The 243,793-nt window shown below is 36.8% G+C and overlaps 15 protein-coding genes across 35 annotated transcripts in view; 7 read left to right on the top strand and 8 right to left on the bottom strand.

Annotated features, from left to right (window-relative positions):
- The first annotated feature begins 3,158 nt into the window (after positions 1-3,158).
- On the top strand, positions 3,159-80,202 carry LOC6041244 (mitogen-activated protein kinase kinase kinase 13). Of its 4 annotated transcripts, none has more exons than XM_038258685.1 (8): positions 3,159-3,435; positions 4,012-4,286; positions 19,786-20,611; positions 48,977-49,477; positions 57,677-57,871; positions 69,950-70,609; positions 70,684-71,922; positions 77,981-80,202. In XM_038258685.1, the coding sequence occupies exons 3-8, from the start codon at positions 20,529-20,531 to the stop codon at positions 78,444-78,446; spliced, it is 3,144 nt and encodes a 1,047-aa protein (XP_038114613.1). In that variant the 5' UTR covers positions 3,159-3,435; positions 4,012-4,286; positions 19,786-20,528; the 3' UTR covers positions 78,447-80,202. The 4 variants fall into 4 exon arrangements, with proteins under 4 accessions (XP_038114613.1, XP_038114612.1, XP_038114614.1 ...); XM_038258684.1 differs by having other exon boundaries at positions 3,159-3,519; XM_038258686.1 differs by lacking the exons at positions 3,159-3,435; positions 4,012-4,286 and adding an exon at positions 19,609-19,718.
- Positions 24,592-27,450, top strand: LOC6041243. 2 transcript variants are annotated; one of them, XM_038258688.1, is made up of 4 exons: positions 24,592-25,571; positions 25,636-25,705; positions 25,814-26,506; positions 26,566-27,450. In XM_038258688.1, the coding sequence occupies exons 2-4, from the start codon at positions 25,674-25,676 to the stop codon at positions 27,263-27,265; spliced, it is 1,425 nt and encodes a 474-aa protein (XP_038114616.1). In that variant the 5' UTR covers positions 24,592-25,571; positions 25,636-25,673; the 3' UTR covers positions 27,266-27,450. The 2 variants fall into 2 exon arrangements, with proteins under 2 accessions (XP_038114616.1, XP_038114615.1); XM_038258687.1 differs by having other exon boundaries at positions 24,593-25,571; positions 25,651-25,738.
- A 5,660-nt stretch (positions 80,203-85,862) lies between the features above and the next one.
- On the bottom strand, positions 85,863-96,676 carry LOC6041246 (ADP-ribosylation factor GTPase-activating protein 1). 2 transcript variants are annotated; one of them, XM_038261977.1, is made up of 6 exons: positions 96,273-96,676; positions 87,509-88,204; positions 87,331-87,441; positions 87,180-87,239; positions 86,805-87,064; positions 85,863-86,738 (listed from the first exon to the last, which is right to left on the bottom strand). In XM_038261977.1, the coding sequence occupies exons 1-6, from the start codon at positions 96,330-96,332 to the stop codon at positions 86,417-86,419; spliced, it is 1,509 nt and encodes a 502-aa protein (XP_038117905.1). In that variant the 5' UTR covers positions 96,333-96,676; the 3' UTR covers positions 85,863-86,416. The 2 variants fall into 2 exon arrangements, with proteins under 2 accessions (XP_038117905.1, XP_038117906.1); XM_038261978.1 differs by lacking the exon at positions 87,180-87,239 and having other exon boundaries at positions 87,364-87,441.
- Positions 96,677-96,777: 101 nt separating this feature from the next.
- LOC6041247 (ubiquitin-conjugating enzyme E2 J2) lies at positions 96,778-98,822 on the top strand. Of its 2 annotated transcripts, none has more exons than XM_001850485.2 (4): positions 96,778-96,938; positions 97,066-97,191; positions 97,256-97,519; positions 97,582-98,822. In XM_001850485.2, exons 2-4 carry the CDS (start codon positions 97,122-97,124, stop codon positions 98,028-98,030), a joined length of 783 nt encoding a protein of 260 aa, XP_001850537.2. In that variant the 5' UTR covers positions 96,778-96,938; positions 97,066-97,121; the 3' UTR covers positions 98,031-98,822. The 2 variants fall into 2 exon arrangements, with proteins under 2 accessions (XP_001850537.2, XP_038117908.1); XM_038261980.1 differs by having other exon boundaries at positions 96,778-96,948.
- A 10,130-nt stretch (positions 98,823-108,952) lies between these two features.
- LOC6041248 (calcium homeostasis endoplasmic reticulum protein) lies at positions 108,953-117,702 on the bottom strand. Its single transcript, XM_001850486.2, has 9 exons — positions 117,281-117,702; positions 116,964-117,214; positions 116,743-116,905; positions 116,339-116,411; positions 115,897-115,971; positions 111,017-111,093; positions 110,749-110,950; positions 110,290-110,671; positions 108,953-110,229 (listed from the first exon to the last, which is right to left on the bottom strand). The coding sequence occupies exons 1-9, from the start codon at positions 117,471-117,473 to the stop codon at positions 109,075-109,077; spliced, it is 2,571 nt and encodes an 856-aa protein (XP_001850538.2). The 5' UTR covers positions 117,474-117,702; the 3' UTR covers positions 108,953-109,074.
- A 5,321-nt stretch (positions 117,703-123,023) lies between these two features.
- Positions 123,024-124,391, top strand: LOC6041249 (mitochondrial E3 ubiquitin protein ligase 1). Its single transcript, XM_001850487.2, has 3 exons — positions 123,024-123,236; positions 123,324-123,490; positions 123,551-124,391. The coding sequence occupies exons 1-3, from the start codon at positions 123,132-123,134 to the stop codon at positions 124,290-124,292; spliced, it is 1,014 nt and encodes a 337-aa protein (XP_001850539.2). The 5' UTR covers positions 123,024-123,131; the 3' UTR covers positions 124,293-124,391.
- Positions 124,330-126,383, bottom strand: LOC6041250 (FGGY carbohydrate kinase domain-containing protein). Its single transcript, XM_001850488.2, has 4 exons — positions 126,091-126,383; positions 125,001-126,017; positions 124,868-124,942; positions 124,330-124,811 (listed from the first exon to the last, which is right to left on the bottom strand). The coding sequence occupies exons 1-4, from the start codon at positions 126,274-126,276 to the stop codon at positions 124,446-124,448; spliced, it is 1,644 nt and encodes a 547-aa protein (XP_001850540.2). The 5' UTR covers positions 126,277-126,383; the 3' UTR covers positions 124,330-124,445.
- A 304-nt stretch (positions 126,384-126,687) lies between these two features.
- LOC6041251 lies at positions 126,688-128,677 on the top strand. The gene is made up of 3 exons (XM_001850489.2): positions 126,688-126,824; positions 128,013-128,253; positions 128,321-128,677. Exons 1-3 carry the CDS (start codon positions 126,805-126,807, stop codon positions 128,495-128,497), a joined length of 438 nt encoding a protein of 145 aa, XP_001850541.1. The 5' UTR covers positions 126,688-126,804; the 3' UTR covers positions 128,498-128,677.
- Positions 128,678-128,756: 79 nt separating this feature from the next.
- LOC6041252 lies at positions 128,757-152,821 on the bottom strand. The gene is made up of 4 exons (XM_038258646.1): positions 152,496-152,821; positions 129,760-130,333; positions 129,086-129,697; positions 128,757-129,025 (listed from the first exon to the last, which is right to left on the bottom strand). Exons 2-4 carry the CDS (start codon positions 130,144-130,146, stop codon positions 128,885-128,887), a joined length of 1,140 nt encoding a protein of 379 aa, XP_038114574.1. The 5' UTR covers positions 130,147-130,333; positions 152,496-152,821; the 3' UTR covers positions 128,757-128,884.
- Positions 134,490-135,774, top strand: LOC6041253. The gene is made up of 2 exons (XM_001850491.2): positions 134,490-135,300; positions 135,364-135,774. Exons 1-2 carry the CDS (start codon positions 134,490-134,492, stop codon positions 135,666-135,668), a joined length of 1,116 nt encoding a protein of 371 aa, XP_001850543.1. The 3' UTR covers positions 135,669-135,774.
- On the top strand, positions 145,798-159,461 carry LOC6041255 (protein zer-1 homolog). Its single transcript, XM_001850493.2, has 11 exons — positions 145,798-145,979; positions 156,822-157,199; positions 157,261-157,483; positions 157,540-157,758; positions 157,822-158,024; positions 158,086-158,257; positions 158,316-158,477; positions 158,542-158,703; positions 158,761-158,910; positions 158,967-159,212; positions 159,279-159,461. Exons 1-11 carry the CDS (start codon positions 145,798-145,800, stop codon positions 159,459-159,461), a joined length of 2,280 nt encoding a protein of 759 aa, XP_001850545.2.
- Positions 159,462-166,254: 6,793 nt separating this feature from the next.
- On the bottom strand, positions 166,255-192,963 carry LOC6041256 (leucine-rich repeat and death domain-containing protein 1). 2 transcript variants are annotated; one of them, XR_005278395.1, is made up of 5 exons: positions 191,730-192,963; positions 168,350-169,367; positions 168,092-168,290; positions 167,225-168,023; positions 166,255-167,194 (listed from the first exon to the last, which is right to left on the bottom strand). XR_005278395.1 is itself a non-coding variant. In XM_038262261.1 (4 exons), exons 1-4 carry the CDS (start codon positions 192,032-192,034, stop codon positions 167,353-167,355), a joined length of 2,193 nt encoding a protein of 730 aa, XP_038118189.1. In that variant the 5' UTR covers positions 192,035-192,963; the 3' UTR covers positions 166,255-167,352. The 2 variants fall into 2 exon arrangements, 1 of the variants encoding a protein (XP_038118189.1); XM_038262261.1 differs by having other exon boundaries at positions 166,255-168,023.
- A 22,597-nt stretch (positions 192,964-215,560) lies between these two features.
- On the bottom strand, positions 215,561-234,970 carry LOC6041258 (large proline-rich protein BAG6). The gene is made up of 12 exons (XM_038260448.1): positions 234,602-234,970; positions 234,324-234,395; positions 229,792-230,154; positions 228,839-229,717; positions 228,376-228,778; positions 228,067-228,291; positions 223,442-223,904; positions 223,232-223,368; positions 222,990-223,171; positions 222,470-222,925; positions 216,637-217,059; positions 215,561-216,562 (listed from the first exon to the last, which is right to left on the bottom strand). Exons 2-12 carry the CDS (start codon positions 234,384-234,386, stop codon positions 216,188-216,190), a joined length of 3,969 nt encoding a protein of 1,322 aa, XP_038116376.1. The 5' UTR covers positions 234,387-234,395; positions 234,602-234,970; the 3' UTR covers positions 215,561-216,187.
- Positions 234,971-235,822: 852 nt separating this feature from the next.
- Positions 235,823-236,683, bottom strand: LOC119770077. Its single transcript, XM_038264277.1, has 2 exons — positions 236,521-236,683; positions 235,823-236,456 (listed from the first exon to the last, which is right to left on the bottom strand). The coding sequence occupies exons 1-2, from the start codon at positions 236,632-236,634 to the stop codon at positions 235,845-235,847; spliced, it is 726 nt and encodes a 241-aa protein (XP_038120205.1). The 5' UTR covers positions 236,635-236,683; the 3' UTR covers positions 235,823-235,844.
- Positions 236,684-237,695: 1,012 nt separating this feature from the next.
- The window catches only part of LOC6041261 (protein alan shepard), a 340,069-nt gene continuing 333,971 nt past the window's right edge, over positions 237,696-243,793 (bottom strand). For all 14 annotated transcript variants that reach the window (XM_038261535.1, XM_038261536.1, XM_038261531.1 and 11 more), the window contains one exon: positions 237,696-243,793. This exon is cut by the window's right edge and continues 2,061 nt beyond it. The gene's annotated coding sequence lies outside the window, so the exon portion shown is untranslated.

The raw sequence follows: 243,793 nt of genomic DNA, 5'->3' as shown, positions 1-243,793 counted from the left end.
GGGAAGACGACAGGGTGGGGTGAAGATCGACAAACATCTTTCCCGGGCCGGAGTGGTGACTCATCGCTTGACGATCTGTGGAGTTCAACGGGACTAATTATACCACGCGTGATCTGATAGTCTACCTGTTCGTTAACTTGTTTTCTTTTAAACAGTTATTATTTGTTATGTTGTATGTTTATACATGGAACAGGATTTTTTAGTATTGATTTCATAGATCACCAGAATAATCAATGCTCAAATCTAATTTTGAAAAAGATAAGTTAAAACAAAAATTGAAAAGATGAATACTTTGCTTTGCTTTGAGTTCAATCGACATCAAATCTGGAGTTTTTTTTTAAGGGTAAGCCGTTTATCATTTTCGAAGAAAATTGATCATCATTATATAATATTCTGTATTAAATTCAATTTAACAAATTTCAGAACCAAAAGGAATCAGCATGTGCCGGTTGTTGCCTTCTACTTTTTGGGTGTTTTTTAATACCCCTGACTCAAGGCGGTTTCAAAAACACCCAAAAAGCAAAAACTGGAAATTTGGTTTATTGGACCTTTTCAAAAAAAAAAAAACTCCAGAAATATTTTTTGAGAATAAAAAAGCATTTTCTGAATTTTACCAAATAAGTCTTTTTAGAATTTGGTAATTTTTCTGTTTGCTGAAATATGAAATATTTCGGATAAGATTTCCCACAAAACAGTGAACTTTTCTAACATGATTTACCTAAACTATGCAAATTTTTTTTTGGATTAACGCACCATTCAAATTGACTTCGTTATCCATGACAGAAAAACATCTCATATCCAAAAATCTACCTGTTTCATTCATTTCTGTCACCCTTACAACACATTCTCACAACCAGCCAACAAGAGAGAGAGCGAAGAGTTGAAATTCATGTTTGATGTGGGTTTCGTTTTCATGTCGTTCCTATGCACATACCAACACAGTCGCAGCTCACACTTCTTGGAGAGGGGAAGGCATAGATGAATGGAGGAATGAAGACGGGAGGGGTTGGCTGTGGTGGTTCTTAAAATGTAACTTAATTGATTAAAGTTATGTTTTTTATGACATAAATAAAATAAAAACGCATTACAAATTAAAATTTAAACATAACCAGAAAAAAGAAAAATATCAAATATAGATGAAACCAGTAAAAAATGTGTTAGTAATTAAAATACTTCGGCATTTAAAAAAAATACATACCTGTTTTTTAAATAACATTTTAAATCATTTATTTTTATTTAAATTTCAATTTTATTTCAAGTTTTTGACCATTCCCCTTCAAAACATCTCCAAACATCAGGGGGCGAAAAAATATTGCAGAAAACAAAAATTCATTTAAATTGTATGACGTTTATTTTTAAATTTTTAATAAAATACGGTTGTTTAGTTTTCAAAATATCTGAGCATTGACGAAAATTTTATTTTTTGCAAAAAAAAAGAATTTACAACGGCCAAACTGATATTCGCAAAATTTTTGAAAGTAATTTCGTGCACATTGCGCTTGAAATTTGAAATCAAGTTTTTTTATGGCAGAAATAGGAAAAATAATTTTGAAAACCTCATGCGTAAAAAATAATTTTGCTATCGAATATCTTAAGTTATTTCATGTTGAAATTTGTATTGAGATATTTTCTTTTGAGTTATTTTAATGAAAAAAGTACTTCAAGTTTTTGCCCCTCCCCCCCAACCTTTCTTCAAAATTTTCCTAAAAAATAAGGCGGCAAAAAAATGCTAAAAATTTAAACATGTTTTCATTTTTAAAAACTTGTATTGTTGATTGTAAACTTTTTCAATCACATTGTGAACCGTTTATTTTTGTATTTTTCATCAAGTAGGGCTCCTTACACTTTTTGCAAATTTTCTGTTTATAATGATTGATTTTAGATTTTTTTTTTCTTTAAATTAGTTTTCCATTTTTTTGCCCCCTTTCCTCGGTTTTTACCAGAGCTGAGGGACAAAAACATAACTTAAAATTTATACTAGCCTTATCCGAAGTGCATTTTTTCCAAGGCCTTAGGACTTCATCTACAAATAAGTTTCAAACATTGTTTCATTGCATTTTTTTAACAATCGTAGAAATTCCCACACATTTAGATCAAAAGAGAACAATTTGAAGCCTTTTCTCCCTTACGTTAGAATGTTTTGAGAATTTGCCTTTTTTGGGCTTTTAAATGGTACGAAACGTTATTTTTTTAATTTTCTCAAATTGATTTTGCCTTCCTCACCTCAATGAGGGAAGGCTATAAAATCACTCGAAAAATAAACGGTCTAATGAATCAGGGGGCAAAAAAATTCAATAGATCTCAAAATTTTAATGGAAAAACAGGTCTTTTTTTTCTAAGCATTTTTCTACGTTTAAAATCTTATTTAGCATATTTGAAATCGATCAACAATATTTTTTTGTGAAATTCCGTTGTACAGTACAGTCATCCCACAAATTCGGAACACCCACAAATTCGGAACACTTTTATGATAATTTGTCAATAGCATGCCAAAAGTAGTCTACAAAAAAATCGCCTAAAACCTAAAGCTTGCAAGGCAGGTGTAAAATGCATTCAAAAACACTTTTTTTCATTCAAATGATAAAACCATGGCTTGTAATTTAAATTTTAACATTTTTTCATTTGTTTGCCTCCCCCTCGACTTTGGCAGAGTCGAGGGACATAAACTTCAAAAAATATTTGCAACGGCCTAAATAGTGATATTATCTTCTTTTTTCTAGATTTATTAACCTTTATTCAATTCTAGAGTTTTTTTTAAGGTTCTATAAACATACGAAAGACAATAACTTATAGGACCTTTAAAAAAAACGCTGTAATTATAGATAAAAAACACCTGAAAATATTATTGTTATGCAGAACCACCCCATTACGCTCCTCGACCCTCTTTTATGTTGCGATGTTCCGCAAGGTGGGTGTGTGAGTCTTGTGCGGCGTCCAAAACAAAAAACAAGAGGATACAAAAATTATGCCTCCCTCTCCGAATCACACACACGTTCAAACAGACAGTCCATTCAACGAGAGAGCAAGGGAGAGAACACCACTTCGGTTGAGCCCACACCAAAGTGTAAAGTGAAGAGAGAACACGGATAAAGAAGATTGTGGACGCTTTGGATACCGCCGGACCGTGTGGACTCCGGCACCATCCGCAGAGCGTTTGTTGGCTCAGTTCTCATTCAAATCGCTCGCGGAACGGACCGGGTTTGCAAGAATCGACCACGAACACACCGTCGCAACGCGTGCGCGCGCTCTCTTCACATCCCTTCAATTGAAAGGCAGAGAGAGGGGTGGCAAATTTTAAAGGGCTCGTCTATAACCCCTGCAATGTTTGCATAAAAAATACCCAAATAAAGTGACTTTCGGCACTTTACAGTGCGTTCAGTTTGGTCCTAGTGTGCGTTGCAAAGGGTCTCGCGACATAATTAGTGTTATTCACGTGTGAGTTGCGTTAGTGCGTAAAGTGCGGCCATCTTGGCGGCGGCGGCGGCGACGATCTTCTCAACCATGGCCTACTGAAGAGAGGTAGTGGCCACCACAACGGGGGGTTGCTGTAGTTGTTGTTGTTGTTGCTAATTTTGGTGGATGTTGCGTTGCATAGCTTTGGTTGCATGCACGAGTGTGTGTCTGTGTGTGAGTGGTGAGCGCAAATCATAATAAAAAGTGAAAAACGCAGCAATTTAACAATTTCGCAATCGTGCGAAGGTTGCTTGCTGCTGGGGGGTTTGAAACAAGAAGAAGAAGAGAAGAGAAAAAGGTTGAAAGTTGTACAATTTAGCAGCAAAACAAACGAGCCAAATTGTAATCCCCAAAAGAGCAAGCGGTGTGTGTTGGTATCGATTTTTCGGTCGTTTTCCAAAGGGAAAGTGCATGAGTTTGTGTGTCTGTGTATGTCGCAAGTGTTCTGGAAAAGCCTACTGTGAGAAGCTGATGTGAAACAAAACCTACTTGTAATGTTCACTGAAGCTGAATGACCGTAAGAAAATAATAATCTATCGATTTTTATGACCCCATCAGAAAATACACGACGGCAACATAAAGAGAATAAAAGAAAACACAAAAGTGTCCCGACTTGTGAATAGGTCATAACGATAAAAGTGAATTAACGTGAAGTGAGAGAGCGAAAAAGGAATATTAAACGACCGCGTATCGGATGGATTAAGTGAGGTGGAGAACAACAGAAACAATAAACTCAACGGCACTGGTGCAAATACCGCACGGAAGAATCTTGCAAAAGGGCCGAAAGCAGCAACAAAAACAACGAACGTTGTGCCACTTGGATCGCGTGTAAGGTAAGAGTTTATTTCTGTTTCCTTTTTTAATTTTAATGTTGTTTTTTGCATGCAAAAAATCTATGTTTACAAATGTTTAAAAATAAATAAATACAACCTTATAGAAACTTATTCGCCGAGTCAAAGTCCACGGGCAGTGGTGGACCAAGACTAAGGAGGGTGGCTTGGGTACGCACACCTGGGTGGTTGTAGAACTGCTGGTGTGGTTGCAGCCCACGTGCAAAGACTGCGGGCACTTGGGCTAGTACCAAGTTCGTGCATCATTGCGCTATTTTTAAGCGGCTCTTTTTAGGGCTAAAAAAGTTCTATTTTCAGGTTGCGCAATGCATTGACTGGAAATCAATAAATATTTGAATAAGGCTGATACAAATTTTATTTTAAGTTTTGTCCCCCCTTCAAAGTTGGCTCAAAATCAGGGGCAAAAATATTTTTTTTAAAACTCTAATACTTCAATGAAAATTTAAGTGCAATCAGTTGAAATTAATTTTGAATGCATTCCCCTGCGCTTAGAATCATTTTTAGCATGTTTTGGTTGATTTAAAAATCATTTGAATTTTTGAAAATTTTCGATGTTTATTATCGCAAAAAGTTTTTTTTTCGCAAAATTTTTGGATTTCGTCAAATTTTACATTTTTTGAAAACTAATGATTGCAAAACAACTGAACTAGTGTAAAATGCATTTTAAAACAACTTTTCCGTGCAAATGTTGTAAGTATGGCTTGTTATTTCAATATTTTTATTTTTTTATTTTTTTGCCACCCCCCCCCCCCCCCTCGAACCAGGCCCGAGCCGAGGGACAAAAACTTTGAAAAATATTTGCATCGGCCTAAATTTGAAAAAAATCAAGCAGTTAACAATTACTACAGTTAAACAGTTAAGGATTCTTGGATTTCTATTCGAAATCAGTTGCAACAGTAGGTACTTTCCGATTCAAACTATATTTTGCAGATAGTCATAAACAACACCGGCCAACGAATTTTCTGAACACCCTTAAGAAAAAAAGGAATTAAAATTTGTGAAAAATACACTCCAGTTTTTTAAACGCCCTATCAACGGTCATAAACTTAAAAAAATATTTGCATCGGCTTTATATGGTTTTAAGGACAAATAAACCCTAAATTTTGTGGATAGTGATTTAAAACTGGAAACTTTCTATGAAAAAACATAATGTCCGTTACAACGAAATGTTTTCCAAAAAAACTTCAAGATTTTTATGGAAATATAAATGCATTAAATTGAAAACAATCCCAAACAAATGTTATGAAAATATAACATTTTGAACTATCACTAAATTATGGTGTAGTGTTCTCTAAAAAGTTTCTTTCGGCCGATTGGAAAAAAAATATCAGACTTCAGAAAACAAATCATGAGTTCAAAATTGATGATTCAGAGTTACTTTTATTCGCTTGGTTCTTTGTTTTTCGATTCTTCACTTTTTTCTTTTTGAAATAACCCTTTGCTGCCCAAAATATATTTTTTCGTAAACTTTTATGTTTGTTGTGTTTAGAAGGTTATTTTGGCCAACTTTTGTTCTACAATAATCGGGCCGAAAAATCAAGGGGGCAAATTTTTGTTTTCATATAAACTTCAAAATGTTAATGGAAATGTGCATACAATAAACTGAAGACAGTTTAAAATGCATAATTCAGCGTTGATAATCATTTTTTTTAAATACTTTTTTTGTGATATTTCTATGTGCTTTATACTGTATAGTATAACAAATAGTTTTTTTTTCACGAAAAATATGTATATTTTTTTAAAGCATTATTTTTATATTTGCCCTCCTTCGTCATCGACCAGACTTGAGGGAGATTAACTTTTAAAAATATTGGAAACGGCCTGAACTCAAACCAATAGCTTTGAAGTAACAAAAAAAATGTCAGAACATATCCCAGAACAAAACAATAATTGTTTGCTTATTTTGGGATTAAAAGTAGGAAGTACTAGTTAACAACACAGCCAAGGTTGACCCCAGAAAAATCCTTTTTTTTTCAATACATTGTTTTACGTATTTTTCTATCCACTTTTTTGAATTTTTGCGGATTTTTACCTTTTTTACAAAAGAGATGTAAAAATGTAGTAATGTAGTTGTGTGAGTTACTTAGGAACTACTTGCTCTAAAAACGTTATTTTGGTCTCATTTTTAAATCCACAGCAATTCCATTTGAAAAAAGCCTAAACCGAAAAAAAAGAAAAAATGAGTTGTAAAATTAATTAAAATATGGTTGAGCAATTGCATATTATGTGAGATAAATGAGAAAGAGATTTTTTTTTATATTTGATTACAAATGAAGTTTTTTCGTCACTTGGTTTCAAATACAATACATCGATGCCTCTGTGCTCTGATGTACTAACTGACTTTTGGGCCAAAATGAGTTAATGATGACATCTTTTATCTAATTAAATTCCCTGCAAAACGCTTCTAAGAGATCTGAAAAATTCGTTTCCTACGCGAAGATATCGCCCTGCAACCATTTGTACTAACTGACATTTTCGAACGCATCATGGATGTGCTCTCTTATTTTTCATCATGACTTGACCTTTTGAAAACACGCAAATCCATAAAAATACGATTACACTATAATATTATGGTAAATTGCCAGGTGTCCTTACTAGTTTGAGCAATATTATGGAGCACTATTTTGAAGGCAATTAGCACAAGTGTGCACATTTGGATACGTGAAGAAGTTGTAAGTTAGACGAAGTGTGTCAAACAGTTATTTAGCGGCAGAGTTTTTTTTTTAAATTGGATGACCCCTAAGTATGACATTGGTAGGTGGATGTTATTGTTACGTAGTTTTTGGATTGGACGACCCCTGCAGTTGTTCTAAGTGTGCACAACGACTTAACAATGTTTTAAATTGGATATTTGGGTTAGGCTAAGTGTGAGAATTATTAGTGGATTTTATTGTTACGTAGTTTTAATGGATGACTCCTGCAGTTGTGCTAAGTGTGCACAACGGCTTAACAAATGCTTTAATTGCGGTGTATTACGGTGTAACGAATGTCACGGTGTAAAAAATGCTACGATGCAACGAATGTTGTGGTATAACAATTTTAAGGTGTAACCATACTACGGTGTAACCATACTGCGGTGTAACGAATGTTACGGTGTAACGAATGTTACGGTGTAGCGAATGTTACGGTGTAGCGAATGTTACGGTGTAACGAATGTTACGGTGTAACGAATGTTACGGTGTAACGAATGTTACGGTGTAACGAATGATACGGTGTAACGAATGTTACGGTGTAACGATTTATACGGTGTAATGAATGTTACGGTGTAACGAATGATGCGGTGTGATGAATGTTACGGTGTAACGAATGTTACGGTGTAACGAATGTTACGGTGTAACGAATGTTACGGTGTAACGAATGTTACGGTGTAATGAATGTTACGGTGTAACGAATGATACGGTGTAATGAATGTTACGGTGTAACGAATGATACGGTATAACGAATGTTACGGTGTAACGAATGTTACGGTGTAACGAATTATACGGTGTAATGAATGTTACGGTGTAACGAATGATGCGGTGTGACGAATGTTACGGTGTAACCACACTACGGTGTAACGATTGTTACGGTGTAACGATTGTTACGGTGTAACGAATGATACGGTGTAACGAATTTTACAGTGTAACGAATGTTACGGTGTAATGAATGTTACGGTGTAACGAATGATGCGGTGTGACGAATGTTACGGTGTAACGAATGTTACGGTGTAACCACACTACGGTGTAACGAATGTTATGGTGTAACGAATGATACGGTGTAACGAATTTTACGGTGTAACGAATGTTACGGTGTAACGAATGTTACGGTGTAACGAATGTTACGGTGTAACGAATGTTACGGTGTAACGAATGTTACGGTGTAACGAATGATGCGTTGTAAAGAATATTACGGTGTATCCATACTACGGTGTAACGAATGTTGCGGTGTAACGAATGTTGCGGTGTAACGAATGGTTCATGGTTCACTGAACCAGGATTGAACCACAAAGGAGGTTTAAGCCGAAGCAATAGGTGAACCTAGCCTAACCGGTTCATTTGGGAACTCTTGTTGTGCACATTTAGCACAACTGCAGGGGTCGTTCAATCCAAAAAACTACGTAACAAAATCAGCCACTAACCAATATCACAGTTAGCCTAACTCAAAAATCCAATTTAAATCAATTTTAAGTAGTTGTGCACACTTAGCACAACTACAGGGGTCGTCCAATCAAAAAAACTACGTAACAACAACATCCACTATCCAACGGCACACTCAACCTAACCCAAATATCCAACTCAAACACCCTTCAAGAAGTTGTGCAAACTTAGCACAACTGCAGGGACCGTCCAAACCAAAAAAACACGTAACAACATCATTCACGTAGTTGTGCACACCTAGCACAACTGTAGCGGTCGTCCATGTTCAAAGACTAAGTATTGATTTTTGTTGGAGCACTTTTGTTCTATCCGATACAAACTAAGAATTCATTGCAAGAGACACACTTGTTCTAACTGCAATCTACCATAACAGTTCTATGGTTTGTGTCCTGGATATCTTGCATTTCTTAAAAGGTCGTATGACATGATGGAAATAAAATAAACTAGCTCAAAGTTTTTACAAAATCATTTTCTTCTGTTTGTAAGCGTAGAACTATTCGGTTTTCGTCATAGTTGGTCTTATTGAAGCTATTTCATGGATTATCATACTTATATTTATGAATCCTCACACTTCACTAAGTTTTTCTTCATAAAAATCAAGTTTTAACGGTAGTTGCTCTCATAAATTGCAATTTTCACAATACATTAATTGATAAACAAGTCTATTAAAAAAGTATTGTTGAGAAAAATGTTCCCAAGCTAGCAACAATTCAAAGTTACTGCGCAAAAACATTGAAACAACAAATAACTACTATTTTTACAATAAAATGACTCTACGCACTTTTGTACCAAGTGCCACGTTGGAAGTATACACGACTCTGCCATCGAAGAAGCATTTTAGCTCAACTGCAAAATTCGCCCTGTGCACGTTTGTGCTAACTCATACAAATCACTGTTCAAGACACACTTGTGCTAATTGCAAGCATGATTTTTTTTCGTAATTTCTCTGCCAATTTTTTTTTTGCATTTCAAAAGTTTTCATATTTTACCATGTTTTTAAATTATGTCAGGAGCATACTTTAAAATTATTAGGACAATTGTTTGTCGCATAGTTTCCCAGAAACAGTAATTCAAAGTTAAAAAATCGATTTTCTCGTAACCACCAAAATGTCAGTTAGTATAAGAGAGCACACAAGCATCGACATACTGAAATAGCATTTTGTATGGTAACATAATTTTCTGAAATTTATTAATAAATGTAAAAAATACTACAAATGAAATTGGTCTAGCTTTTGTTTGAATGCAAAAATTCTTTTAGAGATATTTGAGCAAAATCAATTTATAAAATTTCAGTAAAATTTAAAAAGCTGCATAATTTCAAAAAATTGAAGCAAAATATTTTATCGTAAATAAATATATTTTTATTTGTATCTTGAACTTTTTAGCTTACTTTTTCAGACACTTTGTTGTACATAATTATACCTAAACAGATCATTTTTATGATTATTTTAAGCAGATTTTAGAGTGCCGTGAAATTGCCGTGAAATCCATGGTTTCAAAAACTAACACGCCGCGTAATTTCGATTTTTTGCCGTGAAAAATCACTCGCCTTAGTGATAAGTTTGGCCATTTGAGAAAAATAGTAAGAAGTTTCAAAAATCTAGCTTAACATTTGAAAAAGTCGTATAAAACTTAAAATGCCGTTTGACCGTGTCTGGACCAAAGAGCCTATCGGATTCCTCGGAAATTTTCACATAATATATAAAAAAATGGCGATGTCGAACCGTACGTTTCCGAGATATGATTTTTTGGAATTAAAAACTGAAAAACAGGAAAATGCCGAAATCGGTAAAAAAACAACTAAGGCTAATCGAGGATTTGGAGATCGCATCTGGATTTTACATACATGTAAATCGACAAAAAAGTCAGAGGTTGTTGTGAGCACTCATTTGGTTGTATCATTGCCGAGATAAAGCTATTTGAGGTTAGCAGTTTCAAAAAACGGGTGCCACGATATCTTAACACTGCCTTGACCAAATTGGCTCAAAATTTCGGTGAAAACTCGTTAAACCGGTCCTGTGTGCATGACGAAGGTCGATTTTCAAAAAACTAGTTTTTAAAAAAGATAAAAATATTTTTGTGTTTTATATGAAAACTGCGATAGCTTTAAAATTTCAGCGATGACCTATACATGTCTGGGTACCAAAAGTTGCGTCTTTTAATTACGAAAATTTTGGTACCCAAACATCTATAGGTCATTGCTGAAATTTTAAAATTATCGCAGATTAAGTGAAAAAAGTTGATTTTTTGCAAATTTCGTCATTCTCCGGTTTTTGCGCGCGGCGCGTCAAAAAACACGGATTTTATTTTCAAAAAATCATATCTCGGAATCCTGTTAATGAACTCCTCCCATTTTTTAGTATGTTATGTAAAAATATCCGGGGAATCCGATAAAAATATTTTCAGACATAGGCTCTTTGGTCCAGACACCGTCAAAACGGCATTTTAAAGTTTCATACGCCCTTTTCATATGTTAGGCTAGATTTTTGAAACTTCTTACTATTTTTCTTTGAAAGGCCAACTTGTCACCTTTCATTTGCGTATAAGACAATTGAAATCGGTTAAAATGGCGAGGAGTTATGATTTTTCGAAAAAAGTGGTTTTTGCGAAAATCGACGAAAATGGCCATTTTCAGACCACCCTAACATGGCGTAGGTCACCCAAATGGCCATACAAAAAAATACTGGTCTAATTATTTCGGCCAGGAAACCCCCAGACAAATTTTGAGCCCGATCCGAGGACTTTTGTTTTTTTCCATGCTGTTTTCGTGAGGAATTGCTGTATAAGTATCAAAAATCAAAATCAAATTATTCGTTCTACAGCATTGCCTTGGCGTTCTCGATTGCGAGATTCCTACTCGAAACTAGGCATCCGAAGGCTTAATTGTTGAGGCAATTGCAAACCACTTTTTATACCTTAGCTTCCATCCACCCCGGGATTCGAACTGACGACCTTTGGATTGTTAGTCCAACTGCCTATCAGCGACTCCACCAGGACAGGACCCAGGGAGACGACTCCTACACCTGGACTGAGCTAACGACCTAACCTTTTTTTTTAGGTTAGTCCGGGGCCAACATTTACTTCCCGTCCGACGGAAGGCGTGATCAGACAAATCTCGTCTCAAAATATGCCACCGGGACCTTCTGGGATCGAACCCAGGCCGACTGGGTGAGAGGCAATCACGCTAACCTGTACACCACGGTCCCGGTGAATAAGTATATAACTCCTTAATTATGTAAATCATAGATTTACAATATAGACGCTACACTCTTTTTTGCTCACCTAAAACTTACGTTTGAAAACATTAATTATGAAACTTTATTTGTTCTTTTCAAATATATTTAACTGCAGTACATTTTATTTTCGAATGATAGTTACAAGTCAAGACCACTGTACTGTCCCGTTTGCATTTTCATCACTTTTAAGTTAATAATACAGTCTAATTCTAAAACATGCAAACTATGAGAGAAAAATAAGTTTTGCATCAACCATTTCGTACGTCAGTTGGTCGTTCGTCACACAGAAACACCGTTACCTTTACTAGAGCAAAACAAACAAACAGAGTAAAATTGCACGCAAAACTACCCCAAAATAGAAGGAAACCCAAAAACAAGCATGCGTTGACGTCGTCGGCGTTGACGGTCAAATTAATGGTAATATTTTAATTTTTAATTATCTTTCACACACGCACGCTTGATAAGCCACAATGTGCCCTGTCGGCCGAGGGTAATGCTTGTTTTTATTATGGCAGTGTGTGTGTGGTGAGGGTAGTTTTTGTTTTGTTTTTGGATACACAGTAAAAAATAGTGATGATATTAAATTCAATTCGTGAGTAAAATTGTGCAAGTAGTTTAAAAAAAATATTTTTTTACGAATAGAATTTTTATCTGTTATTTTTAGTATTCATTACGCGGGGGAGTGTGACAAAGAATCGCTCACATGTGCCCTGTGTGTGTGTGTGTGTGGTTGTGTGCGCGCGGCAAAATGAAAGTAAAATAGACAGGTAATTTATAAAAGGTGTACCACCTTGTTGTTGTGCACGCGCTTTGTTCGGAGGCATAAGTTAATTCACCTCCCTGTAGTAGAAAACCGACGGGTGTTTGTTGAAGCTTATCCTGACGACGATATGGTTTTTAGTTTAGCCATGTTTGGGAGGGGAGTTTATTAAGTGGATTTTGTTTCTAAGGGGAGGAAAATAATGGTAATGTTGTTTCTGGATCGCGGTTGGTTTCATTAATTAATTAAAATTAGTGAGAGATAGCTTTCGTCAATATATTTGATAAGATGCTAACGTATTTGTGTCTATTTTTATAAGAAGACTAAAGGTCAACGACTTAAAAGAACCTGATTGATTTTTTCATATTGGAAAAGAAAAATATCATTTTCAGCTAAAACTTCTTATAGGTATTGTTCTTAAAATTGCGATGCAGTCCAAAAATTCAAAAGCTGCCATATTAAGAGCATCTCTGAACAGAAACGTCAAGGGGTCATTTTCTTCATTGCCATTAAATATGTGGTTTCAATAAATTTCTAATTCATATTTTGAATTTAGTAGAAAATAATGTATTTTTTACAAAAAAAAAAGATTATTTTTGCACATTTCGTGCAACATTTTCCAAACTACCCCTGTCATCATGTCGGCTCCAAACCCGGCGGCGGAGACTTGCTGGCAGACTTCCAGCCCTCGACGACGACGACTTTGGTGGCAAATTTTCGCCATTGCGAAACCAGAAGGGGTGACGGAGACGACGACTTCGACGACGCCAAAGACGCGCTGGAGTCGTTAAGCTCCTCTGTGAGCTTGGTGCTAGCGAATGTCGATGGAGATGTTTTTCCGAGAATTTTTCTTTCACAGAGGCAGCTGCTACTCCAGTGGAGTTACGGAAGGGTGAAAATTATTTGCAAAGGCAAAAGGGAGGATGCATGTTATGCATGCAGGATGGAAGCCAGAATTTTAATGATTCGGAACCTTGGTTGTTCTCGGCATTGCTGCATTTTTTTTACTTGTTTTTTTTTTGTTTTAGTCCTTCCTTTGGAAAAAATAATTTCTTTTTGTATCTCATGAACATGATATTTTAAAATAAAATCAAATTCAATTATTAAATGAATATCAAACAATATAACAACCTTAAAAACATTAGACAGTCCAGACTCGATTATCCGAAGTTTCGATTTTCTGAAGTTTTATTATCCGAAGGATTGTATGGGACTTCGGATAATCTAATCATAAGCCAAAAAATAGTTTTTTTTATTTTCTCGATTTCAAAAAAAAATTTAAAAGTCTTACTTTTCGAAACAAGTGCTGAAAAGTTCAACTTTTCAGCACCCATTTCTTCAGTGCTGAAAAGTAGAACTTTTCAGCATTTATTTAGCAAAGTGTTGCTATTCGATTCTGTTATTTTTGGTACAGAAAAGTAGGCTATTTCGTCGTTCAAGAATGACAGGAAAAGTAAGTAGTTTCACGACGGAATTGCAAAAAAAAGTTTTTTTGTTGTGGTTCGATTATCCGAAGTGAAATTTTTCCAAAGGCTTCGGATAATCGAGTCTGGACTGTATATAAAAAGTTCCTGCAAAACATTTAATTATTTTAATGATTTTCTAGTCAAACCTCTTCTAGCGAACGTTACCACTAGGCGGGATTTGATTTTAAAATTAGCTGAAAAAGGAAAAAATATTATTTTTATAAAAATTAAATGCTTGACGATTTTACTTGTTTTTATTACATCCAATGTAAAAAATAAAAAAAAATGTAAGGGGTCAAGTTTTTAGTTAGCTTTCTCAATATTTAAAGAAAAAAATAATATGAGGTAGTTTATGTTATGCCCCAGATTAAACGCATTTTTTTACAACTCAAATGCTAATGATAACAACATGATTGAAACTTACTTTAAAAAAAATTAAACATGACAAAAATGCAAAATAAAAAAAAGCCTAACTATTGAAAAGTTCTGTTTTTTATAGTCAAAAGTTGTTGAAAATTAATCCATTTTTTAAATAAATTTCAATTGCAATAAGGCCGTTGCAAATATTTTTCAAAGTTTATGTCGCCCCCCCCTTCAAAGTTGGCCTGAAAAATCAGGGGGCAAAAATGATATTTTTTCGAAAAACTTCAAAATTTTAATGAAAGTTGAAGTTTAACCAGCTGAAAACCAGTTAAAATGCATTTTCCCGCGTTAATAATCATTTAGCATGTTTGAACTCATTTGAAAACATTTTGAATTTTCATGAAATACCAATGTACAGTTCCACAAAAAAAAATTTTTGGGGGAAAAGAAATCCGTCAATACCTCGATATTTTCAAAACTTATGATTGGAAAGCAACTGTACGCCTGTAAAAAGCATTTTAAAAAACTTTTTTCATCCAAGTGTTGAAACCTAGGCTTGTAATTTCAATTTTTATATTTTTTTATTTTTTTGCCCCCCCCCCTCCCTTGACTTTGGTCAGAGCCGAGGGACATAAACTTTGAAAAATACCGGCCTAACTTAATCACTTGTGATCAGTAGACACAAAATGCCAATTTTTTAGCTTTGGGTATGACAGACCTTTTGTTTTTGGCCAACTTAGAATTTTGTTTAAATATGTTTTTTGGAAAGTATCAAAAATGCCCACATTAAAATCAGAAAATCACTTTTTGGTGTAAAATTGAATTCTTAATCCAAAATTTCCTTTCTGGATTTTTTTTTTAAAAAGATCCAATAAACCAAATTTCCGGTTTTTGCTTTCTGGGTGTTTTTGTAACCGTCTTGAGTCACGGGGTATTGAAAAACACCCAAAAAGCAAAAACTGAAAATTTGGTTTATTGGACCTTTTTTAAAAAAAACTCCAGCTTTGTATAATTTTGATAAAATGCACAGTTTTTGCGTTATATCAAGTTTTTGCGTTATATCAATTTGTAGGTGAAATTATTCAACAAAATTCTCTTTTTTTAAATTGAAAAAAAGTGTCCACTTTTGTTCAACATAGAAAAAAAAAACAATTTATTTGAAAAGCTGAGAAAATTCTCTACAATTTGCTTTTTGAACCATTGTTTGGTTCCTTTGGTTGTCGATGATATCTTGGACACCGTTGATCAGATTTTCAGTTAAAAAGTGAAACTTGTGTGAAAGTTTCTCAACATCAAAAATACTTAAGGAATTTTGAAATCAAGACTTACATTTCCATTGAAATATATATTTTTTAGACTGGACAAGGATGGAAACTATTTTTGAAAAATAAACAAAGACAATTTTGTTGTACAATTTAACCTAAAAATGGCTATGACATAAAAAACGGTGCACTTTATAACAATTTTACAAAAGTACTTTTCGATTAAGAATTAAATTGTACATCTAAAATTGTTTATTTTTGTGTTTTTTTTTACCACAAGTCGAGGGGGGCAAAAAAATAAAAAAAAATATAATAATTAAAATTACAAGCCTAGGTTTCAACATTTGGATGAAAAAAGTGTTTTGAAATTTATTTTACACGCATCAAGTTGCTTTCCAATCATTAGTTTTCAAAATATCGATGTATTTTTTTTCGCAAAAAAAAACTTTTGGTGGGATTTATATTTCATTAAAATTTAAAATGTTTTCAAGAGAGTTCAAACATGATTATAAACGCAGAAAAATGCCTTTTAACTGGTTTTCAGTTGATAAAACCTCAATTTTTATTAAAATTTTGAAGTTTTTCGAAGAAAAAATTTTGCCCCCTGATATTCAGACCGACTTTGAAGGGGTGACGACATAAACTTTGAAAAATAATTGCAACGGCTTAACTTGGCCTAAATCAAAACGTTCGTCATACGTTTATTGTTCAAAAGATGGCACTTTTGTCTGCTAAAGAGCAATTCCAGCTCAAATCAGGATTTTTTCTGGCACTTTTGTACCCGACCCTCTCCGATTTCAATGAAACTTTGTAAACATGTTATCCTAGGCCTATATAAGCCATTTTTGTGTATATGGAGCCAATATTACTCGAAAATAACATTTGAGAAGGGTGTAAGGTATTTAAATATTTTTGTATTTTGTAATTTAAAAATTACTGTATTTCGAAGCCGTTGTGTCGTATCAAAAAGTGGTCCAAGACAAACTTATAGGAAATTGGACGGGCTTTCTGAAAAAATACACTGAAACAAAAATACACGCCACTTCAATAAGATTTTTCAGTTTTTTAAGTTTTTAAGTTTAAAAATTAAATTTGATGGTGATGTCACGATTTTTTTTCGCTCAAAATTTTTGAGGAAATAGCCTAAAATTTTACAAAAAGGCTCACGAAAAATGTAGGATGGTATGTCTCTCTTAAAAAATACAAAAATCATTTACTACAACTGTTTTTTTGAAAAGTGGTCTAAACGTAAATTTTTTTCAGAATCGATAGTGGGAATCGATTCACCAGACAATTTTACATAAAAGTCTCGATATTGACCACTGTCCTAAGTCCAATCCTTGGAAAGATACAGCGGTTTTAAAAATAAAAATGTTGAAAAAATAGGTTTTTTGGTGTTTTTTGGCGTTTTTTATATGACAGACTTGGTTTTTCTGTCTCGTAAATATTTTTACCGGAAAGCTCGTCCCATTTTCCATAAGTTAGCCTTGAAATTTGAGCTGGAATTGCTCTTTATCAAAATTTTACAAAAGCACTTTTCGATTTAGAATTCCATTTTACGTGTAAACATGATTTTTTTTTAATGTGCATTTTTAATATTTTCCGAAATTACTAAAACAAATGAAAAATAAAAAAAAATGAAGGGGGTAAAGTTATTGGGTAATTCTCTACCAACTCACACGAAAAGTTGCCCCGACCCCTCTTCGATTTGCGTGAAACTTTGTCCTGGTAACTTTTGCTGATCACCCGAGATCCGTTTTGATATCTCGTGACGGAGCGGTACGACCCCTCCATTTTGAACATGCGAAAAAGAGGTGTTTTTCAATAATTTGCAGCCTGAAACGATGAGATAGAAATTTGGCATCAAAGGGACTTTTATGTAAAATTAGACGCCCGATTTGATGACGTACTCAGAATTCCGAAAAAACGTATTTTCATCGAAAAACAAAGTTTTAAAATTCTCCCATTTTCCGTTACTCGACTGTAAAATTTTGGAACATGTCATTTTATGGGAAATTTAATGTACTTTTCGAATCTACATTGTTCAGAACATTTTTCATTTTTTAAAATTTGTTTTTTCTAACTTTGCAGGGTTATTTTTAACAACAATGTTCTACAAAGTAGAGCAGACAATTACAAAAATTTTGATATATAGACATTAGGGTTTGCTTATAAACATCACAAGTTATCGCGATTTTACGAAAAAAGTTTTGAAAAAGTTACTTTTGCGTTTCTCTTTGTTTCGTCGTCCGTGTCTGTCGCGGGTGACCATGAACGGCCATGATCGATGACGACCAACTTTTTTAAAACTTTTTTTCGTAAAATCGTGATAACTTGTGATGTTTATAAGCAAACCCCTTATGTATATATATCAAAATTTTTGTAATTGTCTGCTCTACAACTTTGTAGAACATTGTTACACTCTAAAAATAACCCTGCAAAGTTAGAAAACACGAAATTTTAAAATGAAAATTTTGTTCTAAATGAAAAATGACCCTTCTGGGACAATGTAGATTCGAAAAGTACATTAAATTTCCCATAAAATGACATGTTCCAAAATTTTTACAGTCGAGTAACGGAAAATGGGAGAATTTTAAAACTTTTTAGTGTTTTTTCGATGAAAATACGTTTTTCGGAATTTGATTACGCCATCAAATCGGGCGTCTAATTTTACATAAAAGTCCCTTTGACACCAAATTTCTATCTCATCACCGTTTCAGGCTGCAAATTAATGAAAAACACCTCTTTTCGCATGTGCAAAATGGAAGGGGTCACCGCCCCTCCGTCACGAGATATCAAAAAACGGACCTCGGATTCGTGATCAGGGACAAAAGTTACCCCTTAGGACAAAGTTTCACGCAAATCGAAGAGGGGTCGGGGCAACTGCTGTGTGAGTTGGCGGAGAATTACCCTATTCTAAATCTCCTTTTTGTAATAAAAAGTTATTTAAAAAAATGTATTTTTTCTACACTGTATTTTTTTATAGTTCTTGTCAAAACTTGCAACTTTGTCAAAAACACCAAACCGATCACAAAATACTTCTTGAGGTACGGATTTTCTAATGTTTTTATAGCACTTTTCTATGGACAGCCTTCAAATTTGAATGGAGACTTGTATGAAGAAACTAACAATGCAACATGGCTTAGTTGAACATAAATAAACGATGGACAAATAAAAAAGTACGAAAATCAAAACAGGATTATTTTTGCGAAATTCTAGAGAACTTCTCACATGCAAAATCCACCATGCATCAAACCGGTTCTGAAGGTGAACGAAATTTAAAAAAAAACAAAATGGAATTTCCGAGTGTCGAGTATTTTCTCATTTAAATTCTAATTCGATACAAATTCTATAACATATAAACACACAATCAACGAGATATTTATCATTTTTTTTTTGTTTTTTTTTTTTTTTTGCAAAAACATTAACTCTTAAAAGCTTTTCCCTCATTAAACACTCAAAACTACCCTTCAAACGGTCACGTTCCAAGTTCACGTGTGCGCACCACCACCCCCCTCGCGTTTAAAAATAACCAAATTATCAGCGTACAAAAATCTTGACTTTCCTTTCAAGGATTTCACCTTCGAAAAATGGTTCCCGCTATAGCCAACAATCACCGTGTCACAGGCTGTGGTGGCCGGCGTCCTTCCCACTGGCCATCACACTCGAGGGTGCAAATTTCATCACTCCTGCCACCAGCACCCCATCCTGAAACGTTTCACGGAGTGCGCATGTGCCACACCGCTGCTGGCCTCCAGAACCCCCCCGTCCATACGTGTGCCAAACCGTTCCACGACGGGCAGAGAGTCCCTTTTGTTACTGTTTGAGGGGTGAAAAGGGTTGGAATTTTAAAAGTAGCATTTCAATTTAAGTTAATTTTGAAGACAGAGATTTAAGGATTTCAAAAATGATTCGAAATATCAAACAAAAATGTCGAAGAAAGGTTAAATTTCTGCTAGGTGAATTACTTCAACTTTTTGCTCGCTTGTTACGCTTTTACGACGCTGTACATAATTGAGCAGGACCTGCCGATCTCCGAACGAGGGGGGGAAAACTCTGCGAGAATTTGCTGGGAAAACCCCAAACAGCAGTAGCAGCAGCATTTCAGTCGTCCAGAAAGGGACATCCTGACCAGAGTGATCAGGTCACAGGAGCTCTTCCCATTTCGGTTCATTGATGGATTCGTAGATAGTTCGTTGCTGCATTTTGGTAAAGAAAAGGAGATTAATGGCAAACTTTTGTTTCTTCTATTTTGCAGATTTTCATCGGTTGAAGTGACGCCAGTCCACGTGTGTTTTTTTTTGTCTAAGAAGAAAGAGTTCGAAAATCGATTCCATCGTTGCAAAGTGGCCATCGCAGAGAAGAGGCAACGGAAATTGCAAAAGGAAATCTTCGTTTTTCACGCCGCTCAAATTGCAGTGTTGCCAGGGCACGTGCTTTTTTTTATGATCTGCCAATGGCAGAAAGGTTCAGCCTGCAAGTGATTTAAAGGAAAATATAAAGCAAAAATGAAAATAAATAAAAATCAATCGATTTGAATGTTTTCAAAAAATAAAAGAGTCTGTGATGAGCGCACTTGGGTGCACTTCGCAATTCGCCGAAGAAGAAATCTAAACTAACCGACTCGTTCGATTGAAAGTGAAAATGGGAGCAATTGACGGCCCCTGCAGAAGAGGCAGCTTCATCAACGTCAACGGTGGCACCTTCAAGAGCAACAATCTCCAGCAGCAGCAGCAGCGTGGCCAACGGCGAATGGCCAAGGTCAAGCCCGCGACGACCACCGCGAAGGTGGCGCCCCCGGTCGATACCCAGTGAATTAATGTGTTTATGTCTAGAAATTACCACCACCGGTGAAGAGAAGTGAAGAAAACGCAAATCAAGATCTGAAATCTAAGGTTTAGAAATAACAAACAACGAAAAAAAAAGTGTGCTAATTTTGGTGGCTCGGAGGGTTTGGATTACGGATACGGCGGCCAGAAGTAGCAGGAATAGCAGAGAAAGATGGCGCGCGAATACCTTGGCAACGTGGTGAGCACGTCCATGCCGGATCTGGCGCAGGACGAGCCGGACAATCTGAGGAAGAGGTGAGTTTTTGAGCTTTTTTTGTTGTAAATCTGTTGTGAACATTTTTTTTAAATTTACAAAATCATCACCATATATTTCATAAAACTCCGTTCAGATATATGAAAACAACATACAGTAATTAAGAATGCATAAATGTTGCAGGTTAGCGATGGTTTTTCGATTTGTCGACACATTTTATCTACACCCACAACGCAAACCTCTGTTGCCCACTCATTACACTGAGTGACAACTTTTCTGCCATCACAGGAACTCTCATTCACAGTAACAAAAAAACAACATGATACTTTTGAAAATGGACCTGTCCCCATTATTAAAAAAAAATACCTAAAAAAATATTTTAATTTACATTTTTTTCCAATCTTATTACAATTAATTTAATTTGAAATTTTATACAATTTTATACTTACTTTTACTTACATTTTAATTTTTCAATTGTGTCTTTTTTCTTTCTTGCTATACATTAATAATAAGTAAATGCAAAGAATGTCATTGCGTTTGGTCTGATGCATCGGTAAAGAGAAAGCCTCTCGTCTAAAGCTTGAATCCAGTTATAAGCTTGATTGAAGCAAAAGAGTGTTATTTTAGAATGGAACTAATTTTCTTCTTTTTTATGTTATTTTTTTTTGGTTTTTATAAAACAAGCAGAATCACGCAAAATAAAAAAAAATAAAATTACACTTTTTTTCTGACATCTTTCCACATTGGCAGATGACACATCAATCGATTGGATTTATTCTGGATTTGTGAACATTAAAAAAAATTGATATAAAAAATCCTCATTCATAAATTTTAAATTCGAATTTGCATTTTACAAACATTTAAATTTCTGAATACCTAAATTTTTTTTAAACATTATCGTTTTTGTGTTAAAGCCACTTTTAGTTTGATTTTCAGGAAAAATTATCAATTTTAAATAAATTGGGACATGATCACTCACGGTTTTTGAAAACAATCTTTTTCAAAGATTTTAGTTTTCTATAAGTTTGTCTTAAATTTTTAAGATTGGTTTTTAGTACCTGAGTGTATCTCGAGTCTGAAAATAAGGTCAGTGAAAATTTCGTTTCATGATTTTGTCTTTCCTTCCCCCTAAAAATATCCTTAGCAATTTAAAAACAAATCAAATATTTACAACAGAAATTTGCTATCATGTGTTTAGTTCTCTAGATAAGTATTTACAGATTATTTCGCGATTTTTTAATTTGTAAAAAAGGTACACGGAAAAAATACTCTTTTTATTTAACTTTGTATCATTAAAATTTAAATTCCAAAATACCTATTTTATATTTTTCCAGTTTATTAATATGTTCTATTGGACTCGAAAAGATATCTTTTGAACCATTGTGCCAGATTGTGAACAATGCGGTTCCGGAAATATGAATTTTGGAAAAAATAGTTTTTTGTAATGTCGAAAAAACGAACAACAAATTTAAAAGAAATTTTAACAATAATTAACGAACAATTAGTTAACGAGATATCGTCACTTGAAATAATTGGCTGTTCTTTCAAGAAGTATTTTTAAAATGCATTAAAACGAAAAAAAAAATCGGAAATACCCAAAAAAGGCTATAACTTGAAAATGGTACATTTTATCAGCAACAAAAAAAGTCTTTTTGCAATTCCATCGTGAAACTACTTACTTTTCCTGTCATTTTTGAACGACGAAATAGCCTACTTTTCTGTACCAAAAATAACAGAATCGAATAGCAACACTTTTAAAAATAAATGCTGAAAAGTTCTACTTTCCAGCACTTGTCTCGAAAAGTAACACTTTTCAACATTTTTTTGATTTAAACGATTTATTGCCAAAATACATGAAAATTTGACATAAAATTTCACTCAGTGTGTGTTTTTTTTTTGAATTGCAAAAAATGTTGTATGGAACTCGTTGCAAAACTTGATTTTTTCAGCACTCTTCGTATTTATCCAATTCGGTGAACCTCGTTGGATAAATGTACGACTCGTGCTGAAAAAATCCTCTTTTTGCAACTTGTTGCATAAACTACTATTTTGCAATTCCGCTGTGAAACTGCCAACTTTTCGACGAACGAAACGGCCTACTTTTCCCTACCAAAATTAACAGAATGGAAAATTAATACCTGAAATGGGTGCTGAAAAGTTGAACTTTTCATCACTTGTACCGAAAAGTAACAGTTTTCAGTATTGTTTTGTTCTGAACGGTGAATTTACTAAATACAGGAATGATTGACATAAAATTTAATTCAAGAATTGTTTTCGGAATTGTAAAAATGTTGTAAGCAACTTGATTTTTTCAGCATTCGTCGTATTAAAATCTTCTTTTTGCAACTGTTTGTATAAACTACTGTTTCGATTGCAAAATCAATTTGATTTGAAAAATTTTTTTTTGTCCGTTTTTTTCAACATTTTCTAAAAACATTTTTTCTTCAAAATTATATCTACGGAACCAGAATGTGCACTATGACTTAAAATATGTTTTTAGTCGCTTTAAAACGTCGCTTATTTTGGGAATTCAATCTTAAGGGTGCACAGCAACCAAGTTGTTGTCTTCTTCTTCAAAAATTGTCAAACTTACGGACCCAATCCTGGAACAACCTGATTGTAAAAAAGTCAAACTTTGTTGTAGATAACTTTGAAGACAGTACTTTATGGGATGAATAAAAAAACATATCGTTAGTTCCAGAAGTTTTGAAGATACTAAAATATCTGTAATAAAAGTCTTGGAGCAAAAGCTCTGGTTGATGTGTCCCGTTAAGGACGGTACGGACTCGACTCTGACCAAAGTCGAGGGGGGGGGGACAAAAAAATTAAAAAAGTTTAAACAATTATTTAACGAGCCGTGCTATAAACATTTTAATGAAAAATGTATTTTATAATGCATAATACACCTGTCCTGTTGTTTTGCAATCATAGGTTTCCAAAATATTTAAGTATTGACAAAAATTTAATATGTTGCGAAAAAAAGTCCTTTGAAAAAAAAATTGTTCCCTGACATTTCGGACCAATTTTTTTTTTGGGCGGGGGTCACATAAACTTTGAAAAATATTTGCAACGGCCTAAGTGATGAAAAGTTAAATTGAAAATATCGGATTTTTTATGTACCTTTTTCTTTCAGTAGGTTGTGAATAGGACTCTTATTCATAACCTACAACGTTGCCGAAGACACCAAATCGATCAGAAAATTCCTTCGCAACATACAGAATTGTATCAATTACATACCCATTTTTTTCAAAATTCTCGAAATTTTTTAAATCTGGAGTTTTTTTTTCAAAAAATGGTCCAATAAACCATTTTTTTTTAGTGTTTTTGATTACCTCTGACTAAATTCGGTTCTAAAAACACTCAAAAAGCAAAAAATGAAGAAAAAACGATTTTGGGAATTTAACCAAGTGATTAAAATTTTTGAAAAATGCGAAAAAATGTTTAGAATATTATTTTTGTCAATAGTCCTAATAGCTACAAAATTGCCAAAGACACTTAAACGATCCGAAATATCTTTCATATATATAGATTTTTATATATTTACATACCTTTTTTATGGTCTGTTTTCAACATTGAAAGAAGACATGTATGGACCAACCAATAATGTGCAACATGACTTCTTTGGTCATAGGGAAACCCCCCTAAAATTTTAGGCCAAATCAAATTATGGCTTAATCTTGTTATTATGACTTAATCTTGATGTTGTGTCTCACATGTAATTATAGCTTTTTCTTTTTGTTTACATATATTTCTGAACTTATCCAAAGGTTGCTTAAAACTGTTCAGCTATAATTCGTATTTCATGTCGCTTACATGGTACTGCCAAGCTTGCCTGAAGATTTTGCCTAATCCGAATATTTTTTTCTTAAACTCAGTTTAAAAACTTTTATGTTTTCTGAAATAGTTTCCGCTAAATCATACAATTTGATAAAATAATCGCAAAACTGTCTCATATGTTGATAAAATTTAATGTGAACAAAGATGAACTGGTCCATCAGTTTTAAACAAACATAATGTAATTATTTTTGAAGACAGCTTAATTTAGAGATAAAATATGAATCACATGAGACAAATATGCGCTTCTGGGGGCAGCATTGGTATTTTACAATAGAAATATTTCGACACACCCATTTTTAGTACCACACCATCACCAAAACAACTAAAAGATCGCCGCTGCGGTAACTACGCAGTAAAATTGAGCTCAAAAAACTCCCTCCCTAGCTGCCTTGCCCTTTGCCCTTCCGCCAGGGCTGCACCTCTATTCCTGTAGGGCCGATGCACGTGTGCAGCACCTTGATAGGTATCCTGGGCGGCTGGCAATAATAACACAGCGCAAAAATAACAGTGCTCTTCTAGGCGCATGAATATTGAAAAATTACGGCGGTAAGCCATAGTAACGTGTGCACTGGCAGAAATAACAAACTCTCTCTCTTTCTTGGTCAAATTGGAAATTTTCACGTCTGTTACGACGCGTTTTTACGTGCTTCCGGTGTCTTTTTTAGAGTTTAAAGTGGTTTTTACGTCAGTTAAAGTAATATTTGCTGTTTTTAATATGCTCGAATTGGGAGCGAGTCATCTATTAAATTGTGAAGCTTAAAAACTCTAAATAAATTCAAAGGATAGATGCATCAAACTGTTTTCAATTATGCAAACTAAATTCATTGACGTTTTACGAAGTGAATTACTATTGACTTATCATCATGCTGAATAAATCCAGAGTCATAAAAGAGCATAAACTGCACACAAATTCTGCAATTATAAAGTGATTTTTTGGAAGAAGATTGTCTCATGTACTCAAAACAATTATGGCGCCATCTTGAAAGTTCAAATCAGGTCAACTAAACCCGAGCCCCGAATCTAATCCGGAAATCGTCGGATTTCCAGCATACATTTTCAAACCGCTCAAAACCATCTATCATCCAACACTGCACTCGCGCGCGTGTCATCAAATCGCCAGCACAAACTCTCCTCTCCAGCTAAGTGTGATCATTTTTGGTTTGGGTAAGAAATCCAGAAAAAAACACCTTTTAAAAAATCATGTGTTTCAGCAAAACACCTCAAACAGTCTTCCTCGCCGCAGATTCCGTTCGCTAGCTGACGACGATGGACCGGCAGCAGTCGGAGCAACGTTCGAGGTTTGTCGCTTACACCAAGAGTTCCATTGCAAAGTATGATGAGGGGAAATCAATTTGATGAAAATGTGTGAGTGGGTGGTAATTCCACGTTCCAACTGTTTGTTCTAGATCTCGGCCACCGATACTGAAGCATCCGGAAACGCTGAAGGCTTCTAACGGCTCCAAGATGTCGTCGGAGTACTCGGAGTACCGATCGTCCTATCTGCCGTATAAGTTGACCGATAGTTTGGGTGGCACCCGGAAGGTATCGATGCTGAACGTCCCCAAGGAGAGACGGAACGGGTTGGAAGACTGCACGGATGCGATGAAGAGCAACAAGAAACGGTGTGAGAAGAACAACCTCCGACTGGTTGGTGAAACGATGCTGAAGCCGGAATACCGGGAAGAGTTTGTGGAGTTTCCGATAGAAAAGTCACAATCGACGCCACAGTTGAATAATATAAACTTTAGTAAGAATTTCTACGGAATGCCATCCGAGTACAAAGAGTGCTACAAGAGTTACGACAATTTCACCAAGAGTGCACCGATTAAAAAAATCGACAATTTGAGCATCAGCGGACTGCTGGATCTGACTCCGGAGTACAAAGATCGCTACCAGAATCCGATAACGAGCAGGTTCGATCGGCCGTCGTATTTGAAGCGTAAAGATAATCTTTTTCTGGACGGGGAGTTCACCAACCGGGTTCCGGAATATTGCAGCAGCTACGGGAATCCGAACTTGGCCAGGAAGCCGGCAAAGGCGAAGCCAAAGGACACCATTCTGCATCTGGACGGAGTCATGAGCTACGAACCGGTCTACAGGTATGTCGTCGTTGAAAGCCTTCAAATCAGCATCTTTTTTCATTTCCTCAAATTTACAGATGCTCCTACATTGACCATCCCCGAAGTCGACCAGTAATTGCGAAACCAGAGTCCAACATCCAGCTGGGACAATCCGACGAGTTCCAGGTTGTTGGCGACGAAGAGTTGGCAAAATTTCGAGCACTGCCAGAGTACCGGAAAGCCAAAAAGGAACTCCTCATCAAACCTCGACCTCCACCGGCCAACAAGAGCAGCGTCCTTGCCCAAAAGATCATCAACGACAAAAACAAAATCGGCCTCCGCCAGGACGGTCACACCGTGTCCACGAAGGTAACGGGACCGGCCGCCGAGGATGATCCCCCACGTGCCATTCAACAGCCGAAGAAGCCTCAAAGTTTCAAGTACATGCTGGAAAACGGCAACGAAAACGTAGAAAAGAAGCAACCCGCCGTCGACGCAAATGCCCCCAAATTCCAACCAGAAAGCAACAACAAACCAGTTCAACTCCACCAAAAGCCCATCTTTCACGACTCGAGGAGCCTGCTGCAACGCAACGGAACCAACGTGGTCGAGGCAAACACAAAGTACGTCAAGGAAGCCGCCGCTACTGGACAGGATAATAGGCAAACCCACCACCGTAACAACATCGTCAAGCAGCCGCCGCCGGTGAAACCGTTTGTGGTGTTGAACGCACCTGCGAAAACACGAAACAAACACTGGCTCGGGCCCACAACCATATATGATTCGTATATTTACTAGAACTTAGTGCAAAAAACTAAATATTTATACAGATATAACCCTGCCGCGGCGGTGTATATGTTTATATATGTGTCTATACCAGTACTCTAGTGTTAGCAAAATAAATAAAAAACGTGAAAAAATACCCAAAAAGGTTCCTTTTTTGGCCTTCCCGGCGAAAGGAGAAGGTCATGAGGTGAAACGAAGATGTTGTGGTCTTGTTTTTTTTCCGCTCACTTCCTTCTACTTGATTCTTCCTTTCATGATGCAGTTTTATCTCCTATTGAAACTCAATGAGAAGTAAAATTATAAGTCACCAAAATTGTACAAAGACGCAATTAGAATGCCCACCCGGCCTGTAACATAACTGAGTAAAACGCATTTACGGTGCACGCGTAAAAAAGTTACTTCAGAAAATCAAATTTTCGAATGGTTGAATCACAATTCTCTCGTTATCATTGGGTTTAGGAGCTCGAGTATGACCCCAAAAATGCTTGTAATATGATATCCAAGATGGTCCAATTTTGAGAATATTCCTTTGGCAATGTAACAGACATTCGACTACTTGAATTCAACTATTTTGGTGTCGCTTGATTCGATTTTGATGTCAAAAATGAAATGTGTTTTTTTAGAGTCGTTTATCCCAATTTTTTGAGTCATTTTGCCACTAATGTGACTATTTTCAAGTATTATTGCGCAACTTTTTCAGCAGAGTGCCTTCAAAGCATGGCCAATGCTGCTGGTTGCAGAGGTACAGTTTCTTGAAGTTTAAATTTTGTGAAAAATTTATTTTTCTCACTGTAACCTAGCAAGTCTTTATTTTTCAACTCGCGATGTCTTGGAAGCGATTGGTTCTATTTTCAATGCTTAAAAAATAAAATTTAAAAAATTTACTTATTATTTACAAATTATTACGAAATTTTACAATCAAGCCAAACATTTTAAAATGATCATTATATAGAAGTTTATGCAACATGTTGCAAAAACAAGATTATTTCAGAACGAGTCGTATATTTATCCAGCGAGGTTTAACGAGTTGGATAATTACGGCAAGTGCTGAAAAAATAGAGTTTTGCAAAGAGTTGCTTACAACATTTGTTGTCATTCTGAAAAAATGCTTTTTGAAGGGAATTTTATTTCAAACTTCCATGTGTTGAATAAATTCACCGTTCAAATAAAAAAAATATATTGAAAATGCTACTTTTCGATACTAATGGATACTGGTATTGAAAAGTATTAATTTTCTAGCCTGGTATTTTTGGTTTAGAAAAGTAGGCCATTTCGTCGTTCGAGAATGACAGGAAAGTGAGTAGTTTCACGACGAAATTGCAAAAAGTATTTTAGCGCTTTAAAACTATTTTTATTGAAAAGTGCTGTAAATGTAAAAAAAAAATTAACATTGAAAATCGATAGATAGTATCCGAGATATCGCAAAGTTTGATGAACAGAGTCAAAAAAAAAATCTTATAAATTAATGGTTTTTAAAATATTTTTGCATGGGGGGCTTTTCCCTTTTGATTTTTTTTTATATTGTATATTTTTCAAAGTTTATGTCGCCCCCCCTCCTTCTCTTCAAAATTGGTCAGGCCAATCAGGGGAGAAAAAAAAAACATTTTTCCACAAAACTTAAAAATTTCCATGAAAAGAGAAGTCTAATCAACTGAAAAAAATCTTAAATGCATTTTTCTGCATTGATAATCATATTTAGCATTTTTGGGCTTGTTTAAAAATGTTTTGCATTTTTATGAAATTCCAATGTACAGGCATCGCAGAAAAAAATATTTTTCGCAAAAAAAATATAATTTTCGTCAATACTTAGATATTTTGGAAACTAATGATGGCAAAACAACTGGACAGGTGTATCCAGCTTTTTAAGCGAAGATGGCGTTCGAATGTTGAACGTCCGAAATGTCAAAATCGCGCATTAGCACCAACATTAGAAAAAATGCTTCTGTCATGCCATGGCACACTTTTTTCGTAATGTTGGTACCACTGCGTGATTTTGACATTTCGGGCGTTCACCATTCGAACGCCATTTTCGCTTAAAAAGCTGGATAATGCATTTTAAAACACTTTTTTCATTGAAATGTTGAAATCATGGCTCGTAATTTCAATTTTTATACTTTTTTTTGTTGCCACCCCCCAACCCTCCCCCCCCCCCCTCCCCCCTCAACTTTGGTCAGAGTCGAGGGACATAAACTTCAAAAAATATTTGCAACGGCCTAACTTGAAAACAATAATCATTATCAAAAACTAAAAAATATATGTCATTCTCGATAGAAAATTTGGTTTTGCATCTTAAAATGATGTTTGAAATTTGTTTAGCTTTTTTTATATAAAAGTCAAAACACTAGCACCAGATTTTGCACCAAAAGAAGTTCCCCAAAACATAAAACATTTTTAAAAAAGGACTTTGGGAATTACATTTTCAGTAATAAAAATGCTTTCTTTTTCTTTCAAGTCTTAACCTACAACTTTGCTAAAGACACCAAATCGATCAGGAAATCCCTAATTGTATGAAGCCTTGTATGGAAAAAACTCATGATGCAAAAGCACTTCTTTTGACATAAAGAATGCTTGGACAAAGTTTCATTCGAATAAAAAAATACAGGGAAAGTCGATTTTCAAAAACGTAGAGAACGACTCAATTGCAACAAGAAAAATTAATGGAACTCATGAAAAACCTCGATTATTTTAGCTCTTGTCGTATTTAACTAACTCGGTACACCTCGTTGGGACACATCTCTGAATCGCACAGCACATCTCTTCGAAATCGGCCGATTTCGACCATTTTTATTTTTTGTATTTTTTTTTTATTTGGCTTAAAACTTTGTGGGGGCCTTCCTTACCACCAAAGAAGCCATTTTAGCCACCCATACAAATCTCCATACAGTTTTGACAACTGTTTATACAAAAATGGTACGTAAATATTCGAAAATCTGTAACTTTTTAAGGAATTTTTTGATTGATTGGTGTCTTTGGCAAAGTTGTAGCTATTGATGAGCACTATTTAGAAAAAAAAATAGGTACGGGGGAAAATAAATTCGGTGATTTTTTTTATTATTTTATTTTTTCACAAAAAAACTATTTCGCAAAATCCGTATTTTTTGGCTTTTGATTTTTTTTTGTATGTTTTAGGGGACAAAACCCCGCATCTTTTAAGCCATTCAGAAGGGTGGACCAAAATTTTGCCGATGAGCTATGATTTTTTTTAAATTGTGATTTCTGTAAAAAATTGAAATCTTGTACTTAAAACTTTTTGATCTCAATTTTTATGTAAATCGAATGTGCAATCGAAAGTTGGTTAGTTTTTTGATTAAGTGCACCGTGAAGTACGTAAAAGTTTCAGGAACCAGTTTTTTAGTTTATTTTTCAAATCTGTTTCTTAACATGTAACTGTTGTAGTACATTCTTGAAAAAAAAATTACGAAATTGATACACGTTGGCAACGCAATGACCATGGGACGTTTGGCACCTTCAAATTTGCTTACCTTCGCACCAATAATAAATAACAATAAATATCTCATTTTTAAACTAGGCTTCTGCGTTCGGTTTTGCCCCTGTTGTTGCGGTTGCCCGATGAGGCAAACAAAAAAAATATTTCAATTTGTTCATGTGTGCATAACAACGCGTTGAGAAAAAAGGAAGGCCCAAAAAGTATAGTAAAATAATAATAATAACCTCAACTCAGCAACCACCACTACCGAAAAAAAGTATAATCAACCGTTCGAGTTGTGTTGTGCTGAAGTTGCTCATTTCGCTCGAAAAAAAAAATTCAATAACCATAAAAATTAAAGGTGATTTTCGCTTCTGTTGTCATGTTTGCGATTGTATGCGTTTCAACTTTTGTTTTTCTTGTTTTCCTCTCTTGTGCTTCATATTCATATTCGCTTGAAAATTTCCGTTTCCAGTGTGGTTGTTTCATATTTTTTCCGATTTTCTCTTTTTGCTCACACCTCGGCAAAAGGCCCGCTTCGGATGAGGTTTACTAAACCATGTGTGAGTTAAGGTGCCGAGGCTACGGGCTTAAGCCCGTGAAACCACCACACGCACATTATGTTGTTGTTCCAGTCTGTCTGTAGAGAGCGGCGCCGCAGATTGAGATAAGCTTACGACTTGCGGATGAGAGGATGGAAACAACAAAATAATAATGTACTTTGTTCGACGGTAGGGTGTATTAAATTGTATTTTCATGGCATGATTTTGTTTTAAATTAATCTGAAGATTTGTTTTATTTGCAATCTAATTAAATTTTAAAATTAATGCTTTTTACCCAAAATAATAAAAAAGAAACGTATCTCAATGAACTTTTATGATTCACATTCACATAATAATTTTAAAAATTATGACCGTTTTAAGCTACCCAATTTAATAACAAAAATATTGAATATTTATGTTCTGCGACTAAAAATTACCGAAATTTTTCTGTGGGGACTCATAAATTAGACAAAGCCTACAAAAAATAGAAGGTCACGTGGATTGGAGCTTTTCTGAAAAATAATTTATTTTTATTCTTTGATGAATCACAATAAGAGTGATCATAAATTTTATTACTTTTTTAAAACTTGTTCAACTTTCTTTTAATAATTGGCTTAACAAATCAGAACCAACACCAAATTCAATCCTAGAAAAAAAAACCGTATGTAAACACGTTTACTTTTCACGTTGAACTTTCAATAATGACAAAGATACCAAAATATTGAAAAGAGGTCACAAAAATATATTTTAAGCAATGAAAATCAAATGAAATGAAATCGTTAAATGAAAAATAGGGGCTTAATTCGGAGACCCTGAGAAAAACACCTTTTTCATAAATATTATAATCAGTCAAGTCAACCAAGTCTAAAAGAGAAACTTTTTGGAAATTTGCTGAGCTTTTTGAACATATGTTTTGGGCAGATACTTTTTCTTCATGAATTATTTTTAAATTGAAAATAATTGAACTTTTTTTTAGGCTTGAACCTTTAACTTCAAATCGTTGCATTTTGTTAAATGTAAAGACATTTTTAATTGCAAATTCTGTTTGTTCAAAATTCAAAACTATAATTTTTATTAGAGTACCTAATTTTTAACCATCCTGAACTATAATGCAAAAGATGTTTCATTATTTCCTTAAACAATTTGAAAACCTTCGAAATTGAAATAATACGTATTTTAGGAATTTAGCATGAGCATGAGCATGGTTGACTGCCAATGAGCTGCTACTCCGTTATTGACAGATCAGCTGAAGTTAAACAATGAATCAAAAATGATCAGTGGGAGCCCGTGAGATCCGTTCACTGTTTAACCTCTGAAGATCCCTACTTTATTAGTCAATACCGGTGCCCTCCCAAGAAGCCTGCAGTTCAACGAAAGGGAGGAATGTTAGTCCGATAGTTAAAGTTGCAGACTCATCAAGCATACAGCTTTTCGCTATATACTTTTTTTTTGGGTTAGTAGGATAAGGTATTGGCTTTTCGATGCCTCCCGAGCTACGACGCTATGGGGAGGATTTTCATAACAGACCCGTCGGCGAGCATTCCGAGCAACGATGCTATGGGAAGGTCTTTCTGGTTAACACACAAAATCACTCACACACAGTTATTTTGCTCCACTATTAACTCAACGATCCAAATTGTCAGTGCGTCTTTCGATCATGAAATAGAAATGGCTTTTTCATCGCAAAATAATAAAAACTTATTCGAAAAATTAAAACACAATCCACCCGACACCGTGCCTTCCGATCAACGATGATATAGGAAGGGCTTTGAAAATCACAAAAAAAATCATTTTTCACTCCAAATATTTTTTTGATCACGCGCTCCCTTTGCCAATTATGCACTCTTGAAATAATACGTATTTTAGGAATTCAACTTAAAGTGAGTTAGAGTGAATTTAAAATTTGAGTTTGTTCCGTTACTTCATAACTTACACCTTTGCCAAAAACAATTGATCAGAAAATCCCTTCCCAGGATGCAGATTTTTGTATGCCCATTTTGTATGATTCGTCAGCATAAATTTATGGAGGCTTGTATGGAAATCCTAATGATGCAAAATTGTCTCTTGCATGGAAAAAGTTTTGATCAAATAAAAAAATACTACATAATTTATGAATTTGATTAGATTAGATTAGACATAATTTATGAATTTTATTTAAAAAGCAAAAAAAAAACAAATTTTAAACCAGATTTTTATATTTTTAGTAAAACGTAAGTAAAATTTCCCATGACCCATGAAGAGTGTTGGGGACTTTTCTTTTTGATTTAAAATGCATGAACAAGCGTTATAATATGTACAGTCATCCCTCATATTCGGAACAGTTCAAAGATCGGTCAATTAATTAATTGATAATTGAAAATAATGATTTGCTTTCACCTTCATTTGAAAGCTTTTGTTGTGATCTTTCGATTGATGTATTGACCGTCTGTAAAATTTTACGTTTTATATCAAATTTTCAAAGAAAAACATTGATCCTTGAAATCCACAAATTCGGAACACTTTTTTCTTACACCCAAAATTGGTTCCTTCAAAGTTGATTGAGGGCTCAGCGCCAAAATCGAGAGAATAATTCTACCAACTCACACCACCATAAATAAATGAGTTCATTCGTTAAATGATCCAATAAATCTCCAACAAGTGTCATACATCGACATCTGACCACTCCTTAGTCACCAAGCTGTGGTGGCCGAGGCAGTTAAGTCATTGGGTTTAGTATGTCAAAGGTCTACGGTTCGATTCCCGTAGGTGATACTTTTGTTTTTTTTTTTTTTGTTTTGACGGATGAACTTTTTTTGCTCGAGAGAATAATTCTTTCGCCCATCTCGAGCTGTGTTCTCTGTGTCCGTAAATGCACCCAAAGTTTAAGACCGAGGGGATAGTCCTCCCGAAAAGAAATGTGAGGAAAGTACTATTTTGCGTGAGTAAAGACCTCTCGCGTGTTCATTCGTTCATTGAAACAGTTCATCCTATTAGTGGCTTATATGGACAAATTACCGCCACTTAGCCACCGAACCATGGTGGCCCATACGGCAAAGGCACGGTTCAATAAGCCGAAGGCCTTGGGTTCGAGTCTCCGGTACCAATACTTTTTTTTTTTGATAGTTGAAATTTTTTTGGAAAATGAACCCATGAGTAAAGTACTCTCGTTAATTTCGGGATTTATCCTCCCCGTCCGCACACAGTACCATTTTACTACCGAACCGTGCTTTTTATCCTCTCGTATGCAGATGCCCAGTTTTGGGTGTGGTACCACTATTCTTTCGTCTCGAGGCAATTATTCTTTCGGACAAGCGCTGCCCAGTTTTGGGAGTACGGATGTAAACAAGCTTTGGTTCGCTCTAGGAGCATTTTTTAGAAAATATTGACTTCACACACTGAAACCAATGAAACTCAAGCTTAGTAATGTTTTATGAATGGTCTGATAACTTTTTTGTGTGAAAATATCAGTTAATTTCAGGTGTTCCGCAATTGTGGGAGGTACAACTAGAACTGGACATCGGCATACGAGAGGATAAAGTGCACGATTCGGTAGTAAATTGTTACTGTGTGTGGACTGAGAGGATAAATCCCGAAATTACCGAGAGTACTTCACTCATGGGTTCATCTTCAAAAAAACTTCATCCATCAAAAAAAAAGTAGCGGTATCGAGACTCGAACCCAAGACCTTCGGCATATTGAACCTTGCCTTTGCCATATCGGCCACCATGGTTTGGTGACTAAATGGCGGTCATTTGTCCATAGGGGGATGGCGTCGCTATTTTTAGACCACGTTTTCCACTTTTTCTCATCGAAACCGACTACTTTATCGACTTCATTTTGCTGGGCGAGATAGGACGCCGTCTATTTTTAGACGATGACTCAGGACCTTTCCACTCTTGCGCTTAAAAAAACCAGGTGGCAGCACGATGTAACGCCACGTCCCTATATAAGTTACTCAATAGGATGAACTGTTTCAATGAACGAAGAGAACTATACTCTCGCAAAATAGCACTTTCCTCACGTTTCTTTTCGTGAGGACTATCCCCTCGTTCAGTGTTTTTTGTTCAAAAAGTACTACTTTTACTTGTGAAATAGCAAGAAAATGTTCAAATAAAGGTCCTTGAAATAGAAGGGGCGACAAAACAGCGTGCATTTGGCATGCTATTGACAAATTATCACAAAAGTGTTCCGAATTTGTGGGTGTTCCGAATATGTGGGATGACTGTATTCTTAAAATATTATTTTTTGTGGAACATTCTGAAGGGATTTGGGAACGAAACTTGAAACAAATTAGCAATGGCCAATTCAACATGAAAATTATTTTGATCAAAAGGTATATTTTGAATCAAGCGCCCAATTCCAACCACCCCAACTACCACGACCGGCTCCACAAACACCACCACCCAAATCCCAGATCATTCTCGCCTGCAGCAAAGACCGTACACCAATACCTACCTCTCACAGACCACAGAGAAGACACTATACCCAGAGAGAGCACTCGGCACCTCGCTCAGTCGGAAGGTGTCGTTCGTGCGGAAAACTCCGTCAAAACCTGCGTCGCGGTGCGTTCGTTTGATCTGCGTCCGCTCAAACTTGAACAAAACGGGATATCAACTCAACGAGCGTCGCGTGTGTGTGTGTTGGTGGCCTTCACGAATACTGCGCGAAACCGACAGCGAAGAAGACAACGCAACACTTCAACAATGAACCGCGAATCCGGGTGATAGCCCTCTGGTGGCCAAGTTGCTAAACCATCTGCACTACCTGTGCATGCGCGAGCGCTATCGCAGTGTGAGTGAAAGGGAAACGACTACGTAGGTTCGATGGTAGTAGGCCAGGATTGACCAGCCAAAAAGTTCGTCGCTTGCTGTGCTGAAAAAAAAGGGTTAATCTGGAATAAAGTGAACGAAATTGTTAAGTGCCCAAATGACGACTGCAAATTTGACGGAAAATAGATCGCCGTGAAAGTTTCGAGAACGTTCAATAATCCATTCCAATCCATTTGAGAACGACGTGAAGAAGTGGCGTGTTGACCTCGAAATCCTACTCGCGAGCAGTGGTTTGTCTGTGTAGTCTGTGTGCAAGGCATGATGTATGGCCGTTGTTCTCCATTCCGTGCAGAGTGTGTAATACGCAGCAATCTGTGGTCTGTGTAGAGGCAAATTAAAAGAAAAAGAAGAAAAATTGCAAAGGAGAAGTGACCACGAAACCACAAAAATAAATATCGATGTGCCAAAATTGGATCCAATACCAGCAATTCGTTCCGGCAAAAACGAAAAAAATCAAATAAATAAAAGTTACCAACTATTCAAGGAAACAAAGAAAAAAATAAAGAAAACCCAACCAACAGTGAACAAGTCAAGAAAGGATGGTCTTTTTCATGACAAAATCGGTGCTGCCGACGGCACTAGCCGACGACAAGCGCGACGAACCGCCGGATACGACGGCGACGACGGTGATGTCGATGTCACCGACACTCGACCAGGAGAACATCATCACCAGGAAGGGGTAATGGAACTTTGCGTTTTGATTAGCACACGGGGAGCGTGGGGGTGGAGGAAGGCAAGGGGGTTGTAATCAGGTGGCTGGGGACTTGCGCACGCAGATACTTGAGTCCTTTGTGCTAACTTGTTGGATTATCATCAGGTGGTATTGCGAGCTGATAAGGACTTTGGGGCGATTCGATGAATTTGCGGGACTGTGATGTCGGACAATCTCATTTTTTTTTATTGCTAGCTCGTTTTCATATCTTTTGAATGATTTTTGCTTTCACATGGAAAAAAGGCAACTTTTGGATTATTTGGAAATTCGGTGGTTAAAGATTAGGTTGTTCTAGAAAATCTAACATTTCATGAATTTTACTTTTATTTTTTCGCTGCAGAGTTGTTGGGCATGCAAAGCAACTTTAGAACACAAAAAATACCTTGTAATCTACGTCCTCTACGACTGATTCTATAAAAAAATCATCATAGTAAATTCTCTAAAATCAGTTAAGTTAAATTTTATGTTATAGAGAAACTGATGTTCCGGACATTTTTAAATCTTTGAAAACAAATTTGAACTAATTGGTCAAAAGTTAAAGCCATTTAAAGGTAAAAACGATGCAATTAAAAAAAACTTTAAAAAAATCTCTGAAAAGCGTCGTTTTTTTTTTTGCTCCAGGTTGAATACGAAAGAAGAGTAATTCTCTACGAAATAGTTTTTTTTTTAATTTCAATTAGGCCGTTGCAAAAAATAAAAAAAAAACTTAAAATTGAAATTACAGACCACTGCACAGTGGGCGAAATGGAACCCAAAATCGGACTTAATTGAACGCGGCTGATTCCCTGGTATGAATAATAGTGTTTCTTATGTAAAAAAATTCTGGGAATCGATTGGTGATGGTTTCATCCACCGCACGAAACGGCAAAGGGTCCATTTTGCCCCAATTCCCCATTTTTTCACTTTTTTTTCTTGAAAATCGGTCTGTATTTAGAGCGGAGGCTTTATGCGGCCTTCCAAAATGCACTTAACTTATGTGAAAACGTCCCAGGAATCCAGTAAAAATAAACACTTGCACCGCAAAATCATCTAGGTCCATTTAACCCCAATTCCGCTATAAAAGCATTTTTGGCCGTTTTCAAATGTTAGGTCAGATTTTAAAAATCTGAAAATATTTTTATCGTAAAGATCAGACAATTTTACATAAGAATGACGATTTGCACTTGATAGTTTGACACATTTATGTTGATAAAAATAAAATGTATATGAAAGGCAGTTTATTCTGCGTTTGGGAAAATTGGCCCAAAAGTGATTCTTCAATCTTTTATTTAGTTTAATTTCTATATCAACATAAATGTATCAAACTTTCAAGTGCAAATCGTCATTCTTATGTAAAATTGTCTGATCTTTACGATAAAAATATTTTCAGATTTTTAAAATCTGACCTAACATTTGAAAACGGCCAAAAATGCTTTTATAGCGGAATTGGGGTTAAATGGACCCTAGATCATTTTTGCGGTGCAAGTGGTTATTTTTACTGGATTTCTGGGACGTTTTCACATAAGTTAAGTGCATTTGGGAAGGCCGCATAAAGCCTCCGCTCTAAATACAGACCGATTTTCAAGAAAAAATGTTAAAAAATGAGGAATTGGGGCAAAATGGACCCTTTGCCGTTTCGTGCGGTGGATGAAACCATCACCAATCGATTCCCCGGATTTTTTTACATAAGAAACACTATTATTCATACCAGGGAACCAGCCGCGTTCAATTAAGTCCGATTTTGGGTTCCATTTCGCCCACTGTGCACTGTGTTAACATTTGAATGAAAAAAGTGTTTTAAAATGCATCATACAACTGTCCAGTTGTTTTGCAATAATTGATTTCCAAAATTTCTAAATACCGACGAAAATTTTTTTTTGTGAGGATTTTTTTTGCTGTGCTGTACATTGTAATTTTATAAAAGTTCAAAAAATATTTAATCGAGTCCAATTATGTTAAATATGATTATCAATGCAGAAAAAGGCATTTAAGATTGTTCTCAGTTGATTAGACTTCTATTACTATTAAAATTTTGATATTTTTTTGAAAATAATATTTTTTGCCCCCCTGATTTTTCGGACCAATTTTGAAGGGGGCGACATAAGCTTTGAAAAATATTTGCAACGGCCTTATTGTATTTTTTAATCCGACTGAAACTTTTTTGGTGCCTTCGGCATGCCCAAAGAAGCCAAACATTTAATATTACGTCGCATTAAAATGTCAGTCTTGATTAAAAAAAAATGTTTTCGGAAAGATCGGAAAATTTCACGAATGTTTCATATTTTAACATTGAAAATCGGACCATTAGTTCCTGAGATATCGACATTAGAAAATGATGGGTTGTTGGGTGAGGCTTAGAAAACATCAATTTTCCTGTTTTTAAACCTTTGCATGGCAATATCTCAGCAACTAAAGGTTGTATCAACAATGTTCAAAAAGCAAAATATAGATAATTTTCTCAGCTTTTCAAACATTTTTTTTCAAAAATGGGTAAAAATGTGCACTAATTTAAAAAAAATGAATAACTGCGACTATATTCAAAAAAGTTACCTAAAATGGCTATAACATAAAAACGGTGCTCTTTATCAAAATTTCTCTAAAGATTGCAAATTTGATTTTTCATAGAAGTAAAAATATTTTTGCGACCAATATTTCGATTTTTTGAAAAAATCAGTATTGATTCAAAAATTCATAGCACGGGTAAATATTTTTTGCACATTTTGGAAATTTCTGAAAAGTTAGCATTTGATGTCCCATAACTTTGAAAGACTTTTGTGGAATTGAGAAATCGATTCAACGCAAAATTTGGTGATTATATTACGACTTATGGCCTATCTACAATCACTTAGCTTAGAATAGTTAAGTAAAGTAAAACTTAGAAAATGTACACAACTTACGGCCGTCATCCACAATCAACTTAGAAAATTTGCTGGGCTGATATACGTTGCTATGCAGTTGTTTGTTTACCTTTGATATGGAAACGTCAACTTACCGTAGATTTTGAAATTTTCCAAACCATACGTCAAGTTTCTAATTTTATTCCTTTTCATTGTAGAAGATCAGATTCATTTCCATTGATTCAAACTCCTAAGCTAAGTGAAATTTTCTAAGTTAAGTGATTGTAGATAGGCCATTAGTGAATTTTCACGCTCTAAATTTCACGAGAATCATGATCCCAAAACATCCAATTTCACGGAACGTAAAAAATGTTTAAATGTTCTAAAAAATTTTAGATGTACAGACACTATTTGCTACATTTGATTTCTGAATAATCTTAAATAAATCTTACGCATTTTGATCGTGTAAACAATACATTTTTTTATTTGTTCTGCTTTGTAAAGTTACGGAAGTTTGTACAATTGTTGACAAAAAAAAATCTTTTCAAGCAGCTGCAAATATTTTTCAAAGTGTTTTGCCACAATTAAAATGTTCAAATTAAAATGAATTTCTGCTAGGTGAACATGCCGAGAATCTTTTTTTTTTAAATACGTCAATCTGTTCCAATGTAACACGTGGAGTAGGGGAAATATGCCCATTTTAAGCCTAATAAGCGGTCGTGTTTGAATGATGCTGATGCATTTCTGTTTATTTTCACATTTACTAAAAGTTATGCTATTCCTTTTACGAAACATGTAAAAAAATATTTCCCAAGTGTATTCCAATCAGACGAGAATGCATTGGGTCACGCCCAAGTTTCTATTTTCAGCTTAGTTCTTTTTTTCTTCCACACAGAAAAAAAAAATCATGGTAATATTACATCTGGGAAGGAGTACATCTTTTATGTCAGAAAAAAGGTGTAATTTTACCTCTGGAAATGTGTAATTTTACCACTTTTCTGGTGTAATCAGAAAAGAGGTAATATTCAACCTTCCAAAATTACATTATTTTTTGCTGTGCAGCGCTCTTTTGGGTCTGCTTAGTGCTGCCAAAATTGATGTAATTTTAAGCGAACACTCACGAAAAGTAGCATTTATAGAGAAAATTTCCTGGCACTCCAACAGGCGTTGCACCAGCATGTTGGTGGTGTTGGTGGCCACCCTTTGTTCTTTCGGTTTTCTTCAGCCTTCGATTGGAATGGGTATTCAAAATTCAAACGTCAGAAGACTTAACGCGTTTGGTTTTTTGATGGCGCTTGCTAATTGTTTACATGTTTCGGGATTATTTTTTAAGTGAGTGGCTAACTAAAGTGCAAAAGAACATGTTGCCGGTAGTTGGAAGCAATTTAATATCTTAAGCGCTTTGAAATCGTTAGCGCAAGTGAAAAGATATTCATGGCGAGTTTCGTTTAGCAGTTAACCTCTGATCTTGCGTGTGGATGTGTGTGCCACCAAAATGATGAGAAATGGTCTCGCAAAATAGAAATTATGATCAAATGTGTAAAAATATGATCTTTTTGACCAGTAAATGGCATAAATTTGCGTGCTTACTTGAGGCGGTGCTGTTACTGGTAAGTTTAAAGCCTAAATAGTATTTTTGGAGCTTTAATCGAGCATCAAACTCTCTATATGACGAAGATAGGTGTTTGATTAGAAAGGGTATATTTCCCCTAGATCTCTGTATTTTGTTCGGGAGCTTTTCAGTCGATGCGACTACGTGATTATTCCTCGTGATTTCTCGCGCGTAACTTCCCCCATTCAACGTCGCATTTGTTGGCATTGAAGGCTCCTCTCCAATCGTATACGAGATAGTCTCAGTTGAAAGGAAATCGATTGTTGTTGCCGTTCGAGTACAGTTGTCTGCACTTTTTTTTTTCTCTGTTGTACAGGTGCTTGTTGAACTGTAGCGATACACATGTGTGATGGCGACTTAAATGACGGAAATTTCATGGTTTCTCACGGTGAATGGAACACATGGAATGGGAAGTTTCTGGACTTGATTTGCATTGGAATTATTGATAATGCTATTTTGCGAAGTTAATTTCCAGCCAACCAAATTAATAAAAAAAATGTTTTCACTCTCCTTGTTGAGTCTTTTTTTGTAGAAATTTTCATCAAGTTTATTTTTAATTAATTCAGCTCATGCCGCCGTCCGCGGCACACCTTAATTATCAGCATTTATTCATTTCACATGAGAAAAACCAACATCAAGTTGTCGGGCGTTTTCTTTCCGCTGTAAACAATAGAGAGAAAAGACACTTTCAGACCTGACCGGAGTCTGTCCACTAGATTTCCCAACTGATTTTCACACTCGATATGAACCGAAACTTTCACGGTGAATTTTGATGCGGCTTGGCGGTGGGAAAAGCTAGCCTTGTGATCTATGGAGCAAAAACGCAAGTTTTGACCTTTTGACGAGGAGTTGACAAAACATCTACTTGTAGTGAAATATAAAAAATTACAAGCAAACAATCTGATTTTATTCTTAGCTGTTTTTTTTTTTTGCAAATGTAACAGTAGGTCAGCGTTATAGCTGTCCAGCTCAATATTCTTATCTTATCAGCACTTTTTGCAGCATTTGGAAATTGAAGCATGTTGGCCAATCGATGATTATTTGAGAAACCTTTTTTTGCACTTTTCTAATTATTCAATCATCTGCTGAAAATTGCCTTTAGCTTATGTTCAGCCGAATTTATTTATGTTTCCAATTGTTCTGTAATTGATTCCAGCAATAAACATTAGTTCACGTTAAACCGAAGTTCATTGCCACCCAGGACAGGGAAAAGAAATCTTATCAGTGGCACAAGTTGTTTACACAAGTGATCGACTTCGTGTGCGTGATTGCAAGGCTGTTTGTAGAACCGAACCAAACTATCAAACAGCGCAAAAAATCATCAAAACAAGTTCAAAGAAGGCGGTTAGCACAGGTTGATACTGGCGATGGAGAAAATAAAGACGATTGATTCATAATAAAAATAATTTAAAAATGAAAACATGCAGAAAAAACAACAACCGTAAACCGGGGTGACATTGATACTAAAATTAAGCCGACACATGACATGATTTGGAAAAAACAGGCAAATTTCCATTATAACAGGTTCCGGGAGTTCTCCTAGGAGTTTCCGAAAGTACAGTAGTTGTTCGGTAACTTAAAAAAGCAGACAAACGTCAAAAAATCAAAACAAACTGAAATCACCGAGGGGTTACTGGATGCAAAAATCACGTTCAATAAATAAAAAAAAACTTTTTTCAAACTTTTATGTAATTTTAATTCACAATTAAAGAAATATGAAAAGAATGCATTGTAAATAAATTTGGTTAACTTTTATTTTTTATTTAATCAGAAAAATATTATGCATCGGTGGTCCCCTCGTTATTTTTCGTTCAGCCCAGTTAGCGAGCAGCATTCGGTGACTGGGCTACGTTCTCAGCCCAGTTACCGAACAAGTACTGTATCTAGAATTGAAAATGTTTTAATTAACGTATCCGCAAAGAATCTTCATGAAGTTTGAGCCGTCGCAAGAATCATTCCGATTCGAATCGAGAATCGCCCATTTGAAGGAATCTGTCCCGGGGTCTTTTTACGGAAATGGCCAAATCTCTGCGGATTTTTTTTTAGAGATTTGTATGCTCCAGGGAAAAACATGGATTAGGCGAAATCTTTGGGTAATCGAAACTTCTTCAGTAGGGCGTCCTTAAAAAATGAAAAGTTGTCAAAATATTGGTTGCTTGAATGAAAAAAAATTTTCAAATTTCGAGTATTTTTTCAGAAATGCACGTTTTAAACATACTAACCTCATTCAAATTTGATCGTCTGGGGCTTCATTTGATAGTTTTACGTTCCATGAACAAATTCCTGTACAGACATAGTCCATAAAAGCTTGTGTTTGGGCATGGCAGGCCGTTTTAAACCAATCTGCAAAATTAGCCAAAAATGTTGCAACCGAAACTGGTGCATGCAGCTTGTAGGAAAATAATGTACACGGAAAACCGAGATATTTGCATTTTAGTGACGAATTTCAAAATTCTTAGTATGTTAGCGTTTTTAGTATAAAACATTCTCGACTATGATTACAACCGGGAAGGCATATAACGTCATAATTCGAATTCCAGGACGCTTTGAAACCCGGACACCTCATCTTGTTTTATCAATTATTTAGATATATGTTCGCATTATGAATGTCAAAACTGTGTTATTTGCTGAATTTTAACATCAATTTTCATTTTAAATTTGTTTGAACGCTGAAGTTATTGCCAACCCAATTTAATTAAATAAAATTATAAGTTTAACAAAAATGTGAAACATTTCACTGAAATATTTCATAGGCGTCCGATGCACCGGGAAGGCAAATCAGAAATTTATTGCTTAGATTTTCTTACATTCTAGCAAATTTTTATGGGTAATTCTCCGCCAACTCACACAGCAGTTGCCCCGACCCCTCTTCGATTTGCGTGAAACTTTGTCCTAAGGGGTAACTTTTGTCCCTGATCACGAATCCGAGGTCCGTTTTTTGATATCTCTTGACGGAGGGGCGGTACGACCCCTTCCATTTTTGAACATGCGAAAAAAGAGGTGTTTTTCAATAATTTGCAGCCTGAAACGGTGATGAGATAGAAATTTGGTGTCAAAGGGACTTTTATGTAAATAAGACGCCCGATTTGATGGCGTACTCAGAATTCCGAAAAACGTATTTTCATCGAAAAAACACTAAAAAGTTTTAAAAATTCTCCCATTTTCCGTTACTCGACTGTAAAAATTTTGGAACATGTCATTTTATGGGAAATTTAATGTACTTTTCGAATCTACATTGTCCCAGAAGGGTCATTTTTCATTTAGAACAAAATTTTCATTTTAAGATTTCGTGTTTTTCTAAATTTGCAGGGTTATTTTTAGAGTGTAACAATGTTCTACAAAGTTGTAGAGCAGACAATTACAAAAATTTTGATATATAGACATAAGGGGTTTGCTCATAAACATCACGAGTTATCGCGATTTTACGAAAAAAAAGTTTTGAAAAAGTTGGTCGTCATCGATCATGGCCGTTCATGGTCACCCGCGACAGACACGGACGACGCAACAAAGAGAAACGCAAAAAGTAACTTTTTCAAAACTTTTTTTTTGTAAAATCGCGATAACTCGTGATGTTTATGAGCAAACCCCTTATGTCTATATATCAAAATTTTTGTAATTGTCTGCTCTACAACTTTGTACAACATTGTTACACTCTAAAAAATAACCCTGCAAAGTTAGAAAAAACACGAAATTTTAAAATGAAAAATTTTGTTCTAAATGAAAAAATGACCCTTCTGGGACAATGTAGATTCGAAAAGTACATTAAATTTCCCATAAAATGACATGTTCCAAAATTTTTTACAGTCAAGTAACGGAAAATGGGAGAATTTTTAAAACTTTTTTAGTGTTTTTTTCGATGAAAATTACGTTTTTTCGGAATTTTGAGTACGCCATCAAATCGGGCGTCTAATTTTACATAAAAGTCCTTTTGACACCAAATTTCTATCTCATCACCGTTTTAGGCTGCAAATTATTGAAAAACACCTCTTTTTTCGCATGTTCAAAAATGGAAGGGGTCGTACCGCCCCTCCGTCACGAGATATCAAAAAACGGACCTCGGATTCGTAATCAGGGACAAAAGTTACCCCTTAGGACAAAGTTTTACGCAAATCAAAGAGGGGTCGGGGCAACTTTTCCCGATTTCGTGTGAGTTGGTAGAGAATTACCCTTATATAATATATCGATTGTTTTGATGTTAACAGCTTATTTTAGACCTGAAGAATGTCATTCACTATCATCTCAGTCCAAATTTGTGTGATTCATAAACAAAATTTAGTGTTCGGAATTCTAAGCAAAAGTGTCCGGATTTTGAATGAGCTTTGATCAGTGTCCGGGATACGAAGCACAACACGTCGTTTTAGTTTTGAAATTTTGATGAAAAATTGTTAGAAAAGACTTATTTTGCATCCTTTCTCTTAAATTTGACTATGTGTACTACATCCTGATTATATTTCTACATTTCTAACTTATTACATGATTTTTTGTCAGCTATAACAAAAATGACATGCTGCTAAGAGTCCGGATTTCGAATCATGACGTTATTTTGGATATTTTTATTTTGTTCGCTCAAAAACGATAAACGACGTCACATTGTGAGAAAATCTCACATTTTTTCATGAAATGTCATTAACATAAACATCAGTTTCGGTTGCAAATTTTTTTGGCTCATTTTGCACAGTGCACAGTGGTCCAGATAGCAAAATTAAGTGGAAAATGGATTTTCCGAAAAATGGTGAAGTTTTGGAGCTTTGGTGTCTTCAGAACAGTTGTTGCAAATGGGGAAAGACAACTTTTGGTTTGGTTGAAAATTAGGGTGGTTCATGATTAGGGTGATTTTGAAAATCTAACTTTTCAGGAATATTTTTGGGATTTTTTTTGTCTTCTAGAAAGTTGGTGGGCTTGCCATTCACAGCAACTTTGTCGAAGACACCAAAATTTTATCTCGCAATCTACGCCTTCTACGACCAAATTTATAGAAAGCATCTGAGCAAACCTTCAAAAATCAGTTTTTTGAACGTGGCAGTTCAGGGTTAAATTTTAGAGAAAAGTTATGTTCGGGGCACTTTTAGAGCTCTACAAATCCAACATTTTAATTTTTTGACAAGTCAATTTGGACTAAAGAGTCAAAAGTTACAGCCTTTTTAAGGTAAAAAAAAGATGCAAATTGAAATCTTAAATATCTCGAAAAGGCGCAGGCGAAATTTTAAACGCCAAGTTGCATTTGAAAGAGGAGATTTAGCACTACAAACGCTGAAAAAATCGCAGGGGTGTTTTTCTTTAAACTCGATATATCTTCATTTGAAAAAGTCTAATTTTCAAGGGAAAACCATATGGAACCACCCAAACGAAATTCGAAAATTGTCCAAATATATGTTTTTCCATGTCATTTTTTCCGCTGTATCTGAATCTGCCCTCACTAACAAATCGTTAGAATCACCCTAATCATGAACCACCCTAATTTTCAACCAAACCAAAAGTTGCCCCTTCCCATTTGCAACAACTGTTCTCAAGACACCAAAGCTCCAAAACTTCACCATTTTTCGGAAAATCAATTTTCCACTTAATTTTGCGATCTGGACCACTGTGCAGTGGTTTTTAAAAATAAAAATTACAAAAAAAAAAACAAAATTTTCTACCTAAACGCCCTGCCATGCCAAACACTAGCTTTTATGGACTATGTCTGTACATGAATTTGTTCATGGAACGTGAAACTATCAAATGAAGCCCGAGACGATCAATTTTTAGTAGCTTTAGTATGTTTCATACGTGAATTTCTAAGCACCAATGTTTTGACGTCCTATTCTGGAGCATTTATTTCAGTGCTGAAATGCTAAACTTTTCAGCACTTGTATCGAACAGTTTAACTTTTCCGTTCTTATATGGAAAAGTAATACTTTTCGGCACTTTTTTGGTGTTGAGCCGAGCAAAGACACAAAAAAGCGGAAGGCAAAAGGAAAAAATCATCGTTTAGCAACTTGTTGCATAAACAGAGAAATGAAAAATCAGATAACGTTAAAACAGTTTGCTTTTTGAAGAATCATGATTTCTTCATATTATGATGAATGAATTTCTCTATCGACTTACGATGCCGTGATGCAAATAATATGTATTACCGAAAAAAAGCAAATAAAATGATGAATTTAAAACTTTTCTTCAATAAAAATCTGTCAAGAAATACGATCGAGACCCTCAGGCCCAGTTCAGCACTACACCAACGCGCGCGAAAAAGCAGTTAAATGAGTTGTTTTAAAACAAACTGCTGAAACGAGAAGATATAACGAGACACGGAGAGAAAAAAAAAGTCCTACAACATTCGTAGAGCCCTAGTTTCTCCCAGTTTAATTTGCAAATCAAATTTTATGCGATAGCCGTCACTTTCAGATGTTATCCGTGTAGGTTGTGGGATTGTGGGCTAGCGGTTTGATGAAGTGGGTGAAAGGGGATTGAATCGTTCGTGCTAAAATGGCCCGTGAGAAAAAAAATAAGCCCCTAATAATGGCAATACTTATGGTAGTGTTAGTGTTAGTCCAGTTCGTTCCACATCATTATCCGCCCCGTATCGGCAGATTGCTATCAAGTGGAAGAGAGCTGTTGAAAAGTAAAAATATCTGTCGGCACCAATACCTTCGCAGGGCAATATCTGGCGTGGTTTGACGTAGGACAAAACTTTGTTTGCCAACGCAACGGGAAACAACAGCCGCGCCGGTGTGGCCGATAAGCGATAAGACTATATGATATCAGCGGTTTTTTCTGGATTTATTTTTGGCGCACAGGTAGCAAATACATGCTAGCGTCCAGTGATGTGAAAATTTTCCACAATTATTAGTATTAATATAGAAATATATCTAATTGAAATGCTTTTGAAATTTCTCATCTTTATAAAGTCTCTTCCCGATCAGACAGAAATAACTTGGGAATAACATTTTTTGATATTTGAAAATACTAAGCCAATAACATTTTATGTTATTTATAACATGATTTGTTATTCGTCGCTATGATTTTTTTGTTATTGAATTGTTATTGTAATACAGACTAATAAAAATTTTATTATTCTTCGAACAAATATTTGTTATTATTTATTGTTATTTTACAACTAATCCTATCATCCTAATAACAGTTGGAGTTATTCTTCCATAACAGAAAATATTGTTTTGGCCTTCAACCAAAATTAGACCAATAACAAATTTTGTTATGATAACATAAACTGTTATTAAACTCTTAGGCAAAAATGGATTTTTCAAGAGGATTCCATTACACTTTTTGTTATTTTAACAGTATATTATATCCGTAGTAACAGTTCAATAGGGTGAATCTGCGTTTGTAAACAAGCAGTCTATCCCCCTCTTACTTGACGTGAGGGATAGACTGGTTGTTTACAAATGCAGATTCGCCCTATTAAAATGTTACTACGGATATTCAACTGGCATATTTTTTTTATTACCGTCTGCCCGGGTTGTCACATTTGATGAACTTACTTAATATTGACGATTATACTGTAAATTTTGCAGTAATAAAGATAGTAATATGTATATGCCTGTGATTTCCCAGCAATAATTGACGATTGTACACATGATAACTTATCATTAGATATCAGGTGTACGATAATGAAGATTACACAAACATATAAAGTGCTGAACCTTAAGTATCGTAATTTTAAAATGTATTATAACTATGATTAGAATATTTTTGTTTATTTTTGACAAATGTGTTAATTTTAACATCATGAATGTTCACAAAAAACTCTAAAAAGCTTTATTTTATTTCTAAATGAATTCACTAACAATTCGTTTCCCCTCTCCCTTCCAGCATGATGTCGATCCAGGAGGAGCTGGGCCAGATGGGCATCACCAACGATCAGCCACCGCCGGCGTACTCACAGGCCATCCAAACGTCCGGCGGTGGCGTCGGCTGCGGTGAAGCCATCAACAGCACCGACAGCAGCGTTGACAACAACGTGTGCCAAAGCGGCTGGCCAAACCTGCCTGGTGGAGGGCTCACGGGTGGCCTGCCGGGGATGGCCAGCAAGCAGGTTGGCTGGATGGATGGGCTGTTCGGGTGTATGAGGCCGGTTCTGTCGTTGATCGGCAAGAGCCACATCATGGAGATGAAGAGCAAACAGACTGAGGACTGGGAAATCCCGTTCGAAACCATCACCGACCTGGTGTGGATCGGGGGTGGAGCGCAGGGGGCCGTCTTCCGGGGTATGCTCCGGGGCGAGCTGGTCGCGGTGAAGAAGGTGCGCGACGTCAAGGAAACCGACATCAAGCACCTGCGGAAGCTGGACCACGACAACATCGTGAAGTTCAAGTGAGTTTTCCTGTTATAAATTTTCGAATTATACAATCCTCCTCCTTTTTTCAAAAATCAAAGTAGTTATGTCACAGACATAACCGGAATGGCGTAGACTACGTAAAGTTTTGAGATGTGGACATAGAGTTTTCCATATTTTAATTTTGAAGAATTAGCTAGATACTTGAAATACATTAACGGAATAAGATCGTAAATGGGAGATGGGCCCCCCGACAAAACAGAACTTACACACTCCAGTCAACTCAATCGGACCGCAACTGCCATGTAACCATACTTTGAATGTGTTGGTAAATCTTTGACTAGAATGGGAAACGAAAAACGATTTTTTCGCGAACCGAATGAAAGTTTGGTAGCATAATGTGTTGGAGAGAGAGGGGTTCAGAAAGCTGTGCAATCCGGCACCCCCGAAGACCAACACTAGTTCCTGAAAGGCATTTCACCGACTCATCACGGGTGGGACGAGAGACGGGGAGTAAGGCAACTCCGAAGAGTTGGGAAGTCTTCACCCCCTTCCTGATTGTTTCACAACCACGGCTTGACCCACGGGCCACGAGAGGCAACTGTTTGGTGAGACGGCAGCAGGCGCGTGCCTCATCCTGTTGCTGCCTCGTCCCGGGTGGAACGAGGGATGAGGGCAACTCTTTCAACAGTTTGGAATTGGACACGACGCAATTCTTTCAGAAGCGCTCGTCGCGAATGCGACGCAGGGTTGTTACGGAAAAGTCGAAAAAAAATCCGCGCCAGATCCGCGCCGACCCCAAAACCCAATCCGCGCGAAATACGCGCCATATAAAAAAAAATTGCGACAAACATAAAAGAGAGTAACATAATGAATGAAATTTCAAACGGAAATAGAAAATAACAGAAAGCATTTGGATCAGTACCGTTGATCAGTTGTGGATTCATATCCCACCTGGACCAAGTGGAACCTTTTTTGCCATTTCTGAAACAATATTAGCATTTTTTGTAACGCTTTAAATATCGTTGCTTTTAAAACAAATTCAGGAAAAAAAATTAAATTCAAAAATTTAAACCCATAAAATAAATTACCAGATTATAAAATATAGGGATTTTGAACTTGATAATTCTCGCCAAAATTTTACTCTGGAATAAGTATTTAATAATTTAATGATTTAATAATTTAATAATTTAATAATTTAATAATTTAATAATTTAATAATTTAATAATTTAATAATTTAATAATTTAATAATTTAATAATTTAATAATTTAATAATTTAATAATTTAATAATTTAATAATTTAATAATTTAATAATTTAATAATTTAATAATTTAATAATTTAATAATTTAATAATTTAATAATTTAATAATTTAATAATTTAATAATTTAATAATTTAATAATTTAATAATTTAATAATTTAATAATTTAATAATTTAATAATTTAATAATTTAATAATTTCATAATTTCATAATATAATAATTTAATAATTTAATAATTTAATAATTTCATAATTTCATAATTTAATAATTTAATAATTTAATAATTTAATAATTTCATAATTTAATAATTTAATAATTTAAAAATTTATTAATTTAATAATTTAATAATTTAATAATTTAAAAATTAAAAATTAAGTAATTTAATAATTTAAAAATTTAATAATTTAATAATTCAATAATTCAATAATTCAATAATTCAATAATTCAATATCCGTCTTTGTTGTCCCCCCGATTGTGTGTGTATTTCGATCCGGGCGGTTTCGGGATGTTTGACAGTTGCGTTGGAGAATTTGAACGGTGTGCGTCGCGGTCCTCACGCAGGATTTTCGGTGCCGTTTCCGTTTTTGTTGTCTCCCCGATTGTGTGTGTATTTCGATCCGGGCGGTTTCGCGTTTTCGCATTTTAGTTGGTTTTATCTTTCCACAGCCGGCTGTCTAAGATTAAATCATTTATGCTAAACTCAACACCAAATAACCGGGAATAGTCTCATCCGCATACTCCGACGGTTTGCCTTGAGAATGCATAATACATCACACCATTAAACAAAATTTATTGATAATTGAGTCGCATCATCATCCTCTATGTTGAATCCTGGCCATTACCCTTACCCACTAACAAAATCCCAAGTAGAAGTAGTTTTCCGGCACACGCGGGGGTGTGGATATCGTATAGAACCCACCCTTGGTAGCAGCCTGTGCTAACTAACATTCCCGTCCCATTCCCTCGAGATCTACAAACTGACATGGCGGGCGCCGTTTGTGGCCAACGACTGTTTCCTATTCGCACCGGCTCTAGTTTTGATGATCGTGATGTTTTATCTTTTCAGCGCATTCATGCATGCTGTTGATAAGGGAAACATCATTTGATCGTTGAAGCGTGTGACCGGTTGTGCTGATGGGATATTATGGTCCTGTTCAGCAACGGAGAAGGACAACCATGGGTGGTCTCTCATGCTCATGCTCATGCTCAATTCAATAATTCAATAATTCAATAATTCAATAATTCAATAATTCAATAATTCAATAATTCAATAATTTAAAAATTTAATAATTTGATTACTTAAGAACTTTCTCATAAAAATAAAAAATAAATAAAAAAACAATTGTAATATGTTTGTAATTTTTCAACTAAATGATTCGTACTTTTTTACGTTTTTTGAGTCTGTAAGTTTTGGCAATTTCAAATTATGAATTCTATTTTTTTATTATTTGATTATGTAAATTCTGAAATTCCAAATTGCTGAATTCCAGATTTCCTATTTTTTTAATTTTAACATTACATTTCGCTTTTAGATTTTAGCAGGTTGTTTTTTCAATAAACCAAAAATTTAAAAATTTTAATTTTTATATTGAAAAAACTTAGAAAATCTAAAAAGTTTCATAGCTTAAATTTTTTAAATTCTGTAATTTTTCGAATTTTGTTATTTTGATTTTAATAAAATTGTTATTAATATGAATTTTTAAGCAGATGTTTTAAAAATAATGAGTTGTAATGTTATGTTAAATTTATATAACAAATCTCAATATATTTAATAAAAATCGTTCCTTGAAGATTATTTCAAAGTTTCGTATTAAGAAAAAAGAGATTGGTGTTTTTGCACTCAACGAAAAAGATTGAATTTATTTAATTCCTAATAATATTTTCCTTTGTAATTTGAAAGAAATTCTATCGTTCTCAATTATGTTGTTTATCAAAATTGCTATCCGCGCGAAATCCGCGCCTAAGCAAAATTAGCCAGCAAATCCGCGCCAGATCCGCGCCATCCGCGCCATCCGCGCCATCCGCGCGATCCGCGCCGTCCGTAACAACCCTGGACGAGCTAGTTGTTGTTTCACAACCACGGCTTGACCCACGAGAGGCTCTTCAGCGGAAGGCAGCAGGCGTGCGCCTCATCTCGTTGATGCCTCGTCCCGGGTGGGACGAGGGACGGGGAGTGAGGCAACTCCGAACCACGGCAACCACGAAAGATCCAAACGGTCCGGCCATCGAGAGGCAACTGGCTGACGGTGACGACGAGAAGGCGATGCGCGCTTCTTTTCCAGTTCTGGTCCCTCTCTCTTGCTGCTGCTGTTCTGGTCTCTCTCCTGCTGCTGCTGCTGCTGCTGCCGGTCCGACGTCTGAGACGTGAATGATAGAATGGGCTCTGGCGCGCGTTCTTATATAGCCTTTCGGCCCGCTACTTCCCCTCCTTCTTCGCGACCTACACTCGGTCGCGTTGCTCGGATGATTTTCCCCTCAAAATAGGTACTTGGGAATGTCATGTCCGTGAGTGGGAAGCGCTCATTTTGCTTGCAAAATCTGTGCATTTTTAAAACATTTTAAAACATTCAATTGTTTCAATAGTTAAACTATTTTCCCAAAAATGAAAGTTTTATTGCAAATTGCTGAATAATTTTCGAATCGATTGGAACATAAATCGTGTCGATTCGATTAGAGGGAAGGAAGATATAAGCGTTTGACGGATGACGCAGTAATCCAGGGCCTTCGGCCCGGGTTTTTTGAAATGGCACCCCAGTACCTTCGACAAAGACGTAAGTCTACGTCAAAAATGCGATTTTACTCAAGTATGAATAAATTTAAGTTGAATCCAGATCAAACTTCCATTACAGTATTTAGCGACGCGAGTTTGAATAGTTTATGTAGATTGTTACAATATGCTAAATAAAAGTAAAAAATAATGTTCGAGAATGAATCGAAGAATGTTTGAACTTTCATAATTGTTGCATTCTAGCCGGACCGCGAATAAATACATGTTTTGCCACAGATTAAAATATATTTATTACGGACAAACAAACTAAATTGTACAAAATATACAAAGCCGCCTGTGCGACGGCACGATATAATTACGTCGCTAGACAATAGACGAATGAAGCAGAGTCTAAGGCAGCTACATGATGGCAGATCCAGCTGCGATCAGTGAGCCCAGATCTGCTGTTGTTTTCATGGTCCCAACAATAATGATGATCTAAATTATCTACTAAAACATCAGGTTGAGGTGTTTTAAATGATTTTTTTATTCAATTTAAGAAGATACAGCTCAGCAGTTCATAATTAAAAAATGGAAACTAAATAAAACGTTTGTGAAATTGTGCCCTTTTCCATTAATAATGTTTTTAAAAGATCCAACAAATATTTCATGGAATATATTTTGTTTTTCTCCATACAATGGGAATCACAGCTTATCAGTAATGTTTGATCCATAAATAGATATTTTTTAACTGATCTGGTAAGTTAAACGTCAATATTGACATCATTCATTTTTATTGTTGTTTAAATAAATTTATCCATAATAAAACTTATAAGCAAAATAAGATTTGACACTTTTGTGGTTTGTATATCGATTATTCAACAAAATTAAAAAGAGGTTTGAATCACCTCAAACATGCTAATATTGATTCTAGAACAGGGGACTGCATTTAAAATTGATTTCAGTTCAGATTACCATTCAAGTTCCATAAAAAATTAAGGTTTTTGGAAAAACAAATTTTTTAAGTCCCTAGATTTTTCGAGTTCGAGGGGGGGGAGGCCCTCAACGTGCCCCGAATATCACTTTTCTCTAAAACTTAACCCTGAATTGCCACGTTAAAAAAACTAATTTTTAAAGGTTTCCTCAGATACTTTCTATACATTTGGTCGTAGAAGCCTTAAATTGGGATACAACATGTTGGTGGAAGCCCAGCAACTTTCCAGAAGTCAAAAATAAAAAATTCGGAATAGTTAGATTTTAAAAGTCACCCTAATCGTGAACCAGCCTAATTTTCAACCAAACCAAAAGTTGTCCCTTTCTATTTGCAACAATTCTTCTGAAAAGCTCCAAAACTTCTCAATTTTACGGAAAATCCATTTTCTACTTAATTTTGCCATCTGGACCACTTTGCAATGTTTAAAAAAAATGTCATTTTTTAAAGGGGTAAACTTAGGCTGTGTTTTTTACTAACATTTGCTATATTTTAAGTAAAAAAAAGCAAGCAGTATTTTTTTCAGTGTCCCAGACTCGCATTTTTTACAATTTAAATTATAATAGTGCCATTCTAGAGCAGAAAATGGTGAAAACAAGCAAAAATTTGAAAAATTTGCTGAAAAACATGAAAAAAATAGAAAGGCAGAATATTGATATTGATAGGAGGTGGTAGAATAGACCAAATACTACTAAAAACTAAAATAAACTAAGCAAGATAATTGCAAATTAAGGTACTAAAAATAAAACAAAAGATCACAAAACAAGGGAAGTAATGTGTTTCGTAAAACAAAAGTTGCTCAAAATGACCTCCTGAACAAGGTGAAAACAAAAATAAATCAAAAAAAAAATGAGCGGTAGAGGGTTAAAAACGCTCTTAATTTTAAAAAAATATCTGTTTTGGATGTATGGGTGATTCTCCGCCAACTCACACAGCAGTTGCCCTGACCCCTCTTCAATTTGCGTGAAACTTTTGTACCTGATCACGAATCCGAGGTCCGTTTTTTGATATCTCGTGACGGAGGGGCGGTACGACCCCTTCCATTTTTGAACATGCGAAAAAAGAGGTGTTTTTCAATATTTGCAGCCTGAAACGGTGATGAGATAGACATTTGGTGTCAAAGGGACTTTTATGTAAAATTCTACGCCCGATTTGATGGCGTACTCAGAATTCCGAAAAAACGTATTTTTCATCGAAAAAAAACGATGAAAAAGTTTTAAAAATTCTCCCACTTTCCGTTACTTTTTGGAACATGTCATTTTATGGGAAATTTGATGTACTTTTCAAATCTACATTGACCCAGATGGGTCATTTTTTTATTTAGAACAAAATTTTTCATTTTAAAATTTCGTGTTTTTTCTAACTTTGCAGGGTTATTTTTTAGAATGTAACAATGTTCTACAAAGTTGTAGAGCAGACAATTACAAAAAAAAAGTGATACCTAGACATGAGGGGTTTGCTTATAAACATCACGAGTTATCGCGATTTTACAAAAAAAAAGTTTATTGAAAACACCTCTTTTTTCAAAAATGAAAGGGGCCGTACCGTCACGAGATTTCAAAAAATGGACCTCGGACCATAACAGATTGCAAATGGATCCTCATATGAACTGAGTACGAGAATGTTGTTTTTGATGGCAAAAAAATACCGTAAAATCGTTTTTTTTTTATTTGGATATGGCCGTTGCAAATATTTTTCAAAGTTTATGTCGCTTGTTCAAAATAAATGCAAAATTAAAAAAAAAAGTTCAAGAAAACTGATGAATTATTGCTCATAATTTCTTTCTTTCAAATTATATAAAATAACAAGCATTTCACACTGAAATACTAATGGACAAAACAACATCAAATGCTTCGCCAAAATAAAAAAAAAAACCTTAAAATTACATTGATTGATTCCTGTATTCCGTAAAGCTGTTTTTTCACCTGCAATGTGATAAACAATCGATTTAATAGCCTTCACAATTCATTGACTCTTTCTCTTGTGTTAGGCAGTTTTTTGTATTATTTTTTTACTTTTCGGGAGCATTTGCTTCACATCCGTAAACATCGAACCACAGGGTCAATTATGCCCTTGAAACACATCGCATTCCACATCGGTTTACCGGAGCGTTGAAAAGGTAACGCCCACGACACGCACACGATACAACTTAAAGGAATCAGATGTGTGTGGTATTGATTGGTTTTATTTTGATTTCTTTTGAAAATCAACTGTTTTTTGTGCAATTTATGAATTCATGCGTGTTCTAGCGTGTTGCTCGTACTGACTCAGAGCAAGGGTGAGATGTAGGTGTAAGGGCAGTGCGTGTTCATCGGGAACCTGGTGCATAAGATCGGTCAAGGCCCGTTCTTACACTGAAAATTGCGACTTTTTTGTGCAACTTTTTTGTGCAATTTATGAATCCCTGAAAAAAATCTTTACGAAATAAAAACTTTGAAACATTTTTTCAAACAATCAATCAGTAAACGATAACCGAACACGGAAATCCATCTCTAGCCATCCGTGTAACAATATCCGATTAAAAAGAGAGAAAAAAAAGCTACAAACAAAAAACCTTGACTGACTTTTGCCACTCGGCGCCGTGCCACCACTCAAGCAGTATCCACTTTAGAAAAGCGTGTTAATTATGAGGACACGACAGACTGTGATGGGGGGGGAGGGGTAAATAAAACGTGCCCTGGAAATAGCTCCGTGCCACATCCGGACTGGACACTCGTTGGTCGGCGTCACGTTATCATTTCTTGGGAATCACACGGCTGACGCCGGGTTGCAAAGTGGATTGCGTTGAGGCCATTGTTATCTTTTTATTTATTTTTTGAACTTTTTTGTTCTTACTTATTTAGGCTTAGAACAATGATATATGTGTTATGTAACCAGCTCAGTTTCAATAGTAAAAAAAAAACAAATCTTTTCTCTCATCGACCTATAAAACAAACAAAACAAAATTCCAACCCATTCCAATAAAGTCGCCAAATTTCTTACATAACTTATTTATAAGCTTGACGACCCGATATAACTCTGGCGATAAATCTAACAAAACGTTCTTTCCTTTGCTTTTTTCATTCCATGTTGCTGCCGCTGCTGCTACCTTAAACCCCCGACATCGTCTGGCGCCCCTCTCTCTCTCTCTCCCTGGGAACACCTGGATGGATGGCTCCACACGCCAACGCCATCGTCGTCGTCGTCGTTCTTGGCGCCCTACCCCCCCTGCTTCTGGACTGTCTCGACCTGGCGCCCCTTTTCTTCTTCTCCATCAATCAACCAAACAAAACAGGGGTGTATGCACCCAGGCGCCCGTGTTTTGCATGATCATGGAGTATTGTGCGTTCGGGCCGCTGCACACGATCCTGGCCCAGGGCGGCGACGTCATTTCGCCCCAGCGGCTCGTGTCCTGGTCGCAGCAGATCGCCCACGGCATGCAGTACCTGCACTCGCACAAGATTATCCACCGGGATCTGAAGAGCCCCAAGTAAGTGTTTGAAGGGGGAAATATGAATGAAACATTAATTACATTACATTACAACATACATTAACTAACATACACTCAAAATAAATGTTTTAACTGAGCAAAAAAAATCTAAGGCAATTTCAAAAGATATTCGTTATACAACAATCTATCAAAAATTTCTAAATATAAGAATTAAAAAAAAACGATTTTGGCCGCCATCTTAGATAACACACAGTCAGATCACTTTGGATTACTTTTGGAGTCATTTGAGGTCAGAGGCCTGGGTTATTCTTTGTCAACTCAACCTTTTTATTTTTAACATTCTAAAAAACGAGTTTTCCAATAATTTGCAGCCTGAAATGGAGATGGGATAGACATTTGGTTACAAAGGGACTTCTATGTTAATTAGACGCCCGATTAGATGGCGTACTCAAAAATCCATAAAATAACGTATTTTCCATTGAAAAAAAAACCAAATAGTTTGAAACCTCTGCTAATTTGTGTAAATAAAAAAAAAAATATTGAAATAACAAGCCATAGTTTCAACATTTGCATGGAAAAAATGTTTTAAAATACATTTTACACCAGTTTAGTTGTTTTGCAATTATAAGTTTTCAAAAAATGTTAGATTTGACGAACACAAAAAAAAACATTTTGCGATAATAAATATCGAAAATTTAAAAATTCTAGATATTTTATAATTCATCCCAAACATGCTTAAAAATGATTTTAAATTGATTTCAGCTGAATGCAAATCAATTTCCATTGAAATTTTGAAGTTTTTTGAAAAATATATTTTTTGCCCCCTGATTTTTCCGGCCATCTTTGAAGGGGGTGGGGGTGGAGAACTTTAAATTAAAAAAAATACCAGCCTAACCCAGAAGAGCTATTTTTTAATTTGAAATATATTTTAAAATTTCATTGTTTTGCAACTTAGTAGACTAACTGTAGGGGAGTGTGGGGTAATTTGGACACCCTAAGAAAATTGCTCTGTTACGGGCTGTATGGATATTTTAAAGGAATGTGGATGACACCAGAGGATAATAGAGACTATATTTGATGGAAAAATGTCATTCATTTCGATAAATTTTGATGAAAAACCCATTTTTATTGCAAAAGTTAAAAGGTGTCCAAATTACCCCCACATTTCTGTGTGGGGGTAATATGAACACCCCTATGGGGTAATTTGGACATGCCTTGTGGGGTAATTTGGACATGCCTTGTGGGGTAATATGGACATACCTTGTGGGGTAATATGAACACCTTTTGTGGGGTAATTTGGACAACTGTTTAAGAATAAGTTTAACATTTGATTTTTTAAGCATGTTTTTTATCCTTCAACCTGGTTTTGTAATTGCTTTATATTTTGAAGTGTTGCTCACAATATTTCATCAAAGGTTTAAATAATGATTTTGTGATAGAACTATAATTCAATAGGAAGATAACAAATAGTTCAGTGTAGTATACATAATTTAATCATTAATTCTGAAATGATTTAAACATTGATTCTGGATCAGGCACAATATACTTGTTTTTAGTGATTAAGGTATCGTTTATGTTTATATAAATCAATCTTTATATAGAATTTATTAGCCTGAAAATATCATATTTTTTTTTAATTTTACATTCTGTAGCCCTTCAAATTTAAATATTATTGTAAACCAGCATAGAAATTAGAAATGTCAAAGAAATTAATTAAAAGCAATCAACATTAGAGTCTTGTTGAACGCCAAATGTACAGTAATCAGATTTTCATCAATTCGAAAATTGGAATAAATTTATCTAAATTAAAAAAATAGGGGTTTTGTGAAAGTTCACATTCATTTTTGATTGTTTTGACATATTAAATCACTCTAAATGTATCTAAATCCCTTTAAAAACTCACCCAACCATGAAAGTTACTTTTTTGTTGCCTGACAGATAGACTTTCAGGTATGTCCAAATTACCCCACAAGCCATGTCCAAATTACCCCCATAGCATATTCTATCATAAATTGCGATTTTTGATGATAAAAATGGATAAAATGCACAATTTTTATACGTACATATCTCAGGCATCGTCCAAGCATCCCCCTTAACCAAAAAATGTCCACTTTTTTGCCATAGAACTCCTGCAAAACCTTATTTCCTAACCTTCAAATTTTAGAATTTAAGGCAGTGCCAACCGGCCTTTGGAAACTTTTACATATTATATCAAAACTACTTAACCTATTCCAACTTTTTTGGTTTGTCCATACTCCTAGGCCATTACTAGTACTAGCCTTATCACTTAAATTGCCGTTTTCACTTTATATCCGAAGAAAACGTGATTTTTAAAGGGGTGTCCAAATTACCCCCACTGTCCATATTACCCCAAAAAAAGCAGAAATAAAGATTTTGAAATTAAAAAAAATCAATTACTGGGCTCAATTTTATTATGGGGGTTCCTTGACCGAAATAATTAGACCTGAATTTTTGTGTGGGCATTAGGTTGACCTACGCCGTGTTATGGTTTTCGCCAAAAAAAAACACATTTTCCAATAAAAAAACATAACTCCGCGCTTAGCTGTCTTGGACGCAAATGAAAGGTCATCAGATAGGCTTTCAAGGACAAATAACTAGAAGTTTCAAAATTCTATCCTAACAATTGAAAAGGTCGTATGAAAACATAAAATGGACTCTCGAGCCAACGTTTGATTTTTTTATCAAATTCTTTGGATAATTCAAATTTTAGCTTGTTCTTGTTAAAAAAAAAAACTTTATTTAAACCTAAATAAAACAATTAAAATTAAAATTTAGCGATTCAAAGATTTCAAAATTTAAAAAACTTGATTATAAAACAAAATTTCAAATACTTGAAAATATAAAAAAAAACAGCTCAAATCAAATACAGACCGCTTTAATTTTAGATTTTTAATAATTTAGATTTTTTTCAATTTTTATTTTTCAAAAATTGAAAAACTTAGAAAAATGAATTGATAAATGAATTAAAACAAATATGGTAGAATATGAATTTTTTTGATTATTTCCATCTTTGAATATTAGAGTTTTTTTTTAAATTACTAATTTTGGAATTGGTATTTATCCAAGGCTCTGATCGGGACCATCCATAAACCACGTGGATACCTGGGGGGACGGGGGGGTTATGGCGAATGACCACGCTCCATATAAAAAAGTCTAATTTTCCACAAAAGGAAATGTTGAAGGGGGGGGGGGGGGCATAGTTTAAAATATTTTTTCAATTTTTGGGGATTTTAGATTTTTTTTTTGCTTAAAAACTAAAAGATTTTTCTTAAATTTTTTCCTTCTGGTTTATTTCATTGCCGGTCTTTTTAAGATTTAGCTTTTTGATTTTCGGCCTTCTGAGACACTCTAAATTTTGAAGATTGTTTTATTGCTCACAACATTATTTGATCATTTGTAATCTTCAGACGTATTCAAATGTGCAAATCCATATTATTTGATTTTTCTTTTAACAATTTTGCAAACAAGCGCCACGTGAAGAAACGTCAAACGCCATTTTATGTTTGTTTCCTTTCAGCTCAGCTTTCAGCGACCCGCTTCAAATCAGCGAAAAACTTAATTTAGTAGAGCTAAACTATTACAAAAACCATTATACATTATTACACTTATGCTACTACCAAAATTTTGCAAAATATGAATGAATTTATGGAATTTATTTTTCCTTAGAGATTTATGTCTTTTTAAGCCCGCAATTCACAATTTGGAAAAACGTTCAACAGTACCCTATTTGGTTAAGCATGAGCATGAGAGATCACCCATGGTTGCCCCTCCGTTGCTGAACAGAACTGTAATATCCTTTCAGCACTACTGATCATAGGCTGCGACGATCTAATGGTGTTTCCCTGATCAACAGCATGCATGAATGCGCTGAAAAGATAAAACACCATGAATGCTAAAGCTAAATCAGTTGCGAATAGGTAACAGTCATTGGCCACCAACGGCGCCCGCCATGTCAGTTTGTAGATCTCGATTTTAAGGGACGGGAATGTTAGTTAGCGCAGGTTGCTACGAGGGCAGCTGATTTACTCTGTGCTTACACCCCACGAGCGCCAGGAACCTGAAAACTTGTTAGTAGGATAGGGTGCTTGGTCAGGATTCATCATAGAAGATGATGATGCGACCCAAAATCATAGTGTTTGTTGAAAGGAATTATATATTATTCTCAAGGCAAGCAATCGGATGCTGCGGGTGAGAAATTTCCCGTTGTAATGTAAATTACTTGTTTTAGCACTGTTTTAGCGAGTATTCGGAGCAAATCATTAGCGAATCACACATTTTAGGAAAAACTCTTTATTGCGCGATTTCAAACAAATTTATTAGCCGATTTAATTCTTCGAGCTTCTGATAGCGATTGGCTTCACTTACCAACTAATTCAATCTTCCCATCCTCTTCCTCACCTTCTCCCATATCCACTCCAGGGTTGTTAGCGCTCATTACAACTCCCCCCCTCAGCAAACGCTCTACGTAAAAAAGTTTGCGGCTACCCTCCGGTGATGTTGGGAGTAACGAATGGCTTCAACAGGTTAATATGGAACATACCTCGTTGCTTGTTGTGGTTTGGGTATGCCAGGATGAACACGTCCGTCTGTACTACCTCCTTAATGACGTACGGTCCCTCGTAAACGTTGATGAACTTCTTCACAATGGCATCCGCTTCTGACGAGACCGGATTCGACCTCAGCAGCACCTCGTCTCCTACTTTGAAGAACGTCGTTTGTGGTTTTGCGTTCCGGTTCCGCTTCTTTGCCTTGTTTCGCAGCATCACGTACACTTTGTCGATATCCACGGGGCTGCTACCAGTGCCAGGGTACTCGAACAACTCCTGCAGCGCGTCCCTGGGCCGTTCTCCAAATTGTAGCTCGTGTGGCGTTCGCTCCGTCGACTCGTGGTACGCACAGTTGATCCAGTCGGCAAAACGATTCAGCTGCTGAGCCCAGGATCGGTGATTTAGCTGGCAATATGCTCGGCACAATCTGGACAGCTCTCGCATGCTTCGTTCCACTGGGTTGGCTTGTGGATGTCGCACCGAGGTAAAGATTAACTTGATATCGTTGTCCTTGAGCGTTTTTCTCCAAAACTTCGCCGTGAATTGAGTTCCTTGATCGCACAGTACTGCTGACGGTTTTCCGAGGTGTTGGATGCGCCGTTCCAACTTGCGCCACAGTACGGTAGCCGTTGGCTTCTTCACACTGTCAAACGTTACGTATTTGGAGAAGACATCGATCATCACGAACACGTAACGGACTCCAGCAGGTCCAGCTGGCAGAGGTCCGAACAAGTCGACGGAGATCAGCTCATTCGGTCCTTTTGTCAGGATGCTTCTAGTGGAACCACACAGCGGCCTCAAGCAAGGTTTGGAGTACTGACAAGTGAGGCATGCGCGAACGTGCTCTTTCGCCGACTTCCTCATCCCCTTCCAGAACACCGAACTACGCAGGGCCTGGTACGTTTTTTGCAAACCAAAATGACCCGAGTCATCATGGAAGTACTTCAGGGTGGTTTCGATCAAGCTTCGGGGGATGATGATCCGCCATTGTTCATCACGTTCTTCCTTCACGAACAGTACTCCCTTGGCCTTCATGTACCGCCTTTTGCCCCGTCGCAGCTCAACGTCACCAGCAGATTCCCACATCGCCCTCCAATCACTGTCACTGGCAAGTTGAGCTGGGAGCTTTGACATCAGCTTCCTAAACTCCTTCACTTCAGCAGCCATCCGCGCGATCAATAGCTTTCTGCCGTCACCAGCGCTTCGTAGCCCGATAGCTCCCACTGGGTAACGTGAAAGGGCGTCCGCGGCTTCGTTTTCCGCACCGCGACAATGCACAATATCGAAATCGAATTGCTGCAGGAACAATATCCACCGCGTCAGCCGGCCGTTCAGCAACTGGCACCTTTTTAGAAAAATGAGGGCCTTGTGGTCGGTGAAGACTACAAAGCTGCCTCCGAGAAGGTATTGTCTCCACTTGTTTAGTGCCCATACCACCGCAAGTGCTTCTAGCTCAGTCGCAGAGTAGTTACTCTCAGCCGTTTGCAGTAACCGGCTCGCGTACGAGATCACCATTCGGTTGCCTCTCTCGTCCACTTGGAAGAGGATCGCACCCAGACCACTGTACGAGCTGTCGGTTTGCACACAAAACTGTTTCCCAGTTATCGGGTACCGCAGGGTAGTGAAAGTGAGAAACAGCTGCTTGGTAGCTTCGAACGCATCCTGTTCATTCCTCTCCCACTTCCAACCGACCGTAGATTTCAGCAAAGCGTAAAGTGGTTTTGCGGTGGCAGCATAGTTGGGAGTGAACCTGGACACGTAACTCACCAAGCCCAAAAGCTTTTCAGTGCTTTCTCGTTGGTGGGACAGGGAAAGTCTTCGATGGCCTTGAGCTTTTCTGGGTCTACCGAAACGCCAGCAGGACCTACCACATGACCCAAGAATTTGACGCTATGTTTGGCGAACTCACTTTTCGAAGGGCTGACTGTGAGTCCCGCTTCGCGCAGTTTCGTGAAAAGAACTCTTAAGTGACCCAGGTGTTCGTCAAATGTTGTTGAGTGAACCAGCAGGTCGTCCAAATACTTTTCCGTGAACTGGAGGACTTCCGGCCCCAAATGGAAGTCCATGGCTCGTGAGAAGCTAGCCACGGCTGTGTTCAAGCCGAACGGTAGAACATTAAACACGTAGCTTCTCTGGTCAAATAGGAACCCGGTGAACTTGCGATGTTCTTTTTTTAACGGGGATTTGCCAGTAGGAGCTGGTCAAGTCAATCAGCGAGAAGTATCGTGTTCCCTCGAGTTTTTTGCAGCAGCCGTTGAACCTCCGGAGGCTTCTCGTTGTCCCGCTCTAGCACCTTGTTCAATCTCCGGGCATCTAAACATACCCGTGCTTCTCCGGATTTCTTTAGCGTGACTACGAGTGGGTTGATGTATGACGTTGGCGCCCGGGAGATTATGCCCCACTCTTCCATCTTCTGGATTTGGCATCGTACCTTGTCCATGTATTTGTAGGGTATAGGGTACTGTTTCTGGTTAAAGCCAGAATCGTCGGTCACTCGGATTTCGTGTTCGTATTGGTGAGCTAGCCCCGGCTTGTCAGAGAATATGTCTTCGAACTCTCGCAGCAGGTCTTCCAGTTGTGTTTGTTCGGCATCAGTCAAAATCGAACTGCCGAAGAGTGGGGAAGTCCCTCCCGATGTCTCGACCGTTGCGGCCCTGTTGACGTCAGCTTCGATTCGGTTCAGGGAAAAATGTTCATGTTGACCGTCTTGGACATTGAAGGGGAGCTTTACTTCTTTGTTGTTCAACACCAAACATACCTCTTTTGTGTTGAACAAGAGGGAAGCTTGGAGGTGGTGAAGGGTGTCCATGCCAAATATCATGGGACTGCACAAATCTTCAACGACGATTAGTGGTACATCGACGGCTTCCCCGCTGATGTAAAGAGGTAGGAAAATCTGATTGGAGATGGTCTTTTTCTTCCCTCCAAAAGCCCCTTGTATGGTCGTCTTTTGCACTGGCAGCTCACACATCTCAACTCCAATCGCCTTAACTTCTCGGTAGAGGTTACCATCGATGCAGCTGAGTTCACTGCCGCTATCCAGCAAAACCAGCATCGGTCGCTCGCCAATCAACACCTCGATGACTGGCGATTTTTCCACTTTCACGCATGAGTTGTCGACGTTGTCCTCCGCCAGCAGCTCTTCAGGTCCAACAAAAATATTAGCGATGGGATGAGTCTCCGGTTCTGCGTCGTCGTCCGCTTCAGCGGTGGTAGCTCGTACAGCCCGATTGTTGCTACCAGCGTCTCTCCAATTGCGACTGTTGCCACCTGTTCCGCTACCACTAGCCACCGCCGCGTTGTTGGCACCTTCTGGTGTCCGTTTCCAGTTAGTCCTTTGCGTGTTGTTGTTGTGGTGATCTTCGATCTGCAACATCGAGTAAGCCGACTTGATGTCCGGGCAGGAGCTGAGTCGAGAGCAGACATTTCGGGGAAAATGGTGGCTTAAGTTCAAGACAAGCTCTACTTCCGAAGGTGCGCCTACCAGGTACCGGGCCTTCGCTACTAAACCCAGGAAGTACTCGGCCATTCTCGAAGTGGACTTGCTCGAGTACGTTCCGTACATCATTTCATCCCGAACCAGACGCTGCGCGCGCTGTCCCCAGTACTGTTGCAGGAAATGTACACAGAACTGGTTGTAGTCTGTTAGGAGGTAGCCGAATCCTCTTGCCCACGTTTTGGCCTCCCCTTCTAGGCAGGAAGTAACAAGTTGAAGCCGACACGCTGGGTCTAATCGACAAGCAAAAGTGTACCGGTCGATGTCTAGAAGGAACTCCATAGGGTGACTAACTTCTAGATCACCAGTAAAATACGGTTTTGGCGGTTCACATGTCTTGAAGCCTCTGGTCACTTCGTAATTTCCGTCGTAACCCTCTGGTATGTTAGGGTTGTTCGGTGCCGACTCTCCTCCTAAAGGTGTAGAATTTGCCTGCCACTGATTAGGGTACTGGAAGAGATTCGGGTCGACCCTTGATTGAAACCATCTGGGAGGATGGGTCCTTGGTAGGTTCCGGGCGGGTACGGGACTGCTCCCTGCATCATGGACAGTAGCTGAGACTGTTGTGCTGCTTGTGTACGTTCCATTGCTAGTACATGGTTAACGAGCGTTCCGATCGTGGTGGTCATTCGGTTAAGCTGCGAGCGCACTGCCGAGTTGTTTGTTTCGCTCTCCTCTCTGTTACCGTTCCCAGTCTCTTCTTCGTTCCCGTTCTCTCCACCATTCTGGTTGGTGTGATCACCATTTCCCAGCAAGGGGTCCATCGGCCAAGGTGTATTATTTCCAGCAGTAGTTCCTTGACCTCCGCCGGGATTAGTAGTCGATGCTCCGGTAGCCGCCGTATTCTGTGAGTTGTTGGCGGTCGTAGTGTCGAATCTAACGTGACCCGGCATTCTCGGCGGTATGTTGGGAACATACGGGCTGATATACCCAAAGCCCGCTGGCACGGGGTAAGCGGCAGGTGCAGGGAAGTTCCAGGGATTAGGAATTGGAACCCGTGGTACCAACCGACCCACCGAAAGCGCTGGATTCGTCGAGTACGGTTGACCAAACGGTGGCTGACCATTGAATGGTGTACCGTACGGTGGTGCAAGGTTTGGCCGTGGCGGTTGCCCGTACTGCTGGCCCGAATTTTGGCCATACTGTTGACCGTTTGAAGTGCAGAACGTGAACCGGTGCTGTTCCATCATTGTTGAGTTCAGTATGCGGCGGTAGTACAGGTCTACGTTCTCGAGATCCCACTCGGACAGCTCGGCCAACTCGTGGTTACGGCTCCTTGAGGCTTTCGCAAGCCTTTAAACAACTTCAATCGTGCCGGCCGGTGTTAGGTTCGTTTCCAATGTCAATTCTAAATTCGTGCGGCTGACTCGCAGGGCAATTAATGTCGATCCGACTCGAGGTAGCTGTAAATTGAACAGAGAGCAGCACCGAAACTTGGGATTTTATCGCGTTGGAGTGCTACTCACCTATTTTAGGCTTTCGCAAAGCCTTGTATCTATATTTCAGCTGCCTCGCCAACCATGTGCTTTCCTCGACTGCAATGGCGACCCGCCTTTGTTTTCTACGGACAATGTCTGAATTGCACCAATGCAGATATTTCGCGATTTTTGCACTATTATTTTTTTTTTATTTATATATTTTGTATTTGAACTGTTTAAGTTCAATAGTTTTCCAATTAAAAGCAACAAATTAGCGTTTGGGATCGGCCAAGATCCCGGTTGAGCCCCCACGTTGTAATGTAAATTACTTGTTTTAGCACTGTTTTAGCGAGTATTCGGAGCAAATCATTAGCGAATCACACATTTTAGGAAAAACTCTTTATTGCGCGATTTCAAACAAATTTATTAGCCGATTTAATTCTTCGAGCTTCTGATAGCGATTGGCTTCACTTACCAACTAATTCAATCTTCCCATCCTCTTCCTCACCTTCTCCCATATCCACTCCAGGGTTGTTAGCGCTCATTACACCGTTTATCGGTTATTAAATTTTAAATGAAATGGTTTAGTCTTAGACAGCCGGCTGTGGAACGATAGAACCAAAATCATTTGTAATTAAAGAATGAAGGATTAAACAGTAACTTTTAACTTGAGATGATTTTACGAGTTTTAAATGATTGATGTTTAGTTAGGTTCTGATTAACGGTGCGAACGACGAGTCTCGATGTGTATCGAGCTGAAATGGTATGATAAGGCTTTGTTGTTGTTGCACACCGACGACGAACGCGAAAAATCTTACGACTCTACAGAAAGAAATCGCAAATCTGACTCTCAAAAGTACCCTATTTGGTTAAAATACAAAAAAAGTTATTAAATGTTCCTAATTAAAATAGTAATAGTCCAAAAGTTTATTCAATAAAATTTTTAATTTAAAGCATTTTTTTTGTTCCCTTTGTTTTTTTTTTGGGAATTTTTTAAGAGGATTTACCCAAACTTACAATAAAATTTGCAATGGCACCTTTGGAATTGGGAGAATTCATAACTACAAAATAGCAAAGTTTCGCGAAAAAGATTTTCCAGTATTATTTTTTTTAATAAATTATAAATTGTTGATGATTCTTTTGTCCTTGATTTGTTTATTCGAAGTTCCTAAGAAATCTTCGGATAATCGATTCTTGGCTGTAATACGTTGTTCTTTATAATGTTTATTATAATCAGATTTACCATTCCTTTCGGCTTGGTTTGCTCAAATTTAACCAGTCGACTTACGTCGCCATCAAAAATCACATTCACTTCCTTGAAAAAGAAGATCAATCGCGGCAAAAAAATACGTTGTCAGCTTGGGAAAACCCCACTCATTGATCCTTGTATATAAAAAAGCCGATTCTAGCCGAAAGTCTACACACATAAACTGAATATCATGCGTTCACCTTCGCACAGCTTTTCAGTATATAGAATGTCTTGACTATGATTTGAAAATGGGGTGTTTAAAGTTTTAATTAATAATAAGGATTTGTTAACAATCATCATGTTGTTTTGTTTTAAAGATTTTCTAAAATTTCACTGATAAAAAGTGTTCAATTATTCGCTCTGGTGGCTCTCGCCAAACAAAAAATACCGGCTTCGTCGTCGTCGTCGTCGACACTTCCCAGCCTTTGCTGGCATGCGCACACATCAGCCGAATTCCGCGTCATAGCTAGCAGATAACAATGACGTCATTGTTGATGGCAAATCGCCCGTTTGCTGTGGAAAACTTGGGCCATTACGTGAGTTATATGTATCCACCTCGGATGGAAATAGGTTTCCCTTTTGCAAGGAGAGGGAGGGGAGGGGGAGGTTATGCTTGCCACATTAAAATGACGCAATTCGTTGTTAGTATCTAAATAAACCAAATCTTTATATGAATGATAATCTAGGCTGTGCAATTTGGGAGTTATGTTTTGCTATATATTTGAAATTATAATTATAATACACTGTAATTTGAAAACAAATCAATAGAAATCCTTTCATTTTATTAGAAATTTCTATTTCCTTAATTTTCAGACGATATTATTGCACTAAAACTCCGATGGTTTGACATGGTTGTCAAACAAACTTTTCAGTTTGACACCCTCTTTACACGAATCTCACACATACTACCCAACGTTTGCTTTGATAGTGTCTGTGAGCGCCGTGTAAACAATGACAGTTTGTTTGACTTTGTCAAACCAACGGGGTACAAACTAAAAAGTGTCAAGCGAAAAAGTGACCAACCACTGGGCTGCCCAGAATTGAAAATTCGACTCTTATGCCAAATCAAGTATTCCGAGAAAAACGCGTTTTAGTGTTTGTCCCAAAATCTCCGTCAAGGCAAATTCCCATAAGAGTGGCATATTAGCCATTTGGTTGCCGAATCGGCAGACATGTCTAAACACTATTTAAGTAAAATTCAAGTTCCAGAAGATGCGTTGGAACATCCTCTACCGCCTGGTGCTAATATCTCGTTTTTGCCAAAAGTGGATATTAGCCGTTTTTTCAATAGTGGGCAGTGGGTGTTGAGTGTATTTTAATTTCAGCTACTCAGAAGATTTAAATGCTCCGATACTAACCGTTGTTTCGATCTTCGTCCCATTCCAGCATCCTAATCGACGACAAGGAGGTGATCAAGATCAGCGACTTTGGGACGTCGCGCGAGTGGAACGAGATCAGTACAAAGATGAGCTTCGCCGGAACGGTGGCCTGGATGGCCCCGGAGGTGATCCGGAACGAGCCATGCAACGAGAAGGTCGACATCTGGTCCTTCGGGGTGGTCCTGTGGGAACTGTTGACCGGTGAAGTGCCATACAAAAATGTGGACTCGAGTCAGATCATGTACGGCGTCGGTAATAACTCGCTTTACCTGCCGATCCCGGCGAGCTGTCCGGAGGGTTTCAAGCTGCTGATTAAGCAGTGCTGGAGTCCAAAACCGCGCAACAGGCCGTCGTTTAAGATCATCCTGACGCACCTGGAGATCGCAGGCCAGGAGCTGCTGCAGGCGTGGGCGGAAGAGCAGGGCTATTACGAGACGCAAAAGTCGTGGCGGGAGGAGATCCGGGGCCACATGCAAAAGCTGACGAGCAACGGGATGAACATCCAAAAGTACGAACAGGAGCTGATTCGGAAGCGCGAAGACGAGTGGAAGTACGCGCAGGACATCCGGATGATCTACGAGCGGAAGCTGGAGAAAACCAACACGATCTACCTGCACCTGAGCCAGGTCATCATGCAGATCAACAAGAAGGAGCGGGAGCTTATCGAGTGAGTGTTTGGGAATGGTTGGGAGATATTAGCGGGAATAATTTTAATGTTGGGTTTCTCGTATTTATTTTCAGACGTGAAAAGCAACTTCCAGGCTACAAACCCCGCAAGTGCGGCAACATGCTCAAGCGCAGCGCAGACAAGGCCAACCGGAAACGCGCCCAGCTCTACTTGCCAGCGACGCTCAACGGAGCTCACCAACCGGTGGTGATCAACCCGGCAACGGTTCCGGCCGATGAATCGATCACACCTAGTCCAACCAGCCCGCAGAAGAAGGCCCTGTACGCGCAACTGGACGGCACGACCAACAACCCGGAATCGGTAGTGCTGGCGACCGCGACACCGTCCACGGGTCGAACCAAAAAGTTTACCCGCCATCGACGCGTCGGCTCGGGAACGTTCAACTCGCCCAAGTCCAGCCCGAGCCGGGACCGGCGGATGGTGCAGAGTGAGCCGGAAACGCGCCACGTCAAACTGGTCGACACGGAGACGCAAACGGACGCCATGGACGTAAGCGAAACGGACGCCAGCCCTAGCCCGAACTTGTCCGCCAAGCGCATGTCGACGAGTTTGCGGGAGGAGCAAGACGACGAGGAGGAGGAGGAGGAGGAGGTTGACGAAGGGCGAGACCAGATGCCGGAACTGGTGCAGGGTTACCGCTGCGGAAAGCCCCAGTCCGAAGACGACGGAGAAGTGCCTGAAGATGAGGAGAACGGAAACTCCATCTCGACCGGGATGACCAACAGCCGGAGCAGCGAAATGCTGACCAGTGGCCACCAGCAGCATCCGGTGGAGGAGGAAGACGAAGACGAAGACGAAGAAGTGGGAAAAGATCGCGAGGGCTGCTGTTCGAGCCCGGACATGCTGATGGACGCAATGAATAGCAACGAACGGCTGGACCGGGACTGCAGCGACGACGACAAAATCGACACCCTGGACCGGAAGGTGAGCTTCATCTCGGAGAAGCTCCAGCAGCAAAGCATTCTCAACGACAACAGCATCCTGATCGACAACAACGTGACGGTGTACACGGCCGGGGGCAAAAAAGGCAGTCTGGGCAAGACGGCAGGGAAACGGATGCTCGACGGGGGTAGCACCATTCTGATGAAGCATCCGGCTGCCGGTGGGTACCTGAACGCGGGTGGAAGCGCCGTGGGGGCGTACGTGTACCGGGGGGAGGTCGTCGAGAGCGGCAGTCCGTTTCATCTGACGAGGGCGGCCCTGCAGGATCAGGAAGGGTGCAACGACAGCTGGACCGACGAGGAGGGCGAAGAACCGATCGAGCTGTACAATTACGTGCTGAGGAGAAAATGGTAAGTTGGGGTGGGGTGAATCATACGGTTGCGCGCGTGGGTGGTGCGCGACAAGAGATTGCTTTTTGGTCGATTGGTCTTTTGATAAGAAAGTGACCACCTCATGGTCTTTGGAGATTTTTGCGCGCCACTTTGATAAAGCGAGGGGGGTGGGGGGGAATAGCAAACGATGCGAAATAAAACTGTGCGGATGACTAAGCTAGCGAGGAATTTTTCACCGTTATGATACCTGAGACGCGATGTGATAAGTGAAGAAGCAAATTTATTGTTGTTTTGTGTGCGATCAGGCCACCTGTCGTACGATGTTGTTGAACAGTAAAATTATCGCCGAAATGTAATTAGAGCTAATGTATTTATAGAAATTCTCTCAGACTTTAAAACCATCAACCTTTATTTTTATATAAAAGTGCGTACAATGTCATAAAAGATTTTTTTTGCATTACAAATCGAACCAATTATTTTTCTAGATAAATCTGAGATTGTTCCGAGATAACTGAAATTGCACCTTAAATTGCCTTTATACCAAAAAACTTTACCAAAAATGTGTAGAAACATTTTCCATTGCAAATTTTATTTTGTATCCTAAAGATTTTAGAAATATCTCATCTTTTTTTTTTTTTTGAAAAAAAAACGCTATTTAAAAAAAAGTGTATCTCTTACTTTTTGTACCATTTTAAAGAAAAAGGTTTACCTAGTCCTCTGAAACATATAAAAAAATCTTGAAAATTATAAAATATGTTCATAAATTGGCCGCCAAGTATTTTAACAAAATGGAGATTGCTTAATGCTTAAATTTGGTTAATGTTTTCAAACTGAAAATTGATCCATAAGTTAAGGGGTTACATACATGTAAATCAGCAAAAATGTAAGAGGTTGGTATTAAAATTTACATTTTCAACTATAAACAAAATAAATTTGAAGAAATTTGGCAATGATATACTGCCGTTCTACGCATAATTGTCCCATGTCATTTTTGGACGATTTTGACTTTTTATCATTTTTAAACTTAGTTTTACGTATACTTTCAGAAAAACACATAAAATCTAGTACTTTGTTAGGAAACTCACCAAAATCAACACCAAGTCTGTTTGTCCCATCGTTGAACTTCTACGCATAATTGTCCCACTAAGTATTTTCTATCACGAAATCATGAATTTTACGAAGTATTTCATTTTGTTTACCTGTTTACCTTCGAGAGGATTACAAATAAGGGCGATAAAATGTTAACCGGGGTGATTAGGGACATATAGGGCGAATAGAGACCTACGGGACAATTATGCGTAGAAACACAGAAATCGATCGATAAATTTCAATCGCGTTTTTCTCAGATGCACTTTTTTGAACATGGGACAATTATGCGTAGAACGGCAGTATAGCTATTTTAAGTTAGAAATTTCGAAAAACGGGTGCCACGATTTCTCAACACTGCTTCGACCAAATTGGCTCAAAATTTGGGTGAAGACTCGTTAAACTGATTCCGTGTGCATGACGAAGGCCGATTTTCAAAAACTTTATTAAAAAAAAAAAAGATAATAATATTTTTTTGTTTTTCATATTCGGCAAATTTGGTAAATACCATCTCGATTTATGTATTTGGAGAAAAACACCCTCAACGTTTGACAGTTCGTTCTTGGCATGACAAAATTTCAAACTTAAATTGTCTTTTACTCAGTTTAATTATGAAATATCTTCATGAAACTTTCAGGAGTGATTGAAAATCATCTTTTTATTGAGTTTAATGAATTTTCTGTAATATGAAATTTTGTGATTTTCTACATGTATGTAAGTTTTTTTAAGTCTCACCCAAAAAGCCCTCCATTTTTTAAATGACAATATCTCATTGAGGAATATTGGCATTTAAAAATGGCGGTCTATTTGTGTGAGACTTAAAACCTTCAATTTTGCTGTTGAGATCCAATCTGTAATGTTTCTTAAACAAATTTACAGGAAATTTTCTAAAAAAAATAGAGATAGATAGAGGCAATATTTAAAAAAAAATTAAAACTGACTTTCTTTTTTTTAATTCTACTTTAAGTGTAATCACTGTCATCAACTTAATGTGTCATCACCATTATCTTAAATTTGAAATTCAGCATAAACAGATAATCGAGTCTGGAACATATCGCAAAAATTGAGAAATTACTCAACGTTTGTGTAAAGTTCTTTTCGATAGAAAATGTAATTTTACCGTAAAAGTTTAAATCCCAATATTTTTCAAAAATATAAAAAAGATTTGGAAAACAGGATTTCGGAAAAATAAAAAAAAAACCGCAAAGTTTTTGTTCCTAGTACTATTTTTTCTGAACAGTCCTAATCATTTTACATTTAATTTTCTAATAATTACGTACCATTTTTTGGTGCACAGCTGCCAAAATTGAATGGAATTTTATATAGGTAAACCAATAAAGGAGGTATTTGACTATGACAAACAAGTTCTTGCACGTTTTGACAGTTTATCTACTTTTCTTTACTTTTTTTGTGAGTTTGGCAAACTATCAAGCACGAAAAAGTGCTTGTTTGTATGTCCTAGTCTAATACCTCCTTAACATAAAATGGCTTTTTTTGGTCATAGGGGAGGCCCCTACAAAGTTTGAGCCAAATAAAAAAAAATTGAAATCATTTTCTGGATTCGGGGACATTTGCTCATGTGCAGATATTTTGCTGGTCGTTGTTATCATAAGTGAAGTATTTTCGGGGACCTCCTGCAAATCAGTACTGTATTGAAACTGTTATTATATTTAATCTGGGTGTCAAACGCATTATTTAATCCACCGTAGGGTAGTTAATGTCTTCCTCACAATAAAATAGTTTTGTTTTTGGTAAATCTTATAGTATCATTTAAAAGGCCTTTTATTTATATATCAAACGATGCACAGTGGGCGAAATGGAACCCAAAATCTGACTTAATTGAACGCGGCTGGTTCCCTGGTATGAAAAATAGTGTTTCTAATGTAAAAAAGTCCGGGGAATCGATTGGTGATGGTTTCTTTCACCGCACAAAACGGCAAAGGGTCCATTTTGCCCCAATTCCATTTTTTTACACTTTTTCCTTGAAAATCGGTCTGTTTTAAGACCGGAAGCTTTATGCGGCCATCCAAAATGCATTTGACTTATGTGAAAATGTCTCAGGAATCCAGTAAAAATAACCACTTTTGCCACAAAAATCATCTAGGGTTCATTAAACCCCCAAATCCGCTATAAAAGCATCATAAATGTGTCAAACTATCAAGTGCAAATCGTCATTCTTATGTAAAATTGTCTGAAATTTACGATAAAAAGATTTTCAAATTTCCAAACTCTGACCTAACATTTGAAAACGGCCAAAAATGCTTTTATAGCGGAATTGGGGTTAAATCGACCCTAGATGATTTTTGCGGTGCAAGTGGCTATTTTTACTGAATTCCTGGGACATTTTCACATAAGTTAAATGCATTTTGGATGGCCGCATAAAGCTTCCGGTCTAAATACAGACCGATTTTCAACAAAAAATGGACCTTTGCCGTTTCGTGCGGTGCACCGCGGTGGATGAAACCATCACCAATTGATTCCCCGGACTTTTTTACATAAGAAACACTGTTTTCATACCAGGGAACCAGCCGCGTTCAATTAAGTCCGATTTTGGGTCGCATTCTCGACCCGGATATTGCTTTTATCGAAATATCTGTGATCAAATCTCCAGAAAGTGTATGAACAACACTTATGTGCTCATAACATTTGATAGGGTTATCAGATCTTCGATGTTTTAGGCTCAAGGTCTTTCAATTATCTAACTAACAACTAGGGACCTGCATAGGGAAATGAAATGTTCTGGGAGAAATTTCAAACACCCAAAGTCATTCAAATTTAAGGTTGAAAAACTTGTAGTTTTTCTTTCGTGCTGGCACTTTTTTTATACCAAACAAGCACAAACATAACAAAAACTACCAGATTATTATCAACAAAATTAGCATTAATTTATTTTAGTAAAGCAAAATTGAATTACTCCATCACTAAGTGAATTCCCGCCACAATGTAATGAATTAAAAGGCACGTGCCTTATATTACATGAATAAATAAACAAATAATAATAATAATAATAACAACAGTTTTACAATACTTGTAATTGTTATAAGTGTCGTTTTTTTGCCAAAACTATTTTAAATTGATTCCAACCTTGTTCTTGCATGATCTTGTTGCTCGATTGGAACCCCGATTTGACAGTTGGATTGAAACCCTGAGAGTGATATTTCGCCTCTCCATATAGGCTCTCTACTAACAACGGGTCGCATGATGGACCCGGACACCATTTTCATCAAAATATCTTAGATCCGGCCTCCAAAAAGTGTGTCACTAACACTTAAGTGTTAATAACTTTTGATAGGTTTATCAGATCTTCAATATTTTGAGCTCATTGGAAAGGTCTTTTGAATACCTTTCTAAAAATGTATAACATTACGGTTTTTTAAACAGAAACCACCCTTTTTACGATCTTTCGGACTTTCCTCAAAATAGTTTTTTAGCATAACTTTTGTAGTACTTGACTAAACTTCATAATTTTCAATAGGGACTTATGGTACTCCAAGACGAATCAAATCTGATTAAAACGATTAAAATCGGTTCGGCCAGTGCTGAGATAACTGACTGAGGTTTTTTTCGGTGCACACACCCACATCAAAACACACACACAGACATTTGTTCAGTTTTTGATTCTGAGTCGGTATGTATACGTGAAGGTGGGTCTAGGAACTCGTTTCAAGGAGTACATTTTTCGATGTTTTTGGTGTTAAATATATTAACCCTCACAAAATAGCAAAATGTTGTAAAACAATATTGAAAGTTTTATTCGTTTGACACTCATATTGCATTTACAGTCGACTCTCTGGCTGTCGATCTTCTCGATATCAATAATTCTCCATCTATCGATGAATTCTTTAGTCCCTTCAATCTGCATACTTCAATTATCTTCATTCCTCGATATTTTCCCTTGCTTGAAGGATCTCTTCCTCGACGGTCCCTTGGATTCTGTTAGCTTTAAAAATCTCTTCCGGTTGTCAATAATTTCACTTTCTCATGGCTTGCATAGACATTTTTCTTGGCGAAACGAAGCTTTGAAAGGTGTTTGACACTAGTTTGTTTTTGTTTGATGGACGTTGCCATGATTCTCTCCCATAGCTGGGTATCCAGAAAAAAATATTTTCAATCGAGTCTTCATTTTGCATCGTTCTGTAAACTGATGATTCTCTTCCTCTACGGTCCCTTAGATATTGACAACCAGAGAGTCGACTGTTTATACAAAATCGTATTTTTAAAAATCGCAGTTTTCTACACCAAAAACTCTATTTTTATATAAATTCATTCAACGTTTTGCATCCGAAGCGTAATATTTTAAATCTAAGCACCATCGTTGAGAATATAAAAAATTATTTTAAAAAATTGTAAAAAATTTAGTCTCAGAAATCAAAAACTTCAATATTGTTAATTCAAAATTATATTACAGTCCAGACTCGATTATCCGAAGACCTCGGAAAAATTACCCTTTGGATAATTGAATCACGAAAACAAATTTTTTTTTCGTTGCCTAATTTTTTATTTTCGACCTTAAGTATGACCTCTAAACTACTTTAAAGTGATTTAAAACTTTTAAATCCAAGATGGCGGCCAATATGGCGGTGTTGAAATATTGAAAAAATGCATTTTATTATTTAATAGGCAATCAACTATTCAAATTTGACTAAAATGGGGTTGCAGAACTCGCATTTGATGTTTAAAACAAGAAAAAGAAACAACATTTTTTTGTTCGTGAATCAATTATCCGAAGTCCCATACAAACCTTCGGATAATCGAGCTTCGGATAATAGAGGCTTCGGATAATCGAGTCTGGACTGTATATATAATGCTGATGCTTAATTCAAGTTTTTTTTTACCTGCATGGAATTTGGTGATTTGGCATGAGGCCATGAGGGGCTCCGTGAAATCACAAAGCCTAACCTATCAACCATGCTGTACCAGACTGTATCTGTGACTGTGTCAGATAGACATTTTTATCATCTTTTTCCGTTTCCCTCTCTCTCTTCCCCAGCATCGGCCGCCTCCCGATCAAACGTGGCCGCCGCACCAGCAGCACCCGCCTCTCTTCCGCGTCCAGTTCCAGCTCGGCTGCACCAGCCGGCGCCGCCTCCAACCCTGTTGCCGTTCCGTCCTCGCCGAACTCCGTCTACCACCAGAAGCACCCCTCGGAGGTGACCATCTCGGACGACGAGGAAAACACGTCCGAGTACAGCCACGACCCGTCGAGCCAGCGGTCCACCCTGGAGAGCAACCCGGAACTGCCGGCCGTCATCAAGCGGCATCACCGGATTAAGCAGCAGGTTATGCAGAAGAGCACGACTTCGGCAAAGGACACGGACGATGACGACGATGATGATGACGATGATGATGATGATGATGATGAGGACGACGTTGAGATCGATTCCAGTGATTCCAGCTCGGACGAGGACAACGAGCGCGTGGGCGTGAGGGATGAGGAGAATGGAAACAAATACTAGGTAGGATATTAGTGAAGAACTGAAAGAGAGAGTGTGATTCGAGCAAATGGGAGAGATCTTTACCTAGAGCTAAGTTCTGCGTAAACTGCGTTGAGATTAGTTTATTATTATTATTTTTTTGTTCTGTCTGTACTCGTGAAGCAATACTATGTTTAGGGATGTGTGCACGTTTTTTTCTTCTCTTTGTTCTCTTCAGTTTAGTCTACTTTTTTTTCTTTCTTTTGTTTGTTGCAATTTAGCACTTAGGTTGTACATTCCCCGGTTTTCGTTCCAAAGGAGCGAATTCCACTCGGTCCATTCCGTTTCAGCATTGTGAGAAAGACTTTAATATCTGATAAGCGATATTATGAGATAAAATTAACTTTAGAGTTTGTATATTATTAAAAAATATACGATACATACAGAAAAAAAGAAATAAGTATGATATGCTATGTGTAAGGTTAAAAATGAGCAGGAATTATCTTTAAACGTAATGCATTGAAATTAAATCCGTATGGCAAAAAGAGCAGAAAGTTAGAAAGGGATGGTACCCTCGTTAGAATTTCGTTTTGTACCCCTCTTTCCAGGATAAGTCTAAAATATTAGTTTTTACGACTCTGAGTTTATGAAAGTGATAATTGCAAACAAAATCGTGATTTTTCGTGTGAGTAGAATGTGTACAAGTGAAACTCGATGTGGAATATAGTGAAATAAATTAACAAACCTACATTTAGAGTGTAACAAACTTCGTCCAATAACTTTATATTTAAATTATTTGCTCAGTTGCCCACTTCCCCACACCCCCCTCCCCCTTCTCACAATCCTTCATTTAAGTGTTCAACCAACGATTAAAACCTCTGTTTTGCTCCAGGAAAGAAAAAAAATACAAACTTTCATCCAAGATGCCATCGCCTTACGAAAGACAAAATTAAACCACGCAGGAGACGTAGAAAAAAAAAAGAAAGATAAAAAACAGTACCTGCTTAGATGTGTCGATTAAACTCATTCCCCCGATTAATGTTAGCGCAAACAAACACACACAAAAAAATCCAAGTAGTCGGCGATTGCGCTTCGCAAAGTGGTGTAAAACAGATTAGGCTGATTGTAGTAGCTTTTATATGTCGAAAAAAAGGAAGCGCGAAAAGGACACGCGAAGCGAGACTATTTTTGGAAGCGTATTTTTTTCTTAGCTCGGTTGCAATCTTTTAAATTGCGGGAAATTACACACAAAACAACACACACACACACACGTCAAACGCTTCTTAGACGAAACTTGTCGCAAGGATATCTAAACTTAACGTTGTAGAAAGAGAGAGAGACAAACACCAAAACGGTACTTAACAAACAAACAAAAAAGAAGTTACAGAATATATTCCACGAAACTACTATTTGGCGTTGACAAAAATTTCAAACTATTTAGAAAGCACTAAGTAAAGGCAAAAACAAATGACTATTTAAATCCTCGATATGCTACACAATCATTACCGGTATAAAAACAATAGTTTGTTGAAACAACTCTGCTCTAAAACAATTGGCCGTTTAAAAACACTTAATCAAAAATTGTGCTGCGTGAGTGAACATTAAACCATGAGGACATGAAACAATTCTAAGCTAGCTGAGAAGAGGAGGAATCAGGAGAAATGTAAATCAGTTGGTAAAAATCCTATACCTACGTGTATACTGTAAGAATTCGGCGGTTGGCAACCTTTTTCTCGGGAAGGAGCCGAACGACGCACAGTGGCTGGAAAATGAATAAACATCGTGAAATTAAAATTTATCAATTTTTTTTTTGGTATTTAAAACTATCCGAATTTCAATCAACATAGCACGGCATGGCTGGAGAAAAATTATACGTAGCAAGTTGTGTTTTGCCTGCCTGAATCATAATCTGATTCTATCGGTGAAAATCAGTACGGATGTTTAACTGACCTGGCCTTATAGGTGAATCGATCTTTAAAAATACTTGTTTTGACAGATTTGTAGGCAAATCGTTTACCTCAAACCTTTTTAGGGTTTGTAAATACGTTTTGATTGTCAAAAGATGTTCCAATTTTAACACAACCATATTTAGGATGATTTTTGATTGACATACATGGAGGTTCAAGGTCAAACAAAGTTCGCATAAAAATTGTTGTTTTTAGAGTAGAATATTTTTTGACAATCAAACAGATTTCGTTACAAATCGGTAAAAAAATATTTTTAAAGATGGATCCACCTAAAAGGCCATTTTTTTGCCATAGTCTACAGGCTAGTTAAAAATCCAAAAAATTAAAAAAAAATGCAGTTCCGTCGTGAAACTACTTACTTTTCCTGTCATTCTTGAACGACGAAATAGCCTACTTTTCTGTACCAAAAATAACAGAATCGAAGAGCAACACTTTTCAAAATAAATGCTGAAAAGTTCTACTTTTCAGCACTCAAATGGGTGCTGAAAAGTTGAACTCTTCAGCACTTGTTTCGAAAAGTAACACTTTTCAACATTTTTTTGATTTAAACGATTTATTGACAAAATACATGAAAATTTGACATAAAATTTCACTCAGTGTGTTTTTTGGAATTGCAAAAAATGTTGTATGTAACTCGTTGCAAAACTTGATTTTTTCAGCACTCTTCGTATTTTTCCAACTCGGTGAACCTCGTTGGATAAATGTACGACTCGTGCTGAAAAAATCCTCTTTTTGCAACTTGTTGAATAAACTGCTATATTGGTACCCAAAAATGTATAGTTTTAGGGACCATCCATAAACCACGTGGACACTTTAGGGGGTCGGGTCTAATTATTTCGGACAACTTTCCTTCTTTTCCCTGCTGTTTTCGTGAATAATCGCTGAAAAATCAATAACTATAAAATTTTAAAAAGAAAATTAAAAATTCAGAAAATCAGACATTATGTAATTTCAATTTAAAAACAAGAAATCATTTTTTTTTAATTCTCAAATTAAAAACATTACGTTTAAAATTTCTATATTCAAAATATTCAAAAAAAAAACGGAATTCAAAAACTAAATACTCAAAAATTTAAAATTTATTAATTCACTAAGGTGGCTTGAGACATCACACCTGGAGCCCGGTGATTTTTTTCGCTTCGTGGATCAGTTGGATACCAACAGTCGTCGTTTCTTTCGAATGTCGTCCCTGAAGTAAAAATCGGAGACATATCTGGAGTTTTTTTTTTTGAAAAGGTTCAATAAACCAAATTTCCAGTTTTTGCTTTTTGGGTGTTTTTAAAACCGCATTGAGTCAGGGCTATTAAAAAACACAAAAAAAGAAAAAAAAACTGAAAATTTGGTTTATTGGACCTTTTCAACAAAAAAAAACTCCAGATATGTGTGTCGATACCAAAAACAATAATCAAGTTGAAAATAAAACAAAAACTAAAAATACAAAATTTGGAATGTCAAAAATATCCGAAAATTCAATACTGCTGCACTGCCCATGTTCACATAAATGTCCCATATGCAAAAACAGCAAGCTGAGAAAAACGCATTTGAAGTTTGTCCCATACATAAGGCTACGTGTTAAGTTTTCGCGAAAAAACTGGATTTCCTTCTGATTTCTAGAACAAAGTACTGGATGTTATAGGCTTTTCTGAAAGAGCGCACGATTTTGAATCAAACTGCATCATTAACTCCAAAGTGATGAAAATGCATATGGGACATTTATGCGATCAGGGGCAGTGCAATTAGATTTAACAATAAAAAATTTTATCATTGAATAATTTAAGCATTTAAGAATGTATAAATTGAATGATTTAAGTATTTAAGAATTGAAGGATTATATATTTTATAATTTAATTCCAGAATTTGCAAACTTAGGAGTTTTCAGATTTTTTTTAAATTAATTTTTTTTGAATTTTTTTGTGTTTTAAAATTTTTCAAATTTCCTGATTTTGTGAAATTTTGATTAAATAAGTTTTGAAATTATAACTTCTTTGATCCATTTTATTGTAGCATTGTTAACCCTCTACTGCCCAATTTTTTTTTTTCGAAAATATTTATTTTTCCCGTGTTCAGGAGGTCATTTTGAGCAACTTTTGTTCTACGAAAAACTTTACTTCTCTTGTTTTATGTTTTTCTTGTTTCATTTTTAGTATTTTAATTTGCATTTATCTTGTTTAGTTTATGTTTGTTTTTGGTAGTATTTGGCCTACTCTACCACCTAATATAATTACATTTCGCCTATCTAATTTTTTCATGTTTTTACAGTCACTTTTTCAATTTTTTTAATGTTTTTCACATTTTCTGCTATAGAATCGCACCATCATCATTTAATTTGCAAAAAAATGCGTAAAGGGATAGTCTAGGACACTACAAAAATTACTGCATACTTCTTTTTACTGAAAATATAGGAAATGTTAGTAAAAAACACAGCCAAAGTTGACCCCTAAAAAAATGACATTTTTAAAAATATTGGCAAAGTCACATAAATCAAGTTAAACTTCCAACTCTGAAATTTTCTAAAATTTTAAGAGTTTTTCTTTCCAATGCTTTTTAAAAGTCAAAAATCGGTTGGAAAATTGATTTTTGGCGATTTTTTAAATCGAAGCCCGTCTAAAGGCGGGGTTAGGTTGTAGAGGGATAATTATTAGAATTTAGATGTTTGAAATTTGAACTTTGAAATTTTTGAAACTCAGAATTTTAATCTTAAAAAAAATTAGTTTTTTTAAAGAACAAGCTAAACCCGACAAACTTTGTCTTGTCTTTTTTTTCGTTTCTGGACGTATTCTGAAATAAAATTTAAGGTCCCCAGAATTACGGGCATTTTCAATTTTTCAAAAATAGTTTTTCTGGGCCGAATGGTTTTTCTCCAAAGTTAGCATAGAGAATTAGGGCGGTTCGTCGCTCTTGCATACAATCCAAAAATTCCATGCAATATGTACGAGAACCGAACCGCACTAATTCTCCATACACATTTTGGAGGTCCTGAAACATTTTTTTTGTAAAATTAAACCCCATAGTTCATGCTTCCCCTCGAGTTGAGTATGCGCCGAAATTTTGTTGGTCGGTGTTATTATAATTATTACATTTTATTTTGCTTTAATTTTTTTCAATATATGATTTTTAAACATTGGAAATGTGATTTGTTGATTTTGACGTAGACTTACGTCTTTGTCGAAGGTACTGGGGTGTCATTTCAAAAAACCCGGGCCGAAGGCCCTGGAATATTGCGTCATCCGTCAATCGCTTATATCTTCCTTCCCTCAAATCGAATCGGCACGATTTTGGTTCCATTCGATTCGAAAATTATTCAGCAATTTGCTATAAAACTTTCATTGTTGGCAAAATAGTTTTACTATTGAAACAATTGAATGTTTTAAAATGTTTTCAAAAGCAGAGATTTTGCAAGCAAAATGAGCGCTTCCCACTCACGGACGGGAATGTCAAGTACCTATTTTGAGGGGAAAATCATCCGAGCAACGCGACCGAGTGTCGGTCGCGAAAAAGGAGGGGAAGTAGCAGACCGGAATCATATATAAGAACGCGCGCTCAGCCCATTCTATCATTCACGTCTCAGACGTCGGACCGGCAGCAGCAGCAGGAAAGCTCAGCCCAGAGCAACAGCAGCAGGAGAGAGACCAGAGCAACAGCAGCAGGAGAGAGAGGGACCAGAACTGCAAAAGAAGTGCGCATCGCCTTCTCGTCGTCACCGTCAGCCAGTTGCCTCTCGATGGCCGGACCGTTTGGATCGTCCCACCCGGGACGAGGCAGCAACAAGATGGGGCGCGCGCTTGCTCCTTCTCGCCGAAAAGTTGCCTCTCGTGGGTCAAGCCGTGGTTGTGAAACTTCCAAATTCTAGTTGTAAAACTTTCCAAATCTTCGGAGTTCCTCACTTCCCATCCCTCGTCCCACCCGGGAGCGCAATGAATAATTACAGTTTAAATTTCAGGAACAAATTTTGGTTTTCGGGGGAGACAGTCTGCACAGCTTTCTGAGGCTGCTCTCGCCCCCAACTCCTAAAAACCCGGGCCGAAGGCCCTGGAATACTGCGTCATCCGTCAAACGCTTATATCTTCCTTCCCTCTAATTGAATTGACACGATTTACTTCGGGGGTGACGGATTGCACAGCTTTCTGAGGCTGCCCTCCCCCTCATTCTGCTACCAAACATTCACTCGGTTCGCGAACAAATCGTTTTTCGTTCTTCTCTTTCCTTCCTCCATTCGATGTTGTCTAGTCAAAGATTTATCAACACATTCAAAGTATGTTTACATGGTGGCTGCGGTTTTGTTCGCATTAGATTTGCCATCTCTTTCTAGTAAAAGTCAATTCGAATCGTATATAAATTCTGTTTCAACAACCGGTACGTACACGGTCCGACTGAATTTACCGATCGCATTCACGATCTTATTCCGTTAATGTATTTCAAGTGTCTAGCTAATTCATCAAAATTAAGAAATGATTCACATATCAAAACTTTACGTAGTCTACGCCATTCCGGTTATGTCTGTGACATAACTACTTTGACTTTTTTATAATTTATTTTGTATACATATTTGTATTCTTTTAATTCAAAATCAAAAAAAAATTTGTTCTTAATTTTCTAAATCTCTGATTTAATTTTATTATAAATCTCATTTTGTATTTTTTCTTAATTTCTGTTTTTTTTTTTAATTTTTGAATGTTTCTAGTAGTTTTTTTTTGATTTTCGCTTTTGTTAACTTTTTTTGGAGCAAAAAACTTAATCCGTCTTCAAGATTCTGCGTTTTGAGATTTGGCATTATAAGGCAATTCAAAATTTCCAATACTATTATATCGAATACACAATTATTCATATTTTTTTTATTTTTCAGTCGCATTCAAATAAGGCCGCTGCATTTTTTTTTTTTTTCAAAGACATTCTTTTGCATTTTTAATTCCCAAGTAGAAGTAGTTTCTCCGGCACACCCTTGGTAGCAACATGTGCTAACTAACATTACCGCCCCATTCCCCCGAGATCTACAAACTGACATGGCGGGCGCCGTTGGTGGCTAACGACTGTTACCTTAGCGCACCTGCTCTAGTTTTGATGATCTTGTTGTTTTAACTTTTCAGCGCATTCATGCATGCTGTAAGACATCATTAGATCGTTGTAGCGTTTTTAATTATATTTAGCATGTTCATAGCTCGTATAGAATATCATGATTTTTTTGAGAGAAAACGCCACTTTCAGCTGCCGCTATAACCACGGCAAATAGTGTCCAGAGCATTTGTGTGGAAATACAATGTCCCATCCCAGAGGGTGTCCTGGAGCACCAAAACTATTTAGCATGGTGGCTTCCAACAGCACATTGCTCTTACAAACAGGAACGTCAGCGGGGGATTTTTTCAGTCGGACCTCAGAGTTTTTGTACAGAATCTGTCGTCAGATCGACGATCGAAATATTGCAATCGAGTGCAATAATTTGGGGTTTGCCGATCCAACGACACGTTTCTCTTGTAAAAATTAAACACCCTCATCATAATTTGCACATACAATATAGACTTTATTTCAGTGTGTATCTCAGTAACATTTCCGCGGACTTCCCTTGCGCCTAATTGATTCGTTATTATTCTGTACTGCCTGCACTTGTCCTTCGTGATTATTGTGATAACTGCATGCTCTTTAGTTTATTTTACTCTCTGCATTCTGCTACTAGTTTTTTTTCTTTTCTTTTTTTGTGTGTATATAATATAGATTCTGTTTCACAATTGGTTCTCTCTCAACTCATCTGTTTTGCTATTGAATTGTTGCTAAATACTTACACTCTGTACGTGATTTTTTTTTCTTTCATCTGCTTAAAATACGGCGTGGAAAGAAGTTTAGAGGAAAATGCGACAGAACAAGGATTACATGCGTTGGTTAAACAAAAATAATTGGATAAAAATATCATTCTGGATGCGAACGTCACAAGGAAAAAAATTATATAGTTATACAAGGACTTTTTTTTTAAATACGGCTTCCTTTTCCTCTAAATAGAATCGGCTAAAACAAAACATTATTACTCCATGCACTTTAAGCGACCGCCCACAACTTTTAGTTGTTCAGCATGTTCCACAGATCGTCCTCGGCGTTGTTGCTCTTCTTCGCCGCCGCCGTACTCGCGGCTGCCGGTTTGGCCTTGATGTCCAGCGAGGAAAAGTCACTGTCCAGGCTAGTAGCAGCGGCCGACTGTTTCATCTTCAGACTGCTCCGCGCACTCGATCTGTTGCTACCGGAACCGGAAGTGTTGTGATTTCGTTGCTCTGAGGACGCCGTGGCACTCTGGTACCCGCCAAACTCGCCCTGGCTTGCCGTTGCCGTCGTCGCGTGAGACTCAAAGCCGGTCCACTCTTCGTCGTCGTTGTCCGGATTTTGACTGTTGGAAGGGGGAGGTTTTGAAGTCGTTAGCTTTTGAAAGGGTACGACAAGCGGGTTAACGTACTATGACTTCGTGGCGTTGGAGCTGCTGCCGCCGTTGTCGTTGTTCCACGAGTTCCAATCGCCGGCTCCACCGCCATTGCCGGAGCCATTTCCACCACCGTATCCGGAGAGTTTACCGTTGGACGAGGAACGCTGGTAGCCGCCGCCGCTTCCACCACCACCGTTCGATGGGAAGTCGTTGTATTGATCGCTGCCACTGGGCGTTCCATAGCCGGTGGATCCACCGATATTGCCCCACCCCTTGCGACCAACTTCACCGACCTGGAATGATGAAGTTTTATGTCTGATTAATCTGGTTTCAAATCTGAGTTTATTCGAACAAATATTCTAGAAAAATTAAATAAAATCTGCCACAATTAAAATAATATCTACTGACCTTGCTAGCAAGGCTGGACACGCCAGAGCCAACCCCTTCCAGAAGGGTTCCCTCTTTGACCTACTCATAACAACATCCGACAAATTAAATAAAAATAACAAAAGAAAATTAAACAAGCAGAACCTAAGCCAAACTAAGTGCAACAATCTACCTTATCCGTGACGGTACTAGAAACCTCAACTACCTTTTGCGAGGCAAGACTGCCGTACTTGAGGGCGTTCTCCTTGGCCACGTTGGCCACCTTGGAAAAGACGTTCCATCCCTGCAAAAAAAAAAAAACAACAATACCTTTAAAACTGTTTGCAATTCGCTGACCACCTCAAGCTTACCGTCGCAATCGACGACTGCACCGTATCGAACAGCTCGTGGCTCTGGCTGCGCGGCGGCGGATCCATCGTGTACCCGAACCCGCTGTACTTGCCACCCTGGTTCGGCGGTAGATTCTCCGGCCGCGTGGCGTTCTCCTCCTGCCGCCGGCTGAAGAACTCCTCCTTTTGCGACTTGAACTCGGCCGTGTTGAACTGCTGGTAGCTCGTGTCCTGGTAGCCACCACCGTTCTGGTACCCACCCCCGGACGACCCGGAATACCCGCTGGACTGCACGGAACCGCTGCTGCGCGAGTGAGACAATCCCCCGCTACTAGCTCCACTGCTGGAATGTGACGAGCCGGAATATCCGGCATCCTTAATGCGACCCTGCGCCGATGCCTGATCCCACGGTTTGCCCTGGGCCAGACAGGCGATCTTGTCCCGGTACAAAGCAGCCGCCCGGGTGTTATACTTGCGCGTGATGGGCAGCGTGTCGTCCCAGTCGTCCTGGGAGTCGAAAAATTCGCGCGCCTTCCTGTTTCCACCCGCTTTCATCTTCTCCAGCTCGACGTCCTTCCACTTGTCCATCGAAACGGACCGCACAAAGGACAGATGCACGCCGAGGCCGCGATGCTTGCCCGAACACTCCAGACAGATCCAGATGCCGTACGTCACCGAGACCCACTGGGGGTTGTGCGTGCCGCACTCGAAGCATTTCTGGGGAATTGGTGAAAATTGGAAACGAAAATTATTAAAGAATTGAAAAGATCTATCAGAAGAATATTAAATCTCCGACAAAAAAAAATATTTTTTTTTTTGAAAGATATTGAAATAAATTTTAAAATTAATAAATTAATAATTTGCCTAAACATAGAAATCTGTAAACCAAAAATTACAAAATTACCTGATTCTAAACCTCTAAAAATTTTAAAATTCTGGAATAAAAATAAATAAAGAAAAAAATTCTCATATGCTTGAATTTTTTATTCTAAGATCGTTTTTTCTTTTTGTAAATTTTAAGTCTTAAATTCTGAAAGTTTTAAAATTTGAAATCCTAAAATTGGGTACTAAAGCCCTATGTCAATTTTTATGTACAACGATAGAAAACATGATTAAAAACAATTTCTGATCAATTGGGTCCTAAAATGAAGCTTGGATTTCTGATATTATTGTTTACAGCGATAAAGCTTATTTTTGTGAGTACAATGACCCTTTGTACGACCACATAGAGTTTAAAATGGATTTTTGAATCAATTTTGAAAAATTAACCTCGCGGTCCTTCTTGACAGAAAAGCTCCTACTTGACAGCTCGTTCCAAGGGGACCATAGTTGATCCATCGAAAAAATGTTGTCTTGTCAAAAAAAAAAAAATTCGCGTTAGAATGAAAAAAAGTGATCAGAAATGGTTTTTAATCGTGTTTTTTACCGTTGTACATAAAAATTTACATAGGGCTTTAGTACCCAATTTTTTTCATTTTAATGCAAATTTTTTTTTTTTGACAAGACAACATTTTTTCGATGGATCAACTATGGTCCCCTTGGAACGAGCTGTCAAGTAGGAACTTTTCTGTCAAGAAGGACCGCGAGGTTAATTTTTCAAAAATGATTTAAAAATCCATTTTAAACTCTTTGTGGTCGTACAAAGGGTCATTGTACTCAGAAAAATAAGCTTTATCGCTGTAAACAATAATAGGTCTATTCCCGTACTTGCAGAATTGCAGAATTTCTGCAGCTTCTGCAGAATTCTGCAGCCAGCATAAGTCACTTTTTTGCAGCACGTTCCCGTACTTTTCAGCTCGCTCTCTCCATCTCTCTCTTTTGCAAAAGTTCTGCAAAGAGAGAAGCCGCAAAACTTTTGCCAGGGTAGCGCGTTCCAGTACTTTTTCTGCAATATTGTACACAGTTGAGTGGATTTACTCAAATTGGGTATTGAAGTTTTTTTTTTAATTATTTCAAAACAATTAAAAAAATGGATTGATGAAAATTGTTATTGAAAGAAGTTTACCCACGAGTTTACCTCTAGAACGGTGACTTATTTTTTATGCAAATCAACATTTTTTCTAAAAAATCAAGCATGTACCATTTATTAAACTAGAAATTAATAATGCTTAAGTAGACATTTTATATTAGAAACAACTCAAAACTTTACATTAGGTAAACAATTTAAGAAATGAGAATGGCAGGTACGTTTAAAAAACATAATTAAAAAAAAAGAAAAAGGTTTAATCTAGAAGGTATATTTATATAGACCATAAATACATGTTTTAATAGCAAAATGTTTGAAAGATAACATAAATAAATTATGATTGGATTTCACATCGAAGAACAACGGTGACGCAGCGAAATTGACAAATAAAAAAAATGAATCACAAACTCTACAATTTTGAAACTCATAAATTTATAAATCTGAAAATTAAGAAATTCGTGATTAAAAATATAAAAAGTACTATTTTCAAATTGAGGAACTTTTAAAAATTAAATCAGATGTTAGAGAAATTTAAAAATGCAAATATTTATTTCAGAAAATAAACAATAAATCAGAAATTCAAAGCTTGAAAATTCAAATACAGTAGTTGTTCGGTAACTGGGCTGAGAACGTAGCCCAGTCACCGAATGTTGCTCGTTAACTGGGCTGAACAAAAAATAACGAGGGGACCACCGATGCACAGTGGGCGAAATGGAACCCAAAATCGGACTTAATTGAACGCGGCTGGTTCCCTGGTATGAATAATAGTGTTTCTTATGTAAAAAAATCCGAGGAATCGATTGGTGATGGTTTCATCCACCGCACGAAACGGCAAAGGGTCCATTTTGCCCCAATTCCCCATTTTTTTACATTTTTCTTGAAAATCGGTCTGTATTTAGAGCGGAGGCTTTATGCGGCCTTCCAAAATGCACTTAACTTATTTGAAAATGTCCCAGGAATCCAGTAAAAATAACCACATGCACCGCAAAAATCATCTAGGGTCCATTTAACCCCAATTCCGCTATAAAAGCATTTTTGGCCGTTTTCAAATGTTAGGTCAGATTTCAAAAATCTGAAAATATTTTTATCGTAAAGATCAGACAATTTTACATAATAATGACGATTTGCACTTGAAAGTTTGACACATTTATGTTGATATAGAAATTAAACTAAATAAAAAGAAACCAAAATAAACTGCCAAACGCAGAATAAACTGCCTTTCACATACATTTTATTTTTATCAACATAAATGTGTCAAACTATCAAGTGCAAATCGTTATTCTTATGTAAAATTGTCTGATCTTTACGATAAAAATATTTTCAGATTTTTAAAATCTGACCTAACATTTGAAAACGGCCAAAAATGCTTTTATAGTGGAATTGGGGTTAAATGGACCCTAGATGATTTTTGCGGTGCATGTGGTTATTTTTACTGGATTCCTGGGACATTTTCAAATAAGTTAAGTGCATTTTGGAAGGCCGCATAAAGCCTCCGCTCTAAATACAGACCGATTTTCAAGAAAAAATGTAAAAAAATGGGGAATTGGGGCAAAATGGACCCTTTGCCGTTTCGTGCGGTGGATGAAACCATCACCAATCGATTCCTCGGATTTTTTTACATAAGAAACACTATTATTCATACCAGGGAACCAGCCGCGTTCAATTAAGTCCGATTTTGGGTTCCATTTCGCCCACTGTGCGATGCATAATATTTTCCAGATGAAATATAAAAATAAAAGTTATTCAAATTTATTTACAATGCTTACTTTTCATATTTCTTTAATTGTAACTTGAAATTAAACAAAAGTATGAAAAAAGTATTATTATTTATTGAATATGATTTTTGCATCCATTAACCCCTCGGTCATTTTGGTTTGTTTTGGTTTTTTGACGTTTGTCTGCTTTTTAACTGGGCTATCGAGCGCCCAGTTAAAAAGCAGCCCAGTTACCGAACAACTACTGTAATTGAAAATTAAACATTGAAAATTTCAAAAAAAATCTTGATTTTCAAAATTCGAAATAAAACATAAAGGTTTCTAACTTAAATGTTCCTAAACTTAAAAATTCAAATATTTTTAAATTCTAAATAAGTGAATCAAAAGTTTGAATATTTCAAAGTTCAGAACACCAAAAATTCAAAAGTTACAGTTTAATTTAATTAAAAAAAAAATAAAAAAATAAAAAATTAAAATTTTGTACATAAAAAATTAAAACTCAAATATTAAAAATAGAAACAGTTCGTACTCTATTTTCCGAAGAACTCGTCAAAATGTTCAATCTCTAAATCCTCTAAACCTGATTTTCTAACGACTCCAAAAAATGTACTCTTTGTGATTCAAGATGGCGCATTTAAGAATTTCCGAATTTTAGAATTTAATCTTCCTTAAAATTTAAGAATTCGACGAAATTACATCACATTTTTTGGTTCAAATAAGAATACAAATTGGTAGCACCGTTAAAGGTACAATTTATTATTTGGCAATTAAATTTACCTATTATTTAAACACACATATTTAGTCTATTCAAAAAGTTATCATCAAGTTATCGTTCTCAATAAAACCAGACATAAAAAAAATAACTACCCAAAAAATCCATCAATTTAAAATATACAAACGTCTCTTCAAAAGACTAATTCAATTTAGTAATAATAAAACAAAAAAAAATAATAATAAAATGCTTGATTTAACCCAAATTGCAAACTTTATGTAAGCGTGTACTCAACATCCATCACATCAACTTGCAGTCACTTTTCAACAAGAAAGAGAAGAAAGAGCTAGCAGAAAAGTACGGGAACGGTTTTGCTGCAACTTCTGTCTCTCTCATTGCAGAAGTTCTGCCTGAGAAAAAAGTGACTTATGTTGCAGAAAAGTACGGGAACGCTCTGCTGCCGATTTCGTGCAGAATTGCAGAATTCTGCAGTACGGGAATAGACCTAATATCAGCAATCTAAGCTTCATTTTAGGACCCAATTCTATAATTCTATAATTCTAAAATTGTAAAATTGTAAAATACTAACATTCTAAAATTCTAAAATTCTAAAATTCTAAAATTCTAAAATTCTAAAATTCTAAAATTCTAAAATTCTAAAATTCAAATAAAAGGATGAAAATTTAAACTACGAGCTTTGAATGATTATTAATGCAGAAAAATGCAATTCAAACAAAACAATGTAAAAGGACCGAAGCCGAAGTGTAAACAAAGAGTCTATTTTGCTCACGTCAGTTGATGTTTACATTAGGAACGAGCAGGATAGACTCTTTGTTTACACTTCGGCTTCGGCCCTATTACAATGTTTGGCTAGATTTTAGATTGTTTTCAGTTGACTTCTATTTTCATGGAAATTTTTAAGTTTTTTTGGAAAAATATTTTTTGCTCCCTGATTTTTCAGACCAATTTTGAAGGGGTGGGCGACATAAACTTTGAAAAATATATGCAACGTCCTTACAAAAAAAAAAAAAAATAACATATATTCCAATAATCACAACAGTTCAAAAATAAAAAATTAAATTAAAAAAAATAAATTCCAGAAATTAAAAAAAAATCAAAACACCCAGAAATAAAAAAAGTCAGAAAATTTCTAAACTTACTAAAATCACAAAAATTCCAAAAAATCTAAAAATTAGAAAAATTCCAATACCAAAAATACCGAAAATTCAAAAAAATCTAAATTTTCAAAGTTCCAAAAAATTCAAAAAAATCTAAAGATTTCGAAAAACCCAAAAATTTAAAAATAGAAAATTTCAAAACTTATAAAAATTAAAAAAAATAAATATTAAAAATTCTAAAAACTTTAAAAAAATCGAAAATAAATTCAAAGAACTACCTATTTTACTGAAAATGTCAGTTTAAAAAATATCTATTATCTATTTTGAGTTCTTTTTTCAATCTACGTAGTTTTGTGAAAATTATGAGTTTTTTCAAACAAATCATTTCCATGGAAATATATGAAAAACTCCCGATCATTTGATACCCATATTAGAAAAACTGTAATTTTTTGTATTTTTTCAAAAATGCGTAGTTCTGTGAAAATTTTGAGTATTTCAAAAAAAATATCTTGATGCTTACAGTTTTGTGATTTTTTTAGTATTTTCAAAAAATGATTTTGTTACTTTCGAAATGTATGAAAATACCAATCATTTAATACCTATATTGTAAAAAAAAACTTATATTTTGAATATTTTTTTAAAAAATAAGTAGTTTTGCGTTTTTTTAAATTTTCCAAAAAGTGTGTATTTACTTCCGAAATATATGAAAAATTCCGTTCATTTAATAACCATATTACAAAAAACTAAAAGTTGAATATTTATTCGCAAATATGTAGTTTTGTGAAAAATATGAGTATTTTCAAACAAAAATATTTCCATGGAAATGTATGAAAAATTCCCGATCATTTGATACCCATATTGTGAAAACCTAAAATTTCGAGTATTTTTTCGAAAATTCGTAGTTCTGTGAAAATTTTGAGTATTTCAAAAAAATATTTTGATACTTTCGAAAAGTGTGGAAAATACCAATCATTTAATACCCATATTGTAAAAAAAACTTATATTTTGAGTACTTTTTCAAAAAAACGTAGTTTTGCGATTTTTTTTAGTATTTTCAAAAAATTGTGATATTAGCATCTAATTCCAGCGTGCCTCTAATGTTGCCATATCAGCACTTTGACATTCGATTACAGCTCATTAAAAGCGTTTTCAACTGAGATCGAGTGATAAATAGCTCAATAAGAAGGGGGCAAATTTTTAAGTTGTTTGGAAAATATATTTTTTTGCTCCCTGTTTTTTCAGACCAATTTTGAAGGGGTGGGCGACATAAACTTTGAAAAATATATGCAACGGCCTTACAAAAATTTAAAAAAAAAAATAAAATAACATATATTTCAATAATCACAACAGTTCAAAAATAAAAAATTAAATTAAAAAAAATAAATTCCAGAAATTAAAAAAAATCAAAACACCCAGAAATAAAAAAAAAAGTCAGAAAATTTCTAAACTTACTAAAATCACAAAAATTCCAAAAAATCTAAAAATTAGAAAAATTCCAATACCGAAAATACCGAAAATTCAAAAAAATCTAAATTTTCAAAGTTCCAAAAAATTTAAAAAAATCTAAAGATTTCGAAAAACCCAAAAATTTAAAAATAGAAAATTTCAAAACTTACAAAAATTAAAAAAAAATAAATATTAAAAATTCTAAAAACTTTAAAAAAATCGAAAATAAAAAAAAACATTTTTTTAAAGTTCCAAAAATTTTAAAAGCTCATTTTTTTTAATTCAAAATAAAATATGAAAATTATTTCAAAAAATCATGGATTCCCTAAATTTAGAAAGGTCTGAAATTTTAACTTTTTTTAATTCTTAAATTCTTGTACTATTAAATGCCTCAATTCATAAATTCTTGATATCATACATTCTTAAATTGTGCCATTACAGAATTAAAGAAAATCTTTAAAACATAGATTTTAAACTTTAAAAAAATATTTGTTTGTGCATGTATACAACATGCATAATTTCACATTATTTTTTTATCATAAATTTGTTAAGGCCGATGCAAATATTTAAAAAAGTTTTTGTCCCTCGGCCCTGGCCAAGGTCAAGGGGGGGGGGGGCAAAAAAATAAAAAAATATAGAAATTTAAATAACAATCCATAGTCTTCACATTTCAATGAAAAAAGATTTTTAATGAACCCAAACATGCTAAAAATGATTTTAAACGCAGGAGAATGTATTTTAATTTGATTTCAGCTGGTTGCACTTGAATTTTCATTGAAATTTTGAAGTTTATTGTAAAAATATTTTTTTTGCTCCCTGATTTTTCGGGCCAATTTTGAAGGGGGGGGGGGGGTGACAAAAACTTTTAAAAATATTTGTACCAGCCTAACTACTTTATTTAAGTTTTTCAACTTTCATTAAATTTTGGGTTTTTTTATGTACAGTCCAGATTTGATTATCGGAATCCTCGACTATCCGAGGATTATCACATCATGAGCAAAAAAAATCTTATTTTTTTATTTTTAAATTTATATTTATAAATGTTATACATCAAATTCCAATTCTGCGACCCCACACACACAAATGTTTTTTTTTTTATGCCATTCGATTATCTGAAATAAATTTTTTCGAAGACCTTCGGATAATCGAGTCTGGACGGTAAATATTTGTATTTTAAAATTTCATTTTGTTTTAATTTGCCGGAAATACAGGTCCTCAAAGTCAAAGGTCAGTTTCGGAAAAGTGGCATCCTAAGGTTTTATTTCAGACCAAGATAACCGTTTTTTTTTTAAATAAAACTTTGATCATTTTTCATTGTTTGGGGTAGAAAAGGATCCTAATACCAAATGCGAGATTTTTTCAATAACAGGAGAAGGTAAAAGTATTTAATATCACTTTGTGTCTCTTCGCAAACTATGGCATGTTCCCTTATTAAAAAAAATCGTGATATTAAAAATAAGTACATACTGAATTTTATAAACTTTTCTTGTTTTTTTTTTTATTATTATTGTGTTTCATGTTTTTTTTTAAAGACCGACTTTTGAACCATCAAAAAACATCTAGATTTAGTCTTTTGAGACACTTTTGAAACATACTCTACCTTGTGAGCAGAATACAGGAATTCGAAGTATTTTCGGTCTTGAAATTAAAAATGCAACTTATTTTAATGAAAACCGTCTGGTAACCGTATTTCACTTAGAATAACCCATTGAATTTTATTGTGGAATAAACCACCTAATCTGATCAAACACAAATGCCCATCCAACCCCACCCTCCCCCTTATCACTTTCCAGCGACAAACGATTCATTGCACGTCTTCAGAACTCACCGTGTTATCGTTGTTGGGCTTCAAATCGCTCAGCACCCGCCGTGTCCGTGGACTCGCCATCCTCCCGGAATAACCCGCTGAACCGTCGGAACTATCTCGCAAGCAGCAATATTCAGCGAAACCCTTCTTCACACCCCAGCACCGAAATCCTTTCGCTGCAGTTAGAAAGTCACGATCTCAGAACGGGGACTGCTCGTTTTGCTCAATTTCACCGAACTGTGGCCAAATTTTCGCACATTTTCACACCTGGAAGCTGCGCTGGGCGGTTGGGAACGTGTTGGGCCGGGGAATCGGAACCGGAATGGGTTAATTTTAAGGAAAAACGGGCTGCACAAATTCCAGCAGATTGCGACGACGACCGAGCACAGAGGGAGCAGAAAAGTTTTTCCTCAAACAAGAAAGGGAAGAAGACTGCTGTCAAAATACGTGTCATGCGCCTCCCTGCGACTGAAGATCATCGTGATGTTCGGGTCGGTGTACACTGCGCACGCACAGCTGTCAACAATCGCTGGAACGAATGTTTTGATGTCACTCTTGAGAGTGGTTTGACGAATTTCCTAATTACTTTCACTAAAAAATAGAAATTCTCCTAAATTTGTTCATTTAACAGTTTTATCGCTCGATCCAAGTGCTTTTATTTGGTTTAAAGAGTGTTCTGGTTGTGCCGTAAGTAGAGGTTGGGGAATCAGCAGTTGCCTCGAAGGAGAGAAAGAAAAAAAAACATCACAAGACTCTTGCAGCCATCAGAGTGGAAAAAATAGTAATTACGTGTACTTTTTTGTTTACACGACAGCGACTCTTTGTGTCACACTAGGGGAACTTCCGCTAGCGGAAGGAAGGGAATCCGTAATGACCAACCAGAAACCGACGGCCACTTCCCGCTTAAAGCAGGATTATATGCGCCTCAAGCGAGATCCAGGTAAATGTCTTGCTTGAAACAGCAACAAAAACCTTACTTAATTACCTTCACCTTGATTTTGCAGTGCCCTACATAACGGCGGAACCGCTGCCGTCGAACATACTTGAGTGGCACTACGTTATACATGGACCGGAAGATTCGCCGTATCACGGTGGATACTACCACGGAACGTTGCTATTTACCAAGGAGTTTCCCTTTAAGCCTCCGTCGATCTACATGATTACACCAAATGGGCGATTTAAAACGAACAAGCGTCTGTGTCTCAGCATATCGGACTTCCATCCCGACACATGGAACCCGGCCTGGTCGGTGGCCACTATTTTGACAGGTGAGTCATTACCCGTTGCTCGTCTGTAAGTAAATCATACGATTATTCTAATGCCGTTTCAGGCCTGTTGAGCTTCATGCTGGAAACCACTCCGACGCTGGGTTCGTGCGAATCGACGACCTACGAGAAGCGCCGATACGCCCGGCAATCGCTCGACTTCAACATGAAGAACGAAGTGTTCCAGGAGCTGTTTTCGGAGGTTTGCGAGGAAATCAAGGAACGGCTAGCCAAGATCGAGGAGCATCGGAAGGCGAACGCCGCCGCGACCAACAACAACACCACTGCCACGGCGGGTGCCACCGCAAATGGAGCCGCCGCCGCCGCCGGAGCTTCCCCGGACGGACTGCTGGACGTGGACGGCGCGGACGGGCCCAACCCGGTGACCGGTGCCGGCGCCGACGAAAGCAACAACATTTGGCATTCCCTGTACACTAACCTGATCGTGCTTATTGGGTTCGTGATCTTCGCTTTGATAGTGCATTATGTGATTAAAAGCATGAACATAGAATGATTGTAAGCCGCGTCGCGAAGCGCTTGGTTTTCGTACATTATACTATTGACTACTTCTACTTTGTGTTTGGGCGTTCGCGTACGGGGCCTTTTTGGCTCGTACCGTTGCGGGCAAAACGATGGTTATAACATTATTCTTATGTGTTTTATAATTGAGTAACCGTGAGTGTAACTTTTCTCGAGAGAATCATTTTATTGTGTTATACGCCTATATTAAAAAAAAGAAACCCTTTCCCAATTGTTACTCGATATTTTATTTAAAAAAAACGCTCTAGATGTTCAAACCTCTCCAACGGGATTTGCGCCGCTAGTTTCGTAGAATTCGTTCAAAGTGTAGATAAAACCAACAAGCAAAACACAGCATTATTTCGCCAATATGCATGGTTTAAAAAAAAATACTAAACACACGTTATATCACGAACTAAACACAAACGAAATGCAAAGCACACACACCAACACTCACCAGCTGCAAACTCTTGCTACGCAATAGGGTGTCTCGCGCGCGCGGTATCAAATCTCTTTCAGTACACGCCGGTGCTTGGCTGAAGCGATGCGGCTATGAACCAAAAAAAACGAAGCAAAACAAAACAAAACAAATAGCATTGGGCGAAAATGTAAGCGCGGAATCAGAGGAGATGAATCAGTAGGAGTAAAAGTATAAAATTGGTGATTTAAAGATACATATATAAAATATTACCTTACTAGAAATCGGCCGGAAGGATACCGCAGTATTTATTGTAAAAAAAAAGAACTTTCAATAAAACATTAATAAATAAAGGGAATCTATCGGGCAGGTTGACGTTTTTTTACATTTGTTGGGAAAGACCTCATTAGCTTACAGTTTGTGTTCCCGGAAAGAACTCCGCACAATACTGCCAGAATCACTCTTCAAAACTGCGTGTTTTCGAAAAAAAAAAAAAAAATATCAAAAAATACAGTTCATAAAATATGGGTATCAAATGATCGGGACTTTTTCATGTATTTCGAAAGTAAATATAACAAATTTTTTTTAAATTCTCAAAATTTTCACAAAACTACGCTGCCGCTCTAATCGAGTCCGTCCCATATGTAAAAACAGCAAGCCGAGAAAAAATCAAGTCAAATTTGTCCCGCCCATAAGGTTACGTGTAAGAATTTCACGAAAAAGTTTATTTTCTACGGTTTTCTGGAACAAAGTACTAAATTTTATTGGGTTTTCTGATAGTTCACATGATTTCGAACCAAACTGCATCACTACCTCAAAATTGACGAAATTACATGTGGGACGGACTTGCTTTGAGCGGCAGTACGTATTTTCGAAAAAAATGAAATTTCAGTTTCTTACAATATGGATATTATCAGGATTTTTCATACATTTCGAAAATAACAACACACAATAAAAATTACTTTCAAAAAAATTTAAGTTTTTACGTATTTTGTTAAAAATGTCAGTTTTTTACAATATGAATTATGGGAATCATAAAAATTTCGAAAATAATATGTATTATCTATTTTGAGTATATTTTCAATCTACGTAGTTTTGTGAAAACTATGAGTATTTTCAAACAAACATATTTCCATGGAAATGTATGAAAAATTCCCGATCATTTGATACCCATATTGTGCAAACCTGAAATTTTGAGTATTTTTTTCGAAAATTCGTAGTTCTGTGAAAATTTTGGATGTTTCAAAAAATATCTTGATACTTTCGAAAAGTGTGAAAAATACCGATCATTTAATACCCATATTGTAAAAAACAAACTTATATTTTGAGTACTTTTTCAAATAAACGTAGTTTTGCGATTTTTTTTTTGTATTTTCAAAAAATTGTGATATTAGCATCTAATTCCAGCGTGCCTCTAATGTTGCCATATCAGCACTTTGACATTCGATTACTGCTCATTAAAAGCCTTTTCAACTGAGATCGAGTGATAAATAGCTCAATAAGAAGGGAGCAAGCAAGTTTCTATCAAAAGTTGTGCAACATCAGTTGTTTAAATAGTGAAAATCAGCAAATTGGATGGAGTTAGGAGCGAGTCCTTAACCAGCCAAAGATACGAGAATTTCCCCTACTTTCGAAATATAAGAAGTAAAACGTTCATTTTTTTCGAAAACCTGAAATTTGCAGTATTTTTTCAAAAAATGCGTAGTTCTGTGAACATTTTGAGTATTTCAAAAAATGATGTTGTTACTTTCGAAATGTATGAAAAATACCGATCATTTAATACCCATTGTTGCGACGGAGCGCGTCCGAAGCAGCCCCTTGTTCTGCGTCAGTGTCAGTGTTTTGTGATTGTTTGACTGGTGCCCGTGCTGTCGCTTAGAAATAAAGAAAATAAGATCAAAACAATTTGAGTAAGCGGGAGCACGGGCGCAGCTGAAGAATTCAGTAACAACATTTCAAAAGGGCGAAACCTACGATCCTGCCGTTTCGAGAAAATCAACATTCAAAATTTTGCAACTCCGATCAATTCCTATTTTCACAAAAAAACATGAAAACCATCATTTTTTTTCAAAACGTAATAGAAAATAGCAATAATTTCATCACAGAGAGCAATTTGAAATTAATTAAGGTGTTTTTGCTATTAAAAATTGAGAAAAACAAATTACGCCTTTTTGAAGAGCGTGCCTCCATTTTCGCCCCACCGTATTCGCCACCCACTCAACCAAAACAACGGTTTAGCCCGTCAGGTTACGCCACAAAGCAAAAGTAAACAACAGATTCGCCCTTTTGTTTTTGTTCATTTTTCGGGTTTTTAAAGAAAAAGTGGTGAAACAACTATTTTATCATTGTGAAACGTTACAGTCAGTGATAATACAGTGATATTTGCAACCTCAGTGATAAAAAATTGGTCTAGAAAGCCTTCATAAGGAGTCCGATTCAGGCCAAGACTCGTTGAGCTAGGATACACCGTAAGTAGCAAGTTGGTTTGACGATGTGGTCTATATTGAAGTGACGTTCCTTGGGGTGTCCCCGCCGGAAGTGGGAGACACCATCCGGCCATCTCAATCTTTGCATAGCTTCGATGGTTACGGAGGCGATGATTTTGTACGGCATTCCACCTTAACCTCCCTACACTAACTTTTTGTCCTGCAAATGCTCAACCTAGAATCCCCGGATGTCCCAAGAACCGGTAAATTATGGACCTTCACATCTAGTTTGTGAATCCAGACCAGATCCGATACTACAATAATTGAAATTAAAAAGTTATGTATTTAGGATCATACAAATCTGTGTGTTTTTGTGGAATTGTGGTCAGAGACATCAAAAACATACATTTTGATCCATTTTGAGGATTGTCAGGTTAAAATTCACTAAATTATAACGAAAAATTAGTGTTTCTAAATATACGTCGGAACTTGCAGAAAACACTACATTCGCCCTCGTGATTGGATGAAAACACAAGGGCGGAAACTCAATTTGGTTTGTTTTGATTGATGTTGTTGATTAGCCCTTTTGTTTTTTGCTTGTAAAACTACGTATTTTCGGAATTTTGTGATGATGGAGGGTGTTTTAGAATCAGTTTTGTTCGCTTTATATGATTCTGACAAAAACTCAGTTTGTTTACATCTGAGGGTTTCGCCCTATTGAAAAGTTGTTACAGAATTCAGCTGTGAAAAAACACCAAAGATGTAAGTTTAGTAATTTTTGTGAACTATTAGTGTTACTTATTAATAAACAAACTTTAGTTTTGTAGCGAGTGGAAAAGAATGAAGTTTTCTTTTAATCACTCCGCTGACAGAACCGGTGCCCGGTTCAGGACATCCTCCGCGACTCAACACCCATATTGTAAAAAAAAACTTATATTTGGAGTATTTTTTCGAAAATACCAAAAATGTGTTTTCACTTCCGAAATATATGAAAAAATCCCGTCCATTTAATACTAAAAAGCTATTAATTATGCAAAAGCTAAAAGTTTAATATTTATTAGAAAATACGTAGTTTTGTGAAAATTTTGAGATTTTAGAAAAATAGTGGTATTACTTTTGAAATGTATGAAAAAAAATCCGATCATTTGATACCCATATTGTAAAAACCTGAAATTTTGAGTAATTTTTCAAAATGCGTAGATCTGTGAAAATTTAGAGTATTTCAAAAAATTTTGTTGTTACTTCCAAAATGCTTTTTCAAAAAAATGTTTTATTACTTTTGGAATGTATGAAAACATCCCATTCATTTGATACCCATATTGTAAAAAACTGAAATTACTTTTGTTTCGAAAATACGTAGTTTTGTGAAAATTTGGAGTATCTTAAAAAAATGTGTTATTACTTTTGAAATGTATGAAAAAATACGATCATTTGATACCCATATTGTTAAAAAAAATAACGCCGACTCAAAATCTAATCCGTATGATTTGATTTTTTTTTTTATTTTGATAAAATATATTAGGACCATCCATAAACCACGTGGACACTTTTTTGGAAGTCTCCAACCCCTCGTCTTTCCGTCCCTCGTGAGTCGTGGACAATTGAGTCCTAAAATTAATCTTAACTTTGTGATACAGTCGACTCTCTGGTTGTCAATATCCAAGGGACCGTCAAGGAAGAGAATCATCAGTTTACAGAACGATTCAAAATGAAGACTCGATTGAAATTTGTTTTTTCTTGCTGACCAGCTATAGAGTTATCTACGTGCGCATGTATTGCGTGTACGTACACGAAAAAGATTGAGGTTAAATTTTGTACCGACCAGCAAATCAAATGGTTTGCTAGTGTGCGTGAGAGCGGGCTTAGATAACTCTATGGGAGAGAATCATGACCATCATGACAACGTCCAGCAAACAAAAACAAAGAAATGTCAAACACCCTTCCAAGCTTCGTTTCTCAAAGAAAAATGTCTATGCAAGCCATGAGAAAGTGAACTGATTGACAACCGGAATAGATGTTTAAGGCAAATAGAATCCAAGGGACCGTCGAGGAAGAGATCCTTCAAGCAAGAGAAAATATCGAGGAATAAAGACAATCAAAGTATGCAGTTTGAAGGGACTGAAGAAATCATCGGTACATGAGCCATATTGATATCGAGAAGATCGACAGCCAGAGAGTCGACTGTATTATTGTTCACAACGATAAACCTTATTTTGTTGAGAACAATGACAATAAATTTTTGAAAGCAAATATTTTTCAAAGTTTATGTCGCCTCCCTCCCCACTCCACCCTCAAAATCAGGCCGAAAATTCAGGGAAAAAAAATGGTTTTGCAAAACATAAAACAAAATAGAACTTTAATCAATTGAACACCAATTGAAATGCATTTTCTTGCGTTTATAATCATATTTAGCATTATTAAACTTCTGCAAAAATATATAGAATTATTATGATATAATTATATACATAGAATTTTTATGAAATACCACAAAAAAAAAAATTTGCGAAAAAAAATCCCTTTAAAACATAGATATTTTGAAAACCAAGATTGCAAAACAACTGGACTGGTGTATAATGCATTTCAAAACACTTTTTTCATGCAAAAATTATAACCTTGGCTTGCAGTTTAATTTTTTATTTTTTTTAAACTTTGGCCAGATGCCCACACTTTAATATTAAAGTATTTTCAATCGGAAAGAACATCACCGATTTATTTTAATGATATATACATTTTATTACATTCTAAATAGTTGACGAATCTTTTCGCACTCTTCGGCAAAGTTGTTCCATGGAACACGATCTATGAGCTCATGTGGTTTTCAGGGTGACCACTCAAATCCCATTTTCAAATTCCCGACTTTTTTCCAGACTTTTTCAGAAAGCTCTAATAATGGAATTTCTTATTTAAAGAATGATTTCAAACAAAAAACTATCTAAATCTTTTCATCATCTAAAATTCATCATTATGTTAAATCAAAGAACGATTAAAACCTCGATTAAAACATAATTGCTATTATTATTCTTCCAAAGGATTTAGAAAATTGTTAAGGAATTCATAAAAAAATGTTTTTGCCAAGTTCCCATTTCAATTTTGTATTTTTTTATATTGAATTTTTTAATCAATATTATTTTATCTAGTGGTCAGATTTAAATTTTATGAAAATTCAGTTTGATATGATTTTTTGTCTTCCTACTTATTTTAAGCAGAATGTTAAAAGATACATTTTTTAAAACAATTTTGCAATAACTCAAAATCTTTTGTATTTTTTTTTGCAATTTCAATATTTTCTTCATGTTTTCAAAACGAAAAAAGTGTTTCAATTTTGGATTTTATTCGATACTTAAGTTTTCCGAAAACTGAAAATCATGCTTTATCTATACTGCCGTTCTACGCATTATTGTCCCATGTCATTTTTTGACGATTTTGACTTTTTTACATTTTTAAGTTTAGTTTGACGTATACTTTAAGAAAAAAACATAAAATCTGGTACTTTGTTCGGAATCTCATTGAAAACAACACCAAGCCTGTTTGTCCCATCGTTAAACTTCTACGCATAATTGTCCCACCAAGTATTTTCTTACACGGAATCATTAGTTTGCTAAGCATTATGCCCGAGGGGTGAGACACATCTAATCAATTATGTTTTTCTTAGTTAATTAGCGATGATATTAGTCAATAAGTTAATTGATTAGCGCTGATTTGACAGAAACAATCCCACCCTGCTTTGAAAGAGCTTGGGATTGGGAAAATGTCATAATGACAGCTGTTAAATCTGTTGCTTCGATGAAATTTTGAAATAGGGTTAGAAAAACGGTTCCACCTACGGATTTTTCCGGAAAGAAGTTCCTTGTTGAAGAGGATGCCGAATCGTCAATGTGTGCAGTGCAGTGAAGCGATCGAAAGAGTTTTCCGGCGGTTGGACTACCGTTTGGAAACGCCCCTGAAGAAGCGTCCCGCCGAACACAACAACTTTAACCTGTCTCCGAAAGCGTCCCCCAATCAGCTGCTGCATCACAAAATTCTGCAGCGGGCTGGTGGAGCAGAATTGAACAAGTAGTTTGGCAAGCTAAATCGCAAGCGACAGGAGTCCTCCTCAGAACAAGCGTGTACTTTACTAGGACATCCGGCTGTGGTCAGACGGGGAATCGTGGCGAAAACGATGCCAAAGAGAATGAATCCGAAAAGCTCGGTCCTTCTACGAAATTAAGTATGTCGTCTGCTAGGATCGAATGATCTTAAAAGGGACTAATTCTGATGTTCTTTCCACAGAATGAACGCTGACTGAACGAGCACAAGTCGCCCGTCAAGCTATGCAACATTCCAACCACTCATGCGGACCGGCTTGGCAACCCCACAGCAGCGCAATCTGTCCCATTCGCTAGGCCATTCCTGTACAACTCGGTCACCCGCGGTGATGGTGGACGTGTCTCCCGGTCGCGCTCGCGCCATTATTCGCGCCGGATCTCGCAGTGCTGCTGGAAACATAAGAACCGCCGGCCTAGAAGGTTGCGGTAGGCCGTCCGGTTCTGCAGCGACAGCTTTAATGCGCAACCGGCCGTGCTCGGCTAGCTCAATGGTCGATTGAAAGGTAGCCGTACCCCGCATCCCATATACGTTGACGGATTACGCGGGGGTCGCGTTGGCAAAGGGGACGGTGAGGAAATGGTGCAAGACCGGGACACACCCTGCAGAGATGATAAGCCACGAAGCCCAAGCGAAGTAAAAGTGCGAAAGTTTTCCCGAAAAAAAACTGTTCTTGAGGTGATAGGGCATTGCATACCTGTGCTGATCGAGGAAAATATCTAGAGAAAGACCTTCCTCTAAGAATGTTTAAGCTGTATTTGAATGTATTGTTTGAAATTTTAATAAAATGTAAATTTTGCTGTGTTTTTCTCTAGCCAGCACGATGATGGGGTTCCCGAGGGTTAGTTACTTTCTTGTCGTTGATTTGAGACAAACACCGCCCGGGAATTCCGCCGGCTAGGCAAGTCTCTGTGGTCAACTACTTAACGTTTCCCGGTGTATACTTTAGAAGAAGTCGTTCCGAATCGGCATCAAAACCGGTTACTGGATTCCGTAACGATTATGGTACCGCACATTTTGGATGATGATGAATTAAATATAAAGTTAAACACTCTAGGAACTTGTCTTCCGCAAGGAAACCAGATCTGTTACCAACACCCACATGGGCTCAACGGAAGGACCGACGAGCTGGCCAAAATGCTGCACCGTCTGCTTTTAACCACGCAAAATGCTTCCAAAGCGGACCAGCTGGAAGTAATCATCGCTCCCACTCTTCACGACATGCTGCATCATCAACTAGATTAGGACATCGCGATCGCATACGGCTATAAACACAACCCAAAGGCCCTCCCATATTCGAATCCGTCCGTTTCCGGAAGTTGTCCTTGCGGGGCGTCCTGGCGCGTCCGCTGCTTCCTATTTGCAGCGTGATTTGTACGTATAAGCTCTGGATAGCACTGATGGTGGCAATCTTTTCTGTTTTCCGAGTTTTCCACCGATTTAGTTGTTGATTCCAATTTAAGAGAGAAAATAAAGTTCAAAATATATTTTGGTTGGCTGCCATTTGAAAAACGGTCCCGTTTGTTTTGAATTTGTGACGTCTGTTCGACAGGCCAAGATAAAATCATATGGTGGGATTTCACTAATTGATTAGCGAAATCTTAATCAACTAACTGATAATTTGTAATCAATTAGCCGATTATTATAGTTGATTAGGGCATGTGTCCTGCCCCTCGATTATGCCTTGTTTACCTGTTGTATAGCAAGAGGATCACAAATAAGGGTGATAAACTGCTAACTGGGGCGATTAGGGGCGCATAGGGCGAATAGGAACCCACGGGACAATTATGCGTAGAAACACAATACTGCCGTTCTACGCATAATTGTCACATGTTCAAAAAAGTGCAACTGAGAAAAACGCGATTGAAATTTTTCGACCGATTTCTGTGTTTCTACGCATAATTGTCCCGTGGGTTCCTATTCGCCCTATGCGCCCCTAATCGCCCCAGTTAGCAGTTTATCACCCTTATTTGTGATCCTCTTGCTATACAACAGGTAAACAAGGCATAATGCTTAGCAAACTAATGATTCCGTGTAAGAAAATACTTGGTGGGACAATTATGCGTAGAAGTTCAACGATGGGACAAACCGAGGGACAAACAGACTTGGTGTTGTTTTTGATGAGTTTCCGAACAAAGTACCAGATTTTATGTGTTTTTCTTAAAGTACACATCAGATTAAACTTAAAAATGGCATAAAGTCAAAATCGTCAAAAACTGACATGGGACAATTATGCGTAGAACGGCAGTATAGTACTCGCTTCGCTTCGCTTCGCTTCGCTAGGAGACGGTGATTTTAGCGGATTGCAGACTGGATTTTCGCCATGTGATGTGATGATTGTCTAAGCCCAAGTTGCCTAGGAATCGATAATTGGGAATAGAACCAATTCCACCTGAACCAGATTCTCACCACCATGGCAGCCGTCCATTGCCGGCCGCTCCCATCTCCACCGCGCACCAGGGACAAGGAAAGGAATTGGAAGACGGGAAGTGTTGATGCTCCACTTTTTAAGAGTATTAAGGAAAATCTCCACGGTATCCTCAAGTAAGTTTCGCTTGGAGTTGGACGGTTTTTGGGAAGGTGAATGGTCTGAGGAGCCACCCTAGGCGAGTGGTAACGACCTTTGGCATTGTTGTTCGAATTCTTCGTGTGTTCTCATTTCTAATGGGAATGCTTTCAATTCTTCTCATCTCTTATTGGATGAATTCTATCAGTCGCCCAGGCTATTCATAGCGAGGTATTTTTAGATTCAATTTCAACTGCGCTTGCAAATCTTGCATGCAATCTTGTTTGAGTTCTGATGTTCAACTTGCATTCAATGCGATTCTAAGTCCGATTCTTGGATTCAACTATACCAGTCTGATTCCTCCTCAAGCTACCAATGCTCCACGGTTAAGTGGAAAGCATTTTGCTTACCAATCCTAAGGACAGGGGATCGAACCCCGCCGTGAGCTTGAAGTTTTTTCATTAATTCCAAATTCAATGAGTCCAGAACTTTCTCGTTGGGAGCAGATGGGTATCGAACCCAGAACCATTCGCTTATAAAGCGAACATCGTAACCATTCAGCCACGACCGCTCCTGCGTAGAACGGCAGTATAGTACTCACAAAAAAAGTTCAAGGGCAATATTTGGTGAAAAAAATACATATTTCAAATTACTTAATGAATTACTATTTACCAAAAAAAAAAACAATGCCAAACTCAAGTTGAAATCTGTTTTCAAATATTCAATCTATGTGATAAAATGAAATAGAATCATAACTCTAAGCTGGCCATTAGGTTCTATTTTTATATTATTTTTTCATAAACTTTGCCTCTTGTTTGATAAACAAAAATTAATAGAGATCATTTGATTCATAAAAAATATTATGAAAATCTATGTCAAAGACATCCAATATTCATTAGGATTTTGAATGTCTTAAACAGGTTTTCCATACTCAAATATATTGAAATAGTAAAAAGAACCTTAAATTTAAAGTAAGTTACTGAAGCACAATTTAGTGAATTCAATTTGAAACTTGTACAAAATATTACAAAATAGAGTTAAAAAATAATTTTCAAACAAGTATGCTTAGAATTCCCGACTTTTTGACAAAAAATCATAAATTCCCGACTTTTTCCTGATTTTGGCGAATTCCCGACTTTTTCCCGACTTTCCCGATTTCCCGACTTGAGTGGCAACCCTAGGTTTTTGAAAAAAAGGGTTAAGGGGCTCATAGCTGGCAAAAATCAAAACGCACCGATTTTACAGATAAATCCCATTTAAAATTCAAAGTCATAGTGCCAGGTTCCGTTCGAAACCAATCATGCTCATATTTGAGATTCGGGCTCAATACACCTAGGGGATTATGCCCCGAAATTCCCACCAAGATTCACCAATTTTGTTACATCCTATCCTACATACAACACAAATTTATCGATCAAATGCAACAATGATTTTAAAATAATCTTCCAGGACATTGTGACATTCCAAATAACTCCAACCAATCATTTTCAATTCATTTACATCATTTATTAAGGATTTTCCACCTCTAGTCACTATTTATCGCCAATGCTTAAAATCCACGAATCCAGCGTTCGTGTGTACCAATTCTGCAAAAAGAAAATCCCTTTTATCTGTCCGTTTGCGTTTTCATGCGTGTGATAAATGCCGCTCCCTTGTTTTTTCGGAAGCTCTCGTACGGATCCGAGTTCCTCGCCCCGTACGATCCCAACCCTTCCCGATCGTGGCCGCCCCAAACCTCTCCACCAACGGGACCCGCAGACATCCCCATGCCGCCGCCACCACCACCACCACCACCCATCTTCATCATAGGCAGCTGCTGTTGATGCTGCTGCTGCTGCTGTTGCGGAACTTTGTCTTCCATCAGCAGTGGATTTCCGCTCGATTTGCTTCCAAAGCCACCCCCGCCGAAGCTGGGCGGAGTTAGCGAGCGTCGATCTCGTCGGATTGGGGATCGCGGGCTTCGGTTGCGACCTCGTCGTGGGGATCGTGAACGACTTCTGGACCGGCGCCGCATCATCGGTGGAGAGCGTGCCCGGGGCGAGGGTTCTCTCGACTTGGACCGACTCCGCGAGCGATAGACACGCTTTTTCGGCTTCTTGGTGGCCTTCAGCCAGTCCGGATCGATGGGAGTTGGGGAGCGGGAGCGTTCGCGCGTGCCACTCTCCAATTCCTCTTCCTTTTGCTTGCGCGACGCGTTCTTCACCTTGAAGTACTCGTACAGGGCAAGCTTTTCCCAACCTTCGCCATCGCGCGGCCGCTCGTGGCTTGGAGGTGCGTAGAACGCTTCCACGGCGGACAGTAGTCGTTCGTTGGGGGGAGCGGGGGGTGGAAGACGAATCTCTTCCGGCTCCAGTGGATGGTAGTTGAAGTCCTCGAGTCTGATGAGCGGGACCATGAGACCAGCGGGCAGTTCAAAGTACGGAATCGAGGGCTGCACCGGCTGCGGACTTGGCGAGCGTGGTTTTTCCTCGGCGAAGTCCGGCTGCTGATCGTCGTCCGGGTGGAGGTGCCGAAGATGGCCATCTTCGTCGTCCTCACCCCCTTCGTCCTCGTTGTGATGGCGGCGTTCGTCGTCATCCATCGGCGGATCGTCAAACTCGTTGCGCCGATCTACGATGTCATCGTCGTAGGCTGGAAATTGAGACTGCTGCTGCTGTTGATGCATGTAGGGCGGCGGTCTCGACATGTCCGGAATTGGGAAGTTGGGCGGCGGATGCGAGTAGTCACCGTTGTTGTTGCCATCGCCGGAGTCGTTAGAGTGCTGAACAAATGAAAAGCTACGTTAACGACAATTCTTGCCAGACCAAAAATACAAACTTACCGAATAGCTACCGCTCCGATTATCGCTTCCCCCTCCTCCGTTGTCCCGATCTCTACCCTGCTGCTGTTGCAGGTTCTGAATAGCACCGGATATCATGTTGTAGTTGATGTTCTGATCAAGCAGCGATGGAATCGACCCGTCGCGATCGCTTCCACCTCGGCCACCACCCAGCAGTGGGTTGCCATTGTTTGAGTTAGCACCACCAACACCAGCCCCGGACAGCTCCGGAAGTAACGGCACTGGAGTTTGTTGCTGTTGTTGCTGCTGCTGGGCAGCGATCGCCGCCTTGATCGCTTGCTGCTCAATTTGTTGCTTCTGCTTTTCGAGGAGGGCCAACTGCTGGGTCGCGTGCTGAACAAACGCCTGGTGCTGCTGTTGATAGCTGCAACAAAAAAAAAAAAAAAAACCCCCAAAATCAGTTTCAGCAACAACTCAATCAAAAAAAAAAAAGAAACTCACTTGTCGAAGGTGCTCTTGGTGGCCTGGGTGATCTGGGCCACGATGGCGGCGTACTGCGTCAGCAAGCTGTTCTGGTACTCCTGCAGCGAGGACGGCGGCGATTTGAGCTTCGAGATGACGCACGCGTCGAAGAAGTTGCCCTTGGATTCCCACAGCGAGAGCAGCTTGGTCAGCTTGGCGCGCTGCTCGTCGGTGGCCGTCGCTGGTGGGTGAGGAAGAATCGGTTAGCGGAGCGGGGAGATGGGGGAAAAAGGTAGGTTCGACATACTTATTTGGGCGTTGCAGAACATTGGAATGACGGCCCCCTCCAAGCACTTCTTGAGCTCGTCGTTACGCTTCCGGATGCTGGAAGATGCGTTACTAATTGTACTTTGAATAGATTGTGCAACGTGAAGCTCTGGTTACAGTGTTTATGTCGTTAGGTAGTATGTACTTAATTAAATAATTTACGGTTTGTAACATTTTTAGTACATTAATTCATTATTTGAAATTATTATGTGAAACAAAGTTGAGCATGTTGATACGCAAGTTCTGCAACATGTAATTTTAAAACGTCATTGCTCGCTCAAATGTACCACCAGTTAATGTAAAGCAGTGTTTCTCAACCTTTTGCGATCCATTCCCCCCTTGACTGATTTGCAAGAAATTCAATCCCCCCCCTCCCCTATTTTAAATTTACTGGTATCAATGCACAAACTTTTTTTTTTAGGTTTGCAAAAAGATTACAGTTTTCATAACAAAAAAAACTATAGAAGGTATTTGAAAACGTTTTATTTTAATTTAAAAAAATGAAAAGCCACTATTCTGCGCTTCTTTTCGTTTAAATTAGGCCGATGCAAATATTTAAAAAAGTTTTTGTCCCTCGGCCCTGGCCGAGGTCAAGGGGTGGGGGGGGGGGGGCAAAAAAAATAAAAAAAATTAAATAACAAGCCATAGTCTACACATTTAAATGAAAAATGTGTTTTAAAATGCATTTTACACTTGTTCAGTTGTTTTGCAATCATTAGTTTTCAAAAAATCTAAGATCTGACAAAAACAAAAATTTTATCGAAAAAAAAGATTTTGCATCGAAAATTTTCAAAAAATCTTAAGATTTTTTAATAAACCCAAACATGCTAAAAATGATTTAAAACGCAGAAGAATGTATTTTAATTTGATTTCAGCTGGTTGCACTTGACTTTTCATTGAAATTTTAAAGTTTATTGTAAAAATATTTTTTTTGCCCCCTGATTTTTCGGGCCAATTTTGAAGGGGGGGGGTGACAAAAACTTTTAAAAATATTTGTACCAGCTTTACAATTAAAAAAAAAAAACAATTATAAAATATGTACAAATATTTAATAAAATTAATAATTATCTGAACTATTTTTTGGGAAAAAACAAATGTTGTTATTACTAATCAAAGAAACTGGAAGTTGCAATGAATGATTTTTATTTCGATCTAAATGGCGCAATTTTTGCACAAATCCATTCAAAATTAATATGTACAGCATTTTTTTTTATTTTAAAAAGGTAGACAATTTGCTAGCGAAATGAGCGCTTCCCTAACACCGACGGCAAAGTCAAGTACCTAGAATACATAAAACTGGCCACCGAAATCCGCTTCTCTAACTCGGATGTAAGCTACGAGTACGAAGTCTGGAATTTGCAAATATCAGCCAAAAAATCGAGAGAAAGTCGAGAATTTACATCTTTTTTTTTTTTTTGTTAAAAGTCGGGAATCCAACCATACCTGCTTGTAAAATCAATGCTAACTCATGAATAATTTTGTTTAGGAATCCTTGAACTATTGAGCAATTCTCTACCAAAACCAGAAGTGGATTTTATTGTATTTTTTTTACTTGACTCAAACTTTATGGGGTGGATGCATTTGAGCAGACTTCTACAAAATCGGTCTTTTTTCTTAAATTTTAATTTTTGTATTTTTTAATCCAACTGAAACTTTTTTGGTGCCTTCGGTATGTCCAAAAAAGCCATTTTATATCATTAGTTTGTCCATTTAATTTTCCATACAAATTTGGCAGCTGGCCATACAAAAATGATGCATGAAAATTCAAAAATCTGTATCTTTTGAAGGAATTTTTTGATCGATTTGGTTTCTTCGGCAAAGTTGTAGGTATGAATATTGACTACACTGGAAAAAAACTTATACACGGTAAAAAAAAATTGGTGATTTTTTATTTAACTTTTTGTCACTAAAACTTGATTTGCAAAAAAAAAACACTATTTTATTTTTTTTTTATTTTTTGATATGTTTTAGAGGACATCAAATGCCAACTTTTCAGAAATTTCCAGGTTGTGCAAAAAATCTTTGAGCGAGTTATGAATTTTTGAATCAATACTGATTTAAAAAAAAATCGAAAAATTGGTCCCAAAAATTTTTCAACTTCATTTTTCGATGTAAAATCAAATTTTCAATAAAAAAGTACTTCAGTGAAATTTTGATAAAGTGCACCGTTTTCAAGTTAAATCCATTTTTAGGTGACTGTTTTGAAAATAGTCGCAGTTTTTCATTTTTTAAAATTAGTGCACATGTTTGCCCAATTTTGAAAAAAAAATTTTTTTGAAAAGCTGAGAAAATTCTCTATATTTTGCACTTTTGAACTTTGTTGTTACGACCCTTAGTTGCTGAGATATTGCCAAGCAAAGGTTTAAAAACAGGAAAATTGATGTTTTCTAAGTCCCACCCAAACAACACACCATTTTCTAATATCGATATCTCAGCAACTAATGGTCCGATTTTCAATAATAAAATATAAAACATTCGTGAAATTTTCCGATCTTTTCGAAAAAAATATTTTCAAAATTTTCAAACCAAGACTAACATTTTAAAAGGGCGTAATATTGAATGTTTGGCCCTTCTGAAATGCTAGTTTTGTTTTTAAAAAAATGAAAATAATTTTTTCGAAAAGATCGGAAAATTTCACGAATGTTTCATGTGTTAACATTGAAAATCGGACCATTAGTTGCTGAGATATCGACATTAGAAAATGGTGTGTTGTTTGGGTGAGACTTAGAAAACATCAATTTTCCTGTTTTTAAACCTTTGCTTGGCAATATCTCAGCAACTAAGGGTCGTAACAACAAAGTTCAAAAGTGCAAAATATAGAGAATTTTCTCAGCTTTTCAAAAATATCTTTTTCAAAAATGGGCAAACATGTGCACTAATTTAAAAAAAATGAAAAACTGCGACTATTTTCAAAAAAGTCACCAAAAATGGATTTAACTTGAAAACGATGCACTTTATCAAAATTTCACTGGAGTACTTTTTGATTGCAAATTTGATTTTACATCGAAAATTGAAGTTGAAAAATTTTTGCAACCAGTTTTTCGATTTTTTGAAAAAATCAGTATTGATTCAAAAATTCATAACTCGCTCAAAGATTTTTTGCACAACCTGGAAATTTCTGAAAAGTTTGCAGTTTATGTCCTCTAAAACATAAACTAAATCAAACTTTCGGTGGCTATAAGAACTTTTTTAAAAATCTATAAAATACTTTTCGATTGCAAATTCAAATTTCCATGACAAATTAGGCAAAAAATGTAATGTATGAAATCTCGCTTTTTCAAAAAAAAAAAACTCTCGAAAATCAAACAAATACAAATTTTGGGAAATTGAGTTTTTGTGAAAAAAAAGTTAATAAAAAAATCGGCAAATATTTTTTTCCGTGTACCTATTTTTTCTAAACAGTCCTCACATCAATAACTACAACTTTGTCGAAGACGCCAAATTGATCAGAAAATTCCTTCAAGAGTTATAGATTTTCGAATATTTACGTCCACTTTTTGCATAGACAGCTGCCAAAATTGTATGGAGACTTGTGTGGGTGAACCAATGACCCAAAATGGCTTCTTTGGCCTAAATACAAAAAAAAAACTGTCCAAATCGACCGATTTCCTAAATAATTACTCTGTTTAATCTGTTTGAGAATGAAAGAATTATTTAGGACAATTAAAATTCAAAGAAGTTATGCCGTAGACATAAGTGAAATGGCGTTTTATAACGTAGTTGTTAACGGTTTAGCTAACATCGAGAAGAACTTAATATAATACATATTATGTGTTTGGTAAAAAAAGGATTCTAGTGCTCGGAGCGTATATCTGTGTTTGAGAAGTGCTGCATGATTATAATGGTAGGTAAGTATTTGACCCAAGTTTTTTTTTAATAATATTTTTTGTGAATCAAAAGATTTTGATTTATTTTTGACTAAGTTAATCAAAACAAAATTTAAAAAACCAGCTGATAAATTGCATATGCACCCTTTTCAAATGATGCCCCAGAAATGTTATACCTAATCTAATTTTTAAAGTATGTTAAATGAGAAAAAATGAAAACTTTTAACTTTTTAAACTCATGCATTTTTTGTGTAAAAATCATAAAATAGATTTAAAAAAAATACTTCATTCATTACAAATATGCTTCTCTCATATAAAATAAAAAATTCTTTGAAAAAAAAATTGAAAACGTTAAAATTACTAAATAAACATTGTTTTTTTTAAAGATTGATTTATGGTTCAGATCTCTTTGCTTTAATACAAATTATTTTTTTATGATTATGTTATTAGGTTTCTTTTTTATTAACACTTACATATAATTTGTTCAATAGGCTTTTAAGCTTTTTTTTATTTGCAATTTGTTCGTTTTGTAAGAAATGCCTATTTGGAGGCTTAAAAAAATAGGAATTCAAAAATGAAATTTGACTGACCACCCCGCCATACTAGCGTTTAGTAAATCCAGAATTGAATATCTAATGCCTCTCGATGAAGAATCTAACATTAACTACGTTGTTCACGGCATAGCTACTTGGAGCATGTGTAATTTTAATGTTGTTCATCAATTTTATTTTTTTAATAAAAAAGGTACTTAAAAAATACATAAAAACTTATTGCACAAGAAATCAAAAACTATGCATAAGTGTTCATACAATATTTTATTTATTTTTTATTACAGAATCATTTATTCATTCAACTTTATCAAACAAAGTAAAGCAAATATTTGTCGAAATGTATGAAGCTGAAGCGAATCTAGATCTAGATTAATTTTCTTAAAAACACAACTAAGAAATACATTAAGTTATTTTTGTTTTGTTTATGGACCGCAAATCTTAAGCCTAAACAAAGATAGTATTATAAAAAAAAGTGCACTTACCAGTGGTGGATTACATCATTTACTAAATATATGAGATGTAACTTTTGCGCAAACAAAACTCCAGCAATTAACGCCCTATAAGTAGATAAGATCGAAAAACAAAAATTCGGATTTCGCTCGGTTTGACGTGCGCCGCGCGCTCCTCCTGGGCAGGTCACATCAAACGTTTCGGTAAGTGTGTGTGTGCGTGTTCGTCGTGTGTGTGTTGTATTGTCCTCTGTCTTAGAGATTCTAAATGATTACGGTCTTGGGTCACCGGAAACCTGTGTGACACTAAACGCTGGTCACTGTTCGAAAGATTCTTTGGAACAAGACGAACATTTAGGTTAAACGGGTAGCCGGATGATGGATAGTGTGTTTGTGTTTGTAGGTTTGTGTCGTCAAATAGCTATGGTTGTAGGTACTTAGAGGAGGAAAAATACGTAAGAACGCTTCTAATTACTTTCTCAAAAGATACTGCGAAATAATTTGACATTTTCCCGAATCGGTACAATGCTGTAAAATCCAGCCTTTTCCTAAAATTGTAATTAACAAAAAAATATATGTAGATTGAGATTTGTTTGGCGTTAGTGGTATTATGATAAATATATAGATAGTAATTTAATATATAGAGTTGTAGTATACGATATGAGACTAGTGGCAAGATCGAAAGTGAATCATAGGGAAGATACTAAACATGAAAAGGTGTCGAAATGCCTCATTCTAAGGGGAAACCGTAACAGAAGATGACCAAGTTTGGAAACATGACGGCATTTTTTTTGGAAAGTTCGACACGGCGTTCGAAAGATGGAGATTTGGGCAGATTGGTTCTGAACTGGACTGGGCGGCGGAAGCACCGTTACATACCGTTCGATATGCTGTCCTTGGTGCACGAATCGATGATCGGTTGCAGGATGGCGTCGAAATCGCTGAGCGAAATTTTGTGCTCGTCCGATTGCTTCACGAGGGCATCGTTCTGGGCCCGTGTTACGGCTTCGTCAATCTGGACCTGCTGCTGCTGGAGCAGAACCTGCGGAAAGGGTTGTTGGTTAGAAGAGACTCCGACCTGTAATTCCCGAACAAAGTACCCCATGCTGCGCCTGAAGATTAATGTCCGACTGGCGGATCTGTTCCCGCAGGGCGTTCTGCTGCGTCGTGATGGCCTCGATCTGGGCCGCTATTTGGGCATTGATGGCCGGTTGCGGTGGTGGCTGCTGCGGTGCCACTTGAGGACCCGGTGGAGGGTTCGACCATATTTGAGGCATCTGATTGCTGTTTTGTGACTGTTGGTTCTGTTGCTGATTAAAAGGATTCATTCCACCGCCTTGTTGCTTCATTACTGCAATAGAATAGCTCCGTATTACTAAAGTAACCTTCCAACTTCATTTGTTGTGGCCAAACTTACGAGCTTGCTGCTTGGTGGCCACTTTGTACTGGTAGTAATTGTAGTATTCTCCGCCGTACAGAAAAGCAAACTTAGCGTTCCCCTTCTGTTTCGTTTTGGTCATCGACTCGAACTCGGGTCCGTTCCGGGCAACGAATTCCGCGAGCTTGTCGATGATGTTCCGAAGCTCTATATCATTTGGGGGCACATCCATCTTTAGGGAATGAAACTAAAGGAGAAACTAAAACACTACAAACGAAGCCGCGTTGGGGACCAATGGTGGCGATTGTCGAGTGGGCGATCGTGTTCCGATGAAATTTACACTATTTGCTTCACAGAACCCACGGCAAAACTGACCGCTAAAGCCGGAACAAAAACGACGTCGGTCTTTGCGATGATGCGAGAGACGCCATTAAAAAATCGTGTGTGAAAATTTTGACAGTTCGTCCCGTCGCGGTTTCTCGACCTGCCAAACCATCCCTGTGGCTGAAGTTTTTTTTTGAGAGCTAATTCTGGTTTTGTTCAGTTCGGTGTACACTTTGCTTTGCAGATTATGGTGGTTCATGGTTTGAGACTCGGTTTGAGATAAAAACCATTTCTGATCACTTTTTTTTTATTTTAATGCAAAAAATAAAATTGACAATTAAGACAACATTTTACGATAGATCATCTATGGTCTCCTTGGAAAGAGCTGTCAAGTATGATTTTTTCTGTCAAGCAGGGCAGAGAATTTAAGAATTTAAGAATTTAAGAATTTAAGAATTTAAGAATTTAAGAATTTAAGAATTTAAGAATTTAAGAATTTAAGAATTTAAGAATTTAAAAATTTAAGAATTTAAGTAAGAATTTAAGAATTTAAGAATTTAAGAATTTAGGAATTAAAGAATTTAAGAGTTTAAGAATTTAAGAATTTAAAAATTTGAGAACTTAAGAATTTAAGAATTTAAAAAATCTAGCAAAACATTGTAATATGTACAAAACACTGTCTATCATGCTCGTTCCAAATGTAAACATGAACTGACGTGAACAGGACAGACTCTTTGTTTACACTTTGGATTCGGTCCTTTTACATTAGGTCTATTCCCGTACTGCAGAATTCTGCAATTCTGCACAAAAACGGCAGCAGAGCGTTCCCGTACTTTTCTGCAACAAAAGTAACTTTTCTCTCAGGCAGAACTTCTGCAATGAGAGAGGTAGAAGTTGCAGCAAAATCGTTCCCGTACTTTTCTGCAAACTCTCTCTTCTCTTTCTGGTTGAAAAGTTACTGCAATTTGGTGTGATGGATGTTGAGTACACGCTTACGTAAAATTTGCAAGTTGGGTGAAATCAAGCATTTTATTATTAGTTGTAAAAATAAATGATTTTGGGGTTGTTTTTTTTATGTCTGGTTTTATTGAGAACGATTTTTTTATGTTAACGATTTCAGGCTTAGTTCAAACAGCACGGCTAGTACCCCAACAAAAATTTGTACTACAAAAACAAATTGTTTTTAAAAACTTTTAAAACACACATTTCTTTTGAGTTTAATAATTTCAAATAAATATTTGTTTAGGAATAATTTTTGATCTTCAATTGTTTTTAAATATACCTCGGAATATACTAAATATGTGTGTTAAATAACAGGTAAATTTAATTGGCTAATAATAAATTATACCTTTAACGGTGATACCAACTTGTATTCTTATATGAACCAAAAAACAAATGTTATTTTGTCGAAATTAAAATTCTTATATTCTTAAATTCTTAAATTCTTAAATTCTTAAATTCTTAAATTCTTAAATTCTTAAATTCTTAAATTCTTAAATTCTTAAATTCTTAAATTCTTAAATTCTTAAATTCTTAAATTCTTAAATTCTTAAATTCTTAAATTTTAAATTCTTAAATTTTAAATTTTAAATTCTTAAATTTAAATTTAAATTTAAATTCTTAAATTCTTAAATTTAAATTCTTAAATTCTTAAATTTAAATTCTTAAATTCTTAAATTTAAATTCTTAAATTCTTAAATTTTAAATTCTTAAATTTAAATTCTTAAATTCTTAAATTCTTAAATTCTTAAATTCTTAAATTTAAATTTAAATTCTTAAATTTTAAATTCTTAAATTCTTAAATTTAAATTCTTAAATTTTAAATTTAAATTCTTAAATTCTTAAATTTTAAATTCTTAAATTCTTAAATTCTTAAATTTAAATTCTAAATTTAAATTCTTAAATTCTTAAATTCTTAAATTCTTAAATTTAAATTTTAAATTCTTAAATTCTTAAATTTTAAATTCTTAAATTCTTAAATTTAAATTTAAATTTAAATTTAAATTCTTAAATTCTTAAATTCTTAAATTTAAATTTTAAATTCTTAAATTTAAATTTAAATTTAAATTCTTAAATTTAAATTCTTAAATTCTTAAATTCTTAAATTTAAATTCTTAAATTCTTAAATTTAAATTCTTAAATTCTTAAATTCTTAAATTCTTAAATTTAAATTCTTAAATTTTAAATTCTTAAATTCTTAAATTCTTAAATTCTTAAATTCTTAAATTTAAATTCTTAAATTCTTAATTTAAATTCTTAAATTCTTAAATTCAATTTTAAATTCTTAAATTCTTAAATTTAAATTCTTAAATTCTTAAATTTTAAATCTTAAATTCTTAAATTTAAATTCTTAAATTTAAATTCTTAAATTCTTAAATTTAAATTTTAAATTTTAAATTCTAAATTCTTAAATTTAAATTTAAATTCTTAAATTCTTAAATTCTTAAATTTAAATTCTTAAATTTAAATTTAAATTCTTAAATTCTTAAATTCTTAAATTCTTAAATTTAAATTCTTAAATCTTAAATTCTTAAATTCTTAAATTTAAATTTTAAATTCTTAAATTTTAAATTCTTAAATTTAAATTCTTAAATTTAAATTTAAATTTTAAATTCTTAAATTTAAATTCTTAATTCTTAAATTCTTAAATTCTTAAATTCTTAAATTTAAATTCTTAAATTCTTAAATTTTAAATTTTAAATTTAAATTCTTAAATTCTTAAATTTAAATTCTTAAATTTAAATTTAAATTCTTAAATTCTTAAATTCTTAAATTCTTAAATCTTAAATTCTTAAATTCTTAAATTCTTAAATTTAAATTCTTAAATTCTTAAATTCTTAAATTTAAATTCTTAAATTTAAATTTAAATTCTTAAATTCTTAAATTCTTAAATTTAAATTCTTAAATTCTTAAATTCTTAAATTTTTAAATTTAAATTTAAATCTTAAATTCTTAAATTCTTAAATTCTTAAATTTAAATTCTTAAATTCTTAAATTTAAATTTTAAATCTTAAATTCTTAAATTTAAATTCTTAAATTCTTAAATTCTTAAATTCTTAAATCTTAAATTTAAATTTAAATTTTAAATTCTTAAATTTTAAATTCTTAAATTCTTAAATTTAAATTCTTAAATTCTTAAATTCTTAAATTCTTAAATTCTTAAATTCTTAAATTCTTAAATTCTTAAATTCTTAAATTCTTAAATTCTTAAATTCTTAAATTCTTAAATTCTTAGATTCTTAAATTCTTAAATTCTTGAACTTTTAATTTCTACGCAACCTTGAATCATAATAAATACAAATTTTTCGAAGTCATATTTTAGGTTAGAAACTCAAATTTAGAGGATTTAGAGATTGTAAATTTTGGACTGTTCCTATTTTTTTATATTTGAGTTTTAATGATTTTGATTTACAGAACTTTTTAATTTTACTTGTATTTGAAATTTAAATTTCTTTAAGTTTCTATCTTATTATTTTCAACTGTAGCTTTTGAATTTGTTGTGTTTTGATCTCATAAATATTAAAAAAAAAACTTTTGTTGTTTTATTTTGAATTTTTCCAACCTTTTTTTTATTTTGAATTTTTTAAATTAAGATTTTTTGAACTTTAATCATTTTGAAATATTTAGTTTTTAATTCTCGATTAAATTTTCAAAAGGCTCTATCTGCATAGGAAACCCATGACTCAAAGGTTGTTTTGAAAATTTACTCTAGAATTTATTTGATTTTTCAAGCTCTGAACTTGTGATTTATTGTTTTTTTTTTGATATAATTATTTGCATTTTTAAATTTCTCAAATATCTGATTTAATGTTTTTTAATGTTTCTTGATGTGGAAATATTAGTTTTTTTTTAAATATTTTTAATTATGGATTTCTTAATTTCCAGATTGCTTAATTCATGTGTATTAAAATTTTTGAGTTTGTGACCATTTTTTTTATTTGTCAATTTAACTGCGTCACCGTTGTTCTTTAATGTGACATCCAGTCATAATTTATTTATGTTATCCTGAATAATCGTTCAAACATTCTATTAAACCGCCAGTTGCATCAATGCAATCAGAAGTGGACACTCATCACACCCATGGATCCAAGCAGCTGAGAAAGTAGCAGCCGGGTGTAACATCACGTTCTGCTGGATTCCAGGGCATGCAGGCATACCCGGAAACGAAGGAGCAGACAATATTGCCAACCAAGCTAGATCAAAGCCACCACCTCACTCGTTCAAAATTCCTGCTCAAGATGCTGTACGGACTGTGAAAACGAGATTTGGAAAGCATGGCAAAATCAGTGGAACCAAACACAACAACAACTTAGACAGATAAAACGAACCGTTTGTAGAAACGTGGACAGAAGCTGTGCATCGGACCAGCGTCTTCTGACGAGACTACGGATAGGTCACACCCGCTTGACTCACTCGTATCTCCTCGAGAAAATTGCGCCACCAGTTTGTCGCTATTGTGGCGTTTCCTTTACAGTCCAACATATTCTGCAAGACTGCAGAGGTTTCGAGGAAAGCCGAAAAAACAACAGCATTAGTGGAACACTTCCAACCATTCTTGCAAACGAGAAAAGAAAGGAGATATCGATGATAAATTTCCTGAAAGAAACCAGTTTATACAACAAAATTTGAACCATTTTTCTAAGACATGAATGCCACAAAAGTGGTAAAATGTCTATAATAAAAAAAATTCTATTAAACATGTATTTTTGGTCCCGTCTATATTAAACCTTTGTTAGTCTTTTTTTCAAATCATGTTTTTTAAACGTACCTGCCACTCTCATTTGTAAAATGGTTTACCTAATGTAAATTTTTAAAGTTGTTTCTAATATATGATTTCTACCTAAGCATAATTAGTTTCTAGTTACTTAATAAATAATACATCCTTGATTTTTCAAATAAAATATTGTGCTGCATTCCCATTGCATTGCAATTTCCCCGTTTTAAAGGTAAACTTCTTTCAATTACTTTTTTTGTCAACCTTTTTTTAATATTTTGAAATAATAAAAAAATAATACCCAATTTGAGTAAATCCACTCAACTGTGTACAATGTTGCAGAAAAAGTACTGGAACGCGCTACCCAGGCAAAATTTTTGCCGCTTCTCTACTTGCAGAACTTCTGCAAAAGAGAGAGATGAAGAGATCGAGCTGAAAAGTACGGGAACGTGCTGCAAAAAAGTGACTTATGCTGGCTGCAGAATTCTGCAGAAGCTGCAGAAATTCTGCAATTCTGCAAGTACGGGAATAGACCTATTGTTTTGCTTGAAATATAGAAATTAAAGAATTTAAAATTTTAGAATTTAAAAAGTGTCAAATTAACAGGCGTTTAGTGTGGTTAAACCACGGTCACACTTGTTGTAAAAATTCCATCTTTTTCGAAAGCCGACGCCACTGGAAAATTGTACTAAAAATTCTTATCCGTCAAACGGGTCGTCAGCGAGATCGGTTGTTGTTTTTGTTGCTGTTATTAAATTTTTCGGTCGAGTAAAATTTTGTTAGAAAGGATTGATTTCTAAGAAATAATCGCAATTATTACACAAAAGATCGCCCGTTAACCGATTTCCTGCAATGGATTTTGTCCAGGAAGCGGTCTTTCTCGGCGTTGACGTGCTGGTCCTTGGGTTGTGCTTCCGCGAGTATTACCAGCTTAAAAAGATCAGCAAAGCTTTGAAGGTAAACTTTTTTTTTGATTCGCGGGATTATGTCATAAAGCCACGGTGGAGTGGAATTGATTGAGAGATTGGTTGTTTTACTTTGCAGGATGCCCCCCAATTAGCGATCGACGATACGCTGACCGACCGGTTGCGCAAAAGTGGCAACAAAATCAACTATGGGGTGATTCGGGGAACGGTCACCCCCATTGGGACTCCTATGCACGCCGTGATGTCTCCGTCGGTGACGGGCGTTTTGCAGATTATGAAGCTGAAGTGAGTTGATGGTTTGCTGATCTTTTTTTTTGAAATTTATTAAAAAAATTGTTATTACAGCGAACACCGCGTAGCACGCGGATTTGCCGGATTCTGGGCCGAACAACGCAAATTGATTCACATCTCGTGCAATGAAGTTCCCTTCAAGCTAGCAAGTGGAAAGTTAGGCGTAGAGGTAGTCGATGGCCTATCGGCTGAGATTCTCGACATGGACACCGTATACGACAATTACGAGCCAAGCAGTTTGTCTCTTTTCGACCACATCTTTGGATTCTTCTCCGGAGTTCGCCAGAAGGGCATGCAAACCACGGAGGAAGTTCTGCGGGACGGAAGCTTTATTACGGCCGTGGGAGAACTGGAGTTGGACGGGGACAGTGTCAGGCTACAGCCGTCGACGGTTGCGCCAATGTTTCTGACAACTGCGACGAAGAATACTCTCGTAAAGAAATTTGAAGAAGCGAAAAACTCCATGCTGTTCAAGGTGATCGTTTGCGGAACCATTTCGGCCGTCTTGGTGGGACTGATCGCAAAAAAGATCTACCGTCGCAAGAAGATGGAGTGGGAAGAACAAAAGCTGCGGGATAAGCTGGATAAGTCAAGACTGCAACGAAGGGTTCAGGCTAGGCAGCAGGTTTTCAGCGACGAGCAGCGCTGCGTCGTGTGCGTGGACAATCCGAAGGAGGTCATCTGTCTGCCCTGTGGCCACGTTTGTCTGTGCGAAAATTGCGCCCAAAAGATCAAACTGAACTGCCCGGTTTGTCGATCCAAGATCGAAACTAAAGCTGCTGCATTTATCACGTGAAGGGCTTTATTCTGGTAAGTATATTTAAAGAAGGAAATGGATTCAAAACTTTATTTATAAAGAATGTTTATAAATGTTCACGTTACGCTTAAAAATGCACTCAATTGGAAGATTGTTTTGTGAGAAATCCCTGCTTGCGTTTCACCCCCATTCTCATTCAATCATGATTTGCTGGTAGGCCCGTTGATCGCCGACCATTCGCAAAAACACGCGGTATTTCCTCTCGTGGTAGTCCCGGTTCTCATCGCTCAAGTCGGGCTTGACTATCTCGGCTGGTCCGGCCATTTCGGCGGCGGCAGTTTTCAGATCGGTGTAGATTCCGGCGGCACACGCGCCCATCATTGCGGAGCCCAGCAGAACGGCTTCGGCTTCGTGCGGAAGCAAAACCGGCGTCGAGCAGATATCGGCGTGCGTTTGGACAAGCAGTGGGTTTTTGCTGAGGCCACCGCACAGCAAGATGGAGCGGATTGGTTCGCGGCCCGAGCGTGCCAGCACATCCAGGATGTGGCGCGTTCCGTACTGAAATGAATCAAGTTCAACTGCTGAAAGAGCTGACAATGGCAAAACAAACTTACTGCGAGAGCCTGCATCAACGCTAAATAGATCAGGGCTAAATTTTCAACGGTTTTGTTCATTGTGAGTCCACAAATCTAAAAAAAGCCATGAATAGTTGATCATTTCCAAGAAATTGCATGACACCAAACCTACCATTCCCTTCAGATTGGGATCGGCCAGCGGTGACCGGTTGCCGTGGAAATCCGGCCAAACGTGCAACGTAGTTGTCAGCCGATGCACCGACTGCAAACCCTTGCGATCGGTCAGCTCTCGCAAGACGTCGTTCAAGACTGCGTAAATCTTCCCATTGGAGCCGTGCTCTTGCAACAGCTCAGCGTAGCAGGGATGCGTCTGCAGGATGAAATCCATCAACACCCCGGTGGCACTTTGGCCCGCCTCGTTGAGGTAGAGATTCGGAATGATTGCGTTTTTGTACGGCCCCCAAATGCCGGGCGCCATCACCGGTCCTTCGGTGAGACTCATGTGGCACGAGGATGTACCGCAGATGATGGCCAACTTCGAGGTTAGCGTGTCGGCTAGTTGGCTGTCCGGATTGCGGCAACCTAGCAAGGCTAACGCGCCCGCATGAGCGTCTATCATCGAGGTGGCCACGGCAGTTCCCGGAAGTAATCCCATCAACGCAGCCGCTTCCTGTGAGAGTCCATTGGCGATTTGATCCCCTGGGCTGTTTAGCTTTTCACCGATCAGATGGAATCCATTTTCAGCTAGTTCAGACAATCCAATTTTGTCCAGGAACTCAACCGACCAGGAACTCTTCATGGCGTCGTAATTCCACTTGCAGACAGCCGAGCATATCGAGCGAGACGAACTCCCGGTTGCCTTGTAGGTCAAAAAGTCTGGCAGATCAAAGAACGCACCCGCATTGGACCAGGTTAGTTGACGGTTCTTTTTCAACCACATCAACTTCGGCATCTCCATTTCCAACGAAACTGATCCACCGACGTAGTTCAACAGTTCGTGCTTGGTAGCATTGATTAAATCCGCCTCAGCTTGAGCGCGATGATCCATCCAAAGAATGATGTTCTGTTCAGCCCTTCCGGTAGAACTCACGGACAACGGTTGACCACCCTTATCCAGCGCAACCAACGAACAGGTGGCATCGAACCCAATACCTTTGATTTGCTCCTTCGGAACAACGGCGGCCACGGTCTACGAGCACAAAAAAAAGACACAAAACTAATCTCCCCATCATCCGCACAGCGCGCTGAAGGTCATTACTTACACGAACACACTCGCAGACGGCGCTCCAAATGTTGTCGGAAGACTGCTCGTAGAGGTCGGGCAGCGGGTTCCAGGTTTGCGTTGCCTTAACGCAGCTTTTCAGCAGCTGGCCCGTACTGGTGACCAGGGCAGCCCGAGCGCTGCCCGTGCCGACATCGACGCCGATTACGCACTTTAGCTGGGACATTTCGCGTCAATCGGGAAACGGCTGTATGATACGTTGGGACACACTTCTTTATTGGACCTGGATTGCTCGCGTACTACCGCGGTGAGAGCACTAAGCTGAGATGTTGATTGCCTTGTTTATGGTTTATTGTGTGGAAAGGGAAGATAACAATAATCACTACAGGGTGAACAATCAGCTAACTCTTAGTTTTAAATACTCATATTTTAATTATTCGTAATTAGCATATACCTGATATCTGTTACACATATCAAACGTGGATATCACCACGTGCGACCATATTTAGCCATACGCATTAAGTCAATTCTCGCGTAGAACGAAAAGGGTTCTACGCGCCAAATTCTTCGCTCAGTTCTTGTTCTAAAATGTAGGCATCGCGCGAGAATCATTTTTAGTACAGCAGCTGGGCGATCCCTCGGTTCATGTTTACAAGTGAGGGCATGCTCGTTTGTTTACAAATACGATAACGATGTTTCAAAAAGTTTAAAATTAATTTGGTTTGATAAGCGACTTCTATAATAAAATTTAAAGATGGTTCGAGTTAAGAACAGGTGAATGTAATTTTTAACAAAATGATTGTGATATGAAATGTTCACCGTGTGATCTCCAAGATTTGAGAGGAGGAGAAACTATCGGAAGAGTGGATGGATGGTGTCGTGAGCCCCATCTTCAAAAAAGGGCGATAATCTGGAATGCGGCAACTACCGCGGCATCACGCTTATCAACGCGGCCTACAAAATCCTCTTCCAGATCCTCTGCCGTCAGCTGTCACCCCATGCAAAGAGGTTCGTGGGGAGCACGCGCTACCACGGACCAGAAATTAATATTTTGTCTCCGACAAATGCTCGAGAAATGTCGTGAGTACAACGTGCCCACACATCACATCTTCATCGATTTCAAGGCGGCCTATGATACAGTCGACCGCGAGCAGCTACGGCAGATTCTTCACGAGAACAGATTTCCGGATAAACTGACTCGGCTGATCAAGGCTACCTTGGATGGTGTGATGTGTCACGTGCGTTTTTCGGGGGAACTAGCGGAACCCTTTGGATCACGCCGAGGGCTGCGGCAAGGTGATGGCTGTTGCGCTGTTCATCACTGCCCTTGGGGGCTTTATTCAAAAAGCGGACATTGACACAAGTGGCACGATCATGAACAGGTCCTACTAGCTGCTTGCTTTTGCCGATGACATCGAAATTGTTGCAAGAAACCTGGAGAAGGTGAAAGATGTTTGGACCCGACTGAAGGTACAAGCAAGATGCATAGTATGAATACGACGAAGACGAAGTACATGAGAGGAAGGGGTTCGAAGGACGTCGGCCCACCAAGTCTGTGGATGGTGATGAGTTGGAGGAGGTGAGCGTGTTGGTGTACGTGGGATCGCTGGTAACCGCCGACAACGACACCAATAATGAGATCCGGACTGGTATTTTGCTGGGAATCGTGCGTACTTCGGATTACGGAAGACCCTCACATCGTTCAGGTGGGACGGCCATGTCGCCCGAATGGACGGAAGCCAGCCTGTAAGACTGCGCAGCAACAATTAAAAAAAATAAAATTTACGTGTTAAGTCTTATTTAATCTTTAAATCTGGAGCGCCAGGTTCTGTTGCAACTAATCAAGCTCATGTTTGGGAGTTGAGCTCAGAACATTTAAGGCATCATGCCCTGACAATTGACCAGCTTTGTTATACATTCTAATGGATATGAATTTATTTGTTTACCCCTTCACCCCCCTAGATACATCCTGGTGCAGTTCATGTGCAACAACCGGTCGGAGACGGAGACGTTCACGCTCACGTCGCGCCAGGTGGGCACCTTTCTGCAGCAGAGAATCGAAAAGTACTACGGCGAGTTTGGCATCGCGAGCATGCTCCGGCTGCACGTGATCTACTTCAACGAGAAGACCCGCCTGTGCATCATCCAGACGCGCCACGGCCCGCACCGGTTCGTCACCAGCATTCTGCCCCTGCTGACCGTGGTGAGTAGGAAGCTTTGTTGCTTTTTTTTGTTGTTGATTTGTTATTAAATTTGAACGACCTTTTAAGGCCGATACGGAGTCCGTACGATATCGAACGCTGTACGTGGGGGCAACGCTTCAACAGTGCCAGAAGTTTGTTGCTCGGTACCAACAGAACTATGTGAACAAAATGATCGGAAGCTATCGGGGCGAAGCTCAGCGGGAGCGATTCATTGAGGATGTCACCCGGATGAAACAAATTTAGGCTTATTTGGATTTAACATCTGTTTTTATTTTGTTCAATCAATTAACAAACCAGTTAGAGAGCATTTATCGGAGAAGTGTTTTGTGATCAGGATCACGCAAATAAATAAGACTAATATTATCTCTAGGTTTCTTGGAATCTTATGTCTAATGGCAACGGTTACGAGAATTGAAAGTTAAACGAAGTGTCCTTTTTGATTTATGAAGATATCACAATGTCCTTTGTAGTCCGTTTGCGTACGTCCAATTTTGTACAGTCTACTCACGTCAAGTCTCGTTTGTTGGTTTGTCAAGTCAAGCGTTTTGTCCAAGTCTTGCGAATAATTCTCGTTAAAACTCCAGTTACCAGTTTTTCAGTCAACTTTTGAGGTAAATTACCGCATCCATTTTAGAAGCAGTCATCATCGCACTCCTTGCTGATAAACTTCAGCCGAGCCGAGGCTCCACCAGCACCGCTGGTATTGTTCAGGTAGTCGGCAATGTTGGACGACAGCGAGTACAGCAGTTCGTCCTTGCCGCCGGGAGAAACCTGGAAGGTTACAGTTTGGCGTTACAATGTGCAACATCGAATTACGAATTAGTAACTTACATGAGTGCTCAGCCGGCATTCCTCAGAGTGCTGGACCAGCACAAAGTTGCACTCTTTGTAGGCCTGGTCGGTGTCCCACAGGTACAGCTCGCTCTCGCCACGGTAGCGCAGGATCACGTTCTTGCCGCCGTCCGTGCCGAGCAGAACCGAGTGTTTGTGCTTGCTGCCCAGTTCGACGATCGCGCTGGATCCGCGACCCGTGCGCAGATATTCCGACTTGATCGAGTACACCTTCTGTCCGCAGAGGTACGAAAAGATGACCGTGTTTTGGTTCTTGGGACGACGGACGAGCAGCAGGTAAAGCACGTCCGATTCGCCACACCCGGCGGCGATGGCCCGTGGAAGAACCACCCGATAGCTCTTGCTGTTGTGGATGTCCAGCACGATGATGGCTCCTTCGGCGTCGGCAATGTACACGTAGGGATTGCCGTTCTGAGAATAGTCCGTTACGAGGTACTGGAGACGGGAGGACGGCTTAACGATATCACTCAGATCGACGGACTTTACTGTGCTGTCACTGTCCAGCGAGAATGCTACCACCTTGGGTGGACACCGACGGATCGGTTGCTGCAGGTTGTTCGTGATGCCGGTGTCCAACGTCCAGATGTTGTTCTGTAGAAACAATTGTCAGTATATTTAAAAAATCTCCTTATCGAAATTAAACGTGTCCTCACCTTAACATCGATGTACGCGTCGACCACCGACTGGAACGAGTTGCAGTTTCCTTCCTCCTGGTACGGCCAGCACGGGTACGGCTTGATGTGGGTGTAACAGTTGGGCTTCTTCAGGTCAATCACGCCGAACGTGATCGGGATTCCGGTCCTCAACCGTGGCAGCACCACCAGCGCTCGGTCATGCTTTTTGTCGATCTGGAACCGCAACGGGATGATGCTGCTCGGCTTGAAGCGCTCCGTCGTGATGAAGATGTTCTTGGTCGATTCGCACGGAAAGTCGATCGAGTTGCCGTTGATCCGGTAGATCTTGTCCCCGTACTCGCAGGGCTTGACCTCGGCGAGGGTCACCGCCAACAAACCGAACGCTAGCGTCACTCGTAACCACATGGCGAATTTCTAAACTACGACTGGTGTACCGGAACAGGCGCACCAACCGTTTTATAAAGCCAAGCTTGGTGGAACGCGTTGTTTAGAAACTGTTCAACTTGGAGACATGCCGCTTGAAACTAAACAAAACCATGTCCAGCTATCGTCAGACATAGGATTGCTGGACGATTCAGGTAGACAACAGCAACTAGATTTGCGATGGAAATGACCTGCACGTAAGGATTGGTCGGGTCAAAAGTTTTGACAAAACTGCAAAAATGCACTGAAATGCATCCGCGTTCCTACATGACTGCATTGTTAAACAATTCACAACCGGTACCTAGCGAATTGAAAAAAAAAATGAGGAATTGCAGTTCATTGTACAACAGTTATACTATATTTTTTATTGAATGCATTGCACCTGCTTTTACAGTTTTAATTCTTAAAACAGTCCTTCTGTTAAAGTTACACGAGACAGATCTTTTCTCAAAACAACAACGTGAAAAAATCGCTTCAGAATTTCGCCGGTAGGTGGCGCTGCTCTATCCAAAAAATTGTCCAAGTGTGAGATTACCTAAAACTCATCAGGAATAACTCGGATCTTCTTGAACTCTTCGGCAAAGAATATCACTCTTAGGCATATTCCTTAAACCTTTGTGTGATTATGGGTACCACAACTATCGATAAAGCTTGATTTTCCATGATTTTCAGTTTTCGGAAAAAAAAATCAAAGGTTTTTCGTTCTGAAGGAAAAAAAGAAAGGTAAAACTTCTACGCTTTGAAAATATTGAAAAAGCTATGGTCAGTTTATTAATGAATTTACGAAAATGTTGGTGTTCTGAAGTTTTACGCCTTTTGTGATCTAAAACTTCAAAATTTGTAAAAGTTTAAAAAATCCTTCACTTGATAAGACATTCATTAATAAACATTATACAATGTATTCTAAATAGCATGTAAAAGACTTTACAAGTTTAATAAAATAAAATGAAATAAAATTTGTATTCGCTTGATTTAATAAAAAAAATGTTTGAGTTATTAAAAAAAGTTTCAAGGACTTTTGTCTAGAAACATTCGTATAAAATAAGTTGAAGAAGAAAATTGGATTTTTCATTGAAAAAAAGTTTAAACATTTAAATACTGACACTTCAATAAATTGATATTGATTCAAAAAATTTAATACCCAAATTTACAAAATTTTAAAGGATACTTGCTAAAAATATCTTTTAAACGAATCCATCCATATGTTTAAATTCTTTGAAAGAATAATAACTGTAGGGGAGAGTGGGGAGACTTGATCCCCGGGGACACTTGATCCCAAGCCTGTATCTCGTCATCATGTGGGTAAAACAATTAGTTTTGTTCTAGAAAGTTGTGCGAAATTGACTAAACCTCATTGTAGAAAACAAAGAAAAAAAATCAAAAAATGTTTAGATTGAGTTACACACATTTTTCTAAAAAGTGCTGCAAAAAACTTCCAAGAGATCTTTTTTCTTTGTTTTGATGTGTATAGAAAACACTCAAAAATTATTCGAAAAAATATTTTTTATACATGAATTGTTTGATAAACTTACAAACTACGAAACCCTTATGCAAAACGAAACTATTGGCACTACGCCCCCCGGGGCATGGCCTTCCTCTAACGTGGGATTTCTGCTCCAGCACCTCTGACGAGACAGGAGAAACCGGGACCGACGTTTTACTTCACCATCCGATAGAAGCTCAGTGGATAAGGCGGGAATCGAACCCGCGTCTCATAGCATCATCGGGATCGACAGCCGAAGCCGCTACCCCTGCGTTAATTTATCGTCATACTATTTTTAAAATCAATTGATTAAAAAAGTGCGTTTAGGGAGACTTGATCCCTGCATTTTTACAGTCACTGGAATCAGCCTCAAGATTAAATAATTTGGCTGGGTTTTCATACATAGTTTCCTTTAGTATAGTTGTACATAACTTACTGCAGTTTGAACCATTTGTCAAAAGTTTTGTAAACAAAAATTACCAGCTTTTGTAAACATGCTCAATTTTGGTCTAAAAAAGAAAATTTTAAGTTTTTCAATATTGTGCATGCTAAACTTGCTATATTTTGAACACAAACGTACAGGTTTAATGTGAAATTGCTGTAACTTATAGAAAATTAAAATTTGGGATGAATAAAAAACATTTTGCTTAAGATTTCTTCAAAATGTTGAAAGGGGGATCAACTTACCCCCAACATTTTGAAAATGCCGGTTTAATTTTTTTTTAACGCTTGGCATGATTCGAAGAGTTTATCTGATGAAATACCCTTATCAGCCAAACATAGTTGAATGTTTAAGCTTTCAATTCATGCAAAAAGTTCATAGTTTTGTGAGAAATTGACAGAGTTATGTGCGATACAAAAAAGGGGATCAAGTCTCCCCACTCTCCCGTAATCAAGTGTAAAGTAAAGATATGTGAAGATTTGATAATAAATATAATCAATCAATAAGCTTTCGGTTATTTTTCAAAGAATGATATTTATGCTTTTACGCTGAATTAAAATGATGGTTCCATTTTTGAGGTGAAGTTTTTAGGAATATATTATTGAAATTCAAGTTTTTTTTACTTAAAATGCAAATGATTTTTTTTAAATTTTGTCCAATGGTTTATATTGACTTTGTATAAAGAGTTTTTGATTTGAAATCTTTCTTCTCGATAAAATATATATATTTTTTGAGGTTTTGGAAAAGTCGAAAATTTGAATAGGGGATTTGAGTGGTCACCCTGTATTATTGATTTGTTATTGCAATATCAAATCTTGTTATTTTCTTATAATCCTCAGTACATTGTTCTGTTATTGACCTCGGTTATTTTAACAACTAATTCGTCAATATGAATAACATAGTTTGGTATTGATGTTAATTACCGCCTGATCGGGCATACATTTTTGCGATTTATTATTATTTATTATTTAAGTAATCGGAATCGGAAAAATGTCACCTAAGTTTTTCTTAAATTTACCATTTTCTTGTCACCCTAATATTCAGATTATTCGTGTCCCAGAAAAAAAACCTATTAGAATAATTAATTTTAAGGGACTTTTAAAACCGCAATACTCTCAATATGTGCCCCTACATTTTATTATTTTAGAGACTTTTTACAGACATGTCTAAGCTTTTGAGTTAATAACTTATTTAAGATTGTTTTGTATTCAAAACTTTTTAAGCGAACATCCTACTTTGATATCCTAAATAAACATGCAAACACAATTGGACAAAACGTATTGTAGGTAAATGTAATTTGTTGCTTTATTGGATTCGATAACTTGTAGTTATGCGTTATCCTTTGCATGTTATCTAATCTTATCTAACACTAACGCAGCCACGATAACACGATGAAAGCATGCTGTAAAGTCTTGTGATTAGATTACGCCCCAAGCACTTTTCTTGCCATTGTTAATAATTGCAGTACATCCGAGAAGACCCGAAAATTTGAAACAAAAACTAAATCGGCCAGCCCTACTGCGTTGTGGTTAACGCAGAGAGGATTCTGCGAACGAATCACATTTCACAGAATCTACAGGGGAGAAAGGATGCGTGGACATACCGTACCAAATGCGTTATCCTTTGCATGTTATGCACATTAATTCTAAGTGAAAATGCAATGTAGTAAAATGCACTGTTCGGTGCACTAGGATATTAAATTTTGTTAGTAAACAATAATGCACCAGAGACCAAACAAAGTTTTATTGTTAACAAACATTGCATCGATTAGTTTTAATCGAAAGCTTGTATAAAGGCAAAAAAATATAACGCAATATTTTGAAAACCAAGATGAACAACAAAAACATCGTGCCCTCTTGCACAATATTTGGCACATTCTTGCGGTTCGCCTGAAATTATATGGTTGTGTTACGTACTCCGAAACCGAAAATAAACCCTTCTTGGGCTGCCTGTGTGATTCAGACCCCCAAGTCGCGGCGCGCGCACGAGCACGTCATTCCGAGCTAGCCCGGGCCCGGCTCGTATTTAGCAAACATTACGCATGAACGTGTTCCGAAACGGCTCAAATTACTGCGTGGCCACAGAGGCTACACGGGAGCGATGTTTTGCAAACATCCAGACTCGGATGTCGGAATGTACCATCAGTTTTTTTTTTTGCGCCGGGCACCCGCGGGTTCTGTGGCAATGAGACTGGTCTAAATAGTAAACAATTGGGGTTAGCTGGATGAGCAACTTATAAAAGCTTAAGATAGTCGATGACTAGCACAGTTCAGTGCTTTGCCTTCCCGGGGATACAGATTTATGTAGCAACTGGACTCCTGGGGCTAGAAAGTGAGTATCAATTGGTTTGATCTTGTGTGGTCAGGGAGCTTTTGTAATATCTCCCGTGTACTTGTAGAGATGCGTGGCTACATTTTGGTGCTGATGGTGGGGATCGCCGTAACAGGCGTAACAGCGTACTCAAACAACTCAAACGCCATCTACACCTGGGAGGGGGGCCGAATCGAATGGCCATGTCCGACAACGAAGCGCCTCGTCATCGCGGCCGGCAAATACACCCCTCGGGATCTGATCGCTATCCGGTGTCAGCGCGTTGAAGGAAAGACCTTGTGCGCCTTCCCGCGCTACAAGAACAGCATCCCGATCACGTTGAGCCAGGTGTACGCCACCAAGAAGGGCTGCGATGTCAAGTTTGAGCCGTTCCCGTGCTGGACCGAACAGGAAGAGGGCAACTGCAACGCACTGCAGTCGGTCATCGATATCTACAGCGTTGGAGAGTTCGTGTGGGTACTGGACAGTGGAATTGTTCAGGCTCTTCGATCACCCATCCAACGGTGCCCCCCGAAGATCGTTGTGTACGAGGGAAAATCTGGAAAGAAGCTCAAAACCATCAACCTGAACCGCTTTGTTACGGAAAAGTCGCGTCTGCAATATCTGCAGGTTGAGTGTCTCAAGGGAGGTCGGTGCTATGTGTACGTCAGCGATGCCGGAAACAACGCCATCATTGTGTACGACGTATACGGAGGTCGTGGATATCGAGTCGTTCTTCCTAAAGCCGTGCATCACGGGTGTCGATTCCGGGACGTGCTGTACATCTTCCTGTCGTACCAAAAAGAGGGAACCAAACTGTACTTTAGCTACCTTGGAGGACGTCGCTTGTTTGCCATCCGAACGGAGCATCTGCGCAAGGGACACGGTGGAAACATCATTGGTAAGTCCAAAACATCAAAAACAGCACCTTTCACATCACCTCAATCCCACACTTGTCTTACAGATATCGGCGAGAAGCCAAACACGCCCATCTTTATCGGAACTGACGCCGGATCCGGAGTATTCTTCCGTGAAGAAGGTGACAGCGACGTGTACTACTGGAACACCAACCAGTGCTACAAGAAGAGCAACTTTAAGCTGGTGTACAAGAGCAGCGGAGGGCTGTACGCGACGCACGTGTTCCCCGACTTCAAGATCAACCGGCTGCTGGTGCTGGAAAACGACTTCCCGAGCTACGTGAAGGACTACGCCGGCTGCGGAACGCTGCACCAGATCTCGATCCTGGACGGAACGTACACCTGCGAGTAGGTGCAGAAACTGAACGATCGTCGGGGATGGGAGCGAAGACAACACGGGACTCTGTACTGAAATATGGTAGCTTCGAGCGAAAGCTGTACAGACATGTGATATAGACTAAGGCGTTAGATTGTTTAAGATTTTCGTTTACTTAGTTGCTAGAAATACATTGGAACCACACAACTTTCTATTCGTTTTCGTTTTTAACAAATGGTATGCTTCGATAATCACGTTCTCGTTCTCTGAACATGATTTCTTCCTTTCTCGATGCTCCAAGAGTTTTTTTTGAAAAGGTCCTATGAACATATGAAACACCATAGTTTATGGGACCTTTAAAAAAACTGTAGATATGTTTTGTACATTTCTGTTTTTTTTTTAAAAGGTTCAAAAACCCAAATTTTCTGTTTTTGCTTTTTGTATTTTTTTTAATGCCCCAGACATAAGGCGGTTTCGAAAACACCCAAAATTTTGTATTGGACCATTTAAAAAAAAACTCCAGATTTATCACAAAGATATTTCAAATAAAAATCGGGTTCGTTCATTCAGTATCGTTGAAGTCTCCAGCGCAAATCTAAACACAAACAACTAGAGGTGGGCAAAACCACTCTTTTTTAGGAGCCGCTCATTTTCGTTCGCTCTTTAAAAAGAGCCGCTCTTTTGAACGGCTTTTTCGCTTTTGAATGAATAGGTTTTTTTTTCAAAAATCGCGTGATTTTATAAGTCATTTCACATTGGACTTTTATAAATTTGGCCGTACCAAATATTTTTGAAGTTTATGTCCCTCAACTCTGGCCAAAGTCGCAAAAAAATAATAGCAAGACATTTTAATGAAAAAAGAGTTTTAAAATGCATTACACACATCCTCAGTTGTATTGCAATCATTAGAGTTAAAAAGATCGAAGTATTAATGAACTTTTTTTTTAAACCGAAAAATAAACTTGTGCATTAGGTAATGTTCAACGGAATTTCACCAAAAATCAAGATATTTTTGATCGATCCCAAAATGCTTTTTAATTTGTTTTCAGTGGATAAGACTTCTATTTTCATTGAAATTTGAAAGTTTTTTGAAAAATGGAATATTGTTTTGTTCCCTGATTTTTCGGACGGATTTTGAAGGGGAGGGGTGCTTTGAAAATTATTTGTGACGGCCATACTGCTGTTCCACGCATAATTGTCCCATGTCATTTTTGGACGATTTTGACTTTTTGACATTTTTAAGTTTAGTTTGTCGTATACTTTTAGAAAAACACATAAAATCTAGTACTTTGTTCGGACACTCATAAAAAACAACACCAAGTCTGTTTGTCCCATCGTTACACTTCTACGCATAATTGTCCCACCAAGTATTTTCTCTCAAAGAATCATTAGTTCAACGAAGCATTATGCCTTGATTACCTATTGTATAGCAAGAGGATCATAAATAAGAGTGATAAAATACTAACTGGGGTGATTAGGGACACATAAGACGGATAGGAACCCACGGGACAATTATGCGTAGAAACACAGAAATCGGTCGAAAAATTTCAATAGCGTTTTTCTCAGATGCACTTTTTTGAACATGGGACAATTATGCGTAGAACGGCAGCATAGTTGATAAAAAAAAATTAAAACGAGAATATGCCCTTGAAAACCATAGGTCTTGGTAGCCTCAATGTCATGATTTCTACTCAAAACTAATTATTCGAGTAATTGAATGGCATCCAAACTTAAACCTAGAATGCTGGAAAAATTGCTATTAATTTTAAAATTTCGTGTATTTCTGCAAGAATAGAACTTATGCTGATATTTTATTTATTCTGTGAACTCTTCTCTATATTCTGATTAAATAGATTAAGTCAATAAACGCTAAATTTTAATCGGACAAATGATTCATTTTATTTTCCAAAATCTCTCAAATATTCAGTAGATTTTTTGGTAATATTTGACAAATTATGCAATTTGGAATGCTCTTATTTGTATACCGGTATTACTTTAATGAACAATCACTTGTATACTGAAAAGTTTATTTCATTTTGTTTAGAAAATCCTTTACTTTCGGAATTTATTTTTATAAGCATTGAAATTTTCGAAATAGCATTTTCAATTCTCAAAAACAAATTTAATACTACATTTTTTTTGAAATTCAATAAATTATATTTATAACAAAAATCATGCTATATTGAAACGGTTCTTACAAAAGACCGGAGTTCAAAAAAGAACCGCGGTTCTATTTTATGTGCCGAGCTCCTGTGGTCTAATGGTTACAGGTTTCGCTTTACGAGCGGAAGATCGTGGTTTCAAACCCACATGGCTCGGCACATCCTTTCCCCTGTACTCTTCACATGTATAAGGACCAACTGTTCTCTGTATAATTGCCCTACAGAGCTCCACGGCCCGATCGCAAAAAGTGCTTTGAAGGGACGAGTATTCCAGAAACCAGAACTTAAGGGCTAGCTGGGTATAAGTAAACGTGAAATGTGCACTTCGGTTCTAGCGATACATTTGGACAGTACAGAGGGGAAAAGGCAGAGCCAAAGAGGATTGAAAAAAAAAAAAAAACATTCAAACCTCTTCGGCGGTGAAGTTACGGCAGTGGATCGCTCGACACACTCGCTCAACAATAGCGTGTGTGCGTGTCCCATCTGCCTAATAACAGAAGAAGCCTTTGTGATTCTATAAATAGAATTGCAAGTCCGCAATAGATCTAATTCCTGGTCGCAGTGGACAGTGGCATCAAACAAAAAAAAAAAAAAAAAAAAAAATTATGTGCCACGGTTGGTTCGCTCTTTTCAGTGAACCGGCTCTTTGAGTGATTCGCTTTTTTTTTTGCCCACCGTAGAGAGCCCAAATCTAGAGAGCAGTTCTCTACGAAATCGATCTTTTTTTTGAATTTTAATTTTTGTATTTTTTAATCTGGCTGAAACTCTTTTGGTGCCTTCGGTATGCCCAAAAAAAGCCATTTTGCATCATTAGTTTGTCCATATAATTTTCCATACAAATTTGGCAGCTGTCCATACATAAATGATGTATGAAAATTCAAAAATCTGTATCTTTTGAAGGAATTTTTTGATCGATTTGGTGTCTTCGGCAAAGTTGTAGGTATGAATAAGGACTACACTGAAAAAAAAAAAATGATAAACGGTAAAAAAAAATTGGTGAATTTTAATTTAAGTTTTTGTCACTAAAACTTGATTTGCAAAAAACACAATTTTTATTTTTTTATTTTTTGATATGTTCTAGGGGATATAAAATGTCAACTTATCAGAAATTTCCAGGTTGTGCAAAAAATATTTGACCGAGTTATGAATTTTCGAATCAACACTATTTCAAAAAATCGAAATATAGGTCGCAAAAATTTTTCTTTTACAAGCATTTAAAAAAAAAACATTTCCAAAGTCTATTCTAGCCAGACGAGAGTGCACTGGAGCCTACGCATTTTCTATTATCGGCTGAGATCTTTTTTTTTTTTTCTTTCAGCGCACTTATGTGGCTGCCAAGTGCTGCCAGTTTATATCATTTGCGCACAACTTTTAGGTTCAGACTCATAAGAAGTAGTATTTCCAGAGAAAGTTTCCTGACATTACTGGCATTCTTTTGCACGTTGTGCTAGTGGTATTGGTTGCCGGCTTTTCTTCTTTATTTTCGGAAATTCCAGTATGCTGGCTGCGTTAGATTATATTAGATTAGAATCGATTTTGTTGTGATTTGTGCTGTCAACATTGCTTGGTGAAATATTTCATCCATCATTCATCAACCGTTTATGATGGGAAAGTGACTAGTACTTGAAATGTTGCCGAAACATTCCCCCTACATCGCGCGACGTCGATACCCTGGTGGTCAAAAGTCTGGCTGGCAGTTCAACGCCACCCCCGTAAAAAATTTGACAGTTCTCGACCTGACGAAACACCCTACGAAATCGGGTATTCAAAAACAACCAACTAGTTGCCGATTTAGTCGGGATGCGTCAGGAGTAAGATATTTAGTTGCCCTACGAATAGACCGACTAAATTGGGTTGAGTCAGATTTTCTTTTTTTCACAGACTAAATCGGTAAAAAATCGGTTGTTTTTATAGCCGATTCCGTCGGCCGATTTCGACAACCGATTTTTCACCAGACGCTTATGTAAAGATTACACAGAAGTCTGTTGCCCGGTCGGCCGATTCGTTGGCCAACGAATCGGCCGAAACCACCCGACTAGACCCGACTAAGTTATGCGAATTGTCGGATTTTTTTTTACGGGGACCCTTCTATCTGCCGTCGCGACGTCTAAACAACATCTACCCAAGATTGGCGAACCGACTCAAAACAAAGAAAACAAAACGCAATAACAACGTCGTATGTGAATTCCGTATTTCGTTGTAGTGATGACAACGGCCTGCATAAGCTTGTGCAGTGGTGTTCGTGCCAGCCGTGTATATCTGTCAAAATAATAATTCTTGAGCCTTTTTTTTCGCTGCTGCCAGATAGATTGCCAGCCAGTTCGTTCGTCAACTTTCGGTCGCGGTAGAGGTGAAAATCGGCTGATCTGATCTCGTCGCGTAACTCGCTAATTTGTGCAAATCGTGTTGTTCCGTGTTCTTTGCGTATACCATAGCGTAAGGTCAGTCGTCGGGGATCGCCCGATGGTCGCCACTTTCAGCTGGTGAAACCCAATAGACTGGGGGGATCGAATCTTGAATCTTTCTCAGTTTCTCTTTTGCGTATTTGCTGCCCTGAAAAGTGATGATGACGACGATTGGGCAGAGGTGAATGCAAAACGTTCAATAATTCTTCACCAGTGTGGCGATGGCGAACGATGATGACCAAGAAGTGGCCTCTGTCTCTGCGTGGAGTGAGCCAGCAGGATTTTGGAGGTCAGCCACTTAGAGAGCTGTACTAGGGGCTGTGTGGTAATGGGATTCGAACGGGGTACTTCTCGGCGAGTTTCGAGAACAGCATTGGGGAAGTTTATTATGCATTGTGCAGGGTGATGCAGAATGGTGGACACCGATTGTAATCTATAAGATCTGGGGGCTTCAGGAAAAGGCAGTAGAAAAGAAAATCATATGTGTTTGGCTTTCCCTTTGATACGATTAAACGTATGTTAAGGAATCAGCTGGAGCACTGCTCCGTACAACATAGAGTATCGACAGAACAAAAAGGGATAGTGTTAGGTGGGACGAGTTCACTAGAATGTTCGGTTTGGTAATGGAGAGCGGTGTGCAAATGGTGGATTTATTTACATAAATCTAATGTTATTAACTACTGTCCGGTAGTAAATTTCTATTAAAGAAAGTGTATTTAAATTATTCAAATTATTCACACGTTAAAATTGTTTAAGAAAACAAATTTGAAACAGCATTCAATTAAAATAATTATAATAAATAGGGATAATATAAGACGTAAAACACTAAAATGGATATATCTCTGGAAAGCAATTCTCTACCGAAACCGGAAATGGATTTTATTTGTATTTTTTGATTTGGCTCAAACTTTGACTAAATATGACTAAATAAACTATTTTGTGTGATTGGTTCATCCATACAAGTCTCCATACAATTTTGGGTGCTGTCCATACAAAAATGGTATGCAAATATTCAAACAGCTGTAACTTTTGAGTGAATTTTCTGATCAATTCGGTGTCTTGGGCAAAGTTGTAGGTATTGTTGAGGATTTTCGAGATTTTTTTATATGTTTTAGGAGACAAACATCCACAACTTTTGAGCCATAGAGAAACATGGTCAAAAAATCAGCCGCCGAGTTATGATTTTTTGAAAAAATAGTGATTTTTGGAAAAAATCGAAGTATCATGCAAAAACAAGTTTGACATTATTTTTAATGCAAAATTGAATTTGCAATCGAAAAGTACTCTACAGATTTTTTGATAAAGGGCTCCGTTTTCAAGATATAGCCACCGAAAGTTTGATTTTAGCGAAATATTTGCAGTTTTTCTATTTTTAAAAATAGTGACCATGAGTGACCATTTCTAAAAATATTTTTTTAAAAGTTCAGAAAATTTGCTATAATATTGTCTAAGAGACATTGAAGATTGGACCTTGGGTTGCTGAGATAGAGCCGCTTTAAGAAAAAGAAACACAAAAATTGAGTTTTCATTTTTTGAGTAAAAATGTGAACCTGATGAATATTAATCAAAAACTGATGAAAATTCATAATTTTCTGAGGTAAAATTAATCTTTTTTTTTTTTGACACGAAATCAGTCACCATTTCCTGATGAATATTACCATATTTTTTCTGTGTACAGTCATCCCTCATATTCGGAACAGTTTACAGATCGGCCAATGTTCAACAAATCATGGAAAATCGATAATTGGGTCCTAAAATGAAGCTTAGATTGCTGATATTATTGTTTACAGCGATAAAGCTTACTTTTCTGAGTACAATGACCCTTTGTACGACCACAAAGAGTTGAAAATGGATTTTTAAATCAATTTTGAAAAATTATTGATTGACATTGATCCTTGAAATCCACAAATTCGGAACACTTTTTTCTTACGATGTAAATTTTTTTTTTTCTAAGAGTACTTATTTTTTACAAATTAATGACTTCACACTCTGAAACCAATAAAACTCATGTTTAGTAATGTTTTATGAATGATAACTTTTTTTTGTGAAAATATCAGTTAAATTCAGGTGTTCCACAATTGTGGGAGGCACAATTTACTAGTGAATTAGCAAAAGAATGTCCAAATAAAGGTCCCAAAAATAGTAGGGTCGACAGAAAAGTTGCATTTTGCATCTTATTGACTAATTACCACAAAAGTGTTCCGAATTTGTGGGTGTTCCGAATATGTGAGATGACTGTAGTAAAAAAATACTTCCATATTTGCTATAATATTGTCTAAGAGACATTGAAGATTGGACCTTGGGTTGCTGAGATAGAGCCGCTTTAAGAAAAAGAAACACAAAAATTGAGTTTTCATTTTTTGAGTAAAAATGTGAACCTGATGAATATTAATCAAAAACTGATGAAAATTCATAATTTTCTGAGGTAAAATTAATCTTTTTTTTTTTTGACACGAAATCAGTCACCATTTCCTGATGAATATTACCATATTTTTTTCTGTGTACAGTCATCCCTCATATTCGGAACAGTTTACAGATCGGCCAATGTTCAACAAATCATGGAAAATCGATAATTGGGTCCTAAAATGAAGCTTAGATTGCTGATATTATTGTTTACAGCGATAAAGCTTACTTTTCTGAGTACAATGACCCTTTGTACGACCACAAAGAGTTGAAAATGGATTTTTAAATCAATTTTGAAAAATTATTGATTGACATTGATCCTTGAAATCCACAAATTCGGAACACTTTTTTCTTACGATGTAAATTTTTTTTTTTCTAAGAGTACTTATTTTTTACAAATTAATGACTTCACACTCTGAAACCAATAAAACTCATGTTTAGTAATGTTTTATGAATGATAACTTTTTTTTGTGAAAATATCAGTTAAATTCAGGTGTTCCACAATTGTGGGAGGCACAATTTACTAGTGAATTAGCAAAAGAATGTCCAAATAAAGGTCCCAAAAATAGTAGGGTCGACAGAAAAGTTGCATTTTGCATCTTATTGACTAATTACCACAAAAGTGTTCCGAATTTGTGGGTGTTCCGAATATGTGAGATGACTGTAGTAAAAAAATACTTCCATACCCAAGTAACATTTTTTTCCCAGGAGTTCTTCAAGAGCTCTTCAAGATAGCTACAGCATAGCAGTTTGGACCGCGGTAGGATAAAATTCTCTTCAAGTACTCTTCCAAACTCCTGAAGAAGTTTTGAAGAGAATTTTATCCTACCGCGGTCCAAACTGCTATGCTGTAGCTATCTTGAAGAGCTCTTGTAGAACTCCTGGAAAAAAATGTTACTTGGGATAACATAGTTTAGAATTGTGAATTGTCTCCGATCTCACGGCCACATATAAAATTATAAAAAAATATAGGTTTCACAACCTGATCTTAATTGTTGTGAGGCAGTTTTTTTAAAGCGGATAAATACATCGTTCAATCTTTTCACAAAAATGTTTTAGTAATGAAAAAAAAAAAAAAAAATCATTAGCAATTCCATGTCACATAGGGAATCGATTGTACCCGACCCTCTCATATTTCTAAGAAACTTTGTTGACATCCTACGCTTATACACGTAGAATTTTTTTTTGTAGAATCAGCCTGTACGACACAAAACGTTTTTTTGATTCAAATATGCCTTATTTTTCTGCGTGTATATTTTTTTGTGTATATGGGGCCAGTAAGTGTTTAAAATATTGTTGTATTTCGTTATTTAATATTGCTGTTAGTATCTCGAATATCATAAAGTGGTCAAAGATGAACTTGTAGGAAATTTGAGGTGCTTTCTGAAAATATGTACCACTGAAAGAAAAATCACGCCACTTTTATAAGATCGTTCAAATTTTTGTGGAAATATCCAAAGATGTTCCAAGTCCAATCCTGGTGAAGTTACAGCAGTTTTTTTTTTAAACTAAACATGTTGAAAAAACAGGGGTTTTGAATATGTATTGGCAATTTCTATCCGTGAGACTTGATTTTTCAGTTTCAAAATATTTTTACCGAAAAGATCGCCCACTTTCCCATAAGACGCTATTGCACTCCAGACTAGATTATCCGAATCCGTTTATTTCGTACTTTGTTTGATTAAATTGATTTTAAATCGCATTAATCTTATACCAGCCAAATTTGTTGGGAAATAAAAATAAAAATCTATGTAACATTTATCTTTCAGGAGCAAATTTACTCAAAAATGTATTAAGGCCGATGCAAATATTTAAAAAAGTTTTTGTCCCTCGGCCCTGGCCGAGGTCAAGGGGGCAAAAAAATATAAAAATTTAAATAACAAGCCATAGTCTTCACATTTAAATGAAAAAAGTGTTTTAAAATACATTTTACACTAGTTCAGTTGTTTTGCAATCTCTAGTTTTCAAAAAATCTAAGATCTGACAAAAAAAAATTGTATCGAAAAAAAAGATTTTGCATCGAAAATTTTCAAAAAAATTTAAGATTTTTTAATAAACCCAAACATGCTAAAAATGATTTTAAACGCAGAAGAATGTATTTTAATTTGATTTCAGCTGGTTGCACTTGAATTTTCATTGAAATTTTGAAGTTTATTGTAAAAATATTTTTTTTGCCCCCTGATTTTTCGGGCCAATTTTGAAGGGGGTGACAAAAACTTTTAAAAATATTTGTACCAGCCTAACCAGATTGAAAAAAATTCAATATTCATCGATCGTTCATGGAACCGCCAATGTTGTTGCACACGCCGTCGGACCAGGTCGAACGTAGAGTTCATCGCAGCCCGTCTTTTTTTATAGTACAGAGGGGAATGGAGGCAGGGACAGCGGACAGTGGTATATTAGTGAAATGGGACAAGCGACGAAGCCGCGAAATAATCTGGCGGTGGCGTATTTTTAGATCTTTCGAGCATTTCCGAAGCTGAGAGATCAGCAGTAAACGCTGAACAAACAACATGAATGATGATCAACAAAATACCAAGCAAGAGACGGGAGATTGAGGTGTAGTACACCGCGCCTCCGCCCAAAGTTCTGAAGATCGTAGTTTGAGGGTTCAGTGCTATTGCAGGTTTTGGTAAACTTGCATACAGTTCGTGTTCAGCTCCCAGAGCTCAGCAGCATCGACCATGCGTAACAACTGTGGGCTATTGTTTTGTATTTGTACGCTACGACGTCATCATCACTTTGGGAAGGGGCCAGCACAGAAGCATGTGATGCACACATACTGTATCGTATACGTAGCAGTTTAGCTCCCCCCTTAGAATGTGTCTGTGCCATCGCTGTGCTGTTCGGTCGATGGACGAACAAGTTCAGTATGTTTACATTCGTTTTGAGGAGCTGAGCGAAGAGTGAAGACTGTGAAGAATATTTCTCGAAAATTTTCATTCATTTTTTAGTAGTTTTGTAGCAGTGCTGTTTCAAATCTAATCGTTTCAAAAAGTTAAACTACAAAGTGACTCATTGTACGTCGGAGGAGTAGCCATACAGACTGCCAGTTCTGATTACAACAGCGTGTAGACCCACGTACACCTACATCGGGTGTTCTGTAGCAGCAGGTCAAAGAAGAAAAAAAAACATCTGTGCTGGTGCACCTTTAGTCGATAGATAGAAGAACGACTGTGAAGGTGGTGAGTCACGATGCTGGGACGTGTTCGGCTTAAAGACAGCGGCATTATGGACGAGGAGTTGCCCACCCTGCTGGAGACGACGTTTCGCTATCTGGCCAAGAACCTGCACGTTGTCTGCAATGACCCGGACCCGGTCACCCAACAGCTGGAGCTGAAGCCGGACGTCGTCATCCCGAACGAAATTTGTGATAGGTGAGTGCTGTTTTGTTGTCTTTTGTGTTACGCTTCTTTATTTTTGAGTCATTCCACACAGCCATTTGCGGAAAACAATTATGTAAAAGTGGGGTTCGCTATCTATCGTTATTTGTTAGCCCTAGTGCAAGAAATTTCCAACTTTGCTGATAACAGCAGTGCTCGTAATCAGCTGTTTTGTTCTGTCAATGTTCAATACTTAGTCCATTTTGAGCAACGTACAATTCACTATAAATTTGGAGAGTACTTGGACCACTAGCGTAACCAGGTCCTCAAGGAAGGTGGGGCAAAAATATTAGAGTTTTGAAAATTTCGTCGTTTATGGACACCCCCTGCCCAATTTTAGAACAAATTTCCGAGGATGGTGGGGCAACTGCCCCATGTTGCCCCACCCTGGGCACGCTAGTGACTTGGACGCTGTTTTTGCTACACCCATTATGGATCATTAGACTAATTCGATTTGGTAGAGGTAGCTGTCGACTTTTCGTTTGTTTTGCTCTCCTTCGAGGAGGGTCGTTCGGCCTTCGGTCTTGTACCTGACCACGGAGGAGATTGTCTCAACGATCAATGTCAATGACTTTAATAAAGTGTGCGAAAAAAGTTTGAAAGATAATAATTTGTTTTTCTTTGTTATATTTTTGGTGCTGTATTAGTTAAATCGATTCGATGGGGCTGGTGCTGAGCCAGTCACTGGGTCGATCATGCTCGTAACTGCACTCACGCTTATCGATCGAATCGCGAATGTTTTACCAGCAATGCCAATATGGATATTATATGGTGCATCCATAATCATTCGGGACACGACTTCTTCGCAGTGTTCGCATATATGCAAACTAGTAAGCCCTACGCAAATCGACCTTGTTCCAAAATATTTGGACAGGGCTTCTCAACCAACTAGATACAGTCCAGACTTCGTTATCCTCAGAACTATTTCACTTCGGATAACCAAATTTTCCGATAAACGAATCATGAAAAAATGCAAACTTTTTAATCATACCACACACTTTGAATTTTGGGATTACCCTCGAAAAAAAAAAAAAATTGTCGGTATAAATTTATTTATTGGTCGTATAATACAGCCCAGAGAGGCCAGCCCCAGACGAATTTTTTTTCTTTGTCTTATTTTAGTTGTTGTTGGGTCCCTGAACTACTCTAACGTGATTAAGAATTTTTAAATCCAAGATGACGGTGATAAAATAGTAAAATTGTTCATTTAGTAATAATTTTTTAGACGATCAACCATCAATTTTGAGTAAGCTGGTTTCGCAAAATTCTAATTTGATATCAAAAATAATAAAATATATTATGTTATGTTTTTTTTGTTCATGATTCGATTATCTGAAGTCCCATCTAAACCTTCGGATAATCGAACTTCGGATAATCGCACTTCAGGTTATCGAAATTCGGATAATCTAAACTTCGAGTCTGGACTGTAATGTATGTATGAAGCATTTTATGATACTTTTTTAATTTTAAAATTAGGCTTGACTTCAGCTTTCTTTATTGCATATTGAATTGTTCATCTAAAAATTGTATTTTCAATTGTGTATGACAATATGTTTGTTATTTTCGTTTTTTTTCTCAAAAGCCCTTATCCTAACCTAAAACTTTGGTCAAGAATTCCTGCTAAGGATACAGATTTTAGATATTCACATGTCCGCTTTGTATGACTCGCGTAAGGAAAAACTAATAATACAAAATAGCTTCCTTTGATATTAGAAATGCATGGACAAACCTTCATCCAAATCAAAAATACAAAATTAAAAATCTCAAAATGATTGCTGGTATTTTAGAGAACTGCTCAAACCATTTTGATTTTAAGCACAGTTTTAATTAATGGGTAATTCTCTACCAACTCACACGAAATCGGGAAAAGTTGCCCCGACCCCTCTTCGATTTGCGTGAAACTTTGTCCTAAGGGGTAACTTTTGTCCCTGATCACGAATCCGAGGTCCGTTTGTTGATATCTCGTGACGGAGGGGCGGTACGACCCCTTCCATTTTTGAACATGCGAAAAAAGAGGGGTTTTTCAATAATTTGCAGCCTGAAACGGTGATAAGATGGAAATTTGGTGTCAAAGGGACTTTTATGTAAAATTAGACGCCCGATTTGATGGCGTACTCAGAATTCCGAATAAACGTATTTTTCATCGAAAAAAACACTAAAAAAGTTTTAAAAATTCTCCCATTTTCCGTTACTCGACTGTAAAAAATTTTGGAACATGTCATTTTATGGGAAATTTAATGTACTTTTCGAATCTACATTGTCCCAGAAGGGTCAATTTTTCATTTAGAACAAAATTTTTCATTTTAAAATTTCGTGTTTTTTCTAACTTTGCAGGGTTATTTTTTAGAGTGTAACAATGTTCTACAAAGTTGTAGAGCAGACAATTACAAAAATTTTGATATATAGACATAAGGGGTTTGCTTATAAACATCACGAGTTATAGCGATTTTACGAAAAAAAGTTTTGAAAAAGTTACTTTTTGCGTTTCTCTTTGTTTCGTCGTCCGTGTCTGTCGCAGGTGACCATGAATGGCCATGATCGATCACGACCAACTTTTTCAAAACTTTTTCGTAAAATCGCGATAACTCGTGATGTTTATAAGCAAACCCCTTATGTCTATATACCAAAATTTTTGTAATTGTCTGCTCTACAACTTTGTAGAACATTGTTACACTCTAAAAAATAACCCTGCAAAGTTTGAAAAAACACGAAATTTTAAAATGAAAAATTTTGTTCTAAATGAAAAATGACCCTTCTGGGACAATGTAGATTCGAAAAGTACATTAAATTTCCCATAAAATGATATGTTCCAAAATTTTTACAGTCGAGTAACGGAAAATGGGAGAATTTTTAAAACTTTTTAGTGTTTTTTCGATGAAAATACGTTTATTCGAATTCTGAGTACGCCATCAAATCGGGCGTCTAATTTTACACAAAGTCCCTTTGACACCAAATTTCTATCTCATCACCGTTTCAGGCTGCAAATTATTGAAAAACATCTCTTTTTTCACATGTTCAAAAATGGAAGGGGTCGTACCGCCCCTCCGTCACGAGATATCAAAAAACGGACCTCGGATTCGTGATCAGGGACAAAAGTTACCCCTTAGGACAAAGTTTCACGCAAATCGAAGAGGGGTCGGGGCAACTGCTGTGTGAGTTGGCGGAGAATTACCCTAATAAGATAAACCTTTGAGTATTAACTTGTTGAAATCAAAAATATGAAAGCGAGTAGTTCTCTAGATCAGTGTTTCTCAACCTTATGCGTTCCATCCCCCCTTGGCTTCCCCTTCCCAACCAACCTCAATGTTGAAGTTATTGGTTTCATTTCACAAATATAATCACAAATTTTAGATGTTTACATAAAGATTTGTGAAGATAAGCTCATTTTCAACAATTTTTTTTAATTTTTTTAATGAATTAAAAATTACAGAAATTTTTATTTTCAATATTTTGTCTATAATTGCTTACATATAATTGAATAAATCTCACAATAAATATCTTATAACAATTTTATTAACTTTGTTTCTGTTTATTTTTGCTAAACTACTCTGGTTTAATATGCAATTCAGTGTTCTGCTTAGGCTGGTACAAATATTTTTAAAAGTTTTTGTCACCCCCCCTTCAAAATTGGCCCGAAAAATCAGGGGGCAAAAAAAATATTTTTACAATAAATTTCAAAATTTCATTGAAAATTCAAGTGCAACCAGCTGAAATCAAATTAAAATACATTCTTCTGCGTTTAAAATCATTTTTAGCATGTTTGGGTTTATTAAAAAATCTTAAGATTTTTTGAAAATTTTCGATGCAAAATCTTTTTTTTCGATACAATTTTTGTTTTTGTCAGATCTTAGATTTTTTGAAAACTAATGATTGCAAAACAACTGAACTAGTGTAAAATGCATTTTAAAACACTTTTTCATTTAAATGTGAAGACTATGGCTTGTTATTTAAATTTTTATATTTTTTATTTTTTGTTTGGGGGCCTTGACCTCAGCCAGGGCCGAGGGACAAAAACTTTTTTAAATATTTGCATCGGCCTTATAATCATAAAGAAAAAATGATACATGAATAAAAATGGAATGTTTCTAATAATTAGGGCTAGTGATTTTTCACGGCAAAAAAAATCGAAATTACGCGGCGTGTTAGTTTTCGACTCCATGGAGTTCTCGGAAATTTCACGGCACTCTAAAATCTGCTTAAAATAAACATAAAAATGTTCTGTTTAGGTATAATTATGTACAACAAAGTGTCTGAAAAAGTAAGCAGATGTTCAAGATACAAATCAAAATATATTTATTCACGAAAAAATATTTTGCTTCAATTTTTTGAAATTATGCAGCTTTTTGAATTTTACTGAAATTTTAGAAATTGATTTTGCTCAAATATCTCTAAAACGAAGCAAATCTTTAAAATAAAATAAGCAAAATAAGTATTATACAAATTTTGTTTATTTTCATAAATTTCAGCAAAAGCGAATTTTTGCATTCATTTATTAATAATTTCCAGAAAATTATGTTACCATACAAAATGCTATTTCAGTATGTACCTATTGTATTTGAAACCCATTGACGAAAAAACTTCATTTGTAATCAAAATATAAAAAAATCATTTTCTCATTTATCTCACGTAATATGCAACTTGCTCCACCATATTTTAATTAATTTTACAAGGATTAAAATTTTTTTTTAACTCTTTTCTTTTACTGTAGTTTTGAGTATTCTTTTTACATTCTTTTTGAATTTTGCGAATCCAAGAAATGTTGTTAGAAATTTGCAATGAATCTACATTGAAGAATATTGAAATGAACAAAAAAAAATTACAAATCTGTTCTCAATTTGACTTGCATTTTTTAATATTTGGGAACTTGTTAAGTGAACTATTATATAAAAAAAAAATCAATTTTTCTAATAATAATTTAAAATTTTACTGCATTTCACGGTATGTACTAAATTTCCCGACCAGGGGCATATTTCACGGATTTTATGTGGCTTCCGCGAAATCGCGAAAAATCACTAGTCCTACTAATAAGACATAAACTCCCAAAAAATATTACTTGAAAATTACGTTTTTTTTCTTACCTTGAAGGTGCAAAAAAAAACAAATTCCTGAGAAACATTGAAAAAAAAAAAACATTTTGTATTGTTTCAGTAAATGTCAAACTTCGAATAAATTTAAACTTTTAAAAATGAAATTTTAGGAAAAACCTAATGTCGTTCTTACAAATCGAATAAACTAAAAGTTGCAAAACAATGATGATTTACGTTTGTTTTATAAAAATCGTTTAAAGCCATTGAATTTCTATTGAATCCCCATTCCCTCCCTAGAATGGCCAAATTCCCCTCTAGGGAGGAATTTCTCACCGGTTGAGAAACACTGCTCTAGATAGTCGCACATTATTTCGTAATTTTTAAATTTGCATTGTTTTTTTTTTTATTTTTATGATATTTTTTCCACACATTCCTTAAGTAAATATAAAAAAAAGTTTTATTAGTTTTTCGGACTTGTATGACTAGCCCGCAAAATTGTATAGATATAAAATACACATGTATATATGTACAATTTTGCGTGCTAGTCATACAAAAATGGCTTTTTTTATTGGTAGATTATAATAGATAGATAGAATAGAACGTAGCTCAGTTACCGAATGCTGTTTGCTAACTGGGCTGATCGAAAAATGTCGAGGAGACCACCAATTTATTAAAAAAAAATCAAAAATCAAATTATTCGCTCTACAGAATTGCCTTAGCGTTCTCGATTACGAGATTCCTACTCGAAACTAGGTTTCCGAAGACTTGATTGTTGAGGCAGTTGCAAACCTCTTTTTACACCTTAACTTCCATCCACCCCGGGATTCGAACCGACGACCTTTGGATTGTTAGTCCAACTGCCTACCAGTGACCAGTGATTGAGCTAACGGCCTAACCCTAGGCTAGACCGGGGCCAACATTTAATTCCCCATCCGACGGAAGGCGTGGTCAGACAAATCTCGTCTCTAAAAATGCCACCGGAACCGTCTGGGATCGAACAAAAGCCGACTGGGTGAGAGGCAACCACGCTTACCCCTACACCACGGTTCACGAATATAACCAATTTATTATATTTCCTTAATAAAATATAAAAAGTAAATGTTTCTTAAATGTGTGTTCAGGGGCGTTTTTTCAAGTCTCCTTTAATTGTTACTTGAAATATCGCCAAATTAAAAGAAAAAATTGTTTTTATCACACTTGAATTTTGCATCGATTGACCCCCGATCCGGACATCGTTTTTTTTTGTCCAAAATGAGGCTTTAAAAAAAGTGTTTACTGTTTAAATTATCAATGGTGAAATTATTTCACCATTGATAATTTAAACAGTAAACAGTTTTCAATTGTTGAAAAGAGATAAATGTTTGTTTGTCTGTGCAAGTAATACGGCACCTACTGGTATCACATTTTCTGTTTAATCAAGTGCGCTCACTTGCAGCGGTAGTACGGTGGCGCGAACCAAAAACATATATTAGCAGACACTTACAGACTATCGTCGTCGTCGTACCATTGACAGTGACACCAATGTTAACAAGTTTTTTTTCTTCCCTTGTTTCGCGGTTTCTGCTAAACTACAACAACCAACAACGCGAATTCTACGAAACTCGTGCAAAAATGTCTCATTCTCTGAGAAACGAAATAAAGTTGGCACCTTTTTTCGTTGTTCTTGCTTTCAAACAGTAAATAAAAACTAAGCAATTCAAAGTAGGAAGTGGCGGCTACCCAGACAGACAGCTCGGGTTCTAGAATTGTAAACCAAATGGAACGAGCTTGAGTGGCGAACGTACCGCCAAGGCACGTTCACTGAAACTCTCCAAGTAGTGTTAAATACTGAGTTGTAGGTCAAGTTGATCCGAGCAAAAAACCGGCGAGGTTACTCGATCGCATGGAAGTGTGTGCGAGCTGCTGTTGCTGCTGTGAATACTGATGGTTGGAAACAGCAGTTCGAGTGCTCGATCTTTTTTACAATGCATTAATTGGTTTGGAAGGCAGTCGTCGATCGTCGATTGTAAAAAAGTATCGATTTAACTACACTATAAACACTGACTTCTTTTGTTGAGCTTAGCTAGTCCTCGTTTTATTTAAATAATTGAAAACAACACATGAAACAAGCAAAATTTCCAGAATTTTGAATTTTGAATGTTAGTTTTTGAGGAATTGATTAATTAATTTTTTAACATCGAAAGGCAAAAAAGGAAAATTTGGCAGTGTTATAGTTCAGAGAAATCGCTATAATTTCCAGTGCATTGATTAAACTCAAATCCTTTTAGATCACTATCGCTATTTGCCGTTAAAGTTTACATTTACTTCATGAGCTACAATTTGTTCCGATTGTACAAAAACAATAAGCTCTGGCTTCCATTCTCTGAATATCAGTCAGATTAGTTCAGAACCACAAGCTGGGCTGTATTTACGCAAACAAACAGCTCAGCTTGCCTATCTGGGGCTCACAATGTTCGATGATGCACGGATCTGTGACGTTCTTCTAGTTCTCGTGGATGGTCGGTCGATGTTATATAAATGTTGCATCTGTTTGACGAAAATCTCGTTCGTTCCGACTGAACTTTTTCATGCGTCTTCTGTGCCGATAAGCTTCCAGCTGTTTTGCTACTGGTTGTCCCGGGTCGTCTAAGGTTTCGCGAGCGATAGCTGATACTTTTTAGAAGAACGAAGAACATTCGCGATGCTCAACGGATTTCGCTATTATAATATACCTACGTTGACTTGCCGTTGTCTATAAAACCACAACGTGGGATGACTCGTGCTCGTGGAAGATGCTGAGGAGTTATGACACAACAAAACGTTGTATGGAAGCAAATTGTTTTGAGGAGTTTAAGATGCCGGTTTTTGTTTTGATTGAAAGGTTTAATAGCAAGTATTTAGCATCAGATATGCTTTTCCCACGCTCCTGAAGTATAATGAACATTGTCCTAAAGGGTTCTATAATCAGTGCACTGTGGTCCAGATGAAAAATAAAAAAATAAGAGGAAAAAGGATTTTCCGAAATATTGTGCCGTTTCGGAGCTTAGGTGACTTTGGAAGAGTTCTAGAAAATTGTTGGTATTGTCCTTGATCGAATACTCCGAAATTTGATCTCGCAAATTTTCTACACCTTTTAAATTTATTTTAACCTGAGCATCAGAGCAAACCCTCATAAACCGCTATTTTGAATCTAGCAGTTCTGGGTAGAGTACAGTTTAAAATAATTATTTAATCCAATAATAGAAATCCAAAATATGTATGCGAGTAAATCTAAAAATTTTCGCACATTATTTCGTGAGTTTTAAAACTGTTTTTTTTATTTGTATGGAAATATGTCCATCTATTCTCTATATAAAAAGACGAAATTTTGTATCATTCGTTTTTTTTCCATACAAATGTCCATACTATTTTACGAGCTGGTCGTACAAAATATTTAGGCATATATATGAAAATCTCAAAATCTATATCTTGAGATGGGATTTTCTGAACGATTTGGTGCCTTTGGCATAGTTGTATATTATAATTAGGAATATTCAGAAAAAAGCTACACTAAAAAAACCATTTTTTTTCAATAATAGTTGAATTCCCAAAATTCATATTTTGAATTTATGATTTTTTTAATAAGTTTTATGAGACTCAACAGGACATCTTTTGAACCAGAATGCATGATTTGCCTTAATAATTAAAAATCTTTACCATTTTTTGTTGAAACTTTAATGAAGGAAAGCCACTCCTGGAAAAAATATTTTTGAAATACTAAGAAAATTTCCTACTCTGAAAATTGAAAAATTAGTTTCTGAGATAAAGCCTCATAAAAAATCGAATCGATGAAAACGAGTTTTTATAAGTGTCATCTAATTAGCCTGTAATTTTCAACTGAAGATGTCTTGGAAATCATTAGTTTGATTTTCAATATTAAACCTCGCTTACTTTTTCAAAAGGTTATATCTACATAGGAATCCCATGGCGCATTGGTTGCTTTGAAAGAGTAATCTAGAAACAGCGAAGTTTTTGTGAAATTTACTAATCTTTTCAATAATAACAATTTTAAAACTTGGTCTTTAGTATGAAATGTAGCGAATTATTTAAAGACCTTTTTAAAAGATATGCTTGTCCAATTCGCTGCGAAATCGGCCGATTTCGACCATTTTGTTTTTTTATTTGTATTTTTTTTATTTGGCCCAAACTTTGCGGGGGCCTTCCGTATTACCAAAGAAAAATTTTGCCGACAATTTATGACTTTTTTTGAAAAATTACATTACATTTTTTTGATTAAGTGCACCGTTTCAAAATATAGCCATTCAAAGTAAAATTTTGTCCGAAAAATTCCAATTTTTGATTTTTTTAAATATTGTCCATGATTGTCTATTCCTCAAAATATTTTTTTCAAAAAGTTCACAACATTTCCTACAATTTCGTATAAGGAACATTAAAGATTGGACCACTGGTTGCTGAGATATAGCGGATAAAAGAAAAAGAAACAAGTCGCACCCAAACATACATATCAAAAAGGCGTAATATTGAATGTTTGGCAAAAAATACGGATTTTGAGAAATTGGATTTTTGTGATAAAACGAATAGAAGAGATTTTCAAATATTTACCTACCATTTTTGTATGAATACACAACAAAAAATCCGATGGTAAAATCGCATGCAAAAGCATGCACATCACCTTCGTCAAAATAAACACTTAATGTTAAACACTGCATGTACAATTTTTGCAAACACAAAAAAAAAGTTGCAACGGACGGTATTCAAACCAAGCACCAACAGTAAGGACTGGCGCCTTAGCGCACTCGGCCATCAGACCGATGTAAAGTTGTTAGTATAAACGCATATAAGAGCTTGACATTTTGGTTAAGTAGGTTTCCCATACTGATGGGCTACATATTTCAGGGTGTAAAATTACATAAAATTGCATAAAATAAATCACCCAAAATGGCTTCTTTGGTGCTAGGGGAGTTTGAGCCATGTAAAAAAAATATGTCGCATCCTCCAGCGACAAAAACGACACATTTTATTTATTTTTTCGTTGTTTTATTGGTCCAATCATCAATCGCAGCTGGACTAACAATTAAAAATGTTTATAACCACTAAAACTTAACTCAATAATTTGTATGAATCCAAAAAGGGTCGAAATTTCGTTATTTCTCACGCCGTTGCAACGTCACGGAGTGATCGATGTGGCAAATGAAAACTTCGACTTTAAGTTAGTTTATGATAAGAGACATATTTCGAAAAAAGCGAAGTTTTGTGACGTTGCAATGCCGCAATGTGTCTTAAGTAAAATCCATTTCCGGGTTTGGTGGAGAATTGCTCAAATTGAATTGTGGACAGTATTTGACACAACGGAGAGTGGATGGTGCCCTCGGGGATGTCCCGATGTACACGGAAAAAGTCAATTCCCGAAATCGTGAATTGTGTTCATGAATTCGAGAACAACGAAGTAATATATTCATGTTTATAGTGCAAATGCATCATGCTCATGAATAAATTCCTTCGTAGTTCTTAAATTCATGAACAAAATTCACGATTTAGGGAATTGTTTTTTTCTGTGTGGTATAACATTGGCTAATATGCCCAATATGTGTATCAAACTTCATAGTTTTTGACACTGAACTTGAAAAATTACATTCCGACTAAATTGGGGGTCAACATATTTGAACTTTGATGAATGCATTGTTAGAATTGTGCTTGTTTATTTCCTGCTATTGCCCTATGACTTTGTGTCATACTTCATTTAATTCGTAAATAAAATATTTTTTCATTACAAATTTTGTAATATCAATTTAACATAAGTGATTCTAATCCTTTTTTCAACATTCTCCAGATTTTTACGCTACCAGCAGGACTGCGGCCAGGACATCAATGACCGGTTCATCCAGATTTTCCGGGACACGGAAAAGTCCCCGTTGCGCAACATCCGGCTGCGCAACAGCACCATCACGAACGAGGGCATGCGCATCCTGCTGCGACACAAGCTGAACTCGCTGTCGATGTGGTACTGCAACAAAATCACGACCGCCTCGTGGAACATTCTGATCGAGAACTGTCGGCAGCTGCGTTCCCTGGAGCTGGGCCGGTTCGTGGACATGCTGAAGCACAGCGAGCCGAACGAGAAAACGCCGATCGACTTTCAGCTGGTGCTGCCCCAGTTGCGCCATCTGATCCTGAACGGTGTGGTACTGCAGCCGTCGATTCAGTTTGGGTGAGGATCCGTTCAAAGCTGGGGTGAGACTAAATAATAACATTGCTTTCGTTCGTTACAGTCACTTATCGGAGCTGACGTACCTCGATTTGACGGCGTGCATCTTTGCAGAGTTCAGTTTGAAGGCGCTTATCGATTTGCCTAATCTGAAAGCGCTGATTTTGTTCAACGTGTGGCCACTGGATCACGAGTTTCCTACGTTGTGCAAACTAAAGTCCTTGCAAACGTTGGACCTGTCGGTGTCGAGAGCGAACGTCGATGGGAATTATTTGACGCCCAATAAGGTATGAGGGCTTTTTAGGTTCTAAGAACCAATTGAACAACCCATAATTCGTTGCAGTTGCTGTCGAACCTGGTGGAGAGTTTACCCAACCTGCGACATCTGGACATTTCCGGCACCAATTTGGCCGGCGACGGGGTGGCGATGAAAACCAACAACACCTCCAGCAGTTCGGACATCCCGGGGTTGGCGAGCCGCGCCGAAAATCCGCTGGAATTTTTGGGCCTGTACTACACCGCACATTCTGCATGCAAATGGCACGACATTCCGGCCATAAGGGTAACTGCAAGCTTGCACAAACTTTTGGGAGGCGTTTTAGTACATGCTTTACACGGGTTGTAGATTGCGGGCGAAGCGACGGAGGAGCAAATCTTGGTGGCGGCCTCGGTGTACCAGGATCGCCACGAGCTGCTGACGAAGGTTCTCAATGATCTCTACCACCTGCTGCGGTTCGAGACCTGCAAGCAGATTCACAAAGCGCTGGACGTCGTACTTTCCGCCATGGATAAGCACATTCGTGTCAAGAATATACAGATTAGTGGCAGGTTGGTTCTGGTTTCTTTCTTGTGTGAGGAGGGGGATTTATGGGGGCGCTTTTTTTCGCAGTGCCACGTTGTTTTACATTGTTAAAGGACGTAACAAGATTCAGTTTGGAGTGCCGCTGAAAAACCATATCATTCACACCCTGCTGAATGGTATGTCGACACACCTTACCGATGACACAATGATGCGGAACGGCTGTTTGACGTTGTGTCAGTTTAACATCCCGCAGGATGTGGTGAGTAGACTTGTTGAATCAACTCTGAGAAGCCTTATTCTAATCAAGATGATTTCAGCTTTTTGAGTACGAAAGATTGGTTCGCATTCTGCTGCACGGAGTTTCGTACCGCGAACAGGAAGGATTCGTCCAGCGAATAGCCATCTACCTGCTGAACTCGCTGGCCTGCCAGGTGGACGGTAGCCAGAAGATGTTCCTGGGGGATTTGGGTGCTATTTCGGTGAGGTTTATGGTGAACCCGCTGTTTAAAAGCTTCTTGCTAAGAAGAGATTTTCTTCTTGCAGACCATGCTCAACCTGATCAGCGATCGACTGTCGCGCAAAATTTTCGACGATGTGATGGAGGTCGCCTGGTCAACCATGTGGAACGTGACGGACGAAACGGCGAAAAATTGCGAACGTTTTCTGGACGGTCGTGGCATGGAGTATTTCCTGGGATGTTTAAAAGTGAGTTCTTTTTGCGTAACGCATTGGCCAAAGTAAAATATATTATTTGTTTGGCAGCTTTTCCCGGATAAGGACGACCTGCTGCGCAACATGATGGGCTTGCTAGGAAACGTTGCAGAAGTGAAGGAACTGCGACCGCGCCTGATGACACCGGAGTTCATAACAGAGTTCGCCAACTTGCTGGATTCGTCTAGCGATGGTATTGAGGTAGGTTGAAAAGTTGATATTATATGACAAAATAATCACAACCATTATTCCCACAGGTGAGCTACAACGCGGCAGGTGTGCTTGCGCACATTGCCTCGGAAGGCGAAACGGCGTGGGCCATTTCGAAGCCAACCCGGGACCGGGTGTTGATTCGCATGGTTGAGGCCATCGAGCGTTGGGACCTTTCGGCCGAGCGCAACATCAACTATCGCAGCTTTGAACCCATTCTTGGCTTGATACGATGCTACCACACGCCTGCCTGCCAGCACTGGGCCGTTTGGGCTCTGGCAAATTTGACCAAAGTATTTTTTTTCTGTGTTCCGAAGATAAAGTTATTCGATTAATTTTATTGTTTTTTCTCCTCTCAGGTTTACCCAACCAAGTACTGCTTGTTGGTGGAAAAGGAACGTGGCATTGAGCTGCTGCAGGAGCTGATCGAACACCCACAGCCGTACTCTCGTTTGAAGGACCTAGCGAATATGGTGTTGATGCACTGTCGCAACTTTAACGATTCGCTAGACCAGTGCAAGAAGATGGAGCTGGATGGGTAAGGATTGTTGCGTTGGCCGCAAACTGGCGGATCGCGGACAACTTTGGGTAAGCACGCACTACACTAGAACAACAGGTGATGCTGACATTCAGAGTGCAAAGTACGAGATACCATATTAAGTACCGTCAACTGGGGCGAATCGGGAACATTTGTTTCTGAAGGACTAGTTAGTTTTAGATTTCAAATTGACATAACCTTATTCAGTTCGGAATTTGTTCTAACCGAAATCAATTTATGAAAGTGAGCCTGAAATTTCTAAAACAGCTGTCCCAACTCGTCCCAAGTTGTTTGTATAACATGAGGCAAACAATAAACTATTTAATAAATTAAATTATTCATAAAACATAGAGCAACGTTCTAGTGATACCTTGCTGTCTCTGTTAATAACATGAATACCACTTACTGAGCAAATAGCTCTGTACCGTCACATGGGACGAATCGGAACTACAGCAGTTTTGAAAGCACATGTGTCCCGATTCACCCCAGTTGACGGCAAATGTAACTAGACTGTTCGGTACATCAAACTCCGAACCCGAGAGGTACATTTTGGTGGTTTAGAAATGTATGGTTGTTAGACAAACAGAGATTTTGATGCTTACAAAATTACGCGCCCGTTACGGCCAAACATGTAAATTGAAATTGGCGGCTATCGAGAGTAAAACGAATGCACGAACTATCTGTACATTATTTTTCGAAACCTTTTTGCTTCTTTCATCACTTACGGAGCATTGTTTCTCGGCGAATAGACTTTTATTTTCGATTACTTGCCAAGAAATTCAAGCTACACTACTGAACTGTTTGATAACAATTTCGTTAAACATCTGTGTCTTGAAATTGACGAGATCTATAAAGAAGTATTTTTCTAAGGTTTGCGTTTCCATCAATTCGTTTGCTGTCGATATTTAGGTAAGAATTTAAGCTTTATGCATAGAGTTATTATTTTTCCCCAGAAATATGTTTATTTAATTGGCTAACCATTCTTTAAGTGCAAATAAAGATCTGAAAAGTGAACAAGTTACTGTTTACTGTGAGTGATATATCACCTTTCATTAAAATTATCAATCGTTTACCAGAGTGCAGTGTTGGAATTTTCGGGCTCTCGGGAGAAATATTTCTCTCTCTCTCTAGAGATCTCGCCGCGAGTCCCGAGCTGCCGAGACTAGCTCGCCGATTGCCCGCGCTCTCCTCCGCACGAGAACGGGCCAGCTCGCGAGCCAGAATAGCCCGCGAGCGAGAAGTAAAATGCTGATATAATATAATATCAATATCAGTGATATTGCTGAACTCAAATCAGGCATACACAAATGTTTTTTTCCAACTAAAGGCCCAGTACGCAGCTCTAAACGATAGGGGTCAGGAAACAGCAAAAAATTCCGATGGTAAAATCGCATGCCGAAGCATGTACTATCGTATGATAAAACGTGTACACAAAAAGCATGTACGGATGAAAAAAATAACATCAAGCCGGCGAGAGAATTGGCCGCAGGAACCATGTTCCGGAACCCCAGTGAAAGATTGACCGGGACAGTCAAGTAATTTTGGCATGTTGCATTTCAAATGTCATGATTTCAACAGAGTAACCTGTACGACTAGTGTCTAATTAGGAAAACAATCAATTCTAACCTACTGTTACCGGTTCCAGGTGCCCCGGGGAGACAATTGACCTGTTTAGTCCAGTAAAAGTGTATAAATAACACTAAAGTGCTTTGATTAAAAAAAATCATGAAGTTTGACATGCACCTTGCCTTTTTTACTGGACCGAAAAAGCCTATTGAAATCCCGGCCATATTTCGGTTCCCCTTGGTCCACCCATTATGTGTTGATCCAAACAAATTCAAATCGGCGAGATAGCCTAACAAGACTAGATAAAACTATTTTTTTCAGTATTTTTTTTTTAATTTTCACAGATTAAGGTTTTAGGGGTGTGCTAAACCATTGTTTTTCTTCCGTACATGCTTTTTGTGTACACGTTTTATCATACAATATCACATGGTTTTGCTCCCAAAGGTTTTTTTCATGATTTTGTATGCGATTTTACTCAGTTTTTTTTTTACTGTGAACAGAGGTGAAGGAGCGATTTTGTGAGGCTTTTCTTTACCATCTCTGGCTTGCTTTCGCTGCCGCTGCATTAAATTTGAATTTTTCCTTGATCGGTTCCTTACCAAGCAGGGCTGCGGAGTCGGGTCATATTTCAAGCGACTCCGACTCCGGCTTTCTGGGATTAGCCGACTCCGACTCCGACTCCGGCTCCGGCTTTCAGATCCAACCGACTCCGACTCTGACTCCAACTTCGGCCCACCAACTCTAGCCGACTCCGACTCCGACTCCAACTCCACATATTTTTAAATATTTAAAAGTTAGTTTACTATTATTTCCAAAACATTGATAAATAGGATTATTTAAAAAATCTTTAAGTGGCAAAAACCGGAAAAAAGTTTCTATATATACAAGTTTTAGACGTTATTGAAACAGAAATAAAAAACGCAAAAAGCTAAAATATATGTACAATATAAAATTGTTATTTTTTTTAATGATCATTAAAAGAAAGCTGGCCTTAATGATTGATTTAACATAACACCTTGTATTTTGCCTTCCTCACTGAGGTAAGGCTATAATCCTGCTCGAAAAAAGAACTTTTGAAAAACAGCTCGTAGACCTATATTCATGTATACCTATCGACTCAGAATCGAAAACTGAACAAATGTCTGTGTGTGTGTGTGTATGTGTGTGCGTATTCCCCTTGGTGCTCAAAATTCTTGCCAAGTTTTCTCGGCACTGGCTGATCCGATTTGAGTCAAATAAGATGCATTCGATCCGGTTTGGTGCCCCGTACTGCACTATTGAATTGTTTGAAGATCTGATAAGTAGTTCAAAAGTTATGTATAAAAAAGTGTCAGAATTGCGAATCGGATCTCACATAAATGCATGTAAACTATGTCCAGACCCATCACCCGACCCATCGTTGGTTAGGTTATCAAAAGACCTTTCCAACGAGTCCAAAACATTGAAGTTCTGGCAACCCTGTCTCAAGTTATGACCACTTAAGTGATATTTATGTACTTTTTTGATGCCGGATCTCACTTAAATGTATGTAAACTATGTCCCGACCCATCATCCAGCCCATCGTTGCGTAGGTTTTCAAAAGACCTTTTCAATGAGTCCAATACATTGAAGATCTGGCAACCCTGTCTCAAGTTATGACCACTTAAGTAATATTTATGTACTTTTTTGCAGCCGGATCTCACTTAAATGTATGTAAACTGTGTCCGGATCCATCATTCAACCCATCGTTGGATAGGTAATCGAAAGACCTTTCCAATGTGTCCACAACATTGAAGATCTGGCAACCCTGTCTCGAGTTATGACCACTTAAGTGATATTCATGTACTTTTTTGATGCCGGATCTCACTTAAATGTATGTAAACTATGTCCGGATCCATTATCCAACCCATCGTTGGATAGGTTATCAAAAGACCTTTCTAATGAGTCCAATACATGGAAGATCTGGCAACTCTGTCTCAAGTTATGACCACTTAAGTGATATTTATGTACTTTTTTGATGCCGGATCTCACTTAAATGTATGTAAACTATGTCCGGATCCATCATCCAACCCATCGTTGGGTAGGTAATCAAAACACCTTTCCAATGAGTCCAAAACATTGAAGATCTGGCAACCCTGTCTCGAGTTATGACCACTTAAGTGATATTTATGTACTTTTTTGAAGCCGGATCTCACTTAAATGTATGTAAACTATGACCGGATCCATTATCCAACCCATCGTTAGATAGGTCATCAACAGACCTTTCCAATGAGTTCAATACACTCACTCTTCACAAACTGTTGTCAAACGAACGGGGTCACTTTTTAGTTTGACACCCCTTTTACACGGAGTTCACATATACTTTCAAACGTTTGTTTTGATAGTGTGCGTAAGCGCAGTGTAAAAAGTGACATTTCGTCACTTTTTGGTTTGACTTTGACCAACCAACGGGGTACAAACTAAAAAAGTGTCAAACGAAAAAGTGACCAACCACCGGGGGTTGAGTGTACATTGAAGATCTGGCAACGCTCAGTCTCAAGTTATGACCGCTTAAGTGACATTTGTGTATTTCTTTATTGAGAAACAAGCCTTACCTGACAAACTTCGTTCTGCCTTTTTTCGTTTGTTGACGTTTTTTTACTTTTTTGCTTATTCAGCCTCCTGTGATCAAAACTTGATTTTAACCTTTCCCATACAATCTGCAAATTTTCCGGAATCGGTTCCAGAGTGGCCAAAGTTGTAACTTTTGGCGTAAGAACCTTCCTTGGACTCACGAACTTACCATACGAACCCAACGCAACAAAGAGCACCTCGATCGGACGTTCCGTGTTGAATTGATTCGCGTTCGAACAAAACCGTCGAAATTTTGTATATATATATATATATATATATATATATATATATATATACAAAATTTCGAAGATAGATAGAATTTGTGTCCAAACCCATCATATCACCAAATGTTGATAAAAAGTGAGGAAGGCAACAACCACATAGGTGGATTAAGTTAGTTTTTTAAATAACAATTTTAAACGAAACTATTTTTTAAAGCTCCATTGAAATTTTTAAGACGTACGTGGACATCACGTCAAGGCTGAAGAAGTTTATTATTACAAATCAATGCATCTAAAAAAATCTTCGTGGTAAGAACACTTAAGAGGTCCTTTTCAAATATTCGTTACCTTGAAAATATTTTACCTCGGAATTTGGGACTTAATTGTTTTTGCCTTCCTCACGTTACTGAGGAAAGGCTATAAAATCACTCGAAAAATGAACTTCTCAATTAGACCTCCTAGACCCACCTTCATGTATACCTATTGACTCAGAATCAAATTCTGAGCAAATGTCTGTGTGTGTGGTGGGATGTTGATCAAAAAATTGTCACTCGATTATCTCGACATTGGCTGAACCGATTTTGTCCTTTTTGGCGTCATTCGATCCGTCTTGGGGTCCCATAAGTCGCTATTAAAAATTATGCAGTTTAGTTAAGTACTTCAAAAGTTATGCTAAAAAACCATTTTAACAAAAGTCCGGAAGATTGTAAAAAGGGTGGTTTTTGTAAGAAAACCTGTCATGCTATACATTTTCAGAAAGGTATTTAAAAAACCTTTCCAACGCGTCCAAGAGATTGAAGATCTGACAAATTTATCAAAAGATATAAGCACTTAAGTGCTTTTTATACGCTTTTTGGAGGCCGGATCTCAGATATGTTGATGAAAACGTTGTCCGGATCTCTCATGCGACCTATCGTTGGATAGGTATTCGAAAGAGCTTTCCAACGCGTCTAAAACATTGAAGATCTGACAACCTTATCAAAAGTTATAAGCACATAAGTGTTATTTACGCACTTTTTCGAGGCCGGATCTCAGATATTTTGATGAAAATGATGTCCGGATCTCTCATGCGACCTATCGTTGGATAGGTATTCAAAAGACCTTTCCAACGCGTCCAAAACATTGAAGATCTGACAACCCTATCAAAAGCTATAAGCACTTCAGAGTTATTTATGCACTTTTTGCATTTTGGATAGCACCCTTTAAATGTGAGGAAGGCGCCAACCACCTAAGGGTGGATTAAGTATCGTTTTTTATATATATTTAAAAGGAGGCGCGCGATACTTCTTTCATCTTCACCTAAAACGATGCTTTATGAATGCTCGTGCGCCTCCATGGAAATATATGAAAAAACTTAGAATTGGATAAGAAACAAAAATCCACAGGATAAATATTTTCTAGGTCACGGATATTTTTTTATCTTGAAATCCTGTCCTATCCTGAAATCCTGAGATTTGTTCAACGATAATTTGCAACAATATCAAAATAGTTTGCCTAAGGATCAACATTCTAAGACACTTTTAATTTTTTGTACAAAGATATAAACAAAATGCGCATGTTGAGTTCCAAGTAATAGATTGTTATAATCGTTGAATATTTGTTGGAAGAGTTATCCTGTCAGTGACTTTTTTGTTTTCGATTTCCATAAATAGTGATCATTATTTATATTTTTTGATGTACCTCGTAGCTTTTTTCCTGAACATTGATTTACTTAAAACCACCAAGACACTATCGGGGTATAAGATGACTGTGTGTGTACTTTTTACAGAATGAACTAGATTAAATTTGGTCAAATTTGAGTTTAAAGGGTCCATAAATATTGGCAAAAGGATGCAGTCGAAAATCAATTGAACATTTTTGACTACAAAACCAATATTGTTTTTAATAATTTATTTTTATTTTTTGAGTTATGATGACACTACATGTTTGGGTAAGAGCTGATTAACAGGTTATCATTTAATGATCTCTAAAAAAAATAAAAATGGAAACGCAGCGCATGCAACTTGAAAAAAAAATAAAAATATAAGAAGTTTTGTAAATTAATCTGTTTTATAGCAAATACTAAAAATTAAAAAAATTAAAACAATTTTGTTGAATTTAAGATAACTCCGACTCCGACTCCAACTCCGGGTAATCAGAAATTTTTGCCTCCGACTCCGACTTCGACTCCAGCTAATAAAATTTAGTCGACTCCGGCTCCGACTCCGACTCCAGCTGTTCGAGTTTTTACGACTCCGACTCCAGGCTTCCCAAAAAGACCCGACTCCACCGACTCCGACTCCACAGCCCTGTTACCAAGTGCGTACACTGCTTTACTGTTCTGGAGAGTGAATAAGTATTGAAATTTCATAAAATGATTTTCTTTTTCGATAGAGAGCAGGTTTAAGCAGAGTCGTGGGACACCAAAACAAAAACGCATTTTTTTGTGTGTGGTTTGTGTATTAGTTTATTTGCGAATAGTATTTTCAATTACATTGTACAATATTCGTGCATTTATTATTTAGAGTTTGCTGACCATCGACCGCAAGCATGCATAGCAAAGGTAGTGCTTATCGAACAAATTTGAAGTACTTTTTACATTGTAACACTCCGACATACGCCGTGATTTAGGCTCAGCTTTATAATGACTATTAATTTTGTTGTTGTTGCAGTTTTTTTTTGTCATTCTAACACACTGTTTCACTGCTGTTTCGGTTGTTTCCTCTGTATCGTGTGCTGTAAAATACTTTATGTGCTACGTGGGTGTGAATTTCATTTTTCTGTTGTAAAAGTTTGTTTTAGAGTACATTGAAAGTGCTTCTGGTCATTATCAATCTACAAAAATATCCATTATGTGACTGTTATGAATAAATACAAAGTTAAGGAAATAACGTGGAAGAATGTTGGATTACTTTTGGGTGAAGGTGTGATAGAGGACAAGTTTGACAAGTGGTACTTAACAGTTAAGATGGCACATATATGCATGATAAGTCTAGTCTATTAAATTCTTCTGTTAACAAGAATGTTTCCTAATATTATTATATATAAAAAACAGTGTTTTGTGCATTTGTTTTGTATGTACGCTAATCACGTGTGTCCATGGTCAAATCTTGGACCATAATTGTTCGAAATTTCGAGACGCAGGTCTGTCTAACATTGATTCTCGAACCACTTATATTTTAGAGAGATAACAAGTAAAACAACTAGCTTCAAACAGATGAAGAGAGTTTGGTTGATTTTCAGTGGTGGGGTTATCAGACAGATGCATGTATCACTATAACGGTGTCCTTTTCTTAGTATCAATAGTTTGTGTCTACTGGGTGGTGTTAGAATCGGGGACTGACCGGACAGTCGTTTTATTTTAAACAATGCTCTTCACCTCTTCCGGTGTGGAAGATTGTGCTTTAACCTACTCTCAGAATAGTCTAAAGCGTGGAATTTTCCTTCTTAACGTGTTTGCATTCTGCAATCAAACTCGAAAAAAGTGTATCTTATCACATAGGGGAGACTCTTGTGTGATCCGCCCTATCTGTCTGTTCAATGTTCTACTTCGTCATTGTCGTCCACGCTTTGATCTTGTTGCGTTTCCGGTGGTTCTTCGGGTTCGGTAGCAAGTCCCTGGGCTTTGTCCAGTGGCATGGGGAGTACTTCCGGTGGTATCGCCGAGTACGTGTCGTGGATAATGTTCTTGAACTCGAGGATCGTTTTCATGGTTGTGGTGGTCGGTGTGATGATCTTTGCGATGTCATTCTCCTCCGGGGGTGGTGCCAAGGTTTCAGACTCGGCCGCCGGTTCCGGTTGGGCGTCGTACTTGAGCTCATCGTACGGCTGTTGCTGTGGAATATGAGCAATTTGCGGTGGTGAAGCAACGGGTGGTTGCTGCAAATCCTGGATGCCTTGGACGGAGGGAATTGGTTGAAGCATTCCTGCAGCGGCATCGGCAAATGCCGGTGGTTGAACCATCATCGGGGCCGGTACTAAGATCTGTACGATCGAGGGTTGCTGAATCATTACCGGTGCTGGGACCATCGGAATTTGCGGTTGCAGCAGCGGCTTCAACAGCGGAATCGGCGGCTGCATAAAGATGGGTGAATCGATGGGAATCTGCTGGGGCACGATGCAGTGCGCAATTCCGATCAGTCGTGTGTGGAAAGACTCCATTTGGGAGACCAGTTCCGGCAGGGATTCGTCACATAGAACGGGATTCTCTGTGGGGTAAAAGGAAAACAAGGTCAAATAGTGTTCGATTTTTTTTTTCACTTAAGTATCAACATACCTTGGAGGAAAATCTCCAACTTGTTCGGAACTCCATGGTTGCTGCACCGGGTTTGCGAAACAAGATCAACCGAAAGCACTCGAATCATGTTGTTGGAAAGATCGGCCGTGCACAGCACCGGTAGACCGTGGAAGTCCTTGTCCATCGTGGTGAGCAGGTTGTAGGACGCGTTCACCGACTGAAGCGATGGCAGGAATGTCTGGAAAGGTGATTTGTTTAAACGGATGCTTAACAAGAGATATTGAAATTAAAAATTACCTTGGACAACTCCTCTAGCGTGTTCAGCTTGTTGAACGATAGATCCAAATGTTCCAGGTTCTCCATCCCGATAAGATCGTCAGGCGTGATCGTTTCGAGCATGTTGTGGGCAACGTTTAAGATTTTCAAGTTGTTCAGTCCCATCAGCGTTCCGTCTAGTGATTTGAGCAAGTTATGCTGCAGTCGCAACTCGTAGATGATCGAACCGGAATCCACGAGGTTCTCCATTCGACCGGTTAGCTTTTCGATCTTATTGTGCGACAGGTCCAGAATTCGTAGCTTCCGCAGACCGGTCACTTCTTGCAACGAAAATTCGTTCAGCAGATTGTAGCTAAAGTTGGCAATGATTAGTCCCTTCATGTTTTGCAGAGAACCGTTCAGGTTGGTCAGTTTGTTCTCGGCCAGTTGCAGGTCCTCCAACCGCTCAGCTTCGATGAATTCGTCCCTGCGCAGATGGTTAATCTCGTTGTCAAACGCGACCAGTTTGGTGAGCTGAGACGATCGTGCCAACAGTCCATCGAAAGACTTCAACCGGTTGCCGTGGAGAAACAGCGAGTCCAAATTTTTCAGATACTTGATCTCCATGGGCAGATGATCGATCTGGTTATTTTGGGCGAAGATGGTCATCAAGTTTGGGGAGGCCAGCGGAAGTTCGTCGTCCAGCGAGGTCAGATGGTTGTCGTTGGCAAACAGTAACTTCAACTCGTCTAGGTGTCGCAGAGTTCCGTTCAGCGTGGTCAGATTGTTGTGGCCGTAGTGCAGCGAGATTAACGTTCGAGGCATCGTATCGGCATCGATCCGCTGCAGTAGATTCGATGCCACAATCAAGTGCCGCAGGTTTTGCAATGACTTGAACGTGTTCCCGTTGATAAACCGTAGATTCCCTTTAGCAAAATCCAGCGTCCCAACGTTCGGCATGTGCTGGAACATGTCCGCCGGAATCTCCTCTAGCCGGTTCTCCGACGCACTAAAGTACTCTAACCTTGGTAAATTCTGGAACGTGTCCACCGGTAGTTGACTGAAACGGAGAGAACAAAGAACAACACTTTAGTTTCTACAGATAATTCAATTAGTTGCAGGCGACAAACGATCAATCGAGATCAGGCCGGTAAAGTCAAGAGGTGACCCGCGGGGGTCAATTGGAAAACATTTATTCCGAATAACGAATGAGCAGCAGCAGTAGCAGCGCTGACTTCGAGCTGGGCCAGACATTGACTTTCCGTTGAAGAGTTGATGGGGTGGGAACAAAATACACGATAGTGGTGGGTGCTGCTGCTTCTGCTGGCTCGTTGGATGCCGCGCCATGATTGGGTCGGTTCGTGATTGAGCGGATCGGTGCTTTCGCTCGCGGTCAACGTACAAATGGGCTGTCCACGTGATGGAAAAATGTGACTTGGTGTTGACTGTTTAGCAAGAAGTTTGGTTTGTAACGAATATCATAATGGTTGTACACGAATTTTGTAACAAATGTATTCAAGGCAGTTGATTTTTCTCCCAAATTTTTAAGGAGAGGAAAGACCAATCGAAACTCCCAATAAGAAACGCTTGCAATTTTTGGGGCAGTCAGTCTATTGTATACCTTCTTATGCATTGAAAATTTGCCGAAAGTAAGTCGAAGCTTTCGGGTCAGGATTGAGTCAGGACTGTACTCAAATCAGCACGTTTCCAGCGGAATTCGTGTAATTAATAATTATGTTGACCAATGTTCAAAAGCTGACGTCAGTCGACATATGATCAATCTATTTCTTCTCTCTTGCCATAACCAAATCAAGCGATCGTTTATGAAGCGCCACGCGACTTTAAATCAGTCCACTTTGTACTAAATGGTGGCGCTTAGCTTGTTTCCCCCCTCCCATCATTATAAAATATGTGGTTTGCCTGCTTGGTGCATGATTTCGTTGTTTTTCATTTTTTTTTTCTTTGACTGACTCGACCCCCTCCGACAACATCGTTTATCTTCATCATCATTAGCATCGGACCGAACCCGAACGCATCCAAGTGCTACTGGTCTTGGATTCTGCGACTGTGTCTGCTGGCCTGGCCAGCAAAAATCAGAGATGTGCGGCTAAGTATATGACTTATTCTGCTTTCCATCTTGATGGCTGACCCATTAATCTTCGTACCAATAAAATAATAATAAATTCCTTTCAGCGTTCTCCCCGGTTCCACGGGTTCCCCACTCCCAACCCCACAGACTGCGAAATTTGTCCATTTCACTCCGCCGCGCGGCCATTTCTCCGCGCATGACTTGGACTTAATTTAATTACATAGTTTTACAAATTAATTATCCCGCGTGTGCCGTTGCGAGTGCAATCTCGGACTCTTTAGATTGCTCTCAAAGAGTTTCGTTCTTTTTTTTTTTTTTTCTTTTTTGCTGTACGATGAGGTTTGGTTGGGTGGATTCCCGCGGTGGCGCCCCGATTCTCGGAACATTTTCTTTAATTCAATTTGAATTCTTGTGCTGCCGTTTTTTTTGCTGCTGGCTGGAATTGCTTTTCCGCCGTTTTACCAATCTGGAATGCGATTAAAAGAAGACGTCTTCTGCAGCAACAGTGGAGCATAAGTGTTCTGGGTGATTGACGGGAAGGAATTCTGATGCATTTTTCTAGAGTTTAACTTTTTGTTGACACAGATTTCATGAAAGGTGCCAACTGCTACTTTGCGCTCTTCGATTATCCAAAAGTCTTCAATTCAAAAGAACCTTTTTTTTTTAACTCATGATTAAATCCGAACGCTTTGGAAAATTGTGTTTTCAATCAAATTATTCTCTCCACAGCATTGCCTTGGCGTTCTCGATTGCGAGATTCCTACTCGAAACTAGGACTCCGAAGGCTTGATTGTCGAGGCAGTTGCAAACCCCTTTTTACACCTTAGCTTCCATCCACCCTGGGATACGAACTGACGACCTTTGGATTGTTAGTCCAACTGCTTACCAGCGACTCCACCAAGGCAGAACCCAGGGAGTCCCTTACACCTGGACTAAGCTATCGACCTAACCCTTTAGGTTAGACCGGGGCCAACATTTACTTCCCCATCCGACGGAAGGCGTGGTCAGAAAAATCTCGTCTCGAAAAATGCCACCGGGACCGTCTGGGATCGAACCCAAGCCGACTGGGTGAGAGGCAACCACGCTTACCCCTAAACCACGGTCCCGGATAAATGTGTTTTACATTGTCTTAATTTTGTCTGTTGAGGCAAATATGTCCCCTGAACTACTCTGAAGTAAAGTAAATGTTTGAATCCAAGATGGCGGTGATAAAATCAATCATTCAATTTAGAATAAAATGGCTCGCATAATTCGATTTTGATGTGAAAAATAAAAATTGATTTGGTTATCCGAAGTCCAGTACAAACCTTCGGATAAGTTTGGTACAATGTTTATCAGAGGCGCCGACTAGTCCAAAATGTTGGGGGCACGGTTGTTTTCCGAAATCGTTAGGTGAGAGTGGCGATTTGATGTTTAAGTTTATTGTATATCACGAATTTTACCAATTTGAATATTACGATGTGATACAAGTTTTTTTCATCCGGAATCCATTTTTTTTGAAAAAAGATAATTTATTAAAACGTGATTGAGATTATATGTTTGGAAGGCGAATTCCTTCTAATTGGCATATTCTCACTTATTTTCCAGAAGTAACAGTCAATAATAAAAATGATCAGGTATTTAAAATTCAACAACACAAATATTCTAAAAATAAAAACAAAAGTAAAAAGTAAAAATTTAGAACTTTAGAAATTGGAAAATACACATTAAAAAAACAACATTTTTTCAAATCTGCAATTGAGAAAATAAATAACAGAAAAAAAAATTCCAAAATTTAAAAAACTGTAGGGTTAAAAAAAACTAATGGCTTAAAAAAAATTAGAAATCAAAAGTAGAAATTCAGAAATTTAAAAAAATCAGAAATTTGGAAATTACAAAAAAAAATCAATGTTTAAAAAAATCGAAAAATTAACTTCAATTTATTTGTTAAAAATTTAATAATTTGAGAATTTAAGAATTTAAGAATTTAAGGATTTAAGATTTTAAGATTTTAAGATTTTAAGATTTTAAGATTTTAAGATTTTAAGATTTTAAGAATTTAAGAATTTAAGAATTTAAGAATTTAGGAAATTAAGAATTTAAGAATTTAAGAATTTTAGAATTTAAGAATTTAAGAATTTAAGAATTTAAGAATTTAAGAATTTAAGAATTTAAGAATTTAAGAATTTAAGAATTTAAGAATTTAAGAATTTAAAAATTTAAGAATTTAAGAATTTAAGAATTTAAGAATTTAAGAATTTAAGAATTTAAGAATTTAAGAATTTAAGAATTTAAGAATTTAAGAATTTAAGAATTTAAGAATTTAAGAATTTAAGAATTTAAGAATTTAAGAATTTAAGAATTTAAGAATTTAAGAATTTAAGAATTTAAGAATTTAAGAATTTAAGAATTTAAGAATTTAAGAATTTAAAAATTTAAAAATTTAAGAATTTAAGAATTTAAGAATTTAAGAATTTAAGAATTTAAGAGTTTAAGAATTTAAGAATTTAACAATTCAAGAATAACCAAAAAGATACACAAACGGTTTTTAATAAAATCAAAAAAAGCATTATGACAATTTGATATGACCAAAAATTTGCAATTTTTTTAAATGAAATCAAGAAAAAAATTACCTAAAATTACTCAAAAAAAATATCAAATTTATCAGCATTTTTTTAAATGTAAAGCTGTCATAAAATGACCATTTTGAAAAGTGTTTCAGTTCATTTTCGCTAAATCCTGATCTACAATGACAAATCGTAGAATGTTGCGTCTGCAACCTTGATGATTGTTTTGGCAAGAGTTTGCGTAAGTTTGCTCTTGTATACTAAACTTTCTGGTTTTCCTACCTAGTTAGCATAAGAGAGCGCAGTAGTATAGATGAAACGTTGTCGATTTAGAAAACAACAAATGTTTTTGAACTATTTTACAGATTCGCTTACAAGAATTCTTTCCAATCCCAATTCAGTTTTAAATATTATTTTCAATTATTTCTGTGATTTTTTTTTGTAATATTAAAAATAAGAATATTTTTCTTCCAAAGTTTCTGGGGGGGGGCACAATGTATGGGCTGCCCCCCCTGCCCAATTTTAAGGGGGGCAAAAAGTACCGTGCCCCCCCAGAGTCGGCGCCCCTGATGTTTATTAAAAGTTTTTGTCACATAATTTTTTACATCAAGTCTTGCTGTTTCCAACAGTTTTTCAATGAAATGTTGAAATTTTGGCTTGTAATTTTAATTACCAGTCCACATATTTTACAAATTACCAGTCCAGTCAGCATATTTTACAAATTATACAGCAATTCCATTTAAAATGAGCCTAAACCGAAAAAAGCTCACAATTTTTCTGGGGGTTTCTTGGCTAAAATAATTAGACCCGCATTTTTTTGTTTGACCATAAGGGTAACCTACACCGTACTAGGGTGGTCACGAAAATGGTCATTTTCGTCATATTTAGCAAAAACCACTTTTTTCAAAAAATCATTACTCCGCTCCATTTCAACCGATTTTCCGTCAACCGTTTTGGTACCAAAAGTTGCATCTTTCGATTACGACAATTTTACCACAGAGAACAGATGTACATCTTGGTTCTAACTTGTGTGTAAACCGTGTAAACTAAAAAAATGCGTTGCATACAATCTTGCATCAAAGAAATTAGAGTGTGCAGGATACGCTTGGCGGCGCCACCGTCGCGGCTGAGAATACTTGACTTAACAATTAAAAAGGCTCAATAACTTCGAAAGAAAATAAATGTTAATCTCGTTTAAATATAAAATTCACTTCTGTATAATTCCAGTTGACTAAAAATAATGCAAAAATGCATTAACATCAATTAAAACATAAGAGAAAATTCATTCAAAAAATATTTTTCAAGCGACAACTTAAAATAGTCCCTTTACACATGTTATGTCCGATTTCGTTTTGTTTACCTTCTTTGGCGCGTAAAATTACAGCCCTCTGATGAAGGACAGTCAGACATTGGTCTGATGTCGTTCGTACGGAATGCTTTATGCAGTGATTAGATGGTCCAACGTTCTGCTACTGTAGGCCATCATGATTTTGGAAGTGGCGCTATCTAGGCGGATGGTGCACACCCTAGCTCTTTTCAACATATTTTGGTTTGAATTTGAATTTGATTTTACCCAAACACGTATTGGTCATCGCTTAAATTTGGAAGTTATTGCAGTTTTAGGGAAAAAGCAGATTTTGTTGCCGATTTCGGCATTTTCTTGTTTTTTGCGCGTGGCGCGTTGAAAAACTCAGTTTATTTTTTTTAAATCATATCCCGGAAACGTACGGTTCGACATCGCCAATTTTTTGATAATTATCGTGAAATTTTCCGAGGAATCCGATAAAAATAATTTCAGACATTGGCTCTTTGGTCCAGACACGGTCAAAACGCCATTTTAAGTTTTCATACGACTTTTTCAAAGGTTGAGCTAGATTTTTGACACTTCTTGCTATTTTCATCAAATAGCCAAACTAATCACCTTTCTTTTGCGTCTAAGACAGCTAAAATTGGATGAAATGACGCGGAGATATGATTTTTTGAAAAAAAAGTGGTTTTTGAGAAAAAAAATACGAAAGTTGCCATTTTTCGAACCACCCTAGCACGATGTAGGTCACCTTAATGGCCAAACAAAAAAAATACGGGTCTAATTATTTTGGCCAAGGAATCCCCACAAAAAGCTTTTTTCGGTTTAGGCTCTTTTAAAATGGAATTGCTGTATATTTATGTCACTACCGCCAACTAGGGAAAATCGGGACTACAGTCTGAATAGGTACAGTCATCCCTCATATTCGGAACAGCTTACAGATCGGCCAATGTTAAAAAAATCATAGCAAATCGATAATTGAACATAATGATTAGCCTTTACCTTCATGTGAAAGCTTTTCTTGGGATCTTTCGATTGATATATGGACCGACTGTAATTTTTAAGTTTTATATAAAATTTTCAAAGAAAAAAAACCTTGAATTCTACAAATTCGGAACACTTTTTTCTTATGGATGTAAAAAACATGTGATTTACTCTAGGAGTACATATTTTTTTATAATATAATGACTTCACACACTGAAACCAACGAAACTCAAGCTTAGTTATGTTTTTTGAATGGTCTGATATCTTTTTTTGTGAAAACATCAGTTAAATTCAGGTGTTCCACAATTGTGGGAGGCACAATAACATTCCACAATTATGGAACAGGCAATTTGGAGGCAGTGTTTTGCTGCTCTGAACAAAATAGACTTGAAATTCAGTGTTTGTTTCAAAAGTACTACTTTAACTAAGGAATAGCACGAGAATGTCCAAATAAATGTCCTAAAAATATTAGGATCGCCAGAAAAAATGCATTTTGCATGTTATTGACAAATTATCACAAAAGTGTTCCGAATTTGTGGGTGTTTCGAATATGTGGGATGACTGTACAATAGAACCTAGAACAATGCAATTGGAAATCAGAGTACTGATTTTGTTGTTCTGTTCCTGTTTTAATCGAAATCAATCAAAAAAATCAATTTAATAGAAAATATGTTGAATTGTAATGTTGTAAAAATTCTTATCGATTACTAAGTTTATTCACATTTCAACAACCAAATTTGAATTTCTAGACCAACATTATTTTATTTTTTCATTTTCTGGAATACCCGGGTTTTGGAAAAATCCCGGGAATTCCAGGATGGACGCACTAGAAATTATTATATGATTTTTCTGATTTTTGTTTAATCGTTCCTAAACGGTGTAATTTCTTATCAATACAATAGAAATATGTTTTCTTGTCATTTTTATAATTGTTTTTTTTTTTTTTAATTATGTCACGATTTTTATAATATGTAAAAAATGTGGACATAATGTTAGTTTAATATTTAGATTCTTGCTACAAACAGGCTTCATGCAAAACCGGTACAACTGCAGAAGCAGGTTTCATTCATAAAATTGTAAACAAAGTTATGATTACGGTTATTGCAACTGATGGGATTTTTTTTCTCTTTCTCTCTCTCAATGGCTGGTACCAACTTGACACTGAACAAGTAAGAAATAACAGTCGTAATGGGTTATTGCGCTAAAACGGCCGTACCTCCCTGACTGATACGAGTCCAGAGCTGACCAGAGAGCAGCAGAGAGGAGCAGAATCCCAGAGCAAACATGAATGACTGATAACGGGCTGATAATCGTCGTCGGCGGCGGCTTCGTCACTGGGCTCCAATGTTTACACCCGAACGGCGTCTCGTCTCGATCGTGACGACAATTCACCGCCCCGGAGAGAATCTCCGGCGAACTCCTCTTCGCTGGTGTGAATCAGTACAAATGTGCAATATGTTGTTATTGCTTTTCACGTGATTAATGAGTGCAACCTCCTCATTGACAGCCGCGGTGCAGTTGCTTGGCGGGAGGAGGGTTGGCCTCCAAACTGGTCGATATTTATAGCAAATGGGACACATTTTATTAGATTTAGGAGAAAGTAGTTTGAGAGACGTGTCTTGCCTCTGGATTGATTAAAATTGATTGGAAAAGAAACCGTCTGATGGAGGTGCATGGTATTTGAACATGTTTGGTATGGCTTGGAAACAAATTTACTCGAAATTCCAATGTCTAGATGACGTGAAACCATTTCCCATCACAATTACATCCAATTGAATCCAACTGTTGGTGACTGGTAGCTATGACAATTACGTTGACGTTGATTTCTTCTGCGCTTTGGATGCACTCGAGAAGCGGCTCTACAAACGAAATTAGCCTGTCCCCGTCCTCAAAAGCGACTGGTACAACAACTACATCAGCTAAACGTGTTAAATCATCAGGAAGGATCAAATTGAAATCCACCCACACCCGGCAACAAATTAGCCACACATACAAATTGTGGCTCGTGCCCTAAACCCATTTATTTCGCTGCACTGATATACTACTACCCGTAGGGCAAACGCTGAAATTTTTGAAAAAAATTGTAAAGAGAAAATGTTGGAATATTATTAAAATTAAATCAAATTAAGTTAAATAAATTAAGTGCTAAAGGAATTTATCCCAAATCAGAACCCTTTACCCTACCGCAACAAGCACTAAACCGCAGCAGAAAGCATTAGAAGAAGAATGCATGGTGCGCGAGCCCTTTTGCGTGACAAAGATGCTGCGAGAAAGTGCACGCGATAAAACATGGAATGGCAATAATCAGAAATTGTAATTACGGCGTCATATCAACAGAGACTATCCAGCTGGAAGAGGGCAGAGAGAGAGAGAGAGAAAGGCAAAGAAATGCGCAGCATCCGGAGTGGAAAAGTTCAACTGGGAAGTGTTGGGGTTTTAAAACGTGCATCCAAGAGAGAAGTACGTTTAGTGGAGACGCATGGTCGCCATGCGGACTGTCGAAGGTTGAACGCGTCTGATGGGAAACGAAACGAAGCAGCGTTAGGATTTTCCGTAATTCGTTCAAATTATTATTCTGGAAAACCCCCTTTCCATTGAAAATTTACATTCGTGTGATTCATGCGCAATGTGTTACGTGGAAAGAAGAGGCTCACTTTCAACTTCGGTTGATCCCAATACGTGTTGTAATGGTCGGTACACGGTGTTGTTTATTATTTTCATAATCTACGCTCGCTCACACAAACGTGTACGTACCATCCTTTATCGCCGGATTTTCAGCTGAATAAACATTCCTTTTACGGTTTGTTTATTTCCGACGGTTTTTTTACCGCCCATCGATCGTCAGGAGCGAACGGAAAAAAAAAAAATAAATCAACCGTTATGGCAGGAGTGGGAGCCTTGTTGTGGGACATAATCATTCCTCATATTTGAATGTTTTAAAACATACTTTTTTACAAAACAAAGCTATTTTTTTTATACATTTTCACATAGAATAAAATTCCTCAATTTTTATGTATTTTCTCAACCTCCGGCCCGCGACTGTGCCAATTTTTAGCCAAATCGGTTAAGGGTTAAGGATCGCTTTTTATCGTTGAAGTTTGTATGCGAAAACTAATAAAAAAAATTGGGGAAAAGCCTGGGGTAAAGCAAATATTTCGAAATTCTGCCAAAAGGTGGCGTTAAATGTATCGGATCATTGTCAACTGTGAGATTCCTTTGTAAAATTTTATGACAAACCACTTTGTCGAAGACCGCAAAACGTTCCGAGTTAACCCTGACGAGTTAACGATTTTAAAAAGAAGTTGTTGTATGAATGGATTTTTTTTTAACCAACTTCAACACTAAAAAGCGATTCTTAACCCTAAACCGATTTCGTTCAAAATTTTTACAGTTGCTTATTTTTGTCTATGGAATTGAATCAGGGGATATTTCTGATATTGATTTTTTATTGTCACCCTAGTGATGATTAAAAAAATAAGATAACATTTTCTCATTATATTTCAAAAATTAAATTAGGAAAGCTTATTTCATTTCTATGCTTTTAGCATAAAATTTTAATAATTTATTGAGCGAGTCCACGAACAGGGCATACCCCTTTGTATGGGACGTCGTTTGGACCTCATCAATCTGCCTGAAATTTTCAGAGGTTGTTTGTACATTTAAAACTAGCATCTGGCCAAAATATGAGCACTCTAGGTCAACTAGAAGTGGGGCAAATCGGGACACAAAGTTTGAAGGTTCAAAAACGTAAAAAATCTTAAAAAGGCTATAACTTAGGCAAAATTCAATTTAATTTCAAAATTCAAAATGCATCTTAAAGGGCTTTAAAAATGCAACAAAATGCAGAGTAGAGCATCCAAATTGGTTAATTCTAAAGGGAGTTATTGGCATTTTAGTGAAAAAATAGCATAATTTTCAAACTCAAATAAAAAAGTGTTCCATCCAGATATCAACTCGGTTCGACCTGCAGCTTGTAGGGAACATCTGGAACTACCATCTGAGACTGAGAACGCTTTGGGTAAGGCAGTTTACCATATTAAATAGACACTTTTACTTTTAGTAAATTTTTTGGTTGTAAATTTTTGCTCGGGGGACCCCTTAGATTCCATTTTATGGTGATAATTTTATCATATTCGTGTTCCTGAGACAATTTCACAATAGAAACATACATTAAAATGTATATTATCATCCATTTTAACCCTTTAAAAAATGAAAGATAAAAAAAAATTAAGAAGCTTCTTTTTTTCTTGTGTCATCTAGTATCCTTGGAAACGAACTTGATTTTCAATGAATGTGAATCAAAGTTTTTTTTTAACTTTAATTATGTTAAGGGTTAAAATAGATGAAAACAAACCTTTTTATGCATGTTTCTAATGTGAAATTGTCTCAGGAACACGATTATGATAAAATTATCACCAGAAAATGGGATCTGAGGGGTCCTCCGAGCAAAAATTTACTACCAAAAAATTCACTAAAAGTAAAAGTGTCTATTTGATATGTTAAACTGCCTTACCCAAAGCGGTCTCAGTCTCAGATGGTAGTCCCAGATGCGCCCTACAAGCTGCAGGTCGAACCGAGTTGATATCTGGATGGAACACTTTTTTATTTGAGTTTGAAAATTATGCTATTTTTTCACTAAAATGCCAATAACTCCCTTTAGAATTAACCAATTTGGATGCTCTACCCTGCATTTTGTTGCATTTTTAAAGCCCTTTAAGATGCATTTTGAATTTTGAAATTAAATTGAATTTTGCCTAAGTTATAGCCTTTTTAAGATTTTTTACGTTTTGAACCTTCAAACTTTGTGTCCCGATTTGCCCCACTTCCCGTTGACCTAGAGTGCTCATATTTTGGCCAGATGCTAGTTATATATGTACAAACAACCTCTGAAAATTTCAGGCAGATTGGTGAGGTCGATGCGAGATGGGTATGCTTTGCTCGTGGACTCGCTCTTAAGATTTTGCTTTCTTAATTTTTTTATTAAATGTTTCTGTTCCATAATAATTAGAATCATTCTCCAATCGGCTCAAGATTTTCTGGGGGTTCCTTGGCCGAAATAATTAGACCCGTATTTTTTCTACCAATAGGGTAACCTACGCCGTGCTAGGGTGGTCCTAAAAGTGGCAATTTTCGTCATTTTTTTCAAAAACCAATAACATAATTTCAGACGTTCTTTGGTTCAGCCATCCTCAAAATAGAATTTTTGAAATTTCATTCGACCTTTTCAAATGTTTGTCTAGATTTTTCGGTCTACAAACTATTGAAAGGCCACTTAACCATCATTCATTTGCGTCCCAAAACAGCAAAAATCGGTTGAAATGGCGCGGAGTTATGATTTTTTGATAAATTTGGTAAAAAAATAAGAATATTTACATTTAGGACCACCCTAGCACGGTGTAGGTCACCCTTTTGGTCAAACAAAAAAAAAGACAGGTTTAATTATTTCAGCCAAGGAACTCCCAGAAATTGAGACCGAGAGGAGAACTTTTTTCCGGTTACTGCTCTTTTCAAATAGAATTGCTGTATATTAATATTTTCAGAACCATTAAAAATTTCATCTCATTTCATTGAATAATCAATTTCGTCAAAATATTATATATTTGAAAAAAAAAAAAAAAAAATTGATTGTTTCCTAAAAATTTACACAAAGATACTAAATAAAAATTACTTACCGTAAACCGGGGTGGCTTTGATAGGATTTCATTTTGTTTTTGGAATATTTTCCCACTGGTAGGGTTCTACCTCAAGATTATAATTTAAAAAAAAACATGTACTGGGGGCCACACAATGTCCATGCACTATTTAAAAAAAACAGTTTTTTCAATAGTGTTTAGAAAAATAGTTATGTTAAAAATTCTTAATTTAAATTCCGGGGTGACTTTGACAGTCATAGTTTTTCTTGTTAAAATCATATTTAAAATGTTCAAACATTTTCACTAAATTAGCTGATATAGTTTTACGGAAAAAAAAATCAATGTTTATATTTAGTTAATTAAGTTTATAAGCGATTTAATAAACTACATATTAATTTTAGGTAAAATTGTTAAATCGTATTTTTGCCTGGAATTTGTTAAAACTAGTTTTGTATAGAAAATTATTGATTTATATTGCATTTTATACTGAATTCGAAGCACGAATCACAAGTTTTCACATTTTACATGAAATTCTTATAACTGAAATTGCCTATATATACAGCAATTCCATTTGAAAAGAGCCTAAACCAAAAAAAAAGTTCTCCGATCGGGCTCAAAATTTTTCTGGGGGTTCCTTGGCCAAAATAATTAGACCCGTATTTTTTTGTTTGGCCATTAGGTGGCCTACATCGTGCTAGGGTGGTTCAAAAATGGCAATTTTCGTCATTTTCGCAAAAACCACTTTTTCTAAAATCATATCTCGCGCCATTTCATCCGATTTTAGCTGTCTTAGACGCAAAGAAAGGTGATGAGTTTGGCTATTTGGGAAAAATAGTAAAGTTCCAAAATCTAGCTTAACTATTGAAAAGTCGTATGAAAACTTAAAATGGCGTTTTGACCGTGTCTGGACCAAAGAGCCTATGTCTGAAAATATTTTTATCGGATTCCTCGGAAAATTTCACATAACATATCAAAATTGGCGATGTCGAACCGTACGTTTTGGAGATACGATTTTTGAAAATAAAAACTGCGTTTTCGACGCGCCACGCGCAAAAACGGGAAAATGACGAAATCGGCAAAAATCAACTTTTTCACTAAAACTGCGATAACTTTAAAATTTCAGCGATGACCTATACATGTCTGGGTACCAAAATTTTCGTAATTGAGAGACGCAACTTTTGGTACCATAACATCTATAGGTCATCGCTGAAATTTTAAAGTTATCGCAGTTTTAGTGGAAAAGTTGATTTTTGCCGATTTCGTCATTTTCCGTTTTTGCGCGTGGCGCGTCGAAAACGCAGTTTTTTTCAAAAATCATATCTCGAAACGTACGGTTCGACATCGCCAATTTTTGATATGTTATGTGAAATTTTCCGAGGAATCCGATAAAATATTTTCAGACATAGGCTCTTTGGTCCAGACACGGTCAAAACGCCATTTTAAGTTTTCATACGACTTTTCAATAGTTAAGCTAGATTTTGGAACTTTTACTATTTTTCCCAAATAGCCAAACTCATCACCTTTCTTTGCGTCTAAGACAGCTAAAATCGGATGAAATGGCGCGGAGATATGATTTTAGAAAAAGTGGTTTTTGCGAAAATGACGAAAATTGCCATTTTTGAACCACCCTAGCACGATGTAGGCCACCCTAATGGCCAAACAAAAAAATACGGGTCTAATTATTTTGGCCAAGGAACCCCCAGAAAAATTTTGAGCCCGATCGGAGAACTTTTTTTTTGGTTTAGGCTCTTTTCAAATGGAATTGCTGTATATATATATATTTTGGAGATTTTTTTATTGTATGCCAAAAACAAATATTATTTATTATTTAACCTTCTCCTAGTGGAAAATTGTCCAAATAATCCGAAAATGCATTCCCTTTTCCGACTCAAAATCATGACACAAATTTTATAAAAAGTTCTTCTTGAGGTAGGTGCTTTGAACACTCATCTACCACGGTCAGTATGATTCTAAACCATTCCGTACGTATTTTAATTGTACTTTTCATGTTGCGGAAAAATCGCAAATTTATCAAAGTCACCCCGTTTTACGGTACAATTTTTACCGCGTTTACTTTAAATTAAGTTTTTCTTTTTCGAGGAACTTGAATAAGATTGATGTTTTAATAAATGAGTAAGCAAAATATTAGGTATATTTTTCAAAACAACTTTTATTGTAATGAAGTTTTGTTTGATTTTTTTAAAGCTTAATTGATAACACTGAAAATAAAGATTGCTGCATTTTGTTTAATTCCTCAATATAAGTCAAGAAATCAGAGAGCATAATTATATTTTTGCCTCAAATTTCAACAGTTTACAGGAATTTGAATTTATAATGTTTTTTGTAGAGAAGATTTTAAACCAAATTTGGTTTCAATAAATTTCATCATGCCTCTTAAAAAAATATTGTTGTGTTTAGGAAATTACACTAAAAATGGCAAAGATTAATGAAATTGAAAAGTTGATGTTATCAGGGTATTTAAGTGCAATCGGTTGAAATAATTACTATACAATTGTAGAAGACCATTCAAAATAGAAAAAGATGAAATTATAATTTTTTTTGAAAATGTTTATATTTTTTCTTTAAATCAAGATATATGAATATTACTGCAACACAAGTTTATTAATTTGTTTACTTTTCAACTTCAACTTCAACTTCAGAAAAATCAGATCTGGCCCGCAGGGCCGAAAGGATGGGCACCCCTGCATTAGAGTGATAATTTTTATATTACGGGTTATAATTGTTTTGCAATCATGTTTTTGTTATTGAAAATTTGGAAGAAGGATAAATTTGTATTACCATTCTTTTTATAAGGTTTGAAAATATACAAAGGAAGATAAATTAGTACAAGATTATAAAATTTATGGAAATTTTAATTTCTGTTTTAAGAAAAATTTCTAAATTTCTTGGAAAAGTATAAAATTTATATTGATTTACTCTTAGATATAAAAAAAAATTAATTTTAACGACAAATAGAAAAAAATAAACCGTGATCCCAATCTTTTGGAAAGCTTTTTATTAATTTTGATTTATGAAGTCACAGATCAGATAAAGACGTAGGGGAAATATACCCATTTTAATCACTCTAAGCCGTTTGACCAATTCTCATCACTTTTGCTGTTTTCCGATATTAAATCAACATTTTCAGATGTATCAACAATAGAGAGTTGCTTGCTCACTTTTATTTGAGCTATTTATTACTTTGGAAGAGCCAAAAATACTTTATGAAAGCTGTAATTCATTATCAAAGTGTTGATAGGCCGATAATAGAAATAGGCTGAGAAAGGGTATGGTTCTCCTACATTTTTACGACAAAAATATTTTTATGAATTTATTGAAAATTTGCAAATAATTTTGGTAGCGGTAATTTGTAAAGCTTTTTTTATTTTGTATACCCCCACGACCAACGCCGTGGGAAGAAAACTTTGTACTTGGCTAATCGAAAATTTTCCCAAAAAAAAGATTTTAAAATTTTGCCATAAAAAGGAAGTCAAAAGTCGATCATCCTACTTTATAGTAGAGCGCGGTAAGGCGGTTACTAGGGGACTTTCATCATTTCAAGACAACGAAGCGAGCACTTTTTACAACCGACCCCAACCCACAACGTCCGAAAGGATCAGTTACAGGGCAGGTGGTGGCGCGGCCACGAGGGGATGAAAATCTGTCGTTTTTTTATTTTTTATTTTGTTTGAAGTGGTGGCGGCGCTCGGTGCGGTGTGTGCTGCTTCATGCATGGCTGCCCGGTGGCTGATAAGCGTCGAATTGGCAATTAATTAAATTTTGACGTTTATTTATAAAATATTATGGCGCTCGGCGGTGGCGCTACAAGTGACCGCGGCCAAGCTCTGGGGGCGCCACCAATCCTGGCGGTTGTGCCCGAACGGACCAATGTGTTTGTGTGAGCTTACGTGTGTGCTGGAAATACCGATGCCCCGACGGAAGCAGCGAAAAACGTTAATCAATTTGTAGTACGCGCACAAGTCGTTTGTTTTACTTTGAGGGTACTACGAGGTTTGTTTGTGTTTTTTTTTTTATATATTTGCAAAAACTTTTATGCCGCCGTCGGCATTTCAGTACTGATATGAGTGTTGTGGATGATTGGAGCTAATAAATCTATCATTTTTCTTTTTTTATAACACAGCAAATTTGTTGTTGTTGTCAGGTGTTCCTATTTATCGTCATTACTGTTTTTTTATTTATTCCAAATATACATTAAAGAGTTATTATAAATAGCTTAAACCTCGTTTGAAATTTTTTAAATTAAATGTATCTTTATTGAACATTCTTATGATAATTACATTTCATTTACATACATATGGCTAAATGCTTTTCATCTCTGTTGTATTTTTCGTGTTATTATTACTGTTCACATTCATTCATTTATTTCAAATTGTTTTACATTTTTGTATTTAATCGAATATATTTGGGTAAAAAAAAACACTTAAGCAACTAATCCTAACTTAAAACTAAAATAGAAATTCTTTGAATTATTCAAAGTTTTGCACCCACGGTTGTTGTCATCTCGATGAAAATGTTCAGAAGTTCTTGTGGTGAAAACAGGTCACTACTGAGCAATTCTCTGAGATTTCGGTCATTCGATTTTTTTTTGTATTTTTTAATCCGACTAAAACTTTTTTGATGCCTTCGGTATGCCCAAAGAATCCATTTTGCATCATTAGTTTGTCCATATAATTTTCCGTGCAAATTTGGCAGCTGTCCATACAAAAATGATATGCAAAAATTCAAAAAAATATGTATCTTTTGAAGGAATTTTTTGATCGATTTGGTGTCTTCGGCAAAGTTGTAGGTATGGATATGGACTACACTGAAAATAAAAATGATACAAGGTAAAAAAAATGTGTGATTTTTAATTTAACTTTTTGTCACTAAAACTTCATTTGCAAAAAAACACTATTTTTATTTTTTTTATTTTTTGATATGTTTTAGAGGACATAAAATGCCAACTTTTCAGAAATTTCCAGAATGGGCAAAAAATCTTTGACCGAGTTATGATTTTTTGAATCAATACAGATTTAAAAAAAAATCGAAATATTGGTCGCAAAAATTTTTCAACTTCATTTTTCGATGTAAAATCGAATTTGCAATCAAAAAGTACTTTAGTGAAATTTCGATAAAGTGCACCGTTTTCAAGTTATAACCATTTTTAGGTAACTTTTTTGAAAATAGTCGCAGTTTTTCATTTTTTAAAATTAGTGCCCATGTTTGCCCTCAAAGGTAAAAATATATTTTTGAAAAGCTGAGAAAATTCTCTATATTTTGCTTTATTGAACTTTGTTGATACGACCCTTAGTTGCTGAGATATTGCCATGCAAAGGTTAAAAAACAGGAAAATGGATGTTTTCTAAGTCTCACCCAAAACAACCCACCAAATTATAATGTCGTTATATCAGCAACTATAGGTCCGATTTACAATGTTAAAACATGAAACATTCGTGAAATTTTCCGATCTTTTCGAAAAAAAATATTTTCAAAAAATTAAAATCAAGACTAACATTTCAAACGGGCCAAACATTCAATATCACGGCCATTGGTCTCAAGGTCGTATCAACAAAGTCCGAAAATGAAAAATATAGAGAATTTTCTCAGCTTTTCAAAAATATTTTTTTCAAAGGTGGGCAAACATGGGCACTAATTTAAAAAAATGAAAAACTGCGACTATTTTCAAAAAAGTTACCTAACTATGGATTTAACTTGAAAACGGTGCACTTTATCAAAATTTCACTAAAGTACTTTTTGATTGCAAATTCGATTTTACATCGAAAAATGAAGTTGAAAAATTTTTGCGACCAATATTTCGATTTTTTTTTTAAATCTGTATTGATTCAAAAAATCATAACTCGGTCAATGATTTTTTGCCCATTCTGGAAATTTCTGAAAAGTTGGCATTTTATGTCCTCTAAAACATATCAAAAAATAACAAAAAATCTAAATAGTGTTTTTTGGAAATCAAGTTTTAGTGACGAAAAGTTAAATTAAAAATCACCATTTTTTTACCGTGTATCATTTTTTTCAGTGTAGTCCACAACTTTGCCGAAGACACCAAATCGATCAAAAAATTCCTTCAAAAGATACAGATTTTAGAAATTTCACATATCATTTTTGTATGGACAGCTGCCAAATTTGTATAGAAAATTATATGGACAAACTCATGATGCAAAATGGCTTCTTTGGGCATACCGAAGGCACCAAAAAAGTTCCAGCCGGATTAAAAAATACAAAAATTAAAATTAAAGAAAAAAGACCGATTCCGTAGAGAACTGCTCTACATCCGTTGATGCTGGTTGGTTTTCCCTCGGTTACTGACTGAAGCCAGGAGGTGTTGTGTTCTCTGCAACTTTTTGCCGCAGATTCAACGTCAATGGCTGCAGATTTGGAACCACTCGAACAGATCCCGCTCCTGGTGACACCAAAGCAGGAAAATCCACGTCCGTGAATGCTGGTGTTGTTTTGCGACGATTTGATTGGTCCCTCGTCGTCGCTTGCTGTCGATTTTTCACAAACTCAGCTCGTTCTGGGCAGCTCCGATTCTTGGTCGAATGGTCGCCACCATCAACTTAAGAGATTTGAGCTCTTCTTTCAGCACACTCACATCCATGTCGAACAGGCCTCGGAGGACCTGTTTCATAGGGCGTTTACCTGGATCGTCATGGCTGTAGTATTCAATCTTTGTGTTGTTCAGGAACTCCCGAACGTAGTTGTAATCCTTTCTGGTAGGTAGCAGAATTTTGAGTCCATCAGCACATAAGCGAATGGAAGCTCGTAAAGCACCAGATTTGATAAACCCGGTCAGCCACTTTCGCACCGAGTCCGATGACGATGTTTTCACAAAAATGGGTGGCAACTTTTCCCGTCGTTCAAATTCTTCCTTCTCGCTCACGTCCACAGGGAGGTTAGCGAACTGGTTTCCAGACAAATTTTGAGCGTCCTTTCTAAAACTGCCTGGCTTTGCAGGTAGCGCTTCGGCATTCTTTAGCTTCTTCAAATCTGCCGACCCTGCTGGCGAGGACCGCCTCTTTTTCTTGCCATGAGGCATTTTATGAACTTTTTAGCACTTGTTTTGATGTGTGAGGGACGCACGTCTGACTCGCTGCTCTGTCAATAGCAAACTCTGCTTGGACTTTGTTGTTTTCTCAAAGTATAGATTTTGAATTGAAATCAGTTGATTAACCGAATCAGTTGAAAAAAGCCAATTTTTTAATTCGTCTCAACTTTATTGATTCAACACATTTTGACAAGAAAAAACAAAAAAAAAATGTTGGCTGTTGGGGAAGATATTTTTCTGTTTCCTTATGTACTTATTTAATTATTTGTATAACTGTGCATGTTGGCTTGTGGCGCGTTTTTTATCTTCTATATATATGAAAAACGAACGCGAATCAGTTCAATACGCAGCGTCAGATCGATGTGATGTGCAAGGATGTTTTTTACGCCAAAAAGTGACAATTTTGGCCACTCTGGGACCGATTTCGAAAAATATGCAGATTGCAAGGAAAAAGTTACGTAAAATCAAATTTTGATCGCAGGAGGCTAAATAAGCAAACAAACTCAAAACGTCAAGAAACGAAAAAAAAGACAAGACAAAGTTTGTCGGGTTAAGCTTGTTTTACATAAAAAAAATAAATGAACTCTTATTCACTAAAATACATGATTCAATAACTGTTTCGCTGACAAAAAGAACCAACAAATTATGCTATTAATTTTGATAACCTCAAATAGGCGTAAGTTGGGCAAGTGTAACAAGCTAAGGAAATGCTCGTTAAAACACATTGAAAACATAAAAAATCTGTCGGATTTTATGATAATTGTCTTACTTTCAAAGAATAAGCTACTTAAAAATCATGTTTTGGACCATACAAATTTGATTTTCAAATTATTGATTTTTCAGTACGTTTTACTCAACTCGTGGGGCAAGACGAACAACCTGTTGAGGCAAGAGGAAAAATGCATAAAATAGCATGTCAATTTGCTAACAATTCAACTTAGACACATCAAATTAAAATGTATTTGAAACGTTTCTTTAATTTTTAAATGAAATAGAAACATTTTACTAATTTGATAGTTTTTTGGAAAAAAAACATCAATTTTCATAATATTATTATATTATTTCATAATGTACAAATTTAAAATCCATATGTTACACTTGCTCCACATGGACAAGTTTTTTTTAAAAGCTCTTAACAAAAATAACGAAATGATTTAACATAGGGGAAATATGCCCATTCTAATCACTCTAAGCCCTTCGACCAATTCTCATCACTTTTCCGTTTCCCAATATTAAATCAACATTTTTAGATGTTTCAACAATGGAGAGTTGCTTGCTCACTTTTATTTGAGCTATTCATTACTTTGGAACAGTCAAAAACACTTTATGAAAGCTGTAATTCATGATCAAAGTGCTGATAGGCCGATAATAGAAATAGGCTGAGAAAGGGTATAGTTCCCCTACTTTATATTAAGTGTAAACTGTTCTAGGAAAAATTGCATTTTGATAAAATGAGCCTGAAAACGAACCTTTGTACCTTCCAAATATAAAAAAAATAAAGGAATTGAACAAACACTAGAGCGTCCAATTTCCCGTCCCGGGAAAAAATTTCCCGGGAATTCCCGGGATTTCCCGAAAAAAAATATTTCCCGTTTCCCGGGAAATTTGTAAATTTCCCGGGAATTCCCGAAATTCAAGCGGAATGTTCTGAACTTTTTTTTTTAAAATGCTCTGAAAAAATAATAAATGATTTTGTTCAATTGAATGTATTGTTTGGATTATATATAACTTATCAGATTATCAGAAATTATGCCTTTAAGGCAACTGGGAATAGATCTTGTTTAATGAGTATTAAATTATTACAATTTGGTAAGCTTTCAACAGATTGATGTAATTTAATCAAAACAATATTAACTCCTTACCTCCAAATTAAAATTGAGATTTTTATACGTTTTTGTTTACCATGATCAAATGAGATGAAAATCGAATTTGTGCAAAAAGAATTAATTCAATTGGTTGAATACCTAGTTCTAAAGAAATTACAATTTGAAGTAAAAGAATTATGAAGCACTGATGCAACTACAGGTGTTAGAGGGTTAAATGTGAAAAATAGAAGACTTTTTGTGGATTGATGTTAGTTTATCGTGTAATTTAAATTATGCAACATGATAATACAAAAAAAGCTCCTGTGGTCTATTGGTTACAGGTTTCGTTTGATAAACGGAAGGTCGTGGTTTGAAACCCACATGGCTTGGCACCACCTTTCCTCGTACTTTTCACATGTTTCGAGGACCGGCTGTGCTCTGTATATTTGCATCTGCGGAGTGCGCTGGGCCCAACCGCAAAATGTGCTTGGAGGGACAAAAAAAAAAACTGCTTAGCAAGAGTCCCGGGCTTTTGGGATTTCACTGGGAACACATCCTAAGTAGCGTAATAAAAAGTGCACTTCAGTTCTAGCGACACATATGGAAAGTACAACAGCACAGAGGAAAGGAAAAATGTTACGGCGTGTGGACAGATCAACACACTTGCTCAACAATAGCGCGTGTGCTTTGTTCCCCAAATGCCCAAGAACAGCAAATTGGCAGCCTCTGCAGATCTAAAAATAGATCAGCAGGTCGACAATAGATCAAATAAATGGTCGCAGTGGACTCATGGCAATCAAACAAAAAAAAAAATGATAATACAAAAAAAATATTGATAAATTACCTTCTATTGTTTGTTCTTAAAAAAATGCAAGAATATATTCAAAGCTTGCTCAAATATTTGAAAACATTGGGTTGTTTGGAGTAAAACCAACACTTAAAAGCTTTACCATTTGTTCAAGAGCTGGAACCAGTATTTGTCATGAAAAACATAATTTCTGCTTGTTTTTTTTGTAATTTCAATAAACTGGTCACAGAGGCATGTTTAAAATTTCTCATCAAAAAAATACCAAAATACATTTTCATGTATTTGAACGATTTTTTACATGCAGTCAAGCTGTTAATTGATCATCACACTTATTTAAACCATTAATGTTGATTTCGTATACAATTTTGTTGCTTAATATTTATTAAAACCAAGACCATAACAATTTTCAATAAATTTAAAATTTCCCGGGAATTCCCGGGATTTCCCGGAAAATTTGCTGAAAATTTCCCGTTTCCCGGGAAATTTGTAACCCCGGGAAATTGGACGCTCTAACAAACACCATTCAATCTAGTGTCCCGTGACGTTTACGATAGTACGAGCGATTGTTTCTCTTGCTTCAAAAGGTCGTCTTGCACGGAGAAAAAAGAGTTCCGAAAATCGTGAACAAGCGTTCATGAAAATGAGAACTTTGTTCGTGGTTCCCATTTTCATGAACGCTTGTTCACGATTTTGGAAACTCTTTTTTCTCCGTGTGACCCACTTTCCCCTACAGTCGGTTTGGAATGAATAGCTTTCGAATTTTCTAAGTGTTAAAGAAAATATTTGTTTTTACGGCAAAATTAAACTCTTCACTGTACAAGGAAAATACACAAAAACTCAAAATATTTTTGAATTAAATTAAAAAATGCTTATACACACAGGGGAATGCACTTAAAATTGTTTTCAGCTGATTGCACTCTAAATTACATTGAAATTTTGATGTTTTTGGTAAAAATTGTCCCCTTGATTTTTAGAACGTTTTTGAAAGGTGGGGGGAGGGGAGTTTTGGAGAACCTAAAGTCTTCTCGGGCCTGCGAAGAAATTTTGTTGGTCGGTGGTACAATCATTTTTTATCTCAGCTCGATTATCTGATTTTGTAATTTTTCATAATTGAGAATATGTAGTAAACTTTTATACTTTTTTAAAGATAATTTAATCAAACTTGTACCGATTCCCAGTTAGGCTCACCTCAAATTATCATAGTTCATCTTGAGCGTCTTAATGTTCATGTTCATCTCGTAGAAGGATTGCGAGGCCAGGTCCAGCAGCTGCGAGTGCGAAATCGTCAGCCAAATGTTGTAGTCCGGGGTGAAGCGGTCCTGCAGTGCGTCCACCACCTGGTGGAAGGACTCCATCTGTTCGCACTTGACTTCGATCGTGTTGGCGAAGAAGCCGTGCGGCGAACAGGTACACGGCGAGATCTCCCGCCGGACGGCACAGTTGAGCGACGCACTGGCCGTCATGCCGATGATCGTGTACAGTAGGGTGGCCATTTCTTCCTACCCGCAATGGCCTACGTAACACAAAACACTCCCAACACACAATCGGACTTTGAGTTGATAAGTTGATTTGCTGGGTTTTATTCACTCTGTTTAACACGAATTCTTGCTTCTTTTTCCTTTCTTGTAGTGTCACTTCCTCGGCAGTCTAATCTCAACGAAACAACCGCTTCAAAGCACGGAGGGATGGTCCCATGGCTCAGGGGGGTGGGGTTAACCGCGAGCGCACGATTCGGAATCCTTGTCCTCGCCGATGGTTAGTAGGCTAAGGTCAATCCCTCGGCGATGCTCGAATTCGTCTATCAGTGGCGGTCAGCTGGCGCCAAAATAAACACTCACAGGACGGCGTGTTATGGACACATACACATGGTCATCAGGTCTATCAGGAACAGAGAGAGAGAGAACCTGCTGCTTCTGCTACTGATAAGTACCTCTAGTACCCTCAGGAGAACACGGGGCTAGTGATCCTTCCCAAATGTCGAGATTTTCCGTTAAATTTTCCCCCACTAAGAAGTGTCGCCGAGACTCGTTACACCAATCCTTATCAACTATCGCCACAACGGTGGCTCTGTGTGTTCACAGTGCTTCTCTTCCTAACGCTCCTTCGTCACACTATCAGCTGCACTGAGCATTAGCCAGCAGCAATTATCAAAAAAGAAAATCACAAACACTTCTTCTGTTTCTTCTTCTTCCTCTTCTTCTGTTGAACCCAGTCACACTTGTTGAAGGAGGAGGTCCCTTCTATTATCACCACACAACTGGCTTCCCTATCACACACTGGGTTGACTCTGACTGAACCCCGCGAACGTTCCGGCGTCAACGGTCACACTCCGAGTCAAAGTATCTCCCTTGTTGCTTTTTAGCTTCCAGAGGCCGATGTCTGCATCGCAGCGCGGTCGAAAATCTACTGAGAGCAGAACATTTGAATATGTTCCTTTTTAAAACCGTCTCATCTCGCGTCGCGGCGTCGCGCGCGTCGAAGATGCTGTGCGCTGTAGAGCGGGTCGCCGTAGCTGCTGGACGGCCCTGTGAATATGTGGATTGGTCAGTGGACGATGCTGAGGGGGCACACACATGTCCTCGCAGTGGGCAGTGGCATCGGTTGTAGGGGGATCATTTTCGATATCGTCCATAGTCACAGTTATCTCAACGCTGTCTCAGAAATCATCGAGATATTTGTACCCTAGATTGTACCTTTAAAGTGACGCATCGAGTTAAAAAAAATGCTTATTTTTTAACCTTGTGGTGAGGGGGTAATATTTACCCCCATAGCGAGAATCCATGTTTTTTGAAGATTCTTCTATCTTTTGGTATTTTCAGCAACGGGATGTTTTCTGACATCCTTCATCAAAAATTTGATCCAAATATGGGTAGCAATTCTCTTCAAAATCGGCCGATTTCGACCATTTTTGTTCTTTTTCTTTGTATTTTTTTTTGTTTGGCTCAAACTTTGTGGGAACCTTCCCTATGACAAAAGAACCCATTGTGTGTCATTAGTTCACCCATACAAGTCTCCATACAATTTTGACACTGTCCATACAAAAATGGTATGTAAATATTCGAGAATCTGTAACATTTGAAGACATTTTCCGATCAATTAAGAAAAAAAAATATCCAGATAAAAATACGTACACAAAAACAAATTTTTTGCCCATTTTGCCTTCCTCACTGAGGTAAGGCTATAATCCTGCTCTAAAAATGAACTTTGAATCAAAACGTCGTAGACCCACCTTCATGTATACATATCGACTCAGAATCGAAAACTGAACAAATGTCTGTGTGTATGTGTGTGTGTATGTGTGTGTGTATGTGAGTGTGTACGTATGTATGTGACCAACAAACTAGCTCATGTTTCTCGGCACTGGCTGAACCGATTTGACCCGAACCTGTTGCATTCGACTTGGTTTAGGGTCCCATAGATCGAGTTTTATCGAGTGGGTGGGTCTCGTGGCGCAGGGGTAGCGGCTTCGGCTGCCGATCCCGATGATGCTATGAGACGCGGGTTCGATTCCCGCCTTATCCACTGAGCTTCTATCGGATGGTGAAGTAAAACGTCGGTCCCGGTTTCTCCTGTCTCGTCAGAGGCGCTGGAGCAGAAATCCCACGTTAGAGGAAGGCCATGCCCCGGGGGGCGTAGTGCCAATAGTTTCGTTTCAGATCGAGTTTTATACAGATTGAAGTTTTGATAAGTAGTTCAAAAGTTATGTATAAAAATGTGTTTTCACATATATCCGGATCTCACTTAAATGTATGTAAACTATGTCCGGGTCCATCATCCGACCCATCGTTGGTTAGGTTATCAAAAGACCTTTCCAACGAGCCTAAAACATTGAAGATCTGGCAACCCTGTCTCGAGATATGGCCACCTAAGTGATATTGATGTACTTTTTGGAAGCCGGATCTCACCTAAATGTATGTAAACTATGTCCGGGTCCACCATCCGACCCATCATTGGTTATGTTATCAAAAGACCTTTCCAACGAGTCCAAAACATTGAAGATCTGGCAACCCTGTCTCGAGATATGGCCACTTAAGTGACATTTATGTACTTTTTGGAAACCGGATCTCACTTAAATGTATGTAAACTATGTCCGGATCCACCATCCAACCCATTGTTGGTAAGGTTATCAAAAGACCTTTCCAACGAGTTCAAAACATTAGAGATCTGGCAACCCTGTCTCGAGATATAGCCACTTAAGTGACATTTATGTACTTTTTGGATGCCGGATCTCACTTAAATGTATGTAAACTATGTCCGGATCCACCATCCAACCCATTGTTGGTTAGTTTATCAAAAAACCTTTCCAACGAGTTCAAAACATTGAAGATCTGGCAACCCTGTCTCGAGATATGGCCACTTAAGTGACATTTATGTACTTTTTTGAAGCTGGATCTCATTTAAATGTATGTAAACTATGTCCGGATCCACCATCCCACCCTTCGTTGGTTAGGTTATCCGAAAACCTTTCCAACGAGTTCAAACATTGAAGATCTGGCAACCCTGTCTCGAGATATGTACACTTAAGTGATATTGATGTGCTTTTTGATGCCGGATCTCACTTAAATGTATGTAAACTATGTCCGGATCCACCATCCGACCCATCGTTGGTTAGGTTATGAAAAGACCTTTCCAACGAGTTCACATTGGAGACATTGGAGATCTGGCAACCCTGTCTTGAGATATGTACACTTAAGTGATATTGATGTACTTTTTTACTTCGGATCTAAAAAAGAGATGAAATTTCATATCAGCCATTGTTTGTAATAAGTGAGGAAGGCTCCAACCACATAGGTGGATTAAGTTAGTTTTTTTTATAATTTTTTCACAAAATCTCAATTTCCCAAAATCCGTCCTTTTACTTTCGAGATTATTTGATATGTTTTAGGAGACCAGAACCCGCAACTTTTGAGCTATGAGAAGAATGATCAAAAAATGTGCAGCCGAGTTATGAATTTTTGAGAAAGAAAAGGATTTATGGAAAAAAATCAAAGTTTAATATATAAATATAAAGAAATAGCCACCGAAAATCTGGTTTTAGAGAAATATTTTCTGTTTTTCGATTTTTGAAAATAGTGGACATTTCTGAAAATATTTATTTTGAAACGTTCAGAAAATAGTAGATGCAGGCCAAAGGCGAATGATGCTGATGATACCTCTTCAGTTGACGCTCAGGTGAGGAACATCCTGGAAGGAGCGTCACTGACTACGTCCGTAGTCCTGTTAGATCATTTTTGATCAAGACAGTATAGCTCTGGCAAGTGTCCTATTTTCTTACCTCCACGTTGGCTTGGTTTTCATGATGACCTAGCTGGTGGCCTGTGGAAACGGATCGTAAACCTTTGACCACCGCGGGTCAAAGTCGAGACGGCTAAAAGAAAGGGGCGCGACAATGTGGGAAAGGGAAGTAATTTGTGATTGTAGACGGTATTGTTTTGATTCGCAGTATGTTGAGTCAACTGCTGTGGATGTACCTGAAACATCGCACAACGGGGTTTCTCTTCTTTCCATTTCATGTACCACTTATCTTCTGTTTATTTTGTTTCACTGATTTTCTAACGCGGCTTCTGTTTACTCCTCCTGATTTCGACTTTACTCATTTGATTCTCTTATTTCTCAACGCTTTTTCACTCTATTTTACCAATTGATGCTGCTGTAACATACTTTCTGCTTTCCCTTAATTTGGCAGCGATGTCAATTTTGTTTATCATGTGCCTTTTCTTTATTTATTTATTTGAATAATTTTTCATCTGCCCTATACATTGCCCTAATACAATCTAAGCTTGTTTGTTACCTCTATTGATTAACTATTGTTAATTTCTTACTTCATACATAAATATCTTTCTTTTACTATTGATTCTTCAAATAGTATATTTCTTTCACTGTCCATTGTTTTCAATCATTACCCTTTTCTTTAAAAACAAGTGAGGTTTGAGCCCTTGCTCAATTTTTGGAATGATCAAATAATTAACACAAATATTACTATTGTACTTTTGGTAAACTTTTATAACATGCTTAGGACCAAAAATTGTAACAAAACACCGCGACAAAAGAAATAGCAACATATAAATACGACTCAACACTAGGAAAGATTTAAGGAGAAAACAATAAACTGTAAATAACAATTAGTTTTTGAATTCAAACTAAAAATAAAGCAGTTTTTGCTTTAATGAAAGTTGATAGGCACACTATCAATGGTTAGGCGCTTATACCTACTTACATCAAACCCTACGTAATGTACCACCCCCGGCCGAGTTAAAATGCGTAACCGGAAAAGAAGGTGTGCATGCCTGGCACGAACATTCAAAGCGTGTTCTAGCGTGCTGCTCGTACTGACTCAAAGCAAGGGTGAGATGTAGGTGTAAGGGCAGTGCGTGTTCGTCGGGAACCTAGTGCATAAGATCGGTCAAGGCCCGTTCTTACACTGAAAATTGCGAATTGTGAAAAGTTCAGAAAATAGTAGATTTTATCAGTTGATTTTTTTTTCTAGAGCATGTTGCGTAAATTAAAACTTGTTGTTTAATGTTCACATTGAGAGCATAATTTAAGTAAAGTTTAGACATCACCATCGTGTTTCTGAGATAATTTTACAATTGTTTTATTATTGGGATCAATGTTTATTTTTAGTTCACGAAATATTTAATTTTGAATAATAATTCCCGAAAAATTCTCTAGCGAATGTGCGGAGGAGCAAAATCCTACCTGGTTTTACCGACGCGCGACCGTGGTTAAGGTAAAATTGCCATAGTTTTAGCTAAATTTGAAACTTTGGGGTGGTGTCCAAAACGGTTTGGACGAAAATCGAGATTCTTGCTTGTTTTTATGGAATCAACAGTCCCACAACGGACAATTTTATGAAGTTGTGTGAGTTGATGTACATGCAGTAAAAATGTATTTTTCTCTTTTAATTAAGAGGCGAATGCACAAATCGTGTAAAACCTCCATAATATTAAAAAAAACAGTCCCACCTTTGGTCCCACCAAATTTAAGCTTGATCAGAAAAAGTTGATTTTAGTTTTGCATTTTTTTGCGCACACTTGAGGATGAATGATTCTTATATTTGAGAGGAAATCAGTGTATCTGAAACACAAAAACAAAATCAAACTTAAAGCCTTTTTTGCGATTTCCTAAGCTTGTAGCTGAAAGAACCGATATTGAAAAAAAATCCATAACTCGATTTCAAACATTTTGAATTCAGGTCCCCATTAAAACTTCATGCGCAAGATATATAAAAAAAGTTTTTGTATAGGGGAAAGTGGGGCAAGTGTAACAAGCTAAGGAAATGCTCGTTATAACCCATTAAAAAGTTAAAAAATCTGTCGGATTTTATTATAATCATCTTATTCTAGGTCTTGACTAAGACTTTGTTTAAACAAGTTTTAAAAAAATCCTGTTTTTTAATGTGAAAAATTGATTTTAAAATTTTTGATTTTCCGTACGTTCTACTCAACTAGTGGGGCAAGACGAGCAACCCGTTGGGGCAAGAGGAACAATGCATGAAAAATTATGGTAATTTGCTAACAATTAAACTGTTATCACTTAGATACATCAGATTAGAATGTATTTGAATGGTTTCTTCCATTTTTAGATTAAATAATGATATTTTACTAAAAATTTTATCGTTTTTACGAAAAAAAAATACTACTTCGATGATAAATAGTAAATTTTCATAATATCACTATACTTTGTATGTACAATTTTTTTTAACGATTGTTTATCAGTTTTTAAGTACTATCATGTATTTATTTCCCAATAAAATATGTTGTTGCAGCAATTCGTAATTTTTTCCATACTAAAAATCCATATGGTACACTTGTCCCACCTGAACAAGATTTTTTAAAAGCTCTCAACAAAAATAACCAAAAGTTAAATCATACTTTGTAATAGGTGCATGTCATTTGTAGGGACACTACCAATCTAGGAAAAATAGCATTTTGATAAAATGAGCCTTAAAACGAACCCTAAGCCTTATTTTGTACTTTCCAAATATTATAAGAAAAAAAAGGTTTCGAAAAAAACTTCATTAAATCTTATGCTCCGTGGCGTTTACGTCATTTTGGCGGTTATGTGGTAGTAGAATCAGCTAATTGCATTGCTAGCAACAATTCCTCATACTGGAAATAATCAAAATTGTACAAATTACGGCCGTAGGAGCGATTGTTCCTCTTGCCCCATATGGTCGTCTTGCCCCACCTTCCCCTAATAGCTGCTGTTATCCAAGGGACTCAAGGGACTTATAGTTTAAGTATACTAAAATAAATAAAATGTCACATAAAAATTGAAAAATCACTTGAAACAAGTCAAACTGGTCAATCAACTAAATTCGTTCAGGCCTAAATTTGTTTAAAAAATAGTTAGTAACTAGAAAATTTGTGTGAAATCATCCGAAGCTTATAAGCTGGTTTGGTAAATTTGGATTTGTTGGTCAAAAATAACCCCCCTGCAGGCCATGGCCCAAAAAGCATGAAACCATAAATATTTTTAAAAAAATCCATAGCTTGTTGGAGATCGGATGAAGGACGATACGTCACAAGTAATAAAATCTGTAACAAAACCTACAATATGAATTATAAAAACAAAGAAGTTTATTTAAATACATTTTGTTTAGGGGTTCATTTTTTCTTAGATACTTATAGTATACTCCCTAAATCAACCGACACCTCTGCTCCACTATCACTACCTCAATTCCGTGAGAGGGAGAATCACGACCGGCACTTTGAGCCTTTCGCTCTTTCACTCTCTCTGCGGACTGGAATCTATACTATAGCTCTAGTATACTAAGCGGCAAGAGTTTACTAACGATTCTCAGTCTCTGCGAAGAGAGAACGTTTGAATGTGTGAAAAAATGTGAGGGTGAATCTTAAGCAACAGCAACAGGGTAGGTTTGACTTGGCTCAGAGCCCAAAGTGGGTGGCGACTGCCCCGTTCGATCGCTCATCGCTGACAGAGGGTGGTTGGAAAATTAGGCGGTTCTCTCGTGCATCTCATTGAGGAATTCTTTTTTTTTCTTTCTCCAGTTTGAAGCGCAGAATGAGACGGGGTCACTCTCGGGTCGCCCAGATGACAACGGTATGCGCATATTTGGTAGAATATTTGAATTCGAGTGAAAATGCCTGAATATGGATGCGTCCGGTTTGGCGATGGAAACAGTACGAGCGGCTTAAACCGGTACTATCTTGCCGCTCCGTAGATAAATCCGCATCTGTTTGATAATCTGGCGAGACTTGAGGTAAGGGAATTTTTTTCTAGTACGAATCAATTGAGAAGATATGAATTCTGGAGTAACATTTGAAAAGGGCGCATAAGCATTTTGACAGCTGGAACTGTTTTGCAAATTCCGAGACAATAGATAGTTATTTTACCCAAGGTAGCTGGGGAGGCCAGTTTTTGTTTAACACTTCGAATTTTGTGAAAATGTTACCTGTAACTTGGGGACCATCCCTAAACCACGTGGACACCTTAGGGGGCAAATCGGTGAAGGTTTAGGAATCGCTGTTGAGAGTTGAAGTTCGAATGGAAATTAAAAAAAAGTATCGAGAAAGGCAACATTGTCATTTTTTTCCCGAAAGGAGGTGTAAATTGTGTGGAAATTTTGTCAAGAGTGAGATCTAATGTGAATTTTTGAGTTGTTTCCAATTTTTAAACATTTTAACATTCTATACATGCAAATAACTAGCATAGGCATCGGTGACCCATTTCTACGCTGGCTAGCCGAGCGCGAGGTACCTCAGCTTTTATCGACAAGCCCCGCCCTGAACAACGTTTGCATCAATCGGATTCAAACGTTATTTAGAACTTCCGAACCCTTGTCAAATGGACAAGGACCCAGCGCGTATATAGTTGATAGTAACAGTATTCCTAATTCCAGCCATAGGTCACCAGGCCGCGGTGGCCTAGTAGTTAGCATTTTTGCTTACCAATCCAAAGGAAGGGGGATCCGGAAAATCGGGACAGTCCGGATCGGAATCGGAAAATGTCGAAAATTTCAGCCTTTCAGGTTCCTTTCATTATTTCAATCTTTTGGAGGATGAAATAAATATTTAAGACATATTGAAAATCTAAGTAGCCCTTAGGAATCCCGTTATCTATTATATGAAACTAGGTAAAAAATGGTAAAAGCTTGTTTTTTATTGGTTTGAAAAGCTCAATTATGAAATAAAATTAAAACGTTCTTCTCTGGATTTTTTCAATGAAAATATATTGAAAAATAAAACTGACAAAATAAGTTCAATAAATTTTTATTTAGGCTACAATAAAAATGTGTTAAGGATTTGTATATGTGAAAATAAATAAAAAAAACTTAAAATAAACATATGTTTACAGTAATTCTGAAGTTTATATTTTTTAAAGAATAATAACTGTCAATATTTTTTCATATGGGCAGTATTCATGATTGCTGAGAGTCGCAGGACTCGCGCCCTTTGCTATTAGTAATGGCCTATCTACAATCACTTAGCTTAGGAATTTGAATCAATGGTAATGAATCTGAAAGGATGATAGGATTTAGTGATAATAACACAATTTTAATATTTGTTTTTCTCTCTTATTTCAGGGGATATCTGGGCCAGACGTCTTCCACTATACAGAATGAGATCTTCTTTCTATCATTTCCTGTATTCTGTAAAAGGTGATGCGCCGAATGTGGCCATATAGTTTATCACACCTACTCCATACGGTGTGAACGTGAAATGCTGTATGTTTGCAATTGATGCATTGGCTATTTTCAAAAACAAGCTAGATTTTTCCTTTTATTTTAAGATAAAATTTTGTAAAATCTATCCATCTACTTATATTGCTATTGTCCCTTACCTCACAAACTTTAACTACTCTATTATTCAAACTTGGAATCGCAATACATTATTGTAAAAATGTAACTGCTGAAAAAAATTGGTAAGAAATTTGGGCATAACTGTTATTAATATGATTAAAGGTACGTTCAATCTGTTTTATTATATATATATATATATATATATATATATATATATATATATATATATAAAGAGCCTAAACCAAAAAAGTTCTCCGATCGGGCTCAAAATTTTCTGGGGTTCCTTGGCCAAAATAATTAGACCCGTATTTTTGTTTGGCCATTTGGCCTACATCGTGCTAGGTGGTTCAAAAATGGCAATTTTCGTCATTTTCGCAAAACCACTTTTTCTAAAATCATATCCGCGCCATTTCATCCGATTTTAGCTGTCTTAGACGCAAAGAAAGGTGATGAGTTTGGCTATTTGGGAAAAATAGTAAAGTTCCAAAATCTAGCTTAACTATTGAAAAGTCGTATGAAAACTTAAAATGGCGTTTTGACCGTGTCTGGACCAAAGAGCCTATGTCTGAAAATATTTTATCGGATTCCTCGGAAAATTTCACATAACATATCAAAAATTGGCGATGTCGAACCGTACGTTTCCGAGATATGATTTTTGAAAAAAAAACTGCGTTTTCGACGCGCCACGCGCAAAAACGGGAAAATGACGAAATCGGCAAAATCAACTTTTCCACTAAAACTGCGATAACTTTAAAATTTCAGCGATGACCTATAGATGTTATGGTACCAAAAGTTGCGTCTCTCAATTACGAAAATTTTGGTACCCAGACATGTATAGGTCATCGCTGAAATTTTAAAGTTATCGCAGTTTTAGTGAAAAAGTTGATTTTTGCCGATTTCGTCATTTTCCGTTTTTGCGCGTGGCGCGTCGAAAACGCAGTTTTTATTTTCAAAAATCGTATCTCCAAAACGTACGGTTCGACATCGCCAATTTTTTGATATGTTATGTGAAATTTTCCGAGGAATCCGATAAAATATTTTCAGACATAGGCTCTTTGGTCCAGACACGGTCAAAACGCCATTTTAAGTTTTCATACGACTTTTCAATAGTTAAGCTAGATTTTGGAACTTTTACTATTTTTCCCAAATAGCCAAACTCATCACCTTCTTTGCGTCTAAGACAGCTAAAATCGGATGAAATGGCGCGGAGATATGATTTTAGAAAAAGTGGTTTTTGCGAAAATGACGAAAATTGCCATTTTTGAACCACCCTAGCACGATGTAGGCCACCCTAATGGCCAAACAAAAATACGGGTCTAATTATTTTGGCCAAGGAACCCCAGAAAATTTTGAGCCCGATCGAGAACTTTTTTGGTTTAGGCTCTTTCAAATGGAATTGCTGTATATATATATATATATATATATATATATATATATATATATATATATATATATATATATATATATATATATATATATATATATATATATATATATATATATATATATATATATATATATATATATATATATATATATATATATATATATATATATATATATATATATATATAAACTATTCTAGTTTGCTTGTTTTGTCCCATATTTCACAACTTCAGTTGTTTTCTTGTAAACTTCTCGTTAAAAGTTGGTAGTTCTGTCTAGTTGCAATAAATAAGGATTCTTTATTCTTTCTTTCTGTGTTAGTCTGTTATTCAATGTTCGATTTTATTTTACATTGTACTTATCCCATTTTTTCTCTTTTTCTTTTTCATGTACCTTGCGAGCATACGATGACCGAAAAAATCATTGTATCAGCCAACAAACGTGTATTTATCACAAAGCCGCAAAACAGAACAAGTATTTTCATAAGTGCGTGAATAACAATCGGTCGTTGAAGCTCAAAAAAAATGTGGGAACAATATCGCGCCGTGGTTCAGTGATAATAAAGCGAAGAAAGTAGACGACGATTCCGCATGAAGAATATAGCGGAAATTATGTGTTAATTGCACAATGGATGAAGGGTTGAAGTTGACACTATCAAAAGGGAATGGTAAGATGCAATAGTAATATTGCTAGGTTTGATAGTGTCAAAAGGTAAGATCAAGGAATAAGGATTATATGAAACTATATTGTCATAACTATTGTATTCACTGAAAATTCTATCCGCTTTCTACCCCCAATGTTTCCTGCACTGGAGGTGCCTGGGGTAACTTCGAGTTGACCTGGGCCGCCCGAGGAATTATGTCGTAGGTGGCTCGTGTACAGGTTCACTCACCTCTCCTCGCGGCAAGGTTCTCCGTAGGTCTACACTCGAACATGCAACATGGGACAGCATGAATCTTCAGCTGAAGCCGGACGAATGTATTCCGAAATTACAGAATTACAGAATAATAACTATCAATATTTTTTCAGCGTATTTTGGTAGAAAATAAAATTTAAAATAAAATTAAAATTTAATTATTTTTAACTGTTTTTACTTTCTTTTTCTTTTCCAGTTGAACCCGAAGAACAAAAACTTTTATAATTGGGTTCTAAAATAAACTTTAGATTGCTGATATTATTGTCCACAACGATAAAGCTTATTTTCCTGAATGCAATGAGCCTTTGTACGACCACAAAGAGTTTAAAATGGATTTTTAAATCAATTTCAAAAAATTAACCTCGTGGTACTTCTTGACAGAAAAGGTCCTAATTGACAGCTCGTTCTAAGGGGACCATATTTGATCAAACGAACAAATGCTGTCTTGTCAATTTTTTTTTATTTTTGCGTTAAAATGAAAAAAAGTGATCATCAGAAATGTTTTTAATCGTGTTTTTTTATCGTTGTACATAAAAAAATTCAAATGGCTTTAGCACCCTATTTTTTTTTTTTTTTTTTTTTTTTGTCGAGCCATAATACCACTGCGACCAATTATAGGAATATTGTGGTGTGACCCTTTTTTTTATAGCAGATAAGTTCACCCAGCACCATTTAGCGTGAAGAGCGTTACTTAAAAGCTGCATTCGTCCCAGTTAGGATCGACTCGTTTGATAAAGTCGATTACCCTACTAGGACTCGCTTCCCAAATATCTTTGGGTAGCAAAAATCCTTTTCCTAAAAATAAAATTCTTCTTTGAATAAGAGCACTGCATTCACACAGCAGGTGCTCTGATGTTTCATTTTCAATGTTGCAAAAACGACATCTTGAATCCTGTAATTTGTTCATTTTAACTAAATGATACCTACAAGGGCAATGACCAGTTAATAAACCAATTATGATCCTGAGATTTCTTTTATCCAGTTTTAGTAAAACTCGAGATGATTTTTCACAAGGATAGCACCCTATTGGTCCAGACTCGATTATACGAACTGGACTGTATAGTTAATCTATCATATTTTGTAGAGCGTCGAATTTCTCGTCCCGGGATTTCCCGTAAAGAATATTTTCCGTTTCCCGGGAAATTTGTAAATTTCCATGGAATTCCCGAAAATCAAGCGAAGCGAAACATTTTCTTAACTTTTTTAACCAATTGTTGAAAATATGTTGAAAAAATAAAATAAAGAACTTTACAGGATTTTAACAGTCAAAACCCGAAGCCTGCAAAATGCGTTACAGTAAATTTTCGCAGGCTTGGGAAATATGCAAAATAGCACCAAACTTCAATGTTTTATAGTGTTTTGGAATCGTCAGAATGTCTACTTTAAGGAAAAAATATGCAAATTAGTGGATTTTTGGGCGGGGCTCGGGGGGGGTGAACGAAAAATATCCGAGCAAAATGCGTTACAGTAAATTTGTAAAATTTATATCTTATGCAAAACATGACCAAAACTCAAAGTTTTATAGTGCTTTGGAAAGGTCTTCACATGAACTTTATGTTAAAAATATAAAAAGACTACGTTTTCCATAAAGTTTTACTAAAAAGTTAAGTAAACATTTATTGTTCTATATACTAATATCAGTAAGAGAATAAAAACATGACTTTTCATTAGAAACATAATCATGCGACATATCTAACTTCTCCAAATTTCATGAAAAGTCATTCTGCAACAAAATTGAACCGATTCAGCTGAACCGGTTCACCCAACCGGTTCAATAGTTGTACCGGTTGAACATTTCTGGCACAAAATGTATCATGCGACATGTCTAACTCTTTCAAATTGCCCGAAAAGTCATTCTGTAGCAAAATTGAACCGATTCAGCTGAACCGGTTCATCCAACCGGTTCGATAGTTGTACCGGTTGAACATTTCTGGCACAAAATGTAGCATGCGACATATCTAACTCTTTCAAATTGCCTGAAAAGTCATTTTGTAACAAAATTGAACCGATTCAGCTGAACCGGTTCATCCAACCGGTTCAATAGTTGTACCGGTTGAACATCTCTGGCACAAAATGTAGCATGCGACATATCTAACTCTTTCAAATTGCCTGAAAAGTCATTTTGTAACAAAATTGAACCGATTCAACTGAACCGGTTCATCCAACCGATTCAATAGTTGTACCGGTTGAACATTTCTGGCACAAAATGTAGCATGCGACATATCTAACTCTTTCAAATTGCCTAAAAAGTCATTATGTAGCAACATTGAACCGATTCAGCTGAACCGGTTCACCCAACCGGTTCGATAGTTGTACCGGTTGAACATTTCTGGCACAAAATGTAGCATGTGACATATCTAACTCTTTCAAATTGCCTGAAAAGTCATTTTGTAACCAAATTGAACCGATTCAGTTGAACCGGTTCATCCAACCGGTTCAATAGTTGTACCGGTTGAACATTTCTGGCACAAAATGTAGAATGCGACATATCTAACTCTTTCAAATTGCCTGAAAAGTCATTTTGTAACAAAATTGAACCGATTCAGTTTAACCGGTTCACCCAACCGGTTCAATAGTTGTATCGGTTGAACATTTCTGGCACAAAATGAATCATGTGACATGTCTAACTCTTTCAAATTGCCTGAAAAGTCATTCTGTAACAAAATTGAACCGATTCAGCTGAACCGGTTCATCTAACCGGTTGAAAAGTTATGCTTCCTTAAATTCTTTAATTTTTTTAAATTCTTTATATTCTCTGAATTCTTAAAGAATTTAAAGAATTTAAAGAATTTAAAAAAAATCAAGAATTTAAAAAATTTAAATAAATCAAGAATTTAAAGAATTTAAAGAATTTAAAGAATTTAAAGAATTTAAAGAATTTATAGAATTTAAAGAATTTAAAGAATTTAAAGAATTTAAAGAATTTAAAGAATTTAAAGAATTTAAAGAATTTAAAGAATTTAAAGAATTTAAAGAATTTAAAGAATTTAAAGAATTTAAAGAATTTAAAGAATTTAAAGAATTTAAAGAATTTAAAGAATTTAAAGAATTTAAAGAATTTAAAGAATTTAAAGAATTTAAAGAATTTAAAGAATTTAAAGAATTTAAAGAATTTAAAGAATTTAAAGAATTTAAAGAATTTAAAGAATTTAATGAATTTAAAGAATTTAAAGAATTTAAAGAATTTAAAGAATATAAAGAATTTAATGAATTTAAAGAATTTAAAGAATTTAAAGAATTTAAAGAATTTAAAGAATTTATAGAATTTAAAGAATTTAAAGAATTTAAAGAATTTAAAGAATTTAAAGAATTTAAAGAATTTAAAGAATTTAAAGAATTTAAAGAATTTAAAGAATTTAAAGAATTTAAAGAATTTAAAGAATTTAAAGAATTTAAAGAATTGAAAGAATTTAAAGAATTTAAAGAATTTAAAGAATTTAAAGAATTTAAAGAATTTAAAGAATTTAAAGAATTTAAAGAATTTAAAGAATTTAAAGAATTTAAAGAATTTAAAGAATTTAAAGAATTTAAAGAATTTGAAAAAAACTAAGAATTTAAAGAATTTTAAGAATTTTAAGAATTTTAAGAATTTTAAGAATTTTAAGAATTTTAAGAATTTTAAGAATTTTAAGAATTTTAAGAATTTTAAGAATTTTAAGAATTTTAAGAATTTTAAGAATTTTAAGAATTTTAAGAATTTTAAGAATTTTTAGAATTTTAAGAATTTTAAGAATTTTAAGAATTTTAAGAATTTTAAGAATTTTAAGAATTTTAAGAATTTTAAGAATTTTAAGAATTTTAAGAATTTTAAGAATTTTAAGAATTTAAGAATTTTAAGAATTTTAAGAATTTTAAGAATTTTAAGAATTTTAAGAATTTTAAGAATTTTAAGAATTTTAAGAATTTTAAGAATTTTAAGAATTTTAAGAATTTTAAGAATTTTAAGAATTTTAAGAATTTTAAGAATTTTAAGAATTTTAAGAATTTTAAGAATTTTAAGAATTTTAAGAATTTTAAGAATTTTAAGAATATAAAGAATTTAAAAAATTAAAGAATTTAAGGAAGCATAACTTTTCAACCGGTATGATGAACCGGTTCAGCCGAATCGGTTCAATTTTGTTACAGAATGACTTTTCAGGCAATTTGAAAGAGTTAGATATGTCGCATGATACTTGTTGTGCCAGAAATGTTCAACCGGTACAACTATCGAACCGGCTGGATGAACCGGTTCAGCTGAATTGGTTCAATTTTGTTACAGAATGACTTTTCAGGCAATTTGAAAGAGTTAGATATGTCGCATGCTACATTTTGTGCCAGAAATGTTCAACCGGTACAACTATCGAACCGGTTGGGTGAACCGGTTCAGCTGAATCGGTTCAATGTTGCTACATAATGACTTTTCAGGCAATTTGAAAGAGTAAGATATGTCACATGCTACATTTTGTACCAGAAATGTTCAACCGGTACAACTATTGAACCGGTTGGATGAACCGGTTCAGCTGAATCGGTTCAATTTTGTTACAAAATGACTTTTCAGGCAATTTGAAAGAGTTAGATATGTCACATGCTACATTTTGTGCCAGAAATGTTCAACCGGTACAACTATCGAACCGGTTCGGTGAACCGGTTCAGCTGAATCAGTTCAATGTTGCTACATAATGACTTTTCAGGCAATTTGAAAGAGTTAGATATGTCGCATGCTACATTTTGTGCCAGAAATGTTCAACCGGTACAATTATTGAATCGGTTGGATGAACCGGTTCAGCTGAATCGGTTCAATTTTGTTACAAAATGACTTCAGGCAATTTGAAAGAGTTAGATATGTCGCATGCTACATTTTGTGCCAGAAATGTTCAACCGGTACAACTATTGAACCGGTTGGATGAACCGGTTCAGCTGAATCGGTTCAATGTTGCTACATAATAACTTTTCAGGCAATTTGAAAGAGTTAGATATGTCGCATGCTACATTTTGTGCCAGAAATGTTCAACCGGTACAACTATTGAATCGGTTGGATGAACCGGTTCAGCTGAATCGGTTCAATTTTGTTACAAAATGACTTTTCAGGCAATTTGAAAGAGTTAGATATGTCACATGCTACATTTTGTGCCAGAAATGTTCAACCGGTACAACTATCGAACCGGTTGGGTGAACCGGTTCAGCTGAATCGGTTCAATGTTGCTACATAATGACTTTTCAGGCAATTTGAAAGAGTTAGATATGTCGCATGCTACATTTTGTGCCAGAAATGTTCAACCGGTACAACTATTGAATCGGTTGGATGAACCGGTTCAGCTGAATCGGTTCAATTTTGTTACAAAATGACTTTTCAGGCAATTTGAAAGAGTTAGATATGTCGCATGCTACATTTTGTGCCAGAAATGTTCAACCGGTACAACTATCGAACCGGTTGGGTGAACCGGTTCAGCTGAATCGGTTCAATGTTGCTACATAATGACTTTTCAGGCAATTTGAAAGAGTTAGATATGTCGCATGCTACAATTTGTGCCAGAAATGTTCAACCGGTACAACTATTGAATCGGTTGGATGAACCGGTTCAGCTGAATCGGTTCAATTTTGTTACAAAATGACTTTTCAGGCAATTTGAAAGAGTTAGATATGTCGCATGCTACATTTTGTGCCAGAAATGTTCAACCGGTACAACTATCGAACCGGTTGGATGAACCGGTTCAGCTGAATCGGCTCAATTTTGCTACAGAATGACTTTTCGGTCAATTTGAAAGAGTTAGACATGTCGCATGATACATTTTGTGCCAGAAATGTTCAACCGGTACAACTATTGAACCGGTTGGGTGAACCGGTTCAGCTGAATCGGTTCAATTTTGTTGCAGAATGACTTTTCATGAAATTTGGAGAAGTTAGATATGTCGCATGATTATGTTTCTAATGAAAAGTCATGTTTTTATTCTCTTACTGATATTAGTATATAGAACAATAAATGTTTACTTAACTTTTTAGTAAAACTTTATGGAAAACGTAGTCTTTTTATATTTTTAACATAAAGTTCATGTGAAGACCTTTCCAAAGCACTATAAAACTTTGAGTTTTGGTCATGTTTTGCATAAGATATAAATTTTACAAATTTACTGTAACGCATTTTGCTCGGATATTTTTCGTTCACCCTCCCCCGAGCCCCGCCCAAAATCCACTAATTTGCATATTTTTTCCTTAAAGTAGACATTCTGACGATTCCAAAACACTATAAAACATTGAAGTTTGGTGCTATTTTGCATATTTCCCAAGCCTGCGAAAATTTACTGTAACGCATTTTGCAGGCTTCGGGTTGTACAGGGAAATTTTTTTCTTCGGGTCTTGACTGTTAATCAATTCAATTAACTGTTAATATTGAATTAATCAGATGATACGAAAATTTCATTTCAAAATTTCAGATATTATTAATTTCTGTAGCATTCAAGACTGGAAATAGCAAGATCTATGAATGAAAATAAACTGTTTCATTTTTGGTAAACTCTTAAAAGAATAATTGGTGTAATTTTATTAAATAAAATCATCCCTTTCTTGCCAAAGCAAAATTGTGATTTTTTACATTTTTGTTTACCATTATCAGATTGGATAAAAATTGAATTGGTTTTTTTTTTATATTTCAAATATGATTATGCAACAAGAGTTCAAGAAATTACAAATTGAAGTAAAAGTTTATGACGCACTGGTGCTACCAAGGGTGTTCAAGGGATTATTATGAAAAAATGGATGACTGATTTGTCTTTTTGTGCTATAACTACTTCGTATTGTTTGGGAAGTGACCCAAAAATATTAAACATTAAAAAAACTTGCTAAAATATTTTAAAACATTGAGTTGTTTCATGTAAAAAATCACAAGAAGTTAGATTTTCAAGAAAAAACTAAAAAGCTTTGATATTTTGTATACGAGCTGAAACCAGTATGAATGAAAAACTTATTATCAGAATGATTGATTGCAGAAACAGAATGATTGCTCTTCCAATTTGGGCGAAAAGCTAGACAAGAAAAAAAAACCAATGATTAAATGTGTTTCATTGCATTGTTTCATATTTTTTCTGAAATATGGCAAAGCAATCCATTTTTCAGTTTGAGCTGTTTATTTGTGTTGTTTCACTTGAATAAAAAAAAAAACACTTGGAAATTCGTAGAAACATTCAAACGTGTTTTATCTGGTGTAAAGTTTGCTTTTGGAAAAAAAAAGATCAAAGCCGTGCAATTTTCGAAAGTTCGTTAATGAGTCTTTTGAATTTTTCAAGAGATTTCTCAAAAATGTTTAATTTTAATGTTTTTTCTCTGTATTTTTTTACTGTGCACATTTCAATTATACGCCACATCCCTAAGATCCTGGATCGGTAACCTTACTTCGCCCAAACTAATTAATCAAATTCCGCGATTGTCATCGATACGATTCCATACGTGCTGCTGCTCAACTTTCTTTCGCGGTTAAACCATTTATCTCCGGCTGCTTCTGGTCCAGCAAAACGAACGACCGTCAGGCCAGGCCAGGCCCCAAGCAAGCATCAGATAACCAAATTTGTCCACAGATGATTATCTGATCCCGAATCTGCGCGGCGCTCTCCTGCGGTCGTCGCACGACGGGGCACACAAACAGACCAAAACCGGGTGGAAACAAACCAATAAAACTGTCCAAATAAGTTGTCCAAGTGGGAAAAATTCGGAATAAATTGCTTATTTATTGTCGTTCTCGGGCAAGAACGTCCCGCGATGAGACAGTTTTTGCTTTTTTTTTGGCCGGGTGTCCTGTCCAAAGTGGTGCATACTCCCTCCGTATGTATCCTGGTGGGTTCCGGAGGTCACCGCCGTTTACCAGCCAAGGCGTGGCGCCACGCCACAAGCCAAGCTAATTTATGGAATTGTTTGCATATTTTGAATTTTTGTTCGCGCGCGTTAATTTCAACTCCTCCGCATTGGGGTGCTGGCGACAAATAAAAAAAAACGAAAGATCACGCTCCAGTTTAAATTTAGCCGATGTGTGTGCGCGGATCCGAAAGGATTTGTATTTTTGTACGATGGTTTTATTTTTAATGCGTTATGAAAGGAGAAAAATAAACATGCGTTATTAATAAACAGCTCGTAAAGCGGAAAAATGTCTCCAACGAGTGTCAAGGTGTTTTTTTTTGTATCTCCAAATACTTAATTGCTGAATCATCCACGTGGGGTATTGGCGCCAGGCGAAGAATTTTCGTAATCATATAAATCACACGAAGGTATCCAGTGGATAATGTCCCAAGTAGGAGGACAGAGGTTCTTCGCAAAAATAAATACGACTAATATTTGACTACTCAGCTATAAAGGGTTATATTCCTTTAAAAAAAATATTTTTTAAAAATGTTCCGTTAAAAAGAAAGCAAAATAATTATGTATCCAAAGTTGTTGACAAGAATAGTATTTTAGCCTTTATCAGCATTTTATAATGATTTTTTTTATAACATTAACTTTCAAGTAATGTTTTCTGACGTTGGTCAAAATATGAGATCGATCCGACCTCTACCGCCAGAGTTATGCGATAATTCTAGCGGCGATAATCTTATCGCCGATAATGGACGAAAACTCATTTTTTAAATCTTTCTAAAATCGACTTAGTTCAACCAAATCATGTTAAATTATTTTAGTAAATGTAGTATTACATTGTAGTAAGTTTCAAAGTATAAATACTCAAAATTGTTCACAAAAGACCGTATTTTTTCGAATGTACTCAAATATTCATAATTTGCAGCGAAATTTGGTATGCTTTTTTACTTTATTAGATTTTGTTTTGGAAAATACTAAAATTTACACAAAATACCGTATTTTCTCGAAAGTACTAAAATTTTCAAAATTTGCAATATGCGTATCAACGAAGCTAATTTTGTTATGCATTTTCACATTACTTTTTGGCCGGCATTCAGGGGGTTTGTTCGGTGGGCATACTGAGCCCAAATCCCAAATATAAGCTTGATTGGACGTAACAGGAGCTGGCGCTCCGCCCTTCAACTTTAAATGGGATTTAACCCGTAAAAATACGTTTGGGGTGCTCCAAACTTCAATGTTATATATACCAAAAGATGCGCAAAGATCTGGCCTACACGTTTTTGGTAATCGCATTGGTGGCCAAAGTGCCTCAAAAATAGTCATTTTTGAAAAAAGTATCAAACGAAGCGAAATTTTGTATGCCTTTTTACTTTATTAGAGTTTTTTTTCGGAAAATACTAAACACGGTGTATTTTTCCGAGAATATTAAGAAAAAAAAAATCGGTAAGTCTGATATTTGGCACCATGAAAGAAGGGCTCTTTCCCGAGATTTTGCGGGGTCCGGCGAAATATTTCGTCGGGGGGTCTAGAGCAACTTTTTTTTTTGAAGATTTTTTTTCGATTTTATAGGATTTTTCTTCAGAAAAGTCGATAGAAATCGATGGGTTCATGCTTATATCCATCAAATTTCTTATGAATGTGCCTCAAGAGACTCTAAATTACAAATTTGACCTCAAATCATCCATTAGTGGACCCTTTTCCTATACACTCAAACCCCGATGGTTTGACACCAACTGTTGTCAAACGAACGGGGTCACTTTTTAGTTTGACATCCCTTTTACACGGAGTTCACACACACTACCAAACGTTTGTTTAGATAGTGTGCGTGAGCGCCGTGTAAAAAGTGACAGTTCGTCACTTTTTAGTTTGACTTTGACCAACCAACAAACTAAAAAAGTGTCAAATGAAAAAGTGACCAACCACCGGGGGTTGAGTGTAGTGGACCCTCTGAAGGGTTTTTGATGAAAAATTCAATAAAATCCCAAATTCTAGCGTGTTTTTGTCTGCAAATCTTTTATTTGGCATATCTAGCATCATTTAAAACAATGTTGACTGACATTGAATTGTCCTTTTTGCCAAAATAAGTGTTTTAAGTTCGACTTCCGAAATCAGCCATGGCCACTAGCATTTTCACAACAAACAGCATTTCAATTTTATGATTGAATTAACTATCCAATCATTTTTTGACTGGTTATTTACCTTCAGTAAGTCGAAATAATGTAAGTTTAATTAACTATACTTAAATAAAGCGAATAACTGCTCATTTTCAAGCAAAAATTAGGGGGGTCCAATATAGGAAAACGAAAATCCAAACTTTTCCAAAAGTGGACCCCTGTTAATTAAACCTTTAAAAATGATGAAAACTGTGTATTCAAGCAAAAGTTTCTCTTAAACATGCAATAAATGCTTGTTGTTATCAACCTTATTGCATATTTTTTCAATTATGAGTATAAATATAGCTGTTTTCATGTTCAAAGTATCAAAAATGCTGAAACCGTAAGAATTTATAATTAATAAAAAACTGTAGTTGATTGTTCTTAACTGAAGCATCATAATCAAAACTTGAAATGATATTTTATAATAATAAATCAATAAAAAAAAAATTTAAAATAAACATGCGTAGTTTTATCAGCAGCTGTATACAAATCTATTGTTTTGTTTCGGTCAACTATTTATGTAATTTATGTGGAAAAATGTGCATCAAAATTACTTTTTTTTATAATTTTGATGTTTATAGTTGCTTTTGATACGTTTTCTTTGACCTTTTTTCAATTGGCTATTTTTCTGCTGAAAAACAAATTACTGATGAAAAAAAAAAGTCAAAATTGTTTAAAAAACTTCAGATTTCATTGTTTTGTACAAAGGGTTATGAAAAAGTACGACAAAAAAAATTCTTTTTTCTTTTTTTTATTTTACATAAAAAAACCAGCAACAGATTGACCGGATACAAATTCTGTCACCACGCAGCATACACTAGGAAGAGGGAGACAAAAACGAGAGAAAGAGAAAAAGAGCACGTTGTCTCGTTCGTGCGGCTGCTTGAGTGGTGCTCATTTTCCGTTCGTTTCGTCTCCGTGTTTACGTTCATCGACCGTCGCCAAGCAATGACGATCATGGTAGGCGTTGTGTAGTTGTGTGTCAGCGATCAAATATCATTCTGGGAAATGATCGCTCAGTTTCAGTGATAGATCCCTTTTCAAGCATTGATCGCTACTTATAGAGAAGATTGTTTTACAACCTTGGGTTTTAAATGTGTTTGTTGTTCTGTTCATTTTAATAGCTGTTTCAGTTCTGCATTTATACTTATCAAATGCTACAAATATTCACGAAAAGCACAATGTCCCGGCTGGGAACCCCTGGTGTTGACTTATAAACAACCGAAATTTGACACCAGGTACCCACCGGTGGCAGGCAGCAGAAACCGCCCGACACATCCGCCATGGCGCCTCGACTCTGCGGGACGCTCGAAAACAACAGGATCTTGCTACCGGAGTTGAGCAAAAGTTGCGTGCGAAACACACATGCGTGCAACGGTGCAATAAATTAGGGTGGCGTACAACAGTCACCGAGGAGAATGCACCGCGAAAAAACAACAACAAAATAACATGTGTCTCTTGATGGTTGATACTGTTTCTTTTTGTTGGTATGTTAATTTGCAGAATGGGGAAAGAATTTGTTTTTTAACAATTAAAGAAAAAAATGTACGGGCAATAAGTTATCTCCCTGCGGTCAACAGTCGTAATTCAACAAATTACGTTGCACTTGATCCCTCGCTCGAAAATCAAATTTCCACCGCATTTTCCAAATTCCAACGGTCCCTTCGTCATCGGTCGAGCGCGCGCGGCGGCGCGGGTTGAAAACAACTCTCCGCCTCAAGTGGACTCCCAATCACATGATTTGCTTTCGCGCGCGAATTTCACCACCACGTTATTATCAGAGCTGCCGACGACGACGACGACGTCATCACATTTTTCGGAACGGATCAATCAACGGATCGATTGGAAATTCCAGATCGTCGCGGGAATGTTAAGCGCGAGCTGCTTGAATCTTGAGGGCGCGCGGAATGAGCGCAATATTTGTGGTCGGAAATGGACTTTCTTTCGTGTTAATGGAAACCGATTTTTGCACGGATCAAAGTATTTTGCAAAAGAACATAGGCTTTTTATTATTATCCTGTATTAATAACACTAGTTTTTGTTTTTTACATAAACCTTTTTGTTCTGTTTATTGTGTCTACCAATTTATCATATATTTTTAATTTTACGGGAAAATAAAACAATGATCAGTTGAAGCTAAAACTGGTGCCAATTAGAAAAAAAAAAACTAAACTGCACAATAACGACAGAACAAAAACCAAGTAAATTGGGAAAGTGCCAATTCGGTAGCATTTCAAAGTTGTTTAATTTTCCCACATTGTTTCTTCCTGCAATGCCAATTGTGATTGTTCATCAACGAGAGTAAGAGGATTAGGACGATTAGTCGTGTGGTTTCATATGTTGTGATTTCCATTATTTATCTCTGTGTGTGTAGTGTTGATTATACAAACAAAAAATCCTAGCTTCTAATCGCTATAGTCTCATGACGCGTGTGTGTTTTTTCGACTAATAGCCAACAATGGTGGAGACAATAATTTGCAATGCATACACCCTTTACGCCGTTTTGAAAACAAATTTATTTGTTCACGGTTCGCACAGCTGGGCGTACAAAATTTTGACCACACTCCAAAGCTCTTATCACTCTAACCTGCCAATTTTCTCCGCCGCACTACTTTTCAAAGTACTTGGAACAGTTGGGAAACCGTTTCGCGTCGTAGTTGGGATCTTTGGCTAACCGTTCGCGCACGCTGGCCCGCATCGCCTCGCAGTACGAGCTGTGCAGGGCCGCGTCGTCCGCTATCGTGCTGGAAAACTCATTCAAGCTGGCCGGGAAACCTCCGGCGACTCCGCTTCCACCGGCGGCGGCCACAGCAGATGCCGGTACCACGGTGGCCGGATTGATGGCCGCGCCGTGAAACGCTTCCCGAACGTTGTCCGCAATCAGCGAGGGAACGTCCGACGGGGGTTTCGTTTCGGCTATCAGCTTGCGGCGCTTGGACGACATCCCGGAGATGTACGCGTCCGTGAAGGGTCCCTGGGGGTTCTGGTGAAAAAAACAGAAGAAAGAAGCGCTGCAACACAAAGCTCCGAAAGCGATCATTCAACCATTCAGCCTACCTGTCGTCTTTGGCGGGCAATGTCCCGGGTGATGACCGGAAGCCAGTTCTGCGGCAAATGGGCGTGCCACTGTTCGGAACCGACCGCCACCGAGGGCAGGTCCTCTTCGTCGGCCAGTGGCGGTGGAACCTGGGGGTCAACAATCGCCAGCGGAACGGTCATCGTTACGTCGTCACTGTTGGTGGTGGTGCGTGCGGGAGCGGAAGCCGGTGGAGCGGTCGTCGGAGGAGCTGATGGAGCGGCCGCCAGTACGCGCACCGTCGACGGTGTCGATCCGGACGTGACGGGGCCAGCCGAAATGACGATCGCGGCGCACTGGTCCAGGTTGACGATGTTGGGCGGTTCGATGGAGATGGAAATTTCCGCAATGTCCGACACGAGCTCCGGCGTGGTCGAGGATTCCGTGTCGTCCACCTCCATGGGCTGTTGAAGAGAGAGAGAGAGACAGTTGATCCAAGGTTGTATGATTGTGGTTCAAAAACGATATTTGCATCGTTATTGCACTGCCGTTCTACGCATTATTGTCCCATATTCAAAAAAGGGCAACTGAGAAAAACGCGATTGAAATTTTTAACCGATTTCTGTGTTTCTACGCATAACTGTCCCGGGGGTCCCTATTCGCCCCAATTGTCTCTAATCACCCTGGGTAACATTTGATCACCCTTATTTGTAATTCTCTTGCTAAACACCTGGTAAACATGACAAAATGATTCGTAAAACTGTTGATTCCGTGATGGAAAATACTTGGTGGAACAATTATTATGCGTAGAAATGCAACGGTGATATGTTTTAAGCTAAGTACGAAGATCGGAAGGAACGATGTCAAGAAAAGTTTAGCAGTCATATTCTGACCCCCCAAAAACAGTAGAGAGTTTTAACGCGTTTAACGGTGCGCGCGCTCATAGTTCTTTGGGGGAAAATTAAAAAATTTAAAATATTTTAAAGAAATCTAAAATCTAAAACAAAACTAAAAAGTTAATTCTAAAATTGATTTAAAAACTTAAGAAATCAATAATTTAAAATTTCCGAAAGTAGGAAAACGAAAATCAGAAATTCTAAAATTTCAAAAAAAAAACTCAAACTTTAAAACATTAGAATTCAAAAATCTGTGATTTTAAATCCCTAAGAACACCGAATAAAAAAAATTAGAATTCTAGAATTCAAATTTACAAATAAAAATCTTTATTTTCAAACACTTGAAAATATGATTCTTCAATTCTCAGATTCTTAAATACCGAAATTCGCAACGTTCTAATATTTTGAGAAAGATACAAATTTCGTGATATTATTATCCAAAGCGAAATTTTTACAAGCTTCTGAAATATGTTTTTTTTTAAATAGGTATTTGAAGATTAATTGCTGTAATTTCTGAATTAGGGAAATATATTTGTTGTGCTTTCTAGTCAGAAATTTACCAACAAACTCAACGATTTTTTTTACATGGCAGCTGCGGGTTTATTTGCATCAGATTTGTTATCTCTGTTTAGCAAAAGTTTTTTTTGTCATGCGACTTCTGTTTTTTTTTTTGACTGGCCTCCCGATATGTCTGGCAACATATTTCGCGGGGCTGTGACAGCTCGAGCTCGATCATAGTTTGCATCAGGATACTGTGACTTCTTTATTTTTGAGATAAATTGTAAATATTGTTTTACTGAGCCTAGAAAGCCTTATAACAAATTTCTATGTTTCTGCTTTTTAAAGCTTATAGAATTTCAACTGGTTTAATTAAAAAAATCAGGCAAACAATTTTTGAACCTTAATTTTTTTTAATTATCAAATTTTGCATATTTGTAATTTTGAATTATGCAATTCTCCACGAAATCGGCCGATTTCACGCATGTTGATTTATTGGAGTTTTTTGGCTGAAAATTTCAGGGGGCCCATGGTCAAAACAAAATTGGAACACGGAAAAATATTTTTTACCGATTTTTTTCATAACTTTTTTCACAAAATATTCAATTTCCAAAAAATCATACATTTCATTTTTGATTTTTTTTGGTATGTTTCTGGGAACAAAAAAAATGCATCTTTTGAATTGTGTTTTTTTGGAAAAATATAAATTTTACTCGAAATATTTTTTTTTTGGTTTAGTAACTAAACTGTTTTTCTATAAAATTAAATTTACAATCGAAAAGTACTAACAGATTATTTAATAAAACTCACAATTTTCAAGATATAGCTACTGAATGTTTAATTTTATCTGTTTTTTAAGTTTTTCGATTTATTAAAATAGTGTTCATGATTGCCCACCTCCAAAAATATTTTTTTTGAAAAGGTTGGAAAAAAATCCAATAAAATTGCCTAAGAGACAACAAAGATTGATTTTTTTTAAATTAAATTTGAATCAAATCTAACATCTTAAAAGGAGGTTATATTGAAACCTTTTTGGAATTGAAAAAATATTTTTATTTCGAAAAGATCATTGTGTCTTTTATAGAAAAAAAAAATCTGAAAAAAATCGGCAAGTCTGATATGAATTTTGCAGTTAGACGATAAAACATGTCACAAAATCGCATATAAACGACGATTTAACAACATTAAAGAAGGGCTCATACGAGCACTTTCAGCTCAAATCAGGAATTTTTGTGGTACTTTTGTACCCGACCCTCTCCGATTTCAATGAAACTTTGTAGACATGTTATCTTGGGCCTATATAAGCCATTTTTGTGTATATGGAGCCAATAGTACTCGAAAATAACATTTGAGAAGGGCGTTAGATATGAGCAATTCTCTACGAAATCGGTCTTTTTTCTTCAATTTTAATTTTTGTATTTTTTAATCCGACTGAAACTTTTTTGGTGCCTTCGGTATGCCCAAAGAAGCCATTTTGCATCATTAGTTTGTCCATATAATTTTCCATACAAATTTGGCAGCTGTCCATACAAAAATGATGTATGAAAATTCAAAAATCTGTATCTTTTGAAGGAATTTTTGATCGATTTGGTGTCTTCGGCAAAGTTGTAGGTATGGATACGGACTACACTGGAAAAAATAATACACGGTAAAAAAATTGGTGATTTTTTATTTAACTTTTATCACTAAAACTTGATTTACAAAAACACTATTTTTAATTTTTTTATTTTTTGATATGTTTTAGAGGACATAAAATGCCAACTTTTCAGAAATTTCAGGTTGTGCAAAAATCATTGACCGAGTTATGAATTTTTAATCAATACTGATTTTTCAAAAATCGAAATTTTGGTCGTAAAATTTTCAACTTCATTTTTCGATGTAAAATCAAATTTGCAATCAAAAAGTACTTTAGTGAAATTTTGATAAAGTGCACCGTTTTCAAGTTATAGCCATATTTAAGTGACTTTTTGAAAATAGTCGCAGTTTTTATTTTTAAAATTAGTGCACATGTTTGCCCAGTTTTGAAAAAATATTTTGGAAAAGCTGAGAAAATTCTCTATATTTTGCTTATTCGGACTTTGTTGATACGACCTTTAGTTGCTGAGATATTGCAATGCAAAGGTTTAAAAACAGGAAAATTGATGTTTTCTAAGTTTCACCCAAACAACCCACCATTTTCTATCGTCAATATCTCAGCAACTAATGGTCCGATTTTCAATGTTAATATATGAAACAATTGTGAAATTTTCCGATCTTTTCGAAAAATATTTTCAAAATTTTCAAATCAAGACTAACATTTTAAAAGGGCGTAATATTGAATGTTTGGCCTTTTTGAAATGTTAGTCTTGATTTGAAATTTTGAAAATATTTTTTTCGAAAAGATCGGAAAATTTCACAAATGTTTCATATATTAACATTGAAAATCGGATCATTAGTTGCTAAGATATTGACGATAGAAAATGGTGGGTTGTTTGGGTGAGACTTAGAAATCATCAATTTTCCTGTTTTTAAACCTTTGCATTGCAATATCTCAGCAACTAAAGGTCGTATCAACAAAGTCCGAATAAGCAAAATATAGAGAATTTTCTCAGCTTTTCAAAAATATTTTTTCAAAACTGGGCAAACATGTGCACTAATTTAAAAATGAAAACTGCGACTATTTTCAAAAAGTCACTTAAATATGGCTATAACTTGAAAACGGTGCACTTTATCAAAATTTCACTAAAGTACTTTTGATTGCAAATTTAATTTTACATCGAAAATGAAGTTGAAAATTTTACGACAAAATTTCGATTTTTGAAAAATCAGTATTGATTAAAAATTCATAACTCGGTCATGATGCACAACCTGAAATTTCTGAAAAGTTGGCATTTTATGTCCTCTAAAACATATCAAAAAAAAAAAATTAAAAATAGTGTTTTTTGTAAATCAAGTTTTAGTGACAAAGTTAAATAAAAAATCACCAAATTTTTTTACCGTGTATTATTTTTCTAGTGTAGTCCGTATCCATACCTACAACTTTGCCGAAGACACCAAATCGATCAAAAATTCCTTCAAAAGATACAGATTTTGAATTTTCATACATCATTTTTGTATGGACAGCTGCCAAATTTGTATGGAAAATTATATGGACAAACTAATGATGCAAAATGGCTTCTTTGGGCATACCGAAGGCACCAAAAAAGTTTCAGTCGGATTAAAAAATACAAAAAAAATCGAATGACCGAAATCCTAGAGAACTGCTCGTATTTGAATATTTTTGTATTTTGTAATTTAAAAATTACTGTATCTCGAAGCCGTTGCGTCGTATCAAAAAGTGGTCAAAGACAAACTTGTAGGAAATTGGACAGGCTTTCTGAAAAAAATACACTGAAATAAAAATACACGCCAAATCTATGAGATTTTTTGATTTGGGGAAACTTATGGGAAATTGGACGAGCTTTCCGGTAAAAATATTTACGAGACTGAAAAACCAAGTCTGTCATATAGAAATTGCCAAAAACCACCAAAAACCCCATTTTATTCAACATTTTTATTTTTAAAACCGCTGTATCTTCCCAAGGGTTGGACATAGGTCAATGGTCAATATGGAGACTTTTATGTAAAATTGTCTGGAAAATCGATCCCCACTACTGGTTTTTAAAAATTTAGACGTTAAGACCACTTTTCAAAAAAACAGTTTTAATAAATAATTTTTGTATTTTTTTAGGAGAGACATACCATCCTGCATTTTTCGTGAGTCTTTTTGTAACATTTTAGGTTATTTCCTCAAAAATTTTGAACAGAAAAAAAAATCGTGACATCACCTTTAAATTTAAGTTTTAGACTTAAAAATCAAAAAATCTCATTGATGTGGCGTGTATTTTTGTTTCAGTGTATTTTTTCAGAAAGCCCGTTCAATTTCCTACAAGTTTGTCTTAGACCACTTTTTGATACGACGCAACGCCTTCGAGATACAGTAATTTTTAAATTACAAAATACAAAAATATTTAAATACCATGCGCCCTTCTCAAATGTTATTTTCGAGTACTATTGGCTCCATATTCACAAAAATGGCTTATATAGGCCTAGGATAACATGTCTACAAAGTTTCATTGAAATCGGAAAGGGTCGAGTACAAAAGTACCAGAAAAAATCCTGATTTGAGCTGGAATTGCTCATACATTATGTTCAAAAAGGGATACAAACGTGATTGTTTTTGCAATTTAGACTAGTTTTGGAAACGACAAAAACATGATAGTTATTTTTTAAATAAAGAAATTTTAAATACAATTGAGTATTTCACACTGAAATCATAACACAAAGATATCTGTTCCAAATTTAACGTCGTTTGATAACCATATTGCGTGAACGTAGCCCAGTTATGATGAAAATATGGTACTAAGACAAAATCGTTGGACGATAACACTATCGATATCGTTTAACAATGTTGTAAATTGAAAACGTTCGTTTTCCCGTCACGTCATCTCACCCAACTTACACTGGGTCCCCGATTGGCGCCGCTGCTCTGCTCGCCCGGCGGCCGACTCCGAATCACCAAAAACTCCTGAATCTCCTGCTGGTCGTGGTGACCGGAGCGGTCCAGCTGTCGGTGGATCGCCGGCAGAAACAGTCGCAGCAGCTCCGGCGCAACGCTGCTCGTGTCCGGCGTGCCAAACACGGCAATGTTGAACAGCTCCCGCGAGAAAGATTCGGCGTTCGCGGCGCCCACGCCCACCACCAGGATCATGAAGAAACGCCGCACGAACGTGATGAGGAAGCGCAGCAAACGCACCCCAAACTGCTGCGAACTGTCCTCGCGGATCAGGTTCATACAGAACGGGACCGAACGGCGGATCAGGTTCTCGAAGGAGGCCCGCGTGTCGTAGTCCGGTAGGTCGTACCGGGACACGAGCGCGAGGATCGGCTCCAGCTGCTGGATCAGCGCGTTCATGGCCTGCAATTTGAAGGGGGTGGTAAATTGGTCAGCTGCAGGGATTCAGCGACAAACTAGGTCTTACGTTCGGCATGGTGCCCTCGCTGATGGGTTCGCCGTTGAACAGCGTCTGGACGACGTACGTCTGCAGCGAGTCACGTATCCGGTTTAGCGTGTTCGGGTTGGGCACGATCTGCTCAAAGTCGGCCAGCGTGAACTGACTGCCAAACAGGTTGAACGGCAACGATGCCAGCGATTCCGGGGGTGCTGCAAAAGATCGACAGTAAAGTTTTACAAGATTCTAAATGGCGAATGGTGATGACTCACGCGCACTTGGTTGACCGCCGGAAGCCGGAGTCGTACCACTGCTGCTGCTGTTGCTATTGTTTGCGGTGCGCACCGTAATCGTTTCCGGACCGCGGTCACCATTCTCGCGAATGTGATGACTGTTGCATGGGAGGAACCTGCACCCAAAATAAAGGAAAAAAACGGAGAAAGTCAAAACCTCGGGGGTTCATCCTTGGTTGAGCGTGGGACCTGTCAAACCTGTCGAACGAGGACAGCATGTTGGCCGGAATGGGGCGCACCTGGCGGATGTGCGCCGGCGGAATGCTGTGCACGTGGGGCCGCGCCGTCGATCGCGTCTGGGTGGACGTCGTCGGCAGCGTGACCGTCGCGAATCGGGACTGCGTGCCGTCGTTGCCGCCGCTGTTGGTGTTGGTCGAAGTGTTGTTGGTCATCGTGGGGTTCGGCTGGGGCCCACCAGCGCCTCCACTCGCACCCGTTGATGCCGTTGTCGTTGCTGCTGCTGCAGTGCCACTTCCCGAAGAGGCGGCGGCTGCGGCGGCGGCACCACTGGCTGGAGGATTTCCACCGGCGTTGATCTGGACGTGGATGTCGGCGTGGATTGGGGCGGCGTTTACAACGGCCTGGATTAGGCGAGCCATTTGCATTTGGGCGTTGTTGTTGTTGCTGGCATTGGTGGCAGATGCGTTGGTGGCTGAAAGTAGGATTGAGAGGTTTTATCAAAATTTGAACTATGCACGGGCATTTAATTTAGGTATTGCTCTTGAGAAGCAACACTGCTGCTGTTAAACGGTCAGTACGTTGGTCCTAAGAATAAGCACTAACAGGGTGTAAAATAGATTTGCTTATTAGAATATTTCGCTCAGGGTTGGCGTTTAATCGAGTAATTTGACTAAGCAATTCAATTTAAAATTTTACGAAAACTGGAAGTGACTTTTATTTGTATTATTTATTTACTTGGCTAAGGCCGTCTCCACGTCTGGGGTGCAAGTCAATTTTTTTTTTCAAAAATGTCGAAAACAAACCAGGTATCAAATTTGATCTCACGTTCATCTGTAGACGAAAACATCTGTCGGTACCAGTCGGGTACTCATTTTCTAGTACCCAACAAGTACCGGTAAGCCTGGACTCTGGAGCAATGTTTAATGTGCGTGTTTTGGGAAATTTTTGGATTACTGCGTATGTTGATAGGAGCAACATTAACAAAAAGTTTTAAATTCTAAAAAAATAATAAATTAAAAAAATAACAAAAACAGAAAAATTAATTAAAAAAATAAAGATGAAAAAATTCAAAAAAAAAATACAGTACTTGTTTGGTAACTAGGCTGCTTTTTAACGAGTTGTAGCCTACCTTAAACAAGCAGACAAACGTCAAAAAACCAAAATAAACCGAAATGACCGAGGGGTTGGTGGATGCAAAAATCAAGTTCAATGGTTAAAAAAAACTTTTAAAAAGCTTTCATTAAATTTCAAGTCACAACTAAAAAAGAGAAGTAACTTGAGAATTTGAAGTTTGAGATTGCAAAAAAAATGTCCACGTGGTTTGTGGATGGTCTATAATAAACATCGACAATTTTCATAAATTCAAAAAAAAATTAAATCAACCCAAAAATGCAAACAATGATTGTAAACACAGGGGAATTAATTTTTACTTTATTTTTTATGATTGCATTACAATTTTTATTGAAATTTTTAAGTTTTTTGAAAAAAAAAATCTTTTTCAGATTTTTCGGGTCAACTTTGAAGGGGGCAAATTTCATTTTAGTTTAAACTTTTTTTAAATTAAATTTTTTTCATGGTTTATGTGCAACGGCAAACACTGTTTTTAATATTATTGTAATTTTTGTGAAATTAACTTTGATTTTTTCCACCTTTTTTTTATTTTTTTTTAATATAAAAAATGAAAATTTTCAGCAACTGCCTTATTTTGTTTTAGAGCAATTCCAGCTCAAATCAGGAATTTTTCTGGTACTTTTGTACCAGACCCTCTCCAATTTGAAACTTTGTAGACATGTCATCCTAGACCTATATAAGCCATTTTTGTGTAAATGGAGCCAATAGGCAAACTTATGGAAAATTGGACGAGCTTATTGGTAAAAATATTTACGAGACTGAAAAACCAAGTCTGTCATATAGAAATTTCCAAATCCACCAAAAACCCCATTTTATTCAACATTTTTATTTTTAAAACCGCTGTATCTTCGCAAGGATTGGACTTAGGACAATGGTCAATATGGAGACTTTTATCAAAATTATCTGGGCAATCGATTTATGAAAATTTCGACGTTTAGACCACTTTTCAAAAAAACAGTTTTAGTAAATGATTTTTGTATTTTTTTAGGAAAGACATATCATCCTGCATTTTTCGTGAGTCTTTTTGTAACATCTTAGGCTATTTCCTCAAAATTTTTGAACGAAGAAAAATCGTGACATCACCTTTAAATTTAAGTTTTAGACTTAAAAATCAAAAAATCTCTTAGAAGTGGCATGTATGTTTGTTTCAGTGTATTTTTTTTCGGAAAGCTCGTCCAATTTCCTACAAGTTTGTCTGTGACCACTTTTTGATACGACGCAACGGCTTCGAAATACAGTAATTTTTAAATTGCAAAATACAAAATTATTTAAATACCTTACACCCTTCTCAAATGTTATTTTTGAGTACTATTACAGGGTTGTTACGGTATAGTCGAGAAAAAAAATCCGCGCCAAATCCGCGCCGACCTAAAATCCGAAACCGCGCAAAATCTACGCCATATAAAAACATATCGCGACCAACATTTAATTTTTTTTATTTTTTAATGAAGAAAAACTAATTCAGAAAGTATTTGATTAAAAAAAAACTCGTTTTAAGTTTAAAGGCTCCAAAAGAATGAAAGCAATAAATCCAAGGGTCATGAAAAAGAAATCTTCAAAATAGAAAATACCATATTTAAAAACCTAAAAATTTAACTTCAAAAATATAACCCCAAAATTAAATCAAATTCTAAAATCATAATATGATAAAATTTTAAATTTTGAAAGTCTAAATATTCAAAATCTAAGAATTTTTATACAGTTTTTAATTTAAAATCCTCGCTAAAATTTCACTCCGAAAGAAATTTAATTCCCGATATTTAAAATAATTTCATCTCATAATTTCAAAATCTCCTACATAAAATAGGACTCCAAAAATTGTGGAATTCAAGAATTTAAGAATTTAAGAACTAAGAAATTTAAAATAAAAACATTTAAGAATTTTAAAATTTTAGAATTTTGGAATTTAAGAATTAAAGAATTTAGGACTTTAGAATTTGAGAATTTTATAATTTTAGAATTTATAAGCTTAAGGATACTAAAATCATTTTAGATTTGAGAATTTTTTATCTATATTATTTTGAATTTGATATTTTTTAGTTTTTTAATTTTGATTTTTTTTTAAATCTTCAAATTTTCGATTACCCAAATTTTTGGTATTTTGAATTTCAGATTGCTAAAATTTCGAAATATCAGATTTTTTTAATTACGATTTTAGAAATTTCGAAAAAAAATAATATGCATTTTGATTTTTTTGTTATTATAAAGACCCTAAAAACATTTTTTTCGAATTTTTGAATTTCTGAAGCTTTGAATTTGGAATGTTCTGATCTTTTCATTTTCGCCAAGAATGTTTAAATTTAGAAAAAAAATATTTCTACTGATTAAATTCCTTTCCTAAATTCGTAAGTGGAGGCCAGCTTCTGTTACGTCCAATCAAACTCATATTTGGCGTCCATCAGAACAAGCCCCAATAATAGTTTTTGTTACACATTCTAATGTCTATATCTTCGGGAAAAGTTTGTAATATTTGATTTACAAAATTAAAAATTGAATAAATCCAGTATAAAATTAAAAATAAATAAGGTTAAAAATCATTACTTAAAACTCAAAAGAAATTAAATATTCAGAGCCGGAGATGTTTTGCGCCTGAGCAAAATTAGCCAGCAAATCCGCGCCAGATCCGCGCGAAACGCGCCGTCCGTAACAACCCTGCTATTGGCTCCATATACACAAAAATGGCTCATATAGGCCTAGGATAACATGTCTACAAAGTTTCATTGAAATCGGAGAGGGTCGGGTACAAAAGTACTAGAAGAAATCCTGATTTGAGCTGAAATTGCTACGTTAAAATTTTAAAATTTTGTGTATTGTTTTTTCTGAAATTAATATAAATTTTTTTTAATTCTTAAATTTTTAAAAGTTTTTGGCGATTTTTCAGTACATGATTCGGGTTTTTCCGTGCATTGCTCCATTTTAAACGGTAGCAAACCGACACAGAACCGGGTAGCAAAGTGAAATCCCGCTGAACTGAGATCATAATTTGCTACTGTGGTGCGTGTTTGATGTTTGCCCCCTGCCGTGGAGGCGACCTAAAACATTGTGGAGGCCTTCCTTTTGCTTATGGGTCAATCATACAAGTCTTCATACAATTCTGGCAGCATTCCATAGGTACTTCTTTGCTAAGAGGGAAGGCTTCTTATGTTTGAGCAAAATAAAAGATACAAAAATACTCTTATGGCTTCGTCCGATTTTGTAGGGAATGCTCTCTGGTTTGAACAATGCAATTGCAAGAATTGACGGCTGTATTTGTTAATTTGCCTTTTGTTGTGTTGGTAAGAAATAAATATGATGTTGTTTGCATAAATTGCTTCTTACTTGAAAAGCTAAATTTGGATGAAGCAGTGTTTGTTAGAAATACCTAAATAACTAATTGAAAAGCAAAAAGCAACTCAAAATAAAAACAAAACGAAAAAAAATTACAACAGAAATTAACGAAATGAACGCAATCGACTCGAAACCTAGGTCCAAACCGAACGACAAACGAACGAACGTAAACATACAGTTAGGGGCGGATGACCGTCGTTCGGGGGAGCTCCCCGAGCTGACCGAGTCTGACTCACTGGTCGTCCGCGAAGTGTTGGTGGAAGACGGGGAGGAGGAGGACGCTGGCGTTGGCCGCTGGTCGTCGTTGTTGGTGGTTGGTGGTGTCGTCGTCGCGGTCGAGGCCGTCGCGGAGGAAGAGCGGCTTGCGCTGCTGCTCCGGCCCGGCGGCGCCCTCGAACCGTCTACAGAAAACAATAACAATTGAGGGGGGAAAATAAAACATAAGGGAGGATGTTCGTTTGGTGGTCGCGGTTGCGGTCGCTAACCTGGCGCTCCCATCGTCTGGACCAGGCTCTGCACACGTCTAACGGTCTGGGGGTCGTACAGGGGAATATAGACGCGGGTCACCACGTCGTCCGGAAGTTCCGACAGTGGAATGACGCGGCGTGCGGACTGACCTTGCGGTTGCGCTGTGGCGGTGGTGGGTGCGTTTGCTCCCGTGTTTGCGGTGCCCGTTGCTGGACCTGCAGCAGCCGCTGATCCCGTGGTGGGGCGGTTCTGAGTGCTGACCGGAATCAACGGTGGCATCGTAAGGGGTCCACCGGGTGCTGAACCGGGCATTCCGGGAATCGAAAGGTTGATGATCTGTGCGTTGATGTTGTTGTTGCCGACCTCCGGGTTGTTGTTGTTGTGGGTGGCTCGCAGCAGGTTCGCCAAGTTGATGTTGTTCTACGATAAAGATGGTTAATTAGCATTGAAAAGATTAAACCATAGACACAGCCAACTTACCGGAACGGCTGCAATTCCGGAGCTAACAAACGCCGACTGCTCGACCAGAATCGGCCGGCAGCACAAATGACGGGGCGCTGCGGTCTGCAGGTCCAACATCAGGTCACTGATGGCGTGCTGGGCATGGGACATGTAGTGCAGGGCTTCCGAAATGCGGTCAAACACGCGTTGGGCATTCTCACGGATAGCGGCGTCCCTCTCCTCGTACGTCGGATCATTTTGCAGTATATCGTAGTACTGCTGCAGGAACGGTTCCATGCGTCGCTGGACGACCCGCATCTGTTGGACCACTTCGGCCAACGTTTGCGTGCTTGTGGTTTGGTTCCGCGAAGATCCACTGCCGCTGCCTCCGCCACTTGCTCCACCGGCACCGGGTCGTGCCTGCCGTCTCGAATCGGCACTCGACTCCGACGTGCTGGAAGACGTCGACGAGCTGCCCGAAGAAGCGCCCGAACTTTCCTGGGCCGGCGTGGCCGTTGCGCTCGTGTTCGGTGGCGTTACGATGGCCGAATCGGGAATCGTACCGAAAACCTGCACCGACGGGTTGAGCGTGTCCTGCTGCTGCTGAACCGTCACGTTCGAGATGCCATTCTGACGGAACGCTGCCGAAACTGCACCCTGGAAGGCCTGCACAAAGTTCTGCATCTGGTTCGGCGGGATGTCCACGTCTCCAACCGCGCTGATGCCCACCTCAAACACCGTCGATTCCATCGTCTGCTGGGACAGAATGTCCATCGCCGTGTTGTTCAACCCGCGTTCCGGCGTCTCCAAATAGCTGATTATGTTGTCCACACACTGCAGCATGTGACGGGCCACGGTAATCCGGTTCATGCAGAGCGTCGACGACGGACTCACGGTCGGAATTTGCGGAGGAGTTTGCTACGAAAAAAAAAAACAAATTCAATTGCCACAATCCCACAATCCCCAAAAAAAAAAAAAAAACGCATCCTCACCGTGGCATTCACGTTCAGCGGAATCGACGTCATCGAGCCAAAGTACATCGTGTTGAAATCGTCCAGCCCGCGGAAGATCTGGCCCCGGGAGGCGCCATTGTCGCTGCTGCGGGAGCGCCTCGCCGAAGCTCGTGCCCCCTCGTCGGACAGGCTGCTGGAACCGACGCCGCCGCTGGTGCTGCTGCTCGAGCCACGGGCCGACGGTGGGGCGCGCTGAACCAGGTGGACCACCTTCCCGTTCACGTCGTACTCCTTCAGGGCCTTGTCGTCGCTCAGCACGCGGCCACAGTAGATGAGCCGCTGCATGTCCACCGCCACGTTGATCTTTTCGGCGATGTGCTCCTTGAACTGGCGCACCGTAATCTGGATGCGGGTGGGAGGAGGGGGAATTTATTTATATTTTTTTTTGTTTTTAATTTTTAGATTTTATTGTTCTATTAGGCTGGTACAAGATTTATTTAAAGCTTTCGTTTTTTAAAATTTTCAAGTTTGTAGCAATAAAATTATATCATTGCTGTTTAAAATTGCAAAAAAAATGCGTTTAAAGGTATTTTGGGAAACGAAAAATTACCGCATAAATTTTTTGACTTAAATGTTGGTGAGTGAGTTATTTCCTTTAGATTTTTAGATAATATTTTTTTTTTCTTTTTTTCTGAGTAAGAACACTATTTTAAACCAAACTGCATAATCTACTCAAAAGTGATGGAAATGCATATGGGTCATTTATGCGAACAGGGGCAGTGTAGTCCACATAACAAAAAAACAGACTATAACCGACTAAAAACTAAAACAAATCGAATGATCGAGGAGCTAGTAGACGAAAAAAGCAAGATCAGCATTATTTTTTTGTTTTTATATGCCATATAAACTGCCCATGTTTACAAAACTGTCCCATATACAAAAAACAGCAAGCTGAGAAAAACGCAAGGAAAATTTGTTCCACATTTGTTAAGTTTTCACTAAACCCCTGGATTTCCTCCTGATTTCTAGAACAAAGTCAAGCAAAACATGGTAATAGGCCCGAAGCCGAAGTGTAAACAAAGAATCTATCCTGCTCGTTTCTAATGTAAACATCAACTGACGTGAGCAGGATAGACTCTTTGTTTACACTTTGGCTTCGCCCCTTTTTACAATGTTTTGCTTCAAGTACTGGATGTTATAGGCTTTTCGAAAGATCACAAGAGTATAATGTCTTGTTTACCTATAGGGACGTGGCGTTACATCGTGCTGTCATCTGTTTTTTTTTAAGTGCAAGAGTGGAAAAGTGCTGAGTCATCGTCTAAAATAGACGGCGTGCTATCTCGCCACGCAAAATTAAGTCGATAAAGTAGGCGGTTTCGATGGAGAAAAGGTGGTAAACGTCGTCTAAAAATAACGACGCCATCCCCCTATTGTATAGAAAGACCCCTAAAGCTTTATGTAAATTTGTGTGTACAACGATAAAAAAATTCAATTAAAAATAATTTCTGATCACTTTTTTAATTTTAATGCAATAAAAAGGCAATATTTCTAGAGTATTTTAGGTCCTATAATCATATGAAAGACAATAGCTTATAGGTCCTTTTAAAAAACTCATTTAAAATTGTTGAACAATATCACAAATTTAAGCGAAATTTCAGGACCCAATTATTAGAACTTCTGAAATCGATTGAAGAATTTGGGAGTTTTTTTTTTTGAAAAGGCACAGAGCAATTCCAGCCCAAAACAGGATTTTTTTAGGAACTTTTTTCTTGACCCTCTCCGATTTCAATGAAACTTTGTAGACATGTTATCCTAGGCATATACAAGCCATTTTTGTGTATATGGAGCCAGTTACACTCGATAATGACATTTGAGAAGGGCGTAAGTGTTTTAAATATTTTTGTATTTCGTAATTTAAATATTTCTGTATCTCGAAGCCGTTGCATCGTATCAAAATGTGGTCGAAGACAAACTTGTAGGAAATTTGACGGGCTTTCCGAAAAAAATACACTGAAAGAAAAATACATGCCACTTTTATGAGATTTTTTGATTTTCAAGTTTAAAAGTCAAATTTGAAGGTGAGCCCACGATTTTTTTTCGTCCAAAATTTTTGTGAAAATAGCCTAAGATGTTACAAAAAGACTCACGAAAAATGCAGGATGGAGCAACTCACCTAAAAAATTACAAAAATCATTTACTGAAACTGATTTTTGAAAAGTGCTCTAAACGTCAAAATTTTCAAAAACCGAACACGAGAGTCGATTCTTTAGACAATTTTACATAAAAGTCTCCATATTGACCATGGTCCTAAGTCCAATCCTTGTGAAGTTACAGCGGTTTTAAAAATAAAAATGTTGAAAAAATAGGTTTTTTGATGGTTTTTGGCTATTTCTATATGACAGACTTGATTTTTCAGTCTCGAAAATATTTTTAACGGAAAGCTCGTCCGATTTCCCATAAGTTTGTCTTTGACCACATTTCAAATGGATGTATGAGCTTACAGATATAAGCTAATTAACTATCCAGGTTACTATACTACACTGAAAAAATATTATGTTTTCAGTTATGAGCAATGTGATTAGCTTATATCTGTAAGCCTATACATCCAATTGAAATGTGGTCAAAGGCAAACTTATGGGAAATTGGACGAGCTTTCCGGTAAAAATATTTTCGAGACTGAAAAATCAAGTCTGTCATACAGAAATAACGAAAAACCACCAAAAAACCTTCTTTTTCAACATTTTTATTTTTAAAACCGATGTTACTTCACAAGGATTGGACTTAGGACAATGGTCAATATGAAGACTTTTATGTAAAATTGCCTAGAAAATCGACTCTCGTGTTCGGATTTTGAAAATTTTGATGTTTAGAGCACTTTTGAAAAAAACAGTTTCAGTAAATTATTTTTGTATTTTTTTAAGTGAGTTGCTCCATCCTGCATTTTTCGTGAGTCTTTTCGTAACATCTTAGGCTATTTTCACAAAAATTTTGAACAAAAAAAATCGTGGGCTTATTCTCAAATCTGACTTTTAAACTTAAAAATCAAAAAATCTCATAAAAGTGGAGTGTATTTTTTTCGGAAAGCCCGTCAAATTTCCTACAAGTTTGTCTTCGACCACATTTTGATACGATGCAACGGCTTCGAGATACAGAAATATTTAAATTACGAAATACAAAAATATTTAAAACACTTACGCCCTTCTCAAATGTCATTATCGAGTGTAACTGGCTCCATATACACAAAAATGGCTTATATATGCCTAAGATAACATGTCAACAAAGTTTCATTGAAATCGGATCGGGTCGGGTACAACCGATTCCCTATTTGACATGGAATTGCTCTACAATAAACCATATTTTTATTTTTTGCTTATTGGTTCAGGAGTATTGAAAAACACCAAAAAGCAAAAACTGAAAATTTGGTTTATTAGACCTTAACAAAAAACTCCTGAATTTCACTTTTTTGAACATGGGAAATTATTCCTAGAACGACAGTAAACCACTAAACAAAAAAAAAAATGGCTACTTTCATCATGGCTTTAATCGGATTCCTTCTGAAAGCTCTCTAGACCAGCACGGATTGTAACGTTTTATAACGATAAAATAGTTTTTAAAACATTTCTAGAGTTTTTTTTTTTCAAAAGGACTCATAAACATATAAAAGGCAATACCTTATAGCTCGGGTGAGTTTTCAAAAAGTCGTAAGAGCCACCGTGACCTCTGACACTTATTTTTGTTTTTCTCTTACATGAAACCGCCACCCAAAAAGCAAAAACTGAAAATTTGGTTTATTGGACCTTATAAAAAAAACCTCAGAAGTCAACAAAACAAACAAAATGTAGTTGGAGAGGCCAGCTATTGTTTGACTATTTTAATTTTATGGAAAAGTTAGAACTAGCCAAAGAATTTACAAAACAGTTCAAACCAAGTTCAAACTGTTTTCTCTGTTGCTCCAGAAATAAACCCAAAACAAAAGGGCGAATCTATTGTTTATTTCTCTTTCGTGTTGTAACCTGACGGGCGATACCTTTGTTGTGGTTGGATGGGCACAAGTGTGGGGAGCGTAATTTAAGACACATTTTTAAAAGAGCGAAATATGTTTTCTCAATTTTTGATAGCAAAAATAAATAACTTAAAAAATTTCAAATTGTTCTGTACTACAATGCGTTTTACCGGAATACGTGATTAGGTCTAAGACTAAAAAGCCTGAAGTACATAATTCAAAATTGTTCATAATTGATTGTAATTTTTGTTTTCTGTTCAACATTCTATATTATTGAAAAACATATTTTTTGTACTTTGATTATTTTGGGAAAGCTTGTAAAAATGTGGAAAGTTTAGATGCTAAAAATAACTCAGATATATTTGCATATAGGGATGTCCATCAGGCTAATGTTTTTAAATCTAATCTACTCCACATTTTTTAAACCATTCATTAGTCAACCATTCTGGAATCATCTAGAATCGGGTTGATCGGCGTGTGTATTATTTTTTGTTTTCATTTTCATTCTTAGTAGGCGGCGGTTTGACCGATTCCGGATTGCCCCTCACAAAATGTTGCCCCTACTTACATCATCCTCCACGCTGAAGTCATGGTTCTGTGAGTCCAACGTTTTCACCTTGAGGTTTATCATTTCGGCGAGCTGCGAAAATCCGGCGACGGAACAAAATAAACACAATTTTTTTTATTAGATCACACAATTTTGAGCACGACGTATTTTTTAGCTTTTTTTTCCTCTGTCAAAACTCGAGCGCCATCTTTTTTACCACTTTCTAACCTAACAATATTAGATTTTGAGGAAGCAAATTTCACTTTTTCCTGGGTTTAGGAGCAATTTCCCGGAATTACCTTGTGGCGCCTTCACGTCCCGGTCACTTGGCAATGTCCCTTCCCTTCCTCCCGGTTGGCAAACTTTTCACGAATCCAAACTCAACCACCAAGAATCAGCACCACCAATATCGATCACCAACTTGAAGGAACATTCCCAATCGGCAACCCCGAAGAACCACCCACCAAACCAACGCTCGATTCCACTCGATTTATCAACTTCCGGCACCACCGGCGCACTTGCGACACTTTTGACACCTTTGGAACCAGGTGAAACTTCGCTTTTCCACACGGACGAAAAATCCCCGACGACTACGTTTTGCACTCGAGAGAGAAAAACTTTGGCACGCTGCTTCTTGTTTGCGGCTTCTTCTGCTTCTGTTGTCCGCGTTGTCAAAAAAAGTCATCGCTGCATGTGTTGCCAAATGCATCGATCGTGCGCGCAGGGAGGGTAAACTCCGACAGATGTTGGAGAAGGCAGAGTTTGAAATTTTATCTTGATTTGCTTGAATTCGAGTTCTGCGATACGATTTTAGCCAAATTTCAATAATTGATTGCCTAATTTTTCGGTTCGTCCACAAAACAATCCTATGTTTGTAAACAAACGACGCCATATTGCCAATGTTGTTCGGTATAGCTCATATCAGGCCATCGCCGGGGCCCTGGATTCGATTATCCGAAGTTTTGATTAACTAAAGTGAAATTTTGCCGAGGCCTTCAGATAATCGAGTCTGGACTGTAGTAACTTCGGATAAATAAAATGACGATTTTTTTTTAGATTGTTGAGCTTTTGTATGACCCCTACACTGCCCCTGATCGCATAAATGTCCCATATGTATTTTCATCGATTTTGAGTTATTGATGCAGTTTGGTTCAAAATCGTGTGATCTTTCAGAAAAGCCTACAACATAATCAGGAGAAAATACAGTTATTTCGTGAAAACTTAACACGTAGCCTTTGTGGGACAAACTTTAAATATGGGGTGAATGATTTATGCGAACATGGGCAGTAAACAACTCTGAAGTGATGCAGTTTTTTTAATCCAAGATGGCGGCCAAAATTAGACTAAAATGGGGTCGCAGAACTCGAATTTTATGTTATAAGTCTAAAAATAAAAATATTTAAAAAAACACGAAAAAATATGTTCGTTTATTCGACGTTCGGACAATCGAGTCTGGACTGTACAATATTTTGTAGAACAAAATAGTTTATTGAACATATTTATAAAACAAAATTCCTCTAAAATATAAAATCATCGCAGATCTCATTCCAAAAACTCCATATCCTTTAATCGCTTGACAATTTCCTCAATTTCTCCGTACAACTTGCTCCTGATGGCTTTCTTGCTCTGCGCATAGGACTCCGAATTTTGTACCGAGTTCTCGCCACCCTCCCCGAGAGCCCGTTTCATCAGGACCGTTTCGCAGGAAACGTTCTGGCTAAGACTCGCCTTCGACTCGATGTCCACAATGGTGCGATCGATCAGGTCCGTCACGGTGCTCTTGAGCTGTGCCAGCGAATCGGCCACGTCCATGAACAGGCGCGGATCTTGCGGTGCCGTTGACGCCGATTCCGCTGGAATCGGACAATCTTTGGGTCGTTCCGCGATCGTCTGCTGGCTCTCGTTGCAGTCTTCCAGGGTGAAATGATGTTCCAGCGGGGTCTTTGGCGCTTCTTGGGCTCGTTCCGATTGGTTCATGGTCTTTTTGAAGCTCTGCTCGAGCTGGTCGAAAAAGCTTGTGACCATGTCGGTGTTGTTGTTCTTGGAGCGAGCTTCCGGGGCGGAGGGGTTAGGGCCATGGCTGGTGGAAGCAACGTCGGATCGGATTCGGGACACGGCTTGAACTTGCTTGCTTGTTTGCGCTTGCTCAATGTGCTGTGGGCGGAAAGTTGAAGTTTGTGTAAAGACATATTTGAATAATCCTTGGAATTTGGATTACCGTTAATCGCCTTTGATACTCGGACCGAGGCACTTCAAAGTAACGACCCTTGTACTCCATGACGACCTTTTCCTCCGTTTCCGAGGGTTTGTGCGTGAACCGACTTCGCTTCATGGTTCCTATTCGCGGGATTTAAAAAGATTTCCCTATTTTTTTAAAGAACTTTTTGACGGATCGAACAAGCGCTGAGTCATAAAGATTCAGGTTGCTTAGATTGATTTTAGCAGTAAATAATTCTGGTTTTTTTTGAAAAGGTCCAATAGACCAAATTTCCAGTTTTTGCTTTTCGGGTGTTTTTGAAACCGCCTTGAGTCAGGGGTATTAAAACACCCAAAAGCAAAAACCGAAAATTTGGTTTATTGGACCTTTAAAAAAAAAAAAAAAAAAAACTCCAGAATAAAAAAAATCATTATCTAGTTTGAAATTAACAAAATCTAAAATGTGTGTGGAATGATTGGGCATATTTTTGTTAAATAATAGTAGTTTATGCAACAAGTTGCAAAAAGAGGATTTTTTCAGCACGAGTCGTACATTTATAAAACGAGGTTCACCGAGTTGGATAAATACGAAGAGTGCTGAAAAAATCAAGTTTTGCAACGAGTTCCATACAAATTTTTTTGCAATTCCAAAAAACACACACTGAGTGAAATTGTATGTCAAATTTTCATGTCTTTGTCAATAAATCGTTTAAATCAAAAAAATGTTGAAAAGTGTTACTTTTCGAAACAAGTGTTCAGCACCCATTTGAGTGCTGAAAAGTAGAACTTTTCAGCATTTATTTTGAAAAGTGTTGCTATTCGATTCTGTTATTTTTGGTACAGAAAAGTAGGCTATTTCGTCGTTCAAGAATGACAGGAAAAGTAAGTAGTTTCTCGACGGAATTGCAAAAAGATCTTTTCATGATTCTTGGAAGCATTTGGGAATGTGATACATGCCACAATTGAAAACCCCGCCCCGGTTTTGTTTGTTCTCATCGCTTTTATTTTCTTGCAGTTTTTCTCATCAGTTTGTCTTAAAAGCTAGGGTTTCTTTTTTCCTTTTTTCTTTTCACTTATAAGCTAAAGAGTTTTTCTACTCTTGTGTTTTTTCTTCTTTTTTGTCACTTAAAAGTAGTTTTCATTTTTTTTTCTTATTTTTCATTTCGACATTTTTTCGCGCTCAATTTCATTTTCCGCTTTTGCTTTCATTAATCCCTACTCTTCGCTAAGTTTTTTTTTTTCTCATTTTGTAAACCATTTGCTTCTCAGTTGTTTTTTTTTTGTATTTTTTTCATTAGTTTTTTTTGTTGCATCACTTAATCCTAAAAAATCTTTTTTTCATCTAGTTTTTTTTTCATCATTTTAATGCTAGTTTCATTTAACATCATTAACCCTAAAAATCAATCCGTTTCCACGCTTCTTTTCCCTTTCCTTTCTTCGCTAATGGTTCAATCATATGAATGGTTGCTCGTTTCGTTTGATCGCGTTCAATTTAAACTATTTCTTTTTTTTTCAATTTAAGTTTACCGTCAATCGAAAAAAAAAAAAACTTGAAAAAAGTGAAATAAAAAAGTAAATTTCTTTTTGCAATAATACTTTTAGTTCACGTTCATTTCTTTTATTGAACACACCTTGGAGTGAACTTTGTTCCGAGGGTGTTCTTAATTTCCTCCAGCAATATTTTTTAAATATACTTTTTTTCAGATCATTTTGCCGTTTGGTTGTGCACAATGAGGTAAATTCAAAACGCAAACGTTAAAACGAAGGTGGAAGCCCCGCTCGCGATTTTCAAAAAGTGTGATTTTATTCATCATTAGTGAACCAATACGGATTGTTGAAAACAACAAAAAAATTGGTTGAAAAAAGGAAAAAAAAAGTTGGTTGGTTGGTTGTATGCGAAATTTGGAAATGATCGATCGAACAACCTAAAATTTGGAAGAAGTTGCGTTTTTTTTTTCTGTCATCTCTCCGTTTCTCTGTTTAATAGGAATCAGTTGTGTGTGTGTGTGAGAGAGAGTTGTGTCTCTACTGTAAATAGGTCGGTTTCGAGAAATTTAGGAAACAAAAGTCTCAAGAACGGAACACAATGCGTCATCTCTCCGATCGGATATTTCATCATTTGGTTGCTTGCTTTCGCATCATCCTGCAGCTTTTCTAGTCTAAACAATTTTTTATCCTAAATATTTTTTTCCCTTACAAACTAGCAAAAATCTTTTTTTCATTTATTATTCCTATGTGTCCCGCTCGCACTTATTTCATCATCTTTTTCTTCTTCTCAAGTTCTGTGTTTTTTTGTGTGTATGTGAGTGGTTGTTTGCCTTAAAAGCTAGTTGTTTTTCCCTTAAGCCTAAAGCTACTTTTTTTTCTTTCAGCTACTTAATCCTCTGTTTCTTTTCTCTTGCTTCATTCCCCTTCGTCTCCTATTCTACGACTACTGTTTTTTTTAGGTTTTTTTTTCAGTTTTTGTCTACTTTTTTTCATTCACCTACGTTTTTTTCGCTTAAATTTATCAACTTGCAGAAAACATCATTGAAATTCACTTTAACCAAAGCGAGTCAAACCGAAATAAATTTAAAACAAAAATTCCAACTGAAAAAAAAAAACAATACAATTTGATCAAATCAACCAACATTACTGTACAAAGTAACACTTGGTAACGGTCGAACCACAAAATCGGAGCGTTAAACCCAAACTTGAGTGCGCCAAAAATCGAAGCAAAAATTGCACAAGTTGTTCTGCGCCTACTCAGCGCACAAGATTCTGTGAATATTTTGGGCGTGTGTTGTTTGTGTGTGTCTCCTTGTTTTCAACTCTGGGATAAAAGGTAAATGGTTCCAAAAAAAGTCACGTGCGAAACCGTGTCACTCTCTGCTACAATGGTTTTGATTTACTTGTTTTTTTTTTCTTGTGAGTGTGTGTTTTTTCTCCTTCAAGGTTTTGTTTGCTCAGTGTCGTCTCCTGTTTTTGTTTTGTTCTACTTCAGATCTCGCTGCAATATGGGGTTTCGTCTTTCTCGTTAAGAACGTTCTATTCTGGATTGTTCTCATCAAAATAATAGTATCTAACTCAAGTTCTATCCAGTCCTCAAATTTGTCTGATTTTAACGCTTTTTCCGGTGTACAAGAGTACCGTCGTGACAGTTTTCAATGTCACTTTCCTCAGCCTGGTTGCACTTCGATGCTGCTGTACTAAATGTGTTAGGGTAAAAATAGTCCGACTTCCTCTGCTCTGTCTGTGCGGCGTGCATCACCAATTTGATTGGGTTCTCTTGAGTGGTTATATTTTCCTCTCTCTTTCAGATAAATAAGAAAATATAGCTTAAAATTTCAGTGATGATCGCGAGCGCAGACAGAGAGAGTGACAACTGTTATTTTTGCTTTTTTAGTACAACTTCAACAACTTTCGTTTCTCTCTTTCAAGGGGGTGTGTTTTTATAACTGCTTCTTTTTGTTGTGTTTTTCTTTTTTGTGTTAATATATGTTCAGTCATTGTTTAAATCATCATTTTCTCATAACTTCGCTTCTTTCTATATTTTATGTTTAATAAAGTTATTTATTGTATACTTTCCTTAATAGTGTTCTCGTTAAGTGTTTTCGAAGATGGAAGATTTTCAAGTTGTCTTTTTATTTTCTTTTAGTTAATAGTTTGTGTGTGTTTGGGTGTGGGTGTGAGTGAGTGCTGCGTGTATGAATGTGTTTTTGTTCTTCTTTTTCCTTCAAAAGGTTCAGCAGTGTTTAGTACAGTTTTGTAAATCAATGACATTTAGACAAGAGTACTCATAAGGGTGTGTTGGGTTAAGGTTTGGCGATTTAGTCTTTTTTTTACACTAGAAAACGAAAACCAAAACACGGTCAGGATGATCAGTAGGATGGTGAGGTCGCGGCGCTTCGTTGTTGGCGTTTTAGTACAAATTGTGTTACGCTAGTATTTTTCTTTTGTGCGAATAATGATCGGTTTTGCTTTCGGCGGGCACGAAAACGCAGCCAGTGTGTACTAAAAATTCCTTTAGTTTGATATATAATTTGAATATTACGATACTTACGTTTAAAAATCGTCCCTGAAAATCGAGAGAACAGTGAGTGATACGACACACACCTATGAAAAAATCGGTTTCTGTTTCGCGTCCAATACGTAGATATATTACATCATATCAAACAAGTCTCAAATAGTGGCTAGCAAAAAACGAGATTAGTGTGAGTGTGATTCGTGGACTAGAGCGTATAAGTGGATTAGTACACCTTATGAATATTTTTTAACTTGCTTTTCGCTTCTGTTTTTACCCCTTTTCAATAAATAAGCTATACAATACAATAGTTGATGACTTTCTCTTTTCCTCGAATAAACAAACAAAAAAATAATATTCGTATCACAGTTTGGAAATACTATCACATAGCGGTTTTCCTCTTTCCTTTTTTTTAAATGTTCTTTTATGTTCTAAAATAATAATCGTCCTATATTGTGTATATATGCATAAATAATTGATGAATCGCTTGATTAGTTCTATCAGTACACACTGCTGGGCCAGTCACCGTGCCACCGCCGTTCCGCAAAACTGCATTGTACTAAAATCCGTACTAAAACACCCCCACCCGAAAGCGTCCACGATTTTCTTCTTCGCGGCACCGAAAAAACGGGATGGGTGGGACTCAAAATGAACGCTGCAGCAATCTTCTACTACTCGATAGTTTTGTTTCGTTTGGTTTGGTTTAAAACAGTTTAGTCTTCACTAGGTGACGCCGTCATGTTGTTCAAAAATTTCGAAACATTTCACAGAGAATATTATTTGTGTGTTGTGTGTTGTGTGTTTGTTTGGTGTACCGTCCCACATTCGGCGAGATGGTGTACCCTTTTTGTTTACGTATAAAACCTACTGAACATATTTCTTTTCAGCTCCATTTTTCACGCCGGTTGGTGCGAGCTGGCAACACTGGCGCTGCCCGAAAACTGAGACGCCCCCAAAACAGCCCACCTTTTTGTTTGTTGACATTGATTAGTTCTTTGCTCTCGAAAATATATTTTTTTGTTTGCTCTCTTGATTTGTTCTTGTTGTTTAGTTGTTGTTTTTAGGTTTGTTGTTGACATTTTTTGTTTTGTTTTTTTTTACGATATTCCCTAGATATTCGACGAGGTGAAAATAACAGGTTTCACACACATTCATATTTGTCATAGTTGCTTGCATGTTTTTTTCTTTGTTTATTTCTGTTTGTGTTCAATAGTTCGCTTTCCTTGTGTGTGTGTGTGTTTCACATTCGTTCGCGTTAAACGGTTCAACAATTCGACAAAAGGGGACTTTCAAAAATATTTGTGTAGAAAAATTGAGTTGGTTGATCTCTGTTATTTTGTGTTATTTTTTCTTTCATTTCATTTGCTTGAATCTTTGTTACAGTTTTGTTTTGTCTGTGTGTTGTTTTCTGCATTTAACAGCTTAGCACTTCTTTCACTAGTTTTGTTGATTTGTTTCCTTTTTCTTTATATTTGCCTTGAATGCCCATTTTTTGCACAGTCGTTCTTCTGTGTGGCGAGCTTAAAGCTCAGCTTTTCGTCGCTTCTTTTTAATCTCTTTTTGCCTTTTACAATGTTTTACCAAACTCACGTGACATTGTTTAACGACGCTTTGAGCGTGTGTGAGTGTGAGTCTCTTCTGCTTTGTTTTGTGTTAGTTTAGGGAATGCCTGTGACTTGTTACAAAAAAATTGTAAAAAGGCACAATTTCCATGCTTTTTTCATTAAACGTTCTTACCCCGCGAGATGGCTGTGATAGAGAAACTTAAACTGTGTAGGATTTGTGTTCGTCCAGTGTCAAAATAATACACACATACAATCGCCAATGATGCACCTCACCGTTTGCCGCAGAAGATTTGCTATTTTGTAGGCTTAAATGAGGCAAAACTGTAAAACAAAATTAAATAAATCAGGGGATTAAGGGAGGACAATTGAAAAAAAAAAATGTTACAAAAACATACCTTCCAGAACAGTAAAGTTAGCTCAAACGTTTTCACTGATTACTCACTAGTAAAAATATTACAAAAATCAAGTCCCAAAAATACATATTTCATGGACCAATTGACAACGCGCCCCTTGCCGAGGCAAGCGGGTGGTTAAACGTCAGTCGTACTTTGACAGGTGCTGCAACGCGCAAAAAGTCAAATGTTGAAAACATTCCTTATGCAAGTTGGGCACAAAACGCACCTGTTTCAGCTGTGAAAAGACACCGAAGTTGTAAATAAATTGTAATTTGTGAATTTACGGGAACTAACGGAAAGTTAATTCTTCAGCTCCATCACCGCTGGGTACAAAACGCCCTAGTTTCAGCTGTGAAAAGACACCGAAGTTGTAATTAGTGAATTTACGGAAGTTAATTTTTCTCCTCAGATATTTGGTTGCCGTCACTCATGAGCCGGCAACGGAACGGAAACTTTTAGAATGATTTTTTGCAGAATATTCAATATTTATATCAAACCTCCTCCCATTTCAAGAGTTTAGTTGATGAATCGAAGATCATCAGTCTTCAAAAAAACATCTAATTACAATCAATCCATCAGGGACACACTTGTGCGGTCTCCCACCATCAGGCCAAACGAACCGATTCCGAAGGCAAAACTGTATCACCAAAAACTACTTACACGACGCCCGTGTCCAGCAAACCGGAATTACTCCATCATCATCACCATAACGGCCAATCGTAGCCCATTTCCGTCACACGTGGTTTGCGCCACACTTCAGAGCCTCCCCTTCCCCTACTCGACGAAATCGCTTGAGGAGGACCAACAAAAAATACCAATTATTTGGGACACTTTCTTTCCTTTCTTCGCACTTCTGGTCCTTCTTTTTTCCGCCGACACCCTTCATCGCAAATGGACCAACACAAATAACTCCATTGACCCAGCAAATTCACTCTCTTTTTGCCAGGAACAAAAAAACCGAGGGAGTATTGATTATTAATTAAAAATAAATTAATCGCAAACGGTTCGACACCGCCCACTCTTTTTTGTTTTGGGGAGCTTCATTTTGGTCGCGCTTTGCAGAGTTTTCCACACTGCGCCGCGGCGCTCACTTTTTATTCAATCATCATTTTTCGCGGAGGAAAAAATCCCTTTGCTTCATTCTTAATGCTTAAGATTCACACTGCCTTACAACGAAACAAACAAAAAAAAAGTTGGGAATTGTAAAAGAGAAACAAAACCATTTCTTCTTTCCCTTTCCGGTTAGCCTTGCACTTTTGCCTTTCTTTTTTTCTCTTTTTTTTGCAAAAAAAATAGCTTTTTCTGTCCTAAGTTGGAATCGTTCAAGCAACT

Source organism: Culex quinquefasciatus, chromosome 3 (genome assembly GCF_015732765.1).
Source record: "Culex quinquefasciatus strain JHB chromosome 3, VPISU_Cqui_1.0_pri_paternal, whole genome shotgun sequence".
NCBI lineage: Eukaryota > Metazoa > Arthropoda > Insecta > Diptera > Culicidae > Culex > Culex quinquefasciatus.
The sequence above is the reverse complement of the archived record's forward strand: the minus strand, read 5'-3'. Positions and strand labels throughout refer to the sequence as shown.

Coding starts and splice junctions, on each gene's coding strand:
- LOC6041253 (XM_001850491.2), top strand. CDS start 134,490: ATGCGTGGCTACATTTTGGTGCTGATGGTGGGGATCGCCGTAACAGGC. Junction 135,301..135,363: donor ACACGGTGGAAACATCATTG/GTAAGTCCAAAA, acceptor CTTGTCTTACAG/ATATCGGCGAGAAGCCAAAC.
- LOC6041255 (XM_001850493.2), top strand. CDS start 145,798: ATGCTGGGACGTGTTCGGCTTAAAGACAGCGGCATTATGGACGAGGAG. Junction 145,980..156,821: donor CCGAACGAAATTTGTGATAG/GTGAGTGCTGTT, acceptor AACATTCTCCAG/ATTTTTACGCTACCAGCAGG. Junction 157,484..157,539: donor ATTATTTGACGCCCAATAAG/GTATGAGGGCTT, acceptor AATTCGTTGCAG/TTGCTGTCGAACCTGGTGGA.
- LOC6041250 (XM_001850488.2), bottom strand. CDS start 126,276: ATGTCCCAGCTAAAGTGCGTAATCGGCGTCGATGTCGGCACGGGCAGC. Junction 126,018..126,090: donor CCGTCTGCGAGTGTGTTCGT/GTAAGTAATGAC, acceptor TTGTGCTCGTAG/ACCGTGGCCGCCGTTGTTCC. Junction 124,812..124,867: donor CGTTGATGCAGGCTCTCGCA/GTAAGTTTGTTT, acceptor GATTCATTTCAG/TACGGAACGCGCCACATCCT.
- LOC6041243 (XM_038258687.1), top strand. CDS start 25,674: ATGGACCGGCAGCAGTCGGAGCAACGTTCGAGGTTTGTCGCTTACACC. Junction 25,739..25,813: donor ACCAAGAGTTCCATTGCAAA/GTATGATGAGGG, acceptor TGTTTGTTCTAG/ATCTCGGCCACCGATACTGA. Junction 26,507..26,565: donor AGCTACGAACCGGTCTACAG/GTATGTCGTCGT, acceptor TCAAATTTACAG/ATGCTCCTACATTGACCATC.
- LOC119770077 (XM_038264277.1), bottom strand. CDS start 236,634: ATGAAGCGAAGTCGGTTCACGCACAAACCCTCGGAAACGGAGGAAAAG. Junction 236,457..236,520: donor AGTATCAAAGGCGATTAACG/GTAATCCAAATT, acceptor TTCCGCCCACAG/CACATTGAGCAAGCGCAAAC.
- LOC6041256 (XM_038262261.1), bottom strand. CDS start 192,034: ATGGCCACCCTACTGTACACGATCATCGGCATGACGGCCAGTGCGTCG. Junction 168,291..168,349: donor CGCTAGAGGAGTTGTCCAAG/GTAATTTTTAAT, acceptor TCACCTTTCCAG/ACATTCCTGCCATCGCTTCA. Junction 168,024..168,091: donor GTTGGAGATTTTCCTCCAAG/GTATGTTGATAC, acceptor TTTACCCCACAG/AGAATCCCGTTCTATGTGAC.
- LOC6041247 (XM_001850485.2), top strand. CDS start 97,122: ATGACCAACCAGAAACCGACGGCCACTTCCCGCTTAAAGCAGGATTAT. Junction 97,192..97,255: donor GCGCCTCAAGCGAGATCCAG/GTAAATGTCTTG, acceptor TTGATTTTGCAG/TGCCCTACATAACGGCGGAA. Junction 97,520..97,581: donor GGTGGCCACTATTTTGACAG/GTGAGTCATTAC, acceptor ATGCCGTTTCAG/GCCTGTTGAGCTTCATGCTG.
- LOC6041244 (XM_038258683.1), top strand. CDS start 36,570: ATGGTCTTTTTCATGACAAAATCGGTGCTGCCGACGGCACTAGCCGAC. Junction 36,710..48,976: donor AACATCATCACCAGGAAGGG/GTAATGGAACTT, acceptor TCTCCCTTCCAG/CATGATGTCGATCCAGGAGG. Junction 57,872..69,949: donor CGGGATCTGAAGAGCCCCAA/GTAAGTGTTTGA, acceptor GTCCCATTCCAG/CATCCTAATCGACGACAAGG.
- LOC6041251 (XM_001850489.2), top strand. CDS start 126,805: ATGGTTCGAGTTAAGAACAG. Junction 126,825..128,012: donor ATGGTTCGAGTTAAGAACAG/GTGAATGTAATT, acceptor TCACCCCCCTAG/ATACATCCTGGTGCAGTTCA. Junction 128,254..128,320: donor TTCTGCCCCTGCTGACCGTG/GTGAGTAGGAAG, acceptor CGACCTTTTAAG/GCCGATACGGAGTCCGTACG.
- LOC6041258 (XM_038260448.1), bottom strand. CDS start 234,386: ATGATAAACCTCAAGGTGAAAACGTTGGACTCACAGAACCATGACTTC. Junction 228,292..228,375: donor CCAGACGATGGGAGCGCCAG/GTTAGCGACCGC, acceptor TGTTTTCTGTAG/ACGGTTCGAGGGCGCCGCCG. Junction 217,060..222,469: donor GCGCCAATCGGGGACCCAGT/GTAAGTTGGGTG, acceptor TCTCTTCAACAG/CCCATGGAGGTGGACGACAC.
- LOC6041252 (XM_038258646.1), bottom strand. CDS start 130,146: ATGTGGTTACGAGTGACGCTAGCGTTCGGTTTGTTGGCGGTGACCCTC. Junction 129,698..129,759: donor ACGCGTACATCGATGTTAAG/GTGAGGACACGT, acceptor TTGTTTCTACAG/AACAACATCTGGACGTTGGA. Junction 129,026..129,085: donor AATGCCGGCTGAGCACTCAT/GTAAGTTACTAA, acceptor GTAACCTTCCAG/GTTTCTCCCGGCGGCAAGGA.
- LOC6041249 (XM_001850487.2), top strand. CDS start 123,132: ATGGATTTTGTCCAGGAAGCGGTCTTTCTCGGCGTTGACGTGCTGGTC. Junction 123,237..123,323: donor AGATCAGCAAAGCTTTGAAG/GTAAACTTTTTT, acceptor TTTACTTTGCAG/GATGCCCCCCAATTAGCGAT. Junction 123,491..123,550: donor TTGCAGATTATGAAGCTGAA/GTGAGTTGATGG, acceptor TTGTTATTACAG/CGAACACCGCGTAGCACGCG.
- LOC6041246 (XM_038261977.1), bottom strand. CDS start 96,332: ATGGCGAGTCCACGGACACGGCGGGTGCTGAGCGATTTGAAGCCCAAC. Junction 88,205..96,272: donor AGCCCAACAACGATAACACG/GTGAGTTCTGAA, acceptor CCAATTCCCCAG/AAATGCTTCGAGTGCGGCAC. Junction 87,240..87,330: donor CTAGTACCGTCACGGATAAG/GTAGATTGTTGC, acceptor TGTTATGAGTAG/GTCAAAGAGGGAACCCTTCT.
- LOC6041248 (XM_001850486.2), bottom strand. CDS start 117,473: ATGGATGTGCCCCCAAATGATATAGAGCTTCGGAACATCATCGACAAG. Junction 117,215..117,280: donor GGCCACCAAGCAGCAAGCTC/GTAAGTTTGGCC, acceptor ATTCTATTGCAG/TAATGAAGCAACAAGGCGGT. Junction 116,906..116,963: donor ATCTTCAGGCGCAGCATGGG/GTACTTTGTTCG, acceptor CCCTTTCCGCAG/GTTCTGCTCCAGCAGCAGCA.